This window comes from Rhipicephalus microplus, chromosome 3 (assembly GCF_043290135.1).
Source record: "Rhipicephalus microplus isolate Deutch F79 chromosome 3, USDA_Rmic, whole genome shotgun sequence".
Lineage (NCBI taxonomy): Eukaryota > Metazoa > Arthropoda > Arachnida > Ixodida > Ixodidae > Rhipicephalus > Rhipicephalus microplus.
In genome coordinates this window covers 201911746-202156029 of record NC_134702.1, presented here as the reverse complement: position 1 = coordinate 202156029, position 244284 = coordinate 201911746, and the positions used below count along the sequence as shown (strand labels likewise).

General features: G+C 46.2%; 2 protein-coding genes and 4 non-coding genes across 6 annotated transcripts; 2 read left to right on the top strand and 4 right to left on the bottom strand.

Moving 5' to 3' along the window:
- The first annotated feature begins 14426 nt into the window (after positions 1–14426).
- On the top strand, positions 14427–112820 carry LOC142804098 (signal peptide peptidase-like 3). Its single transcript, XM_075890671.1, has 13 exons — positions 14427–15284; positions 68846–68923; positions 71979–72034; positions 75103–75222; positions 77011–77089; positions 82783–82895; positions 95422–95528; positions 97849–97920; positions 99014–99102; positions 101897–101942; positions 102403–102550; positions 103886–103995; positions 104707–112820. Exons 1-13 carry the CDS (start codon positions 15268–15270, stop codon positions 104773–104775), a joined length of 1104 nt encoding a protein of 367 aa, XP_075746786.1. The 5' UTR covers positions 14427–15267; the 3' UTR covers positions 104776–112820.
- A 12563-nt stretch (positions 112821–125383) lies between these two features.
- On the top strand, positions 125384–176915 carry LOC142804099 (protein unc-119 homolog B-like). The gene is made up of 5 exons (XM_075890672.1): positions 125384–125707; positions 155776–155898; positions 163875–163995; positions 168387–168559; positions 176415–176915. The coding sequence occupies exons 1-5, from the start codon at positions 125518–125520 to the stop codon at positions 176534–176536; spliced, it is 729 nt and encodes a 242-aa protein (XP_075746787.1). The 5' UTR covers positions 125384–125517; the 3' UTR covers positions 176537–176915.
- Positions 176916–191926: 15011 nt separating this feature from the next.
- Positions 191927–192051, bottom strand: LOC142804329 (U5 spliceosomal RNA). The gene has a single exon (XR_012894595.1). It is a non-coding gene; the product is annotated as a U5 spliceosomal RNA (small nuclear RNA).
- Positions 192052–205499: 13448 nt separating this feature from the next.
- On the bottom strand, positions 205500–205624 carry LOC142804328 (U5 spliceosomal RNA). Its single transcript, XR_012894593.1, has one exon. It is a non-coding gene; the product is annotated as a U5 spliceosomal RNA (small nuclear RNA).
- Positions 205625–215607: 9983 nt separating this feature from the next.
- LOC142804345 (U5 spliceosomal RNA) lies at positions 215608–215732 on the bottom strand. The gene has a single exon (XR_012894612.1). It is a non-coding gene; the product is annotated as a U5 spliceosomal RNA (small nuclear RNA).
- Positions 215733–229342: 13610 nt separating this feature from the next.
- On the bottom strand, positions 229343–229467 carry LOC142804327 (U5 spliceosomal RNA). The gene has a single exon (XR_012894592.1). It is a non-coding gene; the product is annotated as a U5 spliceosomal RNA (small nuclear RNA).
- Between the last annotated feature and the right edge of the window lie 14817 nt (positions 229468–244284).

Here is a 244284-nt window from a genome sequence, read left to right as displayed (position 1 = left end):
AATGTTGTACCTTTGCAATTGTTTGTTCTGGCAGATGCAGGGGCATGGTGTGGCGTAAGAAAATGGACTAATTTGTATGCTTAATTTAGGTTCTGATACGACTGCACGGCACAGACGACTGTGTCCTTCCATGCAGCTGGATATCGATGTGTGCGGTTTCACTATAGAGCTGAACACAAGTGAGACAAAAGATGCTGTCATAACTTCAATTCGTGCTTTGTACTTAAGTTTGGTACTTGGATTTGGTGCAGGCTATAAGCACAGGTTTACGGCTTCGCTTTTCTCGCATTCAGCGAGATGGTGATTTTCTCCAAAATGCGCAGTGTGTGGTAGGTATGTATTGCAAAAGAGCCACTAGCTGCATTAAGCAAAGTACTGGTTTGTTTTAACAGAAGCGAGCTGTGATGATCGTAAGGCGAGAATGCTTAAAGTACATGAGCATGCTGTACGGAGGACACGATGCAAGTAGTGTTGAGGATTTTAAAGTAAACAACCGCGATTAAGAATGACGCTGTGAAATTATGCTTTCTTGCATTATGAGTTTCGACCACATGTGGCCTAGCTGCCATCATTCACGACTGTTTCATTTGCCAGCATTATAGCTATTTCCTAAGCCATACTTCAAGGCTGCGTGTGCAGCACATAAAGCAAAAGAAGTGTCTAGAGGCAACAACCAAAGTTTTTGTTTATAGTCTTTATTCAATTACAGTTAATGGCTGGCTCTCAGATCTATCTGTCCTCACCAACCCTTCAGACACTTCACTACTTTAGAAAGTTATCAGAGATAGGTTAACTACTAGAGGGCCTTGCAAGGTGTTTACGAGTGAGAGCAAAAGAGGAATAGAAGTTAGCGAAAGCCAGGGTGGTTAATCAATGCAGAAACAAAGGGTTTGCGACACTAAAGGGTTGGGTGAAGATGGAACAAAGGGCGGTGAGAAAAAGCAGGCATGTAGGGAAAGAAAAAAAAAGTGAGGAATGGGAGTATTATAGTCTGTCTAATAGGCCACTGCCATGTAAAAAACTATACCAGCGAAGGACATTTGCTAGTAAGATCTCTTTATTAGCATAGAAGATGGCAAAGCGATTGCGTGGTCTTGTCCGGAGCTTGGAAGAGCTTTTTTATGCAGAAAGGCAAAGATCCGACTGAGCCAACGAGTGTTCTCAAGCATGACAGTTGTTCACTCATTCTTGTTATTTACATTTTATGCTATATTTTGGGCAGAGTGTTTTTTTTTTTATGCTCTTGTGCGTGAATGTGGTGTGTCGTTAACGCTTATGGGATTGTTTTCACTGAAGCTGCATTGCGAAGGACAGGAGTAGCACCATGCATTATTTTTATGTTTGAAAATACGAATTGTTCGCTTTTTGTAGCAGCATTTACTTTGATCTCTCGCATTTGTCCTATGTATATACCTTTTATGTTCCTCTTGCAAAACATGGCATAAATAATGAAGCAACACAGAAGTGGCTTTTCCTGGCCGTAGTACTGATAATTCTGTAGTAAAATGTTGCGCAGAATCAGAATTTTGAGATGAAATTTGTTCAAAAGTTGTGTAGCAGTTTCCTTATTTTCTCTATTATGGAGTGCACTTTCACGTAAACAAACCGTTCCTCATCTTCCACGACGTTTGGAGGAAAAAAAAAGTAATTATTAGTGACAGGAATCACAGGAACTTCTATTACTGACTGTTACGGCTAAACATAATGCATACCTCCTATTTTCGAAACAACAACTGATGCCCATCATCGCGTAGACGGCCTGCACTTCACACTCTAACACCACTAGAGATGAGGTGGGCATATTTATGAGTGAAGCACCGCAGCAGTGTATCCAAGCATTGTCATATTCATTGAAGCAGTGCTCCTGAAAGTGATAACTTGGTGTGAAGTTGGGCCATGAATGCAACCGCCTTTTAATTCGAGATGCTGGTTGTACCTACATCTTAAACTTATGCTACATGCTATCGAGGTGCTAGAGTGGCTGCTTCTCTTCTTATTTTTCTTCCTTCCCACATGTCAAATGAGATGACGTTTTCCTTTTACATTGTATATTTACTTTTAAGAAATATTCGTGGTGTATATAATTTTATGCTACTCTACATTGAAATGTGTTAGATCATCAGCTCTGGTTGAGATCTTTTTACATTTTTTGGTACCGTTTATCACCTACACATAGCGTGTGACCTTCAATACTTGTGTGCCGACTTGGAGCTTTAGTAGTTGTCAAAAGTCAGCCGTTGCAAACACTAATTAAGCATGACAACTTTTTCATTTAGAGATTAGGGGATGGGTATGTTTGACTTCGTGGTGAAAACATTTGCTAGCACTTGTTCTGTTGTATACTAATACGCCTTATCAATGCCAGAGACCTACCTGACCAGAAAGGCTACATGTGTTGTGTTTTCTTCTGGTTTTCCTTACGTCTGATGTTTTCATAAAGAGACGACTTTTAAGGGGGTGCGGGGGGTTACAGAGCAAGAGAAGTTTGTTGTTGCACAACATGTGTGCGAGTGTGGTGGTCAAGGGCAGTGACCTTTTGAACCGGCATCACCTGCTGTGAACTTTCAGTTCGGGGAACTTTGCTGGAAGTACATGTGTTGTCATTAGTAATAGCTTTTTGTGAATACTTTTTTTCTTGATGCTGCTGTCGTTGTTGTGCACGTGCCAACTCGCACGCCCCCTGTAGGAGAGGCCTGGTTGTAAGGGTATGCTTTTTTTTGTTCACTTAGTTGAACTTTTGAGTCAAGTATCACGCTGTTACATATTGTGAATTACATGGAGTGTTAACCTGTTACTAGAATCCGGATTGGCAGCGAAGTAGTAGAGTCTCAGTGAACAGAAATCGGCTATGTGGCACAACGGCCCGCAATTTGGTTGGTTTTGTATTTGGGTACTCCACACATATACGTCTTTCTGAGTAATTGAAACTTCTGTTAAATTGAGCATATATTCTCGCCGTTCATTCAGATTCTGTTGAAAGAGGCTCTACTGTACACTGCGGGTGCCATGCACTGCTGGTTCCACTCTGTGTACAGTTAAACCTGCTCATAACGAATCTTCGATATAACGAATTTCTCGATATAACGAAGTTCTTTTATTCCCCGCTGTTGCTCTATAGAAGCACATGTATTTGTGACCCCTATGTAACGAAGCAACAGAGGGAGACGGTCTTGTTGTAATGAATTTTCCGCACGGACAATCTAGCAAGTTTGCCCTAGGTATTTCGGTACGAGCATGCATCTTCCACGGGTGCACCGCTGCCGATGAAGCACGAAGTGGTGGTGGCGCGCACGGCACAGCAAACAAGAACGAGCACTCGTGATTGCACACGGGTGGGAGCGAGGTGGACAGGCGGGCCTGCACCCCACGAGATGGCGTTGCCAACGTTGTTGCCGCTGCGGGCGCACACGCGGATGTGCTCTTTCCTCCAAACCAAAAGCAAAAAAACAAAACTACTTTTGCTGTTTGCAGGGCCACGCTTTTAGTTAGGGTCACATATGTCGGGCCGTGCTGCACTTGGAGGGCGCTTTACCGAATAGTTTTCTGCGGTATGCAGTCTTTGTCTGTGTTTGCTCTTCGTTTTCGACGCTGTGCGCCTGTGCATGGTTTCACTGTGCACGCATGCTGTGGCTCCCGGCGACTTTCAGCTTTGCTATCTTTTTTTTCCTTTTCTTTTAATGCGGACAACCAAGTCGTGACCACCGAGGGGATTTCAGATTAGGCGCTGATGGAAACTTTCCGAGACCACAGTGACGACGGACCTTCGGCTGTCGACTTGTCACGCACTTTTGTCTTGCGCCGCGCCGTGATTTTGCAGGTTCGTAGCTTTCCAATTAGCTAAAAAGTTCTGGAAAAAACACGACGGCGCGTTGAATGCAATGCAATGAATGTGACAGCGAAAAATTGTAAATTTTACATGAAGTAAGGCTGGTAGCCAACTCTTTTAGATCCGATATCGCGGAACTCCTACAAAACGCTGGTGTGAGCAAATACGGCTGCTTCAGGGAGAAGTGCTCTTTTCAAACAGTTCCTTCGTGTTGGAAGTGCACTCATACTTGCCGAGTTAGCTAGCGCGCCAGTGATAACGACCGTCTTTAAAATCAAAGTTCATTGCTGCTACTTGAGTGAACCCCCTTCGCGTTTTTTCATGCTTGTTCAAGATGGGTGGTTTCCTTTCTGTTTGAGCATACGACGGCAGTTCCAACATGCAGGGGATGTTATCTTGTGCGCCTTCCAGGCAATAGAGATAGACCGAATGATTTGATCTGTGCTTCAACAGAGCTTGGGCGCATTTACCTGCTCGTTGAAGCTACAAAGTTACAATGCGCGGGGGTATGTTATCAATTTTAGACTTGCTACAGAACACGGCAGCGACGACAGGAAGCCGCCGAGAGTGTCTATATAATTGCTATCGCAATAGTAACGGAGCTTTTTACCGCTAAATATCAGTTTTGGGTAAGCTCTGCATTCAGTCTCTCTTTTTGTTTAATTTGTGCATATATTTTTCGAATTTTCGCACCGAACCTGCATATAACGAAAGCCTTTTTATAACGAATTTTTTTGAGAATTTATTAATTTTGTTATATCCAGGTTTCACTGTACTTATATTGTTGGTTTACTTGTCGTTAGCTAACAGTTGACTGACAGCATTGTCAAATGGTTGTGTGGCACGGGTTGTTTCATGCATCTTCTTTCGACTTGCTTGAGTGGTTGCTAGGAAGTGAAGCCGGCCTTGTTGCTACCCGTCATAAGTGCTGCAAAACTGTATGTTGTGTAATATAATCGCCATGCCCTTTTTGCTTCCGTGCTGATCATGACAAAAGAGAGTAGTAATTGATTAGAAGGTTAAGTGAAATGCCACTGTCATGCGTTGTTTTGATAATGTGTCGACTAATCTTGAGAAGAGCAGCTTATTGCACTGCTTTCCTGAAAATGTGTTTCTGAAATAATGCAGCAAGGAAGCTAGCTCCTTGAGGAGATATCTTGTCACGACTGACAGTTTCCTCTTTTAGTTTCGAGTGGCGTGCAGTTCACGAGCCACTGTGCGGTATTTTCTCTGTTCTTTCATTTTACATGTGCCTCGTTTTGTTTTTATTTTGCTTGTGCGCTAGTTACTCAAGTCATTCAATGTTGAAGCTTGCCATACAGCTGAATTTTACAATCTCGTGCAGTTCAGGTAGTATCAGTCTGCACCTTGAGGCTAAATCAAATTAGCGCTTTCTTACGTGACTGCGGGATTGTGTCATTTAATTTGTGTGTTGGCGAGTGAGTAATTTAGCCGAGGCCATCCGCGTTCATTGTGTTGGAACACACAAATGTCGAACTGAGGATACCTATAATGAAAAGAATGTTTTTGTCTGATGTGTCGCTCAGGTATGCCACATTGTTTGGATGGGTGCTTATGATAGTGGAAACAAATGAGACAAATCTGCACTTGTTGGTGCTTTAGAGACTTGTGATTGTTCACGCCTAAATTAAGCATGTGCTGTACTCATTGAATGAAATGCACTCTAAGTAAAGTGTAGTGTAGACTGGCTAACTTTATTTGAGGGTGTTAGCACCACTGCCTGGTTTGCCCTGTATTTTACTTACAATGTGCTGGTGTCTGTGACTGCCGAGTAGTTCACAAGTCTATGTTTTGTACGATAATGGACCACACTGGATGCTCTAATTATTCTACCTTTCCTGATACTAAGTGAGCTCTGCCAGCTCTCGGCAACCTGTTCCCAGACAGAACTATATTGTCTTTATTTTTTTGCTGTTATTTATTTTTCAGTATTCACTTCTTATCGTCTCTCATATTTTTGATCCCATTTGCATAGGTGGTGTTTTTCTGTGTTCCTGTTTTTACTCTGTACACGTTTGTCACCGAAAGTCTGGTGAATACCCCATCTTTTTCAAGGGAGACAAGCACTGATTGTGCCTTATTTCTTGTGTTGCCTGATTTTTCTGTCTCTTTCATATAGAGGCTCTAATCTTTTTCAGGCATGCAGTGTTGCTCATGTTACGCTGAGCTATGTTATGGGTGTGCGTTAGGCAGCAAGCTACTGCCCCATCCTTTGAAACTCTGTCAATGAGCAAGCAGTCTCTTGCATACTAGGCTTTTTGAACTCAAATACTTTTGCAAGCAATTTTGTTGCCTTTGTGTCATCTAGCTCTTCGAGTGAATGTCTCTTTCAGGCTAGGCTAATTCATTAGTGCTGGTTCATTTCTACTGTATATACAGCTAATTACCTTGTCATTTTATTCATCACCTTTCTGGCCTCCTGAATGTAGACTGCCTGCACTATGCAGGTTCCCAATTACCCTTAGCCTGTGTGAATCCAGTAGATCTTTGTTCCTGAAAATGTCATAGCTGGCTTTTACTCTATCTGATTATGCTTTGTTGTCAGCTGCATTTTTCCATATTGGCAAAACCGTCCCGTTACACCAAAATACTGTTGCTTACCTATCTGATATTTAGGTAGCCTTCAAAATGGCACTCCTCTTGAAATTATTCATAACTTGCGTGTGGATCCAAATTTTGAAACTCGTGATACACGAAATGGTGCTGGCATAATGCACGTTGTGCGCTTTCCTTCCTAAGCTAAAGCTTCTCGTTCTGTCGTTCTTTGCAGGAGCCTGACTTCTTCACAATCATATTTTCTATTTATAACAGTCTGCCCATGTGTTAATGCAGGTAACATGCAGTGATTGTGCACTTCTCAAAGGTAAGCCGTAACTCATGTGCCCCACACAATTCTTGCTCTTCCGTGGTGTCCTTCGCAATGTCTGGGACAGTTGTCAATAGTACATTTCCTAAGGACTGAGGCTATTTAAGGCATTTGTGTTTTCTAGGTGATCTTGACCTTCTAATAGCCATCACCCAGTTTTTTATTTCTAGCCTTAGCGCCTACTTATATCCTAGAGACGGAGGTTATTTGAAATATATCTGTTCTCCAAGTAACTTTTCTAATTGTCCTCTCCTGGTTTCTTGTCCGTAGCAATTACACGAATTCCGTCCTACAAAAGTAAAAATTTTGTCTTGACAACACTATTCTTAATCATCGCAAATAGTTGGTGCTTGAATATCAGTTGCAGTCAACGTCAAATCTTTTTAGCGGCGTAGAAACTACAGAATTGGCTGAAAAAGATAACCGCATGCTTTTGTAACTGTCCTTCTGGGCTCAAGTCTTCACAGCGATGCCTGAAACAGCTCTGAAGGCCAGCCAGTACTATTATATCCCTCTGTTTTTCTGCTTTGGTGCTCTTTAACCTTTGGGCCATTAACACGCTACTCATCATAATCATCATTGCTAGTACTTGTGCTGTGACAAGAGATGATGGGTGAACATGAGAATAGTTAACCCTGCTACAGTTGCCCCCTTTCCATTGTGTGTACGTTTTACTGCCGTGCTTTGTGCACGCTCAACTGCATGACACTTTTTTATTGTGGGCAAGCTGACTTTTTGAAACCTGTGTGGTCGCAAACAGATTAGCACGCAAAACTGCAGTTTCAGGGCTACAAGATAACACGGTAACTGTGGTTCATTTGTATCATCGCCGTTTGGGGCCTGCAATCTTTTTATCTTGGCACGAGGTTTGCAACAATTGGTGGCAGAGTATTTCACCATCTCAAATTTTAAGACATCTTTGCAAATTGGTATTGTGCATTGGCATTGGTACATCGGGTGGCGGTGCCTTTGTGGCACCGCCAGTGCTAACCTACCAATGTGAATATATGAGACAGTAACTATAAGAACGTATAACCAACATATAACAGAGACAGTTGCTTCGGACAGAAAACTTGCTAATCTGGACAAACTTTATCAGAGATTCTTACTGCAGTACTCAGGCAGTGCTTGTATTTATTCTGACGTTGTCAGTGACTATACAAGTTTTATTTGTTAGAGGTAGTCCCACATCAAGCCTGTATTGTTTTTTCTCTATTGCCGCTGCTATTTCGTCTACTACTGTATGCACTTGACAGAGTCTGCTGTCAGTAGCAGGTTGTCGCAGAGTTTGCTGAAAGTTTTGTTCGTAATACTTTTTCAAAGGCTGCCAAGACTTTTGATACAATGCCTACTTTGCATAATGTGCATTCAGTTAGAAAGTAACTACCAAATGAATTTCTGCCGTTAAGGTCAGTAGTCGCCCCTATATTTAGCTACCTCATGTGGATCACGCTAGCGTTCAGGGCACCCTTAAGCGGCCTCTAGCATTTTGAACTTGTTTTTAAGTAAGCATGCCCATTGTGCAGAGAATGCTTTTAGGAGAAAATAAAATAAATCCTGCAATCATCTTAATGCTTTTGCAGGAGCTTCTCTGCACTCGGTGTTGCCAGCTAAGTCATGCGTGTGATGGTGCCGGAGTAAAATGTTGTTGATTAGTTCAAGTCATGGTGTGATGGTGCCAGGGTGGTTAGCTTCCAAGTTGTTGGTTAGTTTATCAATAAAAAGCAAGAGTGACTGAGATGAAAACTTTCTATGTGTTCTGAGGAAGAAAAGGAGTTCGCCTAATATGTGCCATCAGCAATTTTGGGCCGTTTCCGTTGAGTACGCATTGACCATCGAAAGGCAAGCATTGGAGAAGCTCTTCCTTTAGATCTCTATTTTAATGCAACTCCCAGCTCTCGCTACACTGCACAGAATCTGCAAGGTGGTGTGTACATAAGCACGCAATGGGTGGGAGTCGAGTGCCTGCAAAGAGGGTTCCAAAGTCAAGCAAAACAGTGCAATGGCTGCCAGTACCAAGCATTTTTAACTTCACTATTGCAGCATCACTTCACTACTTCTTGCAGCTGTGTGTTCATTGTATTCTGATGAGGTAAGCAGCTGTAGCTATATAATGTGACAAGTTGTCGAGCTTAGAAGGGCTTAGAATAATGATATTAAGTTAAATATGCATTTTTTAATCAAACGGTTCAGCAAACGGTTGTCAGTGTTTGTGGAGTGACATGGTGGCACATAAAGACTTGCAAAGTGTTTGGGGAGCGCTTGAAGGGACCAGTTATGACAGCTACGGAAAAATTTTGTAATCGAAAGAGCAAGTGATGGATTCATTTCAGCTAGGCCAACAGTTGGGAAGCAGTGTGCAGAACCTGACAGAGGAAAGAAAATGCTTGTAATTGCGACTGCCTTGGTTAATTTTGTTTCCTCTGTTTTGTCCAGTATCGTGTGTGGCTTTGCATGCTCATCGTAATAACACATTCAGGTGTGCGCTTGTGAAGAATGCATGGGTATGAACCTTCCATCTCTGCTTCAATTCACCTGCAGTTCGTGATCATAAGGTCTCTATATTTTTTTCCTCTTCTTTCTTATATTTTGACAACCATTGGAGCACCACGGACAAACCTCGCTAACAGTCATTTTCGGTAGCCATGTTCTTCCTAACACTTTTGCAGCACCTGGTGAAACGCGTCCCCCAGTCTCTAATGATGTGGGACTGACTGGCAGAGAAAGGCAGGTCACAGCACATTGTCCGCTGAAAGATGTGTGGCTAATGCACTTGGACGTACATGGCTTTGTTAATCTTCCAAGTTTGGAGGAAAATTACAGACAGAGGCTGCGCATGAGAAAAGGCTGGGAGAGGAGGCAGTTGTCGGTACTTTGGTTAAAGGAAAAAATCCAGGGGCTTTAGTTGACGAGGAGCAAAGCCTAGGGGGAATGAAACTTTGGACTGATCGTAATCTGTGATTAACACGAGACTCAACCTTGCTGGTTAAGTTTCTGGTTTTTTATGGACTGCAGATCTGTGTTATGAAATATCGGATGTTCTCATTACAAAAAATTCAATTAACTATTGTGTGAACAAGTTATTCTATATTACATTAACAGATTTGGACATAAAGTTGCATTCGAACAAATATGCTGCTGAAGAAACCTACAAAAAAAAAAAAGTTGAGTGAATCAGTTTTAGGAACTCAATCACTCCACAAAAAATAAGGGCTATGATGACGACCCACTAGAAATCTAGCGAATGTGATGGTGTTTACCTCAAGTGTAATATGCCAAGAATACCACTTGGGATGAGTTTGCCACCTGGATGCATTTACGGCAATCTAGCGGGTGTTATCAATGACACCGCCGGATATATGTTTTTGTCTTATTGGTCAAGTGGGCTGTACGCAATACTTTCGGTTGGCAGATGTCGGCTGTCCATCTTGATGTTGAAACACAGCTTTACGAATGTGCTCAGAGCGGCGTATTTGGTGTCGATTATGGAGCATGAAAGGTCAAGTTTTCGTGGGCTATTCACTGTCACATATCGTAAGTTGTCTGTACCACGCAGTACGCAGCAGTTGGTCTTGTTGGTTTGTGGAATGTTTTTGTGCTTGTTTTGCATCACTGTACTGCTTTTGATTCTGATATCCCCAGCATTGTCACCATGTCTTAGTAACATGCTGTCTTTGTACTGCCTGCATGTAATGTGGTTTATGACTGCTAATTGCAGGGAGAGATTTCTAAAGATTCGAATTCCTTTAAAATGTTAATGTACTACTTCTATTTGTATAGCGCATGCTCGCAACACAGTGCATCACTGCATCCAGCCCACATGCTTTAGTTCTCATCTGTGCTTCTTTCACTATGGTGTGTATAATGTAGACAACTGGTGGTGCTAACCTTTTAGCATTCTTTTGGGAACGGGTGGAATATATCACCGAGGTGTGCCATGACGTCACGTTTACAGCTAGTCAGGAAGCACACGGTTTTGCTTGCCAGAGCACACATAGACCTTTGCCCTGTTTTGCGCATATGCTCACCACTGTCTAAACTTTGGCTTCAGCTCAAAGCGGGTGTTGTGTGGTGCATTCTTTTATGTATATTGTAGGTTTAGGCTGTGAAAGATGGGAATACAATGGGTGCACACCTAATATGGAGCTAGCTTTATAACTTGCAGTGAGGCCTTCTGCATCGACAGAACTGTCAGCAAACACTTGAAAAAGCCTTCAAAATGTTTTTTTTTTTATATCGCATTGCCAGTTTTGATGAGTAAGGTGTGTGTTTTGCTATTAACGTTGTGGTGCAGGGTGAAGACATTCAGTGTGGGGGCCACATGAAAGCTCTGCCTTGAGATTTTGGCAATGTGCTTATTTAATGCATAAAAGTGCTCGTAACTGTGGCATAAAAAGAGTAGACAAATGGTGTACAGTTTGCCCTACAAACCTTTCAAGGCGTATTCTGGACACTTTTTTAATCGGTGCAGGAACAAAAGAGCTGAGCTAGAGGAGCCGCATAAAAAACACTTGAAACTGGCAGTTACAAAGCACCTTACACACCACATATTGATGATGCTGCTGTAAGGTCACTATTCACAAGCTTGCTTAATTGATTAGATTACTGCTTATTCTATGTTATTCTACTCTTCCTTGGAATGTTTCTATCATCATGCTGTTGTGTTTTGCCTTTTATCTGCACTGTGGCCTTTGGTTCTCTTTAAGATCATACCTCAATAATTGAAACACCTAGTATATGCTGTGTACAAGACAGTGCAGTGTAGCTCTTCTGTTTTGTTCTTGAAAGTTTTTTCTCGGTGCCGTCCCAATAGAGTAACCGTATGCAATCTCGTCCATATCTGTGCCAAAGCTGTGGTCCCCATATGCGCCCACGAGCCGAGATGTGTTTAGTCCAGTAAGAGTAGATTAAAGTTTGTACTACCGCCCCCAATGCTTCGGTAAGTCATACAGGCCGGTGACGTCTTTCTTGCACTGTCTGACGATGGATGTATTCGCCACAATGTTGACGCACGCAGAAGGGAAAGCAGGTCGATAACAATGCGAGCACAGTCAGTGACATGCCTGCATCTTCACTTTTCTGTGTGCCCTCCTTGCCTGAACCAAATATGTCTTCTAGAAACACCAGCTAAGAAGCAAATGATGAATCTAGCCAAAGAATTCAACTATTAGAAGTTGTCCTCCGTCAGGCACTTCCGATAGTCAATGAAGTCAATCCACATTAAAGTTTATTTTATTATAATCGTAGGGAGGAAGAAAATAGTGTGAGACTGTATTGCAGAGTGAAGCCTGAGTGTACGTGAAAACTGTTGCATCGCAGTGCACTTAAATTGGTGTCCTCTCACTTGAGCGCACTCGAAAGTGCCTGTGTTACAAAGGTAGAGCAGGGCTAAGACGCACCTTGTGAGACATGGCCGATCAGTATTACTCTTTGTAATTGGAGCATTAGAGAAGACTAGAGTGGACGTGCACTTCATTGTTCTTGGAATGTACACGATCGCAAGCAAATTTTAGTTGTAAAGCAGTGAGTGCTATGCGTAAAACACATCTTGAACCTTTGCACTCAGCGCAAGAGTGTGTTGTCATGCCCTTTGGCTTCATTGCAAGCATACGTGTGCTTCACTAAGGCAATGACAACCACCATCTTCTTTACCTTTCTTTGTAAGCTTTGGGTCATCGAAAAGTGTTGCACTCCAAGCCAACACGTCTGTAGTTTTAATTTTTCATGGCCTTTAAGAACTGTCGAATTTATTGATTGATAGAAACCATCAAGCGATGATATGTGTTCAGTGTTTGCTGTTGTCGTGTGTGTACATGGCAAGAGAGAGTGTCTTTCTTAAGTCTAGGTGTGCTAATAATGTGTGCTTCATTTTAAACTGTTGTTGTATAGACAGTGTCGTGTGTTACGCATACATGCCTGTGTCTGCAGTCGCTCTTGAATCTTCTTGCTTTGGAGGCCTGCATTTGATACATCTCTATACCGCCTTGATGAAAGACATTTGATTTGTTAAAGGTCACCAGGCATCTTGACATGAAATAAAGTCTTACCTGCGTTAAGTGGTCTTCATTCTTTATTGCATGTTTTCTAGTGTGTGCATGTTAGATGTACAAGAAGTATTTGTATGTGTGCCCACGTACACACGTATATATAGACACGTGTAAACTAAAAAACTGAGTTAACAGCACAAAAGCCACTTCCTTAGTTATAGCAAGGCAATGTTATGCAATTTTAATGATGTGCCGAGGATTCATTATCACTTTAAAGAAAACAATATAGCAATGTGAATGGCGGCATGGGACATGTTTTCCACATAGAATCCTGCATGTTCCTTCAATGTTGCACATAAGAAGGCACAGGTATTAAGTTATTGTTCGCAGTTTTTTCAGTTGGGCTGTGGCGATTAGTAGTGGCTGTTTTACATGTCAAGTTTTATAAAAACGGTCCATTGTTGGATGCCTTCATTGATTAGTGTTGAGGTGAAGCAGAAGTGCTGCTTATTAGCATTTTAGTGTTTTCAAACGGGAGAGAGCAAATGACCGTATGGCTTTTGACATCCATCCAGCCTCTTCCACTTCCAAGATCCACTCCCAAGGTAGCGTGCTATTGAGAAGAGGAAGCTTTATCGTGCGCTCTACTGTAAGTTTGTGCAGCGATTTTCATCACTTAAAAACTCTATTCAATCTAAAAGTATTCTTGTGCCCGTCCACCAATCAGTACTACCTTTTGTTATTTATTAAGAATTACAATGTGGACATTCAATCATACAGGAAAATCAATGATACAATATTCTGATTCATAATTGGCTATCATTGCACTCTGTGCTGTGCTGGGCATTGTTCAATGGTTCGTCTGCCCATTGCTGCAGCTGAGTTATCGGGGAACTGGTTTCCCCACGACGCCACGTTTGCGCTCTACATATGCATAAAAGGGTGTAAAAGGATTTTTGGTGCTCTTGAAGTGCCCCCAAATATGGCTAAGCCAATAATTTTTTTTCTTCCTCCTAGCCCTTCCCGTTTCGCCCGTGTACCACGGTACCATATGCCGCCCTCTCTCTCAGCCAAACACGCGAATGACGTCACTTCGACAATCGAATTATTGCCGTCATAGGCGTACAGTTCGCGTGCGTCATGTAGATCCTTTCAGCGCGAACAAATAAACGTTGCCCACTTGCTCCAACATTTATATTGGCCATACGGGGCCTCCCGCTGTACGTTGTCTCGGATGGCACCACTGGGATCGCTCCGGCTGTCTGAACAAAGATAAAATAAAAGAATTGAGCTCGAACGAAGGAGCAGTGGTGTCGTCTGCTGTAAGCGCAGGAAGCCGGTCTACGAGGTCGTAACGGTGCCTTTCTTTTGAGCGCTAGTTTGTGGTTACGCGAGTACATGAGCTGTTGAACCGTCATTAATACATCCACGACGCAGTGTAAGCGATGAGGTGAAAACGTAGGATGACGAACACCGCATGGAGAACGTGTTTCGTTTCGCTCGAATTTACCCCGCTGAAGCGCGCACGCGGCCACCGTAGCGCCGCGGCGCTCTTGTAGTCGCCATTTTCTGGCATGTGACAACAGTCACGTGACCGAACCTTCGTCTGGTCGTGTGGCGAAGGCGAGAGGAGGGAGGGCAAATCGAGCTCCATCAAAAAGCTCGCCGCGGCCTTTAGTGGGGGGTTTGTGCTGTGTTGTGTGTCGAAGTTGTGGTGGCCGCCGCACACGAGAAATGCTGTGATGTAAGCAACGAGACTGGAGGATCGTTTTGACCCGTGGGCCGCTGCTAGCCTTGCTACAGTTCACCATCGCGCGCGCGTGTGTTTTGTGTTGTTGCTGGGCCCGCTGGTATCCTCGCTTTTTATCGCAGCGCGCTCGCTATGCGACTCTTGTGACCGTGCGGAGGATATCGTCGTCGCCAGAGACGCTGGCCCAAGCAGCGGAGGAGCTTAAAAGTTCACGCTCTGGCGACGTTCTAGCAGTGTAGGCCCGCCGGGCAAGGCGGCGGCGGTCGAAACAGTACCGGTCCTGTGCGATCCGCAAACCGTTTCACGAAGGTGAAAGACCTTGGGAAAAGGAGCTCGTCGTTTTGTTGTCGGGCAGGCACGGATTCGCCAGCGCTCTGCCGTTGAAACACACCAAGGATAGACAGCGGCTGCAGGAAGAAAGCGGCGCCCACCGCTGCTTGAAAAGAAACTCGACCGCTCCTGCAATCGACCTTTTTTTCTCGGTTCTGAACCCGTCTACGCTGCCGTGCGAGCCGATCGGCCGCAACAAGCGTCCACAACAAGTTTCGTGTGTGCGATCGGTGTTGTGTGTGAAGGTGCCGCAACCCTCTTTTTTTTGGATTCCCACTGACACGACGAGAAAGGAAAGCTGGCCTCGCGCTGGTGGTGATGTCGGCGGGCGCATCCGGGGGACAGCAGCATCGGCGGAGACGCGAGTTTTGGCGGCGGACGCCGTCTAGGGCCCTGTGATTGTGCTTCTATCGAAGGGGGTCCTCCGTGCCCCCCCGACAAAGCAGCCGAGCTGGCGTCGTTCAGTGCCCGCGAGAAGGCGGCCGTCATGTCCGAGTACCAATGGTGAGATTTTTTTGCTGTTGTTGTTTCAACCCCCGCTCCCCCTTTTCCCCGCACTCTTTAAACGAACCAGCAGCGCGCTGCTTGGAACCCGACCGACGGCGCTTGCCGAACCTCGGGGGTCAATGCAGCCGTTGGTATACCGAATGCGTCGAGATCGGACACAAATGGTTCTCGCGTTTGAGCTACGATTGTAGTGTCCACAAAGCTCGAATTGCGAGCCTGTCGCGGTGGCGATCACGCGCTATTTGAACACTCCTGAGAACAAAGGCTCGCGTACTACGTACGAACTACTACTACTCGCGATGTTGCGTGCAGCCGCTGAACACGGACAGTCCTCCGTGCAGTTTCATCAGCGGTCTCTTGATTTCTATTTCTTCCCCTTCTCCTCACTAGGCCTAATGCCGAGCCGAAACTGGCCCTCCGGCCGTGTGAACGGCGTCGCCCAAAATGTGGGTCAGAGGCCGTCAGACAGGTGTGAGTGGCCGCACTGCAGCCAGCGGCTTCGTGGAAGCCACCGTATCCTGTGATGAAACGGGCGCATCGTAGTGCGTTGTGTCCGTTCCTGTTTTTTTTTTTTTTAATCGACGCCCGGAGTGTCGCGTTTTGTTTTGCTTGCGGAAATAGCATCGTCAAACATCTGCCCCGCGGTGGGAAGCTGCGAGGGACAGGAACTGCCATGATGAGGGCGAGAGGAGTGGTAGACTCTTTTTAGAGGAAGTCGTCGCCGCTTCTCAGGGGTTGTTTTCACGTGAGACCGTCCCCTGCGGTTTTCCAGATCGGATGTCTTATCTCGGCGGCATATTGACTCCGGGGTGGTGTTCAATATGCCGCTGAATATGGGGTCCATACAGATTAAGGCGGCAGGGCGGTCTTAGGAACAGCACTCTTGGGGTAACCAGTGCGTGGCCTTTCTGCGTGCTTTTTGCCAAGAACTGCCACCATGGCCCGGAAGCTGGCGGTTAATGTAAATGTAAACATTAAGATGGTGATAGCGAAAGGGAAAGGTCACATTTTTACTATAAATTGAATGTCGTAATTCTAGTGACGCGAAAAATAGCAAAATGAATTGAAGCGACTGGAGGATGGTTCCTTTTCTTGTTTCTCAGAAGCTTGCGGCGTTGATCGTTTCACTATATGCGTCGGGAGATTGCAACATGTCTCGGTTTTATGCGCACAGCAACATTGTGTTGCTGCACTCGACCAAAAAAAAAAGGTAGCCTGTGATTTGTATCAAACCACGAAGCGACTGTTTTATCCCGTCTCGTTGATGCGTATTTCCCAACGTGGAAACCATCGTGAGGGCGCAACAAAACACACACAGAAAGAGACAGCGCTCTGAGTGGGACGCCTATTTAAAAATAGTTGCATCGGAGCAGGCGGTGCCTAAAACGGTGCCCATCGTGTAAGTGGAAAAAAAAAAATAAAGAGAGGTGGCGTTTTATGATTGAATCACCGTCGGTTGTGACATCGTGTTGCTGTTGCGCTGCCCGCTCTCGCTATGCTTTCGTAAAATAGTCCGAAGGAGAATGCAGTCGGTTTCCTTTGTAGTCTTTCGAGGGGTCGGACGAATAACTTAAATCGGAAAACGGCACTAACGAAACGGAAGTTTAGAAACGTACACGGGACGCCGAAGTGTTTTTTGCTGCTCGTTCTTCTGTTTCGTTTTTAAAGTGCTGTTTCTCGATTCAAAATGTTCAACCAACTGGCCAGCAAGCTGACCTTATTTGTCGAATGTCTACGTTATAACTGCCACCCACTATTTGTCAACACCGAGCAGACGGTTACCTAGCGTCGTCTGCTAATTTTTGTCTCGCGTCTGGTCGTGACGTTCAGTGAACGGGCTACCTTTCTCAGTGAGAAGTGCGTGCCGCTAACGGGTGTGCCGTCAAAGAATAGCTCGACCATTTATCGCACATAACCATCGAGAAGTTGCCGAGGCCCCCCCTCCCCTGCCTTTTGTCGAGCTGGCTCGGTCAAGCCGGAAAGCGCGACGGCATCGAGCGGTCCTTTTTCTTTGTTGTCGGTAACGAGCGCGGGTCAAGAACCCAAAGTAGCGGGACCGGTCGAACGCTGCGGCGTAGCCTTTGCTCGTTCGAAAGAAATAAGCAAACAAGAGCGGCATCGTGCCCACATTCATTGGTCATGCCGCCCGACCAGGCCCTTCGGGGAATCTGGGTTGCGGACAGATTTCCGCGGAAGGAACCCTCTCTTGCTATTTGCTTGTTCAATTCTTTTACTATTTTTGCTCAAGTTCGAGTCGCAGAACCGTCGTGCCGCGACCTTTTATTTATTTTAGTATTTCTTTCACGACTGTTGCGAGGTGGCGTAGTGTAACACTACTTGTCATAGCGAGAAATTGGATACGTTTCGCTTTACGCAAGCGCTTAATCAAGATTCCAGGAAAAGGAAATCCGAAGTGTGATTTTTATTTTTTGCGCTTGAATAAATTCAATTCAGTAGGAGGCCCTAACCGGTAGAGGTTCAAAGTATAGTTGCAGGTAGATGGTCAGAGCTTGAATATTCCAGTCCTGGAGGTCATCCTTAACGCAAGCGGCTGCCAAGTGCGAGAGGTAAAAAGTAAAGAAATAAAAACCCTGCCAGCACCATAAGAATATAACAGGCATTCGCTGGCCGCGAATTTCCAAAGGCAAGCAAATAGACCCCCCCCCCCCCCCCCCCCCGCAGCAGCACTGCGCCAGGCGGCCTCACGAGGCTCTCAGAAGCTTTGTGCTCATTGGTTCGTGTGTAATTTCGGCAACAAACATGGCTGCGCCCATGATCGCGCTGCAGGGTTCGTGTGTCGGACGTGGGCACTGCTGATGCAGACGCCGTGGCGAAGGAGAGAACAAAGAAGTGTGGCAGCTTGGGCTAGTTGGTATGGCATGACGATAGTTATAGCGCCTTCGTGTCCTTCTTGTCTCTGTGTCGTTGTTTTGTTCTCGCGCGAGAACAAAGTTGACGCTCGCACGCGTACTGGCAAACCGCCTACGATGAATAGGAAGACGGCGCTATCAAGTAGTTGGTGCTACCAAGGTGCTACACAAACGCTGTGCGCGCTTTCCAATGGAGGCGGAAATGTTGTAGGCCCGTGTGCTCAGATTTGGGTGCACGTTAAAGAACCCCGGGTGGTCTAAATTTCCGGAGTCCTCCACTACGGCGTCTCTCATAATCATATAGTGGTTTTGGGACGTTAAACCCCACATATCAATCAAATCAAAATCAAATGCTGTGCGCACGCCTGTGTCGACGCTGTCGAAAGACTTGCTCCGTTGCAACGATCGCCGAAAGCATCGAAGTCGGCATGCAGCGAAAAATGGAAAATGACTGTGTACTGAGTTCATGTGCGGACTATATAACAATAATCGTAAGTCGGCAAGCCTTTGGTGCTGCTCAAAGAGCCGGTGTCGGAGCACGTGAGTGCCTATACGTCGCGCACGTCACTCGATCGGCCACACAGTATAGGCTCAGCTTGCACTCACTCTGGCATATCTTAGGCTACCCATGTGCCCATCTGCCGAAGTGTCTTTTAAATGGGCTCTAAATGCAACTATTAAGCCGACGTTGATTGTTGAAATAACGGTCCAGAAATCTCGTAGTGTTACTTTTGTGCCAAGGAAGGGCAAATAAAATGACTGTTTAGTGGTCCGCATCGGGTCAGCGCACTTCAATTTACCTGCCAGAAGCGTAACGTGTCACGTCACTGTTACCCTGCACAACGTTGTCCGGCTTTACTGTGTCGCCGCCGACTCTAGTAGCAGCACAACGAATGTAACGGGAGCAACAGCAGCAACCACGGGCATTGAACAATTTTCTGCCACGGCCTCCGAGATGGCAGACGTGCTTGGTTCAAGTAGGCCCCGCTAGATGGCACGACCTGTCCAGTTTAACCAGGCGAAAATTGATACTACCGCCCCCGGGGCCAAAGCTAAGTAAAGAATCTCATGTAGTGTGGCGTCGCCTGCAGACCTTGTCTTACCCCAATCCGTACATACTGTCCAACATCGATCCCGACACATACGCACCGCAGTGCAGGTTCTGTGTCACTAAAACAGCCACCCTGTACCACATTGTATGGGAATGCCCACACAATCTCCTCTACAACCCAGAGGACAGCACAACATTGTAGGGTGGGAGGCAGCTCTGTCCAGCTCGGATTGGAAGACCCAAGAGGCCCTGAGACGAGCGAGGACAGCGGCCCGTGCCATTGGGATCCCGGACTAAGGAACCAACTCACCGACATTCCCTCCTCGGTCGCAAATAAATGTTTTATTCTCTCTCAGGCGGAAATTGAACATTTGAACCACTCGCGCCATTCTCCATAGTAACGTCCGGTGGTTCTTTTTTTCATGAATCAAACAGAAACGAACAAGCAGTATTTTATTACGTCTCTTGACGCACGGGAAATTCTTTATTAGGCACAGCTAGTTAGTTTACTAATGGGTAATTGTAGGCGGTACCTCTGACGTAATCGGGTTCATTTTACGAATGCCCTATGTTAGCGCATGTGTTCTCGTTCATTTACCCGAATGTTTCGGTAAGTAGGGCGCTGCTGTTGATAATATTGTCGTTTTATACGTTGTCATACATTGAGCTCTCACTCTGAAGTAGAATGTTATTTGACTTTACTGTCAATTTAAGGAGAGACAATTATGGGCGGCACTTTTCTCTTTACTATAATCATTTACACGCCGGAAGAGCAAGGTCTAGCCGTATAGCGGGCCTTCTGGATGCCCTGTACTTGACCTAACAGAACTATTGTGAAGACATCGTGAAGAACAGGGACACGTTACCATATAGGTCGGCAAAAAAAAGGGGGGGGGGGGAAGCTGTCATTCAGTCACCCAAGAAATATATCGCGCTCAGGCGTCACTCACAGGTGGGTCTGAGTGAGCGGACTCATAGGTCAGTTTGAGGACCTGTGACAGACTGTAGAGGGTTTTAGAACAACGCAAACCTTTGCGTTACGCGTGCGTCGTACGCTAACCTCTTGCGGGTTCCCGTTGAGCGACGAACGCTACGCCCGCAACGCCTGCTAGCTTTCGTACAATATTCTAAAGCTGTAGTGAGTCCTCGTGGAGCTGCGTTAGCCATCTCAGGTGAATTCTTCCAAGACGGATCGCCAATGCGCGCAGGAAACAATATTTTGATATCTTGGATGTCAATCTCGCCTATTAGCTGGGCAGTGTGTGTGTGTGTGTGTGTGTGTGTGTGTGTGTGTGTGTGTGTGTGTGTGTGTGTGTGTGTGTGTGTGTGTGTGTGTGTGTGTGTGTGTGTGTGTAAAAACGTCTGTACCCGTTATAGCAGTAGTCATTTGTGGTAGTGTAGATTTCAACTGCGCCGTATCAACAGGCATCCAGCGTATCTTGGCTGGCGCGGTACCTCTGCACTGTTATTTCAGTTGGTTTCTTCATTGGAAGTGTTGTCAAGTTTTGTCTTCATGGATTTGGGCAATAACGCAGTCTCACTACTTGCAAAAAACGAAGCCGCAAAGACGCGCACATGTGGAGTGATGAACGACTACCTTGTCCAGCGAAGGTCACTTGCCCTCCGTCGGAGTTGACCTGTCAGGCCATCTGTCACGAGTCGTCATCCTTACTACTAGTGTGGGCCGCCATTCCTCAACCTCTCTTTCAACAATCCCCCCCCCCCCCCTTCTTTGTTTTATGTGCGAGAAGAACCATAGAGTGTAGTTACACATTTAGAGCATGCGTGCGCGAGAATCGAAGGCTTAAGTAGTGCAGCCAATGGTTTAGTGGCTGAAATATCTCATTAGAATATTAATTATAAACACAGTGAACTAGCAAGATTGGACTCTCTTCTGGCTGTATTCAGATCGTGTTTGCGGCGGGTGTACGGTGCTTTGAAAATGCGAAATAGAAAAAAATGTTTGTAATATTCTCCGAAAAAAATTCATGGGAATGGTAGTTTGGGTGCTCATTATCTATTGCGGTCAGGTATATTAAGGGTCAAGCTCCTTAAGGCGTTACCCGATCGTCCTCTCTCGGGTATGTGCCACAGGGGAGTTTAGTTCTTAGAATGTCCGCTAAATGGCGGTACGTGTATATAATCAATATATGATGAAAATATGATAGTACTGGGAGTGTTCACTATAGATGGACGGGCGGATGCACGAACGGACGCTTCGCCCCACTCATCATCATTCAGTCCGTGGATATGCTGTGATATTTTTAACGCGATAGCGTTAGAGAGCGCGTTTCGCAAAAAAAAAAAAAAATCCGGCCTCGGTGGCGGCGTTGTTGGTTGTAAGCGAAAAATCATCGTGTGTGTGACCGAAAAATCGAGAGAGATGCAAATAAAATAAGAAAAAAATTCTGGGTCACAGTGGGTATTGAACCCGGGTCGTTTGCGTAGCAAGCCGGTATTCTACCACGCCGTGTCACCCGTATATGCTTGTGAATACAGTGAAAATAACTTCCTCTGCTCGGAAGTGCAGTGAAGGTAACTTTCGGGCTTTACAAACACACGCGTCCTGTATGCTACAGACTTCACTCCGCAACATGTAATATCGCAGTAATAACAATGCGTGCTACAAACGTACACTGCCGTCAGGCATGTGACTACTACAATGGTTTCCTGGTTTAGAGCTGGTCACTCACTACAAAAGGCACATACGTACTCCCTTAGGGTCACGATCGTAAAGTTGGAACGATTTCAAGTTTGAAATTGAAGTGATTGAAGGATACGTACTAGGGTCTCCCGATTTTGGCCTCTCTTTCTGAGTCTTCTTTCTCAATAAAGCCTTCGTACCTATACCGTACTGTTGTTATCTATGCCTGAAATGACTCATGTTTAATCATTATGTTCTGTACTTTTCTTTCTTTTGTTATTATTTTAACGACTAATATAACATCTTTTGCTTGTTTGAATGGCTGCACTTCATAACTGCCACATACCTTGAGTCAGGGGCGTAGCCAGAAAATGGCACCCCGCCCCCCAAAAAAAAAAATTGGGATATGTTTTCTGCCGATATTCCTGATTAATTGCGATGCGGTGAGTTGTTTCCACACTTGCGCAGCAGTAAACACATGCGTCACTCACCCTGCGCGCGAACTCGAGTAAATTTTCTCATCTCAGAAGTCGTTTATTGCTGCTGTAATTAGCATTTCGCCTCCGTCGAAAATGAGACCACCGCGGCGGACGAAACAGTCGCGTGGTGCGGGAAAGACGCCATTTCTGCAGTATTCGTGAAACGGAGCACGCCCTCGGCGTCCCCGGGTGCATAAGGGCGAGTGATAAGATGAACGGCGCTCGGCAAACACTCTTTCAGAAACAACGCGCGGTGACATACGCACACTTGGCGACCTCACTGCTACCCTGACAACGAGGAACGCGTTGTCGCCATATTTACTCGCAAAGATACGGGTCGACCCGGTTCGCCTCCCGCTGGGCTCCAGGTAGCGGGTTCGCTTGCCTCCCGCAGTGAGAAAAGCAGTGGGCAGTCAAGTACATCATAATTGCGAGGGTTATAATAAATACTAAATGTGTGCAAACATATTTGACGAGAGGTCGATCTGGCTAGGTGAAAATTGTACAAATGAAACACTCTCCTGCTGCTTTTGTCTGAAATTTCTAATGTAAAAGTATATATAAATGACTGGATAGTTTGTTTTATTCTTATAGAAACGATATCGTGTGATTTCTTTGAACGCCGTTGTGGGGAGAACTGAGGCGCAAAAAACATTTCGTGAAAGAAGAAGAGAAGAAAGAACAGCGCTCTTCTCCTCTACCTGCTTTACGTAATGTTTTTTTGCGCCTTAGTCATCTGCACCAAGTAAGTGCCAACTCGGCCAGAGACAAACTCCTTTTCGATTACTGTTTCGCGTGCACATGAATGGCACTTCACCTGAATTCTGAAGAATTTTCGTTGATCCGTAGTCTGCAAAATACGAAAAATACCCTTTAAATCCGCGATGCCACCTGCAGTTATGTTGGCACGAAATTTGAAATTTACTCTCTGACCTTGGTTTTGTGTAGTGTGAACGGGATGGTGAATTTGTCATTAGAGTTCTCAGGGTATAGTTTATTCTGTGAGAATATACCTCCTGTGCGATAGCTGAATGTCGATTCGGTGAGAATTAACGTTCATCTAAATATGTCGCACTTATGTTTTAGGTACTTTAAACATATTCGAATTAGGTTATTATTATTATTATTATTATTATTATTATTATTATTTTTTGCATTGGACTTTATTGTAGCACTTTTATCCTTGTAATTTTATTAGTGAAATGTTTTCGCTATTTACTCAATATAAATTTTGATTACCCGTGCAAGTAGTCGCATTTTTGAGGAATCAGGCCCAACGAATACTGCTAATGGCCCCGGGTGTTTTGGAAACCCTGTTTGTTTATATTGATAAAAGGAAAAAAAACTGTATACGTATTGACAGTCGCACTCACCTATGTTGGGCTTCGAGACAACGTTAACAAACAAGCAAATAAAAGGAAACCGACGTTACCGCGCGGCGCGCGAAGCTGGGAAGTTCGCGTGTTAGCCCTAGACGGCGATGCTAGCTCGTCAACCGAAAGTGTGCGTGTGTGTTTTCTTTTTTTTTTTCAACTCTGGACTGATTGTAACGGCCGTGCAGTTTAAATTCTGGTGATAAAGGATTCCGCATTCTCGTCTCACGGCCTGAATCTGTTAGTATTGTGGTGAGAAGCTAAAAAAAAAAAGATGAACAAATTCATCTAGGGAGAAATGAACAGCGTCTATCGCTGCGCAGGGCGGACAGATTTTGGTTTGCCATCGGTAAAGTACTGGAATTTGCGAGAACTTTGTCGGTTCGCGCAAAAAAAAAAAAAGAAACTGGACGCAACTAAATTTATCGTCCGGTTGCTTCGAATCGGGGACATTGGCGCATGCGGTGGTGTACGGCGAAGGTTGCCGTATGCCGGAAGTGTGGAACGCTGCCAACTATGTCCAACGCAGTCCTGAAAGATATCGCGCTGTTTATACTTCACAGCAGAGCTGCCGTGCATCTCATTCTGCCGGTACGCGCTGGCTTAAACTACCGTCGCCGTGAGTGGCCTCTATACCGTTCTCGTGCCTGTAACGAAATAACTCGGCCGGCGCGCCCTCTTTTCGTCCTCTTCATCGTCTGCTAAGCTCCCCCATAGCCTCCGAGATTGCGCGCCATGTCGGAGGTCATGGCTCCGCGAACGCGATCACACTGCGCCGATTAATCCGACGTGGTATGCTATAAATCGGATGGGCGAGAGCGTGAGTGCAGAGAGAGAGGGAGTAAGAAAGAGATAAATGTGATGAAAGGAAAGAGAAAGAGGTGACAAGACAGAGGTACATATGCGTATAGAAAGACATCGAAAAAACAGAGCACAAGAGAAAGAAAAACAAAAAAAGTGGAGACAGAAAAGTACAACGAAAGAGGAAGACAGAAATATAGTGAGAGGATAAAAGAAGGGAGGAAAGTGAAAAATATAGAAAAACCGAGAAAGAGACAGAAAGAAATAGAGAGTAACAAACAACAGTGAAAAACAGAGCGAAAAAAAAGAAAGGTACATCTGAAGCTAAAATTTATTCTCTTGAATTCACGCCCGTTTACTAACTTTACTTCGAGGTTAGAACCCGTGTGGTGCCCCCGTTCTTCCTTCTTCGTCATCGCGAGATTGAATCCCGGCTTTGGAGGCTGCATTTTCGATGGAGGCGAAAATGCTGTAGGCCCGTGTGCTAAGATTTGTGTGACCGTTAAAGAACCGCAGGTGGTCGAAATTTTCGGAGTTCTCCACGTCGGAAACTCGCGTTTCCTTGGCCTTATTTGCATTTTCTAGCAAACGTAGGCATTTTGGTGATCACGCTCACCAGTAGGAGGGTTGCAAGTTACGTCATCCGCTCGGGGTGCTAGCGGCGTCCACCGCCATCTTGGCGGTTTGTCGTAACGCTCATGTTCTCTGGTGCGAAATTCTGTCGAAGCGTACAATGGCGGCGAGAGGCCGTGTGTGTGACTGTGTGCATGACACTGCATTGTGCACGGGCCGAATGCGGCTGAGTGCCTACGCAAAGACCACTAGATGGACGCCCTGCCGAATTCCCACGCTGGCGCCATCTAGGTGAGGCCCGCCGCAGTGCGATCCTCCTAAAGCGTGTTCGTCGATCACTGCTGAGCTGTTCGAGTTTGCAATAAGGCATATATCAAGGAATTGACAAGTAACGTTAAGGATCCTATGCCAAACGTGTTTTTAACCCAATGCAGACTATACCATGGCGACAGTGATAAAAACTAAAGTATGGGCTTGCGTGGGTAATTGTGCCTACTTTTGGTGTATAAAAATAATTAGTTATTTTTCAGAACCGTTCGTATATATTTATGGGACTCCACAACGGTATTTAATCCTCGAACACAGTACTTATTCCTAAAATTATGAAAAAATACGGGTTTAATTATTAAGGTATCATTTATTTAGATTTACTAAAGCTTATTTAGATTTTTTAATAACTTCCCCCATACGTTTCTTGGCAATATTGTTTGTTAGATCTCATTCATAATGTGGCAAAACACGAAAAAACGAACCCTTAAGTATACGCTTCTTTCCCATATATATATATATATATATATATATATATATATATATATATATATATATATATATATATATATATATATTGCCCCGCCGCGGTGGTCTAGTGGCTAAGGTACTCGGCTGCTGACCCGCAGGTCGCGGGTTCGATTCCCGGCTGCGGCGGCTGCATTTCCGATGGAGGCGGAAATGTTGTAGGCCCGTGTACTCAGATTTGGGTGCACGTTAAAGAAACCCCAGGTGGTCAAAATTTCCGGAGCCCTCCACTACGGCGTCTCTCGTAATCAAATGATATATATATATATATATATATATATATATATATATATATATATATATATCCCGACTACAGGTGTGGTGTACGAATTCGGGCAGCCCTGCGACATTACGGTCGACACGTTCATTTGGAGCTTTCAGTTGCTACGCGGAATGAAATGACGAGCGGGTTATGTACTGCGTGCCCCTTCTGGCGAAGCTGCCTGCGGTCGTGCTGCGGCGCCTTAGCAACCGCTTCCATTCGCCTTCCGCTCTTTCGCTAATTGCCGTCGGGTCTTCTGTCCACGTAGCCCTTCCGAAAGAAGACGCCATTAGCGACGCCTTTGGACACCGCAGAGTTCCTGGGAATGCCTGCAGCCGGCCAGCAGACGGCAACGATTATTCGAGTCGTTTTGTGACTGCCGAGGAAGTCGAGGAACTGCGTCAATGACGTGCCATGCTTTTTTTTTGTTGTAGTTTGCTGAATAGTATGTATGTATAGTGGAGCTTGCAGGTTGCAGCGTGCTTTAAATCGCTTCGTCCATGTAGCATGCGCGCAATGAACGCCCTCGAAAAGAAAAAAAAAGAAAAAAAAGGGAAATGACCCCGGTGTGTGCAGTGCTATTTCCTGCTCTACGGAATTCGGAGCCGCTGGATATATAGAGACATACCGCAACGATCCCACGATCAACCCCATTTTCTTCCTGCCCCCCCCCCCCCCCCCTGTCCTCTTCTTTATCGTGTCTCTCTGCGTATAGCATTCCGGGGCATTAGGCACCTCGAAGACGTTGGGAATGGGAACATTTTCGTCGACAATGTCGCTGGTGCGAAAGAGTTGGCGTCATCATCACCGTGGTACAACGCTGTATTCGCAACTTCCAGGTACCGTGGCGCCGCTGAGCGGTGGCGTCCGGAAGCTCTGTTGAGATGATTGAAGTTTTGAACCTGCTTCAAGCAGCAGACGCTGCTGCTTAGTTTCACGCGTTTGTGGTCGTTTTTCAACGTTGTGAACGGTCGCGATATCACCGTAACCCTTTGAGTTTCTCAAGTTGAAGGGAAAGCAGAAAAAAAAAACGAAAAGCTGACTGATTTCACTGCGATCCTCGATGCTCACAACGGGAGGAAAATTAAGTGTCCCGTTCGAATTCGCGCGCCAAAAAGCCATCAGGGATTGAGAGAGTTAAATTTAGCAAGCAAATAACTAAGGCCCGTAAATATGTGCAGCACCCATTTTCTGCACGAGTACAGCAACTTTGAGGTTTGCAGTTCTCGCGCTTAGTTCGTCTGCTCGATACGATACAATCTTGCGCATATTTATCATCTCAATTTGCTACTCGGCATTTATTTACCTATATAATATAATATGTTAGCGCTACCCTACTTTCCAAAAACATAAATCTAAATGCCGCCGAAGCGTGAAGAATTGTTGTCTTCGCCAAAAGTGTACTTTCTGGTATCGTCTCTTTCAGAGCGACCATCTCAACGACCGCCATGTTGATGTATAGTAGCGCCCCCAATAGGTCGTGAAAGTTGTGAACAGCTTGAGGTGTTATAGTGGAATGCAGGAGAGAAGGAAAGAAGCACTTACGAGAGCTCGTGATGTCATGCGGGCAATCTTGGGTGACTCTTCGAGGAGGCAAGCCCCTTGCGGCTTCTGCGATTATTTCAATTTTTTATTTGTTTGTTCTTTTGGTTCACGGTAGCTGTTTGTGACGCCATGCTTACTATTTACCCTCGCCCTCACTCAAGCGTACCTATAGGCACATGTAGTAAATACCCATCCCGTGAGCATCTTGTGTTTTCTATTTGATCCCGGCTGGCGGTGGTTGCAAATCAGTGTAGGTGAAATGCTAGATGACCCGTGTATGTGCGATGTAAGTGTACGTCAAAATAAAAAAAAAACTGTGGGAGAAATTTTCGGAGCCCCCCACTATATGGAGTTCCTTTACTTCAAATCGTGGTTTTTGGGACGTGTGCCTCCACACGTGAGTATTATTATTAGATGCGAAGCATCTATGATCGAGCGCAATCCGGTGGGCGTCGTGACCACTCTACGGCGCATGCGCGTCTCCTCCTCCTCTCATACGCTTCCCCCTCTCTCGCTTGGCAACGTCGACGCAGGCAGCGTCTGGTGGCGAGTTTCTTGATTAAAAAAAAAAAAAACAGACTGTTCAAGTTGCGCAGCCGTTCACTGGGCTCCCCGTATATAGTCACTGGATCTTGACCTCCAAGGTAATGCGAATGGAATATTTCTTTCGTGCGTTGTTGAACAATAAATTCGCAGCGTGCGCGTTAACTAAAAGCGGACCGCAGGTCTGTATGTGAAATTGAGAGTTCCCCGCTTTTCATTGGCCATTCGCAGTGATTGGCATGTTCCAGTACGAAACACCGGTTCATCACTGCGTGCTTTGCGCCTCCCCAGGTTTTTCTCCTGAGCAACGCCGCGACGAGCGTCAGCGCCCGCTGCTTCGCGTCTACACAAGGTTTCTTAAGCGGGATATTGTGTAATTTTATTTCTTGCATATCTCGTGAGTAAGCTTCATAGAAGTGTGTTGCGCCAATTGCGTCAGTCTCGAAAGTGTGATGCGCACAAACCTCCACCAGTGAGCGCGGGTCGCGAGCCTATTAAGATTGCTCAATAAAACTTGTTGTTGATCTAGTTGGTTATTCGTTATAGTGAGCGATACGTTGCGCAACCTCGACTCTCGCAAACACTCGCACATCCTCCCGAGTAACACACACGACCCGCAGCGCTGAGTGTCGTGTGTGTTGTTCGGGTGGATGTGCGAGTGTTTGCGAGAGCCAAGGTTGCGCTACATATCTCACATTATGACTGTCAGCATTTGCTAGCCTACCGACATTGGATCGCAAGACTATAACAACACGTGTTGGCGGGCTTGAAATAAATCTCCTCTGTGGAGAAAATGGTAAAGAACATGAACGGGAGTACTTTATTCGCAGAGGCATCAACCTGCTAAGTTTTTGCCACCACTTGCATGGGCAGGACCTCGATCACCTGTCTTCTTGATTGATATGTGGAATCTAACGTCCCGAAACCAACATATTATTATTAGAGACGCCGTAGTGGGGGGCTCCGTAATTTGCGTTCTGGTCATATGCGAAATCCGTTATTCGAAGTTTTGTGTTCGCTGTTTGAGGCAATTGTGAACTGTAGCAAGGTATTTTAGAAAGTAAATCCCAGTTTATTATTATTATTATTATTATTATTATTATTATTATTATTATTATTGTACTGCGTGTTCGTAAAATGTTATCTTAGTTTCATGCTACGTGCCCGTGCTTTTGTTTAGTTAATCGCCGTTGTTAACCTAAGTGATTTAAGGTAAGGAAAACGACGCGAGCGTGACTCCAGACCACTACCAAAATTCCAGTTGCCCGAATTGAATGCCGCGCCTTGTAAATCGCCCCGGGGTGTTACGCTCGGAAAGACCAGATTTGTTGTTCTTTTTTATTATTTACAGCGATTGACTCTGAGCGTCTTCGACTGTCTGCTCCACCCTCCACTCTCCCATGACGGTCACTTGTGCATTAAGCCAATGGGCTTCCTGTAGGGAATGTCTCGGGCAAATCCGATACTATCAATGACCATTAATGAAATACGCGCCCATTGCGTGACGATGGCGGGCATACCTCGACCATGGCCTCAAAGATCACCGTCAGTGCATCAGGTGTGCGCTGGCGGAGACTGTGCATTCGGTGCCGCAATATGCGTGGAAAACGGTGCTGTAATGAAAAAAAAAGAAACGAAAAAAAAAAGGGAATGTGATGAAGCGTCTTGCGGCGGCAATCGCTCTAGAAATAAGTCGGTGAAAACGCGGTAGTGTCTGAACCCTGAAGCAGATAAGTATGTCGTGTGTACTGATTTATCTCTCTCTCTTTCTCGTCTAATCCGTGTTCTTATCAGTCATTCACTCGTTCTGTCTGCTTCTTTTTTTTTTTGGTCGAGACTGCAGCTGTCGTCGTCCCGAGTGCGTGTACGAATCCCGTTAGAATTTCATCGTCTAACCGAGAAACGTTTTTCCTTCTATGCGCATGAAAAAACAAACAAACAAACAGCCTGAAAAAACAAACAAACAAACAAAAACGTTTATGCGTTCGAGCGGCACACCCGCGCTGCGTTGCTTCTATTTTCCGCGTGTTTGCGTCGTCTGAACTCGATGTTAAATGTGCCCCGAATTTAACCTCCGTCTCACTACGAGATAAGCGCTTGCACAGACACGAACGCACACACACAGAGACACACAAAGTATGGGGAAAGCTTAATAAAACATTGCCAAATAACACAGTATGAACAAAAATACATTAAAAAAATCAAAAGAAGAAGGAAAAGACGAGAAAAAAAAAGAGGCCATCACAGTCGAACGGCTCTTTCCTACGCGGTGCGTTTCTCTCTCTCCCTCTCTCTACTGCGATCTCTCGAGCTCCCGCGAATTTCGGAGCACGGTAACCTCGATCGTCGCCGTGTGACGCAAAGCTAAGCAAACTCGTACAAAAGAAGAGAAGGAAAACAAAAAGCAGAATAGTCGTGCGTGTCGGTGCGAGCACGTGTCTCTGTTCGCCGTCACACCCAACAAACCTATCCGTTCTGCCCGCGCATCGCCCATTGACCGAGTCACGAATGTACTATGCGTATACGTGCGTGTTCGTGAGAGAGGAAACGGTTTCCGTGTTATTGGGATGACGATGACAGTATTTGACGACATCGCTATGAGGACGCGTTCAGACAACACCACCTAGTTCTAGGTGGTGTTGGTTCAGAGCCTTCGCCAGGGTTTCCAGACTTCTTCTTAAACCCGGTGTCGTCTGAAGCTGTCATTTCTAACATGCATATGTTCCTAGAGAAAGTCACGCTGGGTTTGGGTAAAACTATCCGCAGTGAATTAGACGCACGTACGAAGTGATTTTATTTATTTCAATAGACTGCAGACCTTCTCGGTCCAAGCAGGAGTGGTAATACATAAATTGTTACGATTCTGTCGAAAGTGACGAAGACATTAAATTAAAAAAAAAACAGTAACGATTGGAAGCTTGAACGCCCAGCTATATGGCGACGTGACCAGCTGTATAGGTGAGATTGTCATTCGTTCAGACGTAACTTCGGAGTGAAATTCTCAAGTCTAGACGTTCCCTTGTTGAAATTTCTGGTTTAAACGTCACTCGCACCGGCCAAATCGGCCAGCACTTAGAAGTCTTTTTTCTTACTTAGCTTTGAATCACGTAACACAAACTTATGGCGTTTCGAGGGACGCAATGCGATTGAAAGGCGCGCCGTTCTTGGTAGAACTGCGGACTAATTTTGACCGCCCAAGGTTCCTAAGTTTGCGCCTGAATGGAAGTGTGCGAGCGTTGTTTGCATTTCGTCCCCATCGATATGCGGGTGCCGTGGCCGGGGCCCGAGCCGCTGAGCTCGGGAACGTGGCACTCTATAGCTGATGACGTTGCATGGTGACGTCATCCAACGACATAGTCATTTGTTCAGACGTGGGCTGATCCCGGAGGCCACTGCAAAAGCCAGATGAGACGCAGGAAGCTTGCAATGCTTCATAGCTGAACGTATACGGCAAAACCACGCTAGGCGGAGAAAGCTTTCAGAAGAGGACAGAGTCGCGCAAAGTTTGGCACAGCGAAACGCTGACCGGTCGAGTACGCACTTTCTCGGGATGCCCCGTGACTCTGCAGACGCGATCGGGAGCAGCGAGGCCATGTGCTTGTAGAGCGGAGGTGGTGCGCAAGGTCTCCGGTGGTGGGCGCGGCTTGGTGAGGTGGTGCGGTATGTGGTTGCTAAACGATGTGACGCTCGCTTCCTCTTTCTTTTTAAAGACGATAGTCTTTCTTGGGGACCTTCGACGGAAAAATTTTGGTCTGTCTGTCTGTCTGTACATTTGTTTGTCTGTCCGCCCTAACGATACGTCAAACGGCACCAAACGGCCAACCCCATCTGCAGCGCCCACCAATATTGCTCAAGGTTTGGCGTTCATATAGTACTGCGATTGTCAATTAAAAAGCAATTATTGCACATATCTGAGGCGCCATAACAACACTTCGAAGTTTTGTATGTCTGCCTCTATACTAGAAAAGGCACACACACAAGTAACTCTGAGGAATGTAGCGTTTAATCGCGCTGCGCTGACAGGACAATGCGATGCTCAAAAAGGTGTTTCCAACGCTTCGCTACGACGTCACGGTGGTGGCACCTGCCCGTCTCTTTGCGTTCTACATCTTAATTATCACCTCCGAGACTGGCGCGCATCTTTCTCCGCGGGCTGCACGCCTTCGTTTTCGAAGATAACTGCCAGATGACACTTGTGTCTAACGTGCCTAGATGCGCTCGTTCGCCTCCGCTACATGGTCGAGGCGCTCTAACGCAGCGCCTGCAGAATACCATTCACTGATTTTCTCGCGTCGAACATCAAATAAACATTTTGTTCACTCACTCCAGACGCAAGACCATCGTCTTTCGACGACATTTACAGTGTAACATGTAGATTCGGGCCATTTTTTTCTCTCTTTCTCTTTATATGTGCTCGTTATCAGTGTTTTTACACTCCACGCTGTAGTGGTACCTAATTTCGCACATACCCGTTCACTACGATAATGATAATTATCGGGCGGGGCCAGAAAATTAAACCCCGAGCCAAAACAGCTTCTCTTCTGAAGAGAAAAAAAAAGATGGCGGCTTTCGCCTTCGAGTAAAGGAACGTTTAATTTTTCCTGGACGAATGTATCTTAGCATTCCGTCGCCAACTGACAAGTCGTCTCTGCATTTTAGCAATAAGCGGACGAGAGTTCCGACCTGCAGTTTCGTTTTTTTTTTACTCTCTCCTCGGGCAGAGCGGCTTCCCCCCCCCCCCCCAAATTTAAGGAGCGTAGTTTTGCCCTTTGCGGGAGGTAGGTAGGTAGGTAATCAACTCTATTGATTCACGAAGAAATCAATTGAGGGGGTGTGTGGCAGGGCAAGTGGAAGCAGGATGACGATGAGCCCTCAGGCCGCTCTAGGTGGCCGGACACTGCTGTGCTTCGGAGACCCTTCTGGCCCAACTCACTGTCCGGAGCTGTAAACCCGGTTGCGAGCTGCGCAGAGCAGCCTCCCATCGTTCCTGGTGTTCTGACCCTTGCCACGGAGGCTTGGGTTTGTTTGGACAATTCAGAAAAATGTGCTGGAAGTTGGCTCTGGTGCTAGGACATAAGTTGCAATGAGGCGAGGTTTCGCCATGTCTAAAAAGGGAGAGAAGGAAAGGAGTCGTCACTGTGGCCGTTTGAAGTCTGCGCCACAAAGCCTAGTCACTTCTGGGATGAGATTTATGCGCTGGGGGATACGTTATGCGGGAATTTCGGTAAAATATCGCGATATCGTTGCTGAGGAGTAGATCCCTGGCTGAGGAGTAGATCCCTGGCACCTCGAAGCGAAGGCAGGTCGCTGTGAGCTCGGTTGGCGAGTGCTCGGGCTTGGGTGTGAGCGGCCGTGTTGCCTGGGTGTCCACAGTGCGCAGGCACCCAGAGGAGGGTGATGAGGCGATCAGGCGGAAGAGATGATTCAAGAATTTTAGCAGTCGGAGAATGAATTCGGAAAGTGGCGAAATTACGAATTGCAGTTTTTCAATCGGAAAAAATATACTCAGCGGAGGAGTGAACAATGGCCAACGCAATTGCCGCCTCCTCTGCTTCCAGGGATTCTGTCGAATTTGGAAGGGATGCACTAGCGACCAGTTTTTGAAATCCGTCTACAACGGCACGTGCCGGTTGGATCGATTTTTCGGTGCGGGGAAAGATGCAATTGCCTCTCGCAGTTTTTCCGCTCTCATATGTATACTTTATCTGTGTCCAAATAACGCAGGTAGCGTTTTGTTTTCTTTAATTAAATTTTGAAGCACTCAGATATCATCAACGTCCCGCAATCAACTATTTGCCTTCCGAAGGAGGAATCACTGATAAATAGTCAATATCCAGCGTTAGAAGGAACAAAGAAATAACAAAAAACACAAAAAACAAGGCTTATGTTTTAATAGAGTATGTATACATTTATTAGTATGTTTAATACGACTAGAGGTCAATCGTCATACCTCTACTCCACACTGCATGCGACCTTAATTTATTATTTTTTTAAATCTTTCTTTAGTGTTTGATGCCAGTGAAAACAATGGACTTCCTATGTGATCTTTAGCGTGATTAATGAATTCATGACATATTGATTCGAGTTATACATGACATGCGGGCGCATCCTGTTGATGGTGTTTGTAGGGACTTCATCGATCGTCTGTCTGGCCGGTCGCTGTAGCCTTGTTTTACATATATGAAATGGACAGCCGATAACCACTTGTGTTGGCACGAAGCCGCAATGTAATCCACACAATTTTCTACTCTGTGTATTATAAGGTTTCCCGTAGTCGGGTACAGCTTTGGAAGGAATCTCCTCTTCAAAGGCGGATGAATATGATCCTGCGCCAATAGGCACGCACTGTATGCGTGACGTCATGAGCCGGATGCCAGCGTCTTGGGCTTCGTCTTTTTTCACCGGCATTGTTCGAATTTTGCCTCGAAATCCGCACAGATTGCCCAGAAAGGAAATGTTGCAAGTTCGAATTTCTAAAAACAAACACAAAAGTGATCACAGCACATTGAACAGCGCGCGTTTTGAAGTGGATCCCCACCGACTTGCCCAAGCGTCAACCCTTTCAAACAAAGAAAAATCGTCCTGGTCTGGGAATCGAATCCATATGTATTTTGCTTGTGGCTTCGCAATGCAAAAGGGTGTTGGTCGATTGTTCATTTCATTACCCTTCCGCCACCCTGCGGTATTCCGTTAAAACACATCTCCTATACCGCTGCAAAGTACGTGGTATGCGTGGCGTGCCCCCTCCCCCCTGTCTCTCTTTCTCTCTCGCTGAGTGCTCGACCTACGGGGTCATTAGTGGTGCACGTTCACGGGGCAGTAATGAAAGCGAAGTTTTATGGCGTGCCTTACTGTCGCAGCCTGCGAGCCGTTCGACATGTACACACCCACGCACCCGACCTTCACCGCGACCAGCCGCATTAATGGCATCTCTCTCTCTGCTCTATCTCGAGATGACGTAAGTGCGGAAATTATTCGGCCTCTCCTCTTTTTCCGCCAGCACAGCGGCGACTCATCAAGGCAAGGCACACGACCACCGCCGCGCGCGACAGGGTATCGTGTTCCGTGTGCGAGCGTCTCCAGAAATAATCTGTGAGGCGCGTGCCTTGCACGTCGAGTCGGGTGGGCATATGTATCGTCGTTAGATGTCTTCCTACGTTCACTTTTCGCGCGTTACGGGGCGGGCGTCACGATCACGATGTCTCATAATGGCGACGGTAGTTTTGGGACCGAATCGAGCTATATCGTGCTTATTCACGCGTTACCTGCACTGACGTCGTCAAAAATGTGTAGGAGGGGTGGTTGCATGAAAGGTTTAAGTCTCCTTCCCCTCTTCATCCGCCGCCTTCGCCAGACATTAGTTGAGGTGAATTTGGCGCGTGAAGCTGCTTATCTCCTTATGAATAATCAATGTCGTCATTCATCTTCGAACAGGTCGATATTTCAGTCAATGTTTGACGTGAGCTCATTTGTGAAAATTAGAAATAATAGCGGTCTCAAGAGGAAACCTTGAGGGACCCTACAAGTTACAGGGACTATGCTTGGTGTATGACCTTCACACAACACGAACTGTGAGCGATCTGTTAGAAAATCTTTCATCCGAGAGAGCAGTAATCCCTCTCGTATCACACTTTTGAGCTTTACTAGTAATTTGCTGTGGCATACACAATCAAAATGTTTAGAAAAATCAAGTAAAATCATGTCTGTTTGACCGCGATTATTAATGGTAAAAAAGAGATCATAAACTACTTCCGTTTGCTGTGCAGCAGTAGACAATGAATACGACATTCGTGTTGAGTGGGAGAAAAAAAATAATTACCTCAAGGAAAAAAGTTAGGTGTTTTAAGATGATAGGGTCTGGTAGCTTAGATAAAATGTTATATTGGGAGATATCGCCCGGTAACGTGCGAGTGATCTCTTGATGTATGAATAGGAATTATCTTTGCCATCTTCCAGTCATCTGGCAGCTGGGATGAGGTAAGCGACTTTCGAAAATGTTGTGTTCATTAGCCCTTTCTGCTTTTTCCCCCGGACCCGCGTGCGACTCTGTATTGCTTCTGAAGGTATCTCCAAAGTTTATTTGGGTCGCTTTTAATAAAGCCTGGATGTGTAACACTACAGTAAAATTGTCTGGCACTTTTCATTTTTTTTGCTTGATTTTGTGCACTGCAACTTCCGTTGATTGTAAACTGTGCACTTGTGATTTTTCGCGGCCACATGCATCCTTTTTAATCTTCTCTTTGGCTGGATAACCTCGCGTGATATCCAAGGATTGTTCCCCGGCGCTCTCTTGCGTTTCTGAGGTATAAAGTTGGTAACGCAGTACATAGCAGTGGATTTGAAACTTAGCCAAAGGAGATTAGTATTACTGGACGCATCCAAAACTAGTTGCAAAAACCTTTCGAACTCGTTCGCGAAATGGGTTAATACACTGTAATCGTCGGCTCTTTTGAAATCGATTGTACGTGTTCCGCACTGCTCGCATGCGATACTGCAGTCGAGCGGTAGCAAGCATATGAATATCTTATGGTCAAGTATACCGTCAGCTACGTCGGTTGCAACACGGTCTTCGGGGAAGTGCCGACTGACCAGTGTTAGATGTAATATGTTCTCGGTATACTGTTGTGCAAGCGGGTCGGAGACAATACGATTTGCTGAAGGTCAACATTCAACATTAGGTTTATAAAAGCGTCCCCGCGCAGGTGATGTGTGGTCCAGTCAATGTCTGGGAGATTAAAATCTCCTGCAAGCAGGATACAGACTCATGGACAGCAGTTAAACACTCGTGTCTGGCTGACGGGCTTCGATAAACGCACCCAATGAATATAATAGTCACAAAGGATCTGGCGGAAAATTGTATCAGCATCTGTTACAGCTGGATGAGATACTATATATGAATGACATTTGTTGAAGGGTGATGCCCCTGCCATGCACGAAAAGGTCGATATTTACGTGTAATGCAATAATTTGGAGGAACAACTTCACTGTCGAATATCTCTGAAGAAAGCCATGTTTCTGTGAAGCCTGCTATATCAGGACTCTATTCTGGTAGGAGATTCTCGAGAGCATCTATTTTGTTAAGAACACTTCTAGACAACATACAGTATGGCCAGGGCTTGGATTTTGCGTGCATACGCGAAATTATTATTTTTTTTATTATTATTATTAGTATTATTATTATTATTAGTAGTAGTAGTAGTATTACCTTGCTTCAAATGGAAGGTCAAGCTTACCAGTACAGTTTGGCAGTAGCCAAGCTACAGTAAGTATGAATCACCGACGCGACAAGCTTGCGTATTCTGTTTTTCTGCATCTGCGGCGGGGGTTTTCTTTCCCGAGTTTTTTTTTTTTTTTTTTGTACAAATTGCCAGGCGTGGGGTTGCCCATTTGCGGAATACCTTGACTTTTTTTTTTTTGAAAAGCACGCATTTTCATTGCTTATTTTTGGTAAAAACATCCCCTACATCATAACTTCAGACGAAACTGGAGGACGTGCACGAGCTAGTGCAACCCCCCCCCCCCCCCCACCTCGGCTGTGGGCCTGCGTAAAGGCGTTCGTTAAACTTTACAGTGTTCTGTTACGAGATCACAGCATGGGTCACGTGCGCGCCGCAGTTGTCTCTGCCGCCGCCGCCGGTGTGAGTAACCACTATCGCACGAAATAAGAAGTCAATAAATAAAAAAAAAACATCTAGAACACAGCGGGATCCGCAACCGGGTCCCCTGCCTGCCAGCCCAGTACTCTCTACCACTGAGCCACGCCGGTGCTTGGGAACTCTCTTGCGAACTGGCCCTAGGCAAGCTTGATGTTGGAAAAGTAATCGCGTTGACGCTTTGTTGCATGCTGTCCGCTGTAGTGGACAAATTTCTGAAATTTTTGGAGCAGCTCTGGTGACTCTGAGAGGCGCATGTGCATATTGGTAGCTAAAGTGGACAAAAAGCGTTTTCATTCGCCGCATTAGATGGTGACATGGTGCGATGCTGTTTCCGGCTCTGTTGTTCAAGATGGCAGATTCCTATATACCTTGACGGATAAGTCAAGTTCTCCTCCTTTTTCTTACTTATAACGCTTGTGAAATTGCTATTTGGTGTGTTATATTGAATGCACGTGATAGAAGAAGCATTCAAAACCATGATCTGTAAATATTGCGGCTTAGCGAAGCGAAGATATTTTTTTTATAACAAGTTCTTTAATATGTCCAGTCGACAGTGGACATCATGCATGCATGGTGGAAACGCAGATGTGGTGACTCCGAGGCGTGCGTGTGGATATTGGTAACTAAAGTGGAAAAGGGTTTTTTTTTTTTTTCACTGCGGTAAACCACGCCAGGATCCCGCGCTTTTTCCTGCAATCTTGTTCGAGTAAGCAGACTCCTACTTTGGCAGGTTTTTCAAGTTCTTCACTTTATTCTCCTTTATAACACAGATGAAATCGTGATTTAGTATGTTTTATTCGATGTACGCCATTAAAGAAGCACTCTCAGCTACGAACTGTAAATATTGTGGTTAGAAGTCAAAATATTTTTTCGAAATTGTTGAACCTCCAGCGCCCTATCACCTCTCCCCCAACTTAGCCCTCTTTCACTAAAAAAATATTCTCCTTACTTTCCTGGTGGTCCTGTAGTGAATTTTTTTGCATTATTTGTTCGAGCAAGACAGTTCGATGGCTGAAAAGAAATTTGCAACTTGCACTAATTGAACTTCTTGTATATGTTGTCCACTGTAATGGACATTCTGTATCTTGTGAAATCAAGCTTTTACTTCAACAATATTTTTGCTGTGCCTTTTTCTGAATGCAAAATAACAGAAAACCAAAAGTAAGTACTCTTTAGACACGTGGGTTTCTGCCATGCAACAACGGTTTTATATGAGTAAAAAAAGCATTTTAGAACAGCAAAAGAACAACCAGGTGTCAGATAATGCGAATTGTGTAACGAGTAGGTTGTCAGATGCTTCAACCCTTTACAAAAGCTTGACCTTGTTCACCTATTAACTGTGGCGCATACCCACTGTGGGGGATTGTGGGATTAGAAAAGCTTCTGGCATAACTTTTCATCGTCGCCCCGCCGCGGTGGTCTAGTGGCTATGGTACTCGGCTGCTGACCCGCAGGGCGCGGGTTCGAATCCCGGCTGCGGCGGCTGCATTTCCGATGGAGGCGGAAATGTTGTAGGTCCGTGTGCTCAGATTTGGGCGCACGTTAAAGAACCCCAGGTGGTCTAAATTTCCGGAGCCCTCCACTACGGCGTCTCTCATAATCATATCGTGGTTTTGGGACGTTAAACCCCACAAATCAATCAATCAACTTTTCATCGTCGTCAGCCACAGCACGCAAAGATTGCGCAAAGTTCCTTGTAAGTGTGCAGCAGGTGCCACGCTCCTCTGAAAAATGACGAAGGATGTCGTAGTGGGTATACCCTGCTAGTGCGCTTGCAGCAGCTGCCCGAAGAGTGTTAAAAAAGGCTCTTAAATTTAGGCCGCTCTTCTAGCTTTTGCTGTAACAGTGCTGCGCGTTCAACGGAGGCCTGTCGGCTTTTTATTGTTCTTCGAATGTAACCTTGCAATTGCTAGAAGGGCGTATTTATAGTTCTTTTTAATTTTTTTTTTCATATAAGGGATGTCTGCAACAGCTCACGAAGGGGGATTTCCAGTGGTGTATGCCTATACGCCGAAGATCTGCCTCACGATTATCATCAGCCTCAATCGTCACTCACGATCGTTATCATCCTCGCTGTACTTTCTTTACACTGCCCAACAGTCGAGTCTGTGTTGCCTATCTCAGTTTATTTATTTTTTTTTTGGGGGGGGGGAGGGATGGAGGTACACGATTTCCTTCAGGCCTCCGGCGAGTGCATGGTGTTCAAACTTTCATACGCAATCTTCTTCAGCCGCGAGTCCGAAACCCTCTCGCAACCCGCCACCAACTCTTGGAGGACTCGTTTGATCTGTTCCCGTTTCTTTCTTACCCGTCGTTCTCGTCTTGATATACGCTTGCCGTGAAATTTTGATGTGCAGCCAGTTGATTGCCGTCGTCTTCAGTATACGTTCTCGCCGCGGTATATAGGGACGTCGCGATGAAAGGAACGACTTTGCTCGCGGGATAAGGAGGTGCGCACACACCTCTTATTACTGCGCGCGTGTTTGTGCGCTTTGGCGCCGCAGAAATGAGAGGAGCGGAGAACAAGTTTTGAAGAAAAACGAGAAGCCACGCTCGGGGGAGGAAAGCTTGTGCGGGGTCGTCTGCCCCCCGCGAATGCATAATGCAGCAGGAGCTCTCCGCGATGTGTTTGTCTGCGTGCGTGCACGTAAATGGGAGTGCACAGTACTTTATACGCCCGTCTTGCCTGCCAACGCCAGTGGTATGCGTGCGTACAGCTGCCGGTATAGGTTTTTTTTATCGATTTTGTGTTTATTATTTGTGTCGCGCCCTGCGAGGCATCGTAAAGACGGCTGGAATTTCAAATTTTTTTCTTTCTTTCTGTATCTGTTTCACTTCTTAACTCGGTCACCTGTCTCTTGGAGGTGTCGTGGATGTCTTTTATTTATTTATTTATTTATTTATTTATTTATTTATTTATTTATTTATTTATTTATTTATTCTTCTGTGTCCATCCCCTGTCACTGCTTCATCGTCTGTCAGAGGATAGACGCTAAAGATTCAGTGAGCCTACACCGGTGTAATTTTTTGGGCTCAAAAATGGACATGACTGAGGCTTGGTTAGCGGCAACGTTATGGAGTTGGGCACTAATTGCCACGCTCTGCTGAGCGTTCTGTGCTACACGGATAACAGCTACAGCGACGTTCTGTGTATGGCTGGGGTTCCTTGCTCTTTTTTTTTCGTGTTCGTGCGTCAACGATACAAAAGATGAGCGTGGGATGATTCCTGGAGCTAATGCCGATGACAGCACCCCAATGTTCATCGTTGGATAAAATTCAATGCGAAGAAGAAAAAAAAAAACCGTCAGGCCTGCGCAAAACGCGCAGCACAGTCCCACCGAAAGCTCGAAGAGCGGCCGTTCAGAGCTTTTTCTAAACACTCTTTGGGTAACTGAAACAAACACGCTTGTTGGGTACCAACTACGCCGTAAATTGTATTTTTTTGTGTGTAGTAGGCCGTCATTTACTATGCCATATTTCGTGAATTTCCAGAGAAGCGTGGTATCCACTACACATCTGCAAGTAATTTCGTGGCTGGACGACGATGAGAAACTATGGCTGTAGTGGGTATGTGCCACGGTTAATAGGTGATCAAGAACAAGCTTTTGTAATGGGTTGGGGCATACGACCCACTTGTTACGCAATGAGCATTGTACGTGCGACGCCTAGTTGTTCCTTTGTTGTTCGAAAACGCTTCATTACTCATATTAACGCGATTCCTTTCCCGAGCCTGCCTAAAGAAAGTTTGCAACAGAGATTGAAGCAGCGGCGTTGATCAGCAAAAAAAAAAAAACAAAAAAAATGTGGCGTGGCTCAGCGGTAAAATGCTGGGCTGGCACGCAAACGACCCGGGTTCGAATCCCACTGTGTCATTAGTGTCTTTATGTACTAAGTGTCCCTTTTTTTCTTATTTCGTGCGGTAGTATATAGTTACGGACACCGGCAGTGACGGACAACTACGACGCCGCACGTGACCCTTGTTGTGATGTCATAACAGCTTCCGCTGTAAAATGGTTCCCTCCCCGGTAGTCGTCGTTGGAAACTTCGGTGCGGATGTTTTAAGACAAGACAAGTGCTTCACTTGGTGCGTTCCGGAAGAGTGCGGTTTGAATAGCCACCCCAATCCAGCTCATTCAACTACCTATCGGAGGTGATATATGAATTTTAACTACGCCCTGCATTCCACCTTAAGGTTATAGCCGAACCAATTATGGAACATTGCAGTAATCACAACGCTATCGTAGCTAATTACCAAATGGTAAATATAAATGCTTTTGTACCTTTGTTTAACTATTGCAGCCATTACCTAACGATATTCATGTGTACTCCTATCCAACCCCAACCCAGAAGTTCAGGCGAAGATGGAAGGAAACGCTCTGTATGTGTCCTTCATTGTCTGGTTTCTCATTTTTCGCGCTGTATCCTTCCTATATGTCGGAACAACACGATGTGCTGCATTGAACTTCACCTGAGAATTGAACGGCTCCCTTATCGTGTGTGTGTGTGTGGGGGGGGGGGGGGGGGTCTTTCGCGCTTTTGCTTTAGCCGATAGCTGCATCCGGCTCCGCAATCGCGACTCGATGCAACCCCCTCCGTGTCATAAAACGCACCGCAAACATTTCATTTCGCCGTCATTCACAACAGGTCGATACAGTATGGGCGCGCGAAGTGGAGCGCAACTTCTCTCGCATCGTTACCGGAAACTGGTTGCGCGCGGTCGCATGGCGTCACACTTGTGGGTCAGCGAAACCCTCGCGGCGCGCTGTACGTTCGCAGGCCACCTCGTTTACTTCGTTACGGGAGGGGGTCGGGAAGGAAAGATAAGATGCTCGACATTCGGTCGATGCGAGTCGCAGCGCATAAATTATTCCGTGCCGACTGCGCGGTCAATTGGGCGGTCGATGTGGAGCGCGGCGTGGTTTATGTGGACCACTACTTCGCCGGCCGGGACTGCCGTGACCGGCGGTCGCTTTAGGTTCTCTTTTATGGCACCACGTGATCTAGCAGTTCTAATTTCCGCGTCGTAAATGAAGCAGTATATGCACCTCTGCTCTACACAGCCGTTCCTTGCGATTGCACGCTCCATTTGGCGCGCTTTTTTTTTAAATACCAGGTCGCGTTCGCGGACGTAATTAAGGATTTGTTGCGCTCCCTTTGAGGGACCACTAAGCCAGTGATTACTGAACGCGCTGTTCTATGCGACAATAGGTGAAACGGTTTCTTTTGTTTTGTTTTTTGTTTTTGCATTTTCTAGCTCTTTTATCTCCTGCGTCGCTGAATCCTATGTCCTGCTACATTTCCGCATGTGGCGTTCAATTTTGAAATGTGTTCTCGCTGTTACCTTATTGAGTTCTTTTTGTCCCCTCCTTTCATGGTTCAAAGTCATTCTCGGCAAACCCCTCAGCATAGATTATTGAACTTCAAGCGAAACGCAATATTACTGCATCGTAAACCTCCCAACTAATGCGGGAATGTCAGCATCGCACTTCCTGCTCCGCACTCTGCAGCTTCTTCCGTTATAACTGAAAACGTAGCATCCGCAATCTCTTCGTGGAGGAAGAGGAAATTGGAATGTACGGATGAATGGTGCCCCTGTCCATTTTGTAACGCTGCGGTGACCCGTGGGGCCACGAAGCTCGTGTCGGCCTAACGTGATAATTTATTTGTGAGGTTCGCAGGGTGCAGTTTGTACGTTATGGAGGATTAGTTTTAGCCATTTGCAGCTCGGGTAACGACAGTACAAAAGAGTAATTAAATGCGCATATAGAGTACAGTGGGCGTCATATGAAATCCGAACAGCGTTGAAGATTAGAAATTGTTCAGCTCGCAGGAACCTAGTTAGGCAGCGCTATGCATGTCCATAGTGAAAACCTGGATGATGCGCACTATGCCATATAATAGATGCATTATATGCCACCTTTAGGTAGCATATAAAGTAACTCAATGGCATACTAAAGGCCCAACCACAAGTGCGCGTTGCAGCGCTTGGCGCCGCCTCCTCTCCCTACGAAGGCGCACCCTCTCTCTCCGTAGGGAGAGGGCGTGACTCCGAGTCTTCAAGGCATGCACTGCAGCGCGTGCGTGTGGTCGAGCTCACCGCTGTTTGGGTCTTATCTGACGTCACTAGACCACACAGGCAATGTCCACAAATAAGTTTGCAAGGATGTCGCTTAGTACCACACGTTAGTTGATGAGTTCATTCTTAAATTGAGGGTGGTCGCCGATTATTGATGCAGGTAGCTTATTCCCGCCGATTGAGCTGCTAGGATGGGGATGATTCTGAGCACGCTTCGTTGTTTTGACGGGACGCGAGCACGTCGCAAGTACTCTGTAATAGGTCAAGGCCTTCCGAATTTTCATTTTTCATGCGTTATTTACCTCGGTCTCGGGTATTTTCAACCGTTCCTGTGCTGTCTCGTTTTATAGCTACGCGGGCAACCCGAGCGCGTTCTAAACAGTACACCTCTACATTTCGCCATTCTGTGTGACTACTTTCATCTGTATTATCATAATCTTGGGGGGCTTTCTTCCACATTTCGTCATTAGCCTTCAGGTATGGCTACTCGAGGCCGGTTGTTTTATTTACTGGATTCTTGTCGTCCACGTAATAATACGAAACCGCTCGCAAACCGCTGCAGCCTGGCAGTAAGAACACCTTTATCAACGCCCGAACTGATCTAGCGCAACTAAAACATAATCGCGTGCTTTCGCGCATTTATACCTACGGGCATGCACGATCACTCGCGCTCCAGTCTGTCTCCGTGGCTGTCGGTGTAAGCTCCTCTCAAGGACGTAGTTGCGCGTTGCTGCATGCACTCGGAAGCGCGCCCGGGCAGCTGGCGTTTATGTACGGACGCCCACGTGAGGTGCGTCCACCGAGCGACGACGCACTCCTTCCACTGCAAGACCGGCCGGGAGGAAACGTTTGGCAAATAAATTGTGGAGTGGCAGTTCAGGCGAGGGTACATGCTGCCTTGCAGCAGGTGTTGCAGCCAGGTATACGGACACGCACCATTTCATGCAGTGAAATAAACAAAAAGCAGCAGAGCGGCAATTAGGCGATAAGCGCAGGTTCTTCTACCTGCAGGGTGGCCTAACGTTGAGCGGCTAAACGATCAATGTGGGTAATTGAGTGAGGCTCCCATGTACGTTTCATTGACGTTATCTACTCCTCCTCGTTTCGATCATTCGACTCCCGCCGCTGCTGTCCGCGTGTCTTGCGCAGTGCCTGCCGTGGCCGATGTTCCTTGAGAGGTCCATTGATTGTTCATTGATTGGGGATCAAAGTATTAGTGAAGGGCTTTTCCACGAAGTTGGGTTTGCCTGCGTGCGTCCACATAACCTAACACAGGGGACCTGAAGGGGCAAGTCAGTCAGCACGATGATTATATGGAAAGCACTCGACGCAGCTTTGTTTAACTCTGCAACTTGAAGTTACAATTCACACTGAGCCTACATCACGAAACGTTATGTAAAGTGATATCATACATTGTCAGCTGGCTTATGACTGGTTCGGTCCCCCGCAGTAAAGTGCGCCGTGGGTCCCGACTTATCTCGCCCCCTTAAAAAAAAAGAGAGAGAGAAGCCTCGAGTTGCTGATCTGCAGCCAAACCGCAGTTTTACACCACTTGGCGATCGCCTTGCTTGAAACCAAGTGGGCAAGCCAAACGTAATCAATCCAAAATCGAGTTTACACGAGGTTCCTAGAATCTCGCCTCATAACTACAGTGCGCTCTTCCAGTACACTGTATCGCAACCAACAAGAGACGGGAGTTTCTGGAAATGGTCAGTTCCGTGGGAGGAACCGCGACGCGTTCTGCAGCTGCCACTTCCAGCTCCCACACAGGCCGTCAAAAAAAGAAGCGTAATTCAGGAGTGCTTTCATCGGCAAAACAGGGGCAAGTGGAACTTGGCGCTTGAACGCTGGATTACTGTACACTTTTTTTCTTCTTTCTTTCTTTCGCATTGCGCAATGCCCCCTCCTGACTCCTTCCTTCCTACATGCCAGCAATTGTACCTATCACCGACGTGCTTATAACAACACATCAGTGGCTATACCGCCAACAGCGGCGGTCATGCGTTCACAACCAGGCAACAGTTGAAGCGCGGCAACGTGAAACGACAGTATACACTTTGAGGAAGAGATCAGGTTACCGTATCAGAAGACGACTGATCGCCGAAAAGCGTAAACGATGGAGAGAACATCGGCGCATACAAACGCGTCGGACCGGGGCACCATCGAGGGACGCTTAATAGTAAAATAATCATTGCTCGGTTTTAACGTCCTAATACCACGGTATGATTACGAGGTACGCCGTAGTGGAGGGCTCCGGAAATGACCACCACTCGTAATAGTTCTTGTACGTGCACCTACATCTAAGCACGCGGCCCTCAAGCATTTTCGCTTCCACCAAAAATGTGGCCGCCGCGGTTGGGATTCCATTCCGCGACCTTTGGGTCAGCAGTCGAGTGCCTTCACCACCGTGGCGTGTCGGGCGCCAACGCTTGTTGTCGCCGGGTTTCTTGGCATACGACGCCGCCACTGAAATAATGGAGTCGTAGCAAGCGTCACTCGCAAAAGCTGCCTGCGTAGCGTTGCCTTCGCCACAGCAATTTCGAGTTATGTATGACGCGAAACTTTCAGCCGGTAGCAGGCGGCCCTTTGGCCTGTCGCCGCCATATCTGGGCCAATCGGAGCTTAAAAGATGGCTGCCGTGATAATACCCGTGGCGCCAGAGTGTCTGGAATGTCCCAGAATAGATATATCTGCACATTGTATCTCTTCGTTCTTGCCCGCGCCACCGTGTGTCCTTCAACTCCCGGTCCGGGTGTGTTGGTCTTCTATTGTTTGGCGCAAGTATTATTTTAACAGGAATGCGTAGAAGAGAATGCACATACAAGCTGCTGCAGTTTTCTCTAGGTTTTTGTTTCAGTGCTCCAGGCGAAAAAGAGAGAGAGACGAATAGAAACAAAGACTTGCTCGATATTTCATACCGACAAGGCCGAAACTCGACGCTTGCGCACGCACACAGACTCGCACGCCTGAACGCAATATGCGCGTCGCGTATTTAAATTAAGGCCGTTCGTGAGCGCTTGTTTTAAGTTAAACGCACTTTTTTCTTTGCGGACCTGTGGCAAGCCTCGACACCCGCAGTCTTCCCGTAGAAAATGAATGGCGCCGCTTGACTGTGGGAACGGAATGCTGCCACTGAGCTTCTATACTGGCGCGCTGTTTGGCTGAAACCTCGTCGGGGCGAGGTCTGAGGCCACACCCGCAAGATTGCATTAAAAGAGCACGAAGGGTTGAGGGGGGGGGGGGGGGTTCGCGTTGAAGGCGAAGTGTACGCGCATTCTTTGTCGTCGTTTTTCTCTTTTTGTCGCCCTCTCCCTCCATGTTTAAACTAGGTCGCGGGAAGACAGAAAGAAGAAAGCTCGATGTACGCGTAGTGTAATGCCCGAGGGTGGCTCTCTACTTCTTTTAATTGAACCACGTCGCCGCTCCCTCCTCGTGGAGAGACGGACGGATGGAGAGCAGGCTACACACACACAAACACACACACACACACACACACAGAGAGAGAGAGAGTGAGAGAGAGACGTGAAGGAGTTGTTACAGTCCGTTCTCGCCACGGGGTTCATCTCCTTTCAAGACGGCCCTCTCTTCTCGTTGCATAACGAGCGCGTGCTTTCTGCGAAAAGGCGTTGCTTTGTTGCAAGCCGTCTCGTGCGTGTGTGGGTGATACGGTAAATGTGCGACTGGCGCCATGACCGTTCCCGGGAGCTATACGGTGTGCTCGTGGTCGCCGTCGTCTCCGTGCCATTCCGCGGCTTCATTACGAGGAGGTCTGCAAGCGCCCGCGCTCTTGCGTCATATCTCCCTCCGTCCTTGCCTCCTCGAAAAAAAAAACGAAAAAAAAAGACTTCGCTTCATTACTTTCTCGGTGCGCATTAAAGGGACACTAAATTCAAATACGCGAGTGGTTCAGAAATTATATTTTCGCTTTGTTACGCAGGACAGGTGGTGCCATCTAGCGGAGCCCAGTTGAACCAAAACACGGCTGCCATCTCGGAGCCAATGGCAGAAAATTGGTCAATGGCCGTTGTTGCTGCTGTAGCTCCGCTGCTTTCGTTCTGCTGCTACTAGTGTTGGCGGCCGCGCAGTAAAGCCGGGCAACGTTGTGCACGGCAACAGTGACGTTAGATGGTCCGCTTCTTGAGGTGGGTAATTTGAAGTGCGCTAACCCGATTCGAACCACTATAACGTGATTTTACTTCAAAATAAGCCCTTCCTTGTCACAAAAGTAACTCTACGACGTTTCTGGACCGCTATTTCAACCACAAACGTCGACTTAATAGTTGCCCTCAGTGTCCCTTTAAGGGTAAGCAAGTGGGAGTGTGGTGGCGTTGCTAAAGCTTGTGTTAAACATTAAAACGTGTGTAAAGCAGCGCTTTACAAGTTGCCTGGTGGCAAGCGTATTCACGCTTTGCGTATCAGCGAGATTCGATGTCTTAACGCAGACAAGGTTGCGAGCAGTTTCTGCTTACGTGAAGGAAAGAGTAGACCTAAACGAAATACTCGTTAAGGGACATCTCAGCGAGAGACGTAGTGAGGGGTTGATTTCGGGTGAGAGCCGCTCTTCGAACGCGAAAATTGGTTGTCAATGGCGTAGTCGTCCAACACGAGCGATGCAAAAAAGTCGTAAACACGTCATTACGCCACCATGCGACATATGACGTCACGGGTAGCAAGCTTGTGACGTCACATGATGGTATAGTTGCTTCGTAAACGGTCAACCGATCGCAAAGACAGCGAAAAACCATGTGGGGTGCAGAAAGCGTGCAATTATATGTGCAGTAGTCGTCCGCAAGCTTAACACGAACGTTCCGACGAGTGACCTTGACCACCTTGACTGATGCCAGGCCGTGAGGCGCTCCATCCGACATAATACCTCGGTATGTTCGGGTGCTATGCATGGGTAACATCTGGGTAACAGAACCCAAAGCTACGTGGCGCTAGCGTCGATCAAGCTGTTTCAGGTCACGCGGCGGAGCGTTCGTGCTAAGCTTGCTGAGTACGTGTCCGATTTGGAAGGAGGTTGACCTGCCTCCCCTCCCTACTCAACCCATGGCCACGACAGTGACCTCCACGCCTGCATGCTCAAGTGAAAAAGCCACCTCGAATTGTCACTTCCCTGCGCCACAGCGACAATTTACGTTTCAACAGCGTTTGTGACCTGGGCCGGTCATTTGTCAGCCAGTGCACTGTCGTTTTGCGTCACCGCACGGCCTTTGATGTTGCGATTCATTACTTTCGAAGAGCAGATAACGAAGCCCGTGCGAGTACACTATAGACTGCAGGAATGTACACTGACCCTCAACTGATGTTTACTTTAACAATCTGTCCAAGCGTTTAATGCAGAAGTACTTCTCCATAGTGTGCTCTCTCTTCTAGCACGCTTTGACGCTATATGAGCTGGCATACAACGGCAGCAAAATATGACACACGGGTGTGTGTGTGTGTGTGTGTGTGTGTGTGTGTGTGTGTGTGTGTGTGTGTGTGTTGCTCAAGGTCACTGACATGCATTTATGGTGCTGCCACGAATTAATTTACGATGCTGCCAACGGTAATTTACGCCGTATTCGTGTATGTTTTTCCAACCAGTGAACTGACAGCTCTACCAAAAACGCCGTTCTTCACGTGGCAAGCGGATAAATGAAGGCGCAACGTGATTCTCAAAAGCTGGCAAACTTACAGAGATAACGTTACCGGGATGAGAGCGATCGTAGGATAATAAAAATAAACAAAGAAAATCTATGCGTGCTACAAGCGCTAGAAAATTTCTGTCGGTTACTGCCCGCAATATTATACGCGATACAAGCAAGACGGGTAATTCTGCTAACATCTCGAATCCCGGCTGCGGCGGCTGCATTTCCGATGGAGGCGGAAATGTTGTAGGCCCGTGTGCTCAGATTTGGGTGCACGTTAAAGAACCCCAGGTGTTCGAAACTTCCGGAGCCCTTCACTACGGCGTCTCTCATAATCATATGGTGGTATTGGGACGTTAAACCCCACATATCAATCAATCAATCAATCAATCAATTCTGCTAACATCCACACTATACAGGTCTATAGTTCACCCGCAAACTTTAACAAACTCCTCCCTCGTGCAAAGAATTCATCGCGAGTACTATTATCGATAAAACCCAGTTGACAATGCCAGTAACTGGGGCCGCGCGTCACCGGATGTTTTCTAGTTCGTGGGAGCCAACCGTAAACAGAGCTCGGGGATAGTTCAAAGGGAACTCTTCTCCTAAAATAAACATACGAAGTGGCGCTAACTTAACCGTCGGCTTGTTCAACGCGGTATAATTAGTGCTGCGCAAAAGCCTCCATCGCGCCCCCGTGCATATATGCTAATGTGCCAGTATATGTACACGGCGCGGGTTTCGTGACTGCTTGCAGCGCTGGCGGTGCGTTGTCGATCATCGACGGAGCCTCGCGAAAATGCAGCGTCGGCACACCGCGTCATTGCCTGGAGGGCGAAATCCGTTTAGCTGTATGGGAGGGAGTTCGGTGCGCAGTCAGTCGTGATGGGAGTAGTTCAGTCGGCTCCCGATGAAGAAGTGTGCGTGTGTTGTACATAATACATACAATATAGTGTGTTTGTTCCCGCGGCCGCATTCCACCGACACTGAGCTTCGCCACCGATGCGGCCCCCATGCTGGGTCTTCGGCTTTCTCCGCGAAGACCGTTGGGCTATCTGTCGACCGTAGTCAAGAGGGGAAGGGGTGCTGGATGCGGAGCGAATTTGCATCGGGAATTGGGTTGTGCGCGCTCGCTCGGCCCGACTACGGCACCGAGTGGAAGACAATGGGCCCTCGAGAAATTGAGTCCCGTTCTTTCGGTCTCTCCCTTTCCCTCTCCTTCTTAGTTCGTGATTGGAAAAATGCCCCATTTTATGGCGCACAGGGGGGCGTCCTCGCACACTCTATTTGACAAATGTGCGCAGGATGGCTTGACTACTCCTTTAACGCCATGCGTGACCGAAAAATGAGGTATCGTTTCTACCTTATATTGTTTGTGCGTGCGTGCGCGACCGGGCTTATTCAATTTGTGTGATTGTCCTCGTCTTCTTTCTGGTGCTTAAAAGATTGTAAGCCACGTACCGCGTCCCTGTGCTGCGCAATATGTTACAGCGGCATTGAAAAGCTTTTGGGAGCGGCGAAGTAAGGCAAATAAGAAAGGTTAATGATAAAAAAAAATGGCCGAGAATATTGCTGGCGAGAAACGCGGTGCACTAGGAAGGGAACGCATCCTCGGTAGTAGTAGTAGTAGGATCAGCCCCAGCATGCAGCGTTAGTTACAATTAAATAACTGTATCGCCGCTAGGGCGAAACGATGCACGCGATAGAAAAGCCAGCGCTTGCGTGCTTTTACTCGCGCGCAGAACATGCCATGCGCTGGGTGATGTTATCGATTTGTAATTTATACGCAACATGACGGCGACGGCAAAAAGCCGGCGAGAGTGTCCATATGATTGCTGTCGCAATCCTGTTAATAACAACAATAATAATAATAATAATAATAATAATAATAATAATAATAATAATAATAATAATAGAGCAGGAAGAGAAGAATTAGGCATTTCGAGTTGTCTTCTGAAAACTACCCGTTTCTTGACCAATCCCACAGCGTGTGTGTGTGTGTGTGTGTGTGTGTGTGTGTGTGTGTGTGTGTGTGTGTGTGTGTGTGTGTCTGTCTGTCTGTCTGTCTGGCTGTCCGTCTGTGTGTGTGCGCGCGCAACTGTCCAAGGTTCAACTCTGCTCTACTCGAGTTGTCTGTTTGCTGGGGAAATCTATTGCAATAAAAGTATAGTTTAACTTCGAACCCTCATCCAAAGAATAGGCTCATCATTTGCACACCGTGTGTGTGTCTACCCCTGCGATGGAGGCGCGGAATTCTCGTCATCGGTGATGTACCGCGCCAATTATGAATGTCGTGTGCTTTGTCTTACGTACAGTTTAAGCTAAGCTTCGATTGCCGCGGCGTATATAGTGACAGCGTTATCGTGCTTTTAGTAATGAGGTCGCGGGTGCGATTCTGCCTGCATGTATTTCCACGTGAACGAAATGAGGTAGAAGACGCTTATGTACCTCCATTTAAGTGCGTCTCAAAACAACGTGTACTCGTGGATTGAAGCCCAACATTATTTTTTCTTTAAATATACTGGCTGCTATGAGCAATTTCTCGTGATAAGCGCGTCATTTCGCTGCAGATCTTACCGCCTAATGCAAAGTTTGTTCTGTTTAAAGTACAATATAATTCCGATGTATAAGCGTTCGAGTTGAAATCGTGCCTATATGACACAAAATGTTGACGCTGGAAACTGAAGTGCACTTACGGCCTGACCACAAGTACGCGTTGCAGCGCGTGGGATGTCGTCTTGGCGCCGCATCCTCTCGCTACGAAGAGAGAGAGAGAGAGATGTCGCGTAGCTTCGTGTAGCTGCGCGTCCTCTCATCTCCGTAGGGAGAGGGCGCGAACCGAGACTACATGCCACGCGCTGCAACGCGTACTTGTGGTCAGGCCTTTAAGTTCACGTGATAGGTGCGACTAACATAACACAGCGCTTCGCCGCGTGCCCTCCTGTTATGTGTACCCTTTTCGGTCGCGCCTTTTCAGAACAATAATCATCAAAACTAACTCGCCCAACCTTTTTTATTGTGCTTAGTGCTTTGCAAAGCTCTAAATGGTCGCGTTTTACTCCGTTAATACTGTAGAGTTCGTCAAAGTACGACTGTCGGTCCCCTACACTTGCTGTGTTCGTGTTCTGAGGCAGCAATAATGTTTTGCACGCAAGTTCATTCATATGCTGATTTTCTCGGGTAAGGCCCCTATAGTTCACATTTAGTGCACGTGTGTGGTTTTATGTGAGCAATAAACAACAAAAAGGTTCTCGTCGCGGCAGCCTCCGCTCTGCGTGCTCTGTTTTCGCACGACCCCGTTGTCAGTAACTTTTTTCTTTATTTTATGGTCTTATCAGGCATAAGAATGTGTACACTAGAGAGAGAGATTAGCTCTCCTCTTCTTCTTCGTAACCCTTTGTTATCTCTTCTGTGAAAACATTGTTGCGGGGGTGCAATGCCCCCAGCCGCCGACGGACGACGATACGCGAGGGTGCGATGGGAATTGTTTGCAGCGGACGTCGTCGTGCCTTTTCGCTGTTATTCTCGGTGCCGCGGCCTGTTATAACAGCATGTTTTTTTTTTTTCTGGCTGCACTTGTTGTTGCGGTCTCTGTGCCGCGGCCGCATCGCGATCTGCGTAGATCCGTGGTGTTATGCGCGCCGCGTGGCGTTGTGGGCTTTTTTTTTCCCTATGTTTTCTGTAAACCGAAGCTTTCATAACTCACAGGTTTTGGAGGCGGCGTCCGAAGCGATAAATCCCGGCGTTGGCGAGCGTTCGCAAATTGAGCCCTCTAACCACACGCGTTGCCGCACGTCAGCGCGTAGTTTCTCGACGCCACGTCGCGACCTTTTCTGATGTGAAGACAAAGCGCCCGGCTGCCTGAAGCGGCGCGTCAAAAAGCCTCGCGTTGGCGCGCGCTTTAACGCGCACGTGTGGTCAGGCGTTTAGGACCTCGAAGGCGCGCCGGTCACATGAGGATTTATCCGCGTTTTGTAGCAAATGATGTTCTTTTGAACTTGTCGGCAATGGTGCGTTTCTGGTAGGCATGGCAATCTTATCCTGTATCGAGGTGACTTTGTCATTTCTCTTGGGTATCAACTTCATTTTTGCCTGGATACGAACTCGTGAACGTGGTTGTTGCCCGAGGCAACTAAAGTTTCGCGCTAATGAGCAAGTGGGGGAAGGCCCATTTTTCGGAGATAAGAGCTAATGATAATGTCTGGTGCTTAATCTCGTAAGGCGCAATTTATGATGCACGGCAGTGTCTATACGATTGGTGTCGAATTCACGTGGCTTTGCTCCAAGGTGTTCAATACATTTCATTACGAAAACAAATGAGGGAATGTGTTTTGTGTGAGTATGTCGTTAATTGTAAAAAGTACGTAATATGTAATTATCTTGTAGCCAGTCACGTTCAATTGGGACATAAAAATAATGTAATCATAGACTGCAAACGTGTGCGAAAGTAGTTTGTGGTTGTGCTCTATTCGGGAAAAGAATTCGACGTTGCTTCTGGAATGAGGCATGTCGAACGACGTCTAGAACATTGCAGTGCCTGCCCCGCCGCGGTGGTCTAGTGGCTAAGGCACTTGGCTGCATGACCCGCAGGTCGCGGGATCGAATCCCGGCTGCGGTGGCTGCATTTCCGATGGAGGCGGAAATGTTGTAGGCCCGTGTGGTGAGATTTGGGTGCACGTTAAAGAACCCCAGGTGGTCGAAATTTCCGGAGCCCTCTACTACGGCGCCTCTCATAATCGTATAGTGGTTTTGGGACGTTAAACCCCACATATCAATCAATCATCAATCAATCAACCTCACAAATCAATCAATCAATCAATCAACATTGCAGTACTTTCTGCCCAATGTGATCGATTACAGTGACACACAATGGACTGAAGTTAAGACATACTGACTATTGAGAAGGTTCAGTTCGTCTAATCAGTCTAATCAGTTGACCCAGCTAGCATAAACAAGTTGCACAAACGTATACTGCAGCCACCGCAGTTGAAGGGGACAACATTTCGAAACCACGATGCGATTGTCAGAGACGCCGTGTAGGGGAGGGCTCCGAAAATTTCGACCACCTGCAGTGTTCTCTACCGTGTGGTCACATCGCACAGCATACACGGGCCTCCGCCATTTCGCCTCCAAACGCATGAGTATCGCTGCTAGAGTCATCTTCGTGCAGTGAATATTGAAATAGCCACGTTGTGCTTGGAAACAGCTTGAATTGTGTATCCTTTATGTTTACTTTCGCAGCCATAATTACCGAATGACTTTTCAAAAACACTTTGTTTTCAGTGTCCAGTGTGAGAGACTGCGAAAATTTAGGTGGAGTGATTTTACAATATAGGACCATAACATGTACAAAGGGCTGAGTAATATATGTTTGAACAAAACACAGAACGAAAGCAGCATAGGCTTGCGCTGGGTTCCCCTATATGAGGTGATGGCTTATAGTAGACCCCTGCCCCCATTCCTCTCCGCGCGCGCCGTTATGAAAAACATGCATCTTAAGAGTGCAGGCCGAAAAAAACAACAACAAGCACAGGTACTTTCTCGGCTACAATTTACTTGGCTGTCAAAAATGAATCACAGGGAGTTTTGTATGGATCGTGTGAACAGTGCTTCCACCGCGCCTATATACAGCACTGGTCGGCATGCAAGTTTACTCATCAGTCGACTCCCTCAGTAGTCCGGGTGAGTGATATTTTGGTGAGCTGGAGTGACTGTGGGTCCGAGTGAGCCGTGAGTCCGAAATGTATTTCTTGAGTGAGTAAGTGAGCGAGCGGGCTCCGCTTTGATTTGTCGACGCGTGCCTCTCTCAAGTCAGTGTCACCATTTCTCCCGTTTATACTCACGTCTACTCAAACGTACTTCATCGCACGAGCGTTGATTCGCCAGCTCGATATTTATTCATCAGAGGTGTGGGTTGCGAGCGGAGGAGGCCGTGCCTTTACTTCTGCGCAAACTTTTTCCCCGATAGTTCTCGTTAAAAATACCTCGTGTCTGTCGTGCCTTTCAAGTAGCAACGAACTTATTGGATTTCAGCCGCTGATAAACCCTATTTTTTAAAGGTACGAGCTCAAAAGGTGTCAAGTAGAGCGCCGATTACGTGAGATATTGGCGTTAAATAGCAGTGGCACCATGATCGAAATAGCTAACTAGACGCTATAGCGCGCTCGTGGGTCGACCCATTCAGATGCAGATCGAGCCGTGAGTCTGGGGGCATCTGCGTAATGTTTGAATGAGTTTAAGTGCGAGTCCATTTGGTAAGAAAGCTTAGTGAGACTAAGTATGAGTGAGTAATCTTGAGTAAAGTTTTGCCGAGTCTTCAGTGAGCGCTGAGCGTGAGAAATGCTTCTTCAGCATGGAGAATGAAGAAGAACGGAGGCAGCATCACGTCACACAAGTGAAGCGCACCGTGTCGCCCCAACACGTGATCAAAACGTGAGAGCGTGTGGTAGCTTTTAGTACTCTCGGTGGTGTTCCGTTAAGGCACGAACACACTAGCGGCGCCACGCTCTGCCGCGCGCCGCGCGCCGCTCGCGAGACGCCGCTTTTCTCTCTTTCTCCCGCCGAGCGTCGAGGAATATCTGCCGCCGACTCAATCGCTCCTTGCGCTATTTCTGCCGCCGCCGCCCAAGCAAAGCGCCAATCAGCGACGTGCGTGGTAGTCGCCATAGCAACGCACGAACCTTGTTTTCTTTTTTTTCCGGCTGTCATTTTTCTCACGCCGTCGTTTTTTGAAGCACGCACCATGGACACCGAACGCTTTTTAGAGGAGATTAGACTCTACCCTTTCTTATACGACAAAACGATGCCTGATTACAAAGATAAGGAAGCAAAAATGAACAGATGGGATCTTATTGGATCTATGTTTTGATTGACAGGTAAGTGGCGATTGCGTGGCTCATTGCATGTTGAGCGCGAATGAATTGTATGTTTTATTCACTCACTTGTGCAGGAACACGGGCCATACTGAAGTTTAAAAATATTAGAGACAGGTGGATGAAGCTCGTGTCGGGAGTCGAGGCGAACACTCGGAGCGGTGCGCCAGGCAATAATGGCAAAATTAAGTGGCCCCTGTTCTCAATTATTGACAGCATGCTGAGGCAGACACCTCACTATGCGGAAAAGTAAGTGATCAATGACGTGCCGTTTCATATTGCAGCGCACGCAGGATACCTGTTTTATGCCTTCGGTATCTCTGTACCTCCAAAGTGGATGGACCCAATATCTTCGCGGCGCATTTTGAGAGCGGCGACGCAAAGCAACAGCAGACACGCCATCACGGTAACGTTGAGCGTTGCGCGGAGATCGTCGTCACTTGCCATTATTCGCACGATTGCACCGTAAAGTCGGAGAGCTCAGAACCAACGCTTCCTAGTAGAGGAGGCGTTGTCAGAACAGACGAAAAAGCGTGCGAAATCTCGCGAGCTGCGAGACCGCTCGAGACTGTTGTCACGTGACTCCCGCAGATGTGGCCAGCGTGCCGCTTTTCACCGCTCGGCGGCGAAGACGCGCGTCATGCCGTGGCGGCACGCTTCCCGCTAGTGTGCTCGTACCCTACTCGTACCCCGCAGATGTGGCCAGCGTGCCGCTTTTCGCCGCTCAGCGGCGAAGACGCGCGTCATGCCGTGGCGGCACGCTTCCCGCTAGTGTGTGCGTACCCTTATTGAACCTCCTGCGTGAGACCGGTCTGCGTTGAACCAGCTCGTTTAGGATGAAAGCTACCGGGCGCCACACTCTGAAGTATCGGCAAGTCTCGTTGTTGGCGTGATCTTGCGCAAAAGGTCACTTGTTGGGCCTACACTGCTGCCTCTAAAAAGGGTTGACTTGCAAAGGCTGATTGCGTGACATCATACTCTCTCCCTTTGTTTTTCTTCCTCAATATTCTTCAGTGAGTCTGATTGAGCTACACTTTCTTTCTTTTTTTGCGTATACCTTTCTTCACGTGGGGCCAATATGAAAGATAGCGATACAGGTTGTAGTACACCTGTGAAACAGCGAAACCGAGCAGATTCCTCGGCGGTTCGCGCGCCAGCCACGTGCTGCACCTCATCACGAACCACGCAGTGGACGAAGTCAATTTTTGCGCACGATGCCGCATTCTACAGCGAAGGGCGAAATATAAGCCGTGCGTTTCTCGCTAAAGTTGCAGGTGTGTCAGGAACTTCTGTCGAGCCATGCCGGCGGGCTTTGATGGCTATAGCTGCTCATGTAAGGTGATTTAAGTGAATCGTGAGGGGAGAAATAAAAGGTGGGCTATCTTGAAGCGCTCTTTTGTAATCGCGTGTTTCCGTCGAGGGGTGTTCAGTGCCTATAGATATCTCACCTTCTCCCCTACACGGCTGTACTTGTTGCTTCTGCAGTGAATGCTTTTGTTTACAACCATGAAGAAAAAGAAGAGGGAATATTAAGGGCTCGTTTTTTTTTCTTTGTTAGACACAATGTTAATGAGAGCAACCATGTCATATATACACTCTGCTTTACATGGCTTCACTGAAAGCCGATAGCCACGGAGCTTACTGGCGCCCTTTAGCCTGGCATTGGCGCCAAAAAATTATCTTCAGCAGCAGCATTATGAAATTAGAACGTTGTCCGCCAGAGCTTGTCTGACAGCCCGCTAACAGTATATATAAGTAGCATTGAGTAAGACGGTTGTTTCAGCATTTAAATAGGCAGAAGGTAATGGGGCGAGCTTAGCTGGCGTGTGCCAAATCCATGTTTTTATAATTAATCATCATGATTTCCAAACTAGGAAGATGTGTTGCCTTTAGGTTTATGATTAAACCATTTCCCATTAGAATGCACTGCCTGCTGATGTTGTCAACTGCTCAACTGTCGATGAATTCGTATGCAGCGTTCAGAATTTACATTTAAAATTGTAAAATAATTGGTGTCATTAGTATTTCATAAGCTACCCCTTCACCATGCACAGTTATTATAACACTGTTTGCTGTTTATATGTACCTTGTCTGCTGTATAATTTTCATATTTGTTGTCATTTGTATGTGCTCATACTTATTGTTCTGTATAGATGTTTTTTTTTTCAACCCACTCCTGCGTGGGCCCGAGAAGGGCCTGCAGTATTGTGAAATAATAATAATAAAACGAGCCAATGAACAACAATCCCTCGTGGGCGGTGTCTGATAACTTCACAATTTTCACCCGAACACTTCTCCGCCTGAACTTCCATGTTTACCTGGTCTGCCGCGGTGGAGCAGTGATTGATTAATGTGCTCGGCTGCTGTCCCGAAGGTCGAGGATTAGATCTTGACCGCGGCGTTCGCATTCGGGTGGAGGCGAAATGGCGGACATCCGTGCAGTGTGTGATGTCGGCGCTCTTTGAAGTACACCAGATGGTCGTCGAAATTTCCGGCGCCCTCCACTACAGCGGCTCTCATAATCAAATCGTGGACTTTGGACGTAAAACCCCAGATATTAAAAATTATTCCATGGTGACCTAAAGTGTTGGACTACTCCCGTTATATTCGGCCAGTGGGCTGCCAGAGAGTCGCACGCAAAAGTGTTTCCCACTAGGCGCGGTCCCAGAGAACTAACTAGGCCGTAGTAGTAGCAGCAGCAACAGCCGTAGCGCAGCGAATGAATGGGGTCCTCCTGCCTGCTTATCAGCGCCGCTGCAGCCCTTGTACCGTGCCGGCTGCGGCGTATTATTCAGGGTTACCTCCTTTCCACAAGGCAGCGCCCGTGGAAATGGGAGAAACGAGCCTTTTCCTCGGTCGTCGCCGTGATGATTGTGTGTTCTTGCGAGCGGCGCGTCGCATTGTTTTCTTTCCCCGCCGTCGTTTTTTCTTAATTTGTTTTTTTTTAATTCGCATGTTTTGCCGAACACAATGCGCGCGTATCCGCCAATGTAGGGCAAAGCAGTGCCAGCCGCTGATGTATGTCGGCGTCCGGCGCTCTGCTGTGCTCGGAGGAAGTGCCGGTACGTCCGAAATACGGGTGCATGCCAACGGGGAGGGACGCAGGCTTTACGGGTGGGGGAAAGAAGGGGGGGGGTTGTAGGGGTTCGCACAAAGGACTCATTACGAGAGGCCCGGAGACACACGCACACTCAGTCGCGTACGCAGCCTTTTTTTCTTACGCAGGAGAGGGCCGTCTCGTCTGTCGTCGGCCGGTCCAGCGTGAATCCCGAGCTTGCACAAGCGCATGTGCGACGTCGCCCCTTTTGTCGTTGACGTCATTCTTTCTCGCTTATCTTCATGGAGGACACGGTTTGCCCACAGCTTCCCACTGCGCTACTAAGTCACATTCGTCGTGCCCCAGCATCGGGGTCGGGGTGAGAGAGCGAGGGATCTTGTCGCAACGCCGACAACGCGTGGCCGAGCTCGCTTGCACCGTGCTACCCCGGGGCAGGGCAGCCACTGTGCAGTGTATGTAGCCGCTTGGGTGCACACACATGCAACGACATTGGTGCACCGGTGTAGCTACTGCTAATGATATTTGCTGTGATGGACGCCGTGAGCGTCCATTTTATTTATAATAGAGCGGCGACGTGTGCGCCACCAGGCTCGACAAAAAGAAAAGGTAAACGAAAGAAATTAACACCTTTATTTCTTTTTTAAGTCGGCCTAATGGCCTGTCTACTTCGGTCTAATCGATGAGCCCAGTTCTCTGTTGGCAGCCCGCATCGAAACTGCTCTTATTCCCTCGGAGTAACCGATTTCATACCCGTTTTGTGGCAGGATTTTTGGCAGTAGTGCTCGCGTTACGCAAGTTGGATAAGGCAATTACATCAAATGTTCTAATAACAGATTTTCTATCTCTCGGTGCGGGACTTTTTGTTCGTTCTGAATCCCAAGTATTAAAGACGTTCCGTGCACTAGTACATGCGCATCTGAGAAAAGTCCGAATAGTTTGGGTGTCTGGACGTAAAGGTTTGATTTGATTGATATGTGGGTGGGGTTTAACATCCCAAAACCACCATATGATTATGAGACCGTAGACGCCGTAGTGGAGGACTCCGGAAATTTCGACCGCCTGGGGCTCTTTAACGTGCACCCAAATCTAAGTATACATGGGCCTACAACATCTCCGCCTCCATCGGAAATGCAGCCGCCGCAGCCGGGATTCGATCCCGCGACCTGCGGGCCAGTATACAGCCGAGTACCTCAGCCACTAGACCACCGCGGCGGGGCGCCTGGACATAAAGGGTTGTTTTGCAATGAAATGACTGATTCTTCAGCCAAGTCGTCAATAAGTGGGCCGATTTTACCGTACTGTCTATCATCTGCTTATGTGACTGCTTCTCGATTTCGCAGGCGTGCGATTATAGAAGTCTGAAGAGACAGTGCTGTCAAACGACACTGAATATCGGCATTTATTATATGCTTGGCGGAGGGCATTTTGCCAAACCTGTCAACTATCGAAGTATAGCTATCACGTGGCTGCGTTGCCGGGTGCCCAATCTATATTTCTACAAACACATGTCTGCTCAGGCACCACTGTGCGCATTCTGTGGTGAATTGGATACAGTATATCATTTTTTTTTTACCTGCCGGCTATTTACAACAGTATGAAAGCCGTTTCAGACATACCTTTGCGTGGTATTGGAATGGATTTATCGATGCCTCTCATTATGTCTTTTGGAGCCTCTATTTCTGGGTTCTCCAAGGCGAAGCTATGCATAGCTGTCAGGGACTTTATTAGTGAAACTTGTCTGTTGACTAACTAATGAGTATTATTCTGACTTGTGTTCAACGTCATACGTATAAAAATAAGGGTAGCGTTCTAATTAAAAAAAGTTATTTTTCATAGATATACGTATTATATCAACATAATTTCCGAGGATATATGTAATCTTTCTATCATATAACCGCCATTATTCTAAAACTTCATACTATTAAACGAAGCCACTCAATTCCTGGCTAATCCGCCACAGTGGATCTGCGCCACAGTTAATAGGTGAACAAGTTCTCTGCCGCTTACGACACGATCATTCTGTCGTTGATTTCCCCGCTGTTTATTTTTGTCTATTCTACTTTTCTGCCACCAGTGCTGTAACCGTCCCTTGAAATATATCGCGGACGCCTTCAGTCTTCTATTGTGGTTCCTGAAACCCGAGGCTTAATCTTGGCTCGTGCCCAAACGTACACCTGCGCGGATATCTCCACGTTCGATCTGAAGATGATCCATAGTTTCCTTCTCCAATCTCCAGCATGTATATATTTTTTTCTTCTTTACTGAACGCCGCTTTGTAGACACCTAGCTTCACCCTCTTCTGCTGGCAGTGCTCCGGAGGTTTCCTATTAGGAAGGTTTATAGCGTAAGCCTTCGGAAGAGCTAAACAAGCCTCGTTTGTGATGTAGCAGTGACGTGTATGGGGAATCTCGAGAAGTCATCGCCACCAGATGTCGTCGATTTCGTTTTCAAGGCTTGACCGTTCGTGAGTGAGCTAGTTCTGTTCAAGTGGCGCGGTATATACTATCAACCGCCACGATTGTCCAAAAGACAGATAGCTTCATGATAAATGTTGCTTCAGGGATCCCCCCCCCCCCCACCCCCGCACCTCCACTGATGATATGTGGGGTTTAACGTCCCAAAACCACCATATGATTATGAGAGACGCCGTAGTGGAGGGCTCCGGAAATTTCGACCACCGGGGGTTCTTTAACGTGCACCCAAATCTGAGCACACGGGCCTACAACATTTCCGCCTCCATCGGAAATGCAGCCCCCGCAGCCGGGATTCGATCCCGCGACCTGCGGGTCAGCAGCCGAGTACCTTAGCCAATAGACCACCGCGGCGGGGCCCGCACCTCCACTGCCTACAAACTATACGCCTGGGGCGTAGCCAATGCAAAGGGGAATTGGGGGCTCAATCTCCCCCCAAATTTTAAAATTTTGCTTGCGTAGATATACGCGCACACGCACAATCTCACAGCGTGAACAGACATAAAGTTTGATTGAAAGTGGGTATCTGTGTTCGTTCCTGTCCATGTTCATTTTGCGCATCAAATTTTGAAGATTGTGAACCCCCCCCCCCCCCCCCTCCCGAAAACTTTTCTGGCTACTCCTTTGCACTATAGGTCCGTACCTGAAGTGGTTGTCGTCCATTTGTTTGACAGTCAAGGTTCAAGTTTATGCGTTATTATTGCATGTACAAAAAACGGGTTTCATAATACATAAAAAAAGCAGGAGGTTCCAAAGTACGAGACTGTCAGGGGACCTTTTATAATTAGTGGCGTACACAAAAGTTAACAGCAGCAAAAAGAGTGGACAAATAAAAAAAACAATCAAAACAGATTATCTATACTAAAAAAATGGCAGCGATATACAAAACTCAAAAATACCAATACAAAACAGTGAGGTGATGATGAAAATAAATTTATTGCGGATGAACAACAGGTTCATTTAACAATATGTTTTTCATGTTGTGTTTAAAAGATTGCAGTGATTGAGATGATTTAATATGAAGAGGCATGCATGCGATTCCAAAGAAGTGAGCTGTAAATCTACCATAGATCGATTTCATCTTCGGTGAAAGAAAGTTATTTTGCTCTGAAAAACCGTGTATTATTGTTGTGGACAAGGGCATGGTGGGGAATAGTGTCTAATAATATTTCACGATGAATAAGACTGTATGTGATGAGGGACAATCTGTGATAAAACAACTCTTGAATCGATAGAATGCGCATCTGTGTATAGATGGGTACAGAATGGGAACGCAATGGGCTATATACACGTCATTAATTTTATCCAGGCATTCGGGGAAAAGGATAAGCGAGTGTCGATAACGGGCCTCAAAGCGAAGTGTCTAAATTGACGGTTGATAACGGTGAGGCAAACAGTGTCGTCACTGATGGAGTTGTCGAAGTGAATTGTAGATGCGTTGTTTGGCGCGTTGGTTTTGGTTTCGCGTGCTAAATTAGCCCGACTTCGTTGCTCCGCGGTGATTACCGGTGGCCGCTTTTTCAAAATTTCAGTGTGGCTATGGACTATTCGTAGGAAGGGCTTGAATTCGCCCAATAGACTCGACCGGCTATCACCGCTGGTTAAAAAGTTGTGTTAATTTCTATAATTACAACCGGAATTAATGTTTGTACGCATCTGAAGATGATTTCTGCCACAGCATGCAGCAGATACCCCCTTTCTGTGACTTTTAAAGGATATTGGACACATTTCTTGAAACACCATATATATATATATATATATATATATATATATATATATATATATATATATATATATATATATATATATATATATATATATATATATATATATATATATATATATATATATATATATACCCACGACAGGCCAAGAAAGTCACCGCACTGTCTACGAGTCTGGTATCTTGTTTGGGTGCTCGCGAGCTCTTTGTAATTAACCCTGGAGAGACGTTGAATTAAGCTCTCATTTCCTCGTGCCCGCCGTTGCTATACACTGCAGCTGTCAACTCCGTAAGCGGATTTGTGCCGGGCGCTCTCTCGTAATTGGCGCCGGCATTTCGACACCCAATGCTCCGCCGCTCTCTCGCGTGTGCGTGCGTGTGTGTGCCTATACGGCGGCGTCTTGCGCGGATGGACTCGACATCATCTTCGCCCTTTCGTAGAGTAGAAGCGTCAGAAGTTCGCCGTTTTCGCCTCCCGTATATAGACTGCAGCGTCTGTGGTCGTCTGGTCTAACGGATATAAGACACACGAGGAGGACACAGTTCGTTGCATTTTGTTTTCTTATACTACTGTCCGGAGAACTCGAGATTGTTATTCGGAGCAAGTGCGGACGGAGTCGATCGTGTGCTATGTAATTACGTGGTACGACAGCTACAGACGAGAGAACGAACATATCTACAGACGGGCAGGCGCTCGATTAAATAATGGTAGGCGGTGATCTTTAGATTTCCGTCCAGGCTGGTTTTAGAAACGACTGGGTAGATGCATATGTTTCGCCGAGGACGATGTAACTGGCCAATTAAATTGGCCGCCGGCGCAAGTACAATTTATCGACTCGTTTGAAGGTTCGTGGAACTATACGAGTTCACGATTTCCCGTAGTTAAATAGAGGTTGGGGTAGCATAGGGGGCGGGTATGGTGGTGACATCGTAATTTGGAATTATTAGTTTCTTAGTGAAATACGGAAATGATGTTTCAATACGGTAAGTCAGTACGGCAATGCTCCTTACGGCGTCGCCTGAACGATAGGTTTCTCATTAAAGGGACACTAAAGACAACTATTAAGTCGACGTTGATTGTTGAAATAACGGTCCAGAAACCTTGCAGTGTTACTTTTATGCCGAGAAAGGGCTTATTTCGAAATAAAATCACGTTTTAGGGGTCCGCGTCGGGTTAGCGCACTTCAAATTACCCGCCTCAAGCGGAACGTCTCACGTCACTGTAGCCGCGCTCAATACTGGCCGGTTTTTACTGTGCGGCCGCCGACACTAGTAGCAGCAGAACGAAAGGAGTGGGAGCCACAGCAGCAAAACAGCAACTGAACAATTTCCTGCCATGGCCTCGGAGATGGCAGACGTGCTTGGTTCAACTGGGCCCCCCTAGATGGCACGAGCTGCCCAGTTTAACCAGGCGAAACGTAACCTTTCGAACCAATCGCTCCATTACCCATAGTAACGTCCAGAGTTTTTTTTTTACGTGAATGAAATAGAAACGAACAAGCAGCGTTTTATTATTACGTCTCTTGATGCACGGAATGTTCTTTATTTAGTACAGCTGGTTAGATTACTAGTGATTAATATGCGGGGTACCTCTCACGTAATTGGTATTATTTTGCAAATCACCTACGCGCAGCGCATGTGTTGTCGTGCATTTACCTCAATTTCTCGGTAAGTATAGGCCTCTGCTGTTTATAATGTCGTTTTAGACGTTATCATACATTGAGCTTTCACTCAGACGTAAATTGTTATTTGACTTTAGTGAACCTTTAACAATGGCTGACAGGCAGAACCATCTTTGGTAGAGCTTTTGTGGCGCCTTCAATGTCGCAATAGCACGAGCGGTATAGGAGGAACTCTGTCGTGCTTGCTCATCGTTGTTGCGTACCGTCCTTCCGTATCTTGCTAAAATTCAATTATACAGCTTTAGCAAAGCGTACGCGAAGCCTTGTGTTAGCGTTTATAGCCATTGCGCATGCGTCGTAGGTTATTCTCTTGCGGGCCCGCCTCGTTAACCGACGGCGACCGGAACGAACGCTATCCTAGCTAATACTCCCTATTCGTTTTGATGAAACAGGCAGAACATATTTTGAAAAGCTCAAACGACGAAGACGAAATAAAAACGGACAACAGAACTAGCGCTGTTGTATATGATTATTTATCAAATACACACGTCACCTGCATAGGAATATTACATTTCGTCTTCGTCGTTTGCGGTTTCAAGTATCATCTAAAGACGGACCAACTAGCACAAATCAAGGTATTGTTGCAGCGTGAACTACTGGACGGGCGAAGAAGGCTGTCTTTTTTGAGCTGTTCTACCATACGCGCTCTTTTACAAAAAAGAATGAGAACCACTTAACTCTGTTGCAGGGACTTCTGTGTAACGATTCTCTTAGAATTCTTTTATTTTTGCCCATTTATAGTTCCAGCAGCGCTTGGCTGCCTTTCGGGAGTGGTGCATGACTGCTGTAAAAAAAAAAAAGGAAGACTCGTAAAACAAAACAAATAATAAAATAAAAAGCTTGCACAGTGCTATCGTCTAAGTGTAGGGGGCATCAACACCGCGGAATTGCTTCTACGCGGTCATTATTAAGTGCGAGTTCTCACCTTCTCATCGAGGTGAAACAGTTGCGAAAGATAGCTAGCCTGCCGCATCGACTGGCTTTTTTTGGTCCTTAGGTGTATCGCGAACGACAACAAAGGAGACTGTGTTTATGTGGAACCTCCGCTTCGAGGCCTGCGAGGTTTAATTCGAATTGAAAAGGATACGCGAGGCCTCGCACTTTCGATGGAAACAAAGTGATATACGTGCCCACAAGAGGGCTCCCGCAACAACAAAGCCTTCTGCTCTTATCGTCTCGTTCCGAGCCCTTCCCATCGACGGCGGCGAACGCGGAGTGGGCGACCGCGATGCGCGATCACTGACCTCGCCGCCAGCGGGCGACGAGCACGCCATCCGATTGCCTTGCAGCGCGTGCGCTCATGAACGAAGCCGCTCGCGGGAAATCAATGTGGCCCTCGGGAGTAACGTTGTGAAAGGGAACACAAAGAAACAAATGTAAGAAATACAGAGAACGCCGCGGGATGACTTACTACAGGGGTGCAAACAGCCGATATAGAATTTGGAGCAATTCTTGGAGCAACGAAATTTTGATATTGGAGCTCTAAGATGCAAATTTGGAGCAGGTGCCAGAAAAGAAAACCGCCATTTTTTGTCACGATGGACCAAATCTGGAGCAGTATAAAAAAAGAAAGCTTAAATTTAGAAAAAAAATGTATGTACAAACTATTCAGCATCACCTTAATCGTGCACAGGCCACTAATATTTCAATAAAAGTAGTATTTTGAACCACCTCATTGAGCACACAACGATAAATGAAGCATTTTTCACATCTTTAAAATAATTTGACGCTCTGTGAATCCAAATGTTGATCTGCCAAACTGGCGACCTTGAAAATCAGGGGATGAGTGAAACTGAAGAGTAGGAGTGGAAAAAGAAACAAAAAAAAAAACTGGCGTGAAGCTTTGACATTTTTTTAAGGTGCTAGCAATGTCATGAACTGCTCCAAATGATTGGCCGTAACATTTTCAGAAGTCAGCAATCATACTAATATTCACAGTGACGAGGTTTATACTCGCATGAGTAATTGAACAAAGTGAACTGTGTCCCGTGACTAATACTAAAAGCCCCTTCTAAACCGCAATACGCTTTCCCGCAGGACACTGGTGTACTGTGGTGACGGTGCCTTAAGCAGTGTTCTGCACGGGTTCGAGCAAGGCTAAGACATTTTCGAACACTGCTACGCCCCCCCCCCTTTTCCCCATGGTGGGGTTAGGTATAGGGCACAACTTCTCAGATCACTTGCAAGGCGCGTTCTATCAGATAAAGTAACAAATGCACGCGCCTGTTGATCCGGTATTTGACATTTATCACCGGGACGTGCAACTAATGCAACTTAAAGGCAGAAAAATGTTTTATGCGCCTTCTCTATGGCGACCAAAGTGGCCGCAACACCGGCATTCGCTGCAGGTTGACTGTCAGTGAATGTTGATTTACATCATTTTTTGCACTTCTTAGGCATCTGAACAGGTACTGCAAAAAGAAGTAATTCATTACGGGCATGATATCAAGCACCTAGCTTGGTGTTCCTCACTTTCGTCATATACCAGAGTGCCCTCCCACAACACAGCTGTCAGTAGGAAGGTTCTCTCAAGTGCACTCAAGCGTTGTTGTAACGAAGTTGCATTTTACACAAATTAAGTTTGTTGCATCCGAAAATTTATTACGAAAGTAAGTTTTTTACACAATACCTTTTGCATCAGTATTCTTAATTTACTTCGTTACAACAAATATTTTGTTATATCCGAGTTTGTTATATCGAGGTATGAGTGTATCGCACAGCACTAATCTCTGCGATACCATCACTTCTCCCCATTTCTATATTGCCAGGCATTTCTGGTATAATTAATACTAGCTATTTACTTCATTACAATCAATATTTTGTTATATTCGAGTTTGTTATGTCGAGGTTTGAGTGTATAGCGTAGCACTAATCTCTGCGTTACTATGACTTCTCCCCCATTTCTAAATTGCCTGGCATTTCTGGTATAAATAATACTAGCTAAAAATAAAGTGCAATGTCATGGCTCTGTTAGTTGCGGTCTTGATGTAGAATAGATAGGCAATGTGTCGTGCTGACGTTAACAGCACAATGTTTTTGGTTTGCTTGCAATTTTCAATTTTCTATTGGCGCACACACGCTGGAGTTACTGGCCCGCATCATTGTGTGGATGTGCCAGACCCATTTCATTCAGTTCTTTTTTTATCATTATTTTATGTCTAACTCTCCATTCTCTGCTGGATGCCGAGTTTGGAGGTGGGGAATACGATGGGTGAATATAATTGTATTCAAGTATGAAGTTTGTTCTGCTGGCCCTGTGTCGGTTTTTCGACAGAGAATTCCGGCAGGGTACTAATTTTTTATTTACATCATATATTTACTTTGTTTTCGCAAATGTTTTGTAATAATAATTGTTGTAATGATTTTGGGGATTTTATGTCCAAAAGCGGCAATATGAGCAGCTCTGCTGTGCCGTTAGATTCATGGAGTTCTAATTTTTTTTTTTCTCACGCAGGGCATACTCCTTGGTGGACTCGTCGCGTGTCTCCACCTTCCTCATCTCCATTCTGCTCATGGTGTACGGCAGCTTCAGGTGAGCTATGTTGTCACGTGCACGCGAATGTTGCTCATAATGTTGGTTTGGTACTTCTGTCCCCTGTTCGAATGCTATAAGCACTCTTTCTCATTTGCTTAGTCATGGAACTAATGATGTGTTACTTGGGCCTGAACCACCCCCTCATGTTTGGTGAAAAAAACACTTGCAGCGGAGAGCAAATGCTGCTGTAAACGTCTAAACCAAATCTCGCTGTTATGCGAGGCAAGGAGCGTAAATGAGCAGATCACGACATTTCCACTTTCTCGAGCATGCCGTCTTCGTGCAGAGGCCCGTCTTTTCTCTTTTCTGTAAGCGTGTAGCCAGCTGTACGCCGTTTAACAGTAGGGCGCTGCTATTGGCCAATTGATAGCCGATTTAAAGTGGTCCTGCAACACTTTTTTAGCATGGTCAGAAAACGCTGCCGATCGGTAGTAGAGGCTCCCGACAACACGTGAGCCAAATATTATAGCACAACACGCGGCCAGGAACTCACAATAAATTATCAAAATCAGCTACAAAAATCACACGTCAACGACCCATGTATCAGCCATTGGCTGATTTGAACATGGCGCGCTCGCTCGTTACAGAGATCACCTTGAAAGGCCACTACTTGTCCATGCGTGCCCGCGCGATCACACTGAAAAAGCTGTGCATTCGAACAAAAAACAATAAAAAAAGTGCTCAAATTCGCGAAGTGCGCGTTTCGTTTTTCTGTAGCTTTGCCATCCCTCCCTGCTTAGCTTCCAGCGCTTTCGTCGAGACGAGAGAAGTGAGAATGCCATTGCAGCATGTGACAAACCTGTGTGACTCCACTCATACTTGACGGATTCTTAAAATTTTTGCGGCGTTGAATTTGTGAGGCAATAAGCTCTTCCAGTGAATTCGTTTCATGGTTACCTGAAAAAGTGTTTCAGGGCCCCTTTAAACTAACAGTGGTGTTTGGAGCAGATGCGCTTTTTGTCGGGGGGTGCCGCCACATCCCACGTGCCATGCTCCGCCGTGTGCTAACTTACAAGTAGCAGCACCAGGGTCGTCTCTTGTTTACATGATTTTGGTCCTCTACGGACAGCTCTTAGTTTCCTGCCTCACAGATTGTATATCGAAGAGCATTTCACAGCTGCAGAGTCCACCTGCTTGAGACTGCAGTAAGTTTTCCTGGAACTCTGTCTCTCCAAGCTACCATCACTTGCTTATTGAAAGCCATGTCACATGGAACACCAAAATTCACATTACTGCCAGTGTTGGGGATGGGTGCATGTTCGCAAACTGCTAGTGATCATTTGGGCTCCCTCTCCTTTTGCAAGTTACAAAGGAAGTTGGTAATTTAATGTGTTCGTGTGAACGTGCAGTGCAGCACAGGTGAGAGACATCTGTGCTGTGCTGCATGTTTACCCAAACAAGCGCAAGTTAACTGCAGCCAGCCATCAGTAGTTATCGCGCAGAACGCACGATGAAGGCCTATTACTACATACTCTTTTCATCTATAAAGTTATGGTAACCTCTATGACGTTGTGTACTCAAAATTTTATATCTTATGTAAAAGAAGAACCTGCACAAACACAAGCAATATCAAGAACATTAATCATAATGCATGCATGCAATATCCCACATTGTTACATGCGAAGTATTAATTTGTAGTGCAAAGAGGATGAGATGGTGGCTGTCGAAGCCGTGCCATGGTTGCTTCTTTATTGGGATGTTGGCAAAAGGAGAGACCGAAGCAGCTGCAGCTACTGCATTCAGCGAGGTCAGGAGCCAGTGTGTTCTAACTTGCGCGTGGCTCCATGCAGCCCACTTTTTTTCTTTGGTCATATCAAACGCATTTGGTCCATTAACATTCATTTTATTCATTTTCTTTCTTTTTTAGTTTGTTTCAAATATCAGCATATACTAGAACAGACATGAAAATATCAGACTGTAGGGGGATCGCGGAGTGCTGCCAAACCGCATGAGTGCGCCTGTCATAAATATGACCGGAGTGCACTCACTGTACTATTGCTTGTGCTAAACTTACGTGCTCCACTGTTCACATTTTATTTAATGTTGATAGTACATGTGATGACATAACTCTGTGGCATGTTTTGAAGCTGTTTTTTTTTATGTGACAAAAACAAAAATTAAGATTTCTTCATCAATGCTCTCTCTTGAATTAAGATATCACTGAACTCTCAACAAATGCAGCAGTTCTGATGGCTTGCTCCTTTTAAGAAAATATATGCATGAACTTTGTAGTAATAAAATAATGCTTAAATGCCACATTTCTGGGTAAGAAATGTTTGTGGATATAAACATTTTTTTTTTATTTTAACCTGTACAAAACTTCGAGAATTGTTGGCGTTTATGTAAAGGTGTTCACGGTCAGCCTTGCTTGTTGAAGAATTCAATAATCAAAAATGTAGGCTCAGTTGCAGATAAAAAGAAGCTATCTTTATATTGAAAACAAAGTTGGTGAATTAGCCATCAGCCATTACAGACACAGCTTTTGTTAGTGCTTTTACTACATCACTTCAAGTGCAATTTTGTTTACTTTCAACACCACCTGAGATTCTCTCCTTTCTTTTTTTTCTGGGAGAGGATACAGTGGTGGTATCCTTTCCCAGAAGATAAGTGGTAACTAGCAATGTAACACCTCATGTTACCAAAAAAGGACTTTCAGGTATTTTATAACGAAAATCATTATCATGGTTGTTTAGTTTATTTCTTTATTCGCTCCTCCCTCTCGTCCTGTGACCAGCTTGATGCCTACCACAAGTCCTACTACAAAAATGACGGCACAGAGTAAACTAGAACAGTTTCATCTTTAAGTTGGTAACATGTGCATTACTGAGCTAACGAAAAAAGTAACGCATTATTGATAATAGCCTTCAGCTATTGCATTATAATGCTGTTACTCGTAATGCATCACTGCCAATGTTGGATGGAAGTAATGCAAGGCAGGATAGTGGAGCCAGAGTTCTGTGTTTGTGTATTGGGATAAATGTTGCACCTGTGATTGTGCTGGCCATCTTGCAATCGGACAAGAGCAACAAATGGCATCTCTTTTTCCATGCAGGTCACTCAACATGGAGCAAGAGCAGAAAGAACGCAACGGCCAGGGAGCTGAGAACAGTCAGTGGCCTTTGCTTTTATTGTCGCTTTTTATTTATGAATCGCGTTTGGTTATCTAGCTGTCATCTGTTCTATTCATATAGTTTTATGCAATAATACCTAGAGAGGAATCTGGTACTGCGATCGTTTACCCCCATTGGAATTATGGGAAGTACAGGCTTCGGATTGGATAGTGTTAGCTAGCGAACTGTTTACAGTACTTTTTCTGCGGTTTCAGTTTCGTTCTTTGCTCAGCAGGAGTAGTGGGGTGCCGTGAAAAGTGCTAAAGAAGTGCTTTTGTTGTTTGAAGAGGCTGAAGACCACTAAGTCTCTTGATTTGCTGCGACGTTGGAGCTTTACGAGTCATATTTAAACAAAGCCTCGTTCACTCACCGCTTCCATAGATGTAGCCTATCATGCCAGTGCAGGATATTGCATTGAGTACATGTTTTTTCACGAGCGCGTCCTGCCTAAATTAGTTCAAAACGACTCCAAAACGATGGTGAAGCTAAGCAGACGCACCCTCGTGCTTCTTTGACTCGACTTCAGGACAAAACAAGAGGTGCATTGGGGGCAGATCACTTAGACAGATGCAGCTGGCATCGCAGCAGACGAAACGCTAGGTGTTTCTCACTTGATACTGCTCTGTTATTTTTATAAATAAAAAATGTGTTCTTTTGAGCGAAAGACAAGCATGTTTGTTGTCAAATGTTTTAAAAATATTTCATTGTTCTTGATGTCAAATGTTGAATGCAATGGCAAAACGAAGCACACCATGGTGGTTAAATTTGTCCAGGTTTCACTTCTACCTCATGATTACAGAAACTTCTTGCAATAAAGTTTATGTTCAAAAGAATAAACCAAGTTTCGATTCAATATGATTTCATATCACTTTGTTTTTTACTCTACAAACAAGCGTTGCGAATCTCAAGAACATAATTCATCTAAAGTAGATGTGAAGCCTATATGTGAGCTCCTTCACCGAAGTCACTGAAGAAGCCCGCACAGACACTAGCAATTATATTCCCCTCTAGGTACTATGATATGAAACTTTATGGTTCCATCTAAACCACAGATTGGTACCATTGTCACACGGACACATTTGATTGCACTCAGTGGCGGTCCGGATTTGACTAGATCCAAGTGGGGTGCCCTTACACAGTCGAATTAAGGTGTACTTGGGCTTGACTAGCATTATGATGATTGCAGTGTCACTGGTGTCTGCACCAAACTCTGTTCAGATGAGTTTAGACCATGCAGCATCTACCGTTAAACTATTTAGGTCAACAAATTGGATTTACATTGGCCTAGATAACATAAAAAGTGCCCGTGTGATGCTGTTAGTACTGTTGCTTGCAATGCCACTACGAAATGCAGGGGCAATGTTTTGGTTCTGAGAAAGATGATTCTGTGTGCATGTTTGTGTGGAAAATGTTATGGTACTATGAAGAAAAGCATTTCATTAAACTTGAATTGGTAGCGTATACTTTTTGTTTGCTAAGGTGATCATTCCTGTCTCTCGGAAATCTGATAAGGCGGATGATACCTTAAAGTAAATATGTGTTGCAGCACTTTATCCAAATTTTCGCTCCATGATCTCAAGGATTCAGCTACCTGCATGAATGTATTTTAAGTTTCCTCAACACCTAAATGTAGGGAAGCACTCACAAAGCAAACAAAAGCAAGATATGGTTACTCCTGGTAGCTCTTTCAGTACACAAAATGTCTCAGATACACAAACATGTAGTCGACTTCGAGATGTGACGTTTGTCATAAGCATCACTGCTGTTTGTGTTCAAAAAAAAAAAAAAGGTGTGTACTCCACTTCACCTCTGCAGTTTAGCCTTTCTTTCTTTTATCGCAGGTGGTTTTGCAACACATCACTACAGGGAAATTCTGTCTAGTGCCATACATGACACCCGTAGAAACTGAAAATGAATGAAGGTATAGCGGGGCCCTTCTTTATAGTGTGGCTTCAAACGTGCACACTGTTTTACTGTCGTAGTTGCAAAATGTACATAAATTGTGCTCTGTGTAAAGATAGGACCAACCATGTCCTATGGAGTGAACATCTTTCTTATAGAAGAAGCTTCATAAGATTCAGTTTAAAAAATTGTCCACTCATCTACACAATTGGATTAGCTCCGCTATACATACACATATAGGCGTAGAGTTTTTATTTTCCTGGAGGGAGCAAGGCCCGAGTTTTCGACATATTTACACCAGTGTGCAAAACCATCCGCTGGCCGTTCCGTGAATGCTTTGTGTTCTCAGAAGCATTTTTGTTTTATAAAAAACGATTGCTACAATGTTTGTGATCATTTAAATTGTCATAGCTCAAGTGGTCACTTCAGTTTTTTATGAGCCCAACATGCTCTGCATACACAAATCCATTTGATGGGCATTTTTCCACTGTATGTTTGACTTGTCACTGGCCCATGATCCAAGATCTAAAAGTGTGCAAGGGAAAAGAAGAGGGCAATAACAACTGCTTGAGAAAAACTGCCGGACAGCACAATCCACTGTTTGTTGCGAATGGGCGGAGACCGAAGCGATGATTCTAACATTTGAACTCTATGACGGGCCAGTGCTGGGGGAAATAGGGTTCCTGCATTCCACGAAGCTGTCTGGAGAGGGCCCAAGACCCCAAGCACTTCATAGTCACTGCCTACGCATACACGGTTCACTACTTCCGTAAGATGACCGTGGATGGTGTGCTCTTTTTCTTGGTTTCAACATTCAAGTATAGAGGTAGCTGATGTCTTAGTACATGTCAAGAGAAAAAAACCTACCTAGTGGGGCCATGTCATGGGAAGGACAGATAACTGTTTGTCGGAATGGATGCCTTGAGATAGGAAATGTAGCTGAACACTGCAGATGGTTAGATGTAGCAAGGAAATTAAGGAATTTCTGGGTATAAAATAAAACTAGTTCGCTCAGGGCAGGGTGGGTTGGAAATCATTGAGAGAGGCCTTTGTCGTGCAGTGGTCACAAGATAGAGTGTTGATGATGAGTTGTCTTTAGAGCTGTACGTTGACATATACCACCGATCCGATCATGGCGTTTTTTTTTTTTTTTTTTCTGTGCAGATGTGCAGACGTTGGATACGATGCAAGCTCTGTGCCTGCCACTGGGCGCTTCCATCTCACTTCTGGTCATGTTCTTCTTCTTCGACTCAATGCAGATGCTATTTGCCATCTGCACTGCAAGTGAGTGGACCCACTCTGTTTGACACAATTACTGATCACTTTGAGATGAGAAGAAAACATGGCATGCAGCTGTGAAATTTTTCTGGAAAGCAGTGTTTGGGGTGTACGGGCTCCCTCACTTTTTGCAACCTATTTTTATTCAAGGCAACTCCCCCTAAGAATTTTTTCAGGTATCTTACAATTTTATATTTTCCCAATTGATCTGATTGATTCCTTATCTTTTATTACTAGTATACATAATGAATATGGATCTGATGAATCATTGTAATACAACAAAATATATATAAAGTGTCTCTGTGAAATATTCCTAAGCATTTTGGGGCTGAGCGTGACTTTGTTATTGCATAATCTGACTCTACAAGTGTATACCTTTCATTTTTGGTAAGATTCGCGTGTAGTACATATTTTCTTTGGTAATGTTAAGGTTGAAGTAGGATCGCAGGAGGATACGAAAAACAAAACAGGTTTATGGCACTATTTACACATATTTACAGCAAAGAAAGGTTAGGGGTTTCACAAACCACGAGCGTGGTGGTTGAACCGTTACATGGTTCAGAGCGACGTCCAGCACTCTGCGGCATCGTTTTAAGCCCTGTCGGGCTCCTCCTCTCCGAGTGGAACACCAATCACACACACACAACAGGTGAGGGGGACGAGCATGCACGGTCCACGTGAACGTCCAATATTGAGTCGTGAACACTGCACTGCAAGGTGGCGCCAGCAGGGCTCTTCCTCGTCGTGTGTGTGCCGCTAGTCAAGAGGTCCCACGATCCTGACAGTATACATCAAAGGGTCCGCCAATATGTTCGCTTAATTAGCGGGGCGATTTGCGGTGGCCGCCGCGGTCTCTTCCTGGAAGATGCTGTCTTTGTTGGCCTTTCTCGAACGGTTAAGGGCGTCTTAGGGACACGACGCCTCATCCTCCGGCTAGCACGGACAATGCCTGACGAGCATAGGCAGCCGGCCGGTCGTCTGCTTGATTGGGGATTAAAAAGAGCGCCACTCTCCTGTCAGCTCTGGCACCGGTCACAACAGCTTTCCCGTCGCCAGATGAATCACCGAGGTCATCAGGCACCGCTGCTGCTTGAAGGGACGACGAAAGGGTCCGCATTTAAAAGTCGGGAACTCGTCTTTGCTTGCCGCATTGTCTGGGTAATTGCTCAAATCTTCGACAGCGTCTGGCAGATTGGGCGCCGAAGGGATTGAGAGCCTCCCCAGTAGACCGGCTTACGCACAATGGCGTCTGCCCAGACGAATTTCCAGGCCAAACTTAACAGTAATCATTGTAGGCATTTCAATCTAAATGTTTAACTTGGTTGTTTTGTATAATTTTATAGTTAGTAATGCTTGTAAATTTCGGTAAAAATATTTCTGTTTGATTCATAAGCGATGTGTGCATCTGTCAAACTACATAAGAGATGAATATGTATGCAGTGCGTGGAAAAACCAGGGCTTACACTAGATAGCAGTACAGTAGTATGGAAAAGAGAGAAGAAATTAGTTCATACTCAAATTTGACTTAAAAAGTTGTTACAGCTGAATATTACATTAACCAGTGATGTAACTGGCAGTAACAGATTCAATGACAATGTATGCAGAGCCGAGGGTGGCTGGAAAATAAATAAATTGGTCAGGTTGGGAAATCCGCAGGCGCATCGTGGAATCGGTTGATGTTGAACTAGTGCCATAGGAGGTGTTTATTTTGGGGGTCGAATGTCATCACCTTGTAATCAACTGTGCTGCCCGGTCCTGACAATCTTGTGACACGTGTGTGTTTGTTGTGTGCAGTAATCGCCACCATCGCCCTAGCCTTCCTGCTCCTGCCTATGTGCCAGTACCTCATAAGGCCATGCTCCAGTGGCAAAAAGTAAGTGCTGTGCTCCTTCTAAACGAACATACACACGCTTGGGCTTCCTGTAGGTTATTGAAAACTCTGGCTGTTTCCACCAGTCAGACAGCTCAGTGAGCCAGCCATGTGCCGGCATGTAATACTTAAATCATAGTATTTGTTAAAGCAGGTGAGGTTTCGATTATCAGCTCTCTCTGTACAATGCATATTTGTCTCTTGATTGCAAGTGCAGCATCGCACATGCTGTACACAATAGACTCAGCTCATAGATGGCTGTAGCATCATCATCATCATCATCATCACCATTCATCATCATCATTTTCTAGCTACCGCGCCACGCCTCTTGCGCAGCTCATGCATAGCTAGAGCAGCACGAGAACAGAACAGGTTCAGGCGCCTGGCTTGTCGGACGCTGGCAGCCGCCGCTGCTCTGCTTTCAGCCTACGAATAAAGTGGCAAGATCGGCACGGCCACGTTGGCCACCTTCACGACGTTGTCTCACGTCTTTTTCTACTCTCGCTGCTACAGTGGTGACCTGAAGGTTGCGGACTAGCCACTTAAGCACACCATCTTTCTCGACGCGCTTCCACTCGAGTTTTGCCATCTTGCTGCAAAATTGACCAAAAGCCCGCAGCCTTATGATGCCCTCTGCACAGCGCTGTTGGCCTGCTACAGTCTCATGTATCGCCCGCTTCCAAGTTCCCGTGACTTAGGGGTTGCCACTGCGTCTCAATGCGTGCTACTGACCGGCATGCAACCCTCCATTGACCACGGCCTCATCACCATGGCTACGACTCCTCCTACCTCAGATCTGGTCGCAGAGACTACCAGTCCTGCATCTGACTACAACGACGAGGTAGCAGATGCTCCCACTGCGACTGACATTACCACCAAAAGGTGCGTTTCCTCGGAGCCCACGTAAGCAGGCCCATCGCACGTGCCTGTTACCTGCATGTCTTCTCTGACATCGACGGCATGCTACACCTCGGCACAACCAGACTCCGTGACGGCTACCTTTCCACATTCTTCGGACTTTGGCGCAGACATCTTTTCACCCGCTGTTCGCCTCGCGATTACAGAGACCTCACTGTCCGCGATGTCTGATGACCGTCACCCATCAACCTTGCCACTCTGTGCGTCCTGACACCTGCGTCTAGCAATTCCTTCAACGTCTCCCGCAGAGAAAGTTTGCGGCCCTCTGAAACCAGGATTGATCTTGCAGGACGCTGCAACAATGACTGATGCACTAGAGAACGACGTCGCTAGTCCGCATATGGCAGAGCAGACCACACATGTCACGCCTGCTATGGAGCGCCCCGATTGCAGACCATGCATATGTACTACCAGACTCTGTGACAGCTACCTTTCCGCTTTCTTCGGACTCTGGCGCAAACATCCTTTCACTCGCTGTACGCCACCCGATTAGAGAGACCTCACCGTCCACGATGTCTGATGACTGTCACCCATCAACCTTGCCACCCTGCGCGTCTTACCAGCTGAAACCCTCTAAAACCACAGTCGATCTTGCAAGACGCGGCAACAATGACTGGCGCACTAGAGGACGATGTTGCTAGTCCGCATTTGGCAGAGCAGACCACACATGTCATGCCTGCTATGGAGCGCCCCAGTTGCAGACCATGCATATGTACGACTAGACTCTATGACAGCTACCTTTGTGCATTCTTCGGACTCTGGCGCAGACATCCTTTCACCTGCTGTTCGCCACGCGATTACAGAGACCTCACCGTCCACAATGTCTGATGACTGTCACCTATCAAACTTGCCACTCTGCGTGTCTTGCCAGCTGCCTCTAGCAGTCCCCTCAACGTCTTCCGTAGAGGAAGTTTGCGGCCCTCTGAAACCATGGTCGATCTTGCAGGACGCGGCAACAGTGACTGAACCACTAGAACACAACGTTGCTAGTCCGCATGTGGCAGAGCAGACCACACATGTCATGCCTGCTATGGAGTGCCGCGGTTGCAGACCTTGCAGACCTGCGTACCAACCCTTGCAGGCTGACAACCGAAAGTCGTCAGCGTGCAACGAGCACAAGTGGGCCGTCTGATCCTCTGGCAAAGCCCACACTGACTGGGCTCCACAACCATCATCCAGAGCCTTTGACGCTGGACGGTAACCACCAGACGTGTGTCCACGATGCAGGCTTGTTGGTGACAAAAGCGATGTCGCCCATTCCTACTGCATGTCTACCACCTGTGACAGGGCGCAGAAGAAATCATCGCATTCGAAGTAAAACAGGGCGACTCTTTTTCAGGCATCCTGCTATGCAGCGGCGCGTTGCAGCCATGCCCTTCAAGGCGGCACAAGCACCAACCAAGTCCGCCCAATGCGATGGACAACCACTTGCCCTGCACGTGACTACCCAAAGTGCACAGGTCGTCGTTATTCAGGCACGGGGTTTTCGCGTCTGTCAACTCGACCACCCGTGCTGGCATGCCAGCCGTAGAGATACGCTAAGGTTGGCGTTCTATTGATGGCGACGTCCGCACCAGCACGACCAACCCGCTGTTGACAGCCTGGTCGGCGCCATGTTCGCTGTCAGAAATATCGCCACGGTTGTTACACTTCTGCACTTGGTCGTCATGCCTGTGCTTCGATAACTCGCACCGTTTCACAGACATCACCAGCACGGTCTCTGCAGCGCCTTACCACGGCTCTGTCTGCAGCCACCTTTGACAGCAGCAAGCGTTCCCGACACAGGGTGTTCTCTCGAGCGATCTCACTGGGCCATCATTGTGCTTGCTTGCCTGTGACCACAAGGTCTTGGAGTCTTCTTCGGCCCCTGAACTTCTCTTAGTGTCGCCCGCCAGAGACTCACTGGTTGCAGATAGTCCCTTCATGTTGAGAGCCTGGACTGCTCACGGACCCTTTTGCTTCTCGACCGGCACACTTTTGTATATACACTCTCATTGTTTTCATTCCAAGTTAATTTCTCCGGGGGGAGAGTAATCTTTAGCGTCATCATCATTGCCATTCATCATCATCATCATTTCCTAGCCAGCGCGCCGCACATGTCGCGCAGCTCATGCATAACTAGAGCTGCGTGAGAACAGAACGAGTTCATGCGCCTGGCTTGTCCGACGCTAGAAGCTACCACGGCTCTGCTTTCAGCCTAAGAATAAAGTGGTGAGATGTTTTCACGACGTCGTCTCACATCTCTCTCTACTCTTGCCAATACAATGGTGTACATATGTGAGCAGAAACATAAGAAACGAGGATAAACGTTACCAAGAACTCGTGTGTACAGTCCGCAATGATTATGTTCAACTGAACACTTGGGATGTTCATATATGTAATGTTGCATTCAAGTATTGAAGTATTGAGACCAATGGACTCCGGAGGTGCAGTTAAAATGTGCCAACACTAGGGCTTCTGTTTTGCAAACCTGGATTCTGTGAGGTCGATCTGAGATTATTGGTTCTGGTTTAACAGCGCCAGCAAGGAGAAAGACCAGACGTGTTGCATTTCTTGGCATTGACGTTTGCTTTGTAATATTTGATAAATCGGCACCAAGTGACACCCTGTTCCAGTAAAGATAAAGATGGCAAAGAAGACGTCATTGAAGTTTGCAGCATTGTTTTTTGCTTTCCATTCTAAGTTAGTAGGCATCGAATATCTGTAGGGCCATAAATGGAACTTGCTGGTTGCATGATAATAAGTTATGTTTGTAGGGATGACTACTATTGGTGTGCATGGTTCATTGTATTCACGTGCATGCCTAAGCCATGTGACTGTAGGTCAGTCATGAGATTGTTTTGTATTTAGTTCTACTGGTTGTCTAATCAGTTTTACTAATTGCCGTTGTGCTTGCTTGTATGTCCAAAAAAAGTCTACTATGTGTTAAGGAATGGCGAGGGGTTGAAGGGCAGGCAGATCTTAAAAAAAAAAAAAGTAGGCGGGTTTCTAATTTAATGGAGCAACAAATAATTTGGACGTTTGTGGAAGCTTTGTTTTTTCAGTCAGTCATGTTTATTCTCTAAGTTCATGAAGTATATCATGGCCTGCTAAGAACAACTGTTGCCAGTGTTTGAACCTGGGCTTATACCTAGAGCAGCAGGCGAATCCCTGCTGCTGGAGTTTTTCAGCCAGGGGTGTACCCAAAAAAAGATTTTTTTTGGAGGGGGAGAGGGGGAGGCAGGCAAATGGTCATTTTACGCTATGTATGCCATGGCAATAAAAAGATTTCAGGGGGGCTCAGACTGTGGCCCGGTGTGCCACCCCTTGGCTACTCCACTGTTTTCGGCTCGTGTATATTGTTTCGACACATCAAAAGTGAGTTATAAACTGCTTTGTGCTGTCACTGTAAAAATGTCCTTCGGGTGCGTGGTATGGTTCTGCTTGACATATCATGTGGGTTGACAAGTGCGAGAGTTTTTCTTCCCTCATTATTAAGGCATTGAGAGTTTAACTCTATCACTGTCACTGACATTTTGATATGTTTTCACATTTTCTGCCTTGCAGTGTCACTGACGTATTGGTACGTTCTCATTTGTGTGTTTGAAAATTCGTGCCCAAGTGCAAAGTCAGCATAATTTGGCATAAATCTACTGGCTGTTACATCTGTCAAATCTTTTTTTAGAGGCATGTATTTTTGACCCCCGCTGTTTTTTTATGTATGTGTATTAAAGGGTACGGACCGACTGTGCCCACGCTTCACTGCCACAGGGCATGGTCACTCCACATGCGCCACTCTCTGTGGCTGAGCGATCATTTGGAGCCTAGAATGAGCCTCTTCGACTGTGGCGCCAATGCTCTTTAACACCAATATCTCACGTGATCGGGGCTCTTCTTGGTGCCGTTTGACATATCTTTGAAAATGAGGTCTGAGTGCTTGCAAACCTGCAAGGTCATTTTTCTTGAAAGATATAAGAGCATAAGATAAAATCATCAAGAGATTGCCTGGAAGAGTTGGTGGTGTGAGGTCAAGACACCCGCCTACATAATTCATGCCTCTAATTAATAACTATTACAACAGTGTATGAATGATTCTGCATTAGAGTACAGGTGTGTCGATGTGAGTATAAATGTGAATCCAGGTAAGGCTGATAGTAATGCTAATAAAAGATGACTAGATGGTGCTATCTAGTCATCTTCTATGATGACTAGATAGGCACCGTAGGTCGGCCAAATGAAGTGTAACTCACTCAGACTCACTTAAAAAATATACTTGCGCTTTGGACTCACTCGGACTCAGACTCTCGAAAATGTCGCTCACCCGGACTCGCTCATGCTCATAGCTTGATCCAAGTCTGAGCCAGTCCGAGTGAATCGACTCATGAGTGAGTGAGTTCACCGACCTATGGTCAGAGGAACCTCCTCGAACAGCTGTTGTCAGCCTGGTGATCGCAGGCAATGGGGCCAGCTTGTGTTGACTAAAGGAAGGGCACATTGGTAGTGGACAGTGCTAAAAATACTTTGTGAACGACTTCTCAGCATTGATGCATATTTGCTCTGCATGTATTTGTGTGTGTGTGTGATGCTGATGTATAGCTGGTTTGAATAAATCAAAAGTCAAGAAAGAGGATGCAGACAAAACAGGAAAGAGTACAAGCCCCTGTGTGTTTACCTTGTCCTCTTTATCATGAACCGCCCTGCCCAGTAACTGCTCTCAGTAAGGTGTTTGGCCCTCGTGTTAAGCCTGGCATGTTGGAATCATCCCCAGAGATCTCTCCTTTCTCCTTCCTCTCCTGCAGAATTTCATTTGGAACGTGTGGCCGCTTCACGGCAGCAGAGCTGGTCTCCTTCTCCCTCTCTGTGGCCATTGTGTGTGTCTGGGTGCTCACGGGACACTGGTTACTCATGGACGGTAAGTCGTCAGAATACACCCTCCCTCTTCTTTTCTTTCACTAATCAGCAGTGTCATTGAAAAACAGCTTCTCTGTACGAAGCATTTTGCAATTACACTGAGCAGTTTAGCGCATTCGTAAAAGAGCAGCCGAGGCCTTCAAGGATGGTAGATCAGGCGAACCAGTCGGATGGGCAGCTGTGTCGTGTCTTGCGTACACCCCGTGAGCAAAACTATACGCACCATAGAAGTGCGAGCCGAAAAAAATCTTGTCGCAAGTTGTCTGCTATCAAGAGCACTGCTCCAACTCAATTCGTCAGAGAAATGCTCCAGAAAGGAGGCGGTTTGCCACTAAACAGCACAGGCTGCTCTGGTATATGGATGGCAGTGGTCTGTATACTTATGCTCACAGGTGTACATATCAGCAAATGGCCGCAGAGAGCGCAGAGGAGAAGTGAGGAGACTGTGCCCAGGCTCCTTGCTTCTCTGGCACCAACTGAAACTATGGAAAACCATCTTAGTCAACAATATGTCTCAAGTACATAAGTGGGCATTGTGAGTGCCAGGCAGAAAAATGAAAGTGAAATCCATGAGCGTGTCATTTTTGGCTCATCATCTCGCAACTACAAATCTGGTCATTGCAGAATACGACAAAATAGTCGGGTGGTGTTTCCCAAACAGGCCCCTCACCAGATTTGGCCACTGCAAACAAACAAGCGGGCCATGTCTATCACCCAACAACGATTGTACCAGTGAATCACGAAACGATTGCTTGGCAAAAAAAAAAAAAGAGATCAACCCATAAAATGGAAAGTTTCAAGGTTTTCTTTTGTGAAGGCTCTGTGCACACAGATCTGCGTGCTCCTTGAAAACTCCGTCAGCGATCTGAATTTTCACATGAGTGTGGCCACACCAGCTGTGGAATGTCACTGACTGTGGTGCGGGATGCCACAGGATCCTGTGTGGAGCATGCAGAACCACCGCTGTGAGAGCTCTCAGAAGCAAAATAGAAAAAGAAGACAAAAAATGGAACAAGAAAATAAAAAAACAGCCAGGGCTCATCACATTACTACAAGATCCCTCCCTCGCTTCACGTAGTGGAGAGCATGCTGCACTTGTTAACTCTAGGCAAAAAGAACATTGTTTTAGTAGTGAAGCTCACCTCCTGGAGGCATGCTTAGAAACAGTTAGGTTACTGCCATAATGCCCACTAATCAATTGATTTGAAGATCCATCCTGAACCATACTCACAAGATGACATTTTGCAAGTTCTAGTGATTCACCAAAATGTTCTGGGCGGGTCTGGTGTGGGGCCCTTTATTATTGTCTGTTGCGCATATGCTCTAGTTATACTATTTTTCTTCTTTGCTTTAGATTAGGTTAGAATTTTGTCATAACTCCTTTTCTCTTAACGGTTTCTGTAGCATGCATAAAAGCAGTCGTTGCACGCAAGTTATTGTAAAAGAAGTTGCTGTGTTAGCTTTCAGTATCTTCATGCTAAAGTTCCAAGAATGCTAACAAAGTCAACATTTCTTTTTATGCATTGCAGTTGTGTGTCACCACTTAAGAACCTTGTCATTATGTTTTAATGTAACAGCTGTAAGGGAAACTTACATGTCCTGAGCTTACAATAGCCCATTCTGAAAATTACGACAGTGTGATGCGAGCAATATTGTATAATGACCTCGGAGAGCTCGAAGAACATCAAATTTCAATTCCTCTCTTGTGTTCAGTTTTCAGTAACTGAACACAATAAGAATAAGACATAATAGAAATATGTAAAGAAACTGGCGCTTGTGTGCACACTTTTCTGTATGTACGCTAGCGTACATTAATGCTTCTAAAAGGGCTGTATATTTGCTTAGTCTGCATTGTAAAAATTGCACAAGTAGTGTAGGTCAGTTTCGAGGAAATATAAATAGTTTGTTTATTTATTTATTTATTTATTTATTTATTTATTGTACCCTCAGGGCCAGAGGCATTACAGAGGGGAGTGGTACAGAACAAAGGCATAACATGAGGTAGCATGGTTACAAAAAAACGTTGTGTACATAAAAGGGAAAAGGAAAGACAAAACAAATTAGTATTATCGCAACAATGTGGTCACACAAACACAGATTAAACATCAGATATTTCTGCATATACAATATTGGCTAAGGCAGCACGGAACAGTCGGTTATTGGTGATACCCGCAATTTCATAATAATAATACACAGCATAATTAATACACAGCAATTAGTTGCTGTGTATTACTCAGTATAATTGTTAACTCTAGTTCATAGTGTAGCTGTTTTCATCCTGCGTAACATTATGGTATGCGAGAGCAATAAATAAAGCAAGAAATTTCAATTTATAAAGTTGTTACGACTTGAGGTGGCAGTGTCTGCATAAAGCTGCATCTTGACCGAGATGGAAGTTGATTATTGCAACATTGCTTTGTAGGTACGTAGCAGAGGTGACCAGATTTTAGCGTCAGTTTGTCGTCGTACTGCAGAGGTGAACATCATCAGCAACGACAGTTATTTCCTCGAGCTTATCTTTAAAGGGCCACTCATCAGGCCCCATACCGAACTTTAGACAGTGGAAGTTGTTGGGTGTCCGATGAGGAATGTTTTGCCACAAAAATTTTTCGGATCGGTTTATTACGAGCGGAGAAAACAGGTTTTTTGAAGCGGCGCGAAACGAGGGTGAGAAGAGGTGATCTCGAAACCCTTGCCGCTCCTCCGCGCAGCCATCGCAAGCCAAATCTCTTCCCCACACTCTCCGGCATACGACCAAGAGGTGACGTGCCCATGACGTGCCCGAACAAGCCCAGTCCCAGTGCACGCGAGTGGCGTTGCTTTGTTGACCAGCATTGTTTTGTGGTCTTCTGCCTGTTTCTGTGGGATTGTTTGGAAACGCTGGCTTAGACACGGTAGAGTAGATGAGTACAATGAGTGAGCGAACGCGTAGGAGCGTTCCACGGCGGTCGTCTGCTCAATGCGCTGACCGCAGAGACACGAACGCATGCGGAACGCTGGCACATTAGTCCGGCGTCTCGTAGCATTTCACGGGAAAAAATGTAAGAAAAACGCGCACAAGTTTTTATTGCGTTGAATTATTTATTTCAAGTTTTATTCATCTCTTAAACCAACAAATACATAAACTACGCATGTTGTGTTAAATCATTTTTGCCATGTCACGTGATATACTGTTGACAACGTCAGAGCAGAGTCGTCTATGTAGAGGGCCAACGTCACTGCATTGCCATGTACGTAGCGCCATTCCTACGCCTACGTCATGCCCTCATTCTCTACGTGTGCGCCGGCAGAGGGGAGGGAGAGCAGCTTTCATCTTGAAATCTTACCCATTTCCGCGGCGCGTAGCGTTGTAAATTTTGGCAGACGTAATCATGAACGCCTCGTCTACGCATTGCGCTTGTCAGCTCAAAATTGTCAAACCTGGTGAGTGGCCCTTTAAACGCTATCAAGATAATATGTATAGAGAGGCTATGATTCTTCTAAGAAAATGAAAGCATTTGCTTAGTGGTCACACTAACTTGAACTGCTGACTGCACAAAATACAAGGCCACAGAAAAAATATTATTGAGAACTAACAGACAGTAAAGCCAAGGAAAGTATAGTGGATGATATTAGTAGCAGTTGTAATGCAAATATAGAGAAAGAAAATTGGACGAAAAGATAGCTCGCCGGTAGGGCATCAGGACTCATTATTCAAAGGTCGCAGGTTTTGTCCCTGCGGGCGGCAAGTTATCCTTTCATCTACTTTTCTTTTTCCACATTTAGATTCCAAGTACTGCTGATAAATCCCCCATATTTTCCTTGGCATCATTGTCTGTTGGCTCTCATTAATATTATGTCTAACAAAGAAAGCGAGCCCATAAATTTACACTTGAAATCCATAGAATAGATGCACAAGAACACTCACTGAGCATTTCCCAGTGTGTGTAAATGCAATTCCCTAAGCTCTGTGCATTCATTGAACTATTATACATCCAATTTATCGTTATAAGCAAGTTTTAGATAGAGTAAACATGTTGGTTTCTTGTAGTCTTACAAAGAAATATTCTTTACTGTCGCTCGTTCTTGCTCGGTTTTCATCATTAGTAAGTACCAGAAAAATCTTAGTGGGGCACTGCCAACGTGTTCATATTAGTTCTTCACATCTTTTGCTACCTCTTTTAACTGACGTCTCTGCCTGCTTCTTTCTGTTTTTACAGGGCAACGGTAAGCTAAACCAGTCGTTTTTGTACCTTCGGGCATTTTTTGCTGTGCATGCCGGACAAGTGTGGAATGTGGCGCCTGCCTACTTTTGTGACGGGAGTGGATTCTCGTGCCTGCACAACTTAGAGTCATGAAGCTTTTGCGGTACATTAGCTCGACACTTTTCAACCGCACAAGATTGTCTAATTAGTTTGTCGGCAGCCTAGTGCATGGTGCAAGATATGTACTCTTTCGGTGAGGTCACTCGCGAGACGCGATTGACCAGATAAAGTAACAACGCCGAGCACCACTTGGACTGCTGATGGCAGCGGATACCTGTCAGCAAAATGATGCAACTTCAAGACAAGAATGCATTTCCATAGCAATTGGCGCTATGGAACACGGTTATGACACGCCAGCGACCAATGGTATAAATGCATTCTGCGTCTTTCGGGGGCGAAAAGCGGGGCATGCGGTGGACGCTGCTGTTGCCTCCAACCATGTCAGTTGTTATAGCAACGGTGCAGAAAGCATTTTTTGTTTTTGAGTTGCATCTTCCTGCCGGTAAATACCTGCTGCCTAGAGTTACTGTATATGCTACCTTTAGGTAGCAGAATTGTGCCGCTGTTTTTCATGCACCACTAGCTCCGCCTGCGGGAGTTCAGCGTCTCTATTCGCTGAGCGCCAACACAACACAGACGTCAATGATGCTTCGCAGATTCCAGTGAGATCAAGCATTGTTGGCATCAGCTGTTGTTATTCTCGTCGCGATTCTTCTGTACTGTAGCCATGTAGCCTGTTGGTTGTAAGAAAAGAGGTAGAAAGTGCATTCTGTGTTGCGTTGTGCTACGTACAGCCCATGTGATTAGACGCAGGAGCAGTGGTTGTTGCTGTTGAAAGATCAGTGTTCAGTGAGGAAGGAAAGAACGCTTGGCTGCTTTTTATCTATCTATAGCACTGCAAAACTTGTTCGATTTGTATTACCCACAGATGCAGTGAATACATTATACATGCAGAGTTGGTCAGTGTGTGTCGGCTGCATACGTCCACAATGCCCCGCCGCGGTGGTCTAGTGGCTAAGGTACTCGGCTGCTGACCCGCAGGGCGCGGGTTCGAATCCCGGCTGCGGCGGCTGCATTTCCGATGGAGGCGGAAATGTTGTAGGCCCGCGTGCTCAGATTTGGGTGCACGTTAAAGAACCCCAGGTGGTCTAAATTTCCGGAGCCCTCCACTACGGCGTCTCTCATAATCATATAGTGGTTTTGGGACGTTAAACCCCACATATCAATGCATACGTCCACATTGGTCTCACGGGTAAAACACTGAAAATAAAGGGAGAAAAAGTTAAACTAGAATTATTCGAATCGGCAAGGTGTTGAAGCTAGCGCAGGGATTTAATGCAGCTTTAAACCTTAAGCGAAAGGAGTGTTGGACGCGACAGGGCTTGAACAATGACGCAGATCAGCTGTCATAAGCCCCAATTGTAATACAAGCGTAACACGAGAGCCGTGAATAACATGGGCATCGCACGGCCACTCTCCATCGCTACCCAGCTCAATTCAGTTGAAGACGAGAAAATTATAGCTAGCTTCCTCGCACAGCTAACAAATGAGTCCAATGCGATGAAGAAAATCTGTCCCTAACTGCCTCGATCACGATCAAAAGTGCAAAAATTATTTGATATCTGTAAATGGGAAAAACAGTAGAAAAGAAGATGAAGCTAATGTGTGACCAACTATAAATATATACCTCATAGTTTCGACGAGCTGACGCACTTTGTTTGCTGACTGGAGCAACCGAGTTTTGCTCATACATTTATAAAATATAGAAAGAAACCGGCGCTAGTACTCTGAAGCGCGAGTGCTGCTCCTGCGCTGGTGTTGAGTGGCTTTTTCTCAAGACATTTGAGCCCAAGATGGCGTACTTTGGCGAAACTCTTCTACCTAAAGATAGCATATACAGTAACTCTACTGCTGCTGTCAGCGAACCCCCCGACGCGGTGGTCTAGTGGCTAAGGTACTCTGCTGCTGACCCGCAGGTCGTGGGTTCAAATCCCGGCTGTGGCGGCTACATTTCCGATGGAGGCGGAAATGTCGTAGGCCCGTGTGCTCAGATTTGGGTGCACGTTAAAGAACCCCAGGTGGTCAAAATTTCCGGAGCCCTCCACTACGGCGTCTCTCATAATCATATGGTGGTTTTGGGACGTTAAACCCCACAAATCAAATCTGTCAGCGAACCAACGGAAGCAAGTCCTTGTTACTTTATCTGGTGTATTGTTCCTTGCGTGCAAGCCAAGAAGAGTCCTCCACCTAAATTGTTTACGTCTTACATCTCAAGCGCAGCTGAAAGGCGTACATCTGAAGGGCAAGGGCGTGAAGAAAGTGTAGAGTGGGAGAGTGTGCTGTGGCCTGTTGACTTCAAGCATGACTTTTAGTACGACATAATTTGGAACAGTAGTGTGGGCTTTTCTTATCTTCTATTCAGGAAAATTCTTTCTCTACTTGATAGCCTGAGCAAATGAAACTGGTTATGTCCTTTCATTTGTTCACCATGACAATACATGGTTTTGTAACCGCGTCCCCTTTGTTATCTTACGCGAATACACTGCGGTGAGGGTTTGTATTTTGAATAACTTTTCACAAGAATTACACCAGACTATGTCGCTGAAGCACATTGATATACTAATTGAATGGCCTTTTTATGAATGACTTCATGAAAACTGAATTGCTTTAAAAGTCTTTCTTCTCTTTTATGTTTGATCAAGTTATTAGAACAGATTTTCAGGAAGTTTTGGAAGGTTGGCAGTTAGCTGGTGGGGAGCATGCCTGGAGTGTTTCTTGAATGTTGACGTTCCTTAAAGTGTAAATACATGGGCCTAGTAGTTTCAGGTACATGAACGGTGGGCAGGAATTTTTGAGAATGATAAAAGTTGGTTAATGCATATATAATAGGTATTGTCTTGCCGTGAATGCTAGCTTACTCACATTCTTGAAAAGATCTAATGTAAAATCTAATCTAATGTAAAAATCTAATCTAATGTAAAATCAAATGAACTGGAGGCAGTAGTTACACTTAAGTAATTTCTGTCTACCGATATTCTGCTGCTACACACAGAGGAAATGAAAACCAGCATTTAGTTTAGAGTAACAGACGGAATGCCATCGTAGAGGAAATTTGTCAATGGCAACGGATGAACATGGCTTGCAATATGATGAGGAGTACTGCAGGCATTAGATGAAACAGGGGAATGACAGATTGCTGGGCAAATAATAAAAATGTTTATCATATTTAGGACATGAATACAATGAAAGCAACGATGTGGTATATTGGGAACAGTGTCAGGAACTACAAGTTGCTTACAGAGTCTTCTTGATCGACCAGCTTGGTTTGTTCATGTTGAGGACATGCTTACAGATCAAATGATAAAATTGGTATGATTAGACAAAAGTAAGGAATAATGTTATAGAAAATATTAGGGGTGTGCAAACATCAAAATTTTCGAATACGAATACATAGCTTGGAATACGAATCGAATATCGAATAATGAAGAGGCACAAGTTTTTTCCACCAGTAATCTCTAACTCAATCATATATTTATGTTGGAAGCAGTACAGTTGTTATTATATTCAGTTATACCAAAAAAAAAAATGTCACCATCTGTGCTTTTCAAAAAGTATAAGACTGTAATAGTTGAGCTTGTGACTGTGATGTCTTGGGTTCAATCCACATGTTAAACAAACCTTTTGTACCTGCCATGATGACTAGTGGGCATGAGGCCAGCCACTAGTTTGATTGTGCAACAGTTAACACCTGTGTACTTAAGTCTAAGCAATTATCAAAGCAGCCTAGGTGGTCACAGTTCATCCAGGTTCCCACACTATCAATCTTGGTTCGGAAGACGCCGCTTTTATACTTTTCTTTAATTTTCTCCCCTGTTCTTACGGGTCAAACCATTAAGGGAAATAAGAGTACTTGGAGCGTTTTCTAACTACACCTGCAGCAATACTCGTTATCTTGCTTGCTTCGGTTGCCTTTCTCGAAGACTGCACGCTCGCCATTTTTCGATCAAGAATGTTGCGTTACGCTCATAGCAGCGCAATCGTGACCAAGGTGTACCAGGTGCTCAGTCATAATGCGAAGTAAGCATGCGAGATAGATGATTACTGATGTGTGATAAAAAGACATCCCAAATACGCCTTTTTGTTAACGAGCCACAACTCCCAGCGGCGAGGGCACTATTTTGTCGCATCGCAACCTCCTTCGGCACACTGGCCGCCGATGGCAGTAAACTGACGTTGGCAAAAGAGCGAGATCCAAACATCGGTGCAACAGAGGGTTGATTGCAGGAGAGGTTGCCACGCGAGCGCAATGCACGTAAGACGGATTTTCAAAGGCGCTGTTGGGAACCCAATGAAACTACGCCTTAATGCGGCCATTACTTTCCGTGCACCACCGTTAGCAATGGAGAACTATTTGTGATGATGCCATTGTAACGGTACCAAAAGTGCATGGCCTTTTCTATGTTTGCCATTGCGCGGAAAAGCAGTTCAGCTCATTTGCGTGGCCCTATTCGCTACCATGAAATCATTCCGGCACTATAAAGAGAGTATACATGCTGAAGTAGTGGCACAGCTGACAGACGACTCGTCAGGCTTCGACATGTGCACGTACGTTTGTATGGCGATTCATTAGCGAAAAATGGCGTGGCTATACATGAAAGGCATTACCATCGTACGTCAAGCTGAGTGCGCCCATAGCTAGTTGCATGCAGTGCATCGCCTACTAAGCTCACTCCGTTAGTGCCGCGCCCTGTATGCATTTGCCCTTGCGTAGACATATTTTTATTGCGATAGCAATTATATGGACAGTCTCGTCTGGTTTTCGCCGTTTCCGCCACCATCGCCATCATGCAACATCATGCAACATATACATATCTATATACCATATGAAAACTTGAGAAATAAAATAAAGCCACCCGCGCTCGGCACCAGCTTGTCACGATGCGCCAACGCGCGCTTATCTCTCGCGCGCACTTTGCCCCGCAAATAAGGGCGGGGAAAGGGGGTTAGGGGCTTGTGCGCCCTCGCGCACTTATCCTTCGGTGGCCAGAATCATGTGCCTTGGCCTTTCGCCAGAACAATTGCGTTAGTTGCCTCGGCCACTTTGTGGGCCACATCGAGTGGTACACTTCGATCGCAGGGCAGGCCCCGTTTGCATAGGTATGAAAGCTGTTTTGTCGAGCTAATGCCGCAGTGGCGAGTTGCCTTCGTTTCCACGAGCGATAGGCACTTGCAGTTCTATGCTCAAGGGTGCGGCAGCAGACGGTGCGCGCTAAACTGCTAAGCGAAACGTACTGGCGTGCAGGCAGTGCATGATTTAGATTGATTGAGATGTTTATAATTGGTAGGTTTGTCGCGATGATGGTCTGCCGCATTCATCTATAGCCATCATCACGCTCCCTTGAATTTCCATACAGGCATCACCGCACGCGCTCTGAAGTTGTAGTAATCACTGCATGCTCTACTGAGGCTCTCATCGCAAATGCGCAAGATCATAAGTTCTTCACAGTGACATATGCGAACGAACATTCGGGAACATAGAGTATTCGAGAAATATTTGAGTTAGTTTGAATATTCGAAATTTTAGAATTTGTGGTTATGAATCGAATACGAATATTACAAATGCAATATTCGTTGAATATTCAAAACTTTCGAATGTTCACACACCCCTAGAAAAGATACTCTTGCTAGCTCTATCTCTCTTATTCTATAGCATTCTTCTTTTCATGGATATGAAAATGTTGTGTTTCCGCTAGGTATAAGTGGCTGTAAATTTAGTGCCATTTTTGAATGGTATTAGTACTGTACCAAAATGTTGCATCTCAGTAGAACAGGAAAATGCGCATGCTGCCTTACCGCCTGGGTGATGGTCTATGTGGCTGTGTAAACTGTTTTTGCATTTCTTCCAAAGATACTTTTGCTATGTAAAATTCCGCTTTTGGACGTTACTGTTACCACTCTTGTTATGTTTATAATGAACAATAACTGCTCTTATTTTTCCGCAGTGCTTCGCAAATCAAGGCAACGTAACTGGAGCGCAGAAAAAGTTTTAAGGAAATAATGCGAGTTAACCGCAACATGAGCCGATACCACTATGAGCAGGAGCTCCATGCATTTCGGACTCGCCAAAGCTTATGCATGGCTTTTTAAAAATTCGAAGGCTTACTGAACTGTGGTAGCAGCAGAACACCTACAGTCGACTCCAATTAATTCAAACTCAAAGGGACCTCTGAATTTTGTTTTAATTATAAAAAAGTTTGAATTATCAGAAGTTCTCAGATAACTCTGAGTGAGGTTACACCACACATGAGGCATTGATTTAATCACATTTGAAATTTTTTAAGTATTTTTAAACCTTAACTGCTTGCAATGAACAGAAAGCATAAGTGTAAGGTCCACAAGTTTATTGGCCATTTACTGCTGATCAGACTAAAGAAATTGTGAATTTCCAACTGCTTTCTTGATTTAAGTATGTGCCTTCAGCACAAAGCTCTTTATACCAGTTGAGAAGCATCACGGTTTATCATGCGTGCACTTCGTTTCAAACATTCGTTTACTAGCAAAGGCTTTTTGCTTGAAGGCCTGAGGTGCTTATTTTTCATTTTTAGACTGCTAGGATTACATAAGCACACAAATTTTTAAATAGTAGTGGGAAAGCAGCAAATATTTCCTGGTATGGAACTGCAAAAAGTATGAATTAACCAAATGATGGCATTAGAATTAAGAGGTTTTTAAACACATCGAAAGTATAGAAGGCCCACCGAAAAATTGAATTTTGCTTGAATTAACTGAAAGTATGAATTATCAGAGTTTGAATTATCGCGAGTCGACTGTAGTAATTATTTTGCCTCTGAAGCTGCAAGGTGGGTTTGTGCATTTGTACCTGGGAGATCTGCTTTAGCATATTTTCGAAGCCTTAGACTTTTGCTTAGCGTCAGTAGCTGTAAAACCTACTATGTTCTTTTTTTTATTTTACCTGTTTAACTAGTAGTGCATTTTGAAAGTAGAGAGATGAAGCAGGTGCTATGTAGCAGTTGATGAAGGGTACAGCAATGATCTGTAACTGCCTTTAGCTTCTTCGTTTTAAAGCTACTTGAATGAGAATGATGACCACCTAAAGCAAATGGGGACAGAGGGACCGGGTTTAAACTTTGAGGTAAAAAAGAAAGACGCTGTAAATGTGGCAAGGGTGGGGGAGGGCATTTTCACAAATGTTTCCTATACATAAATACAAGCAAAAGCTGTAGGAAGGCCTAAATATGTTCAAACATTTGAACCGGAGGTGACGTAAGCAGAGATAAAGTGACACAGGATGCTTCAACATGCGCCATCTAGATTTCACGACGTGTTTCAGTAAGATGCCCTACTGGATTCGAGAGGGAAGTTTGTTAAGACTATAAAAGTAAGGAACAACTTTGGGAGGATGGCGAAAGGCAGGGTGATGTTGAAATGACCCATCGTTATACGAAGTCATAGTATCTGAAACTTGACTGGAACGCTACTTCATAAACAGAATGAACATCATACAAATGATATTTGGAAGATATATGAAGATGCAGATTCGATAAAAGGTGTATGGCTGGACAGGTTGGGTTTCTTGCATTGTGAAAAATGAGTAAGTATAAAACAGTCCAAAAACATGTAGACAAGGCCTGTGCCCTGTGTCATCCTGTGTCTTTAAAATTTTTTCCCTTTGTCCTTGTGATTTTGCGCTGCTTATTTTTATAATACACATTCACTAACCTTATCTGACAGCGCTTGCTTTCAATATAAACTGTCCGTGATTTTCTGTGATGCTGTTTTCCGTTAAGAGCAACTGTTTCAAACACCCTCTTTGGTTCATTAGAATAAGCACTCTCGTGAGGCTTTCAGTCTTTTTGGTTACATTCAGAAGATGTGCTAACTAAAACGTAATTTTTTGTAGTATACAGCGCAATTTCTTTCCATATGTGGCATTCAAAACGGTTCTGCCTCAAGTTATAACTGGTTCATTGATGTGATTCTGCGGTACAAATTTTTAAAATTATTTTTATTAGTTGCTTAATATTACTTTACTTTATACTGGTAAGCTGTTAACTACTTTATGTTCATAACATTAACCATAAGATAGGTTTGGTGTGTTTGCAGTACCACTCGTGAATGACATGCCAAATGGGCCCAGTCTTCCGAGTGGCGCTGGTTTGGTGGTGTTTTTTGAGTACACCTTGACCTCCACTGCATGGAACTGACTGCCCTCTTTTGTTTCTTCGTCACCCTTTTCCTTCTCTTTCTACTTCCATGATGCAGCGATGGGAATGGGTCTGTGCGTGGCCTTCATAGCATTTGTGCGACTTCCCAGCCTCAAGGTGTCCACCCTGCTCCTCACAGGGCTTCTCATATACGATGTCTTCTGGGTGAGTATGCACACATTGCAGACTATTGCACCGCTTCGTCCCCTTACATTGCGGTGCACGCTGACTCCATTATGTTCACGTTGGAGCTCTGCTGTATTCAAAGAACTGCCTTAACCCTTCACCTCCCTTAGATGAGCTCGACAAGTTTGAACATTTTGCGGCAAATCAATAGTCAAGACTCAGAGGAACGCGCAAGCCAAACGTGGTAGCGCAATACACGGCCTGGAACTTGAGAGTTAATTCTCAAGGTCAGCTACAGGTTGCTCCCACTTCTCTCTACGAATGATGTCGCATACCCAAACTACACCCGCCTGCTGACCCGCAGATTGCGGGATTGACTACAGGCCATGGCGGCCGCAATTCCAATAAAGGTGAAAATGCCCAAGGCCGGTATCTTAAATTAAGTTGAACCCCAGGTGGTCAAAATTTCTAAGTCCTCCGCTACAGCATTTCTTACAATCATGTCCTGATTTTTGAAAGTTTATCCCTACAGTCATTGCCATTGCCCTAATTACTGTGCCATATACCCAATGTTTATGACCTTTGGTTGATTTGAGCAGTATGAGTTGCCTAGTTAGCATGGCTGCCACAGAATGCCGTCACGTGTCGGCGTGCATGATCGCATATAAAATAAGCTGCTCATTCGAAGAAAAAGTGAAAATGATCAAGGTCGAGACGTGCGCTTATGAAGGGGAGAGTAATCTTGCTTCCTGTCATCTACCCCCTCACCTGCGTAGCTTTTAGCACGCTCTTTGATACGAAGTGAAAGAGAAAGTGCTTAAAGCATGCAGCAAGTTGTACTTGACCGATTCTGAAAGGTTTTACCGCTGTCTATTCGTGAGGCAATAAGCTTTTTTATGAAACTATTAAAAAGGACCCAGCCACTCAGAAAATTATTGCTGGGTCCTCTTAAATATTGTAAGTCCACTTAAGAGCACAAATATTCCCTTATTTTGTTTAGTAATGCACAGAATTTTTTATGGTAATTATAAATATATATTGTTTTAAAGGGGCCCTGCAACACTTTTTATAATAGCCATGGAATGGATTCACTGAAGAAGCTTATTTCCTCACGAATTTACTGCTGCAAACATTTTAGAATCTATCTAGTATGAGCAGACTTACAAAGATTTGTTTCATGCTGCAATCACATTCTCTCTTCTCTAGTCCTGATGAAAGCGCTGGGTAGCTAAGCAGGGAGGAATGACACAGGGAAAGAAAATACGCCATGAGTGCCCCGGGACCTTAACTTTTTCTTTTTTTTAAGTTTAAATGCGCGGCTTTTCAGTGTGATCGCGCGTGCAGGCCTGGTAGCGAACAAGCGCCATTCTCAAATCAATGAATGGCTGACTAGTGATCTTTGAGCTTGTAGCGTCATTTGTCGAGAGAATAGAAAGCAATTTTTAGCTGACTTTGAGAATCTATTGTGAATTCCAGGCCGCGTGCTGCACTATAATATTTGGCGCTCGTGTTCTCAAGGTCTTCGACTACCGATCGGCAGTGTTTTCTGACCATGCTCAAAAAGTGTTGCAAGCCCCCATAAAGTTGTCGAGCAGTGAGACGCAACGACAATGATATAATGTAAGACAAGCACGTCACTGTTTTCAATAGTATGCGCAGCTTGCACAATTCAAGTTGCAAAAATGATTAAATTCAACAATTCATAATGCTCAAATGTGCTGCTATTTAAGCGTACTCGTTAGATATTGTTTTTTCATCGTGAGTATGAGTACCCAGTGAACAAAGGGGCACATCGTATTGTTTCTGCTTCCCTTGCTCATTGGCTGTTGAAGTTTTGATGGTGTTGAGGGTGCTCCATTGACTCTTCAAAATGTCCCACGTAACAGCTTGCACGGTACCATTTAGTCTACAGACTATTATTTAGAAGACCTTCCAAACGTCCTTGTGGCACGGGTATAAGATCCCAGTACTGCAGACTTCTTTTTTCTCATGCAATCCTGCCTGACATACCATGGATCTTTTCCGTGTCATACAGCTTACTGTCATTCCAAGACATTGCCTGGAAACATAACAAAATACTGGAAACAGTCTGGGAAGTGTATTCTGGCAGTCTCGGACTCTGCTTGCAACTAGGGTGTCCTAAATTATAGTAGTTTATCAGTCACATTCATGAGCTGCCGCAAGAATTGCTGGTTGCAGCGTGTTTTCTCACCAGATGAGGCCATAAAAAAAAAAATTTTGCCTGGACATGGCTGGTTTCGATAAGAGTTTGTACCGATTGTAACCTGCCTTGTGTTCTTTCAAAATCACATGCTCTCTCAAGCAGTAACACATGTTCTGCCTTGTTTTTTCCGTGCAGGTGTTTTTCTCCTCATACATCTTCAATGCCAATGTCATGGTCAAAGTGGCCACACGGCCAGCAGACAATCCGGTGAGTGTCCCCCTTTTCCTTTTTTCTCATGTTTTCTTCAAGTTATGCAGTCTTCTTCAATTTTGCTTCTCTTCAGTAGTCGACACCTTTCTTTTGCCCTCCTCTTCCCACTTTTACACTCTCTCTCTTTGTGCATGTGTGTGTGATATCAATGGCTCGCAAACATAAACAATATTGCTCGCACCGTCTTTATAATGGAGGCCCAAATAAAAAAATCAGGATTGCCACAAATTTCACCCCGGTAGAAGAACAATGTTTCCCCGAAATAAATTTTAAAAGCCGACTTTATCTTCATTTAGTTACACATCGCTCGCTCTGCCTATGTCCAGGCACAAAGGATGGTAAAAGCTCTGATAAAGAAATGGTTGCCATCACTTTTTAAGGCAACATTGTCTGAAGTTTGCCGATAATGCGATTTTGTTGAAGTGCTCGTTTTGCAGAAATTTTAGTGTGTGTGGTGTTGGCAGTGATGTTTTTTTTTTTTTTTTGTTGCGAGTGAGAAAGCAGTGTTGGTCGTGAGCGAATATTTAAGGTAGATGCAAATAATGATGGGAGCGACAGGTTGTTCCCACTTAGGCTCTTCTTGGGGCACCGTTCAGGTCTCCACTGACAAGTGAAGGCAATCTACCAATTAAAAAAGCGCGTGTGCATGCGTGCGTGTGTTTGTGTTTGTGTGTGTGTGTGTGTGTGTGTGTGTGTGTGTGTGTGTGTGTGTGTGCACACGTGCGTGCATGCGTGCGTGGGTGCAAGCAAATATCACCATCACATTCAACATTTAAAGGTGAAGTTCAGAAGTGTTGCTTGTTGGGCAAGTTGGTTCAGCATCATAGTAGAAATTAGCACAAAAAGGAAAACTTCACGAACGCAGCGCAAGTTCGCTATGTTCGTGTGGTTCCTTATTCATCCCAGTTTTTTTGTGCTGAATTCTACTATAACGGTGAAGCGTGCATTGCTCTAATCATTTTCTTAGGGATTTATGTTCCTGTCCAAATGAAACACAACTTCAGCTTCTAAGTAACACACCACGTTGTACAGCACTTTTTATTCTAACTGCAACTGCTCTATTTGGTTTTTGTTTTGTTTTTCTCTGTAGGTGGGCCTGGTTGCAAAAAAACTCCACCTAGGCAGCATGGTCAGGGAGGCCCCTAAGCTGTCGCTTCCTGGAAAGCTGGTTTTTCCAAGGTGATCTATCTTCACTTGTGCTCGTTATGCTTTCAAAGGGCCAACTGCATGATTTCGTTCATTACAAAAGGGATGCAACATTAGAGAAAGCTTTTCTCATGCCAAACACTGTGATACGAAAGTGAAAAGCTACAACATCTTTTAGCTTGAAAAAAAGCAAGGACCTGTCACATCTTTTTTTCTCAAACTGCAAATCTTGCTTTTCTTTTTGTACTACTTCGTACCCTGAGAGTATACACAGATATGTAAGCGTACCTGTCGAATGGGTTATTTATTCAGGGGTGAACATTACTGTCACGAAAATTTGCGACAATTTAGGTAATTGCAAACTGATAATGTGCCAATAATGTTTGAATTGTTGCACGAGTGCATTTTATAACTTGAAGCCAACCGCAAGTGGAGCGTGTAAGGTCATGTCACTTGTAGCAGGTTTGCATAGCAGAGTGCTGCGAGCTCCGTAAGCAACTTCCCCTTTATCTAGGACAGTGGTAACTCAAGTCGGATGCACTTGGGCGTAGGCCACTGAGAGATTTGTGATGGGGGTTCAACAAGAAAGGAATAAGAAGTTTTTGTCTCATAAATAATTCTGTGGACCTGGCTGCAGATTTTGCTGCCTCTAGCGTACAGCTTAAAAGCTGCTTAGCAAAGACTAATAACGGACGTGGTTATGGTGACATATTAGTTCTGCTCCAGTTCTTTTTCTCCTCAAGCCGTGTGAGTAATCCTACTCAGCCGGTGTTGTTGTCACGTTTTTTGGGTGTAAATAAGTGTGGTTCACAAGAAATGTACACCACTCACAAATTCAAATGCCACAAGTTACCAGTTCTGCCTATAATAAGCAGATTTGGGTGCCTTTTCTCACAAAGTCACTTGTAGAATTTTCCTGTCGCTTGTTACATTGTTAAAACTTAGTTGCATTTTTCTCTCAGATATAGTTATTTTAGTGATAATCTGTTCACCAATGGTGTGTTCTTTTGTTCACTACCAGTCCATTTGTCAACGCCTTTGAGTATATGTGTTTGAAGTCGTTGGGGGAATCAACAAGTGTAGTGTTAGTTATGCGCTGGGCAACATGCATTCAAATGAGCGACGACTAACCTGGACACGCTGTTAATAAATAAATATGGCCTTTTCTTCGTAGTGGCGACGTATACAAAATAACTTTTGGGTTTTTTTCCCCTTCATGTTTGAGTGACATTTTTTGTTTTCAAAAATGAGAAAATTCATTATACTACTTCAGCTTTTTTTTTAAAGGCGGGGGAGGGGAGGGGGCTTATTCGCAAACGTCATGCTTTTTTTTTCTTGTATTGTGACGATTATTTGCTTGTTAGCTCGGTAACATCTGGCAGCTCTCATTTAAGGCCAGGTGGTGTGCATACTTTCATTCGCAGCATCTATATTTCGTGTTATATTGACTTAATCTACACTCTAGCGCTTGCTTCAAAGCCAACGTTACCTTTAGCAGCCAAATTCGAAGCAACCTGACACGGCTATTGCGAGCAGGTGCCTGTGGTAGCTGCTACGGGGTCATTCCATGCCAAATTAATCACCATTTTTTCGACCACCATGAATATGGCTGATAAGATTTGCACGTGTTTCTTGAAGTCCACAACTTATCCTGCTCATTTATTTTGGTGGCCGAAAATATTCCTGCTTATTTATGAGAGTCTGTATTTTTGCTTTGACTGATTTGGAGGGCACCAAACAATTTTTTTATATATATTTCTGGAATGCACTTGATAAAATGGTACTTGTGGCAAAGTAATGAAGTTATGTAACTGTAGGAATTCTACTGGTCATCACACTCTGGCCACATTCCTTGTGGCGCACCTCTATTGGCAATGGAACGCAGATAACTCCATTCTCATTTCGCTTGCTTTATATAGATAGCCCCAAGTTTGCTGTCTGCCTCCCAGGTCAGTCGGCTTGGGCTGAAGATTGCTTATGCAGGTGTGTGATGCCACTTGAGTTAGGTAGGTCAAAAGCTAGTGGAGATAATAATTTTAAAAAATATACTCAAGTTTAAAAAAATTATAGTAACTGCACCTATATAGCTAATACGTCGAGCTTTCAGATCATATATTGGAGATATCTTTAGTCGGACTACCAAGGCGATTTTTTGGACGCTGAATACAGGGCACTTTTTTTAAAGAAAGGAAATTCACCTTTTTTTTTCTTTGGACAGTCTGCTCTAGCTTCAGCCCCCAAATCATTTTTATTTTGTAGCATCTCAAACGGATCACCAGCACATTTTTTTATTTGTGTCTTTTGAGCTTGCCATGTTCACAGAAAAAAAAAATGAATTCGGCAACTTTATTCGATTTTGCTCGTGCAGAAAAACCCTCGAAGATTTGATATACGTGCAAAGTCATTATTTTTACGGTTGCATCTTTTCATTGCCTTGCCGCAAGCACTATTTTATCGAGTGCTGCCAGAAACGCCTTTTGAATAATATTGTTGTTTAATTCCCTCTAGCTCAGCCAGTGCAAAACTACAGAGTCTCATAAATAGGCAGAAAAAATTTTGGCCTTGGAAATAAACAAGCAGGACGAATTTCAAACTTTGAGAAACATGTGGAAATTTTTTCAGCCATATTGGTTATGGTCAAAAGAATGCTGGTTGATTTGGCATGGAGAAAAATGATACCATACCAGAAAAATGATGTCACGTTTCGTTCCATGAGTACTGTACAGTGTGCGAGCCTACATTATGCAGTTTATCTTTGCCTTCCATTTGATTTTTCCTTCCCCATGTGCCACCTCCTCTCACCTTCGTCCCTCTTTCCTGGCTGCAGTGTGCATAGCAGTGGCCACTTCTCCATGCTGGGATTAGGGGATATTGTGAGTACTCACTCTCTCTGTCACTTTATTTTTCAAGTTCATTTCGCACCTCTTCTAATCCCTTTGAGGGATTCTGAAAAGAGGTTGCCGAACAGCTCAGTCCAATAGATAACTCGACCTAAAGTTTGTTTGCTCTTCTGTGATTCTAGTATTGATTTATTAATGGAGGAAATGGAGGCCAACCTTCCCGCTTGTGAATTTTGTGCCCGAATTCCAGCCTCCTCTTCGGAGAAGAGATTAAGTTATGTTTTCTTGTACTCAAACCTGTTTCATGTGTAGAAAGCACAAAAAAAATTTGCAGTCTATGCTTCTGTTTAAATCTCAGCATGAGCATCAGCATATGTCTAAATTCACTTTTTCTTTCAAGTAATACTGTCTTCTTTTAGAGCATGTTTTTTCTCCAAATAAAACATGCCAGGCTGAGACGCTCATTAGCTGCCTTCGTGTTTGCATCGTGCAGGTGATGCCAGGCCTACTTCTGTGCTTCGTGCTGCGCTACGACGCCTACAAGAAGGCCCAGCTGAGCTCGGCCGAGACGGGCCTGCCGCCGCCCAACCACCTCAACAAGATCTCCTACTTCCACTGCTCCCTCATTGGCTACTTCCTTGGTCAGTGTGCGCTCAGTGAGCTAAGCTGCTATTCCTGAACCAGGCATTGAGCACGAGTTTGTGAGTTCAGTCCCCACCGAGCCACGGTGGCTGCATTCTGAAGGAAGCATGTGCACAAAATTGCTGTTGTTAGGGGCACATTATGGAGCTTCAAAGTTGGTCGCTTGAACGAGCAACCACTCATCGACCAGTCACTGCGTGGCATGCATCTAGGCCATGCTGTCACACGTAGAGCATAGAGCACCCAGTTATAACCGCCCCGCCGTGGTGGTCTAGTGGCTAAGGTACTCGGCTGCTGGCCCGCAGGTCGCGGGTTCGAATCCCGGCTGCGACGGCTGCATTTCCGAAGGAGGTGGAAATGTTGTAGGCCCGTGTGCTCATATTTGGGTGCACATTAAAGAACCCCAGGTGGTCGAAATTTTCAAAGCCCTCTACTACGGCGTCTCTCATAATCATATGGTGGTTTTGGGATGCTAAACCCCACAAATCAATCAATCAAACCCAGTTATAACCACATAAACTGTCACAAAAGCATTTGGGATATGGCACAACTGAAAAAAACCACCTCAGCTCTACAGCACTGAGGCCCCTAATGGGCCCTTGTATATTGTGACATGTTTTTGATGGTGAAGAAGGCGGCAGTCAAGCCTTTAATGTTGACATACTTTATTGCATAAACACGTGCCCAGGAAATGAGGTAAGAGTCATTGTACAAGTGAGTAGCACTCGTAATACAAGTTGTATAATAGCAAATACAGTCATCAATCGTTCAAAGATCTGATTTATGGCGAAGTACTTCAGCTTTTATGCATGCATGATGGAGCATTGCAGCGTTATCGCTGGTGGCCTCATTAGTTCCAGAATAAACTCGGCTACTCATATTGTGTACGCAACTTTATCAGAACATTCTGTAACAGTCGTGAACGTTCCCGCACAATCTGGCTTGACCTGTACGAAATGACACTGCTTTAGCAAGTGAGGCGCGGTGACGATCAAAAGAAAGCATGTACAGCAGACTCTCAATAAACGGAACCTGAAGAGACCAGTAAAATGTGTTCCATTTAACAGGAGTTCTGTTTACTGAAAGATGAACAGGGGCACACAATGCAAGAACAAAACCAGTCCTGTCAGAAGCATTCATTCCATTTAAGCAGCAGTTCCGTTAAACAGATTTCTTTCCTGAGAGATTTCTTTACTGAGAGTATTCATAATAATATCTTTGGTGTTTTTTTTTGTGGATGTAATAGTATATCTGGAGTTCAATGCTGTCTACGTGTTGTACTTTCCTCACTTTAAAACAAGGGTTGTCAAATCTGTTGGCGTTGTAACTGGCAGGCCTGCTGACGGCCACGGTGTCCTCGGAGGTGTTCAAGGCTGCCCAGCCTGCGCTGCTCTACCTGGTTCCTTTCACGTTACTCCCACTCCTGACCATGGCCTACCTCAAGGTGAGGGCCGAGGGATGTGCTCCGTCCACATGTTTTTACATGTTCCTGTGTGCATGCGGGAAGCGTGGTGGTCAAGGCTCGATAGAATTCTGCATGTGGCAGGAAAAGGTAAATTGCAGACCAACACAAAACGATGAGGCAACGACCAGTGCCATTTTTAACTGTGAAGGAAAAGCATGAGCGGTGCTCTCATTAATGTTTTTGTTGCGTGAGGGATGCCATTAGAGCTAGCCATACTGCCCCATGGCATCAGCAAGTTTTCATTTGTCATAACAGCACAGCAACGTCAATGCCAGGTTCACATCTTCAGACCAACTCTGATATCAACTTCAGATGTCTTATGTTTCATGACGTTCGCTTTCGTTAAATGTAAATTCTGTCACATGCCAGTTTCTAGCATTCTTTTATGTAAAAGAAATGGGTAGCAGAGTTTCAGCAATAATAAAATTATGATCCATCATTGTAGTTAGCGCAACACTTTGCGAAGGACAGATACAGAGAAGTAAACCACAAGTGCCTGTCTCTTTTGTATCCACTCTTAGTAAAGTGTTACACTAACTACCGGCAATGATGGGGGTGATATTGCTGTACCATCACCAACGTGCCCGATCAGATCGTCTGTTAAAAAAATACGCATTGACCAGAGCACGACAAGATGCTTGCGAGAGCACAATTTTAACACGCGCTTTGCAACCTTGGTCTTTCCCGCAGGGTGACTTGAGGCGTATGTGGAGCGAGCCATTCATCAGTATCCCGCCTTCCAAGCACCTAGACGTCTGACAGGCATCGCGCATGGCCGTTTCTTTGTCTTCGTCTGCCTCCACTGTTCTCGTCTATGTGTGCACACGTGTGTTGCGTGTGTGCATGTAGAACGTTGACTGCCGCCATGCGCGACACAGTGCTCGGGAGAACGCGTCGACCTCATCACTTCAGCACCTCATGCAACCCGCCTCTCATCGTCATCGTCGTCGTCAACTTCCCCAAGGACAATGAATGTTGCCCGCGACTGGACACCACGCTGTCACGGCCAATCTGTTGCAAGGAGGGAGTGTGTGCATTTGTCATCTCTTCAGCGGGGAGTAGGATCAGGTCGGACTCTGCAACCACCTGCAATTGGCTGCCACGCTACTCGTACTGAGCCGTGTGTGGAAGAACGGAGCGCGGCAGCAGCACTCTCCATGCAGTGACGCGTCCGGAGCCGTGCTGTTACTTTTTTCGGTGGATGTTTGTGTTGTCGGCTGAGAGGTAGTTGGAAGAGGCGAGACCGTAGTACTGCCTAGGCAAGAGATTGTTCTGGAGTTTGTGCCTGTCATGCGTGGATCTGTTTTCTTTCTCTCCATTCAGCATCATCCATTGTCAGCCTCAAGTGGTAGAAGTTAGCATCTGTAAAAGAGCAAGAAAAAAAAAAGGCAACGAATTCTTGAACGATAGAGCATCGAGCCAGTCGGAAGGAATGCATATCGTAGGAAGGACACTCACAGACAGGAATGGTTTAGCGAGTGACTGTCCTTTGTTCTCTCATGTTCGATTGTCATCTTCATTCTGCTTGTATGCGTAATTTGCAAATTTCTCATTTTGTAATCCTTCTAAAGTCCCTAACTAATGGACATGGGTGTGATAGAAAGATTTCGCAAACGGAATCGTGGAGGATTATGAGCCATTTCAAGGTATGAAGAGGCTCCTACGCTCCCTAAACACTGAGAGCTTTGGCTTGTTGTTGACAAAAAGTCCGAGGTGGCAGCAAATAACCATGTAAGAATCATAGGAATGTGTGCAGTTGACAGCACTTCTGCTTCTTGTCCATGGGTGGTGAGCAAAAAACAGTGGCATCGTCGTGTTTTCGGCTTCGGAATCGCTTCCAGCATCTGCAGTTTCTAAATGTGTAGCCTACATGATCTGTTTCTGGCACTACAGGGGTGTTCCGCAATGTTGATTGCTGGGCAAATCATTTCATAATGGGAGACCAGCACTAGATAAGTTGCACGCTGAAAAGGGGCCCTTATCCGGTAGTCGCGACATAACTCAGCCGCTCGTGCAGACGACCTGCTGCAGCGTACGTGCCCCTGTAAGCATGCTCGAAAGTGCGCTGTTTGATTTTGACATGAATAGCTCGAGCAGCCTTTGCGCCCATAATACTACAGCGTTGTTTACTTTGTCACTTGATATGACTGTAGCTTGAGGCTACATTCACAGGAGGGCGCTGAAAAACCGAGAGAAGTTCTGCAAAATGGGTTTCGTCAGTAGGAGCAGCTGAAATATACGCGCTTTGACCGCCAGGGCGACTGCGGAAACTCTAACACTGGTTTCCTATAGCGGATAAAATAAAATAGTTATAAAAAAAATTGCAGACGATTACGATACTCCCTCATGTGAAATTTCAGCGCAGCTCTAGGTATGTTTTCTGGGTTGTCGGGCACTAATCACGTAACACAACAACAGCAGAGATTGTTGTGTAAGATTTGAATGTTACTTTGTCTGTTTTGAAAACTATACAGTGACAGCAAAGTGCGAAAGGTAGACACGATGTGCATATGTCATCACCAGTACTAGTACGTTTTTTCGTTGAAAGATTTCAATGCGCATGCCGGCTTCACGGAGAGAAGGTTCTGCCGAGATGTGCACATGGCAGGGCAATCTGGTGGCATTGGAAGAAACCAAAATGCCACATCACATGACTATATTCTGAGCTCCGATTGGTTAATGCATGCGGGAGGCATTCTTCTTCACCCTCTTGCCTTACCCTGTGCTCGTTCCCTTGTTTACAAGAAAGGACAACAAGGAAAGAGGCACACAGACACTCAACGTTGGAATAGGTGCCCAAAAGCACTTGCACCAAAATGGAGGTGGCATAGAGCCCCGTCTAGTTGTTGTTCGCTATCTTCATTTTTTTATCACTGGCTTCTTTCATTCGTGTATGTGTTCCCTAGGGGCTGGATTTTAATGCATTCTCCTATTTCATTCCACCCTTTCTTATTTAGTTTATCCCACTGTCTTTGCATATGCATGTGCATCAGTATGCATGGAATCTCAGTGCATTTAAAAAACTTTATTTTTGCTCAGGCTTTGTGACATGCAAGAGATTTAGACCTGTAACATCTTCCATCAGCAAGTGACTCGAGCCACTGTCCCAAGCGTGGCCAAAGTTGGTGTAGAAAGTAGCCGAGCCGCTTGAATGCTCAAGCACAGCTGCATACCTTTTGTGGCTCCTGATCCAAGTGTTTTCTGTTCACGCGTAAGCTTTGCGTCTTTATCATTTGGCAGCCTTTCAATTACTCTATACTTTTGCTCCGTCATATTGCACTGCGAGTAGGATATCATTTGTTTGATGGACAGCGTGTGCTCGTTCACCTCTTTCTCCACTCCTCCAATCATCCTAAGTAGTCATCGAATTTGAAAGGCATGTGTTTGCATGTCATAGTGATCCCGTCGCTGTTGTGAGATTATGGCCCCATTATGTTTCTGCGGTTCATTGCCTTGCAAGTTACTTTTTTTTTTATTGTTGCTATCTGCCAACAGCTGCAGCATGTCGAAAATATATACAAAGAAGCGTGGAGCAGAAACCTAACAGACACTCCAACAATCGCTCTCGTCCAGACAGATTAACTCCCTCCATTGCACAAATGTTATTAAAAATTTGCCTCTGCTGGTCGCCGTGTAGGGCCTCTGTGATGCTGTGCCTAACGGTTCTGAAATAGACAGCGTGCTGCTTGCCTGTGGAATAAGTGCAAGAAAAATGTGTGATTTCAACACCAAGTATTAGGCAGAGACAACGGCAGCGTCCTCCAATAAGTTGTCCTTTTCTGCCTGCCAAATGGTGTTTGCATAATTTGGAGGAGGTGTTTGTCAAAGAACACAACTTGCAAATGCTACAACTGATTTCGCGCTACAAAAATGTATTGACATGCGTTAAGTCATATGAGATGAATGTGCTTGTTATAGTTGGCAACAGCAGCAAAAAACTGAATTTGTCTCGACTTTGATACGTTGTCCAAGCCTGCAACGCAGAGTCAACTATCAAGCGGCGTTCAACTAGTGAGGCGTTTGGTTACACTCGTAGAAGAATCTGGCATTTTCAAGTGCTGCGATAGCATTTCATGCATCTTGTCTCTTTGTCTCCAGATGTGTTGTTGACGAATTGCTAAAAGCTATCGCAGAAAGCTAAAGAGTGAATTGGCAGGTGCATAACACGTGCCATTGACACTGTTCACGAGCAAGCATCTCACTGCACGGGCAGCTGGTCTTTCCACTTATTTTCCATTTAAGCTTTTGGCCTGACACGGACGCACCAGGCGACTCTTTTCGTGCGCAGCAAGTTATTTATGGAATCATCGTCATTGGTCTTGTGCACCCATCTCACTTGCATTTTGCTGCTGCTGTGCAGATACTAAAATGTTTGAGCGCCCTCGCGCAATTTATCCAGATGCACAGTGGCGGTCCCCTGTCTCATTTCCGTTGTGGACTACCACATTTTTATGTTCTATTACAGTGTAGCACAGCTCCGTTCAGGCGGGACAGTTCAAGCATTGATTGCACATTTTATCAGCTGCACCATCTAGCTTCACTGCCAGGATCAAATGTGCTCAGAGTGCCCAAAACAAATGCGATAGCCAAATGTACTGCGCTTGCCATTGAGCTTGTCAGCAATTGGGAATTACGAAGCCAAGACTTCACTTGTGCCTCGGACCGAAGTTGACGCTACGTAAGTGGCCAAGGCGACGAGCTCGATCCCTGTAACCTCCCCATTTAAAGAGCCCCTGTGGTAATAAGTGAAAAGTAGTGCAACAATACCTCATAATACCTAATTACGAGGTGGCTGTTGTGGCCACTGCATTTGCATAGATAGCTTAGCATTTCAGGTGTTGAGAAAGTAAACCTGTTCTCATTTTAGCACACTTTTAATTCTGCGCACTAATGCCTTTTCTTGCCAGTGTCAAGCATTTTGATGGAGCAGTAGTAACAATAGGTTTTGCACACTTTGTATGGTCTGCAGTTGCTCCCTAATCGACCCGTCATCAGCTTTTCAGTTGCATCTGTTTGAGTGATTTCGCTGCAGCTTTCTCGTTGGCAAACATAGTTGTTCTCGGTGTTCCATTTGTCTTTCATGACCATAGCTTTGTTGTGGCAAGGCAGTGCAGCATATCAGCGACTGTAATTGTTGTCTAGAACTGTTGTACCGGTGTTGGGGACAGGTTCTTTTGCACACTGTGCCTGCGCCTTATCACGCATGTTGAATACTAATGGTAGTGCACTAGAGACCACAAAGACCAAAACCAATAGCATTCATAGTTCAAACAGTGCAGTACTCTTGTCATAAAAGAATTATGTAATTGAAAGTATTTTTATGGTTCTGACGACCATCTGTGCTTGCTTTCTAAAACAAGACTACTCTTTGCTTCACTTAGTATGAAGTGCAGAAGAGCCTGAAAGTTTGTGCAAGACTGCTCGGTGTTGCTCAAATATCAACTCCTTGCTTTTTTTTTTTTTCATATTGAGCTAGAAGAACTGGGAACTATGAAAATAGACCATGCAGCTAATTATTATCAGTAGCTGGCTTTTGTCATTGTGCTGCCAGTGTTGAGATGTGTTTTGTTTCACTAAACCTTTTGCTATTCCACCTCCCTTGTCGAAGCGTCTCGTTTAAGGCCGTTTATGTCTCGTTTATAGTAGTACCGCTCATAGTATCATTCATCTCCTTTTCCATGGCTCTGTTATGACAAGAGTTCACTGTGTCCTGACCTGTTTAAATTTTTGTACATGTTCCAAGCGTAACAGCGACCTAGCCATGAACATTTGCTACGCACACACATTTCTGCATTTGTTAGCCGACTATGGACAGTGAGGAAAGTAGCCATAATGTTTAGATAGCGCTTAACATTCGTGCAGTTTATTGTAAAACCATTTTCCAGCTTGCATTTCATTCCTACACGTTCGTTACTACATTTCAAACAAAAACATTCAGTCAAGCTCATAAAAATTTTCAGGGTGTCACTTTTATGAGACAAAAACTACATTTTTTGAGTATCAAAATGACATAACCTGACTACTGTTTTTGCACCACCACTGCGAAAGTGCAATTTGCGATTGCCAAAGAATATGAAATATATAGGTCAACAGCAGTTAACCTCTGGAATCAATATCTATAATCACATTGGATTTGAATGTAAAAAGAAACCCATTTCGTTCACTGCTTATTACTGATAGGAGGGCTTGCTTTGGTGACAGTATTTGGAATTCTGAAAGTGACATCCATGTTGTTGAGGCTCGCTATGGGATTTGGTGCCTCGCTTGACCTGCAGGATTGCCAGCAAAGAATAGGACAACTGTACGCTGTATCCTTCCCCTTCTTTCTTCGGGTGCAGTGTGCCGTTTTCAAAAAGCTTGCCATTTGATTTGCTTTCTCATTGACTTAACAGTTACACATCTGTCACACATGCACTTTCAACTGCCGTTGAACAAACTGACTTGGGCGAACCAGTCGAGACACGCCACCTGATAAGATAGTGGCTTGCATACTTCACCCAAGTGTACATGCCTCAGTTGATATCTGCCATTTAGCACGTTGGCAAGATAACCGCTGGTCATTGGGAGCCTGCATTCCAAAAGAAGGCAAACGTGTGATGGGGAGGCGGAACGTTGGGTGGGCAGATGAGATTAAGAAGCTTGCGGGGTTAACGTAACGGCAGAAAGCATGGGGTGTCGGGTTGATTGGAAAAACACGGGAGCGGCCTTTGTCTCGTTGTGGGGGCAGTCAGGCTGATGATGATTATGATGATATAAGGTGAGACTATGCTAATGTAAAAAGAACGCCAAAGTGCAGACTCCGCATTGCCTTGGCCAGTAGCCAGCTGTGAGATTACAAGCAAGCATTCAAAATCGCACAACCAACTCTGGCTATAAAATGCTTGCTTTAACATTAGTTGCTCTCAGAAAAATAACATAGGAAGCACTCTTGGTCCTTTACAGGTGCTTCTATGTCACGTGTCCACACTGTTTAACTTAGCTGAGCTCTGCAAGCGCATTGTACCTGCAAGTAAATTACTGATCTGTTGAACTGCAGCTCAAGTGTTAGCTGCTGCTCAAATCAGCGGCAGATGAAAGTGTCCATGTTACAGAGGTATGTCATCACTTGGCAAGCATAAAGTTTATCGCAGCCTACCTGTCGTTACAGCCTGACCCAATGCTTTGCTGAAGTTCGAATCAAAACTTTAGAAGTCTGCACAAGTTTTGAGTCATTCACTTTTTTGATGCTAGCTTTGTGATGGTGTTATGAAATGCACAATGTGTCTATCAAGCCCTGCACATGCTTCTGATTGCCTAAAGGTCTGGGCACAGCTGTAGGTCTACATCTTAGCACACTTCATCGCATCGCGAAACCGTAGCGCACAAGCTTTTATTGTTGAGTGCCCATTATGATATTACAGGTGGCCCTTTAAAACTCATCTGCATCGTTGACACAGTCCTCCAATGTCAGAGTTAACTTGGCACAAGGCGTAGCTCAGACCTGCTTGCTCTAAGGCAAGCATTATTTTGTTTCATTGCTTTGCTCGAGAGGCTGGGGGTGTTTCACCGCTTGTCAGCTTTGACCGATGACAGATGGAAGCATGATGAGGAGGTAGTTTTCAAGCTCCAGATAAGCGCTGCTCCGGCTGGGAGGAGAGTCTTAGCGGCTGTTGAAAGTGAACAACTTCATGCTGACGACCCGCAGCCTCCATATGAATGAACCGCAATGCCGGAACAATGCCCTTCGCAAGGGTACAGCATCGGAACATGCACTTTAACCACACCATTGACATCACACATACTGTGGAAGATGTGCACACCCAGTGTGTCTGATTTCAGTTGAACACGCAGGCCTCTTCTTTGTTTCCGCTGCTACAGGACTTCAGAAAGTTGAACGAGGGGCACCACCGGTGTCCTCACCTGCACCCGTATGCATCGCTAGTCCATTAGAAAGCACTTGCGTTGACTACATTCGGTAGGGTTCTTGCACTCCACCTAACAGGGCTGGCGGCCTGTTTGCAGTTCGCATTGGAGGTGTCTGTTGTGTGGCAGCTTTGTGGTCTTTCAGTCAATCAGTTGTTCGTCACCATTGTCTTCGAAGCATTTCCTGTTCCCAGTCTTCCCGGGGTTTCTTAGGAGCGCTCTAATGTGATGCGGTGTATTTTCTCTTTAGCATTGTTTTGTTTTTTATTTGTAGGTTGTCGATTATTTATTGCATTCTTGTGCACACATTTGAGAGCCTGGTGACTGCAGCCCTACGCACGATGTGCGACGCTGAAGGCACTTCTCTCATACCTTTGAGACTCTGATCGTTTCACATTAGATTATACCTTACTATATATATATATATATATACATATATATATAAAGATATACATACAAAATGTGTATATACATATGACAAAATGCGAGTTTGCGGCTTCCAGTTTGACAAACAAGCCGTGGCAACGCGCCACTGCGACTTTTATCGTTGTACTATTGAGATTAGCATTCGACAAAAAAAAAAGGTAGTGTGAGCTGCAGTGGCAAAAGGGTTTTATATCCATGTGTCTGTGTGTTTTGTGGCTTGTTCCTTATATATATACAAATATATAACAAATGTTGTAAGAGACCGTAATTCATATGGAAGCACAAAGAAAAGTATATGTCATGCGTGACTGTGGATTGCGTGGTGTGGGCTTAGGTGCGATTGAACTGATGCACACCTCTGTGTTTCCTAATTACAGGCCAAGCACAAAATGTGTGTAAGACGAATGAACTGCAGTTGTTTTAGAGCATTTTTTTGCTGTCTGGATTTTTTTTTTAAATAAAGCCTTACGAAGGAATTCAGTGCTGCTCGTTTTGCACTACTCAATGTCTCCACATTTAATTAGTATTTTTTTTTACAGCGAAAGTAGTTATGAGATCACAACTCAGGTCACGTGCAGCGTGGTAATTGTCCGCTGCCGCCACCGGTGCCCACATCTACTTCGCACAAAATGAGAAAAAATAAACCTTGTGCCCAGGATACAGTGAGGCTCGAACCCAGGCCCACTGCGTGCCGGCCTATTATTCTACCACTGAGCCACGCTGGTGCTTGGGACTTGTTCGCGAACTTGCCTTGGGCAGGCTTCATGTGGGGAAAGGAATCTCGTTAATATAAGTAATAAAGTGTTTTAGAACAGCAAAAGGACAACCAGGCATCACACAATGTGAATAGCGTAATGATTGGGTTCTCCAATGCTCCAACCCATTACAAAAACTTGTTCCTAATCACCTATTAACTGTGGTGCGTACTCACTTCAGGCATAATTCCTTATCATCATCAGCTACTGCATGAACGATTGGCACAAAATTCCTTGCAAGTGTTTAGCAGATACCACAATTCTCAGAAATTACGAAGGATAGCATAGTGAATGCCAGCCTACTAGCCAGAAATTATTATTATAATGCTGTAGTGGGTGTCCTGCAAGTATGGTTGCAGCAGTTACCCAATAAGTGTTTAGAAAAGGCTCTGAAAGGCCACCCTTCTAGAATTTGCTGTGGCTGTGCTGCACCTTCCGCGCAGGCCTGGTATTTTTTTTTACTGCCAGCCTGGCCATCGTACCACTGCCCTTGGCTTGAGTGAGAGATACATAAACTTTAGGTACCCAGAAAAAAAGCCAAATACTAACACCAAATTCAAAGTCCTATAAACAACAGACCCACAAAACAATGCAACCTGTAAGAACACTGCAAACCTGAAACAGCAATGACAAGCCAACAGCATTACCCTAGAATGCCTGCATACCATTGCCTCGACGACGCTTTTTGGACACATTGGCAAAGTGCTCTGCCCATTCTTATGCCTAAAAGTCTTGTATATGCTCAACTGGCATAGCTTGTGCCACCAGCAGCTTTCTGTGACAAAAGAGAAGAAGCTACAGGAGTGGAGTGCCTGCATGTGTGTTACTGCAACTAGTATTTCAGCAGCATTTGACAGTGCTGTGTAGCATTTTGCCTGAATGCAGAAGTAATCAACTGGAAGACCAGGTGAATCCAACACTGACACACTTTCTCTTGTTTTGATGCAGCAAAGATATTGTTTGAACAGCATGACTATGTCTTTTTTTCCTTCATCGTAAACCAATGAACGCAGACTTTACGACCGTATTTTGATGCAAGATCACACAACAAAAATGAACGGACTGATAGGCGAAGAAACAATTCACAACACATATGCTAACTCGCAAGTGAACTGTGGTACTTCTGTTTTTGTTTGTACCTTTTACTTTTCTGTGTGTGTGTGCTCTAGCTGTAGCTGTAACAGCTGTAGCTTTAGCTGTAACATGTCATCCAAGTTTACAGAAACCGTGTGGCCAGCCTGACCCGGTATAGAAATAGAAAGTGAAGTGGCATTCTACTCTGAAAATGACTAAGCAATCGTCCTAGGGCACCTCGCCGGGATCTCAGTGCAGCGTAGGAATAAAAAAAAGAAAGGGAAGGATGGTGACTGGAGCAAGCACTATGTGCCGCTTGGGATTCTGCACAGCCTTCTAATACTAACCGCCGCCGTAGAACTGAACGGCGAAAATGTTTCATTTGTACGTTAGCTGGTCATTTGCACCGTATTCTGGAATGCAAATTAAGTGGGCCTGGCTGTTATGCAAGTCGATCATTAATAGAAATAGTGTAATTTTTGCTACCAATGATTAGACTGGCATTTGAGCACAATAAGTTGGAACATTTCATTTCCTAATTGACGTGAGTGATCACTGAAGCTGCAACATCTGGTGAAGTCCTTGCCATCGATGCTGCTATTGTTCCAGATGGAGGCATGCATGGCTGTGGCACATGTAGGGATTGCACAAGCAGCACACACTTCTTGGTTGTCTGGTGCAGTGTCACTCTGACGTGGGGTCTCAAGGTGTCGGGGCATGAGCTAGGGGAACATTCCCACTGCCATATACTGCCCGGAGTGGAACCAATCAAAGGAAATGACAAGCGTGTGTCATTTACTGTGGTGTGGCTTTTAGAGGTTTCTTTTAGAGGTCCCTAGATGTTTCTTTGCAATAGAATGTTGCCTTCTTCACGCCACGTTTTGCCTTAGAGACAAAAGATGGCGCCTTTGTGCTGCAGCTGATTTTTTTTTTCCCGATTTGTGTTCTTGCTTTTTTTCTCTTGTCCAGGAAACAGTTCATGTTTTCTCATTGCAAAAAGCAGACCACCACTACATCATCGTCAGCCAGTATCCCTGCATGACGTGCCCGTATGTGCTCCCAAAGAGAACAGAGTTGCACTGCTCAAGTATTATTGCGTGGTTCAAAATTGTGTTAAAGGTTATACTGTTCCACAGAGATGCCTGCTTTATTGATGACTAGATTCAACTTCACTGTTGCAATTTCCTAGTTATCAGGAGTAGCTTAGTGGTCAAGGGCCTAACACACCTGTCCATGAGGTATATGCTCAAACCTCATTATAAACAACCCAGTTATCACAAAATATTGGTTATAATAAAGTTAATGAATTATAGTCTTTCAATATATATAGTGTTAAAACTAGAAACTTTAGATCAAACTTTTGGATATAACAAGCTCATTTTCGTACAAGATGCAACTTTGTTATAATAAGGTTTTAGTTCATAGCAGCATGCCAAGTTTGTCTCCTGCATGTGAATGGAATATGCATACCACATGTCTCTGGAACAAAATGATGGACCTATGTGCAACTCGTGCTCTCCTTAGATGCATATACGAGTACACCAGTTATTGCAACATTTCCGAAGTCACATTGTCGCGTATGTGTGTGCTGGTTCTTCATTCATTGCTTCCCACTGCCAATTTCATGAGGAACCTCTAAACGACAACTGCTCTTTCTGCTAAGGTGAGATAGTGAAAGCGTACGACACTCACTTCCCATGAAAATGGCAAGAGGTTTACCAGCCACTGTCAGTTCGATCAAGAGAAAGTCCAGGTAAGAATGTCATCATGCCTTGTTATGGCAATTTTCATTGCTAGAGAAGGCATCTCGACAAACTGGTCTGCAGAAAAAAAATAACTTGCATGCCTCAGCAACTTTCACATTCACATAGGGTATTGTAGAAGCAGTTACTTCTGCCAAGTTTATGCAAAGCTTTTGAAGTCTGTTGATTTTTTTGTTGTACACTTATTTGTCGTGACTATTGGTATAGTCCAGGGGCGGGATGTGGTTGCACCAGTGGTGGGTCCAGAGGAAATGGGGGCGGTAGGGGCGATCGCGCTTCCCCCAAACCCTGTCAGCAACCCCCCCCCCTTTTTTTTTGGTGCTTTCTGTTCATCTGCTATCCTCAATTAGGACAAATGAGCGGGACCACTTTGAGCACACATTAACACCATTTATGCTCTGAGAGAGTTTTTTGGGTCATAAAAACAAAAAAAAATAATCACGCCCCCCTTTTGAATGTTACTGCAAGCGACCGCCCCCCCCCCCTGACATGAGTGGCTGGATCCGCCCGCCCCTGGTTGCAACCTTCTCCCCCTGAGATTTTCATGTTTTGTATGTGTACATTATACACGCACACATACTAACACATGAAGATGTTTTAAATGCGCAGCCCTAGAAAAAATTTCTTATGCGCCTCTGCTAATAAGTGTTGCCAATTGGCCATTCAAAATTCCCAAATATCAAGAAATCTGATACGTGCTCGTTGTCCTCACAGTTGCTTTTTCTGTAGTGGTGGGCATCTTAATTAAGAAGGCTGAAGGCATCATTTGGAACAGTAATTATAAAAGTTAAATTAATGAACCTTTTAAAAAGGTAATGGAGTTAACCAGTTTGCAGTTGAAAAGTTTGCAGGTGTAACGTGGCAGCAGAAAGCAAAGGGCCAGGTTGATGGGTGGAATCTGGGAGAAGTCTTTGTAGATGTAGATCCTAAACTTTTTGGCCTCACTGCAGTGGTGTAGTTAGGTTGACGATGACATCTCAGGAGAGGAGGAGGAGTAAGCTTTATTGATTTGCAATGGGAGTGGGAATAGGTGAGCAAGGCTGTAAGGAGGCCAGGTTGAGCTAGGGTGTAAGAAAGCTAGAGTGTCGCAACCCTAGCAGCCCAGCGCGCCAGTTTGATTTGTATGTGCTAGTTTCTGCTCTCCCAAACTTCTTGGGGAGGAGCTGGCTGCAGGAGCGGGTCGTGGGGCGGGGCCATAAATTGAAATGCCCTAAAGGACCGCAAACATCTGGCGTGCTGATCTTCCTCGCTGCATCCGGCCCTCCCTCCCACTACCAGACACTAAGGTCAAGGATAAGGGTCCACTCCGTGTATTTGCTTTTTCTTTCACTGGAAAACAACTTCATAAATATTTTCAAATGAGAAAAAACCTCGCTACCTTTACAACAATATTTATGTAATATCTTGCTTTTTATTATACCTTTCGCATTTTGAGTCTCACACGAATAAAATATTTCTTGGTTACGGCCGATGATATCGCGTTTTCGGTTTCGTTGTAAAATGAGTGTCACTGAAATGAAGCGTGACTATCCAAAGTTCGTATTTAGTTCGCTATAACCGATAATTCGCTATATGAGTGTCAACGAAAACTAAAATTTTCATCCGCGTCTCATCTAATTTGATGACTAGTGTAGTTTTTCAATTATATTAAGAGCTAAGAAGCATGTTATATGACATGCATCATGCAATATCAAGAGTATGTGAGTTAGCCGGCCTCAAATTATCTAGTAGGGAAATGGCACGTCATGCTTGGCAGCTATTTTAGGTAAAGGTGTCCATGCAGACATCCACATGTCGTCCCGCTCTTCCTGACTTCATTCTACGGAGGCACATACAATGAGAAAGCAGTGCAAATGCGAGGTATCTGAAAGGTCGCGGAATGCGCGCAGGTGAATAGTTCTAGAGGAAAAATAAAAGAAACGCCATTTATAAGGGTATAGCGCACCACGACAAGGACCCAAAAAGAGAGACGCAAGCAAGCCCCAACCAACTAGCCCAGCAACGTGCCTTAGCAAAAGAAACACATAACGCGCCAAATAATTCACACTACGCAGACATGAAACCGAAACCTAAAGCGTGGCCGGGCTACACTGCACCTGCGCGCGCTTCTCGCAGGTGAAGTCTAGCCCGGCCGGGCCTAAAGCTGCGTAGCTTAGATACTCGCCGCTTGGCGTCCTTTGTTTCGCTTTCTCCAGAGTTACTGTATAAGCTACCTCTACAGTACCTCTAGTTTTCTCCATTATCCGCGCGAAGGAAAAGCGTGGGATGCTGTTGCGGGTTGTCGTTGCCCAGTGTGTTGTTATAGCCGTAATAACTATTGCACAAGCTGTATAATGGTATATTCCGCAGTTTTTATTTCAGTACCGCGTTTATGTGTCTCGTGTCTCCGTTCCGCGCACCTCTGGGATGGCTGCACGCAAGCGTTGTGGACTGGTATGTGACTCGAGTCACATACCGGCACTCGAGTCACATGTATGTGACTCGAGTGCCGCGTCGGTGTGGATTGAAGTTGGTGAAACGTCTTAGTGACCCTCGCATAGCGCCTTGCATGTTTGCTGCTTTTTGGCCATTTTTCTCATGGAGTTTCATACTGTTATTGTCCGAAACTCTATTGTTTTTCCGAACTCTTTAGCATGCACCGATAGTAGGCTACAGCTAGGTGCCGAGGACGGTTTAATCTAAAGCAACTCTATATTCAAACATCAAACTATAATAGGTGGGAAAAAGTCTCTGCGCCGCATGGTGGTGAAAATAAAAAAAAGCGAGGTGAGGTTTGACATGGTAATTGACAGTGCTGAGATTCGCAAACTTTGGGTGCCACGTGTGAATGCCCGGTCCCGATTTCGCCACAAACGGGCGGGAACAACTGCTCTTAAGAGCCACAAGGCAATGCAGCGTAGTGGTACTAATGAGTGGCAGCTAAAGCATTCTAGCCTTGCCGCTTCCAGCGCAAAAAAAGAAGTAAAAAAAAAACGGTCTCGTGGTCAACTAAAACGTGCGCCTAGCTGCGGGAAGCAAGACCTGCTTCACTGCAATACAGGAGTGACGCGTGGGCAGCATATCTCGTGTTTCTCGCTACGTCAGAACGTCCTTGCGTTATGATTTACCCATTCTCTCTGGGATTGTAAAGAAATTTAAGGAAGAACACTTTGGCGGAATTTGTGATGTATGGGAACCTCCTGATGCCGGTTGCTCTAGCAATTTGTGCACTTGCACTGTTGGCAGAGTTCTTACAACGCCTCGAAAACTAAGCTCTTCAATGGTCATGCTTTTCAGCCAAAACATATCGCGAAGTTCTTCACACTGGCCATTAATATAATTCTTTATTTTACCAGAAATAATCAGTGAATAGTCGCATCATGACGTGCTGGTGCAGCGAGGAGCAGGCGACATGCTGCCCGCTTGTCATTACTGTATTGCAGTGAAGCATACTTTTTTCCGCAGTTACGCATTTTAGTTGATCATGCCTGAATTTATTTTGTGTGTGTGTGTGTGTGTGTGTGTGTGTGTGTGTGTGTGTGTGTGTGTGTGTGTGTGTGTGTTGCAGCAGAGAAACCCACCATTTTTCTGTGTTCTCTTCAAAAATTCAGATCAGGCACTGCAAAAAAACATGACCTTTGGAGCCGCAAACTAGCCGGCTGCAGTAAATGATCAGCCCTGATTACTTCGAATAATTGAAAGTTCATGGCATCCCACTTTTCGTATGTTCTGTTAATTTGAAAACCCGCTTGATTCGAAGATTTCTCGCGATCACAGTGACTTGGAATTAATGGGGTTTTGCTGTAGTGCTGTCATTCCTTTCCAGGCACAAACTGCGTTTGCACAGCACTGGAGTGCAAGCGTGTGCACAGCTGGTACATGTGCAATATTCATTACACTAACAGCTAGATGAGCTGTATCGAATGCTAGAAAACTATTGTTACAAGATGTGCATGGACTGTTATTTCTATCTACTTTCTCATGATATTGACTATTTACCTATCTGTGCAGGGGCCAATGAAGTTGAGAGATTGAGATCTGTTTTCAGGACATGTCGGAACACTCTTCTTAGGTTTTGCGCACCTAGTACCCTCATGCGTGCCTTCTTGTTTCAATGAGAAGTGTTTCCTGCCATCTGCTGGTTTTACTGTAGGGAGCACTGCGAAGCGAATAGTTGGAATCTGATGGGAAACCAGTGAGCCGTTAAGAAGCTATGGCGAATGGCGCAAACTTATTTTGAAAGAAAAATGTGTGGTATGTGGTGAATTGTCAAAAACGGGAAGCAGTTTTGAGTGACGATTCAGAGAAACAGCAATTGCTGCTGTCAAGTGTACAGACAGTGCACAGCGCAGTGCTGTAGAGAATTGTGACAGCTACTATTGCAAGTTGTGCTTTGCAGTCAAGCATGAAATTGTGGCCCTTTTGTTCTTGTTTATGTTGCATTGATCAACCATAATTGGCAGATACGCTATGGTCCTCCTTCATATATCATTTCTTGGTTGGAGCTGTGTGTCTATTTACTTTCAAGAATACGACAGAAATTGTTGCTTTATTATGCGACCAACTCAAAGCACACTATTTCTTATGTGGATGGAACACTCTAGCAACCTAAATCCTGTGGCGGTCTTATACGAGATACCAGAGATAAACACATGCTATTACCGCACTGCTGAAAATGGAGCCCTTTTGAGTACTCACTGAGATATGAAGGACAAGGGACTGCTGTGTTTCTAAAGCGAGTGCACCAATAGAAAGGAACATTTGGAAACTCTTGGGCACAATCACTGTAAGGCTCTCGACCACTGCATTAGATCCAACTGGTATGCACGATTTCTCGATACCAAATGATGGCCACTTGGGAAGTTTCTAATTTCATGCACCACAAACTGTTTGCACACTTTTCAATTGGCTGACTGAAAGGTGTTGGCACACCCTAGCATTCATACCATAACTATGCTCTCCACAGCTATGTAAAAATAATTCTAAAAAGCGAGGTGAAAAAGTGTTGAGTCACCGCTGCTTTACAGTTGTTCTACTAATGTGCCGAGGTAACACTTTATGTGTGAGTGCCATTGAATTGTCAGTGCATGGAGCTGAAGTTATGTGCTATTGGTGGTCATCTGAAAGGCATGCTAAGTGTTAGCTTGCATGCATGCAAGCCACCTGGTTTTTTCTTCTTGTCTGGTGTGCCTAAACAGGCCACCTTACATTATAACGATTACTGCCCTATGAAGTGTATGTAGGTTCTTATAATTGCAAATATCGGGCAACCAGAAAAATGACTCCTTTGTAGGAAACACACGTGGTTTAGAAAGTGTTTGGTCTAGGGTAAGCTTTCTGGATATTTTGTTAAATAGTTTATTTCAAGAGCATATTTAGAATCTTTTTCATTATGCTAAATGTGCCCTCTAGACCTTCCTTGTTTGAGTGCATGCTCAATAATTTGTGCTTTAAAGGGATATAAAAGACACCATTGTGGCAACAAACTGTTGTCAAAAACTAGTTTCAGTGGTTTCACCATTCAACATGAAAAGATGACCACCAAGGTTTCATTTCCTCAATCTGGCACAAAAACTAGAGCCACCTTTGGAATTAGAAAATAAAAATTTGAAATTAAAACTAGAGCCACCTTTGTTAGAGGAAAGTGGAGTTAAATTTTAGCACTTATTCATCATTTTTCTATAATGGCCTAGTCAAAATTTGTCAAAATTGCGAGTTCAGTTTTTGCTATTTAATATTACAATGCAGTCTGCATATTTACAAATTAAAATTTTCCCTAATCCTGAGGCTGATAAAGTTTGTGATATTACCTATATTAGATCAAGGAGATTCATAATGGCACTTGTGTTGGACTTTTGACACCCCTGTCTTCCAGTGATTAAAGTGATTCTTTTAGCATAAGAAAATCATTAATGCTGTTTGGTTTGGCGTTTGCCAGTATTGCACACACATCATCTGCAAATCATGCAACAGTTTCACTGTTCAAAAGAAGGAGATAAAGTGTGATAAAAAACATCACAGCATATCCGCGGAGTGAATGATGATGAGTGGGGCGAAGAGCTGCAGGGTTTCATCGCTAAACCGTGAACCATCCACGAATATCGCCCACTACATCATCGTAGATGTGACAGACACTGTATATAATTATAAAAGAACTTTTATTTGTAAGTGGTAGCCTTACATCGCTTCCGTTTCCTCTTCATTATGGCTTTATGGTTGGTGAAGTGGTGGATTTGTGATGTGGCATAGTGGGGTGTTTGCAAGGACGAAGTAGTGGGCAGTTTGCAAAGGTGGAACTATAGGTGGTCACGTACAAACAAGGGATGGACACAGTGGGACAATCTATGGTTCTTTTAAGCGCACCTGGATACAACTACACGACCATCTTGCATTTCATATAGGCTAATTCTCTACAGTATTTGCTTTACGGTCGGTGAAGGGGTGGATCGGTGATGGGGCATAGTGAGATGTTTGCAAGGACAAAGTAGTGGGCCGTTTCAAAGGTGAAACTAAAGGCGGTCACATACATACATACAAGGGATGTACATACCCATGCTTTTAGAAGCTTTGCCCCTAAAGGAAATGTTCAGAAGATGCGTCATCAAGTTTTTGGTTTCTGTTCACCGGATCCTTGGTTTTGTCGATTCAGAGATGGTTATCGCTGATCCAACTGTGTCGCTTGCAGAGCCCTACGACAGCGACATAGCGATCGATTACCACATGCTGTACGCGCGCCCTTACTGCCAATGCACCTCCATGCGTCGGTAGACTGTGAAGCTGCACCAATGCACCCACACAGGTGAGCGTTACACAAAAACAGAATTTTTGTGTGTAACCTGTGCAGTCGACGCTTTGTGCTACGCACCCACCTGATGGTGCACCAGAAGCACCATGTCGGAGTGAAAATGCCCCGCGAGTTGGAGTGCCCCTACTGTGAAGCACAATAGTCAAACGAGAGGTCGTTCAAACTGCACTGCTTGTCGCACATTTGTGGGGCAAACTTCACGCTGCAGCCTGGTTAATACGGAATGCTGCACCAGAGTCACCCTAAATATATGAACTATTTCAGTGCAGCACTAATTAATTATGGAGCTCAAGGAGCGGTGTACCACTGCCCTTCTCCAGTGCTGGCTTCATTGGTCCTCTTAGTGGACATTTACAGAATGTCCCATCATGTGATAGAATTATATCTTGTGTTGAAAGAAGGGTGAATGAAGCCGTCCTCAAGATTCTTGACAAAGAGATGCAAAGATTGCAGAGGAGTGTACTTCTGCTGCAGAGTCGGTCTGTTACACTATACAGAAGTGTTCTGCATTATCTTGGCAAAGTCCATCTGGCAGGGGGTCTGTGAACTCTTTATGTTTTTAGACTATACAAGCAATCTTGGTGAAGCTTTGCAGTACAGTTGATGCGAAGCGCCTCATGTTGAAGCATTCTGCAAACAATTATAAGTCGTTCTCCTCTCAAGTCGTGCTTTTCCACCTCAACATTGACGCGGGGGCTAAACTTTGACTTCAGCAGTCGTAAGCTGGTGCATCAGTGGACGATCACGCAGGCTGCAGTCCGTGTTTGTCTAGTTGATATTTGTGGCGAGAAACGTTGCCACAAACCCAGGTGCACCAGCATTTTTTTATGCGCTCTGCACACATGTAAGCTTGGCTGCTCTCATACGAAGAGCAATCACATTGAAGGCTCTGAGCAGCGTTGACTTACTGGCGATGCTATGAATACTATATGACTGCGAATAAAGTCAATGTTTTCATCTAACTCCCATGTGAGTGTGAGGAAGCACAGTTTTTAAAAGCCGAGAGTTGAAATAAGTTTTTCTGAGATGTGCTTTGGTACTACACTTGTGCACAAATAAAAGAGTGGGTATTTCTTATCTCAGAATTAAAGAAAATTTACCACATTTTAGATGTAGTCTAAATTTGACAATGAAGGCTAGCAATATTCTTATTTTTTCCAGTGCCAGAAAGTTTAAAACTGGCCTTCAGCAAAGTAATATATCTGCACAAGGCACTGAAAGATTACCTGTGCATGCACTGATAACATGTGCATGGTGCAAATAATTACTTTTAAAGATAATCTGTAGTGAAAGCTGTTGCAGCGAGCCAGGGCTTGCTCCCACTTTATAATGCAAGCATATGCTTATCGAGTCATGTCTGCTCAGGCATCAAGTTGTTTGACTTTGTTAATGTAAACACAAAGTTAACTAACGATAATGTAAGAAATAACTGTTCTAGATAAAAGTTATGTTGATAAATGATTGATATTTTATGCCATGTTCTTTTATTATTATTATTATTATTATTATTATTATTATTATTATTATTATTATTATTATTATTATTATTATTATTATTATTATTATTATTATTATTGTCATCCATGTGGATCTATCGTTTCCTTTTTTTATTTATGTTCCCGATTCCGGACTTTCGCAGCTTGTCCTTACAAAACTGCCGTGAGTCATTTTGAACTAGTCTAGATGGTCTGCTTGATAGAAAACCTTTTCTTGTCAGAATTATCGTGCTGAAAATTTCTGACAGCATTTTTATACTTGGGCTTGTTCTTTATTAATGGTTTGTAGGCAGCCAGACATTTTTTCATAAAGATTAGCTACGAATTTTATTAAATTTCACTTCATACATGCTTACATTTTTTTCTTCAACAGCAAGAGCTCTCCTTTTAGAAGTGGAGTATTCAGCAAACACTAAAACCTTATAACAAAGTTGCATCTTACAAAAAAAAATGACTTCGTTGTGTACAGAAGTTCGTTATTTAGTACTAAATTTAGTACAAAACCAACCAAGACTTCTTCGTTTTCTTCTTGATAACCAATATTTCGTTATATCTGGGTCCAATATATCGACGCTTGAGTGTAACCATTTTGAGGAACCAACATTTCAATATATCAAAGCAGTTAAGGGGTGTTTATCTCCAATAAAATTTGAACACATAGGAAAAAAAAATATATGCAGTCCTTTTTTTTTCGTCACTGCGCGCTGTTCTAACCATGCCAATGTTAATGAAAATGGCGGATGCTACATTTTTTTCTTCTTCTATGGGGTGCTCTATGCGCCCATGCCTGTAAAGATTTATGCGCCATAGGTTCCGTCGGCGATATTTTATACAATATGCTCGTTAACATGGCCCAATGCTCCTAAATTTGAGAAAAATTTAAGAGCGTTGGCTTGGTCCTTGTTATACCCGCCGCACCAAACTGATGTGCGGCAGTCAGTTTCGGTTTCGTTTTCGACGTTAAACCCCGCGAGATCACGCTTGTGTCGCTTTTCTTGCGTATTAGACATCATCATCACCACTGACGAGAGTTTTGGCTTTTCTTTGTTTTTAACTGTTTGCGTGTCTCCGAAGCAAAGCGCGCGCTGTCGCCATGACAGAGCGAGTCTGTTCTTGTTTTTTTCCTCGGCGAGGTCGGGCGCGCTGGCGGCCGGTGATTTATTTTTCCTCGTTCTCACCTAGGATGTGGCTGGGCGACCGGCGAGAGGGGAGCGCATAGTAGTAGCACGCCAATCGCCAGTCGCGGAGCTCAGCTCCCGTTTTCTCAGTATTATTGTTTCTCTCGAGTGGTAGAAGACGCGATGAGCGCGGTCAAAAATTCGAACGTGCCCAACCCGCCGAGCTCCAAGAAGCGCGGCGGAGGCTTCCTTCGCCAGGCCAAGTCCCGAAAGGACCACCCCGCCGACTTGGAGCCCATCACCGAGGAGGAACTCGCCAAGAAGGACTCCATCTCACCCGAGGACGTTCTCAGACTACAGAAGATCACCGAAGGTGAGCGAGTGCAGTTCACGATTGCAATACAACGCACGGAGAACGGCGATCGAGAAGGTGCGAACGGCGCAGCGCGCTTGATTCTCGCTATGTACCGTTATATGCATGCCTCTGGCGCCCTGCTGACTACCTGACGCCGCTCTTCCCATCAGCTGTTTCTTTTTCGCTCCCACCGTGACGTGTGCTCGTCTGCTAATAGCACTGGCGCGCGTGTCGTTTCGTGCTGCTGCCGGCTGGCGCGCGTTTTATCGGCATTATTGATCTGGAATCGGGGCCTTTTCCTTTTTATTCGTGGATCGCGCCCGCGAAGGTCGCCGGTCTTTCGTGCGCGCCGTCCTTCGCAGAAAAGCCCGGTTGCTGCGGTCGGGCGTTTTCACGTATTCCACTTGCGGCGATCTATAACATCTCGCGGTCTATGCTTGCTCTTGTGCGGTCTTGATTTGGGCTGCGCTAAGTTCGTTTCGGATAGTCGTGAACATATGGGCGCCACGCTCGGGGGACGCGGGTTTTCGTTAATTACCGCGTTCGTAAATTAATTTGAACGCGGCTGTCGTAATGAAAACGCTATCTCGGGGACGACTGCCAAAAGGCGGCCGGATTTGACATCCGAAACTGCTGCGATGGGAGAACGACGTTCAGGCCGTGAAGGTCTCCGCGCAAGCGCGCGACGTGCTGCTGTGAAGCTTTCGGAAGGGTGAATGCGAAACCGCGAAGGGTTCGCATGGTTGAGCTGCGCTCTCGTCCTGTGTCGTGAGGTGTTTCAAGTATTCTGAGGTCACGTATGTGCGACATTTACAAGCTTGACGCACTCCCTGCGAATGCGTCGATTACTTCTATCTCTGCGACATATGACGGGACGTCGCGCGCGTGCGCTCGTATAACTATTTCTGCGTGCCAGTCCGTCGATTATGTCCTTTAAAAGAGCGCGAGGTCGTTCTCTTGGTCCGCATTTATTTCGCCACGGCTCTGCAATAGCCCGCGCAGGCACCGTCATTGCGGGGATGCGCTCGTCGTACCCACCGCGTTGTTGTGGTTTCGACAGCACTGCGCGCCTCCCGCCAGGTTTCGCAACGAGGTGATGCAGCTCGCGTCCACGACAGTTCTTCGCTGCGGGATGTCGCTGGGCGCGGGAAGAATAGGATACGATGGGCGTGTGACGACGCTACGTAAGCGCGGTCGTTTCCGCCAAAGGAGTTCGTCAGCCGTGCGTTTCAACTGCACCCACCGCAGCGGAAAGCAGATAGAGCCGTGTTTGGGTTGCCACACGGAAGTTTCTTTGTATTGTGCGGCAAGACCTGGCGAACGTGAGCCGCGGACGGTGCTCCCTATTACGCAGAGGCCGTGGAGCGCGCAACGAGCGCTGACTAATACGGCGCGCCTGCACAAGGAAACGGATGCTGCGCTGATACGCGCCGTCTGATGATGCACTGTTGTCGGGCGCTAATAAACCGGCAACATCGCTTACACGGCTCTGTAGCGCGCCGTCGCGTGCGTGCCGTTTCTTGGCGGCACTCGACAACGCGGTACGTGCGTTGCATATTGCCCACAAGTACTTCAGTACGCCGCGTGAAGCTTAAGCCGAATGTTTCAGTCCACAGCAGGGACTGAGTGCAGCTTTTGCCACTAAATCATTAAACAAAGCGGGTACTTTTCACGGAACTAGAAGGCAAACGTCAAGCGCTTTTCAGGATTAGGAGCTTTTTAGGTCCGCGCGATTCCCGTTGTCGTCGTAGGCCCCCGTCGGATACCGTATACGTTCATAGAGCGCATATGGTTGAAAAAAAGAAAAAAAAAGACCGTACTCTGTCCGTTCGGCCGTGCATCTGTCCGTCGGTGGATCCTGCAGTCGTGGCAACTTCAGCGTTGCCATTACGAACCTTAGGATATCTGGATTGGCTCCATCATCAGCATTCACTTCGTCGGTAGGCTGCCCATTTTTTTTTTCGTTCCGTGCAAAGTTTGTACTTATTTGTTTTGCAATAGTTAATCAACCAGCCTAGCGTCACATTTTGTTAAGCATTCTACCATTCGAGCATCGTGACGCCGTGCCCTACCTCTACATGTAACTTAGAAGTGTGGTAGCTTGGGCCAGTTGGTATGGCATGACGATAGTTGTAGCGCGAGAACAAAACGACGACGCAGAGACAAGGACACGTGTCATTCGTGTCCTTTTTGTCTCTGCGTCGTCGTTCTGTTCTCGCGCTATAACTATCGTCCTACCTCTACAAGAGAAAAACAAAATGACACATCGACATGGGTTGCGTTCACAGCTTGTGCTTCTGTGCTGCTTCTGTTCCCGGATTCCTCTATGGTACATTCCACGGGTCTTCTTCGAGCGCTCCGGAGGCTCTGAAAAATGTCAGTAAAGTACCAACCATAAGCACTGCCACTAAAATCATCGTGCATGTACATAACCGGGAAGAATAGGAACGTACATGACCTGCACACATCCCTTTTTCTTTTTTTTTTGTAGAGCCTTAAAGAGTCTGAATTCACCGCTTTCAAACACAGAGCGCTCGCAAACGACCACCCGAATGTGCCGCAAATCTCCTGTGCCGTTCTGTTCTTTTAACTCGTGTGCTTACACATTCGCACTGCTCACTACATGCTGTTCATGCATTGGCTCTGTGCGCTTGACATTTTACAATGGGGCTCACAAGTGAATGTGCATTCTTCTCCTCTTCATTAATCGTTTCATTCATTACCTTCATAAATAAACGCATACTCGACTATAACACGAACGTTCTATAGGCCACTTTCCGGACGTGCTCTGTTGCCGCCATCTTTGGCTGATAACGTTGCTGATTCGTGTCAAACAAAGAGTGTTATGGTAAACCCTCACGCGCGAAAACGCTTCGGTCGATAAATTCAGAGCTTCATGACCGTGATAAATAAATATTACGACATAGAAGAACGGAAAAACGAATGTTTATCAGCCTTATATGGCGATGCAAATGAACCGGAAACGAGAGATCACTGCTTCTGGCTGAATAAACATAATCACCAAGCCGAGTATATTGCGATCGTGATCTACCGCATAAATCAACCATTATGTTCATGTTTTATGCTAAAATATCGTAAACAAGCACGCTCGTTAACTACAGCTAACAGTTCCATCTTGGAAAACGCATTTCCTGTAAAGATATATGCATTTAATGCACTGACGTAAGATGGCGTGGTTGCGCTTAGCTTTCGCGACATCGTCATCACTCCGCCACCTTTTGTTTAACAGCCCCCCTTCCTTATTCCTTTTCGGAATGGCGTTGCCGACAGTGCACGTGTCGTACGATGTCGCTGCTCTGACGTCATAGCTGTGGCCCGTATGCTAATGTCACGCGCACGTGCAGGTGGCTATCAGTTTCGCATCTCGCAGTCTCATCTTTATGGGGCCTGCACGCGCACAACGTATAGAGGTATTCTCCGCGGGGCAGCTTTTAAAATTCGGAAGAACTTGTTTTTTTAAGCAGCCTTCGCGTGTGTGCGTGCGTGCGTGTGTGTGCGTGTGTGTGTGTGTGCGCCCTGCAAAATCGAGGACAGATTTTATCTGAATAAAGTAACTAGACCAAGACTATATTGCCGTCCATTCGTTTGTCTCTCGCCCTCTTTTATATATTCTTTTCTGAGCCTATATACTACAAATTCATTATAAAGAACGAGTAATTAAAGCTCCGCGGGAAAAAATATCGTGTGTGCAATATCGATAAAGCCACAGTCAGTCAATATGACCGCTGTTTAATAGTTGCGTAAGAGATGGGTGGCGCCTGATACCTCTAGCTTGGACAAGGAATTTGAAAATACGGAACTTTGATGGTCGCCATCTTTTGGTCGAAAAGTCGGCCTGTGTACAGAAATTAACGCAGAGTTTCGAAAAAAAAAAAACACTTTACCAACCTAGGTTGGTTTCGTGGTTTGATTTAGTAGTGCTTTGTCAAAAGTATTTATACCGAAAACGCGTATGATTGGCCTGCACTCAACCATGCAGAGCCATTTTGTTGCGTACGCCTGTGTGCTTGACCTTTGTGTCTTGCGCGACGATACTGTGGTGCAGGTATAACTACGAGTGCAGATTTCCTCTAAAACAGACAAAAATGAGATTGAACCGCGTTAATATATCTCCAGCTTGACGTTCGCAAAATACGTATCATAGATTTTTTTCTTACTGAGTGGAAAGAAATTTTTCATAGGATTGGCCAAGTTTGTGCAGCTGTTTGGGTAAATTTTTGTCCGGACGCAATCCACATATGTAATCTTTCTTGCACTTGTTTCCTTCCCTCTGTTCTTTGAAAACACGAGAGACGTTCCATCTATCCTGTCTGATATATTGAACAACTGAACGCAAGTTTGATTGTTGTTTCGGGCCTGTATATAGATTTTCCCTTTTGAAGAAGAAAAAAATAATTATTGTATAGCTACGCTCAACTAAAGCATTCCGCATCTTTGGGCGCAATCATCCTCATTCTTGCGAATGTTAATAATATGTAGGGTTTTACGTCCCAAAACCAAGATATGATTTATAGAAAGGCCCCGTGGTGCTCCGGAAATTCGGCCATCTGGTGTTCATTAAGGTGCATACTATATAAGTGTCCTTACCATTTCGCCTCCATCGAAATTCGACTGCCGCCGCTGGATTCGAACTTGCGACCTTCAGATCAGCAGCCACTGATTCACCGAGGCGGACATTCTCGCTAATTTTTCCGCGAACGTGATATGTGCGGTGCGTCCGTCATCTTCGATATAAAAACGTTTACCGCGGGAAAGCGCGAGGGAAGCGTTGCCTGCCTGTGGTATACTTCGACTATTTCCGCGCGTTTTTTTTGTTCGGCCGAATAGGCGCGGGTTATATTTAGCCCAGGACATATGCCGTGGTAGGGAAGTATTTCACAGGAGTGATTTTCCGGTCCTTCAGTGACGTATAGTCGCGGCGTTCGTATATGCTTTCTTTTCCCGCGTGACAAGCTGGCGCAATGCTTGCGCCTGCTTTATAAATATATGGGTTACAGTAGTGCTATTTAATAAAAAAAAGCCGCTGTCAGGCGGATTTCCGTGATTCATATGGCACCGCGAGCAGCTGTTTTACAATAGAAGTAAAATAGTTGCCACCTGTGTGTTTTTTGTTTGTTTTAGATGCGGAGCATCTTATACTCGCGCCTTGTAGTGCGCCGTCCGCGTCGTCCGCGCCGTCCACACCGCTTCTCGAACATTCGACAGCTGACGCGCGCGCATGCGCCGTCGCGCCGTCGCCCACTCTTCCACCATCTGTGCATCCCTTCCTCCTCTACACACCGCGCGCGCTTCACTCCTCCACCATCTGTGCACCCTTCCTCCTCTACACACCGCGTTCGACATCTACTGATTCTCCAGTGGACGCGCATGTGGCGTCGCGCTTCGAGAACATTCAACAGCTGACAGTGCATGCGCCGTCGTGCTGTATATATACTCAAGGTCGGCGCTCGCTCGCTCAGTTGCCGCTCGTCGGTTGGTTTGTACGGCGCGTCGACGTCCAAGGTCGCGGTGAAATGAATTCCAACGAATCCACAAACACAATGATCGACGTCCCTTCGACCAGCGCCGCCCTTTCGCATACGTGTGTACGTGTTCACTCATTTAACACCCCCTCCTACAACCACGTTAACCAATTTAGCCATCGACCCAAGTAAGTCGCAATTTAACACCCCATTTCACAACCACGTTAACCAATTTAGCCATCGACCCAAGTAAGTCGCACTTTAACACCCCGTTAACCAATTATATGCTCCGCATCCTCCTCAGTGTTCCCTCGAGGGAAGCTGCGGGCAATTTTTTTCTCGTCGTCACCTCAAAAACGTCGCGGTTCCGAATCCAGCCTGCGGTACGACGCAGTGTGACGCAACGCAAGAGCGCTAATTTGCGTAGTTCTCTTGCATCATAATTGGAGAAAGAAAAAGATAAGACATCCGGAGCGCGTCTATACTGTTCCGGAGCCCGACGCAGCGTCAAACCTCGCAATTAGGTGTTTGTTTTTACCTCTTCTGAGCGCACCATTTCTACGTTTTGTCTCGATTTAATGATACGTCCAGACGTTATTCGTAGGTTCCCGTAAAATAATGAATAATTTCACCGATAATAACAAATTCGAATCCAGCTTACTTTACGTAACCTGCAGAACGCCATGCATAAGCGACGGGCCCGTCGTCACCTGACGTAATTTGTGAAATTGGAAATTTCGTCATGGGACTCAACGAAAGTATACTTCTTTATCTCACGCGACAAATAGATAGACCGACGGACTGGCAATTTTTCTCGTTTGTTATAGGCAGCTTTTCAGCTATAAGGCTCCTTGAACATTCCTATGCCCATACAAGGCTTCCTTTATTTGCCTATACACCTTCTCAGCTCTGGCAAAGGTGTATAGGCGTAGGAATGCATACGTATTTAAAAATTTCAAATATGGCTGGAACTCTCTACTGGGGAGCTCCCAGTTTGTGCGGTATAATGTCTTAGGAGTTTCTTGTTACTACAAACCCACTATTTTCGTTGGCGTTAACTTTGTAAACACAAATACTCGGACGCAGTCCTAATGACAGATGCTTCAAAGAATAATATGACGTGCGCGATTGCAATACCCCCACCGCACTGGCGTTACCACGAAGCGTGCGTTTCGTAGCGTGCACAGTTTGCAACAGCTGCTCTCTGTTGTTTTAGCGCTATTTTCAGCGCGTAGCTAAACAATTGCGCGCTCGCTTTAGCTACGCATCTGTATAAGGGTGGGTGCACCTGTTGCAGCGTTGTTTTAACGCAACAGCGTAACCACTTCCCAAAAACTCCGGTGTCGACGTCGCTCTGGACGGCATTGACCGTGAACGAGACGTACGCAATCAACAAAACACCGAAGGTTCAAGCCAGATTTGAACCCAAGCATTCTGCGGGGCAGCCGGGGGTTCCACCACAAAGCCACCAGTGCTAGAAACGTCCTTGGCAAGAAAACTTCATGCAAGCGTCTCGTAAGGCAGGATGTCTCGTTAACAGATGTAGTACTGCGCGGAGTAAGCCTTTACCGTCGCACGAGGCGTCACATCATCTCTATTGCGCAACTAATGGGCTGGTTAAAAAAACGATTACAAAACGCTCAGCCATGATTTGTCATCATCAGCCACATCGTCAGCGAAGTGTGCAGCTGCATAGGTGCGCGTATCGCCTGCGTGTATACGGACGCGCCGTGGCTACTTCGCCGATCCGCCAAGTGGTGTACGAATCGTATACTGAATACTTCACAGCGGTACGTGCAGTGGGACCCTATGGCTGCCACTGCAGAGGCCGATGTCACGTGCTTAGACTTTGCTCGCAGTACGGTTGAGGAGTCCGCCGAGAATCGAAGCGTGGGAAAGGAATGAGACGATGCGATCATGCAGAGCCTTCGCGTTCCGCTTTTTCTTCTCCCTAACGTATACCCGCACAATTAAGCGTTTCTTTCTTTGCCATACACAGCATGGCACGAGCGGATATTGGAGAGAGAGAGAGAGAGAGAGAGAGAAAGAAAGACTATTTCGGAGAAATTAGAAGAAATTGGTGGGAGCCTCCACAGTGACGGACTGGCCCGCTCTAAAAGAAAATAATTGGTTATGCTTGTCTTAAATGCTGTTTGTTTAAACAGACGACTAAAATGAACGTTGAGTACCGTATACTATAGAGTGATGTATTGGCTACTCTAGGAAAGTACCCAGGATACTCGTGATTCACTCATTCGCGTTTTGCGAAAGAGTGAAAGGACATAGGATTACATGATGTAGGATCGCTACCATAGTTTGCCAGCTCCCTTGACGTCACACTTTCCATTTGTTGTATATATACCTACGATCTGTCGCTGATAACAAAAGCCAACTGCATTGTGTTCCTTTATGAATGCTATACATTTACTGTAGTCACTGATTAAACAAGAGGTCAATCAGCGCGCCGTAAAATGAGTTCGTGAGTCATATACGCGATTATTGAATGTGATGTCCTTGGCTATAGAATATTGTCGAATTACTTTGTTTTCACTATAGACACTAAGCGAATGGTATACAAAAATAGAATATGAACAGATTACAGATATTCCAAAATCACTTTTTTTTTTCTTTTTTCCTCAGTTCGCGAAGCGCTTCACTTTGTTCTTTTTCGCTCCTTCCTCTGTCACATGGTTGGTATAGTGAAAAGAACTTTTTCTGGAATATATATATTATAACGCTTGGGAGTTGTCAGTGGTGAGCAAGCTTGGGTCTATGGGTACAATGTTCATTGAATAGGTGTGCTGTACTCAGCACCATTGTCACCTAAATAGCTTATCACACGCGTACACACCTCATGGCCTCTCGCACGTGTCCTACTCGATAATGATCATTGTTTGCGTAGTGGCGAACAAACGTTTAAACATCCGGTTGACAGGGTGGCGTCGCACTATCAGTGGTACGCGGGAGCTAATTGCTTTATCGCGGAGGTTTCAAAGGCAACTCGTCAAAGTGTCACCGTATAGGCAACAGAGACTGGACGCATTAATATCCGCGCTCCAGATAAACGTGCAGATTAACTGGGGGAGGGGGGTTATAAACCGGATATACGCGTATGTGGCGATCGCGCAGTGAACTGAGATGCGCATGACGCTGCTCGTTTGCTTGTAATGGTGGCGGTACGAGACAGCGTACGTCGGCGTCGATCAGCGCCATGTAGATATCGATTTAGCGTCGGCTTCTGTAGCGGAAAAAATCGAAACAGAACAAGCGCACATTTACCAGTGAAATGTACTGGTCTCATGAATGCTACTTTTTATTATATTAGAGAAGTTATATATATATATATATATTGTCACCAATCTTGTCTCACTCAAGGAAACCTTCCGCAGAACTGCTCGTCAAGCTAGGACAAAGAAAACGGCTCCAACCCAACCTCTTCGTCCTCTTCTACACGAAAACCACGCGAATTCATGCGGCATTAAAAAGCGGCTCAATCCCAACCTCTTCGTCCTCTTCCACACGAAAACCACGCGAATTCATGCGGCATTAGTCCCCCCTTTTAAAAAGCATCGACTCGATGCTTCTAAATAAAAGAAGAAGAAAAAAAAACCCATAATTAGAACACGCGTTGACGCAGAGAATCACAAAGTGAGTGCCAGGGAAAACAAAGAGGGCGCACAAGCACTTGGACCATGCGCGAACACAACAGCACCAGTGGAAGAGTCAAGAAGAAAAAAAAAAAAAAAAAACACCACATGAGATCACTGTCACGTTTGCGAAGTAACTCGCAAGCATAAAGACTATTGTGTGTAGTACGGCTTGAGTCGTACGACATGCACAGTTTCGGGCCGATGTTGTCGACGTGACGACACTGTGCCGTCCGGAAGTACTTCGTATGTAAGATCACTCACACGTCGGATAACCTTGTATGGTCCGAAATAACGGCTCAGAAGCTTTTCAGACAAGCCTGGTCGTCGGACAGGAGTCCACACCCACACTCGTTCACCCGGGTGGTATGCGACGTTTCGACGGCGAAGGTTGTAACGTCGTGCATCTGCGTCTTGTTGGTGACCGATGTTCACGCGAGCCAGTTGACGAGCCTCTTCGGCGTACTGCGTGTATTGCTCGGCTTCTGGAGAAAGAGCATCGCTATTATCGTACGGCAGCATAGCGTCAAGCATCGTTTGTACGTTGCGTCCATAAACAAGGTGGAAAGGTGAAAATCGGGTTGTTTCCTGCATTGCCGTATTGTATGCGAACGTGACGTATGGGAGGATATCGTCCCAGGTTTTGTGCTGCACGTCCACGTACATTGACAGCATGTCCGCTATGGTCTTGTTGAGCCTTTCCGTCAGTCCATTACTTTGTGGGTGGTAAGCCGTTGTTTTTCGGTGACTCGTGCAGCTCAGTCTGAAAATGTCCTCTAGCATTTGTGCCGTAAATGATGTTCCTCTATCCGTAATCACACATGACGGCGCGCCGTGCCGGAGGACGATGTGCTGCACGAAGAACTTCGCCACTTCAGACGCCGTGCCGCGGGGTAACGCCTTTGTCTCAGCATACCGGGTCAAGTAATCGGTTGCCACTATAATCCATTTGTTACCAGTGGCCGACAAAGGGAAGGGTCCTAGAAGGTCCATTCCCACGAGGTCGAAAGGTGTCCGTGGTGGTGTAATAGGGTGGAGAAGGCCCGCAGGTTTCACGGGTGGCGTCTTGCGACGCTGGCACTCGCGGCAGCCTTGCACGTAGCGGTGTACACTGGTCGAAAGTCGTGGCCAATAGTACTGCTGGCGCACTCTGGCGAGAGTCCGCGAGTAGCCCAAGTGTCCCGACGTGGGCTCGTCGTGGCACGCGAGGAGGATGTCATCCCGCATGTCGGCTGGTACAACGAGGAGGAAGGCTTTGTTGCTACCTCGAGCATTTTTCTTGTAAAGAATGCCCCTCCTTAGACAAAAGGATGACAATTCGCGAGCGATGCGCCGAGGAGTGTGAGAATTTCGGCCTTCTAAGGAATCAATAATAGGGCGCAATTCCTGATCGGCTCTCTGTCTAGACATAAAGTCAGAATCACTGAGGGCTCCGAGAAAACCATCAGCATATTCCGAGTCCATATCAGGATGTCCCACGGGTGCTCGAGAAAGTGCGTCGGCATCTTCGTGCTTGCGCCCAGACCTATACACAATCATGATGTCAAACTCTTGCAAGCGCAAACTCCACCGAGCGAGACGACCAGACGGATCACGGAGATTGGCCAGCCAACACAGCGAATGGTGATCGGTCACCACCTTGAAGGAGCGGCCGTAGAGGTAAGGTCGAAACTTTGCCGTTGCCCACACGACCGCGAGGCATTCCTTCTCTGAAGTGGAGTAGTTGGCCTCGGCTCGAGAGAGAGTACGACTGGCGTAAGCTATGACATGTTCTACGCCGTTGTGCCGTTGTACAAGGACAGCGCCAAGTCCGACGTTGCTTGCATCCGTGTGAACTTCGGTATCAGCGTCCTCATCAAAATGCGCAAGAACAGGTGCCTCTTGCATTCGCTGCCGTAACTCTGCGAAAGCTGCTTCTTGCTCTGTAGTCCAGGCAAACGGTACATCATCTCGGGTGAGTCGCGTGAGCGGTTCGGCTATCGTCGAGAAGTTGGTAATGAATCGGCGATAATAAGCACACAAGCCGAGAAAACGCCGCACCGCTTTTTTTGTCTGACGGCACAGGAAAGGTGGCGACTGCTGCAGTTTTTTCTGGGTCAGGCCGCACTCCATCCGCACTCACAACATGTCCCAGAAATTTCAGCTCATCGTAGCCGAAATGGCACTTCTGGGGTTTTAGCGTGAGTTCGGCCGAACGAATAGCTTCCAGAACCATTCTTAGACGCTTCAGATGTTCTTCGAAACTCTCGGCAAAGATGACCACATCATCAAGGTATACAAGGCAGCTTTGCCACTTCAAGCCAGCGAGAACGGTATCCATCATTCGCTGGAATGTTGCGGGAGCCGAACAGAGGCCGAAAGGAAGAACTCTGAATTCATAAAGCCCATCGGGAGTTACAAACGCTGTCTTCTCTCTGTCTCGCTCATCGACCTCTATCTGCCAATAGCCGCTCTTCAAATCTATCGATGAAAAATACTTCGCGTGTCGTAGCCTGTCGAGAGAATCATCAACCCGTGGAAGCGGGTAGACGTCTTTTTTGGTGACGCTATTGAGTTTCCTGTAGTCAACACAGAATCGCAGCGTTCCGTCTTTCTTCTTTACTAGAACGACTGGCGAGGACCACGGGCTGCTCGACGGTTGTATCACCCCGTCGTCAAGCATCTCCTTTACCTGCGTCTGTATAGTCTCGCGTTCTTTAGCCGAAACACGGTAAGGTTGCTGGCGGATTGGGCGAACATCATCGTCGGTAATAATTCGGTGCTTTATGAGGGGTGTTTGACCGACTCTAGATGAAGAGGCGAAGCAAGATTTAAATTCCTTCAGCAGGGTATGCAGTGCGGCCTTCTTCTCGTCCGAAAGCTTCGAACTGACGTCGATGTGGTCCAGAAACTTATCTCCATCAACCATTTCCTCGGATGCGAAGCACTCGGTGACATCCGCTACACGGTCTCCGAAGGCCACGGTGGTGCCGCGGAAAAGATGTCGGTGCTCGAAGTTAAAATTTGTGACGAGTATCTGCGACCGTCCGTCACGCACACGCAGAATGCTTCGCACTGCACACACACCTTGAAGCAGTAAAAGGGATACGTTGCTCTCGGCGACCACGTCACCGTCTTGGAGGTCTTCACAGGTGACTTCTACGAAAGCAGTCGCTCGGGGAGGCAACGTCACGCTTTCGTCGGCAACACGCAGCGCAGGTCTACGACAGCTATCAGCGCCTCGATCGGTTGCAAGTTGCGTCGAGAAAGTCACCATTCGCTCGCGGAGATTTATGATCGCGCCATTCTCTCGAAGGAAGTCCATTCCAAGGATGAGCTGACGAGAACAGTCGCGTAGTACGAGGCAGGTTACCACAAACGTTGACTCGCGTATTTCCACTCTTGCGGTACAGCGACCCAATGGAGTAATAACGTGGCCTCCAGCAGTGCGAATACGCGTCCCATTCCAAGGTGTCATCACTTTCTTAAGACTGGTTGCCAATTTTCCGCTCATAATAGAATAATCTGCACCTGTGTCCACCAATGCGCTGACCTGAAGACCGTCTATCAGCACGGGAATGTCGAGTGAGACTCGGCCACTGGGTTCAGACGCACAATCCGGCATTTCTCTCGCACTGCACTCAGACGTCAATTCAATGTCTGCAGCGTTTTGTGGAAGCGTCGATAGGAGGTCTTCCGCACTTTTAGTCCCAGCGACCTCGCCCCCGAAGGTCGCTGCCTTCAGTTTTCCCGACGAGGGCTTGGGGAACGTCCCCGTGCCATCGTACTGAGACGTGGTCCAATAGCTGCGGGTCGTCGTGGAGATGGAGACCGCGATTGACGAAGGCAGACGTTGCTGCGCGAGGTAGTCCTCAATTTCTCTTGGCCTCTGACCAACTAGGGGACGAGGCGAATGAATAGAGAAACCGCGCAGTCCAAGTTGTCGGTATGGACATTCCCGGTAGATGTGACCGGCTTCACCGCAATGGAAGCAGAGGGGTCTTCTATCCGACGTACGCCAAATATCGGACTTCCGCGGAGGGGCACGGCGACCGTCGATGTCCAAACCAGCATGCGCAGATTGAATTGAAACTGGCGGCATCGTCTGGATTGGGACTGCAGGGCTTGAGACCGGCATGGAAGTGCGCAGAGCTTCGGCATATGTGCGGTTCCCAACATCAGTGGACGCAGGAGGTGGTTCTAGATTTGTAACCGTTGGTTGAGGGCGACGGCTGTGAAGCACCTGCTGGACCTCGTCCCGAATAATATTGGTGATGCTGCTTACCTCCGGCTGTCTCGCCCCGTGTAGTTTCGCGATTTCCTCGCGGACGACGGAGCGGACGATTTCGCGAATCCACTCAATGCTGTTGCTCCCGAAGCTGGCGGAAAATTCAGTAGGTGATGCAGAATTCACTTGCCGGTCGAGTAGGGCTGACCGCTGATGAAGTACCCTCTCCATCGTAGTGGCTTCGGTCAGGAATTCTGCTACACTCTTCGGAGGACTCCGCACTAGACCAGCAAAAAGCTGCTCCTTCACGCCTCGCATCAGATAGCGTAGCTTTTTTTCTTCTGGCATTGCCGGATCCGCTCGCCTGAAAAGCTGCGTCATGTCCTCCACGTACATGGTGACGGTCTCATTAGGCATCTGGATGCGTGAATGCAATGCACGTTCAGCACGATCGCGGCGGTCGGGGCTCCGGTAGGTCTCCAAGAGGCGATGCTGGAACTCGCGCCAGGATGTCAAGACATCACTTCTGTTCATGAACCACGTTCGGGCGCCGTCTTTCAAACACGCGTAGACGTTGCGGAGTTTGGCGGCTTCGTCCCAGTAGTTGATCGCTGCGACGTGTTCGAACTCGCTCAGCCAGTCGTCCACATCCTCAAACAGCTCTCCGTGAAAGGGACTAGGCATCAGCGGGTTCTGGACAGTGCAATAAATTGGTGCCGACGACGTAGGAGTTTCCATGACGCCTTGAGGCGAAGTCATAGTCGCTCTATGGATAAGCTGTGCCGGTGTCTCTGGTGGTAGGCCTCGTTGGCGGCGGCTTGTTCTGTGAACTGGCGTGTCCACGGGCACAGGGCTTGTGTTCCGGCTCCTGGGCGGGCTCTTGTGCATGGGGTGCGTCGTCAGTTGTCGTACCCAGCACCTCCACCAATCTTGTCACCAATCTTGTCTCACTCAAGGAAACCTTCCGCAGAACTGCTCGTCAAGCTAGGACAAAGAAAACGGCTCCAACCCAACCTCTTCGTCCTCTTCTACACGAAAACCACGCGAATTCATGCGGCATTAAAAAGCGGCTCAATCCCAACCTCTTCGTCCTCTTCCACACGAAAACCACGCGAATTCATGCGGCAATATATATATATATATATATATATATATATATATATATATATATATATATATATATATATATATATATATATATATATATATATATATATATAAAAGGGAAAGAAGTGTATACCAAGGGCTGGTTTTTCCGTGTTTTTAACACAATATTAATGAGATCTAACAGACAGTAATGCCAAGTAATGTACAGGGGAAGTTATTAGAACCAATGGAATGTAAATAAGAAGAAGGAAGAAAGAAAAGTGGATGAAAAAATAACCAGCCGTGAGCAGGAATCGAACCTACGACCTTCGAATAACGCGACCTTCGAATAGAGCACCGAACGCGTTATTCGAAGGTCGTAGGTTTGATTCCTGCTCACGGCTGGTTATTTTTTTCATCCACTTTTCTTTCTTCTTATTTACATTCCATTGGTTCTAATAACTTCCCCTGTACATTCCTTGGCATTACTGTCTGTTAGATCACACACACACACACACACACACACACACACACACACACACACACACACACACACACACACACACACACACACACACAAACACACACACACACACACACACACACACACACACACACACACACACACACACACACACACACACACACACACACACACACACACACACACACACACACACACACACACACACACACACACACACACACACACACACACACACACACACACACACACACACACACACACACACACACACACACACACACACACACACACACACACACACACACACACACACACACACACACACACACACACACACACACACACACACACACACACACACACACACACACACACATATATATATATATATATATATATATATAATCTTTATCTCGCCGGACTTCTCTTTTTTTAATTAGGTTGCTTCTTCTTCTGTACTGGAGACCTTTTCAATGGAGATGGGCAGTGCTCTTCAAATTATTTCTGAACTATGGCATAGTAGTACAGTTGCTGGCGTCACTGCCTCAGCAGTGCGTTTTTGGTGGGTCACGCATAGGGGGGGTGAGTACACCTTCGTTCAAAAGGTGTACTCAGAGCAGTCCCGAGTTTATCAGAAAAACACCCATGCCTCACAAAGATATACATGCCAACCATATCGATTCTTCTATCATGGAGGTGAGGAATAAAAATCTTAATTTGTGGGCATAAATAATACGTGCAGTAGGAGCAAACTTGTATTGGTAGTGCTGCTGAGCAAGAATCGTAGAACGTGCAGCTGCTTTAAACATGCATGCAGTGAAATATTTGGGCGCTCTAAACCGTATGAAACCCGCTGCAGTGAGGATTTGAAGGGTGGGTATTGTTTGTTGTTTTATCGCATTATGGCTAAGCGATGCTCACCGAATCTCTCGGGGTATTTCGTTGCCCAAGTATGAAACATATCAAGACCGATTTACGCGGCCTTCAGCCACTATCAATGAAGTTCGGAAGAAGTAACTTGGTAAAAAGAAACAACTATAAAGATAAACCGCAGATACATCATCAACCGTGCGTGGCTACCAGTGATCATGCACTGATGTTAGGCTATTGTTTTATAAAGCTTCTAATACAGGCAGCCACTTTATCAAATCTGTTTCATATCAGGCCAAACAGGTGTGTCAGCTGTTTTATTGAATATATAATTTGTATATTCAAATACATATTTTACTTTCCATCAGTACAATTTTTTTGGGCCTGATCGTTCGTATAGGTTATATGTGTACGTGTACTGCCCCATCTCTCCCCCGCCCCCTCCTCCGATTCTCTCATGTGATGCCTTCGGGGCCTTGTGGTATGTGGACAAACAACTTTCACTTTCGCTGTCGACATGTTTCTTGATTCTGTCTTTATTGTCGAAACATCACTCGACTCGGATGCACGTGCAGGACTGCCCCGTGATGCGGCGTACCTACATTTCGACACACATTAAAGCAGCAGGATTCAGCTGGCCGTGGGTCTTCTGACGTATCATCGTAGTCAGTGGTATCATAGCGGACGCTGCAGAACGCGCCACAGCATGTTTCACCGCTTCCGGTTCTGCGGAATGCTTTGCAATGAATCGTTCTCCACTGCATGTGGCCGCGCCGCCACGAAGTCTATATCTAGTTGTAGGCGACAAAAAAAATTTAGAAGAAGGAAAAGCCGGGATCACTTGCGATGGTCGGAGCAAGGCGCTCGCCATAAATTAGCCCTCGATGCACGCGTCCTGCAACTGTCGTGGCGCTGCCGGCTTCATTTTGGTCCGAGGGATCTCCTCTCTCTCTCTCATGCGCGCGATCATCCGCAAAACTGTGCAGTGTAGCGAAATCCGCAATGTAGTCCGCCGATACTGACCGCTAAAGAAAGTGCAGTTCTATATCGGTGTTCTGTGGCAAGTTCCGCGTTCGTGCGTTTCGCAGCGCCGACCTCGATGAAGCAGTGCCGCATTTTCAATATTCGCAAAAGTGCGCCGTCATTATGGTAGCAGCGAAATCGCATTAGCGCCTAGTCGCACTTTTCGCGCCATTGCGGCATGCGAGCCGTCACCGAGAGCGTAACTCGTTTATGGAGTGGGCGAAAGTGTTCGCTCCGGCCTTCGCAGCGGTGCACGGTACTTTTCATTGCGGGGAAGCTGCGCGGCACTTTCGGCGGCGCGGAAACAATGGCCAATCGGCTAGCAGAGTCGCCGCAGCCTTGCGTGCTACGCCGCGACGGCTCGGTGAAGATAAGGAACCGCTCTCTTTCGTTCTTTTCTCATCCTCTCCCCCCTCTTCATCTCCAGTCCTACCTTCATCTGGGTCACGGCCTACATTTTCCCGGGGGACGCTGCGCAGTGCCCGCGAATTTTGTTTTGCTGCTCGCTGGAAAACCCTTTTCGAGGTGTCATTGATAGCTGGCAGTGCTGCCTGCCTCCGTCACGGACGAACGCGTTTGCGTGTCTACGAACGAGGCACACACACATATGCGCCTGGCCTTTCCGGCCTGCTTGACACGCTTCCCGGCTTCTTACATTTCCTTGCGCGCCATATGTGGCCTGCGCCGTGAAGGTAAATCTGGTGCGATTGCGATATCGACAGACGATAACCCGTGGAGGTAAATGCACCACATGGCCGAGCAACCACACTAACCATGTAGCCTCTGCTGTACTCGATTGCTATCGCCTGCGAGAGACCAGCAGACATTAAGAATTGTGGAAAACTTAAATGGCTGTTTCGTGAGATTTCAGATATATGCCATTTGCTTGGGAGGTTCAATGTCCCCAATCGGGCTCTCGTTTGAAAACGAAAAAAAAAATGTATATATACACAGAAGTATTTGGCTATCGTACACAGGATTGTACTTTTAGAATGCAAGAGTCGGGATTCCCTACCTCATGCTTTCCAGAACACCCGTGACAAGTTTCAAAAATTGAGTATGTTACCTTGCTTGCCTTTAGGCACACTTTCCTTTGGCATCTATTACTTTGAGCTTTTGACATTTTAATTTATGTTTGTACTGCTTTTAATGTATGATGTTAGAGGCTTTCACATTCTAATTTATGATTTCAACCTGCCAAAAAGTCCTACACACAGCTGCTATTACACATTTAAGAATTAGGATAGTGTTGCTTGGTTGTCAGACATAATTATAATTTTCCTTTAGATATGTATTGACATTCTCGCCATTAATTACCACCAGGTTTTGACAATAGAATATATGTTAGCAGTGCTGGTAAACGAATTAGTGCAGCTTGCACTGCACACAATAGAAGGGGTGCAACAGCTGCGCCAATTGGACACAATTCCGCATTTTTGCGCCGAGCGGTGCCAAAACCATGGGATTTGCTGAACGCGCTGCGGCAAAATGCCCGACCAACCTCAAAATTTTCTCAGTTGCGCTAACTTATGCGAGCAATGGAGGCCACGTACGATGCCCACCTGCAGTTTGAGTCATCAGTCAATCCAAGCGCGAAGATTTGAACCTTAAACCACGGTAACCTAACCACACTAAACTTAATCCCGTTAGGGCAGGACACTCGAGAGACGCGATCGACCAGATAAATTAGCCGTGCGCCCATCGGTCCGCCGACCGCAACGGATACCTATCGGCAGGACAACATAACTTCAAGACAAAAATGCGTCGCCGTAGCCACGAACGCTTCTTGGCAAATAACTTCCTAGTCGGCAAAAGCGACTATTTCATGCTATAGCAACTAGACATGAGAGTGCATGCCGCGTTTTCCGCGCGCTGAGTAGACGGGCGGCGAACGCCGGCGTGGCCGGCGACCATGTTTGTTGCCACAGCAATAGGCCAATGGCACATAAAAACTCTCTTCAAGTTGCGTTAGTTGCGTCGTCCCAGGTGGCGGGATTGAATCCCGGCTGCGGCGGCTGCATTTTCGACGGAAGCGAAAATGCTGTAGGCCCGTGTGGTCAGATTTGAGTGCATGTTAAAGAACCCCAGGTAGTCTAAATTTCCGGAGCTCTCCATTATACGGCGTCTCTCATAATCATATGGTGGTTTTGTGACGTTCAAGGGGCCCTCTAACACTTTTCACGACTTCATAGTTTTACACGTTTTTTCCAGCCGGTTGCGTACACTGATGGCTTAAGAGATAAGCTCTGTAAGAACGGCAGTGATAGGGCCACGCAGTGCAAGTTTATTCAGCGTAGATATATCAAAATACAATCAAATGGGTGCTTACCTTCAACTCGATTTTCGCGGGCTCACCAACCGTGTTTCCCTCGCCCTCCAACGTCGGAAAGCTGCCCAATGAAACGAACTGAAAGCCCTACCGTACAGGAAGCTCGCATGACATATTGCCTGTTACGCGATGGTAACTATGTGGTACTTGAAGAGGGAAGGACACGTCCGAAACAAGCCATCTCGCGAACGCTTCTATAATGTTTTGTAGCTTTACTGATCTTTCTTTTTGCAGTGACGTATATATATAAACGCTCTTACATTTTTTTGGCTTTTAGTTTCTCCAAATAACGGCGCCCGGAGAGCGTCGCCGGCGCGATTCCTCCAACACAAGGCGTTCGGCGCATTCTTTGACCAGTTTTACAGTTTTTAAACGGGAAAAGTCAGAGAGCTTTATTCTCTGTCGCTTTGGGTGAAAAATTATGCTAATGATAAAGAAAATCCAATAGTTATCCCTATTTTGATGCAATGCCGCGATCAAACACTTAATGTTACATTTATCCAACCATATGGCGGCAACCTTCCGGCGTCATTTCCGCTCGCAGTAGTTCTGGCGAGCGCCACTACGAGTTATGCAGACGGCACCGATGTTTTCAAGCGTTAAAGGGCCCTTTTAAACACCACATATCAATCGAGTTGCGTTGTTCCGGCGATAGATATCCGGTGCTGTCGCCGGTCCAACGGGCGTGCGCTGCTGTTGAGTTATCTAGTAGAACGCGCCACGCAAGCGAGCCGAGATGTTGTGCCCTAACCTAACCCCCCATCGTAAAAAAAAAGAGGGGGAGGGGGACCGGTGTTCGAAAATTTATTGGCCTTGTTCTAACCCGCGCAGAACGCTGCTTAAACCACCTTTGCCGCAATACACTGGTGCCCTGCGGAAAAACGTATCATGATTTGGAAGGGGCTGTTAGCATTACTCACGGGGCAGCAAATTTCGCTCAATTACTCATGCGTGTATACTACCGCATAATTGTGAGCATCAGTATGATCGCTGAAGTCTGAAAAAAAAAGTTACTGGCAATCATTTGGAGCAGTATATGACAATTCTGCCGCGTTAAAAACAAAAACTAGCTGCAAGTTTTTTTGTTTTTTTTTCGCCACCCCTACTCCTCAGTTTCACAAATCTCTTGAATTTGAAGGTCGCCAGCGTGGCAGATCTACATTTTAATTCACTAATTCTGTCAAAAGGTAATAGACGCGGCAAGTGCTAATGTCGACTTTATCATTGTTTGCTCAGTGGGGTAGATCAAAATAATAGTTTTATTGAAACAGCAGTGCTCATGTTTACTATGCATGATCTAGGTGATGTTGAATGACTTAAACATACTTATTTTTTTTTCTAAATCTAAGCCTTCTTGGCTCCAAATTTGATCTTTGGTGAAAAAAATAGATGTTTTATTTCTCATAACCTTCTCCAAATTTGTGTTTTAGTGCTCAACAAGTAAAATTCTGCTGCTTTCAAAATTGCTTCAAATTAAACTTTGGATGTTGCAGCCCTGCAATAGGCTAAATACCTTTCAAAGTGCAGCAAAACTTGCACGTCAAAAAGAGCTCTCTGGGCATCTTTCAAGCATACATTGTTTTTAATGAATTCAAAAGCATGTGTCCCAACCTTCAGTTAAATATTGCTCTCGAAGCTTGCACAGGTGTCTATGCCATTCTTTGTATTGTGCTTCCTTCAGAATTTCAGAAATAGAAAGATAACTGACTCAGCCCTGTAGGTAAATTTGGTCTGATGGCAAATTAGTGCTAATCGCAAAGCAAAAAGAAAATGTGCTTGGACCCATGGCCTTTACCGACATCTGCACTGCAAGTCATTTTTCTTTGAGGTTGCTGAGGTCTGTGTCGATCTTTAATGACGCAGTGAATGCTTCAGGATGTGTGTGTAAACACATCACATGCCTTTTTTTTTCTTTTTTGCACACTTGAATTTCCTCCTGGGTGGTTTGCTACCACACTGCAACTTGAACCTCCGAGCCTTTTGTTTCACCGTCATATTTATACTTAACAAATTTTTAAGATTCTATTCTCCAGAAAACTCTTTAACATTAACTACATTAAATTGCTTAAGCCATGTCAATATATATTGCTGCAATTTACTGGGAATATGTGCCACTGAAGACATGTGAATTAACACATTACTTTCCAGTGAATGAACACATATAAGTATTCTTTTTCATCATACTATAAATGAATAGAATGGTATTATTCAATCCACATACTCACTGTCAATTATTTTTGTTTTGGCTTGGCACACATATTTGCTGTATGTATTGTATGTTGTTGAAATAGATAGTTGGATGGAAAACCATCTGGTCAGGAAGTGAGATGAACACAGTAGAAACAAGATGCTGAGCACGATAAAAGCAAATAAAAGCAAAAAGTTTTGGGCCCCCTACGGGGGCTGATACGTTGTTCCTTTATTTGCTTTTATTGTGCTTAGCCTTTTGTTTTTATTGTTTTTATATCGTATATTGTCCTTTCTGCTTGGACGACGTCTGCATAAGTAAATGAAAAATGTTAATAAATAAGCAAGTTAGAAACAATATTCGTTTGCTTAGGAAGAAGGTGCCATTACATATTACAAAATGACCAGGTACTCTTTATTTAATCAGTTCAAAAGCCATACGATTCATAACATGTTAGTTTGAAGGCACTAGAGGTTACTGTAGCAGTCTTTATTTTTCAAGAGTTCATCTACATTTGTCAAAATTGCATACATATGGACGGTTGACATACGTCTTGTTCTCAAATGGATCTATTTGTGTAAGAGAGGTACTTCCAGCATGCCAATTGCACGTGGCAATGACCTGCCTCACACATGGAACACAGTCAGGGCATTCACTCGCTGTGAGAGCATTATCAACTGGGCGTGGCCCGGCTAGCTGCCGAGGTCAGCAACCACTTTCATTTGGGTCGTTAGGGAGTACCCTCACAGAGTCTGGTGTCTGCCTAATGCAATGAATTCTTATCAGGCATGTGGTGTGCGAATCGAAAGGGGTGCACTCCTCAAGCTAAATATATGAAAGTGTTGTGATTATTAGTGTGTGCTGTGTCTTGTAATGGCTGTTTAGTGCATTTGGTTTCTCAGGGTTGCAAGGGTATGGAAAGCTGAGGATCAGGCAAGCATCTTAAGCTAAGTTGCTAGCTATGATGCGGCATTTCCACTTCAGAAGCGCTCACGTGGCAGAAATAAGAATTGCAGAAAGCCTTGGATAAATCGTGATCTTTACCGGCGCGTAATAATAAAGAATAAATTGTATCATGATTTCATCCGTTCGCGGAACACAGACGCCTTAGCTGAGTACAAGAAATACAGAAACGTTTTAAATTCAGAAATACGGAAGGCTAAACAGAACTACTATGAAAAATTATTTGAAAGCATTTACAATGACCAGAGGAAGCTATGGGAGGTCATAAATGGGCTTACGAACAGAAATAAGGGTTGTAATAGGACACAGGACCTAACAATTAATGGTCAGATTTTCAGTGGTGAAAGGTTGGCCAATGTTATGAATGAACATTTCATAAATGCGGGTTCCTTTATTTTAACGGATGAAAAGCGAGATAATGCTCCAACTCCTGATAAGTCTCCTTTGCCGTATTCTATTTTTCTCGCACCCACAGATCCGGTTGAAGTAGAAAGATTAATCAGAAAACTTAAAAACAATGTTGCATCAGGGATTGATAAGATAGGTTCTGTTGAGTTAAAAATGGTGTCACCATTGATATCTAATGTCTTGGCCTATATTATCAACCTCACCCTTACTAACGGTGTATTTCCAGAGCAGTTAAAAGTGGCAAAAGTCACTGCAGTACATAAAGGTGGTGATGTCAATACTTTAGCGAACTATCGACCCATATCCGTGCTTCCAACAATATCAAAAATATTTGAAGGGGTTATTTATGATATACTTGCATCCTTTTTTGATAAGCACCAAATAATAACAAAAAGTCAGTATGGTTTTCAAAAAAATAAATCAACAGAACAAGCTCTACTGTATATCAAAGATAAGATAATCGAAAATATGGAAAACAAAAAATATACTCTTGGGCTCTTCCTCGATCTTCAAAAGGCATTTGACTCCATACAATTCAAATCATTGGTTCATAAATTATCAAGTTATGGAGTGCGTGGAGTTGCACTACAACTGTTTAAAAGTTACCTAGAAGATCGTTATCAATATGTACAACTGAATAACACTATTTTTGCAAAGATAAAGTTGAACCAAGGAGTCCCCCAAGGGTCTATACTGGGGCCATTATTGTTCCTTGCCTATATAAATGATATTGTCGATATACCTCATTCTCCTGAACTTATAATGTACGCTGACGATACGAATGTTTTCTTCTCATCAGACAATCTAATATCACTTGTGGTCAGTGTAAATAATTATCTAAGTAATCTTTCAAATTGGTTGAGGCAAAATGGACTGTGCTTGAATGCAAAAAAAACAACCTATATGATATTCCGACTTATAAACAAACCTATTAGTAACATAGCTGTAAAATTCGAAGGAAATTGCATCACACATGTTAGGGAACAAAAGTTTCTTGGTATATGGTTTCAGGAGGAATTAAACTGGAACACACATGTAAATCATCTGATCACCGCATTAGCGCGAATAGTTGGTTGTTTTTTTAGAACAATGCACTTAATCCCATTGAAGTTAAATATAAGTATGTACTATGCACTCTTCCATTCTAAAGTAAGTTATGGGATGTTAGTCTGGGGAACGACATCACAAGGGAATTACCATAAGTTAATAACTATACAAAAGAAAATATTGCGCTGCTTTGAAAAATACAGGGGGAATCTACAAGACTTGCGCACTGCTCCAATATTCATTAAACATTCCATACTCAGAATTGATCAATTATATCATTTTAAATTGCTTCAGTTAATACAAAAGACTAAGCTATATGAAGAAAGTTGCACCGAAAGACCACACTACAGTCTGTGAGAACAAAAGAAACGAGCTCCTAGAACAAGAACCAAGTATGGAAAACAAAGTATTGCTTACCAGGTACCTCAGGTTTTAAATACCCTTGCAGATCAATTGAACTTTAGGGCTAGTAGTGCGACTTTCAAGAAACAAATAAACAACTTATTCATAACCACCGGTCTACACTATCGAAACTACGTAATGGAGTCTCATGCCTCTGCAAATGCCTAAATTGTTCATAAACTTCTATGTCAATTATACGAGTGTATACAGCGGAATTCATTGTATCCGCATGCATTTTGTGTCTGTTTTTGAGTTGTTTCATTGATGTCGTTTAGTTGTGAATTTTTACGAGAGTGACTTCTAATTCTTAAAATGTGTTATGTAAACTTCTTATGCTATTTATGTTTGAATTTTGTGTTTACAATTTCAGGTTGCTTGAAACCAATGTATTGAATATATATATTGTTTGTCAGTGCTGATGTCTAAGCTTTGCACACACGGACTGCGGAGGGACAAGGGCCTTTGTCAGGCTGTTAGCCTTCAGCCCTTTGCCCCTGCAGTGAGCTCTGTATCCGGCTTACTGTAAATAAAAATACTACTACTACTAAATACAGTGGCGTACCAACTCTTCGCGAGGGGGGGGGGGGGGGGCAAACCTACTTCAGTCGCCGGCCGGAAGAAAACACCAGGCTAGCATGGAAGCTTGCGCAGCACAGTCACAGCGAAAGCTAGAAGAGCAGCCTTTCAGAGCCTTTTTTAAACACTCATTGGGTAACGGCTGCAAGCAGACTTGCAGCGAATGCGAGCCTACTACCCTAAAATTTTTATTACTAATGCTGTAGTGGGCATCAAACAAGTTGCTTGATGCCCACTACAGCATTAATAATAAAAATTTCAGGGTCGTAGGCTGGCATTCACTGTGCTATTTTTCGTCATTCTTCTAAGAAGCATGGTATCCGCTAAACTATTGCGAGGAATGTTGTGCCGAATGTTCATGCAGGGGCTGACGACGATGAAGAATTAGGACTGTAGTGGGTATGCACCTCAGTTAATAGCTGAACAAAACAAGCTTTACTAATGGGTTGGAGCATTGGACGAAGTGCTCATTACGCTATTCGCATTGTGCGGCGACTGCTTGTATTTTCGCTGCTTTAAAACGCTTTATAGGGCGTGTTAACAGGATTGCTCTCCTGACATCAGGCCTGCCTAAGGCAAGTTTGCCAACAAGTCTGACGCACTGGCATGGCGCAGCGGTAGAATACTGGGCTGGCACCCAGCTGCCCTGTGTCATTGGCACTAAGTTTTTTTTTTTTCTAATTTCGCGCGATGGGATTACGGACACTGGCGGCGGCGGTGAACAACTACGACGCTGCACAAAACCCGAGTTGGGATCTCATAACGGGCATTGCGGTAATATTATTGTGAGCATTCTTCGTACACTTCATGTTATCTTTTGTGGATAATTATCATCATTGCTTGGGTCTGAGCAGCGGAGCTTAGGCTCAAGTGTCAATAAAGAGGTGGTGTGCTTCCTGAACTTTCTCTCATACTATATATATATCAAGAGAGAACTTTATTGACACTCGCACTTTAATGTCATTTTGCGCAGGATTTGTTCAATAGTGTAAAAAAAGGAAAAGCCCGTTTTAGGCAGCATGCACTGGGACAACACATATACGTGTGTTATGCATTGGCTTACAGCAGCTTCGACAGAGCAACGGAGATGCTATTGGTTTTCGATAAAGGGAAATTACTTTTTTGAAGCAGCAAATGTTTTGACCAGTCTATGAAAAGTTTGCTCGGTTCCATCCGTAACTGCGTCGGCAGTCACAGCAGAATAAAAGAATGAACAAGTGATATATTGTTACAGAAGCCTGGCTCAGTGCTAGCCTGCTCTGAAATTTACAGCACAAGTTGCGAAAGCATCGCATAAGCAGTCCGGCCCGCAGAGAGCCTACTAAGAAAGTTGTAACCACAGAATAGTTGGAAAAATATCACTAATTGTAACATTCCCTCGTAACAATATAATTGAGTGATTACTGTGGTGACGGAAAGCTTCACCTGTTGTTGGTTTCCCCAGAGTTCAGGCAACAGTGACTACTGTAAAAAGTAGCCCCCCCCCCCCCCCCCGCCCAGCTGATACGCCTATGGTTAACAAGAACCTGTATGGGAAAGATGGCTTATTGTGTCACGCCAGGCTCTGCATTTTGCTTTGCTGTGAACCGTTGACTGCTTACAGAATCGTTTGGCTGCCGACTTGCCTGTCTGCATTCTCTTAGGTGTGGCTTTGAAATACAGAATAGTTACCTAGTCTTAGTTCTGTTGTTTCAAGCATCATTGTTAAACGGTGGTACAATAATTTCACAGGCTTTCTATGAAATTGTTATTCAATGGAACTTATTAGCACACCCAGCCAGGTAATCTTAGTCATATAAGTTTAAAAGTCGCATGTTTTTGGTTGCAAAGCTTTGGGCAATTCGATGCACGCAGAGAATAAGAGAACAGGAATCACTAAGTCCATCTCGCATGCAGGTAGTGCCTCAATATGCTTTGAATGGTTACGTTGCACAAAAGAAAATTTTTTTCATAACAAATATGAGTGCACAAATTCTAGCTTGTGCTATGAGACACATGGATTGTGTGTACCATTGTGTATCAGCAGTCATTGAAGTTGAAGCTTGCCAGCGTCTCCTGCCAACTTTTTTCTCATATAAGATAGCACTTCTTGAGGCTTATATGCAGAATTAGCTTTGAAATAAGCTAAGATTTGTGGCAGGCAGAATTTGTGCAATTATTGCACGCTGCTTGTCACTGCTACCACAAATCGCATAGACGACACGCACGCTTTGAATAAAATGGTTCATGCATGGCCGTGCATCTCGCTCTCACAGCTACAGCAATGTGAGAATATTAGGATGCCTAAATATTATTGTCAGGCTGAGGAAACGTGATGTTTCGTTACAAAAAGGTCATGGAATTTTCTGAAAGTAACACAAAAACAATGCATTATGTTGTCAGTTAACATCGCTGCGCAGAATCCTGATCACAGCATGGCATGTTATCTTAACCAAATAATTTTCAAGAATGGAAGCATTGATCGCTGTATAAATGTACTTTGTCACAGCCTATGGGGAGAGCTTTTTCTTCTTGCATAAAAATAAAAGAAAAATATGGGCTATGAGAGCCACCGTATGCGCATCTGTTTGCAGTATTTCATTGTCTTCAAAGTCCATTGTGCTGGCCATAGATGTTTGTGTGCCAGCTGTTGAAGAGTCAGAGAAATTGTTTGTGTTGTGGTGGCAGCAGCTCATTTGAATTTGATGGAGCTGTCGTCAACCTTAATAGAGTGATTTTTTCTTTCAATACATGCACTCAAGTTTCTTTCGAGCCTGGCATGCTGTGTGGAGTGTGCATATTAATTGAGCTTTTAAAGTGTGGAAGTAGGTTCTGGCTGGCTAGTTCGTAAAATAGCAATACTGTAAACCGTATTGCTAATTAGCCTTCCCCTATTTACTGGGTGTATTATGCATCACATTATAAGGTTGTCAGAAATACCAAATTCGTAGAATATAATAAAAGATGTAGTGCTTAGGCACAGCTGTAGTGCTTTAGGGGACTGCAAATTTCCATGTACTTCAGCACTTGCCTTGCTGCGGGCCTGCTTGCGTGGCAGTTCTTTTCAATGAATAGAGGAGTCTATATGCTGTCTATGGACCGTCCATGAACTTCATTGACCTCCTGGCATGACATACGAGTGCATTTTTGTCCTCCTTAAATACTAGTTCACCATGTTCAACAAATGGTAGGGGAACCAAAACTTTTATTAGGGATGTCGTCTAAAAGCTGTTTGTGAAATGCATCAGGGTAAACTTGATTAAATTTTTGTTAGCGTTCGCTGTGTGAACGCTTGTTTTGCTGTGATTGAAGTTAATTGGCCCACGTTATTTGAACTGCGCTTAGTGCAGTTGTTCTTTGTGTTTGAATGAGCCTTAATTTACATCTTGAAAATTTAAACAGCACTTCTCACGGGCTGCAAACGCCAACGGGAGGGCCAGGAGTATACATATTTTAGGCACTATGCATTAGCATTGAGGGTCTTAGTTTTTAAAGAAGAATCAATATTTTGGCATTTTTAAAAGCACTGAAGGACAGTGTGCAAATGTGACTGCCTTAGTCCTACACATTTTCTATAGCTGTAAGCGATGAACAATTATCAAGCTCAACTCAAAGCACTGCTCAGCGATATTTTTAGAAAAGAAAGAAAAAGCAACTATCCTCACCCCAAAACCTACACTCCTTAATTTTTGCTTACTTTTTTTTGTGCAGCCTAACGTGCAAAGTGATGCAAGATAAAGCCAACAGACGAAAACCTAAAATATTTTATAAATTTAGCTATCGAACTAGCTATAGACACTTGACATATAAACTTTATATTGAAACATAAACGAAACGATAAATAAATGTAGGATATACAAAGTTCAGGCAGAAGTCACGTTTATTGGCTGTTGACATCACGTGATAGATTGTTTTGTAAAATGCAATGAGGGCTTTGAACACATGCTGAGGGACAAGAGTGCACTGAGGAGCTTGCGAGAACTCTTGGAAAATGTGGCGTGGTAACCACATGTCCTGTGCATAGAAGTCAGAGATAAGCAAAGTAATAGCACTTTCGTCCATTAAACAAAGTGGTGGCATGAGAGGTGGTGACGTGTACTGTGCAAACAAGTTTATATATTTCTACATGTCGTCCTTCTCAAGCTGGGACTGACAAGTTGGAAACTTGGTATGAGTAGCTGAGAATCTCGATGATCATGTACACTGAGGCCAACACTTTTTCTATTTGTGCAATGGGCTGTTGAATGTGTGTGTGGTACCTATAAACATGGGTGAATCGCAGAATCCATTCATATAAGAGCTGCTGCTTTCTTTATTTGCCAGAGTTGGCAAAACTAACCCAATTCTATTAGATAGCACTCTTCGAGTGCTATACAATAGAAGGCTTTGATATGTTTCCGTTCCGTATGCCTGCCTAGTGCAAATGTTCACAATATCATTATTATTATGTTAGGGGCCGGCAAGAACAAAGAAAAAAGTTGAGGCAGGTACGTGGCAAGACTCAGCATTGACCGTCAACTCAATTTTTTAATTCAAGAAATGTCCTTATGTATTGGGGCCCAAACTTTTGCACCTGTGCACACTTAACGATGACATAGTACATATATAAAAAACTGTCGCTCTTTGACATGATGAACTAGTTCGAACTAGCCCTGTTCTCTGTACTCCCAAATCATTATCAAGCGATAGCTGTGCAATATTTTTGGTAAATTAAGTCTTATGTTTTTTTTTCAGATGGGTGTGTTTTTAATGTGTTTTCACTTGAAATGTGTCAATGCGATTTTCCTGCACTTATGAAAGGATGGGATGCTTTCGTGGCCCTGAGCAAACACACTTTCGTGGTACTTGAAGTCGCTTGTTTGATTTCCTTATAAAGCGCGGACCTAAATTTGTTTAGTGAATGTGGTACAATGTTGAATTTTGGCTAGACCACAGTGGCCAAAAAGCTGATTGAATAGCCCAAAAATGCTATCACATGAAAAAACTTGGTGCTTATATGAGCTGTAGCTATGGTTGTTCCTTCATCCAGTTTTGGCTGCATACCAGCTAAAGCCTTGTTGCTGTTTGTCTTAATTTGTAGCCTGAAAGTGCCAAGGCTGCCAAAATCTTTACATCTAAAGAATTGTGGTACTTCAATTTCAATCTCCAGATAAGGTAAATGTATCTGTAGAGATTGTCAAGGGCAGTTTCTGTAGTAATGTGTCTTTACCTATTTCGTAAAAATTTATTTCATTAGATTATATATGTCAGCATTGAATGAATGTGTGAACAGAGCATGGCTTTCATAATATCAGTAGCATATTGCTTAAGAGTATGAAAAATAAAAGAGCTGCTATCAATCTATATTTAGTTTACTTAACGGCACATGTCTTTTTCACCCTTTTCCCCCAGGGTACCTGTGTGCCCCAGACGCCAATGTCTACGACATTGACTTCACGCGCTTCAAGATACGAGACATGGAAAGTGGCATGGTGCTGTTTGAAATCGCCAAGCCACCCCCTCCATCCACACCTGGTGAGAATTCATTTACAGAACGCTTTTCTTGTGTACTTGCTGTAGTAGCTTTAATAGTTGTGACAACTGGCAGGCAGTAATCCTAAGGGAAGTATGGGGGGAAAGGGGGAAGAACTTTTGCCGCTGGTTGTAGCTTTCGAACCTGCCTGTGGCAAGTTTTCTTTTTGTCCACTCTACTTTCTTCGTATTGATATCACAATTACTACAGATATCACCCCTATATTTCCCTTGGCATTATGATCCGTCCCTTCTTATCAGTATTGTGTATAACAAAGAAATACGAGCCCTTGAAATTTCACTTCTTTTCTCATATTCTTTGGTAGCTTGATATGTAAGGTGTCAAGCTACTGAGCTCGAGGGTGTGGGTTTGATTCCTGACCACTTCGAACATACTTCAGTGGTGCGAAAGGTGAAAAACACCCATATGCTTAGAATTAAGTGCACATTGAGAAACCACAGGCAGTCAAAATTAATGTGGAATGACATACCTCATAATCATATTGTGCTTTTGAGACATGAAACTCCAGCTGTTGCCTGCATTGCCTCGAGAACAATGTCATGTGGGGTGGGGATCTGGTTCAGGGATGAGGTGTTGAATTGTTCACAGTAATTAGTAATAAAATGCCGGAAACAGAGTTAAAATTAAGAATAGCAGCAAGTCGAAACAAAATGAAAACAATGGTAGAATATCCCACAGTTTTAAAAAAATATTTGTGATCATTATCAGAGGCAGACATATAATCTTCCAGTACCACATACCAGTCTTGCAATGTTTGGGGTGTGTTGATAGATTGTAGATTGAAAGCAACATTTGGCCTGTTTTAACTACTTGGGTATCTTTAACCTGCATGTAGATTTTGTACAGTGCCTTCATCACAATGTCTGGCATGATTGGAAATTCAATTTTGTGATCATCAACCACAGAACCATCGGCAATATGACCATTGGCAATATACCACATCATGATGGCTTTAGCCACACCTTGATGTGGTATTAGTATGCCAGCCAGGGAAGGGGGCGAGGGGTGAGGTCACTGAACTTAATTTTCAGGGCATTCTCTTTCATGTGCAACACTACAAGGAGGAAGTGAGCATTGTTACTTGTGTGTGCATACTTCTAATCAAACTAGAACTTTCAGGGTAATGAGAACCTCCTCATGCACTTACCAAATATACTTGCTATTAGGTAGTTTATCAGCTTCCGCTGTGATGGCACTAAGCAGTTTTGCACCTTGTGCATCTTTTTTTTTTTGTTGCCACGCTTGCATGTCGGAACTGTCGATTTCTTCCATTTTACAACTTTTCTTTTTTTTTCTCGTCCTATACGAGGCTGGCGCACCATGTTTCGATCTCCTATGATTTCTTACAGCAATGATCTTTATAGAGGTCCTTCTCTTGGCCACGATCAGAAGCTGCTATACAATTAGTATCACTTCTGCTGTGCGTCACTGCACCTCTTAGTGTATGTTCAAGTCCCAGGAATGTTAATAGGTTAGGTGCCGCAATAGTGCGAGGGCTATGGCTTTTTCATGGCTCTATTGTTCAGCTCAGCTCTTTTGATTAGGGCATGCAGGAGTGGTTCCTGCTGGGTTCGATTTGTAGTGGTTGACTCTTATCTGCTTCCTGACAAACGAAATGGCACATAGCCACAAAGTAAACACTCCAGGTTTCCGCTTGTGCTCAGTAATAACCGATTTCAAATATGTCACGAACCGTAAGCCAAGTAGTAGTCATGTGATTCATGCCAGCAATGATGTGGCTTAATGTTGCCTTGCACCATCTGTGCTGTGGGGTCCTGACAGTATTCTATATTGTTCACCTTTGCTTTTGTTGTTAGTAATATGCTAAAACAACTACAAAAAGTAAAAGTTTGCTGAGCTATAATTTGATGTAGCGAATAATTGATAGCTGTATAGTGAAGGAATGATGACAACAAGAGGGAACAGTAAGCATCATCGCAGAGTATGGCACCACGAGATCGGCGCTCGAGCTCCTCCATCTTCCTCGTCCTGTCGCTATCTCCAATCTCCCACCTGCCCGTTTGGTTCGCCCAATAAACCTCGTTACATTTGGTGGATCGTGCTGGGTAACCACATCGCCTACAAGCTGGAACTCCGATCTCGCACCCTGCCATCGACCATGCAAGTTGATGCTGCCCAACAGACAACCCCTCTCGCGGCTCCTACTTGCCCCGGCCCGGTTCACCAGCGAGACCCCCCGATCTTTGCCGGCACCGAACACCAGGACGTCGAGGACTGGCTGTCTTCATACGAGAAAGTCAGTGGACCCAACAGGTGGGATGACGCTGCTAAGTTAGGCACTGTCAATTTTTATCTCACCGACGTAGCCAAGCTGTGGTATACGAACCACGAAACCGAGTTCGCGAATTGGTCCGCCTTCAAGGAGGCAATACGTGCCGTTTTTGGTCGTCCTGCCTTACGGAAGCTACGCGCCGAACAACGTCTGCGCACACGGGCACAGGAGCCAGGTGAAAATTTCACATCATATATAGAAGATGTGATCGATCTCTGCCGGCGCGTCGATGCTTCCATGAGCGAGAGTGCGAAGGTACAGCACATTATGAAGGGCGTCGACGATGACGTTTTCCAGATGCTTCTCGCGAAGTCTCCAAGCACTGTGGCAGAAGTAGTGACTTTGTGTCAAAACTATGATGAATTGCGGAGGCAACGAGCTCAGACGCGACGCTCATTCCAGACAGTCCAACCAGTGACCGCACTGGACGCTATGTCTGACCAGACAAACCTTCTCGCACAAATGAAAGACTTCGTGCGAGAGGAAGTGGCTCGGCAGCTTTCTCTGCTACCTTTTGCTCAACGCCAGGAGCTCTCGCACCAACAGCCACTGCGACACCCACCACCATTGGCTCCCATGCTCCGACATGTGGTCCAGGAGCAGATTTCCGAGGCTATGCCGGTGCCCTTGCAGCAGCCCCCCGTCACCGCGCCTCTTACTTACGCTGAGGCACTAAAGCGGCAGGAGCGACACCACCCCCCGTCGTTCCAGGGACTGCCGTATACCTCAGCCCCGACTCAGCCGTCCACCGCCTGGGTTCCTCCCATTGCCACCACAGCCTCGACTCACCCGTCTGCCGCATGGACTGGTCCCCTCGTCACCAATACTTGGAGAACGCGCGATAACCGGCCCATCTGTTTTGCGTGCGGCGGCCCTGGCCATATCGCCCGTTACTGCCGTCGTCGCGTGCCGGGATACACAGACGGCCGTACACAGAACAGCTTCATGGACCTTTCCCCATCCCGTCTGGAAAATTCTGACCCTCAGTCAAGCTCGTCTTCACGGGAATGTCCGCGTACTATGTCTGGTCGCTCACCTTCACCCCGTCGTCGCTCCCTGTCACCCATGCGTCGTCGGCCAGCTCCTGAACACGAGGGAAACTAACCGCCGCAGTTCAGGAGGCAAGAACTGCGCTGTCGAAATGCTCAAGTCCTCGGACATTGCCGTCGAATATTGTCGAAGTTTTTGTAGAAGGTACTCGAGCATATGCTCTAGTGGATACTGGTGCTGCCGTTTCCGTGATAGACGCTAAACTTTGCCGCAAGCTCCGAAAAGTGACGACGCCTCTTAATATGATGTCCTTGCAAACAGCGAATGGGGACCCGGTTCAGCCTGTAGCCGCCTGTACTGTCCGACTGATGATCGCGAAGGACCACTACACTGTTGAGTTTATTGTCCTGTCGTCGTGCTCACACGACATCATACTTGGATGGGATTTTTTATCGCGTAACCATGCCGTTATAGATTGTGCAAGGTCGGAGCTTGAACTTTTCCCGTTTTACGACCAACCAACCAGCCGCATTCAGCCCGCCGTACACAAGCTCGTCGTCAAAGAAGGCACTGAAATTCCTCCGACAGCAGCTGTGTTGCTCCCCGTGTTCTGTGACGGCATTAGGAACGAAGCTGCATTCTTTGAGCCATCAAGCCTCTTCCTTAGTCGAAGATCACTTCTTCTGCCTTATTCAACCCTCTCTATTTCTGAAGGAAACAGTGCTCTTTGCCTCATCAATCCCCTTCCGTATCCCGTTGAACTGTTTCAAGGTGAATCTCTTGGACACGTGCATGCCATTGATAAAGAACAAATTTTTATCATGCCGCCAGATTGTTCCGGTGACTACGACGCCATCAGTGCCCTCAACCCTTCCAATATACCACCTTGCGATCTTTTCGATTCATCGATTGCCGACGGACTATCGCCATCTGAACGCTCTGAGCTCCTTCAGCTGCTCTACCAGTTCCGTGAATCCTTTGACGTTGCTCAACCTACCCTTGGCCGAACTCCCAGTTTTTCCCACCGCATCGACACAGGTTCCAACGCGCCAGTACGACAGCGACCATACCGTGTGTCCGCCACGGAACGTCAGGTTATCACCGAACACGTTGACGATATGCTCAAGCGCGACGTTATCCGACCTTCCCAAAGTCCATGGGCATCACCTGTCGTTCTTGTTAAGAAGAAGGATGGTACAATTCGCTTCTGCGTTGATTACAGGCGCTTAAATAAGATCACTCGCAAAGACGTATACCCTTTGCCCAGGATTGATGACGCCCTTGATTGCTTACAAGGTGCCGAGTTTTTTTCGTCGTTAGATTTGCGTTCGGGGTATTGGCAGGTGCCCTTAGCAGATGGTGACCGTCCAAAAACAGCATTCGTGACACCGGACGGGCTATATGAGTTCAATGTCATGCCCTTCGGCCTCTGCAATGCGCCGGCCACATTCGAGCGCATGATGGACTCGGTTCTGCGGGGTTTGAAATGGAACATATGCCTCTGCTACCTCGACGATATCGTCGTCTTTGCACCCGATTTCGCAACACACCTTGTACGCCTCAAACATGTCCTCACGTGTCTGAAGAATGCGCATCTCCAACTGAACCTCAAGAAATGCCACTTCGCTGCTCGGACGCTCACCATTCTCGGTCATGTCGTATCAAAGGATGGTGTTCTTCCCGACCCGGCTAAACTACGCGCTGTTGCTGAATTCCCCAAACCAACGACTGTAAAACAGTTACGCAGCTTCGTAGGATTGTGCTCCTACTTTCGTCGGTTTGTGCGCAACTTTGCCTCCAAAATTGCCCCTTTGACCCAACTTTTAAGCAGTGCCAAGGACATCTCATCATGGTCTTCCGAATGTGATCAAGCATTTAACACTCTTCGCCGTCTCCTGACATCTCCGCCTATATTGCGCCACTATGATCCCACGGCAGCAACTGAAATCCATACAGACGCCAGCGGTGTCGGTCTCGGTGCAGTTCTCGCTCAACGCAAGGCTGGATCCCCTGAGTATGTCGTCGCCTACGCCAGCAGAACGCTCAACAAGGCTGAGGTAAACTACAGTGTTACCGAAAAAGAGTGCTTAGCCATACTTTGGGCAATTGTCAAATTTCGCCCATACTTATATGGCCGCACCTTTGCTGTAGTTACAGACCATCATGCCTTATGTTGGTTGTCGTCGCTGAAGGATCCATCAGGTCGCCTTGCTCGTTGGGCTCTGCGACTTCAAGAGTATGACATCCGCGTCGTGTACCGTTCCGGCCGCCAACATGCCGATGCTGATGCACTCTCGCGATCACCACTGTCGACTGAGGCTGCCTCTATATCTTCTATGGAACACGCGCTGTCCGCTCTTGACATCGACACAATGACCTCTGCACAGCGCGACGATCCATGGATAACTTCGCTTCTGGACGTCTTATCTGGGGTACCGACACTTCCCATCACTCGAGCATTGCGACGCCTGGCTTCGCACTTCACCATTCGAGGTGGCCTTTTGTACCGGCGCAATTACTCACCAGACGGCAGGAAGTGGCTACTCGTTATTCCCCGAAAGCTGCGCTCTACAATCTGTGCATCATTTCACTCCGACCCGCAATGCGCTCACGCCGGTGTCTTCAAGACCTACGAGCGTTTAAGGAAGCGGTACTACTGGCGTGGGATGTTTACTTTTGTTCGACAGTTTATTCGCAGCTGCCACGAGTGTCAGCGACGAAAACAGCCACCGAATGCAGGGGCAGCTCCACTACAGCCACTTGCGTGCCCTGACCGCCCATTCGATCGCGTCGGAATCGACCTTTATGGACCACTGCCATTGACCACAGCAGGTAACCGGTGGGCCATCGTTGCTGTAGATCACCTGACACGGTACGCCGAAACCGCTGCTCTTCCTACGGCGACCGCTCAGGACGTCGCATCGTTCATCCTCCATCGGTTTGTGTTGCGTCACGGCCCTCCTCGCGAGCTCCTCAGTGATCGGGGCCGTGTATTTCTATCCGACGTAATCCAAGCACTTCTCCGTCAGTGCCATATTGTACACGGGATGAGTACTGCTTACCACCCCCAGACGAATGGCCTGACTGAGCGGTTTAATCGGACCCTGGGTGACATGCTCGCGACGCATGTGGCATCTGACCAAACGAACTGGGACCTGGTTCTTCCGTTTGCGACCTACGCGTACAACACCGCTACCCAAGTCACCACCGGCTTTTCTCCATTCTACCTTCTATACGGACGTCAACCATCGCACACAATTGACACTTTGCTGCCATACGCACCAGATGTATCTGAGTGCACGACCGTGTCTGAAGCCGCCCGTCACGCCGAAGAATGCCGCCAACTAGCGAAGCAGTTTACTACGGCTGACCAGCAACGCCAGAAAAAGGCCCGCGATGACGACCACCCTCCTGCCGCCAAGTTCGCCCCTGGAACCCTTGTATGGCTGCATGTACCACCCTGTGCGCCTGGTTTGTCTACCAAGCTACTTTCAAATTACCATGGCCCATACCGCGTGGTAGAGCGCACATCGCCCGTCAATTACGCCATTGAACCGCTTACGCCACCCGGTGACCACCGTCGGCGTGGACACGATATTGTTCACGTGGACCGCCTGAAGCCGTACTTCGACCCGCTCGTTCCTACTTGTTAGATCGCCAGGATGGCTTGATCTTTCTCGACGGGGGCAGTTATAGTGAAGGAATGATGACAACAAGAGGGAACAGTAAGCATCATCGCAGAGTATGGCACCACGAGATCGGCGCTCGAGCTCCTCCATCTTCCTCGTCCTGTCGCTATCTCCAATCTCCCACCTGCCCGTTTGGTTCGCCCAATAAACCTCGTTACAGCTGTATCATTGATCAATGTGGCTGTTTGGGCAATGTTGTAGGATATAGTGTATCTATAGCACCCTTATATCTCACATGTGTTTCTGTATGTCCTCATCTAGTTGTGCACCGAAACACTGTTGGTGATGTTCTAGCTGTAGTTTCAACGACTGCAGACTTTTGCCACCATATTGAAAGCACCACTATAGGCCATGAAAAATAAGTTGTCTATGTTTGAAGCAAAAATTTATGGTGCTGAAGAAGTCTGAACTATATGACGTGTTGCAAATTACAAGACCCAGAGGAGTTTTTAAAACCCCAGAGGAGTTTTTATGTAAATAAAGCTGGCTGTGTGAGCACAAAACCATGTGCACATGAGTGCTATGTGCACTGCATTGGTAAATTGTTTTAATTAAGGCTCTCTACGGGATGTTGTAATCCTCCTGGGATGTTGTGAATATGCATGACCACCCGAAAGTTTACTGCCAAGAAAAAGACGTTCTTGTATTTGCAAGTTCATAAAGGAGCTTCCCTCCCTCCATTGAAAAGGCCAACCAGAAGAGAGCCCTCACAAAGTATGGCAGCTTATGCAAACTCATGACGCAGGTTGTTGGTTGTTTACGTTCCAAACAAGTTAGTGTCAATGTCACATGGTAGGAGGCTTTTGCATGCAGTCGCACAACATGCACTTTAATATCAATTCTAAATACAACCTACGCTCTGTTAGCCATTGATATTTTACAGTTGATGTGTGTTTGTCTGCGCGAATTCGTCTGCCAAGTAATCTTGCCTTCGAAATTTTGAGTCAGGACTTCCTTAATAACTTCGTGCTTCACACTCTTGCAGACGGGGATGATTCCGGCGAAGAGCAGCCACTCGAGAACGAGTGCCAGGACCCCAATGCGGGACGCTTTGTCCGGTACCAGTTCACTCCGCAGTTCCTCAAGCTCAAGACTGTGGGAGCTACGTGAGTCTCTCTGTTAAGCCGTCCCTCGTTTTAGCAAAGCCTGTGCTTTACGTATCACAGTTGCTTTGAGTGGTATATAGTTCACAATGTACTGTCGTGAGCAATACGAGTCGAATACTTTGAACCCCAGTGTACGGATACTCAAATACTGGTGTAAAGAATTAAGTGGAAAGGTATGGTATAACTGTCAGTACAAGCGCACAAATAAATAGAAAGGAAGAGAGGACAAGTGCTTTCTCGCAACTAAACTATTTATTAGAAAGGGAAGAATATATAAACAGGCAATCAAAAAACAATGAATGCGTGTGCAGGCAAAAAAGTACACCCGTGGCACATCGAGAACACAGGGTAAAAGAAGAAAGATTATCTCTGAACATAATCTAGAAAAGCAAACTCTTTATCATGCAGCAAAACCGAAGGCTGGCTGACGCATTGTTCTCCTCTTTTTCTTATGTGAAAAGCTTCTGTCAACTCACGAGTTAATTGATTGTTAGATCGAAAAACCGCTTCAGTATCCTCAAAAAGAGGATGACAACCGCACTCTCTGCAATGAGCCGCGAAATACGATGCACCCAAGGATTTCAAAGAAGAATCATGCTCTCTGAGGCGAACATTGGCGCACCTTCCTGACTGACCGATGTACACTTTACCACAGCTAAAAGGAGTCATGTAAACAACGCCCATTGGGCAGTCCATGAACTTTCTGCTGTGTTTCATGCGACATTGCGGAAACTCTCTACGCATGCGTGAACAAATAGACTGCAGTTCGCTTTTGGCTGAGAAAAGCACATCGACTTTATATATCCACTAGAGAGTTGCTTAAGTTCTTGCGATGTCTTATGAAGGTAAGAAATCACTGCTATCCTCCTACCTTTTCTACTCTCATCACGACGCCCCCAGTGGTTTCCTTCAAATTTAAGTTTCTTAATCAAATTATTACAAACGGACATGATGACATCATTAGGATACCCTGCTTTTACTAGTTTCTCTACTTGACTATCAAAGCTCATTTTCATTCTGTGTTGACAGGACTTTTTCAGAGCAAAACCCAAACTCGTAGTAACGATACTTCTCTTCACTAGCTTAGAGTGGCTCGACCTGTAATTGAGTATAGGCTTTACAGATCTAGGACAATAATACCAGCAAATATGCTGAGGAAAGGGCCACGCTTATTCAGGAAGTGTTGTCACCCTCACCACACATTTACTCTTAGGACATGTGGAATGTGTGACGCAGGTAACGGATTGACGTTATGCGCCTCTTGTACGGCTGGCGCTTAGCAAAGAGCAGTGCTGTCGATTTACATTTTGACACATCTTGATTTTGTGTATTGCTCACACCTACACACTCACACGAGCAAGAACACATTATCAGCGGTATTATGCAGAGCTATAGACTGCACACTTTTGTGCTCTGTGTGGTTTTCTTGCCTTATCACTGCAAGTGGCTGACGACATATACACTACTGAGGCGATAGGGCCTACACTTAAGCGAGGCTGTGTCACCCTTTTTATGTGATTTTCAACATGCTATGGTGAATCTCCTCACACTGGGTTTGAGGCTATTTCCCATGTGCTCACATGTTGTCATTCATACTGCTCATGATAGTACTCGCTATGCTGGCATGGTGAATCTGTTCTGTGAAAGTTTCTAAGGTGGAAGATGAAATATTTTCATCCACTCATTTATAATACTAGCACCATGCCAATGTGAAGAGAAACACTTCAAGTGTAGTATGTTGGGTCAGTTGTGAATATGAATCTATTGTAAATACAGCACAAAAATGGAAGACATGATCATGTAAGGGAGGTAATGGCAGGACAAATTGCCTGATTTTGACCGAGTTTTAGACTGAAAGAATCGAGACCTACACAAAAAAGGTTGAATCTGTACAGTGCATGTGTCAAAGAGAGGGAAATCCTTTGCACACATCACTGTTACACTTTCTTTGCCACATCCTTCATTCTGCTCCCAGACGTCTTTGTTGGGCAAAGACACTAAAGCTTGAATGAAGGATATTTGCAAATGTGTACAGATGTGTGCAACCTTGATGAGCTCACTCGGTCTTTGGCTCATAAATTTAGTCAATTAGGAAATGGAGAAACAGGCGTACAACCACACTTCTGGCAATGCACCGATAGGCTTGAGCTTTCCAATTCCATCAGAGAATTGTGTTCTCATGAAGGGGCCCTGCAACACGTTTTCCAAGTAGCCATGAAATGGACTCACTAAAAAAGATTGCCTCATAAATTCAACAATGCAAAAATTTTAAGAATCCTTCCAGTATGAGCAGAGTGACAAAGAATTGTCGCATGCTGCAATTGCATTTTCTCTTCTCTCATCCCGACGAAAGCACTATAAGCTAAGCAGGGGGAGATGGCATGAGCAAATAAGATACATCAAGTGTGCCTCGTGACTTTGAGTACTTTTTTTTTTCCAATTATGCGACTTTTCTCAGTGCAATCGCACATGCACGCGTGGACAAGTTTGGAACTATCATAGGGATCTCTGCGACGACTGAGCGCACCATGTTCAAATCAGCCAGTGGCTGGTAAACAGCTATGACAAGTGATATTTAAGCTTATTCTGTCATATGTCGAGAGAAGTGAAAGCAAGTTTTAGCGCACCATGCGACCTGGAACTTATTGCGAACTCCTGGCAGCGTGCTGCGCTATAATATTTGGCTCGCATGTTCTCCGAAGCCTCTACTACCAACCGACAGCGTTTTGTGACCATGCTGAAAAAGTGTTGCAGGGTCCCTTAAAGGACCCTACCACAACACTTTTGATCAAAAAGTTCTACAGTTTGGTAGTCGAAGCTCCTGAGAACAAGCAAGCTAGAATACGGTAAGCTCAAATATCACTCGTCACAGCTGTCCTGTCGGGCATTGGTTGATCTAACATGGCGTGCTCGTTCGTTGCAGGGATCGCCACGAGAGTCTGAGACTTGTCTCTGCGTGCACGTGCATTCTCACTGAAAAGTTGCATTTTTTAAGAAAACAAAAAAAGCTCGAAGTCATGATGTGGGCGTGACTAGTATTTTTCTTGCCCGTGCCATACCCCCCTGCTTAGCTTCCAGTGCTTTTGTCGGGACGAGAGACGAGATAATGCAATTGCCGCATGCGACAAATATTTGTTACTCTGCTCGCGCTGGAAGTATTCTATGCATTTTTGTGGCAGTGAATTCAGGAGGCAGTAAGCTCCTTTAGAGAAACCGTTCCATGACTACATAAACAAGTGTTGCAAGGCCCCTTTAGCTGCATGTGGTGTCGTCTGCTCTACACAAGCGCAGCCGCATGACAGTGAAATGGAGTGCACAACATCGAAATAGTATGATGCGTAACTGTGAACATATTTGTCACTGCATTTCAAATCGTAAACAGCGTGCTACCAGTTAGGCAGATTGTGCATGAAGGTAGACCGTCAGGTGTAGAGTAAGGAAGCAGTTTATACAGCTACTTTCACGATTGCCCTACTGGCCCAATGTGCTTGTACAAAACCTTTTTAAGGCCAGCCATGCCTGGTTTGACGTTCGGATCACGTTGAACATATCTTGACTGCTACACTCTCATTTAGAGAAGCCACGTGGCTTTCAGAGAAGCCACGGCGTGAGCTTTCAGAATCTCACGACTTCCAGTTTTGGTGCCGGTGGTGTATACCGCAGTTGTCGAAAAATGTTGTAGCCTGAAACAAAGCCATACAATTTTGCTTGGCCGTCAAGTATTCTACTGCAGAGCCTGCAAAGATGATATATTAGTAGCAGAGGCATAGAATTGCACTGGGCACCACCATGTGAATTGTACGAACAGGTGGTTTAAAGCTCTTTCCCATTATTAAAAAAAAGATCTCTGCTATGATGAGGTGAGCAGCCAAACATTTTTCTCGTGGGGGGGGGGCAGGGGGAGGGAGGGGTACCACTTTAAAATTGTCATTTTTACGCTCTCTATGTCATGGCGAAAAAAATTTCGGTGGGGAGGCTTGGGCCCGGTGTGCCACCCTCTGGTTACGCCCCTGATTATGATTCATCATTAACAACAGCCACAGCAGCAGCAGTGTGTTGCAGCTACATAGGTGCTCACATTGCATTACAGGCATTTAACTGGCCCTTCACTAGCAAAATTATGATGACTTATTGAGTAGTTAGTACTTTGGAGTTGTGCAGCAGTAGATAGCCTAAGAGAGTTTACAAAGAGCTCCATGAAGGTTGCTGTGCGAACTGAAGCTGTGGCTGTGCTGATCATTCTACACAGGCCTTTTATCATTATATAATTTTGTGTTGCATACGAGTGAATTGCAGTTTTTCTTTCATCTGCTGTGCATTCGTGCCAGCTGCACTAATTGCATAGTGTTCAGTATTGTCTGTCTCACCTTTTTTAATCACCGGCCTCGCAGAGTGGAGTTCACAGTAGGGAGCAAGCCCGTGAGCAAGTTCCGCATGATCGAGCGACACTTTTTCCGGGACAAGCTGCTCAAGACGTTTGACTTTGAGTTTGGGTTCTGCATCCCCAACAGCAAGAACACATGCGAGCACATCTACGAGTTTCCCACCCTCTCCCAGGACTTGTGTGAGTGTTGCATGCATAATTCCTGCATGATTATATAGTTTTGCATCATGTTGCACCACCCAAGTTTGTATCCTGCCACCACAAATATATCATAGCCACTCCTCATCATCACATGATATACTATTGATGCAGTTTACTCGCATAAGCCTCTACCTCCGTAATAATCCTGCCATATCATGATCATTTATTAACTCTTAAAGACCCTAAAAAGGGCATTAAAAGGGGGGGGGAGGAGGAGAATACGGATTCGAAATGAGGCATAATTCGGCAAATGCTGAAAGCATAAACTCAACAGCATTACAGAAAGCACAGATCATGCAAGAAAAAAATTGCACGACCAAAGTTCGCTGTAAAGAGGCAGAGAATACAATGATGCGATGGAGCAAAAATTAAAATAATAACAAAATGAAAAATGACATCAGACAAAGAGAAAAAGAACTGGACTTGATAATACAAGTAATCGCGGTGCTCATAACGTGATAAGTGTAATATTTTTATTGTACAGTGGTAAAAAGAAATGGAAACATGAATACAAAAAATGCATAATAAAGTCATTTAACAAAGGTCGTACTTTATGAAAGCTTGGATTTTTCTGGATTTTTTTCAAGGGCAATAAATTTGGGAAGGCAATTTCAATACTCCAGTATGATTTCACTTCCAATATGATTGTGGTTATTGAGTACTAAATGCTAAAGCAATGTATTCTCTTAACACTGTCTGGCACTTTTCACTATAAGAGTCAATAGCAGGCTTAGTTTGGAGCTTTCATCTGAATACATAGAAGTAAGGAATTTTGAATTTTCTATCTTGAAAACAAAGAAGCTGCTTTTGTGCAACCAGGGCATCATTTGCAAGTAAGTATGAATATTCAACGTGACAAAATGTTTGAATTTACTACTAACTTGAGGAAATAACTGTATCCTCATCTCATGGGATAAAATTAAAGTACAGTCTGCTTAACTCTTTCGTTACCGTGGGAAAATGTGCCACTTTTTGTAGGTTTTTGTAATTATTTTTTGTAGTAGACATTATCATTGTTACAGTGCCATGCTATATATCAATAGAAAGCTAAATAAACGTACTTTCTAATGATATTACTTTTAAAAAGAAATATTTGGGGGTAACAAGTAATAATATTCTTGAAAAACAAGATTTATTGAAAATTGCATAGAACATTTCTAATTCGGTGCTTATAACACAAAATCAGAAAAAAAGAAAAATAATCTGAAATATACAAAATGCTTTCAAATCAATGGTCTATAAAAGAAGAAAGTTTGAGCTGCCTAGGTCATAAATCATATGAGTTACAAATTTTTTTTTCTGCCTAGTGGAAACTGCCTTGTTCCATCTAGTGCCACAATTATATTTTTTTCCTCTACAAATTTTTCAAACAGAACAATGCAATGAATGTTACTAAATAAATAGATAAATGAGCTGTTGAACCATGGGCATTTTAAAAAATTGTGCTGAATAGGAACTCGGGAAAAAAATCTCAAACACGAAACATAACTCTGAACACTGCACCAAAACAGCGTAAGGTATGCCTTTACCATAAAAAAAAGTTGTAAATGTGTAATCAACAAATATAGCTTCACATTACAATGTCTAATAGTAGCCACAAGCTCTAGAACCTATCTCAAAGCTCTAAGTTGTGAAAAAATTCAATTCCTAAGGTTGGCGTGGTACTGGGCAAAACAGTTTCTGGCTGTAGTGAAGCACAAGCAAACATTGCAGGTTTTGCAGATGACATTTGTTTTATGGTCTAGTTTGTTGTCCTCATAGCACTTCTTGCATCTTCTCCGCTTCTCCAATCTATATGGCTTGTGCTGGGTGGACCTGGTTTGAGGAGGTGTGGGAACCTGTGGCCTCTCCTCAAGATCGAGAAGTTGCTGGGCGAGCTCCATTCGGAAAGCCAGCTGGTCAAAGTTTGATGGTCTTAGCAGCTCAGATGCTCCGGCATGCTGCTGGCGATGAGCTTGAAAAATGACATAGCTGTTGACACAAGCAATGTCAACTGAGTGGAAAAACAGAGTTTTCCACCATCGGACGCATTTGATGAGCACGTTATACGACGCAATCATTTGGTCGGACTTGTCGACGCCAAGCATACCAGCATTGTATTCATCAACGAGCTTTGGCTTTTGCACAGATATTTCCTGCCACTTCCCATCTTTTTTCACCCGACGCTTTGCAATCACATGGTTGTTGGCTGTATGGATGGTGCTCATCATGTTCACTACTCGCCGATCCTTCCACTGCAGGTACAAAACACCACTTTCTCTCAACCAACGAATGTTTCCTCTTTCAGCCTTCTTCTCCCAGCTGCTGTCTTTCATCTGTTGCGGAAATCCACGGCGATCCTTCCTTGTTGTGCCGCAAGCCAGCGTACACCTTTTCAGCAAATGCAGGAACAGAGCTGTGGATGTGTAAAAATTGTCTATATAGATATGGTAGCCCTGGTCCAGATATGGCTCGCACAGCTTTGTAACGACGTCAAAAGCTAGGCCATTGGCGCTTGCTTTCTCTCGCTTGCCCGTGTACACATAAAATTGTATGGTGTAGCCTGTCTGAGGGTCAGCAAGCACCCACAACTTATAACCCCACTTCACAACTTTGTCCTTGATATATTGGCGAATTCCCGATCGTGCTTTCGACTTTACCATCCTTTCATCCACCGAAAGGCTTTTCCGTGGCTGGAAAAATTTCGCTGAATGCTCATTCATGTGCTCAAGCAGCCAAGAAATTTTATCCAACTTTCGTCCGCTTTCTTCGTCAGGGTCCGAGACATGGATCATACCCAGAAGAGCAAAAAAACGCGTTCTCGACATTATTTTGGGAGGAACGAAACCCGGAAACAAGGAGCCTCTGCTCCAGTAGAGATGTAGCCGTGGCAGCTCGACGATGCCCATATAGATCAGCAGGCCAATGAATTTCATCATCTCCGCGGCCGTCACTTCTTTCCACGAACCATCAGCCTCGGCATAGGACTGCTTCTTCAGGATTTGCGTCCACGCATATTTATTTGTGTTCACACAAATCCTATTTACTACCTCCGCTGTGAAAAACATCACAAAAACGTCGATCGCTTTTGTGAGCCGCTTTGCTTCACTGCGCAGCACCATTCCGAGGTCAAGGCCTGGTTCTCTTCTTGGGCTAAACGCCACTCTCTGCTGGGCTGATGGCAGCAGATCTCCACCATATACTGTAGAGACACTGTAAATAAGAGATATAATATTGCCAACATCCTTACGACATCTCAAGCGGCCTAAAAAAATCTGTAACCTGAGACGTGCTAAAAAACTAAACTTACCGCCGAACAGCTGACGACGATCCGGGCAGGTTTTGCGAATCTCCATCGTCAGAACTAAAATCCGACGATCCGATATTATCCTCAGAGTCACTGCTGCTAGAAACAGCAGAATAATCAATTGCAGATGCGACAGAATTGCCAGAAAGACGTCGTTCTTGCGAGGGTCCGGCGGCCAGATCGTCAGCCATCTTCGTAAACAAAACAAGCGAACTGCGCACTTTGATGATGATGATGATGATTAAAGGCCTCCCCTTTGAATCGGGGTGACGGCATGCGCCATCTAGCCTACCTTAATAGTTCGAGTTTAAATTCTGTCCCTCAACTCGGATGTCTTTTTAATTTAGCCCAGCCGCTACTCTTGGCTGGGATGTTATTTTATCGACTTCTCTGATTTTCCTCCACCAATACTCCAGCCGCTGCTTAGTAATACCTACTGCTGACCAGTTAATGCTTCCATCAACCGCGAAGCCCAGCGCCTCAGGAAGTGTGACCTTCCCCCCATTTCTATCCGGCTGAATCTTTTGACATTCCATGACTATGTGGTCGATTGTTTCTTTATTTATGCCACATCCAACACATGTCTCATCCTGTGACGAATATTTGCTCCTGTAAGTTAGAGTTCTCAAGCAGCCAGCCCGCGCCTCAAAGAGCAACGCACTACCTTTATTGTTGTCATAAAAGTTCTCTTTCCGGATCTCTTGTTTGCTTGCCTTGTAGATTCCCAGCGATCCCTTCTTTTCCATCCTCTCTTTCCACATGAGCGTCTCTGTTTCCCTCACTTGCTTTTTAACTGGCCCCCTTTGCTTATTTGCCGCGGTCAAGTTATATTTAGTCGCCAGCTTTCGCGTCCTCTTCCGCCATTTGGTGTCCACACTTTTCAGGTACAGGTATCTGTGCGCCCTGGCTGCCCAGTTCTTCTCATCTAAATGTCTAAGTCGCTCCTCAAACCGTATTTTACTTTGTGCTTCCCTCGCCTCAAATGAAGCCCAACCCATATCGCCTTGTACAGCCTCGTTTGTAGTCTTACTGTGAGCTCCCAGAGCTAACCTGCCGACTGCCTTTTGGTTAACCTCCAGCCCCGACAGGATATCTGACTTTAAGCATAATACGGCATTAGAGAACGTGAGCGCCGGCACCATTACCCCTTTCCAGATGCCTCGTACTACCTCGTACTTATTGTGTCCCCAAAGTGCTCTATGTTTCATTACTGCTGCATTCCGTCTCCCTTTCAGTCTGAGGTGTTCTTCATGAGCATTCAGGTAGTCTTTTCCTTCATTAAGCCAGATCCCCAAGTATTTGTACTTATTTACTAATGGTATGGCTTCCTGTTGTATCCTTATTGGTGCTACATGAGCTTCCTCGTTGAACACCATGACTCCAGATTTCTGTGGGTTAAAATGTAGGCCTAGGTACGTTGCCTCATCACCACAAATGTCAGCCAGTTTTTGAAGTTCTTCCGCATTATCCGCCAGCAGCACTATATCGTCTGCGTACATCAATCCCGGAATCCGTTGCTCCACTAACACTCCATTGCTTCGGTGTGACAAATCAAAGCCCAATCCACTCTCTTCTAGTCGTCTTTCCATTCCTCTAATGTACAGTGTGAACAGCAATGGCGAAAGAGGGCACCCCTGTTTTAAACCTCTTCGAATGTACACGGGCTCTGTGTATGTACGCCCTTCCCATGTAATGTGTGCCTTGTTACCCTCATATATTTCCCTTAGCAGCCCTACAAATTCCGACCCAATCCCCTCCTCTTCCAGTATATGCCACAGCAATCCCCTGTCCACGTTGTCATAGGCACCCTTTATGTCCAGAAACAGTAGCCATGTTGGTCTGCCCTGTGCTGCCGAAATTTCGATGGTCTGGGTTATGACGAAAAGATTGTCTTCCAAGCGTCGACCCGGCCTAAATCCATTTTGCAGTTCCCCTAAAATACCGTTACTTTCAACCCACTTCAACAACTCGGCTTTGATGGCTTGTATAGCTAATCTATAGAGCACTGACGTGACTGTAATCGGCCTGTAAGAGCTCGCCTTGTCCCTTTCTCCCTTGCCTTTGTAGATCAAACTCATTCTACTTTCGCGCCAGTGCGTAGGAATCCTCTTGGATTTTATAGCGCGCTCGATGGCTCCATACAAGTGCGCCTGTCCCGCTGGTCCCAAATGGTTGATAATCTCTATCGGGATTCCATCCGGTCCTGTTGCCGTACTTTTGGGAACACTGTGTTCTGCCTTTTTCCAGTTGAACCGGCGATAAAAATCGCCGCCGCGCGGAAAAAAAACAAACTACACAGGAAATGGAAGATTAGTGCTTAGAAAATGCGCTGGATGGCGCAGCTAGTCCATAGGAGCGCCGGTATTTTTAAATTTTCGCGCGGCGCTTATGGGTCACCGGTGACCCAAGTTCTATAGGCGCGGTAACGAAAGAGTTAAACATCCCTGTATGGGGCTAGAAAAAAATGTGTTCTTAACAAACAGGTGTACCGTTTAACAAACAATGGGCAGAGGTACAGCACTGTCCCTCGTACACCCTCTCAACATTGTGAGATTTGTTATACATTGACAAATGGAGGTGTCTGCTCGCTTCACCTCTTCATTTAATGCATAAAGCACAGCACTATTCTAGATCACAGTTTTAAAATGGCTGCTCTTGGCAGATGTGGCTAAACAGGGCCTTCGATACACGGTGCAGTGCGAGTTATGCAGGGGAAATCAGCAAAGTGCACACACACGAAAGTGTGGATGCCTCGAGCAGCTAGGGTTTTGTGTGTGCTCCATACGGATTCGCTTTACTTGACTTGGTGTATGGCCATGTTGTGCTATACATCTCTTCATAGTCAACACAGCTGTGTTGAATACAATATAGGGTGTATAGGAACAAGTGCTTTGCAGTAAGGCATACCACCACTGGCATTACACTCCTCCCCCCCCTAATTCTCAAATTTTGCGTGTGAGTATATGCGCACAGACATATGCCAAGCTTGGTGGAAACTTTCGTAGCTTTGAAGCACCCTTGAGATCTCCATCGAGCTACAGATTGGTCATGCGCCTGCTTTTCACAATACTGACACACTCTTAGAGATGCAAAGTTTTCAGTTAATCTTTGGATAGGCACATTTTATATTTCAAAGTATATATATATCAAACGATTTCAAATTTTCTTTTAATCCACTCAAGTTTGACTCTATACAAAAACCTGCACAGTAATGCTTTTGCATTACAACAGTCCAGTGATATTAGTCGGTTAGACCTTGACAGTGTAGGTATTTTGCTCGGATGAAGAAAATGCCTGAAAGAACAATAGTTTATTAAAGAAAAAACTTCTCGGACTTTATTTACATGTTGGTGTACAATGCTGCTTAAAATAAATTTGGGCAGTTGTGGTCATTTAGGCATCCTACATGCTACGTAAAACCTCGCAGTACTCTGTTCACTAGCACGTTCATGGACTGTGGTACATATATAAAGTACTGGCATTCAAAAGTACTTCGTCTCAAAACATCTCTGTGAATAGCATCGAAAACTGTACATGATTGCTTCTCCAGTGAAAATTTTGTTGTCAATATTTCTAGCTCTCTAGTTTAAGATGTGGGCATTACACTAGTTTGAACAATATACCTTGACATGTGGAATTTGTTTATAAGCCCCTGACAGATGTGCCAGGTTTTTATAAATCTTAAAAAAAGTCAGTTATTGGCCTGTGTAAAAAAATAATTTAACCCTTGAAGTTGGTTTACAATCAAACACTTGTTGCAGTTCTATAAGCACAGAATATTTGCTTATGGTGTCGCATTCCTCTTAAAATATCATGATTGTGTTGAGCCACCTATTGGCAGAAGCGGTTCACCTTCATCTGTCCTGTGTCATCGTGATAATGTAGTATGCGGACCTCACTGTGTGATACTACAAGCAATCTAAGCTGTGTCGTACTGTGCCTTTCATTGCGTTGCGAGTGAATAGATCAGTAACCAAGCAAGACCAACTAGGGGTTTTATTTTGTGTGCCTGGCTTTTATGTGCTACTCCGGTCGGTGACATCATGGTGATAAGCTATGCGCTTTCTGTTGTTGATTAATGATGCGCTATCATGGCTTCTATATAGGTGTGTGCCCAACTCGTTGTATTTTTTCGTTGTATTTTTGTGTGCATATTGGTGGTGCTTCTTTGAGTGTCAGTGTATAATCATCATGATCAGCAGCCTTATTACACCCACTGTAGGGCAAAGGCCTATGTTCCGGCAATCAACCTAGTTGTGGGCTTTCTGTTGCCAAATTATACCTGCAAACTTCTTAATCTCATTTGCCCATCTAACTTTCTGTCTCCCCCTCACGTTTTTGCCTTCTCTTGGAATCCTGGCAGTTCCCCTAATGACCAGCGGTTATCCGGCCCACGCGCTGTCTGTGTGTCAGTGTACTTTATTTCTGTGTATATGTCTGACCATTGTGTTTATGGCAAACGTCTCACACCTGAAGGAGCGAGCCATATGACAAACGAGGCTAACATATCCACAATTGTCACCACCACCCATCTGCCTGATGCTGCAGGTGACGAGATGATCGCCAATCCGTTCGAGACCCGGTCGGACAGCTTCTACTTTGTGGACGACAAGCTGATCATGCACAACAAGGCCGACTATGCCTACAACGGCGGTCTTCAGAGCCAGTAGAGGAGGAGTCCCACTGGCGAGACCCGTTTTTCCCCTTGTCGCCTCCACTCCGCTGCTGCAAGATTTGCACACCACTTGGCCAGTACCGTCGTGGTCAACACGGTGACTGCCTGTACCTCGCACATAGACTGCTCCTACTTGTGACCCTCTCATCTTGGACACTACGCATACCACGTACGCACACTTCTCTGCGCCTGCCATTAGGTCGCTGTCATCTGCCGCACGCACACGGTTCGTCGCAGCACGGGAGGAGGACGAGCTTTCTTCTTCTTCCTTGCATACAGGAATCGGCAGCAAGGTTAGAGATGCCAACTGTGGAAAGACCTGTACAGCCTCTGCACAAGAGCATCGTGGCATGTTCTGGCTTAGAATTCGTTTGTAATGGTGAGGACTCGCTTCTTGTGTTAGACCACTGGTCTGTCGTGTTTGCTTATGGAAGCTGCTGCAGTTGGGAAGAGCAAAAGTTGATATTGTGTGCACCTTCTTTGGTCAGTCATTGCCTCACCTGAAGGTTTCTAGACTAGCTAATGTGCGCGGACACATTTTATAGTGGTGTTCTTAAAAGATCCGTGAAAAAAGCACTGTGCAAATGAACTGTTGTGAGCGGTACAGAAGGTACAGAATAAACAGTAATAAAGCTTTCCACAGTGGCCCCAATCACATACTCTATCTCACTAACTGAGCAGTATTGACTTAATGAGCATAACGAGATACTATCTATAGTAGCACAACATGAAAAAGTACATCATGATAAGCTGTCCTCTTTTTTGTGAGTTTAGTAATACTATCTGGGTTTTTCATCCCAAAACTGCGATACGATTATGAGAGATGCTGGAGTGGAGGGACCATAGAGTGTTTATTAACATGCGCCGACTTCGGAGAGCAAGCGGGCCTCTAGCATTTCGCTTCCATCGAAATGCAACCATCGCATCCGGGATTGAACCCGTGACCTTCTCTCGTGTAAGTTTACTGCAATGTTCACGACTTTTGTAAAACTTCTCTGAGCGTGCTGTTTTAAATGGTAAGGGTAGGAGTTGAGTAAGGATGATGGTCTTTGTTTTTCTTTTGTATGAAATGCTTGCTAGGTTAAGCCATGCATGACCATGTTTGCTAGTCTGGTGCTTGCTGGTGAAAGCACTTGTATGAAGTTGACCACGGGCTAAATATTTATCTAAGAAACAGTTGGAAGGCTTCCCGCTGTTTCCTGCTTGGCAAAGGGCTTGAACTGTATTGCACATAATTGGTTTTCTGAGAATAATATTTTTTGCTGCTTGAGTTGTGTCCAGAGTTGACGAAATTGTATTATAGTATCGAAAAACTCTTGACCCACTTTTCTGGGTTTATTTTATTTGTCATTTCTGTTTTGCATTGTATTTGGGGAGTAAAATAACTTCACAACATTGCTGCGTACACTTCTGCTTTGCATTGAGTACCTGGTTTTCTTGATGACTTCGTTGAGGTTACAGTAGGGACATTCTTTGGCTGTACAGATCATTTTTGACAACTGTGGTCTGTTTCGGCACACCTCATAGTGTCACAAATGCTGCGCAATTACTGCATGCACAAGAACATCCAAGTCTTTACATGCCCTAGTTTAGATGTTCGAACCGTATTATAGCGTTTACACGTGCCAACTACACGTGGGTGCCTATGGTTGGTAGACAGTTGTGAACAAGCTCAGTTTCTCTTAATAATATGCTTTATTTGTATGTTGAATCTGCTATGCGACTTTCTTCATGGCCTCCTCCGGGCTCAGGCATCATTACTGATGAAGAAAAAAAAATAACTGTGGCTCAGAACAGTCTAGGAAGAGTTGCCAAAATTTCTCATTTTGACTTTATAGAACAGTGGATTGAATCCGCTCCTACAGTAAATACTATCACAATATGTCTGGCTTATCACGAGTAAAGGTTAACAGAATAACTCTTATGAACAGAAGGAACAGCTTCGCTCAAGTATTCTGGTGGACCTGCTAAGACTGTCTTGTTTCCATGGCAACCAAAAAGCCAAGTTCAGCTAGTGGAGTCGAGATAGTTGTAGTTATGCATGCTTGCTGGGCTCCCTACATGCTGTGCGTTTAAATTCATATTTGGACATACCAAGTTTTTTACCATGCCGTGAGGCGAAACCCTTTTCGAAACTGAAACATTCACACAAAATTAGCTTACTTTTGTGTTGGGAGGCAAATGACCTCTCCTGAATTGAACCTAGGTCTAATATGACCCGACATGTACCTCTGATGAGAAACTGTTTACGCAAATGTCTAAAAATGGTTTATGCCTCAGTTTTGATGAATTGGGGCAAACTTGGCTGCAGCACTTTGTGTTGTAAAAACTTCAGAGTTTAATGAAAGTGAAGCATATGCTGGTGTGATGTGTGTTAAGGAAAACACCTTTTTTGTTTCAGAAATAATGGAAAGTTGTGGCATATTTAAGTGGGCAGCACAACTGTCGTGAAGCAGTGTCTAGATGAAAGAATTATGTCTACACAAACCTTCGTGGCATTACTACACAGCTACTGATAGAGAATGGTTGTGAAGACACTTTCAGAAGTCTAAGCTACCGTATATTCTACTGTACACCCTACTGTACAAGCTACTGTCTTGCAAGACAGGTGGTTGGAATGATGTAGTGTGCTCATATGAACACAACATTAACAACATTGTACAAATGTTTTTTTTTTCTTTTTTGATTGTTTGTATTGTGTCTAGGCACAGTTTTGCTTTGTTTAAAACACCACCAAAGGTGACACCATACTGAGTTTTTGTCAGTGTGTTATTTAATTATATCAAGTTGATGCTTTTGCTTTCCATGCAATAAAGTTTTAAATTGCCTTAAGACTACTTTATTGCTTGAAATAGGAACTAGCTTTCTTGCTTGTTTTGAGCCCAATACTCAATTTTCGGAAGTTGAAGGCACGTCCCAGTTTGCCGAAGGAGCCGATGACTCAGCATTTTGAAGAAAAAAATTAAAACACAGCTTGAAGCTGTGGAACACAGCTTCATGTTCTGTGTTCCACAGCTATTTTTTGTGCGTGTATGTGCTCAAGGTTATAGCTACCAACATGACACAGTGTTTGGGAGCATGTAATCTCAAAGAAAAGTAGATTTCATAAAGTAATAATATAAGTAGCCACGTGCAGGGCTTGAAGAGCTGCATTTTGTGTAGTGTAAAGGCCTTGTAGAATGAAAGCATTTTAATAGTCCTGTTAAATAAAGGCAAATAACTGCTTTTGAAATGTGATGCATATTCATGAATTAACTTTTTGAAGTGCATTGATGTCATGACCGGATGTTAGACAATAACTATTTTTCATGTAGAAGGATAAAAAGGCGAGAACGACCGTATGTTGAGTTAGGTAGTAGCATATTGTAGGAAAAAAATGTGGCGGTAGTGGTGAGAGGCAAAGTTTTTGGACATGTTTTGGTTGTCATGTCCGTGTTTGCACGCCTTGGTTAAATTTGCTATTAAAAATAGATTTATTGAGCGCTGAAGAACTAATCGGCAGGGCACTTTCACTGTAGATTGACGCTGGTCGTCATGCAGGGTTTCCAGATCTGCAGCGTGTAGAGTACGTACAAAGTGTCTCAAAGTAGCAAGAAAAGTAGCTAGTTGCCAGCTTACTTAGCCGATCATTTTAAAATATAGCGGTGCAGACATGCACATTGTGTGGCTGTTGTCACTATGGCATGTTAGAACAAGCAATCCTGAAGGCACAGACAAAATTGGTCGCTATGCTGGAGTGCACCCCCATCAATCGCTTTTTTTTTTGCTTACAAACTACAAGCATTTCTTTCGCAACTTATTCAAGGCTGTATCATTGGGTAGATCGTGCTTGGACTCCTGAATCGTTTGCTGTGCAGAGGGTAGGAGATGTGGATGGTGCAAAAAAAACTGCAGTGTACCAAACCTGGGCGACCTGATTTGCTCCTGTTGGTTGGCCCAACAGCACGGCACGCTAAGTAGTCATTTCAGCAGTTGCAGCTGCAGTACGAAGCTGCTAATGCCTCGTGATTTGTGACACTTGAAAAGTTGGCACTGCGCAGCTTCTCTGCTCTTTGGGCTGTGATCATAGTTCCCTTCTCTCTGCAGTCTGTTGCGAGTGATGCAAGTGCATTTTTATAGTTAAGCACTTGTTTACGGTAGTTTTAAAGCACAAGGTGCCTGATCGTAAGTATCTCCGGAGCTGCTCTTAAAGTACATTCGTGCTGATACACACTCACTTCAAGTTGTATGGCAAGGCTACAGTGCGTAGTTTGAGCCACGCATGATCTGCAAATTACTTTCATAGATTCGCCATCTCGCACAGCTTTCTGGTGATTGTGCCTCATTGCTCACACTTTTGTAGTTTCACACTGCCTCTTGCAATTTCGTTAGCTGCCCTGTACGATGCGCGATTCCTAATAGTTGCTAAAAGAGATCAAAGTGAATTGGCCAAAGCTGTTTACGTAGTGCTGGGACAGTGCCACTGGCTAGGTGGCCAAATAAGCAACCAGATATCAGCCCACCAAAAAAAAAAGGTAATCGGACTACTCTGTGGAGAAAAGTAGCAGCCAGGAAAGCAGTCAAGCTACAACTGTATGATAAACCCTCTCAGACATTCATACTCTGCACCAGCAATTGGGTATGCCTTCAGCCAATAGTAGAGGATTCAATGTGGCCAAAATAATATCGGGGATTAGCCAAGTTAGTTCATTGTGAAGTAGGCAAAGCTGGTTAAACTGCATTGATTTCGTCTGCATGTAGAGTAGGCTATGAAATTGCAGTTGTGTGTTTGAATTCTTTCAATGCTTTACAGCATTGAGGTGTGACTGGGATGCTTGTTTCAGTGCTCTGTGTAGTACCCTGTCCTTGCTCTGCCTCGAGTTTTCTTCGATACACTGGATGTTCATGTTTTACGAGAATAATCTCCGACTGGCACTTGTAGTGATACTATGCACCTTACGTAGTATCATGCATCTTGCATAGGCATGCGTGATGCACACACTGCTGTTGCTGCCATACATTACTATGCGTTGCACATGGCTATGGCTTCATTTTGGGTCGTTTGGCCTCCAGTAGCCCGACACAAATTCAGGTGTAATATCTGTCCCAGTGTTTACATTCGTTTACAAAATGCTCATTTTAAGTTATGGTGATACTGTCACTACCAATAACTCGGAACTATAATATAGCCTTCTCTGTCCACAGTTTCTGACCGTGCAAGTGTAGTGATTTTCGGCCATCTGTCCACGATGCTTCTCAAGCTAAAGAAACGGGTTTCTATAAGCCATTGATTGATTTGCGGGGTTTAACGTCCCAAAACCACCATTTGATTATGAGAGACGCCGTAGTGGAGGGCTCCGGAAATTTTGACCACCTGGGGCTCTTTAACGTGCACCCAAATCTGAGTACACGGGCCTACAACATTTCCGCCTCCATCGGAAATGCAACCGCCGCAGCCGGGAATTGAACCCGCGACCTGCGGGTCAGCAGCCGAGTACCTTAGCCACTAGACCACCGCGGCGGGGCGAGTTATACGAGCCTGACCTATTCTCCGCCAATAGTCAAGTCTCTCTCATCTTCTCTAATTAGTGCCCTTAATTGTGAATGTGCCTGTCAACTTAGTAGGCCTCTCTTCCTGGCTCTCCCTTTATTAACTGCACCAATTTCTGATTAGCTCTGCAATGTTGAGCGATACCTGGACTTGACGGCACTATTGCAGCCTTTGCACATGAAGTAGACACGTAATAGTGACAGCACTTCAGCCAGTCTATGTGTTTGTTGTTTTCCTTTTGTCTTCACAAGATTAGGCTGGCGGGCTTGCCTATTCGCTGCATGGATTTCATCATTAAGGAACAATTATTAGCAAATCTGTAGATGCTTGCATCAGGTACACATAGGTATTACAAGGCAAGGTTGCTGGTGTGTAAAATGCACCGATGGAATTTACAGAGTGTGTAAAACAACTTAATTATGCAGTGTGCACATTTCAACTAATGAGAAGGAATCCTGTGTGTGGCTTCAAGTGATGGGGCATAACCTGGTGCAGGTCGTTGTAAAAAACAAATTTTTTTGTTTTTTGTTTCGTGTGGCAGTTAAGAAGAGTGCAGTGCTTTTATATAATGGAGTAGCACTTTGGAAGTTGACCACGGTGTGCAAACATAACACTACTTTTGGTCCCACTTTTGCATTAAGAAAAAAATTGGTGAAAAACCACGCTGACCATCAGTAGTATGAATGTGCTATTTACACATATTCTTCCCGCCCATTTTCTTCAGTGCGTAAAGCAATCGTTTAACTGGGCTGCTTGCAAAGTGCAGCCTGCTCGCTTGGCGATGCTGGAACCGAAGACCCAAGCATGGATCTACATAGAGTGCAATGATTAAACGCAACAAACTGTGAAAGCCATTGTCTGTATTAAAATAGCATTCTTTCATTACATGTGCTAGCGCTAACTTCTGTGTCTAGGTCATGTTATTTTTCTGTATGACCATATTTGTGACTTCCGATTGCAGCTTATTTCTTTGTCATTGAGTTCTCTGGGCATGAAGAGTCAGAATTTCCTTCAAGTCACGATTTCATCATTGTGCCTTGCTATATATAATAAGATGCCAGGTGTTTTGGTTCTGTTGATTAGGGCAGAACAGTGCTGCTGTCTGTTCCTGTGCACCACTCTTTAGCTCCTCTTCACAGTATTCCATGGCTTACATCCTTGCATCCTGAGCAGTATAGTTAATAATCGTGATGGAGCACATAATAGCCCTCAGAAACATTAATTGCACTGAATACCTTCTGGCACTATTCGACTTGCCTATCTGCCTGCAACTTGAATATGCATCTGGCACACAATTCATCTGTTGCACTTTTATTTAAATTCCGCTGGATTGAGATTCTGTTCCTGCAAAAGCTGATGGATTAACATAAACATCGGTTAAGTTGTACACTCACTTATCTTTCCAAATTGTGCAGCCTCCCACCCTAAACCATATAGGCCTCCTCAAAAACCCCCTTCTCAGGTCTGCCACTAATCAGTACCTGTGTAGCCCTGCTTTTGTTTATCCCAGTGTTCATATAGTAAAGGCTATGTTTGCATGTACTTTGCATACTTTGTGTGCTTACAAAAAGGCTGTGCACTTTCAGTTTCTGACTTCACAATTTGATATTGTAGATCTCTCACGGTGATTGGAGTTGTCTAAGTTGTCAGTTGACCCCACGTGGTATGGGGGACTTGTCGTTGTAGTGAACTTAGGATACCTGCAAACTAAAAGATGCAGAGTTGAGTGAGGTGTCGGTTGCACTGTGTTGCTCACATTAGCTGTGCTTCAAGCACTGTTTGCAGGTACCTGTGCGAGCATGGCAAGAGAAGAAGGGGGGCAGTGGTTCGTGATACGCGTTTATTTGGTGCAGTGCCTGTAAGACATACTAATATGTTTGCTTCTGAGATTCCATTAAAGGAACTGCAAATGTTTGGGGGATTTCTACCTTTCTACACTGTGATTGCGACCGTGCGGATCTGTTTAGCAAAGCTAATCTTTCTTGCTGGCATGTTTACTCTCTGCCATATGTTATATTACAAGGACAACCGTCATTATTGCTATTATGATATATGTATGAATGCAGCACTGTGAATAATGAATTAAAGGCCTATGCTTCACCACAATGTGATGTCATCACTGTAGTAGTATAATACGTATTATCATTTCAGATGGTACTATTAATATGTAGGCTAGTGGTGGACTATAAACTTTCTATAAACTTTCTGCTGAGAACACTTCTTAAAATTTTTCCTGTAATATTGTTTCTCATTGTGGAGCAGCTGTTTATATCTTAAGCACTAATTTACATATATATGTTTGAACAAGTATGCGCACATTTGGGCTCGTGCCTCCTGAAGCCTCAGGAAACAACTTCTCTTGTGGATGAATTTTTTAGTCTGCTCGGGAGGTACACAAAGGTTAAAATACAGGATTTTTCAGGAGGAGGGGGGATTCTTTATTGAAAGTGGGGTATAGTCTTATGGGGGGATTAGAATTCCGTTTCTTCATACCGCTTGCCCAGATACACCCGTGCTCAACAGACAATCACTTGATGGCCTTTCAAATGGCTCGTGTGTGTAGTGATGATCAAATCAATGAAGTTCATAGGAAGTTAGGCTTGCATTATATACTCATTGCACACATGAGTTATTCATACGATTTTTCAATATACATCCATAGTGTACACCTTAATTCCATGTCGCTGCAGCAACTATGGCGTTTTGGGCACTGGCACCATTGTATGTTAGTACTAACTAATATTGCGTCTAACAAACAAAGACTAGCCACAGCAGAGATCAAGACAAACACGTGAAATGCATAGAAACCAATGTCAGAGCGCGACTAAACAAGACACAAGAAGAAACAGACAAGGACAGGTGCAAACTAGCCTTGTGTGTTTCTTCCTGTCTGTTGTGTTTAGTTTCGCTCTCACGATGGTTTCTATGTCAAAGCACCAGCTTGCCAAACGGTTTAACTCTTCTGATGTGAAATTCACTTTGTTTTTAAAATGGTGGTGCAATTTTCAATTCTACTGAAATCTGTCTAGAAAGTCTACGTTTCTGAGCACTAGCTCTGGCCCAGCTTGTTGCTGTGGCACGAAGTCTCGCAACTTTTTCGGCTAGTGATACAGGATTTGAACGTGGCTCATCCATAAGAACCTATTTGTAGCACTTTTCTTTTTTCGGTTTCAGATAAACACTAGAAAAAATTCCCAAATCAGATAGTTCAGTCCAGCTGCTGAGGTGCACTTGGCTCGTTTCTTTCTCTCGCACAGCCGCTTTGCCTCGGTGGTGCGGCATGCACCAGCAATGTTGTTGCACCGTCAGTCGATGGGTGCTTCTGGGGTGGCATGCATAGTAGAGCGCAAGACTTCATTGAATTGGTCTAAAAAATGAGCCAGGGTGCGCAGATAAAGTTCGTTAAATAGATATGTTCACTATATAGAAGTTCATCTAAATGAAAGATTTTTGTGTAGGATTGACAGGAAAACCGCCGGGATTTTTCTAAAACTTAGTCATTCTGAAGTATTCGTTATACCGACGTTCGTACAAGTGAGAGTTAACTGCATAAAACAGTAGAACATCAACAGCGCCTTCTCAATAAAACAGCATGGTCTACTAAAGAGGTGTGAAGTAGAAGATATCATTTAGGGCTTCGTGTTTTCAATACGCTGCAACAACTTCGCTTCCTAGCCTTTACCCTTCAGTAAGCAGTGCGCACAGCCACTAGACTTGTGAGCCTAACAAGAGAGCTAGCTTCTCGGCCCCCGAATAAGGAGTAACGGTACGTTGTAGATAACCTTGTATCGTAATGTTGCAGGGCATTGTAATGACCTTATCTAAGCTCGGAAGAGAAAGTAAGGTAAAGATGACTGAAAATTGGTGTCTGAATTGGGCATGGAGCCCAGCCCAGCAATCTGTGGGATCAAGTTTACCTCTCTCTCTATATATATACTTTCCTTGACATTCTCTTAGTCCTAACTAATACTGTGTCTAAAAAATAAAAACGAGCCATTAAACTTACATTTATTTCCATCATTTATAGGAAGGTTAAGGGGTTCGATGAATGTCTGGCTGGTCATGACATGAATAACGCGAACATCCCTTGACATGCATCTTCATACTTTCCTCTCGACAAGAGTGGCACATACCTGTATACAACTATATATATAGCGGTATGTGGGTATGTGCCACAGCTGATCGACAGTTGGTTTCTGCCCAGGAACAGTGACGATATACATGGGTAATTGAAATGCGACAGCGTTAAGAAAACTGACATCGGCATCTTTGACTCGACGAATGCATAGAATAAATGTCAGGGTCCTACCTGGAATCGAACCCGAGCATTCTGCATGGCAATCAACTATTCTACTACAGAGCCACTCCATGTCACTAAACTGCTTTGAAAAAATATACTATGCTGGCGTAATGTTGGTGAGGCGTCTATTGTCGTTGCAGTGCTTTATACCTGAATTTGTAAACATCACATTTGTATTCCCATGATAGAGACCCGTCGGGATAGCATCTACTGTATACTTAAGCGCAATCCACTGACATTGTTCTACGTAGCATTAGGAAAGTTTGTCATCCTCGCAAGCAACAGTAACAACAAAATTTAAAAAAATGCTTTTTACACTTGGCCTGAAACCTCGAGGGCAAGTCTTTATCGCGCAATCATGGTGTAGTCGCAATAAAGAGACTGCCTCCAAGGAATACAGAACTTTCAGTGAGCACTGAGTTGATGGAGTTGACATACTGTTGAGGTGAGCATGCATCGCGCTTATGAGAAATATCAACACGGAGATGACTTGTACGTTTTTGCCGTGGCAGTCATCTGTGGACGATGAAGCACATAGCGGTGCATTCCGCGTAGGCGCTCAATGAGTACGCAATTGTAGTGCAGGCAACGAGACATCGACTGCTACATTGAACGCACCTGCATTTTTTTTTTGGATAAAAAAAAAACCGAAATGAATTTTTTCGTGAGTTTGTATCGCATATACAGATAAGAAACAATTTTCACACCTGTAGGGAAAGGCTAGTTATAAGTCAGATAAAGAAGGTTACCTTAAAAATTCTAGTGCGACAGAAAACAGAAGAGAAAAAGACAGGGGTTGTAACATTCACAATAAAGAAAAAAAAGATGTCAACCTTGATTTCTAGGATCAATAGAAAGCAATTTAATGCCCAAGAACCAACATGCATTAGGGTTCCGAAGAACAATGTAAGGGATACATAGAGATGCGTTAAAAAGATACTGAGATGTTGAAGAAAGTATGCAGTAGTGATGTTTGATAAACCTTCATTAGCAGACAAGATATGTCTACTGAACTGGAAAATACGTGCAAAATGAGCTGAACGAGGCAAGTAGGTAGGATTTCGCTACATTGTAGTATAACACTACCGTGTCAGAGTAATTGCACATAATGAGCCTAAAATATATAATTCGTACACACGTAGCGAAGTATTTATAATAAACTCCATCTTTAACAAAGAAAGAAACTGTTGTTTTAGGCCGCCGGGGAAGTTCCCCGAAATATTGATTGGAGCTGGGAGCCTGTTTCAAGTATTCCTCTCTGACTGTGATGCATTAGCCGGTGATGATGCAGACAAAAATCTCGGAAATACGGTGTCTGTCCGGACTGAAAAGCTGTATTCTTGGACTTCCGTTGCTGACCCGAGCGTCGTCCCTTTCTCGTGGTATTGTTACGTTAACGCAATATGCATGTAGCAATATCAGCAGCCTCTTTGCCTTCAGTCGTCCCTTACCATCTGTCAATGTCAATACAGTCCACTGTTCTTTAGTCTTTCTTGGGGACCTTCGACGCAAACATTTTGGTCTGTCTGTCTGTCCGCCTTTAACGGTACCCTGAACGGCACCAAAGTGGCCAAACGATACTCCAAACGGCAGACCCCATCTGCAGCACCCACCATTATTGCTCAAGATTCAGCTTTCATACTTGTGCAATTGTCAATTAAAAAGCAATTATTTCGCATATCTGAGACACCATAACAACATGTCAATATTCTGTACGTGTGTTTCTAACTTGAAAAGGCATACATTAGTAATTCTAAGGACCGTAGTGTTTATGACATTGCACTGACCACGCAACGCTTGCACAAAAAGGCAATGCTTTGCTATAAGACGACACGGTGGTGGCACCTACCCATCACCATGCGTTTTACACCTTATCACCTCCGAGACGGGCGCGCGCGCTTCGTTTTCCAAGATAACTGCCAGATAGCGGTCATGTTTCACGTGTGACGTGACTTGATGCGCTCGTTTGCCTCCGCTGCATGCTCGAGGCACTCTGACGCAGTGCCTCCAAAATACCATTCAACGATTTTCTTGCGCAGAACATCAGATAAACGTTTTGTTCACTCTATCCTGACGCAAGACAATCGTCTTTCATCATTTTCAGTGTAACATGCAGATACGGGGCCATTGCTTTCACCGATGAACAATCTCTCTATGAAGCTTTGTGCTATCCATGGTGATTTGAACCATTCAAGACAGTTGCTCAGCATAATTCCGCAGTGTGGGGCTCTGCGCGTACAGCAGGGGCAAATCACCACCCACGTTCCTGCAAACTCCGCTCGCATGACCGATTTTATGGCGTTTGTGGCACTGAAGTGATATTGGAGCAGATGGACGGACTACGTATTGATAAGAGAGATGAAGAGGAGGACCGGGAAGTTAACCAGGTGTGAGCATCCCGTTTGCCAACCTTCACTGTTGCGGGGAAATAGGGGATTGAAAAGAGAGAAAGGGCAAGTGGATGGCAAAAGGTAACCTTTGAGGACAAACTCTACGCCACGCGAGTTGCCCCTAGTTAGAAGACCATGTCACTGTAACGTAACGTATCTGTATGTAGCCCTTATTTTGTTCTTCGGCGCTCTAATGCATGCTATTTCTTGGTTCATTTAAATCATTTCTACTTGATCAGCACCGGAAGCTCCCCACAAGGCTTGGACATGTCGACGTCGTATATTACACCAACTCCCGTTCAGCGGAACGTCCACATGAGCTGGGGTCGATGTCTGGGACCCTGGTGAGAAAAAGCAGAGATGTCTGGTGGCCGATGACCAAAGCACTCTTGGTGAAGGGGAGGAGGTTGGACTTGTACATCCTTGACGCCGTTCTGAACCAGAGAGTCGAAATTCCTTGACATGGCCTGCCACCCTGATTCACCGCAACTTTTTTGACAAGGCCTGCCGCCCTGATTCATCAACACCGCCCTGATTTATTTAGGGATTTTTCCACAGCAGAACAAAGATCCCGGTGACAACGACCTGTCGTGTGCTGGATGCGCTGGCCGCGGGGACAGAAACGCAGGCGAAACGCCACCTTATTAGCCCCATTCTCGTTGAGATTCATGAGAAAAAAATGAAAATATTTCATGATTTGTGTAAAGTTTTATTATTTTATTCAAGTAACAAAAACAAACTACGCATGTCATGTTAAATAATTCTCGTCATGTCACGTGCCACTGTTGGCAACGTCAGAGCACAGTCGTCTACGTAGAGGACCAACGTCGCGGCACTGCCGTGTACGTATAGGGCCATTCATACGTGCATGACGTGCTACATTTAGTTGGGCGTACATAACAAGCCCACGTACGCAGCACTGCCGTAGGAGACAAGTGCGCATGTGCAGTGCGTCAGGCATCGGTTTCAGAGATGTGCACGTACGCCCGAAAAAAGAAAAAAAAAACGCGGCGTGCGTAAACGTGACGAGACGAAGCGTACGCGGCGTAACGCTCTCGCGATATCTCGATTGAAGTAGGAACCAGATAGCGAAATGGCCGCGATGGCGTCGAACGCAGAGAGCAACAAAACCTGCCCGCATCGAGTATATTAAAGACAATAGTCTTTCTTGGGGACTTGCGACGAAAAAATTTTGGTCTGTGTGTATGTCTGTACATTTGTCTGGCTGCTCTAACGACACCTGAAACGGCATCAAACGGCCAACCCCATCCGCAACGCCCACTAATATTGTTCAAGGGTTAGCGTTCATAGTTCTGTGATTGTAAATAAAATCTTTTATTGCGCATATCTGAGGCACTATACAACAATGCTACGATGTTTTGTGCGTCTGCCTTTATACTAGAAGAGGCACCCACAAGTAACTCTAAGGATTGTAGCGTTTAATCGTGGTGCGCTGACAGTGCAAGGCGATGCTCAAAAAAATTGCCCGCAGCTTCCCTCGGGGAAACACTGAGGAGGATGCGGACCATATAATTGGTTAACTGGGTGTTAAAGTGCGACTTACTTGGGTCGTAGGCTAAATTGGTTAACGTGGTTGTGAAATGGGGTGTTAAATTGCGACTTACTTGGGTCGATGGCTAAATTGGTTAACGTGGTTGTAGGAGGGGGTGTTAAATGAGTGAACACGTACACACGTATGCGAAAGGGCGGCACTGGTCGAAGGGACGTCGATCATTGTGTTTGTGGATTCGTTGGAATTCATTTCACCGCGACCTTGGACGTCGACGCGCCGTACAAACCAACCGACGAGCGGCAACTGAGCGAGCGAGCGCCGACCTTGAGTATATATACAGCACGACGGCGCATGCACTGTCAGCTGTTGAATGTTCTCGAAGCGCGACGCCACATGCGCGTCCACTGGAGAATCAGGAGAATTGTAGATGTCGAACGCGGTGTGTAGAGGAGGAAGGGTGCACAGATGGTGGAGGAGTGAAGCGCGCGCGGTGTGTAGAGGAGGAAGGGATGCACAGATGGTGGAAGAGTGGGCGACGGCGCGACGGCGCATGCGCGCGCGTCAGCTGTCGAATGTTCGAGAAGCGGTGTGGACGGCGCGGACGACGCGGACGGCGCACTACAAGGCGCGAGTATAAGATGCTCCGCATCTAAAAGGTGTTTACAACGCTTTGCTACGACGTCACGGTGGTGGCATCTGCCCGTCTCTTTGCGTTCTACACCCTAATTATCACCTCCGAGACTGGCGCGCATCTTTCTCCGCGGGCTGAACGCCTTCGTTTTCGAAGATAACTGCCAGATGGCACTTGTGTCTAACGTGCCTCGATGTGCTCGTTTGCCTCCGCTACACGCTGGAGGCACTCTAACGCAGCGCCTGAAGAATACCATTCTCCGATTTTCTTGCGCAGAACATCAAATAAACGTTTTGTTCACTCACTCCAGACGCAAGACTATCGTCTTTCGACGACATTAGCGATGTAACATGCAGATTTGGAACCATTTTTTTTTACATTGAAGGACGATGCTGAGCTGCTAGCGGAAGTAGAAACGAGCAATCCGTTTAGGCATCCGGAGATGTGGAAAGACATTGATTGGCGGCTCAGGGAAGTCCTGAAAGAACGATTTACAGCGCACTGTGTGCGCGAGTGCTTGGACCTGTCGCTGTTTTATTTCTGAAAACGTACGTCTTGTTGAACCAAACGTATCTTGGTACGGTGAACCAGAGGTATCGTTGAGCGCTTCGCATGCAGCGTCCGCGTTTATGCTCGTTACGTGTGCCCAGCTAAAGGTGTCTTTTCTCTGGGTGCACGCCCACGAAAGGAAGCGGAGCAGCGTTCATCTTGAAATTTGACCCATTTTTGCGGCGCGTAGCAGTGCACATTTTGGTAGACGTCATTGCGAATGCCCCTTGTACGCATTGCACTTGTCAGCTCAAATTGTCAAACCTGGGGAGTGACCCTTTAAATCAGTAACAAGTCCGCCACAATGGTAGAGCGATTCCGGTCATGAAAGTCGCGGAAACGAAGCGCCGCCATTACCTTCTGATGTGCAGTCAAGCAAGGCAACTTGTCACGACCGCAAAACCCAGCGTCGGGTCGAAGGTAGCAGGTATATCGCAGACATCGAATTCTTCTTTTTGATTTGTACAGTAGGCCTCGCCCAAACGGGCAAGGCCTCACAAAAATTTGCCTATAGGCTCATTTAGTTGTCCTTCCCCACGGCAATCTTTAGTAAAAGGCGAAAGATTGATTCGACCAGCTGAGGAAGGACCTGAGCACTGATTAGTCCAAGGTCCACATTCCGGGGTTGTTGAAAAATGGCTATAGAGCATTTGGCCTAGTTCGTATAGAGGCTTTTTGTAGGTTTCTGGCTGCTAATGTGGATACATATGTGTTGTCATAGAACTTTTCTACACGATTCACATTTTTAACGCATACCTTTTAAATAACGGATGTCAAGGATAGCCATCTTTATTTCAGTTTATGCTCCCACATTGACGAGAAATGCTTGCAGCCGTGTACACTTCCATCAAAGTTTGTAAGTGCCGGAGTAACGGCATGTGAGCACGCGTCTATTTCATACTTCGCGCGCTTCGTATTTTGTAGTTTTAAGGGGCTAAGCTCCTTAAAGGGTCCCTGAAACGGTTTTTAATACGAAGCATTTCTTAGTGACCGTCGGCGACATTGAGCGTATCTATCTATCTATCTATCTATCTATCTATCTATCTATCTATCTATCTATCTATCTATCTATCTATCTATCTATCTATCTATCTATCTATCTATCTATCTATCTATCTATCTATCTATCTATCTATCTATCTATCTATCTATCTATCTATCTATCTATCTATCTATCTATCTATCTATCTATCTATCTATCTATCTATCTATCTATCTATCTATCTATCTATCTATCTATCTATCTATCTATCTATCTATCTATCTATCTATCTATCTATCTATCTATCTATCTATCTATCTATCTATCTATCTATCTATCTATCTATCTATCTATCTATCTATCTATCTATCTATCTATCTAGCCGCCAACGACTTTTAGCTCTCTGGTCGTTTCGATGACGGTATCAATACCAAACTTGGTATGGCATAAGATGACTCTATGAAGGACATATTTGACTAGTGACAACATGAAAATCCTGACATTTATGCCTTAAATTTCATGATTTACATGTCATAGGCTTGCTGCTCTTGCGTTACTTTCATTCACATGATATGCTGTAAAACTGGTATGGTATGACATGATTGCATGGCGAGTACAAGCGACAGACCCTAATATAAGAATAATGACATGCGTGTTCTGTAACATGACTCCATGCCACAGTCATGATGCGTTCGCTGCCGTTTTGCTAGCTTCACATATAACAAATATTGTATTACGTGACACCAATGGATGACGAAGGTATGCGACTGCCGCAAACATGATAATCATGATATAAGTGTCATGTGAGAACATGACTACATCTCACAGTCAAGGCAGCAATACATATCGATGCGGTGTGCGTGCTCGCAGGCGTTCATTTCGTCGTGTCGCGCCAGCATTGCCACGCCAGGCGCCGGTCCTGCCATATACTCTCGGTCGCGCACCACGCTGTGTTGCTTTGACGCATGCGGGTTTCAGCGCGTCCGGCGTCCCTTCGTCACGAAAAGAGGGGGACGCAGTGTAGTCTGGGTGACGCATCGCCGTGAAATACAGCAAGTCGCATTTTGCGCCGGTGTCAATCGGGCCGCGCTGACGGATGCTGAATGCGCCTGGTGTCAGACTATAAAGTGCTCACGTTTTGCTAACGTGGCGTCGCTGTGCCCAGCGTGCGCGCGCGTCAACTCTACATCAGGTAATATTGGGCCTTTCATGATGCGCTCGCAGCTGTTTTGCTAGGTCCACATATACCAAATTTGGTGTTACGCGACGTCAATGGATGACAAATTATATGACTGGTGCAAACGTGATAATCCTGACGCGCGTGCCATGTAAGAACATGACAAGATACCATGCTCATAGCGTGCTCGTGGCCGTTTCGCTAGCTCCACATATACTATATTTGTTACCATGGGGCTTGAATAGAGGACGAAGGTAAACGACACATCCAAACACTATAATCATGACACGGAAGTCATGTGTGACATCATTTACCTCAACCTCGTGACGTTGTGATGATTTTAAAGTGACATATCAACCTTCCTTATTTGTGCTTCACATATCATCGATTCCCACTGTACGTGGGATCTGCCAATTTTAGGGGGGAAGCTCCTTATAGCGGCACCAATTCGTCCTTCGTTGCCGTTGTAGTAGCGTGTAACAAGTATAACATTTTCATCTCCAAGGTGGTGCCGGCAATTTTGACCTCCAAGGTGGTGCGTAATGTTGTGCAATTTATTGCTTTGTAGAATGGATAAGGTGCATTTAGCAGTGCTTCCAAAAGACGAGGAAGAGAACCGTGGTTCGTGCTCGCCACAGCTCCGATTTGTATCGCTGAGCGCTTGACCTATGTCCGCTTTTAATAAACGCGACACGGACTCAACGCTCAACGCGTGCTATCAAGTCGTGGAGGTGCTGGTTCTTTTTTTTCATCCTGGAACTCCGTAGCCATACTCTACCTCCACCGTCCATCATGCCTGACGACGTTGCAGCACAGATCAATGCTGCCACACCCCCCGCTCTCCGCTGCCCCGGTATTTCGAGAAAGCGCGACCCAGTTTTATTCAACGGCACTGATGAACTGGACGTCGAGAACTCGCTCCCTTCGTTTGAAAAAGCGAGCGTCAACAACCGGTGGGATGATAACGACAAACTCGGTCGCGTCTACTTCTACCTGAGGGGTGTCGCGGAGCTTTGGTTGAACAACCATGAGGCTGACAATACCACCTGCGCCTCTTTCAAAAGGACCTTCGCAGAAGTATTCGGCCGACCAGCAGTGCGCAAGCTGCGCGCGTAGTGGCGTTTGCGTGATCATGCCCAGTTGCCAGGAAAAAGTTTCACGTCTTACTTTGAGGACGTCGTAGGCCTCTGCCGACGCTTCAATCCGGCCATGTCCAAAGCCGACAAAGTCAAGCATATCATGAAGGGCATCGAGGACGATGCGTTCCACATGCTTGTGGCGAAACCTCCTCTAACCGTCACAGACATCATTTAGCACTGCTCGAGCTACGACGAGTTGCGAAAGCAGCGCATTTCCATGCGACATCACAGTTTCGACATGACCAGCACGTCAGCACTGAACGTTGGTGCGATCTCCCCAGGTCCGGTAGTATTGACGCACCAAATACAACAGTTCATCCGCGAGGAGGTTGCCCGTCAATTGTCTATTGCTACCTTTCTCCCTAGTAATAGTCATGGACTCCCCTCGTCACTGTGCCAAACCATTGAGGAGCAAGTATCCGAAGCTCTTCCGCCTGCGCACCAGCCACCACCTGTATCAGCGCTGTTGACCTATGCCGACGTCGCGAGAAGGCCTTCACATGCAGTGCCATACAGCACAAACCCTCCTCAACGCCCTCAATTCTTCTACGCACCGCAGGCGCCGACAAGCCCGCAAGTTCCGCTTTATCGACGTCCTTATCAACGCCGGAAGAGTTCAACGCCGGAAGAGTTCACCGCATGCCGTCAGTGGACCGCTCCAGCCGTTGCCCCGCCCATCCCGACCTTTTTGATCGCATCGGAATGGACTTATACTGCCCACTTCCATACACACCTGACGTGAATCGCTGGGTGGTTGTCGCTATTGATCATTTGACCCGGTATGCTGAGACTGCCGCGCTGCCAGAGGCTACATCACGTGAAGTTGGCTTATTTATTCTTCACAAATTTGTTCTTCGCCATGGCGCTCCTCGCGAGTTACTCCGCGACCGTGGACGCACGTTCCTCTCAGAAGCCGCACAAGACCTCCTGCGTGAATTAAGTGTTGTTCATCGAACGACCAGTGCGTAGGATACCCAAACCAATGGCATGACTGAAGGCTTCAATCGCACATTATTTGACATTCTGTCCATGTATGTATCTGCTGACCACACCAACTGGCACCGCATACTACCATTTGTCACCTATGCGTACAACAGCGCACTCAGTCCACGACTGGATTTTCTCCCTTCTTTTTTCTATATGGCCGTGAACCTTCCTCAATTATGGATACCATTCTGTCGTATTGCCCGGATAATTCAGAGTCTGCAACTCTCTCAGAAGTCGCCACCTATGCGGAAGAATGCAGGCAGCTAGCAAGTTCGCTAACTACACAAGACCAAGCACACCAAAAGGACCGCCATAACGCCAACCTGCATCCCCAGTAATATTCGCCTGGAACATTGGTGTGGCTTCGCGTTGCCTCCTCAGCTCCAGGTCTTTCTTCAAAGCTGCTGTCTAAGTATGAAGGCCCATACCGCATCCTGCGTCAAGTATCTCCGGTAAAATATATTGTCGAGCCCGTACAGTCATCCACAGACCGCCGCCGTCACGCACGTGAGACTGTTCACGTCGACCGACTGAAGCCGCACTATGACCAACCAGTTGTACCTGTGCCTTAACCTATCGCCAGGATGGCTCCTTTTCCGTGGGGGAGCGATTTGTAGAATGGATAGGGTGCATTTACAGTGCCTGAAAAAGACGAGGAAGAGAACCGTGGTTCGTGCTCATGACAGCTCCGATTTGGATCTCCTAGGAGACAAGACAAGACAAGATTTGGATCGCTGAGCGCTTGACCTGCGTTCGTTTTTAATAAACGTGTCGTGGACTCAACGCTAACGCGTACTATCAGCTTATTTATTTTGTTACGCTGTAGTGAACTCCTTACTTTGGGCTTGAATTCAAACACATGCTTATACAATAACTACTTTGAAAATGTTCAAGTGTGCGTGCGTGCGTGTGTGTGTGTGCGTGCGTGCGTGCGTGTGTGTGCGTGCGTGCGCGCGCGCGTGCGTGTGTGCGTGCGTGCGTGTGTGTGTGTGTGTGTGTGCGTGCGTGCGCGTGCAAGCGTGCGCGCGCGTGCGTGTGTGTGTGTGGGCGTGCGTGTGCGTGTGTGTGTGTGTGTGTGTGTGTGTGTGCAGTTTTCGAAGTTGTTTCTTCTCATATACTCAAAGACTGTATGGCATTTATTGAGTGTCCGTGGCTTCAGCGTTCTCAGTTTTTTTTATTCATATGATATATAAGGAGATGTTGGCGCACCATTATGGCGCCGGCTACTCCTTAGCCGTTGAGTGAAACTTGAACACGTATCTTGAAGCGAAACATACAAAGCAGTGCATTGAAAATAGAAAACTCGGGCACAGGTATGCAAAGACACACTTATACGCACATATCACAACATAAAGGTAAGGAAATGTTCGAAAGTCAATGAATAAAGTTTCCGATAATGTCCCTCGTTAATATTCGGTCCACCAGCACAAAACAGCAGAGCACACGTCTGGTCCTTATAAAGATGCATTCACTCGTATGTACATATTAGTCGACGCGTCATTCATTTCACAACACTCGCATGATGGGTGTCACATGATACTGTACATAAGAAGTACATGTGTTACAAATGAAAGTTCGTTATTTCTTAATACTTGTCAGCAATCCCGCTGTCTTGTAAAAAACGTGTTAATGTTTTTAAAGCGTGTGACTGTAAAACTCCAGTAGGCCACGGGCCCAGAATGTTCATCATGTTAACCAGCCTGCGGTCTGATGCCAACAGTTCGGACTTAGGACGGCGTCTCAGCGTGTCATGATGTGGAGAGTCTATGAGAAGGTGACATACGTCTTCATCTATAAATGAACATTCGCATTCGGAAGTTTCACCTCTGCCGATTCTGTGCAAAAAATGTTTTGTGTATGCGGTGCCTATATAGCCTCAATCGGTGAATTAGAGTTTCCATACTTCTATCTAATGCCAGCGTAATTTTGAATTCAATAAATAGATTGATGTGATATAAATCGCAGCTCTTTGTACTTTGGTCAAACAATGCAGTTTTGCTCATTCTGAGAGTTGTATTCTTTATAATACTACGCAATTCAGTTTTCGAAATTGGTAAAGAAACAGTAACGTCCTTACGATGTGCTTGTCGTGCTGCTTCATCGGCAGCTGTGTTTCCAGGAATGTTGCAATGGCCAGGTGTCCACTGAAATTTCATCTCATGCTGCGCCTTCTTTGCTTTGGTGAGCTCTTTCAGCGTTTCGTATGTCATACTATCACTTATTACTGTCGTGTTTGTACCGGAGAGTGATCTTAATGCGGCCTGCGAGTCACTGATAAGTACCCATTTTCTAGCGTCTGCTACCGAGTTTATAAACTTTAGAGCATACAAAATAGCGAAGAGCTCAGATGTAGTTGATGACGTCATGCGACATAATTTAAACGATTCCTGAATATTAAGCGGTGTTATGATAAATGCCGATGTTGAAGACGTTGTAGTACTTGAGCCATCTGGGTAAATGTGTATGTATCCTGGATACCACATGTGTATCTGGTAAAGCGCTAGTTGTTGAGAAGTTTGGATGAACATCTCTCTCTTTCTGATAATGCCATCCTCTGAGAATTCAATGCTTGGTATTACAAGCAGCCATGGAGGATAGTCTAATTCAGAGCTCCAAAATTAATTTCTCGGTAATATATGTGCATTACTCTGTACATCGTTATGAGCATTACTTTTATCTCTTAGTAAAATCTCCAGTGCCAATGGGTGGTCCTGGTGTTGCGTCTGTAGGCGAAAAAAATGGCGGCATGTTTCAATTGTTCTCATGACTGGAAAGGGTGGTTGTCGAGTCTCTGCTATGACAAGGCTGCTGGAAGTCGCTCGTGGAACACCTATGCACACGCGCAGTCCCCTAGCTAATAGTCTTTGAAGTCGTTCCTCTGAAGTGCGGGAAAGGCCGTGTAACACTGCTGCAGAATATGCAACTTTTAGATGCGGAAGCATCTTATACTCGCGCCTTGTAGTGCGCCGTCCGCGCAATCCGCACCGCTTCTCGAACATTCGACAGCTGACGCGCGCGCATGCGCTGTCGCGCTGTCGCCCACCATCTGTGCCGCGCGCGCTTCTCCTTCGAGAACATTCGACAGCTGACAGCGCATGCGCCGTCGCGCAGTCGCCATCTGTGCCGCGCGCGCGCTTCTCCTTCGAGAACATTCGACAGCTGACAGCGCATGCGCCGTCGCGCTGTATATATACCCAAGGTCGGCGCTCGCTCGCTCAGTTGCCGCTCGTCCGTTGGTTTGTACGGCGCGTCGACGTCCGAAGTCGCCGTGAAATGAATGCCAACGAATCCACAAACAGAATGATCGACGTCCCTTCGACCAGCGCCGGCCAAACTGTTGGCGGAACCGCTTCCGCATCCTCCTCAGTGTTCCCCCGAGGGAAGCTGCGGGCAATTTTTTTGTCGTATAAATCTTTGTGAACAGCAAGCATGAATGATACAGATCCGCCCCATGATGTCCCAGCAATTCTGCGGAGTATATTCACTAGCGTATTCACCTCGTTTTCGAGTTTCTTTATGTGAGGTGCCCAGGATAGCTGCCTATCAAGTATTACTCCGAGAAACCGATGCTGTGTCACAATCATTAGTGGTTCTTCTTCTAAATTGAGATTGAAGTTCTTCAACTTCTTACGGGTGAAGGGCAATACAGCTGTCTTTGCGTGCGATAGAATCATTCCTCTTTCTTTTAAAAAGTTGTTGATAATATTTATTCCGTCGTGCAATGCAATCTGAATTAACCGTATGTCCGTGCCAGATGCCCAAATGCACACATCATCTGCATATAAGGAGTATTTCAACCTGGAAGGCAGTCTCTTAGCTAAATCAGCCATAAGACAGTTGAAAAGAAGAGGGATGAGTACGCTTCAGTGTGGCACTCCCTGTCTGACGTCATGTTCTGCACTTTTTCCTTCGCTCGTCTAGATGAATATTTTACGACCTGATAAAAATTTGCATACCCACCGCAAAGACCTGCCAGACAGTCCGAGTTCCAACATACTCAGCAGAACATGAGTGTAACTGACTGTGTCAAATGCCCTTTTGATGTCCATGAACACTGTGAACGTCAAACTACCACAGGCGCGTTCATGCTCCACATACGTTGCTAAGTCCAGTATTGCATCCATTGTGCATCTCTGTTTCCTAAAACCTAAAACCTGTCAAGTAGTTAGAGAATACACCTGTTCTGTTGCACCACCATTGAAGTCACGCATCAATCATTTTTTCCATTACCTCACATAGACAACTTGTCAGACTGATTGGACGGAAGGATTCAAGGTTCAAGGGCGTCTTAGCTGGTTTTAAGATCGGAATGATGCGAGCAGACTTCCAAGACTAGGGTACAATTTCTTGCGTCCATAGATTATTGTAAATATTTAAGAGAATAGTTGTGCATGTGGGCCCAAGGTTCTTTAGCATATTGTACGTAATGCCGTCCGGTCCAGAGGTCGATTTTTGACGACATGATGCTATAGCACAATGCAGCCCCCTTAACGTAAATAGAGGGTATAGTTGAGGATGCTGGGCCCAAAAGCAAGCAATAATTTCTTGGCTGGCTAACGCGACAGAATTATCAAATAAGGCACATTGTGATGCGGCGGGCCTACTGATAAGTTGACGAAATTCATCTGCTACCACAGCTTCTGGTTTGTCCAAGGCTACAGCAAGAGCACGAAATGGGAAGCTCTGTGATACAGCGCCACTAAGTGCTCGAATTACAAGCCAAATTCTCGGAACAGGTGTGTGGGGAGAGAGCGTGCCACAGAAATCACGCCAGCGTTGTTTACCTAAATTTTCGCGTAGTCTGCGCATTACACTGTGGATTTTCTGTGCATTTTTGTATGCTTCTAAACTTCTGCTGCGTCGATATGCCTTCTCTGAACGTCGTCTGGTAGCTCTTAGATGTTCATACTCTCCATCGACTGCAGCATAATCTTTTGGAATTGAGATTTTCTTTGTACATTTATTCGCATTATCTTGCAGAAATTCAGTAAAGCTTTCAACTGTCGTGAGTTCACTATTTTGGTTTGTTAGGTGGTACCGAAAAGCTTTCCAGTTCGTTGGTTTGCTGTAGCGTTTGGTGTCGTCTTTTCGGAAGTAGCGGTGATTTATTAGTATGGGAAAATGGTCACTCCCACGTGTTTCTACATCCGTTGTCCATACCACACCATTCACTAGATCTTGGGAACACAATGTTACATCGAAGCAACTCGAGTAATTATGCCCTCGGAAAAACGTTTGGGAGCCGTCATTTAAAATTATTAAATTGCATTTGTCTGCGGCACACTCAGCAATGTTCCCACGTGCGTCACATCGATCACTACCCCAGATTATGTTGTGCGCATTAAAGTCTCCGCATATTAACGTGTATGAATGAGAAATGTTGAAGATATTTGTTAGCTCTTCCACCGAAATGCGGCTTGAAGGTTGTAGGTAAAGAATGATCACTGTTGCGCACTGCTCACCAAAGGATACTTTGCAAGCGACGAATTCCGGGAAGACCAAATCACTTGAGTGAACTTGGTGAGAAGGTAGGTCCTTTCTGACGCAGAAATTCACTCTGCTAGGACTACTTCGACGAGATGACTTATATATCACGTAGTCGGAGAGGCGGAAATCATCATTCATTCCTGCCTCTTGGATGCAAAGTATTGGAAAATATACTGCAGAATGAGTTTACGGAAGTCAGCACACTTCCTAAGAAGACCATTGGCATTCCACTGGTTTATGGAGACCTCTTTGCAGCGCTTATTCATATGTTACTTGTCGCAGGTTTGACCCGGATTGTTGACACAATAGTGCTTCCAGAAGCAGCAGGGTTTTTACTTCTGGCAGGTTGTTTGCTTCCGGTAGAGCAGACAGGATTGCCTTAGGTGCTGCGAAAAGTATTGGCAGAATCAATTACATGACTGATGCAGAGGCACGGTCTCCATTGAATGGTTGATTTTCTGAGGCCTGTTGAGAATGACGTGACGTTTCGATGCTGTAGTTGGGGCGAACACTGGCACTGTCGGTTTTGCTACATTCCGGCAGAGGTCGCGTGGGCGTTCGCAGCTTTGACGCGTAGGTTGGGTTACTCGAAGATACTTCTCGTGAGTGGTCTCTCGGGTGTGCTCTTGACGGTTCTCTTGGCGTGCTTGTCGGCTGTTGTTGCGGTAGCCGCTGAGGTGGATCACGTACAAGATGAACAATATCAAGGTTTGGAGATGGTTCATTGGGGCGCGGTTTTCTTCCATGGATGAGCTCATGCCGACGCATTTTTGCAGCAGCTTTACTTTGCGGGCAGCCTGAATATGAGGCAGCGTGATTACCTGCACAGTTTGCAAACTTAGGCTGAAGAACAGACTTGCACTCCTTATGACGGTGTTCTTCTGAGCAGATCTTACATCGGCGTGTGTTACGGCAACTTTTCGCCATGTTTCCGAATAGCTGGATGTTATAGCACCGAAGTGCTGACCAAGATATTCTGCCACTGAGTGACTGGTGAATCCTAAGTAGATTCTTCCTGGAATCGGGTGGTCATCTCGAAAAGTCAGTATCACTGAGTGAAGTGAACGCGACGTCACTCCTCCATCTTCCTGGCAGTAGTATTTTATTTGCCGTCGCGCCAATATAACCCCTGCATCTCTCAAGTACTCTAGGAGTTGTTCATCTGAATATTGCAGAGGAACATGTTTTACTTTCCCAACGTTCCGAGTGTATGACTCCGGGATGAAAGGCTTAACTTTCAGGCCACCTATATTTGAAAGCATCAGAAGACGCTTGGCTGAACTTAAGGAAGCAACGCTGACACTGAAGCTTCCATCTCTGGTCGTTCTAAATGACTGCACTTTTTTTTTAGCAGCGGAAACTACTTCAGCTGACACTCGATTGGTGTTCACTTTCTAGAAGCTAGCACCTTCAGCTGTTGGACGAAAGACGACTGGGATACCCTCTGCTCGTTTCTTTTTATAAGTAACCAACGTAAATCGTTCATCGTTGCCCATGTCTTTTTCATCACTTAGGTAATAGTTTGACGTTTTATCGTCGAGAGGATTCTCTTCTAAGCGAAGCTTCTTGCTCTCAGCTTCATCGTCTTCCATTGCTGCTGTGCTCGCTGGAGCCACTTCGCGGTTGTGAATGAGAAAACGTGCCGGCTTTATGATGCTTGGGCGCACCTGTAAGCCCCCAGGCTTTTCATTGTGTCCTGCAGTATCACTCATGTGGTTTAACGCACTTGGACGAGCATAAGGCTCGTGGCGATGGCTACCAACCACCGTAGTGGTCGCGTACTAGCCAAGTCTTTGATAAAGGAACCTCGTACCTGTAGGGCGCCGAGTTCTCGAAGTCTTCACCCGGCGTCTTGTTGGATACCGCGAAGAAATGGATGTCAGCGTAATAGTCCACGAAAAGAGCAGAAATTGAACAGTGCACAGAAACAGCGACTGAACAGATCCACTTCTTCTTCTTCGTTTTCCCCTTTTCTCTAGGCGCCCTCCGACAGTGGGAGAATGCCTGGAGCGTGCGCAAGTGTGTCTACTTCCAGTCAAGCCAAGTGCATTACAGTTGGACTCGCGAGAAACGTGAACAATCAGCAAAAAGCTGTCACTCAGGAAACAATCTCTGTTCGGCTGGTGCTGATGATGGCTTGTATATACGGATCACACCCACTCCGGGGGATCGGCTCTTTACAAAACAATTAGAGGTGATCACGTGGGTATTATATATTCAATGAACTATGAAATGGCTAGAAGAACATTATGTTACTAATTTTGAGTTTTGTAATCAACAACGCCCTGATTGAATTAGTGATTTTTCTACAGCAGAACAAAGATCCCGATGACAATGACCTGTCATCTGCTCGATGCGCTGACCGCGGAGACACGAACCCATGCGAAACGTCGCCACATTAGCCCCGCATCTTGTTGCGATTCATGGGAAAACAAGAAAAAAAAGGCGCGCACAATCCCTTATTGCGTCTCAATATTTTTCTAGTTTTATTATTGTCTTCAAGTAACAAAAATATAAACTACGCATGTCGTGTTAAACAATTATCGCCATGTCACGTTCCACTGTTGGCAACGTCAGAGCACAGTCATCTACGTAGAGGACCAACGTCGCTGCACTGCCGTGTACGTATAGGGCCATTCATACGTGCATGACGTGCTACATTTAGTTGGGCGTACATAACAAGCCCACGTACGAAGCACTGCCGTAGGAGACAAGTGCGCATGTGCAGTGCGTCAGGCATCGGTTTCAGAGATGTGCACGTACGCCCGAAAAAGAAAAAAAACGCGGCGTGCGTAAACGTGACGAGGCGAAGCGTACGCGGCGTAACGCTCTCGCGATATCTCGATTGAAGTAGGAACCAGATAGCGAAATGGCCGCGATGGCGTCGAACGCAGAGAGCAACAAAGCCTGCGCGCATCGAGTATATTAAAGACAATAGTCTTTCTTGGGGACTTGACGAAAAAAGTTTGGTCTGTGTGTATGTCTGTACACTTGTCTGGCTGCTCTAACGACACCTGAAACGGCATCAAACGGCCAACCCCATCCGCAGCGCCCACTAATATTGCTCAAGGGTTAGCGTTCATAGTTCCGTGATTGTAAATAAAATCTATTATTGCGCATATCTGAGGCACTATACAACAATGCTACGATGTTTTGTATGTCTGCCTTTACACGAGAAGAGACACACACAAGTAACTCTAAGGAATTCATCGCTTAATCGTGGTGCGCTGACAGTGTAAGGCGATGCTCAAAAAAGGTGTTTCCAACGCTTTGCTACGACGTCACGGTGGTGGCATCTGCCCGTCTCTTTGTGTTCAACACCCTAATTATCACCTCCGAGAGTGGCACGCATCTTTCTCCGCGGGCTGCACGCCTTCGCTTTCGAAGATAACTGCCAGATGGCACTTGTGTCTAACATGCCTCGATGTGCTCGTTCGCCTCCGCTACACGCTGGAGGCACTCTAACGCCGCGCCTGAAGAGTACCATTCACCGATTTTCTTGCACAGAACATCAAATAAACGTTTTGTTCACTCACTCCAGACGCAAGACTATCGTCTTTCGACGACATTAGCGATCTAACATGCAGATTTGGAACCATTTTTTTTTTTACATTGAAGGACGATGCTGAGCTGCAAGCGGAAGTAGAAACGAGCAATCCGTTTAGGCATCCGGAGCAGTGGAAAGAGAATGCTTGGCGGCTCAGGGAAGTCCTGAAAGAACGATTTACAGTGCGCTGTGTGCGCGAGTGCTTGGACCTGTCGCTGTTTTATTTCTGAAAACGCACGTCTTGTTGAACCAAACGTATCTTGGTACGGTGAACCAGAGGTATCGTTGAGCGCTTCGCATGTAGCATCCGCGACGTATCGTGCCGCGTACGTTTATGCTCGTTACGTGTGCCCAGCTAAAAGTGTCTTTTCTCTGGGTGCACGCCCACGAAAGGAAGCGGAGCAGCGTTCATCTTGAAATTGGACCCATTTTTTCGGCGCGTAGCAGTGCACATTTTGGTAGACGTCATTGCGAATGCCCCTTGTACGCATTGCACTTGTCAGCTCAAATTGTCAAGCCTGGGGAGTGACCCTTTAAATCAGTAACAAGTCCGCCACAATGGTAGAGCGATTCCGGTCATGAAAGTCGCGGAAACGAAGCGCCGCCATTACCTTCTGATGTGCAGTCAAGCAAGGCAACTTGTCACGACCGCAAAACCCAGCATCGGGTCGAAGGTAGCAGGTATATCGCAGACAAAGAATTCTTCTTTTTGATTTGTACAGTAGGCCTCGCCCAAACGGGCAAGGCCTCACAAAAATTTGCCTATAGGCTCATTTAGTTGTCCTTCCCCACGGCAATCTTTAGTAAAAGGCGAAAGATTGATTCGACCAGCTGAGGAAGGACCTGAGCACTGATCAGTCCAAGGTCCACATTCCGGGGTTGTTGAAAAATGGCCAGAGCACTTGGCCAAGTTTTTTTAGAGGATTTTTGTAGGTTTCTGGCTGTTAATGTGGATGCATATGTGTTGTCATGGATTTTTTCTACACTATTCACAATTTTAACGCATACCTTTTAAATAACGGATGTCAAGTATAGCCATCTTTATTTCAGTTTATGCTGCCACATTGACGAGAAATGCTTGCAGCCGTGTACACTTCCATCAAAGTTTGTAAGTGCCGGAGTAACGGCATGTGAGCACGCGTCTATTTCATACTTCGCGCGCTTTGTGTTTTGTAGGTTTAAAGGGCTAAGCTCCTTAAAGGGTCCCTGAAACGGTTTTTAATACGAAGCATTTCTTAGTGACCTTCGGCGACATTGAGCGTATCCATCCATCCATCCATCCATCCATCCATCCATCCATCCATCCATCCATCCATCCATCCATCCATCCATCCATCCATCCTCCATCCATCCATCCGTCCGTCCGTCCATCCGTCCGTCCGTCCGTCCGTCCGTCCGTCCGTCCGTCCGCCCGTCCATCCATCCATCTATCTATCTATCTATCTATCTATCTATCTATCTATCTATCTATCTATCTATCTATCTATCTATCTATCTATCTATCTATCTATCTATCTATCTATCTATCTATCTATCTATCTATCTATCTATCTATCTATCTATCTATCTATCTATCTATCTATCTATCTATCTATCTATCTATCTATCTATCTATCTATCTATCTATCTATCTATCTAGCCGCCAACGACTTTTAGCTCTCTGGCCGTTTCGATGATGGTATCAATACCAAACTTGGTATGGCGTAAGATGACTCTATGAAGGACATATTTGACTAGTGACAACATGAAAATCCTGACATTTATGCCTTAAATTTCATGATTTACATGTCATAGGCTTGCTGCTCTTGCGTTACTTTCATTCACATGATATGCTGTAAAACTGGTATGGTATGACATGATTGCATGGCGAGTACAAGCGACAGACCCTAATATAAAAATAATGACATGCGTGTTCTGTAACATGACTCCATGCCACAGTCATGATGCGTTCGCTGCCGTTTTGCTAGCTTCACATATAACAAATATTGTATTACGTGACACCAATGGATGACGAAGGTATGCGACTGCCGCAAACATGATAATCATGATATGCGTGTCATGTGAGAACATGACTACATCTCACAGTCAAGGCAGCAATACATATCGATGTGGTGTGCGTGTTCGCAGGCGTTCGTTTCGTCGCGTCGCGCCAGCATAGCCACGCCAGGCGCCGGTCCTGCCATATACTCTCGGTCGCACATTGCTTTGACGCATGCGGGTTTCAGCGCGTCCGGCGTCCCTCCGTCACGAAAAGAGGGGGGCGCAGTGTAGTCTGGGTGACGCATCGCCGTGAAATACAGCAAGTCGCATTTTGCGCCGGTGTCAATCGGGCCGCGCCGACGGATGCTGAATGCGCCTGGTGTCAGACTATAAAGTGCTCACGTTTTGCTAACGTGGCGTCGCTGTGCCCAGCGTGCGCGCGCGTCAACTCTACATCAGGTAATATTGGGCCTTTCATGATGCGCTCGCAGCCGTTTTGCTAGGTCCACATATACCAAATTTGGTGTTACGCGACGTCAATGGATGACAAATTATATGACTGGTGCAAACGTGATAATCCTGACGCGCGTGCCATGTAAGAACATGACAAGATACCATGCTCATAGCGTGCTCGTGGCCGTTTCGCTAGCTCCACATATACTATATTTGTTACCACGGGACGTGAATAGAGGACGAAGGTAAACGACACATCCAAACACTATAATCATGACACGGAAGTCATGTGTGACATCATTTACCTCAACCTCGTGACGTTGTGATGATTTTAAAGTGACATATCAACCTTCCTTATTCGTGCTTCATATATCATCGATTCCCACTGTATGTAAGATCTAAGATCTGCCAATTTCAGGGGGGAAGCGCCTTATAGCGGCACCCATTCGTCCTTCGTAGCCGTTGTAGTAGCGTGTAACAAGTATAACATTTTGATCTCCAAGGTGGTGCCGGTAATTTTGACCTCCAAGGTGGTGCGTAATGTTGTGCAATTGATTGCTTTGTAGAATGGATAAGGTGCATTTGGCAGTGCTTGCAAAAGACGAGGAAGAGAACCGTGGTTCGTGCTCGTGACATCTCCGATTTGGATCGCTGAGCGCTTGACCTGTGTCCGCTTTTAATAAACGCGTCACGGACTCAACGCTCAACGCGTGGTATCAGGTCGTGGAGGTGCTGGTTCTTTTTTTCACCCTGGAAATCCGTAGCCATACTCTACCTCCACCGTCCATCATGCCTGACGACGTTGCAGCACAGATCAATGCTGCCACACCCCCCGCTCTCCGCTGCCCCGGTATTTCGAGAAAGCGCGACCCAGTTCTATTCAACGGCACTGATGAACTGGACGTCGAGAACTCGCTCGCTTCGTTTGAAAAAGCGAGCGTCAACAACCGGTGGGATGATAACGACAAACTCGGTCGCGTCTACTTCTACCTGAGGGGTGTCGCGGAGCTTTGGTTGATTTGATTTGATTGATATGTGGGGTTTAACGTCCCAAAACCACCATATGATTATGAGAGACGCCGTAGTGGAGGGCTCCGGAAATTTCAATTTTGGTTGAACAACCATGAGGCTGACATTACCACCTGCGCCTCTTTCAAAAGGACCTTCGCAGAAGTATTCGGCCGACCAGCAGTGCGCAAGCTCCGCGCATAGTGGCGTTTGCGTGATCGTGCCCAGTTGCCAGGAGAAAGTTTCACGTCTTACTTTGAGGACGTCGTAGGCCTCTGCCGGCGCTTCAATCCGGCCATGTCCAAAGCCGACAAAGTCAAGCATATCATGAAGGGCATCGAGGACGATGCGTTCCACATGGTTGTGGCGAAATCTCCTCTAACTGTCACAGACATCATTTAGCACTGCCAGAGCTACGACGAGTTGCGAAAGCAGCGCATTTCCATGCGACATCACAGTTTCGACATGACCAGCACATCAGCACTGAACGTTGGTGCGATCTCCCCAGGTCCGGTAGTATTGACGCACCAAATACAACAGTTCATCCGCGAGGAGGTTGCCCGTCAATTGTCTATTGCTCCCTTTCTCCCTAGTAATAGTCATGGACTCCCCTCGTCACTGTGCCAAACCATTGAGGAGCAAGTATCCGAAGCTCTTCCGCCTACGCACCAGCCACCACCTGTATCAGCGCTGTTGACCTATGCCGACGTCGCGAGAAGGCCTTCACATGCAGTGCCATACAGCACAAACCCTCCTCAACGCCCTAAATTCTTCTACGCACCGCAGGCGCCGACAAGCCCGCAAGTTCCGCTTTATCGACGTCCTGCAACCCGTCCCAATAATCCTTGGCGCACACTGGACAACCGACCAATATGCTATCACTGTGGTCTACTCGGGCATGTCGAGCGTTTCTGCCGCCGCCGCGTTCTTCGTCCAACTGCCGTAGGGAGCCAAATACAGCTACGACCATGCAGAGCAGCAACAGCCAATACCCTCCCACGCTCCTTCAAACACCTCATCGTTGAACCGCCGCACGTCCAACTCGTCTCGATTACCCTCCCCGCGCCGGCGCTCGCTATCACCAATGCTTCGACGCACCTTGCCCGTCCACACGGAAAACTGACCACCGCAGTTCCCGAGGCAAGAACTGCCCCACTGTCGACATCTACAAGGCCTCGTTCCCAACCTGCAAACGAAATCCTGATCTTCATTGAAGGTGTTGCCGTGTCCGCCTTAGTATACCGGAGCTGCTGTGTCCGTGTTGAGCGAAGCAATGTGCCGCAAGTTGAAAAAGATTACGACTCCGCTTTCTGGTGTTTCTCTCCGTAAGGCGACCGCACATCACATACAAACTTCCGTCACGTGCACAGCTCGTCTACTCCTTTAGGACGTTTTGTATGTGGTTGAATTCGTCGTCTTTTGGGTTCACGATAAAGAACCCCAGGTAGTCGAAATTTCCGGAGCCCTCCACTACGGCGTCTCTCATAATCATATGGTGGTTTTGGGACGTTAAACCCCACAAATCGATCAAATCAATCAATTGAATTCGTCGTCTTTCCGCACTGCTCGCATGACGTTATAATGGGCTACTACTTTATTTCCATGCATCATGCCGTTGTCGATTGTGCCCGTGCCGACCTTGAATAATCAGCCATCTCGGACATCGCTCCAGCCAAGTCATCTTTTTCTCGTGTCGTCATCGCGGAGGACAGGGACATCCCACCTATGTCGTCTGCTATTGTGCCAATCTGCTGCTACTATGCTTTCTCTACCGCCTTGTTTACACCATCGGCGAAATGAACTTCCCTTAAGCACTTTATTTTCCCATTTGCTCTTATCACGATCGAAAACTCCTCCGCAACCATTTATGTCACGAACCTGCTTTCGGTCCCAACCACTATGTTCCGCGGAGAATGTATAGGGCAACTTGAGGAGATTGATTCAGTCTGCCCTAACTCGCTACCTGGTCGCACAGCTATAGCCTTCATGTCGCGAGCGTTAATCTCGATACCACGGCCAACACATCTACTCCAGATGCCTTCCTTCCATTCATTGCTTCGGACCTTCCCAGCGTTCAGCGAACGCAACTCTTGAAGCTTCTCGGCCGCTTTCGTATGTCTTTCGATTACAAGCAACCCAGTTTGGGCAGAACAACTTCGATCGCTCATCATATAGAAACCGGCAGCCATGCACCCCTGCGCCAGCGTCCATACCACGTCTCTCAAGCTGAACATCGAATTATTGAAGACCAGGTGACTGACATTCTTAGCCTGGGAGTCATACAGCCGTCCCACAGTCTCTGGGAATCCCCGGTGGTGCTCGTGAAAAAGAAGGACGGTAGCATCCGCTTTTGTGTTGATTATAGGCGCCTTAACAAGATAACGCGCAAAGATGTCTATCCGCTCCCCAGAATTGATGACGCGCTCGACTGTTTGCAAGGAGCGGCGTCCTTCTCTTCACTGGATCTTCGGTCGGGGTACTGGCAGGTACCTATGGATGAAGCCGACTGCCCCAAAACTGCGTTCGTAACTCCTGACGGCTTGTACGAGTTGAACGTGATGCCGTTCGGCCTTTGTGATGCCCCGGCCACAGTCAAGCGTCTTATGGACAACATACTTCGAAGTCTCAAGTGACATACGGGCCTTTGCTATCTGGACGACGTCGTGGTTTTTTCAAAATACTTCGATACCCATCTCCAGCGCCTTGCAAGTGTCCTGGAATGCCTCACACAGGCTGGGCTACAACTAAATTTGAAGAAATGGTTCTTCGCCACACGGAAGCTCGCAATATTAGGGCACGTTGTCGGCAAGGACGGCGTTCTACCAGACCCAGACAAGCTCCGCACCATCACCGAGTTTTCTAAGCCGTCGACAATCAAAGAACTCCGGAGCTTTATAGAGCTATGCTCGTATTCTCGACGATTTATTCGTAATTTCGCATCTATGATGATCTCTTTAACACGTCTACTTCCTGACAGCCAAGGTATCTCGGCATGGTCGTCCACCTGTGAAGACGCATTTGCGAAATTACGTCATCTTCTGACATCGCCGCCGATTCTCCATCACTTCGACCCAGATGCCCCTACCGAAATCCACACGGACGCTAGTGGAGTCGGCCTTGGCGCTATCCTTGCGCAGCGGAAGTCTGGCTTCGATGAGTACGTCGTTTCTTACGCGAGTCGCACTCTGACCAGAGCTGAAGTAATTATTCGGACAGGGAGACAGGATGTCTAGCCATCGTTTGGGCAATCGCTAAGTTTAGACCTTACATATATGGTCGGACATTTGATGTCGTGGCTGACCATCACGCCCTCTGCTGGTTGTCGTCTCTAAAAGACCCGTCTGGTCGCCTAGCCCGTTGGCCATTACGACTCCAAAACTACGACATCCGCGTCGTCTACAGGTCAGGGCGCAGGCATTCAGACGCCGAGGCTCTCTCTCTATCTCCGCTTCCCCATGACTGTGCAAATTCGCCTGTTTCTACCTACAATTCTGCCTCCCCACACACGCCGACATGCCATCCGAGCAGCGTCAAGACCCTTGGATAGAGTCTTTAATGAAGTTCCTATCGAAGCTAGCACCGATTACCGCCACTCGCTCGCTGCGGCGCACAGCTCGCCATTTCACCATGCGCGATGGGCTACTCTACCGCCGCAATTACCTCAGTGAAGGTCGCAAGTGGTTGTTGGTCATTCCTCGCCATCTACGTGCTGATATTTGCGCCTCGTTCCATGCGGACCCCAAATACGGCCACGCTGGTGTAATAAAGACGTATGCACGCCTCCAGCTGCGGTACTACTGGCGTGGAATGTAGCGATTTGTCCGCTAATACGTGCGTTCATGCTGAAATTGTCAACGCCGGAAGAGTTCACCGCATGCCGTCAGTGGACCGCTCCAGCCGTTGCCCTGCCCATCCCGACCTTTTGATCGCATCGGAATGGACTTATACTGCCCACTTCCATACACACCTGACGGGAATCGCTGGGTGGTTGTCGCCATTAATCATTTGACACGGTATGCTAAGACTGCCGCGCTGCCAGAGGCTACATCACGTGAAGTTGGCTTATTTATTCATCACAAATTTGTTCTTCGCCACGGCGCTCCTCGCGAGTTACTCCGCGACCGTGGACGCACGTTCCTCTCAGAAGCCGCACAAGGCCTCCTGCGTGAATGCAGTGTTGTTCATCGAACGACCAGTGCGTAGGATCCCCAAACCAATGGCATGACTGAAGGCTTCAATCGCACATTAGGTGACATTCTGTCCATGTGTGTATCTGCTGACCACACCAACTGGCACCGCATACTACCATTTGTCACCTATGCGTACAACAGCGCACTCAGTCCACGACTGGATTTTCTCCCTTCTTTCTTCTATATGGCCGTGAACCTTCCTCAATTATGGATACCATTCTGTCGTATTGCCCGGATAATTCAGAGTCTGCAACTCTCTCAGAAGTCGCCACCTATGCGGAAGAATGCAGGCAGCTAGCAAGTTCGCTAACTACACAAGACCAAGCACACCAAAAGGACCGCCATAACGCCAACCTGCATCCCCCGTCATATTCGCCTGGAACATTGGTGTGGCTTCGCGTTGCCTGCTCAGCTCCAGGTCTTTCTTCAAAGCTGCTGCCTATGTATGAAGGCCCATACCGCATCCTGCGTCAAGCATCTCCGGTAAAATATATTGTCGAGCCCGTACAGTCATCCGCAGACCGCCGCCGTCACGCACGTGAGACTGTTCACGTCGACCGACTGAAGCCGCACTATGACCCACCAGTTGTACCTGTGCCTTAACCTATCACCAGGATGGCTCCTTTTCCGTGGGGGAGCGATTTGTAGAATGGATAGGGTGCATTTACAGTGCCTGAAAAAGACGAGGAAGAGAACCGTGGTTCGTGCTCATGACAGCTCCGATTTGGATCTCCTAGGAGACAAGACAAGACAAGATTTGGATCGCTGAACGCTTGACCTGTGTTCGTTTTTAATAAACGTGTCGTGGACTCAACGCTCAACGCGTACTATCAGCTTATTTATTTTGTTACGCTGTAGTGAACTCTTTACTTTGGGCTTGAATTCAAACACATGTGTCACACCGGTCCCGTTAATTAGGGAGGCGATCGCCGGGCTAATTCCAAGAGCCGAAGTATCGGCCCCCCGAACCGCACCACGAAAGCGTGGACAATTTAGAAGTGGTCCTTTTTGGCGCGCCAGCGGACGCCAGCTGTGGCCCAAAGAACAAGTCAGAGCCGAGAGTTGATAAACAAACAAATTATATTCTCAATAATGGCAGATCGAAAACAATACACAAAAATGCACACTCCACAATAGTTGCATACAATATGTCACCAATCAAACCAATCAATCAACGTACTACACAATACAATCAGCCACACTTGAAACAACGGACACGGACAACAATACGCACTACAATGCAGTCGCATGCATTGAACAACCAAGACACTTAAAGACTAAAGAGATAGAAAACCTATTCAGTCCAAAGTTCTTGGAACCAAAGTCTGAATGATACTCTTCCGAGAATCACTCACTCAAAGTCCAGCGTTGTGGTCGTTCCGCTGCCCCCTGAAGTTTCTCTTCCAGGAAACCTCGCGTCTCCAATTGGCCACTCTTCAAACTTCAACTTCTTCGCCGAAATACGTCGGCTTCCCACACGCAGCTGTTGCCACGCGTCTTCGCTCGATAGCGGTAAACACACACTCTTGCCTGTAGCTCGAGTCGTCACCCCTCAGGTGGAAATCCTCTTCATCTCCTGCTTCGTCACTACGGACGAAACCTTCGCCGACTACACGGCGGAATCCCTACGCGCTCTTGCGCCAGCTTCCGTCTTCTCCTGATCTCTCATCTCGGCTGCTCGGTTAAATACCTTGCGCGCAACATTCCAGACGCTTCTCGTCATTTCGTCGGCGCGATACGCAGCGAAGGCTGGGAAGAGGGCGAGACGGTTGGAAAGCCCTCCGCGGCCGATGAGTCAACTCGGTATGACCACGCCCCTTTCGTTCTGGAAAAATCGAGTGCTTGCTCGGCCGCCGTTGTGCGGTGAGGAGGTTCGTCGGTGAAGCCACGCTTCTGCGGGGAGAGCGCGCGCCTGGGGAGCCTTGGACGTTTGCTTTCTTTTTCTTTTTTTTTTCTTTTGACCTCGCGGCGTTTCTCCCGCCCGTTATCGCAAGAATTTGGCGGCGCGCCCGTTTTTAGCGCTCGTTCTGTGACAACATGCTTATACAATAACTACTTTGAAAATCTTCAAGTGTGCGTGCGTGCGTGCGTGCGTGTGCGTGTGCGCGTGCGTGCGTGGGTGTGTGTGTGTGTGCGTGCGCGCGCACGCGTGCGCGTGTGTGTGTGGGCGTGCGTGTGTGTGTGTGTGTGTGTGTGTGTGTGTGTCCAGTTTTCGAAGCTCTTTCTTCTCGTATACTCAAAGACCGTATGGCATTTATTGAGTGTCCGTGGCTTTAGCGTTCTCAGTTTTTTTTATTCATATGATATATAAGGAGATGTTGGCGCACCATTATGGCGCAGGCTACTCCTTAGCCGTTGAGTCAAACTTGAACACGTATCTGTCTATACGCTGGAGGCACTCTAACGCAGCGCCTGAAGAGTACCATTCACCGATTTTCTTGCACAGAACATCAAATAAACGTTTTGTTCACTCACTCCAGACGCAAGACTATCGTCTTTCGACGACATTAGCGATGTAACATGCAGATTTGGAACAATTTTTTTTTACATTGAAGGACGATGCTGAGCTGCTAGCGGAAGTAGAAACGAGCAATCCGTTTAGGCATCCGGAGCAGTGGAAAGAGAATGCTTGGCGGCTCAGGGAAGTCCTGAAAGAACGATTTACAGTGCACTGTGTGCGCGAGTGCTTGGACCTGTCGCTGTTTTATTTCTGAAAACGTACGTCTTGTTGAACCAAACGTATCTTGGTACGATGAACCAGAGGTATCGTTGAGCGCTTCGCATGCAGCGTCCGCGACGTATCGTGCCGCGTACGTTTATGCTCGTTACGTGTGCCCAGCTAAAAGTGTTTTTTCTCTGGTTGCACGCCCACGAAAGGAAGCGTAGCAGAGTTCACCTTGAAATTGGACCCATTTTTTCGGCGCGTAGCAGTGCACAATTTGGTAGACGTCATTGCGAATGCCCCTTGTACGCATTGCACTTGTCAGCTCAAATTGTCAAACCTGGGGAGTGACCCTTTAAATCAGTAACAAGTCCGCCACAATGGTAGAGCGATTCCGGTCATGAAAGTCGCGGAAACGAAGCGCCGCCATTACCTTCTGATGTGCAGTCAAGCAAGGCAACTTGTCACGACCGCAAAACCCAGCATCGGGTCGAAGGTATATCGCAGACATCGAATTCTTCTTTTTGATTTGTACAGTAGGCCTCGCCCAAACGGGCAAGGCCTCACAAGTATTTGCCTATAGGCTCATTTAGTTGTCCTTCCCCACGGCAATCTTTAGTAAAAGGCGAAAGATTGATTCGACCAGCTGAGGAAGGACCTGAGCACTGATTAGTCCAACGTCTACATTCCGGGGTTGTTGAAAAATGGCCAGAGCACTTGGCCAAGTTTTTTTAGAGGCTTTTTGTAGGTTTCTGGCTGTTAATGTGGATGCATATGTGTTGTCATGGATTTTTTCTACACGATTCACAATTTTAACGCATACCTTTTAAATAACGGTTGTCAAGTATAGCCATTTTTATTTCAGTTTATGCTCCCACATTGACGAGAAATGCTTGCAGCCGTGTACACTTCCATCAAAGTTTGTAAGTGCCGCAGTAACGGCATGTGAGCACGCGTCTATTTCATACTTCGCGCGCTTCGTATTTTGTAGTTTTAGGGGCTAAGCTCCTTAAAGGGTCCCTGAAACGGTTTTTAATACGAAGCATTTCTTAGTGACCTTCGGCGACATTGAGCGTATCTATCTATCTATCTATCTATCTATCTATCTATCTATCTATCTATCTATCTATCTATCTATCTATCTATCTATCTATCTATCTATCTATCTATCTATCTATCTATCTATCTATCTATCTATCTATCTATCTATCTATCTATCTATCTATCTATCTATCTATCTATCTATCTATCTATCTATCTATCTATCTATCTATCTATCTATCTATCTATCTATCTATCTATCTATCTATCTATCTAGCCGCCAACGACTTTTAGCTCTCTGGCCGTTTCGATGATGGTATCAATACCAAACCTGGTATGGCATAAGATGACTCTATGAAGGACATATTTACTAGTGACAACATGAAAATCCTGACATTTATGCCTTAAATTTCATGATTTACATGTCATGGGCTTGCTGCTCTTGCGTTAGTTTCATTCACTTGATATGCTGTAAAACTGGTATGGTATGACATGATTGCATGGCGAGTACAAGCGACAGACCCTAATATAAAAATAATGACATGCGTGTCCTGTAACATGACTCCATGCCACAGTCATGACGCGTTCGCTGCCGTTTTGCTAGCTTCACACATAACAAATATTGTATTACGTGACACCAATGGATGACGAAGGTATACGACTGCCGCAAACATGATAATCATGATATGCGTGTCATGTGAGAACATGACTACATCTCACAGTCAAGGCAGCAATACATATCGATGCGGTGTGCGTGCTCGCAGGCGTTCATTTCGTCGCGTCGCGCCAGCATTGCCACGCCAGGCGCCGGTCCTGCCATATACTCCCGGTCGCGCACCACGCTGTGTTGCTTTGACGCATGCGGGTTTCAGCGCGTCCGGCGTCCCTTCGTCACGAAAAGAGGGGGACGCAGTGTAGTCTGGGTGACGCATCGCCGTGAAATACAGCAAGTCGCATATTTCGCCGGTGTCAATCGGGCCGCGCCGACGGATGCTGAATGCGCCTGGTGTCAGACTATAAAGTGCTCACGTTTTGCTAACGTGGCGTCGCTGTGCCCAGCGTGCGCGCGCGTCAACTCTACATCAGGTAATATTGGGCCTTTCATGATGCGCTCGCAGCTGTTTTGCTAGGTGTACATACACCAAATTTGGTGTTACGCGACGTCAATGGATGACAAATTATATGACTGGTGCAAACGTGATAATCCTGACGCGCGTGCCATGTAAGAACACGACAAGATACCATGCTCATAGTGTGCTCGTGGCCATTTTGCTAGCTCCACATATACTATATTTGTTACTACGGGACGTGAATAGAGGACGAAGGTAAACGACACATTCAAACACTATAATCATGACACGGAAGTCATGTGTGACATTATTTACCTCAACCTCGTGACGTTGTGATGATTTTAAAGTGACATATCAACCTTCCTTATTCGTGCTTCACATATCATCGATTCGCACTGTACGTGGGATCTGCCAATTTTAGGGGGGAAGCTCCTTATAGCGGCACCATTTCGTCCTTCGTAGCCGTTGTAGTAGCGTGTAACAAGTATAACATTTTGATCTCCAAGGTGGTGCCGGTAATTTTGACCTCCAAGGTGGTGCGTAATGTTGTGCAATTTATTGCTTTGTAGAATGGATAAGGTGCATTTAGCAGTGCTTGCAAAAGACGAGGAAGAGAACCGTGGTTCGTGCTCGTGACAGCTCCGATTTGGATCGCTGAGCACTTGACCTATGTCCGCTTTTAATAAACGCGTCACGGACTCAACGCTCAACGCGTGCTATCAAGTCGTGGAGGTTCTGGTTCTTTTTTTCACCCTGGAACTCCGTAGCCATACTCTACCTCCACCGTCCATCATGCCTGACGACGTTGCAGCACAGATCAATGCTGCCACACCCCCCGCTCTCCGCTGCCCCGGTATTTCGAGAAAGCGCGACCCAGTTCTATTCAACGGCACTGATGAACTGGACGTCGAGAACTCGCTCGCTTCGTTTGAAAAAGCGAGCGTCAACAACCGGTGGGATGATAACGACAAACTTGGTCGCGTCTACTTCTACCTGAGGGGTGTCGCGAAACTTTGGTTGAACAACCATGAGGCTGACATTACCACCTGCGCCTCTTTCAAAAGGACCTTCACAGAAGTATTCGGCCGACCAGCAGTGCGCAAGCTCCGCGCGTAGTGGCGTTTGCGTGATCGTGCCCAGTTGCCAGGAGAAAGTTTCACGTCTTACTTTGAGGACGTCGTAGGCCTCTGCCGGCGCTTCAATCCGGCCATGTCCAATGCCGACAAAGTCAAGCATATCATGAAGGGCATCAAGGACGATGCGTTCCACATGCTTGTGGCGAAATCTCCTCTAACCGTCACAGACATCATTTAGCACTGCCAGAGCTACGACGAGTTGCGAAAGCAGCGCATTTCCATGCGACATCACAGTTTCGACATGACCAGCACGTCAGCACTGAACGTTGGTGCGATCTCCCCAGGTCCGGTAGTATTGACGCACCAAATACAACAGTTCATTCGCGAGGAGGTTGCCCGTCAATTGTCTATTGCTCCTTTTCTCCCTAGCAATAGTCATGGACTCCCCTCGTCACTGTGCCAAACAATTGAGGAACAAGTATCCGAAGCTCTTCCGCCTGCGCACCAGCCACCACCTGTATCAGCGCTGTTGACCTATGCCGACGTCGCGAGAAGGCCTTCACATGCAGTGCCATACAGCACAAACCCTCCTCAACGCCCTCAATTCTTCTACGCACCGCAGGCGCCGACAAGCCCGCAAGTTCCGCTTTATCGACGTCCTGCCACCCGTCCCGATAATCCTTGGCGCACACTGGACAACCGACCAATATCTATCACTGTGATCTATCCGGGCATGTCGAGCGTTTCTTCCGCCGCCGCGTTCTTCGTCCAACTGCCGTAGGGAGCCAAATACAGCTACGACCATACAGAGCAGCAAGAGCCAATACCCTCCCACGCTCCTTCAAACACCTCATCGTTGAACCGCCGCACGTCCAACTCGTCTCGATCACGCTCCCCGCGCCGGCGCTCGCTATCACCAATGCTTCGACGCACCTTGCCCGTCCACACGGAAAACTGACCACCGCAGTTCCCGAGGCAAGAACTGCCCCACTGTCGACATCTACAAGACCTCGTTCCCAACCTGCAAACGAAATCCCGATCTTCATTGAAGGTGTTGCCGTGTCCGCCTTAGTCAATACTGGAGCTGCTGTGTCCGTGTTGAGCGAAGCAATGTGCCGCAAGTTGAAAAAGATTACGACTCCGCTTTCTGGTGTTTCTCTCCGTAAGGCGACCGCACATCACATACAAACTTCCGTCACGTGCACAGCTCGTCTACTCCTTTAGGACGTTTTGTATGTGGTTGAATTCGTCGTCTTTTGGGTGCACGTTAAAGAACCCCAGGTGGTCGAAATTTCCGGAGCCCTCCACTACGGCGTCTCTCATAATCATATGGTGGTTTTGGGACGTTAAACCCCACAAATCGATCAAATCAATCAATTGAATTTGTCGTCTTTCCGCACTGCTCGCATGACGTTATATTGGGCTACTACTTTCTTTCCATGCATCTTGCCGTTGTCGATTGTGCCCGTGCCGAGCTTGAATTATCAGCCATCTCGGACATCGCTCCAGCCAAGCCATCTTTTTCTCGTGTCGTCATCGCCGAGGACAGGGACATCCCAACTATGTCGTCTGCTATTGTGCCAATCTCCTGCGACTATGCTTTCTCTACCGCCTTGTTTACACCATGGGCGAAATGAACTTCCCTTAAGCACTTTATTTTCCCATTTGCTCTTATCACGATCGAAAACTCCTCCGCAACCATTTATGTCAAGAACCTGCTTTCGGTCCCAACCACTATGTTCCGCGGAGAATGTATAGGGCAACTTGAGGAGATTGATTCAGTCTGCCCTAACTCGCTACCTGGTCGCACAGCTAGCCTCCATGTCGCGAGCGTTAATCTCGATACCACGGCCAACACATCTACTCCAGATGCCTTCCTTCCATTCATTGCTTCGGACCTTCCCAGCGTTCAGCGGACGCAACTCTTGAAGCTTCTCGGCCGCTTTCGTATGTCTTTCGATTACAAGCAACCCAGTTTGGGCAGAACAACTTCGATCGCTCATCATAGAGACACCGGCAGCCATGCACCCCTGCGCCAGCGTCCATACCACGTCTCTCAAGCTGAACATCGGATTATTGAAGACCAGGTGACTGACATGCTTAGCCGGGGAGTCATACAGCCGTCCCACAGTCTCTGGGCATCCCCGGTGGTGCTCGTGAAAAAAAAGGACGGTAGCATCCGCTTTTGTGTTGATTATAGGCGCCTTAACAAGATAACGCGCAAAGATGTCTATCCGCTCCCCAGAATTGATGACGCGCTCGACTGTTTGCAAGGAGCGGAGTCCTTCTCTTCACTGGATCTTCGGTCGGGGTACTGGCAGGTACCTATGGATGAAGCCGACTGCCCCAAAACTGTGTTCGTAACTCCTGACGGCTTGTACGAGTTTAACGTGATGCCGTTCGGCCTTTGTGATGCCCCGGCTACATTCGAACGTCTTATGGACAACATACTTCGAAGTCTCAAGTGACATATGGGCCTTTGCTATCTGGACGACGTCGTGGTTTTTTCAAAATACTTCGATACCCATCTCCAGCGCCTTGCAAGTGTCCTGGAATGCCTCACACAGGCTGGGCTACAACTAAATTTGAAGAAATGTCACTTCGCCACACGGAAGCTCGCAATATTAGGGCAGGTTGTCGGCAAGGACCGCGTTCTACCAGACCCAGACAAGCTCCGCACCATCACCGAGTTTTCTAAGCCGTCGACACTCAAAGAACTCCGGAGCTTTATAGAGCTATGCTCGTATTCTCGACGATTTATTCGTAATTTCGCATCTATCATGATCTCTTTAACACGTCTACTTGCTGACAGCCGAAGTATTTCGGCATGGTTGTCCACCTGTGAAGACGCATTTGCGAAATTACGACATCTTCTGACATCGCCGCCAATTCTCCATCACTTCGACCCAGATGCCCCTACCGAAATCCACACGGACGCTAGTGGAGTCGGCCTTGGCGCTATCCTTGCGCAGCGGAAGTCTGGCTTCGATGAGTACGTCGTTTCTTACGCGAGTCGCACTCTGACCAGAGCTGAAGTAATTATTCGGACAGGGAGACAGGATGTCTAGCCATCGTTTGGGCAACCGCTAAGTTTAGACCTTACATATATGGTCGGACATTTGATGTCGTGACTGACCATCACGCCCTCTGCTGGTTGTCGTCTCTAAAAGACCCGTCTGGTCGCCTAGCCCGTTGGGCATTACGACTCCAAAACTACGACATCCGCGTCGTCTACAGGTCAGGGCGCAGGCATTTAGACGCCGACGCTCTCTCTCTATCTCCGCTTCCCCATGACTGTGCAAATGCGCCTGTTTCTAACTACAATTCTGCCTCCCTCACACACGCCGACATGCCATCCGAGCAGCGTCAAGACCCTTGGATAGAGTCTTTAATGAAGTTCCTATCGAAGCCAGCACCGATTACCGCCACTCGCTCGCTGCGGCGCACAGCTCGCCATTTCACCATGCGCGATGGGCTACTCTACCGCCGCAATTACCTCAGTGAAGGTTGCAAGTGGTTGTTGGTCATTCCTCGCCATCTACGTGCTGATATTTGCGCCTCGTTCCACCCGGACCCCAAATACGGCCACGCTGGTGTAATAAAGACGTATGCACGCCTCCAGCTGCGGTACTACTGGCGTGGAATGTACCGATTTGTCCGCCAATACGTGCGTTCATGCTGAAATTGTCAACGCCGGAAGAGTTCACCGTATGCCGTCAGTGGACCGCTCCAGCCGTTGCCCTGCCCATCCCGACCTTTTGATCGAATCGGAATGGACTTATACTGCCCACTTCCATACACACCTGACGGGAATCGCTGGGTGGTTGTCGCTATTGATCATTTGACACGATATGCTGAGACTGCCGCGCTGCCAGAGGCTACATCACGCGAAGTTGGCTTATTTATTCTTCACAAATTTGTTCTTCGCCACGGCGCTCCTCGCGAGTTACTCCGCGACCGTGGACGCACGTTCCTCTCAGAAGCCGCACAAGACCTCCTGCGTGAATGCAGTGTTGTTCATCGAACGACCAGTGCGTAGGATCCCCAAACCAATGGCATGACTGAAGGCTTCAATCGCACATTAGGTGACATTTTGTCCATGTATGTATCTGCTGACCACACCAACTGGCACCGCATACTACCATTTGTCATCTATGCGTAAAACAGCGCACTCAGTCCACGACTGGATTTTCTCCCTTCTTTCTTCTATATGGCCGTGAACCTTCCTCAATTATGTATACCATTCTGTCGTATTGCCCGGATAATTCAGAGTCTGCAACTCTCTCAGAAGTCGCCACCTATGCGGAAGAATGCAGGCAGCTAGCAAGTTCGCTAACTACACAAGACTAAGCACACCAAAAGGACCGCCATAACGCCAACCTGCATCCACAGTCATATTCGCCTGGAACATTGGTGTGGCTTCGCGTTGCCTCCTCAGCTCCAGGTCTTTCTTCAAAGCTGCTGCCTATGTATGAAGGCCCATACCGCATCCTGCGTCAAGCATCTCCGGTAAAATATATTGTCGAGCCCGTACAGTCATCCGCAGACCGCCGCCGTCACGCACGTGAGACTGTTCACGTCGACCGACTGAAGCCGCACTATGACCCACCAGTTGTACCTGTGCCTTAACCTATCACCAGGATGGCTCCTTTTCCGTGGGGGAGCGATTTTTAGAATGGATAGGGTGCATTTACAGTGCCTGAAAAAGACGAGGAAGAGAACCGTGGTTCGTGCTCATGACAGCTCCGATTTGGATCTCCTAGGAGACAAGACAAGACAAGATTTGGATCGCTGAACGCTTGACCTGTGTTCGTTTTTAATAAACGTGTCGTGGACTCAACGCTCAACGCGTACTACCAGCTTATTTATTTTGTTACGCTGTAGTGAACTCTTTACTTTTTTACTTTGGGCTTGAATTCAAACACATGTGTCACACCGGTCCCGTTAATTAGGGAGGCGATCGCCGGGCTAATTCCAAGAGCCGAAGTATCGGCCCCCCGAACCGCACCACGAAAGCGTGGACAATTTAGAAGTGGTCCTTTTTGGCGCGCCAGCGGACGCCTGCTGTGGCCCAAAGAATAAGTCAGAGCCGAGAGTTGATAAACAAACAAATTATATTCTCAATAATGGCAGATCGAAAACAATACACAAAAATGCACACTCCACAATAGTTGCATACAATATGTCACCAATCAAACCAATCAATCAACGTACTACACAATACAATCAGCCACACTTGAAACAACAGACACGGACAACAATACGCACTACAATGCAGTCGCATGCATTGAACAACCAAGACACTTAAAGACTAAAGAGATAGAAAACCTATTCAGTCCAAAGTTCTTGGAACCAAAGTCTGAATGATACTCTTCCGAGAATCACTCACTCAAAGTCCAGCGTTGTTGTCGTTCCGCTGCCCCCTGAAGTTTCTTTTCCAGGAAACCTCGCGTCTCCAATTGGCCACTCTTCAAACTTCAACTTCTTCGCCGAAACACGTCGGCTTCCCACACGCAGCTGTTGCCACGCGTCTTCGCTCGATAGCGGTAAACACACACTCTTGCCTGTAGCTCAAGTCGTCACCCCTCAGGTGGAAATCCTCTTCATCTCCTGCTTCGTCACTACGGACGAAACCTTCGCCGACTACACGGCGGAATCCCTACGCGCTCTTGCGCCAGCTTCCGTCTTCTCCTGATCTCTCATCTCGGCTGCTCGGTTAAATACCTTGCGCGCGACATTCCAGACGCTTCTCGTCATTTCGTCGGCGCGATACGCAGCGAAGGCTGGGAAGAGGGCGAGACGGTTGGAAAGCCCTCCGCGGCCGATGAGTCAACTCGGTATGACCACGCCCCTTTTGTTCTGAAAAAATCGAGTGCTTGCTCGGTCGCCGTTGTGGGGTGAGGAGGTTCTTTGGTGAAGCCACGCTTCTGCGGGGAGAGCGCGCGCCCGGGGAGCCTTGGACGTTTGCTTTCTTTTTCTTTTTTTTCTTTTGACCTCGCGGCGTTTCTCCCGCCCGTTATCGCAAGAATTTGGCGGCGCGCCCGTTTTTAGCGCTCGTTCTGTGACACTGCCCCCCACTTTAAGAATATTATCTCATAATATTCAAAGCCCCACAGACGAGCGCGAACAGTCACCACACACTCTCACAGACTGTAACACCATCAGTCGCTCATGACACTTCACATTCACAATAGATCACTTATACAATTGTACATTGTAATTCAATTACACAACACGTGAAAACACAACCACAAGCACATGAGTACAACACTCCACAACACATTCCCAATAATACAAATGTACAAAGTTCTCTCGTTACAACAATGGTACAATACTATACATCACATCACAGCACAACACTTCGACACTTGTGACACAGGATAACACAACATTAATACAACATACGGCACTCAGCACTGCCCAACACATTCTGATTCGACTTCAGCACTTATCCTGTGTATTTCGCTTGCGTCCTTTCTTGCGGTGCTCGCTCGATCTCATCTTGTGTTTCCACGTTCCTTTTCGGCGAGCCCTTTCCAACGACGATATCTGAGACGGCGTCTCAGCCATCGTTGTCACTTACGACACCGTTAACGCGTCATTACATTCGACGGGTCCTGTCTGTTTATTTACCTGCTTGATCATGCCTCTACATTTTGCCCGGCTGGCCAACTCCGTCTCCTTTACACTGTCGGTCGGTTGAGGTCGTGCCGACGTAAGTCCAGTTGCTCGGCCCGTGAACTCATTCAACACGATCATCTTCTCATTCGCTGTCTCTTGGGCCGCAGCTTCACCTTGGGCTCTAGTGAGATCCGTCACGGGATGCTCCTCCACTGTATCTCGCGGCCGCTGTGTTGGTGAGGGCTCTATCTTCGGGTCTTCTCCCAAACATTCTGGATCACTTGGCCCTCGCGCCCCGTCGATGTTTCCGATGAGAAGAACGTACAGGGGGGTCGTCATGCATAGAGCAGTAACCTTCCCGCTGAAGTACGGGGTTTCAACCTCAATTTCTGCTTCGGGAAGCATCCGAACTGTACGGTCAATTAAGCAAACCGGTTTCGTTTTGCCTGTTAACTCCCTTTCCCGTACCAAATTTTCCCGCACGATAACAGTGGAGCTACCGGTGTCTCTTAGAACCGTAACCTTCCTGCCCGCAACTTTTCCAGGCAGCGCTGGCATTCCCTTCGTGACACCGGTTGGCTGTTTTGACATTACAGCACCCACAATAGGAATTTTCTCCCCATTCTTCAACTCTACGAATCCATCGGTGACGGCATTATTATCAGATTTCGGTGCCGGTTGCACACAAGATACCTGGTGAGTTTGACTCACTCCGTTCCGACAAGCGTCTGCTTTGTGCCCAGTCTGACCACATTTGAAACATTTGACTGCCGTAGGGCTCGTAAAGATCGTTCGACAGTTTTTCGCGCGATGACCCACTCGGTTGCACAGAAAACATCGTGGAATGCTCTCTGGTGCACGCTTCTTTTCTTCGGGAGCCAATTTCTTCGAATCATCGGGACACTCCTTCTTTACCTTGGCCGAATTAGTGCCACCTTGCGCTTCCAAGTATTGATCAGCCAATTCAAGCATGTCTTCAAGTGAGTCAGCCTTCCTCTCTTTTAAGTACAGTGACAGGCTTGGGTGGCAACTAGTAAGAAATTGTTCTCTAATTAGCAGCTCTCTAAGCTCCTCGTACTCCTGCGCTGTCCCTGAAAGTTCAATCCATCTGTCGAAATAATGGCAAAGTCGGGCGGCATACTGCGTAGCCGTCTCACCATCAGCCGGCTTTCCTGTCCGAAATCTGTCCCGGAATCCTTCCACAGTGAATCTAAATCGCTTCAACAAAGCAGCTTTCACCTTTGCGTAGTTGGCTGCATCGGTCGGCGTCAGCCTAGCGTACACACTGAGCGCTTCACCACTCAAGCAAGTACTCAAAGCAGTTGCCCATTGATGTTCCGGCCAATTCTGGCTCCTCGCAATCGTCTCAAATCTGTGGAGGTACGCGTCTAGGTCGTCCTTCCTTTCATCAAACGCTACGAGCAGCTTGCTTGGGTTCAAGCGGAAGCCGTGATCTTCCCGTTCGCTGCTTTCAACTCTTGCTTGGACGGGGGTTTCACTTCGCTGTTGCAAGCGGAGCCGCTCGAGTTTCATTTCGTGCTGCCGCTGCCGTTCCCTTTCAGCCATCTCCGCTTCTCTTTCTTCTCTCACCCTTTCGGCTGCCAGCTTTTCTCTCTCCAACTTCAACTTCAATTGTTGCTCTATTTCTTCCTTCGCTCTCTCAGCTGCCAACCTCTCTCGTTCCAACTCAGCTGCTTTTCCTTCCTTGGCCCTCTCAGCTGCCAACCTCTCTCTCTCCAACTCAGCTTCTTTTTCCGCTTTGGCTCTTTCGACCGCCAACCTCTCTCGTTCCAACTCAGCTGCTTTTTCTTCCTTGGTTCTCTCAGCGGCCTCTTTCTCCTTCTGGCTTACCCATTTCCGTAGTTCGGCGCCGGAAAGACCCATCTTCTCACCAAGCGCAACTAACTTTTCGAGATCCATTGTGTCTCGCAACTCGCAAATAAAACCTTGCCGCGTGCAAAAAGTGTCTGCCTAAATCAGTCTATCGGAACACTCCCCGCACTCGTTAACGAGAACACTGAACAACACACAAAATCGTTCCGATAGCACTATCAACAACTCGAGGCTCTTTCTCACTACTTTGGACACACTGTGCACCAAAAGGTCCTGTCGCGGACGCCAGATTAATTGTCACACCGGTCCCGTTAATTAGGGAGGCGATCGCCGGGCTAATTCTAAGAGCCGAAGTATCGGCCCCCCGAACCGCACCACGAAAGCGTGGACAATTTAGAAGTGGTCCTTTTTGGCGCGACAGCGGACGCCGGCTGTGGTGCAAAGAACAAGTCAGAGCCGAGAGTTGATAAACAAACAAATTATATTCTCAATATTGGCAGATCGAAAACAATACACAAAAATGCACACTCCACAATAGTTGCATACAATATGTCACCAATCAAACCAATCAATCAACGTACTACACAATACAATCAGCCACACTTGAAACAACGGACACGGACAACAATACGCACTACAATGCAGTCGCATGCATTGAACAACCAAGACACTTAAAGACTAAAGAGATAGAAAACCTATTCAGTCCAAAGTTCTTGGAACCAAAGTTGGAATGATACTCTTCCGAGAATCACTCACTCAAAGTCCAGCGTTGTTGTCGTTCCACTGCCCCCAGAAGTTTCTCTTCCAGGAAACCTCGCGTCTCCAATTGGCCACTCTTCAAACTTCAACTTCTTCGCCGAAACACGTCGGCTTCCCACACGCAGCTGTTGCCACGCGTCTTCGCTCGATAGCGGTAAACACACACTCTTGCCTGTAGCTCGAGTCGTCACCCCTCAGCTGGAAATCCTCTTCATCTCCTGCTTCGTCACTACGGACGAAACCTTCGCCGACTACACGGCGGAATCCCTACGCGCTCTTGCGCCAGCTTCCGTCTTCTCCTGATCTCTCATCTCGGCTGCTCGGTTAAATACCTTGCGCGCGACATTCCAGACGCTTCTCGTCATTTCGTCGGCGCGATACGCAGCGAAAGCTGGGAAGAGGGCGAGAAGGTTGGAAAGCCCTCCGCGGCCAATGAGTCAACTCGGTATGACCACGCCCCTTTCGTTCTGGAAAAATCGAGTGCTTGCTCGGCCGTCGTTGTGGGTTGAGGAGGTTCGTCGGTGAAGCCACGCTTCTGCGGGGAGAGCGCGCGCCCGGGGAGCCTTGGACGTTTGCTTTCTTTTTCTTTTTTTTTCTTTTGACCTCGCGGCGTTTCTCCCGCCCGTTATCGCAAGAATTTGGCGGCGCGCCCGTTTTTAGCGCTCGTTCTGTGACAACATGCTTATACAAGAACTACTTTGAAAATGTTCAAGTGTGCGTGCGTGCGTGTGTGTGTGCGCGTGCGTGCGTGCGTGTGTGTGTGTGCGCGTGCGTGCGTGCGTGTGTGTGTGTGTGTGTGTGTGTGTGCGCGCGCGCGCGTGCGCGTGTGTGTGTGGGCGTGCGTGCGTGCGTGTGTGTGTGTGTGTGTGTGTGTGTGTGTCCAGTTTTCGAAGCTCTTTCTTCTCATATACTCAAAGACTGTATGGCATTTATTGAGTGTCCGTTGCTTTAGCGTTTTCAGTTTTTTTTATTCATATGATATATAAGGAGATGTTGGCGCACCATTATGGCGCAGGCTACTCCTTAGCCGTTGAGTCAAACTTGAACACGTATCTATCTATACGCTGGAGGCACTCTAACGCAGCGCCTGAAGAGTACCATTCACCGATTTTCTTGCACAGAACATCAAATAAACGTTTTGTTCACTCACTCCAGACGCAAGACTATCGTCTTTCGACGACATTAGCGATGTAACATGCAGATTTGGAACCATTTTTTTACATTGAAGGACGATGCTGAGCTGCTAGCGGAAGTAGAAACGAGCAATCCGTTTAGGCATCCGGAGCAGTGGAAAGAGAATGCTTGGCGGCTCAGGGAAGTCCTGAAAGAACGATTTACAGTGCACTGTGTGCGAGAGTGCTTGGACCTGTCGCTGTTTTATTTCTGAAAACGTACGTCTTGTTGAACCAAACGTATCTTGGTACGGTGAACCAGAGGTATCGTTGAGCGCTTCGCATGCAGCGTCCGCGACGTATCGTGCCGCGTACGTTTATGCTCGTTACGTGTGCCCAGCTAAAAGTGTCTTTTCTCTGGGTGCACGCCCACGAAAGGAAGCGGAGCAGCGTTCATCTTGAAATTGGACCCATTTTTTCGGCGCGTAGCAGTGCACATTTTGGTAGACGTCATTGCGAATGCCCCTTGTACGCATTGCACTTGTCAGCTCAAATTGTCAAACCTGGGGAGTGACCCTTTAAATCAGTAACAAGTCCGCCACAATGGTAGAGCGATTCCGGTCATGAAAGTCGCGGAAACGAAGCGCCGCCATTACCTTCTGATGTGCAGTCAAGCAAGGCAACTTGTCACGACCGCAAAACCCAGCATCGGGTCGAAGGTATATCGCAGACATCGAATTCTTCTTTTTGATTTGTACAGTAGGCCTCGCCCAAACGGGCAAGGCCTCACAAAAATTTGCCTATAGGCTCATTTAGTTGTCCTTCCCCACGGCAATCTTTAGTAAAAGGCGAAAGATTGATTCGATCAGCTGAGGAAGGACCTGAGCACTGATTAGTCCAAGGTCCACATTCCGGGGTTGTTGAAAAATGGCCAGAGCACTTGGCCAAGTTTTTTAGAGGCTTTTTGTAGGTTTCTGGCTGTTAATGTGGATGCATATGTGTTGTCATGGATTTTTTCTACACGATTCACAATTTTAACGCATACCTTTTAAATAACGGATGTCAAGTATAGCCATTTTTATTTCAGTTTATGCTCCCACATTGACGAGAAATGCTTTCAGCCGTGTACACTTCCATCAAAGTTTGTAAGTGCCGCAGTAACGGCATGTGAGCACGCGTCTATTTCATACTTCGCGCGCTTCGTATTTTGTAGTTTTAGGGGCAAAGCTCCTTAAAGGGTCCCTGAAACGGTTTTTAATACGAAGCATTTCTTAGTGACCTTCAGCGACATTGAGCGTATCTATCTATCTATCTATCTATCTATCTATCTATCTATCTATCTATCTATCTATCTATCTATCTATCTATCTATCTATCTATCTATCTATCTATCTATCTATCTATCTATCTATCTATCTATCTATCTATCTATCTATCTATCTATCTATCTATCTATCTATCTATCTATCTATCTATCTATCTATCTATCTATCTATCTATCTATCTATCTATCTATCTATCTATCTATCTATCTATCTAGCCGCCAACGACTTTTAGCTCTCTGGCCGTTTCGATGATGGTATCAATACCAAACTTGGTATGGCATAAGATGACTCTATGAAGGACATATTTACTAGTGACAACATGAAAATCCTGACATTTATGCCTTAAATTTCATGATTTACATGTCATGGGCTTGCTGCTCTTGCGTTAGTTTCATTCACTTGATATGCTGTAAAACTGGTATGGTATGACATGATTGCATGGCGAGTACAAGCGACAGACCCTAATATAAAAATAATGACATGCGTGTCCTGTAACATGACTCCATGCCACAGTCATGACGCGTTCGCTGCCGTTTTGCTAGCTTCACATATAACAAATATTGTATTACGTGACACCAATGGATGACGAAGGTATGCGACTGCCGCAAACATGATAACCATGATATGCGTGTCAAGTGAGAACATGACTACATCTCACAGTCAAGGCAGCAATACATATCGATGCGGTGTGCGTGCTCGCAGGCGTTCATTTCGTCGCGTCGCGCCAGCATTGCCACGCCAGGCGCCGGTCCTGCCATATACTCTCGGTCGCGCACCACGCTGTGAGAGACGCGCTTGGACGCCGGAGCGAGTGGACGCGCGTCGCATGCGCTCCGCCGAACGTGTGCTCTCGTTGACCGGATTACTTCGATATCGTCGCCGGCACTGTGTCGGATCATCAAGTTTTAACTGTCCGGGGAACCGCACACCCTTCCCGAGGCTGTAGAGCTTCTCCATTTTTTTCTATCGCCTTCAGAAGAGCCCATGTGAGCGCTGGGCCGCTAGGCCTAAGCGTCGACCCAGCTCGCCTGTGCGAATACGGGTGACTAGGCCTAACGGCGGGACCCCTTCCACAACAATATGGACGCTAGCACTACGCCAACTGTTGACGTGACTACTACCGGATGCGTTCAACCTGCATCAGGCCCCAATGACACCCATGTTAACATGGAATCTCTCGACCTCGACGAGCTCACCTCGGCAAGCGAAGATGAAGTTGCCGTGCACCATCCCACATCGTCTGCATCGCTGGGACCGGCGAGCGACACCGACGCCAACTGGAAACTGGCGATTTCCCGTCGCCAGCGTCAACGCCAGAAAAAGTTCGACAAAGCTCGAGCGGAATTGATGCAGCCGGCCGGTCCTGCAAGCACTCCGCCCAGCCACGTCAACGCCGGGGCAGCTGCGGCTGCGAGCACTCCTGCTGCGCAGGCAGACGCGGCCGGCGTCGCACCGGCGCGAACACCACCACCCGTAACGAAGCCGCGCCAGCTACGACGCAAGCTGCCGCCGCTTCCACGCACGGACATAAAGATCATCATGCGCCCGAAAAAAGGCCTGGCCATTCGGAACTTCACTACGCATCAAATCTCCCGAGCCGTAGCACTGGCGGGCAATTCACGACAACATTGTACAGGTGATCATTTCATTATACGTACTCGCCCCGGATCGAACATCATCATTGCCAGCACGCCACATGTTGAGACGGCCGAAATTCTTCGTCGGATCACCACCCTCACGCTTGAGAGGAAGACCCACGAATTCAATACCTATGTGGCGGCCCCTGAGGGCACCTTGCGGGGAGTTATTCATGGGATAGACCCTGGCACGACTCCGGAAGAACTCACCGCCAACCTCCGCGTGCGCACGCAGGGAGTGACAGTGCACAGTGCACGAATGCTTGGTTCTACCAAATCTGCCGTGATCACTTTTGAAGGCCCCCTTCTGCCCCGATATGTACTGTATTACGGTGGGGAGGTGGCCTGCCATCCGTACAAGCCGACGCGACAAGCCTGCCAAGTCTGCTTACAACCGGGGCACCGCTCAGACGTATGCCCCACGCCAAACACTCCCGTGTGTCGGCAGTGTGGTATCCTCAACCCCGTTGACGGTCACCCCTGTGCTCCCAAATGTCACTTGTGTGGAGATGCCCACTTAACGGGCGCGAAAGAGTGCTCTCAGAGACTGAAGGCCCCGCGCCCACGGCCACCTCCTCAACCAGCAGCACCAGCCAGGGGCCGCAACCCACATCGTAACCCACCCACTCCCAAACGTAGGTGGTTCAGCAAGGAAAACGAGACCTCGTGCAGCCACTCCCGCTCACGCTCGAGGTCACAGTCCTTCCCGCCCCTCCCTTCTGTGGAACCTGGCCAACAGCAGCAGCCACAGCAGCGACAGCATCCGAAGAACCAGATGACCAAGGGGCAGCAGCAGCAACAACCCACCTGTCAACAGTCCCAGCACGCCTCCAGCAAGCATAATGAGAAGCCCAATCCCACTCCATCAGCCGGTGCCGACAATAAGGTGAGCTGGTCAGCAAATGTAGATCCTCCCATCGCTCCACTCAATACCCTTTCCACCGCATACGAACACCTTCTCGCGGAAAACATAAAACTCAAACAGGAGCTGGCGGCCGCCAGGGCACGTCAAGCAAAGGACAGCTCTCAACTTCATGCCCTAATGGCGCGTCTTGGATCGCCGCCCGACTCCCCCGAAAAAAAACCCCCAACCTCCCCCAAGAGACAGAAGACCCCTAAAACGGCGCTATCAATTCCTGCTGCGTCGGGCACCACAGTCACACGCGAAGAGTTACGCGAAATGTTCTCAACGCTCGCGCAGCAGCTATCGCAACAATTCAGTGCCGTATTCACGCAGTTCGGAGAACGCCTCGACTCTCTCGAGACACGCTTCGAGGCGCAAATTGTTGAAACAGGCGAAAACATACGCAGGAAGAGGGCCACTCGTAGCTCGCACGCCACGACAGATCAAGGTTACCATAGACTAGGATTGGAATCACATGCATCCGAAATCCTCGCTACCCCCGCATTGACACCCAGCGCCCTCACCCTCACTCCTACATCGGCGTCGCAAGCCGAGATTCCGATACCCACGCCTTTCCACTCAACGAATTAACCATGGGCAGCACAGCCCCACTCATTGGCGAACATTTAGAAGTCTGGCAATGGAACTGCCGCGGCTTCCGCAGAAAGCGGAGCCTCCTCCAACAGTACATTAACACACACCTTGCTCGGCCAGATGTCATAGCGCTTCAGGAGCCCGGAACGCCACCCATATTTTCAGGTTATGAGTCCTATAATAGTCAAACAAAGGGCAAAGCGGCCATCCTGATTGACAAAGCGCTAACCGCAGTTGGCTTAGACAATATCCCAGACACCAACATAGAACATGTGATTGTGGAGCTAGTTCTCAGGCAAAAAAAGAAAGGAGAAAAGCGAAGTATCATCATTGTCAACGTATATAGCGCCCCAAAGCAAAAAACCACTGATTTCCATGCCCTCGTCCAAGGTGCCTGCCGATTGGCCCAGGGAAAAGAACTCTTACTGCTCGGCGACTTCAACGCTCTCGACGAACGCTGGGGTTACAACCGTTCGGATGTCAAAGGCAAACAGCTTGCGGCTGCCACTGAAAAATTTTAGCTTGAACTGCTTACGGATCCCGCGTTCCCTACCCGGATCGGCAACAGTGTGTGCAGGGACACTTGCCCCGATCTCACCTTCGCCCGTGGCCGTGCAAACTATAACTGGGACAACCTGCAGGAATCCTTGGGCAGCGACCACTTCATTATCCGCACAAAAGTTACAGAGAGCGCAGCGCGTCGGTCTATTGGAGAAGCACGCATCACAAACTGGGACGCCTTTCGTCGTGAGAGCGAATATTCACTCGACAGCCTCACAAGCCTCACCGACTGGTGCACCCAACTTAAAGAAATTCGAGAGCGTTGGACCACCACCATTAACAGAACACACGCACTGCCGGAAGTGGACGGCCATCTGCTACATCTGTGGGAAGCCCGAAGGAGCCTCATCCGCAGATGGAGGACGCAAAAACATAACCGACGCCTCAAGCTAAGGATCGCGACACTCACCACTCAGGCAGAGCAGTACGCTACAGAACTGGCGCGACTCAATTGGGCCCAGTTTAGCGACTCTCTTCGAGGCTCATTGGGCACGGCCCGCACGTGGCACATTTTGCGCGCTTTGATGGACCCCACTCGCACAAAAATGAGACGAATAAGTCAGTCATGCGCCTCATACACGCCTTTGAGGGTACTGACGATGAGCTGCTGGATCAAGTCCGGCGAAAATGCTTTGGCGATTTCTACCCACCCGCATCTCAAGCTGCGTATCGTGGACGTGCCAATGACACTCTCGACCGACCAATAACGGTGGACGAAGTTTACGCAGCCATTCGCAGCAGCAATCGCAACACAGCTGCTGGGGCAGACGGAATCACGTACTCCCTTATCAGGAACCTCAACGACAGCGCCGTACAAGAAATCACGGCGTTTTTCAATGATCATTGGCAACGTGGCACGCTTCCTTCTGAATGGAAGCACGCGGAGGTCATAATGATACCGAAGCCGGGCAAAAAACTTCAGATCGAAAACCTCCGACCAATATCCCTCACTTCCTGCCTTGGTAAACTCTTCGTGCGCGTCATCACTAATCGCGTGCAAGATTACCTCGAAGACAATGACCTTCTCCCGCACTCAATGTACGGGTTCCGGGCACATCTTTCAACGCAAGATGTACTGCTACAATTAAAAGAAGTCATTGATAACGCCCCCCAGCAAGGAGAAAACATTATATTGACTTTAGACATTAAGGGCGCATTTGATAACGTTAGCCACCAGGCCATACTTGAGGGCCTCGAGGCCCTTCATTGTGGGCAGCGCGTCCACAGTTATGTTCACGCCTTCTTGACGGACCGTACTGCCACAGTCGGTCTCGGCTCCATCCGATCAGATGTTATCAAGGTTCCGAACAAGGGCACCCCGCAGGGCTCAGTGATTTCCCCGCTACTCTTTAATGTAGCTATGGTTGGCCTGGCACATGAACTCCACCGCATCGATGGCATCCATCACGCAATGTATGCGGACGATATCACCGTCTGGGCCACGCGGGGGTCCCTTGGAGAAAAAGAATATAACCTGCAGCAGGCAGCCACATGCGTCGAACAATACGCGCAGGCACGAGGCCTGGCCTGTGCAACAGAAAAATCTGAGCTTCTACGAATTTATCGACGCAAGCTCCCATCATCGACGCAGAACAACCAAGGCTCCCGCCTCCAGGTTGTCCTTGCTGGCAAACAAATCCCAGAGAAATCCACCATTCGAATATTAGGCATGTGGGTACAGTCGAACCGCCATGTGAATCACACACTTTCCCTTCTTCGCACCACTACACTGCAAGTGGCCCGAATGATATCTCGGGTAGCCACTCGTCGCCATGGCATGCGCGAGGAGGACACCCTGAAACTCATACGTAGCCTCGTGGTCAGTAGGGTGACATATAGTTTGCCCTACCAACGCCTCACCAAGAGCCAACAGGGCCAAGTAGACGTAATGCTCCGCAAGGCCTACAAAGCGGCACTCAAGCTACCACCGGGTACTCCTTCTAGCAAGCTCCTCGCATTGGGCCTACACAACACCTTTGAAGAACTTTGTGAAGCGCAACTCGCCACACAACTGCAACGGCTCAAGCAAACACCTACAGGCCGTGACCTGCTCCTACGCCTCGGCTACATCAGCCAGTTTCACGACGCAGCTCGTCGCAAGCCCATTCCGGACCAACTTCGTGCCACTTATAAGGTCGCTCCCATCCCCCGCAATATGGATCCCCGACTACATCAGGGCCGGAGGGAAGCCAGAGTGGAAGCCCTCGAGCGAACTTATGCACACAAAAACACTACGTACTATGTTGACGCCGCCAACTACGACCATGCAAACAATAAGGCTGTAGCCACAGTCGTGGACCACACACTCACAGAACGTACCAGCGCTTCCGTGCGGTGCCGCAACATCACCGATGCTGAAGAAACTGCCATCGCGCTCGCTCTCGCCCTCGGCTACAGACAACGAAGGTCGCTGACAGTTCTCACGGACTCTCAAGCAGCTTGCCGCAACTACCTACAGGGGCGCATCAGCCAACCCGCTCTCAGCGTCATCATGAGCGTTACAGACACTGGCGAGCATTCTATTACACATCCACTCAGAATCTGGCATCGGATTATATGGACTCCGGGCCACATGGGACTGGAGGGGAATCGGGCAGCGGATAGGGTAGCTCGAGGGTATGCGAGCCGAGCACCTTCCAACTCCGCCCCTGAGGAACTCGTTCCGGTCCCTTGCGACTATTCGGCCATTCTAAACCATTACAGAGGACTTAGGAAAGCTTATTCGACACCACACCGAACACTAAATAAAGAGGAATCGGTCAGCTGGAGGCAAATTCAAACCGGCACGTTTCCAAATTTGCACATCCTGAGTAAAATGCACCCCTCGGCATACTCTCCTCTCTGCCCATGGTGTTCAGCTAAAGCCACTCTGTACCACGTCACGTGGGAGTGTCAGGCCATTACAGCCTTACAACCAGTACAAAATCCAACAGCGGAGCGATGGGAGGAGCTGCTGGCCAGCGAGAACCTGGAAGATCAGTTGAGTCTGATCAACCGGGCCCGCAGAGCGGCTGCTGCAAGCGGAGCCCTGGACTAAGGCCCCCCCCCCCACCGCAAGCCAAGTATGTCCGACTACTCGGAGCTTCTCCGCAGAAAATTTCATGTAAATAAATAAATAAAAATGTTTTCACCACCACCACCACGCTGTGTTGCTTTGACGCATGCGGGTTTCAGCGCGTCCGGCGTCCCTTCGTCACGAAAAGAGGTGGACGCAGTGTAGTCTGGGTGACGCATCGCCGTGAAATACAGCAAGTCGCATTTTGCGCCGGTGTCAATCGGGCCGCGCCGACGGATGCTGAATGCGCCTGGTGTCAGACTATAAAGTGCTCACGTTTTGCTAACGTGGCGTCGCTGTGCCCAGCGTGCGCGCGCGTCAACTCTACATCAGGTAATATTGGGCCTTTCATGATGCGCTCGCAGCTGTTTTGCTAGGTCCACATACACCAAATTTGGTGTTACGCGACGTCAATGGATGACAAATTATATGACTGGTGCAAACGTGATAATCCTGACGCGCGTGCCATGTAAGAACATGACAAGATACCATGCTCATAGTGTGCTCGTGGCCGTTTCGCTAGCTCCACATATACTATATTTGTTACTACGGGACGTGAATAGAGGACGAAGGTAAACGACACATCCAAACACTATAATCATGACACGGAAGTCATGTGTGACATCATTTACCTCAACCTCGTGACGTTGTGATGATTTTAAAGTGACATATCAACCTTCCTTATTCGTGCTTCACATATCATCGATTCCCACTGTACGTGGGATCTGCCAATTTTAGGGGGGAAGCTCCTTATAGCGGCACCAATTCGTCCATCGTAGCCGTTGTAGTAGCGTGTAACAGTATAACATTTTGATCTCCAAGGTGGTGCCGGTAATTTCGACCTCCAAGGTGGTGCGTAATGTTGTGCAATTTATTGCTTTGTAGAATGGATAAGGTGCATTTAGCAGTGCTTGCAAAATACGAGGAAGAGAACCGTGGTTCGTGCTCGCGACAGCTCCGATTTGGATCGCTGAGCACTTGACCTATGTCCGCTTTTAATTAACGCGTCACGGACTCAACGCTCAACGCGTGCTATCAAGTCGTGGAGGTTCTGGTTCTTTTTTTCACCCTGGAACTCCGTAGCCATACTCTACCTCCACCGTCCATCATGCCTGACGACGTTGCAGCACAGATCAATGCTGCCACACCCCCCCTCTCCGCTGCCCCGGTATTTCGAGAAAGCGCGACCCAGTTCTATTCAACGGCACTGATGAACTGGACGTCGAGAACTCGCTCACTTCGTTTGAAAAAGCGAGCGTCAACAACCGGTGGGATGATAACGACAAACTCGGTCGCGTCTACTTCTACCTGAGGGGTGTCGCGGAGCTTTGGTTGAACAACCATGAGGCTGACATTACCACCTGCGCCTCTTTCAAAAGGACCTTCACAGAAGTATTCGGCCGACCAGCAGTGCGCAAGCTCCGCGCGTAGTGGCGTTTGCGTGATCATGCCCAGTTGCCAGGAGAAAGTTTCACGTCTTACTTTGAGGACGTCGTAGGCCTCTGCCGGCGCTTCAATCCGGCCATGTCCAATGCCGACAAAGTCAAGCATATCATGAAGGGCATCGAGGATGATGCGTTCCACATGCTTGTGGCGAAATCTCCTCTAACCGTCACAGACATCATTTAGCACTGCCAGAGCTACGACGAGTTGCGAAAGCAGCGCATTTCCATGCGACATCACAGTTTCGACATGACCAGCACGTCAGCACTGAACGTTGGTGCGATCTCCCCAGGTCCGGTAGTATTGACGCACCAAATACAACAGTTCATTCGCGAGGAGGTTGCCCGTCAATTGTATATTGCTCCCTTTCTCCCTAGTAATAGTTATGGACTCCCCTCGTCACTGTGCCAAACCATTGAGGAACAAGTATCCGAAGCTCTTCCGCCTACGCACCAGCCACCACCTGTATCAGCGCTGTTGACCTATGCCGACGTCACGAGAAGGCCTTCACATGCAGTGCCATACAGCACAAACCCTCCTCAACGCCCTCAATTCTTCTACGCACCGCAGGCGGCGACAAGCCCGCAAGTTCCGCTCTATCGACGTCCTGCCACCCGTCCCGATAATTCTTGGCGCACACTGGACAACCGACCAATATGCTATCACTGTGGTCTACCCGGGCATGTCGAGCGTTTCTTCCGCCGCCGCGTTCTTCGTCCAACTGCCGTAGGGAGCCAAATACAGTTACGACCATACAGAGCAGCAACAGCCAATACCCTCCCACGCTCCTTCAAACACCTCATCGTTGAACCGCCGCACGTCCAACTCGTCTCGATCACCCTCCCCGCGCCGGCGCTCGCTATCACCAATGCTTCGACGCACCTTGCCCGTCCACACGGAAAACTGACCACCGCAGTTCCCGAGGCAAGAACTGTCCACTGTCGACATCTACAAGGCCTCGTTCCCAACCTGCAAACGAAATCCCGATCTTCATTGAAGGTGTTGCCGTGTCCGCCTTAGTCAATACTGGAGCTGCTGTGTCCGTGTTGAGCGAAGCAATGTGCCGCAAGTTGAAAAAGATTACGACTCCGCTTTCTGGTGTTTCTCTCCGTAAGGCGACCGCACATCACATACAAACTTCCGTCACGTGCACAGCTCGTCTACTCCTTTAGGACGTTTTGTATGTGGTTGAATTCGTCGTCTTTTGGGTGCACGTTAAAGAACCCCAGGTGGTCGAAATTTCCGGAGCCCTCCACTACGGCGTCTCTCATAATCATATGGTGGTTTTGGGACGTTAAACCCCACAAATCGATCAAATCAATCAATTGAATTCGTCGTCTTTCCGCACTGCTCGCATGACGTTATATTGGGCTACTACTTTCTTTCCATGCATCATGCCGTTGTCGATTGTGCCCGTGCCGAGCTTGAATTATCAGCCATCTCGGACATCGCTCCAGCCAAGCCATCTTTTTCTCGTGTCGTCATCGCCGAGGACAGGGACATCCCACCTATGTCGTCTGCTATTGTGCCAATCTCCTGCTACTATGCTTTCTCTACCGCCTTGTTTACACCATCGCCGAAATGAACTTCCCTTAAGCACTTTATTTTCCCATTTGCTCTTATCACGATCGAAAACTCCTCCGCAACCATTTATGTCACGAACCTGCTTTCGGTCCCAACCACTATGTTCCGCGGAGAATGTATAGGGCAACTTGAGGAGATTGATTCAGTCTGCCCTAACTCGCTACCTGGTCGCACAGATAGCCTCCATGTCGCGAGCGTTAATCTCGATACACGGCCAACACATCTACTCCAGATGCCTTCCTTCCATTGATTGCTTCGGACCTTCCCAGCGTTCAGCGGACGCAACTCTTGAAGCTTCTCGGCCGCTTTCGTATGTCTTTCGATTACAAGCAACCCAGTTTGGGCAGAACAACTTCGATCGCTCATCATATAGACACCGGCAGCCATGCACCCCTGCGCCAGCGTCCATACCACGTCTCTCAAGCTGAACATCGGATTATTGAAGACCAGGTGACTGACATGCTTAGCCGGGGAGTCATACAGCCGTCCCACAGTCTCTGGGCATCCCCGGTGGTGCTCGTGAAAAAGAAGGACGGTAGCATCCGCTTTTGTGTTGATTATAGGCGCCTTAACAAGATAATGCGCAAAGATGTCTATCCGCTCCCCAGAATTGATGACGCTTTCGACTGTTTGCAAAGAGCGGAGTCCTTCTCTTCACTAGATCTTCGGTCGGGGTACTGGCAGGTACCTATGGATGAAGCCGACTGCCCCAAAACTGCGTTCGTAACTCCTGACGGCTTGTACGAGTTCAACGTGATGCCGTTCGGCCTTTGTAATGCCCCGGCCACAATCGAGCGTCTTATGGACAACATACTTCGAAGTCTCAAGTGACATACGGGCCTTTGCTATCTGGACGACGTCGTGGTTTTTTCAAAATACTTCGATACCCATCTCCAGCGCCTCGCAAGTGTCCTGGAATGCCTCACACAGGCTGGGCTACAACTAAATTTGAAGAAATGTCACTTCGCCACACGGAAGCTTGCAATATTAGGGCACGTTGTCGGCAAGGACGGCGTTCTACCAGACCCAGACAAGCTCCGCACCATCACCGAGTTTTCTAAGCCGTCGACACTCAAAGGACTCCGGAGCTTTATAGAGCTATGCTCGCATTCTCGACGATTTATTCGTAATTTCGCATCTATGATGATCTCTTTAACACGTCTACTTGCTGACAGCCAAGGTATTTCGGCATGGTCGTCCACCTGTGAAGACGCATTTGCGAAAAACGTCATCTTCTGACATCGCCGCCGATTCTCCATCACTTCGACCCATATGCCCCTACCGAAATCCACACGGACGCTAGTGGAGTCGGCCTTGGCGCTATCCTTGCGCAGCGGAAGTCTGGCTTCGATGAGTACGTCGTTTCTTACGCAACTCGCACTCTGACCGGAGCTGAAGTAATTATTCGGACAGGGAGACAGGATGTCTAGCCATCGTTTGGGCAATCGCTAAGTTTAGACCTTACATATATGGTCGGACATTTGATGTCGTGACTTACCATCACGCCCTCTGCTGGTTGTCGTCTCTAAAAGACCCATCTGGTCGCCTAGCCCGTTGGGCATTACGACTCCAAAACAACGAAATCCGCGTCGTCTACAGGTCAGGGCGCAGGCATTCAGACGCCGACGCTCTCTATCTCCGCTTCCCCATGACTGTGCAAATGCGCCTGTTTCTACCTACAATTCTGCCTCCCTCACACACGCCAACATGCCATCCGAGCAGCGTCAAGACCCTTGGATAGAGTTTTTAATGAAGTTCCTATCGAAGCCAGCACCGATTACCGCCACGCACTCGCTGCGGCGCACAGCTCGCCATTTCACCATGCGCGATGGGCTACTCTACTGCCGCAATTACCTCTGTGAAGGTCGCTGTTGGTTGTTGGTCATTCCTCGCCATCTACGTGCTGATATTTGCGCCTCGTTCCATGCGGACCCCAAATACGGCCATGCTGGTGTAATAAAGACGTATGCACGCCTCCAGCTGCGGTACTACTGGCGTGGAATGTACCGTTTTGTCCGCCAATACGTGCGTTCATGCTGAAATTGTCAACGCCGGAAGAGTGCACCGCATGCCGTCAGTGGACCGCTCCAGCCGTGGCCCTGCCCATCCCGACCTTTTGATCGCATCAGAATGGACTTATACTGCCCACTTCCATACACACCTGACGGGAATCGCTGGGTGGTTGTCGCTATTGATCATTTGACACGGTATGCTGAGACTGCCGCGCTGCCAGAGGCTACATCACGTGAAGTTGGATTATTTATTCTTCACAAATTTGTTCTTCGCCACGGCGCTCCTCGCGAGTTACTCCGCGACCGTGGACGCACGTTCCTCTCAGAAGCCGCACAAGACATCCTGCGTGAATGCAGTGTTGTTCATCGAACGACCAGTGCGTAGGATCCCCAAACCAATGGCATGACTGAAGGCTTCAATCGCACATTAGGTGACATGCTGTCCATGTATGTATCTGCTGACCACACCAACTGGCACCGCATACTACCATTTGTCACCTATGCGTGCAACAGCGCACTCAGTCCACGACTGCATTTTCTCCCTTCTTTCTTCTATATGGCCATGAACCTTCCTCAATTTTGGATACCATTCTGTCGTATCGCCCGGATAATTCAGAGTCTGCAACTCTCTCAGAAGTCGCCACCTATGCGGAAGAATGCAGGCAGCTAGCAAGTTCGCTAACTACACAAGACCAAGCACACCAAAAGGACCGCCATAACGCCAACCTGCATCCCCAGTCATATTCGCCTGGAAAATTGGTGTGGCTTCGCGTTGCCTCCTCAGCTCCAGGTCTTTCCTCAAAGCTGCTGCCTAAGTATGAAGGCCCATACCGCATCCTGCGTTAAGCATCTCCGGTAAAATATATTGTCGAGCCCGTACAGTCATCCACAGACCGCCGCCGTCACGCACGTGAGACTGTTCACGTCGACCGACTGAAGCCGCACTATGACCGACCAGTTGTACCTGTGCCTTAACCTATCGCCAGGATGGCTCCTTTTCCGTGGGGGAGCGATTTGTAGAATGGATAGGGTGCATTTACAGTGCCTGAAAAAGACGAGGAAGAGAACCGTGGTTCGTGCTCATGACAGCTCCGATTTGGATCTCCTAGGAGACAAGACAAGACAAGATTTGGATCGCTGAGCGCTTGACCTGCGTTCGTGTTTAATAAACGTGTCGTGGACTGAACGCTCAACGCGTACTATCAGCTTATTTATTTTGTTACGCTGTAGTGAACTCCTTACTTTGGGCTTGAATTCAAACACATGCTTATACAATAACTACTTTGAAAATGTTCAAGTGTGCGTGCGTGCGTGCGTGTGTGTGTATGTGTGTGTGTGTGTGTGTGTGTGCGTGCGTGCGTGCGCGCGCGTGCGTGTGTGTGTGTGTGGGCGTGTGTGTGTGTGTGTGTGTGCGCGTGTGTGTGTGTGTGTGTGTGCGTGCGTGCGTGCGTGCGCGCGCGTGCGTGTGTGTGTGTGTGTGGGCGTGTGTGTGTGTGTGTGTGTGTGTGTGCAGTTTTCGAAGTTGTTTCTTCTCATATACTCAAAGACTGTATGGCATTTATTGAGTGTCCGTGACTTCAGCGTTCTCAGTTTTTTTTATTCATATGATATATAAGGAGATGTTGGCGCACCATTATGGCGCCGGCTACCCCTTAGCCGTTGAGTGAAACTTGAAGACGTATCTTGAAGCAAAACATACAAAGCAGTGCATTGAAAATAGAAAACTCGGGCACAGGTATGCAAAGACACACTTATACGCACATATCACAACATAAAGGTAAGAAAATGTTCGAAAGTCAATGAATAAAGTTTCTGATAATGTCCCTCGTTAATATTCGGTCCACCAGCACAAAACAGCAGAGCACACGTGTGGTCCTTATAAAGATGCATTCACTCGTATGTACATATTAGTCGACGCGTCATTCATTTCACAACACTCGCATGATGGGTGTCACATGATACTGTACATAAGAAGTACATGTGTTACAAATGAAAGTTCGTTATTTCTTAATACTTGTCAGCAATCCCGCTGTATTGTAAAAAACGTGTTAATGTCTTTAAAGCGTGTGACTGTAAAACTCCAGTAGGCCACGGGCCCAGAAGGTTCATCATGTTAACCAGCCTGCGGTCTCATGCCAACAGTTCGGACTTAAGACGGCGTCTCGGCGTGTCATGATGTGGAGAGTCTATGAGAAGGTGACATACGTCTTCATCTTTAAATCAACATTCGCATTCGGGAGTTTCACCTCTGCCGATTCTGTGCAAAAAAATGTTTTGTGTATGCGGTGCCTATATAGCCTCAATCGGTGAATTAGAGTTTCCATACTTCTATCTAATGTCAGCGTAATTTTGAATTCAATAAATAGATCGATGTGATATAAATCGCAGCTCTTTGTACTATGGTCAAACAATGCAGTTTTGCTCATTCTGGAAGTTGTATTCTTTATAATACTACGCAATTCAGTTTTCGAAATTGGTAAAGAAACAGTAACGTCTTTACGATGTGCTTGTCGTGCTGCTTCATCAGCAGCTGTGTTTCCACGAATGTTGCAATGGCCAGGTGTCCACTGGAATTTCATCTCATGCTGCGC

Excerpts from the sequence above, each read along its gene's own strand:
- LOC142804098 (XM_075890671.1), top strand. Across the intron at positions 82,896-95,421 it reads ACACTGGTTACTCATGGACG|CGATGGGAATGGGTCTGTGC; the intron begins GTAAGTCGTCAG and ends TCCATGATGCAG. Across the intron at positions 97,921-99,013 it reads CACGGCCAGCAGACAATCCG|GTGGGCCTGGTTGCAAAAAA; the intron begins GTGAGTGTCCCC and ends TTTTCTCTGTAG.
- LOC142804099 (XM_075890672.1), top strand. The coding sequence starts at position 125,518 with ATGAGCGCGGTCAAAAATTCGAACGTGCCCAACCCGCCGAGCTCCAAG. Across the intron at positions 125,708-155,775 it reads ACTACAGAAGATCACCGAAG|GGTACCTGTGTGCCCCAGAC; the intron begins GTGAGCGAGTGC and ends CTTTTCCCCCAG. Across the intron at positions 163,996-168,386 it reads CTCAAGACTGTGGGAGCTAC|AGTGGAGTTCACAGTAGGGA; the intron begins GTGAGTCTCTCT and ends CCGGCCTCGCAG.